The sequence below is a fragment of the Netta rufina genome (assembly GCF_964035555.1).
Source record: "Netta rufina genome assembly, chromosome: 6".
Taxonomy (NCBI): Eukaryota; Metazoa; Chordata; class Aves; order Anseriformes; family Anatidae; genus Netta; species Netta rufina.
The window spans coordinates 13,698,444-13,907,997 of NC_140129.1; the positions used below are offsets into that span (position 1 = coordinate 13,698,444).

A 209,554-nucleotide genomic window follows, 5' to 3' on the forward strand; every position below is an offset into this window, starting at 1 on the left:
GAATTATTTTGATATGTGAATGGATATGGAGATATTTTCGTTGCCAACAAAGAAGCTAGGGCAGAATTTAAGTTGCCTGATGATACTTTGTTGCCTGGTTTAACACAACTTGGCAAAGCTCAAACTGATTAAAAAGGTGGGGGATACAACACTGAGGTACGTATAGCATAGTGTTTATGTCTCTTAAGGCTGACAGGATCTGTTAATCATTATTTACTCATTCTAGCTACATTTATTTTGTTGGACATAAATGAATAAGATGATGGAGTAGCTGAGGCATCTTAAAAGACATAAGACTGTGATACAAGCATATGTGGGGGGAATCAGTCACTTCAGTAACATGGAAATAATTTTTGATTTCAGTGATGGACAAGTGAAAGGCTAGAAATCCTGTGGGTAGGAGTGGAGATTTGTAAAAAGCAGTCATAAAATCTTGCAGATGCAGTATTTCTGTGGAGAAGATTTGCGTATGTGAAAGCTCAGGCACATGCCCAAATTACTTCTTGTCTGCAGAGTTGCGGTGTTTGAAGGTGTGTACTGCTGTGGCTAAGACGCTTTGAAACATGTTATCTCAGGCTAAAATAGTTTACCTTTGTGATGGGTTTGCAGCAAGCTTTGTGAGTTAATGTGGATCACCAACCATCCCTTCATAACTTGTTGAAACAAAGTAAGCTCAGTTACCTGTCGGAGGTTTCAGTGTAGTTCAAGTTCTGACAAAGAGAAGGTTGTAGAGTCCATCCCACAGTGCCGTGTATCTTGCCCTTGGAATGTTCCTGTGTATTTTTTGCAAGGTTAGACTGGAATATTCTATCTTTTGGACTATTGATCAAAGATACCTGACATCACAAGCCTAAATTCTGCCATTTCTTGCCTTCCAACTCTTTGTATTTATCGACTTGAGGTTGCAATTTGATTTGAGCTCAGGTAAGGTATTGAGAAAGATCCCTTTGTTCTCCTCTTCTCTATAGGAACAGCTAACCTCCTCCTCACACATGTGCATGAACATTAAAGCAAGGCTGAGAAACTTCCTTTTGCCTTTTAAAAATTACTCTTTTTTGATCCAAGCATCCCACTTTTTTCCCTTTCCTGGTATCATCTATCAAGTTTGCATAAACTGTCCCATATAGCTTTCAGTGCTTTGCTGTTTACTTTTGCTTTGATTTGATATGCTTTTCTGCTCCTGTTAGCCAAATGCATGTCAAGGTTATACCTCTGGAAAAAATAAATAAATTAAGAAAAAAGTAGCTTCTGACAATCAATAGATATTTTCCTAAAAATTAGAGTCTCAAATTTCTTCCAGCAGCATGCTTCAGCTAGTAAAGTGAGAATATAACAAATGAAAATCAAGGTTGATAAAACTATCAGGAAGGAAACTTGCCTAGGTTTTTAGATTGTTGTATATCTGCTTTCCATTGTGATTTTAAAAGCCTAATTTATTCTTGAATTGTTGTTTTGGTAAAATTGTTCAGAGGATCTGAGCAAAAGGTTGAATGACTCAACAGCATTTGAGGGCTGGGCTTTGAAGAATGCAGAGAGTATTTCTGCCAAATGTCCACAGTTGTGGATTGCTAGACCTAGCCCGGATTGTAAAAAGTATGGCAAATTTCAAGACAGTCCAATAAATAACATATATAGATTGTAGGGCACTTCAGTTCTGAGTAGGCTTGGGAAAGGGGGATCTCTTCAACTCTGTAGTGGAAGGAGTGTTCCATAATACATGGCATAATATTGCAACCTTTAATTACTAAGAAGTGCAAAATTCTCTTCAAGAAATTTTGGTATCTTTAAAGAACCTGCTGCTGGCTATTGCTCAATATCAGATATCAGGCTAAACAGAGGAATGATCTGATATTCTGTGGTATTTTATCTCTTTTGTAACAACTGGAGTTATGTAGAAAAGAGTAATTCCTCTTAAGTGTAGAAAGCAAAAGTTCCGTAAATTTTAAACTAACAACTTTATCAGAGTTAGTGAGAAGAACTTCCCAAATATATGGGGTATTAGATTAACACCTCATTTCTTGCACTAAAATTGCTCTGAATAACGTATTTTTGTACATATGTACTTTAGAGATTACAGAGATCTTGATTATAATAACGCTGAGCAACATTGTGTGGTATTTGTGCTCATTCCAGAGCCTATTATTGCTGTTACAGCTGCTGTTGCTGCTTGTTTGCTGGCAAATCATCCAGAAGGAACAGCTGATGAGACAGCTCAAAATGTGTCACTAAACAGTGAGGCTATAGAATTTATTAGAATTCAGCATTTTCAGAAAATTTCTGCATAATGGTCTGCTAATGTTCTTAATTATTATTTTGTTAATTTACTTTTCAAAATCATACCCTAACAGTGCTCAATTGTTTTAAACACTTCCAATAGCTTAGCTTAACATGTTTTTAGGACACTGTGTCCTAAAACAGGAATTCAGAAGAGAATTTCTGCTAAGAAATTAAAGCAGCAGTTGAGAGGTTTGTATGCATTACTCCTTACTGCATAACTCCAGTTATGCAGTTATACATATACATATATATCCAGTTATACAGTAAATTTTTATTTTTTTTTACTGGACCCAAATAACCACACTACCTAGGAGAACATGGGGAAAATGCTGTCTTGGTGTCCAGGCAGCCCCCTTGTGGAGCCAAATAAAATTCACTGGAGTTAAAGTAAAGGGGAAATTCTCACCTCCGGATCCCTTTCCCGTTTGTAACCTGAAAGAATATTTTTTTTCAGAGAATGCATTGTTCATTGTAAAATGCTAAATAGTTTAGAATTGCATCCACAGTTATTTCTGCTTTCTGCTAATAGTTGTTCAGCCAGTTCATCCCTCTGAAATAATTGAGCCTTTGTTTTTAGAAATGTGACACAAAGAACAGGACTAGGTCAGGAAGTAGGTTCGGGGCCGCCACTGGTGACTGATCATGAATTGCAGGATATTCTTTCACCTTCAGCTTGTGCATGGAATTATTTTTAGCTTCAGAAATAATAGTCCCTTAATGCCAAGGGACTATGTTAATGGTCCCTAAATTTTAATTTCTTAATTCTATTTTCTTTTTGTTTTATATTTATTTTCAAAAATGACACAGTATAAAATTCCCTGATTGATATAGTCAGATCAGCCCTTGAGAACTGACAGCATTTTCAAGTATGGTTGTTCATTACCAAATTACTGTGAAATATACAGTAATTTTGGAAAGGTACATGCTAGCAAATGCTGTGGAAAGTAGAAACGTGACTTCATTCCCCCACGCTGAAGGGAGCTATACAACTTGACAGCCTTCAGCTATGAAGGAAACAGAAAGAACTGTAGGTTCTAGTATTAACCACAGCCAGATGAGGGGAGTGAAACACACTTAGAACAGAGTTATTCTCATCTGCGTGGCAAAATGTTTTGATTGGCATGTTTGAAACCATCCTCTTTTCTAATATAGGTATCGGCACAGACTTAATTCAGGTTTTATAGGAGGAGCTAATGTGAGTTTCTTGAGATATTTTAAATAAGAATGGTAGATGACTAACGGTAGGTGAATTCTAGCTCACCTCACTGTTTATCACAGTAGGAACTCCAAGGCATTTTCACTAAAGTAAATATTAATTCCCATTATACAGGCAGGGAATAATGTATTTCCAATAGAGGTAATTTTCTCAAAGCTTCTTGGAGGTTTATTAATTCTCTTTTTCTAGAATGTTCAGTTTTCAGACTCCCAGAAGTTGACTACTTGCCTTGCCTCCATTGAATGTTCTGAATTAAATGTTTATATCCATCAGTTTTAATGGATCTGTTCCAGTTTTAAATAGATGCAGATGAATGTAAGATGACCCTGAGTGTAAAATGCCTCTGCAGCTTCTTTGTCCAAAGTGTCATTTATAGAGTCAAGGAATTGCAAATAGTATATCCTATTATGTTGAGTCAGTGGATGTTCTGCAGCCAATTTAAGATGGGGTCAAAATACATTCCCAAGACAGTTAAATGAGCGTTCTTTTCCCCCACATTGGCTGCTCTAAAAAATATATATATATTTTTCTGTTCCCACAATAAACCACATAAAGTCCTTTCTTACATCTGAGAGCAAGCAGACTCTCAACCTTGCTTTACCTCAGGAATAATTTGAAGAAAGATTTCTTTATCCTATTCAGAAGAAAAAAAAAAAAAAAAGAAGAAGAAAAAAAAAAGCAGGAAGTTAAATGAGGTAGAATAGAGAAGTTCTGTTTTCCTCCAAGGACAAAACTTACTTTTAGTCTAGCAACACTGATAAGCAAAAACAGCAGCCTTTGAAAGAAAGAGGTTTCTTTCCCTCTTATAGTTGGAAAATATAGAAATGTTTTCATGGAAATTTTTGAACATGGAGAAAGAAAAAGACCTTTTGAACAAAAAGGCTTTTTTTATATGGTTTGTGTTTCTTCAGCATTTTGCATGCTATTACTGGAACTGTAGTAGTTCTCTGGATCAGAGTTTAGTGTCTCTGTTTTCTGGTCCATCAATAAAAACAAAAATCTCTTCCACGTTGTCGGATGGTCTATGTTTGTAATACTGAAGTAACTGGGGTTCAGTTTCTGTTTTGGACCCAAGCTATGCCTTTTGCCTATTTTCCCATCTTGTGGGATGTGTGATGCACAGCAAGGAAATGTTCTTACAGCAAAGTATTCAGCCAGTAGTGTCTGAGCCGTGTTGTACCGAACTCTGCTTTCTCATGGTAAGGCAGTGCTGGGTTCTTTTGTTCTTGAATGACAGACAACAGAGCTGTAGGCTTCTAAACATTTTAAAAATTGTTCTTCTCTTCCTCAAAGGATTTCAGTAGTATCTTCAGGAAACTGGAATATATTTTTCATCATTGCAGAAGATCTGTGATATGCCCCCAGTTATAGCTGAAATTAATAAGCTTGAAAAGACAAGTAGCTACTTAAATTGCCTTTACAGAAAATGTGGCAATTCTAGTCTCTATATTCCAGTAAATTCTACTTTCAAGTTCATGCTAAGTGCTGAATTTGGTGCTTATAGCCTTCTTAAAAAATAATAATTGTGAATTAATAAGGAGTTAAAATTAACCTTTGTGCATCTTGATTCAGCTTAAGGAACTGGAATGGACAAATAAATGCTGGGTTTTTAGCTGCTTCATTGGTTGAATTGGTTTCCTGCGGTTCCTTCCCTGAGCCCATTCTTAATTTATTAGAGATGATGCTAATTTTGCTTTCTCTGAAGGCAGTGGAAGAGTTAATATGGACTTCATACAGAAAACTGAGCCCTTAACTACCAAAGCACTTTTCAGAGCTTCTAATAATTTGCTTTAACTTTATCACAAGTAGCATGCTTATTGGGATTTATCAGCTCCCTTCTCATTAGAGAGGCTGAGGGCTGGGTAGGCTGTAGAAGCAAAACTACGCTTTCTCCCTGGGGAGTGAACAGAGGAGAGGACAAATGCAGAGCAGTAAGCAGAGCTCGCATTGCTTCTCCCTGTCTCACATTCATTGCTATGGATAAATAACCTAAATACCCGAGGAGTCAAGGTCACCTGGCACCTTTCACAAAAAGCATTTACATCCACTAAGCAGAAAAACAATCTGACAAATGTAGCTGACTATTAAAAACAACTTTAAAAATACAAATGAATACGTGCTTAAACCACTGACCACAGCCTCTAAGAGCATGCATAGTTGATTGAGCTTGATTTGGACTTGATTAGCACTGGCTTGGCACTAGATTTCAGGAACCATCCTCCATTTGTTTGCAAGGAGCTACTGTCCAGTTTAAAGCCTTTGCATCTCCATGAATCCTAAGGAATGTCAATGGTTAGACAGTATTGTAGAGGGTAACCAGCAGGCTCCACAATTCCATATGTAGATGTGCCTTTTGGTTAAGATATTGAGTAGTAGTGCTGCAAAGCAGCAACCTTACTTGATCACCCGTGTGTGCTATATGGGCACCCAGCCTGTTAGTGTGTATTTTTCAGGGAGCTGTATTTAATTTTGTGCTGACGCTCAGCTTTGCTGTGTGTTTTTTTGCAGGTGACAAGAACTCCCCTTCAGTTTTGCTGCTTGCATTTTTTTTCAGTGTTTCAGAGCAGTTCTGTCACAGCCAGCACAGCAGCTAGGAGCAACAGTCTAACTGCAGACTAGTGTACTTGTTATCCAGTCTAGTGCAGACTGGTACTCGTTATCCTCTCCTCCCTATGAACCTGCTTATTTTCTACATTGTTATTCATCGCGACAAACTTCAACAACTTAGCTGTGAGTTGTCAATGGATGATTGCAGAACATGAAATTAAATTTCCTCCTAGGTGAGAGTCATGTCTGTTGTGTGCCTCACCAGGATATAATCCCATTAATAACACAATGCCCATACAATCCCAAATTGAATTTTGGATTTGTGTTTTTAATCAAAAGACCTGTTATATAAAAGATGGATAACTGAACCTTCAGGACTTACATTTTAAATGGAAAATAAGACTTAAGTTCTTTGGAAGAATAGGTGTAGGCAGCTATACTGGTGTCTTGGATCTCGGGTAGATGGAGGTAGCTAAAATTCTGGTGTGGCTCAGGTTCATCTCTGTGCTTTGGGTTTTTTCTAACCTAGCCTGGTTTGGTTTTGGGCAGTTTTTGAGACATATGACTCAATCCATAAAGGATATAAATCCAGGGTGCCTTAGATGCATGACAGTGAACTCTGGCTTCCTTTCTAAGCATTTGTTTCCTAAGATCTCTGAGTAACTCTGTGGTTCCTGTTAATTTATGTAAGGTGAAAATGTGCAACTTGATTCATTCCTACAGTAGTACTGAAGATTGTGAAATACATAGTAAAACAACTATAGTTCACTTTGCCTTTTGTTTCTGTAATCTCAGTAGTTCTCTATTACTCTCTAGTTCTCTAGTACTCTCTATAAGTTTTATTCTGAACTTATTCCAAACAGCATTCCTTTGTATGGAAGAAGACAGAACTTTGGCTAAAATGGAAAAAAAATGCTGTCAAGTTGGCTATTTACAGTCATTGAATAACAGTAACTTATCTTTAGTTGTCAATGACATATCAAAATGTTCACGTTGATGCACTCTGAAAATTCCATTTATGTCAACTATTATCAAAGTGGCAGATATAATCTCTTATTTTATTGTCATGTGAATACAAAATCTGGATAGCTATGGTCTAAAAGTTATGTAGAAAACCATTCCTATTAATTTGTAGAAAGGGAGGAAAAAGTGCAAGTATAAAAGCAAACTGTGAGAAACAGGCTATTTCTAATAGTATTTTTTCAAGGTATCTTAATCATCAAAATATATGTTTTTCATTCACTTTGTAAATTACTATCCCATATTAATGATTTCATAGAATGAAACACTGTTCTTTGTGTTTGCAGGAGTTGCATGGAGTGCTGCTTCTACAGATCCTTCTCCAACTTGTATGTATATACATTTTATATGTATACACCCACATATAGTAATTCATTTCTACGCTTGTGTGTTTTTACCAGACCAAAGTAACAGCTAAATGAAGAATTTTGCCTTTGGCACAATTGTTGAATATCTTTTACACATTATGCATGAAAATATTCAAGTTTCTAAAATCTGCATAGGAAAAGGATACAGACCTTCCTAAATGAGCCAAACCTCCCTTCACCAGCTAGTTTGGTTTAAATGTGTTGTTGGAGAATGTTGTCATAGTTGCTGACTATGGGACATAGTGCACAGTTAAACCACAAGTAAACATTACAGCTTTACCAAAAGGATAGGCGTGAATAATCATTAGTTTCACAGGAAGAGAGGAAATTACACTTTTCCTGATCCCGATTGTCAGGCAGTTAAAATCTGTCTTTCCAGAGTGGATTTTAATCCATGAGGTGTTAATTCAAAAAGTAATGACAAAGGAACAGGGAAGAATTAAAATAAACAAACAACCGTAAATAGCTGAATTCTCAAAAGGTAAGTAGTTTCTTTCTTTCTTCTCTTGTTCAGCTTAATTGAAAGTGTGAAAAACTAAATATATTTTGTTAGACTTAATTTAGAAATTCGTGGTTGATATAACTTAATTGAATTAATGCAAATTGGGTTTAGTCTGGAGTATTCTTCAATGCTGGGATTATGTGCACATACTAATATGCATCTTGATAAAAACCAGTGGTGCTACAGTGGGAAATAATTATCAGAACTATCAGACAATTGTTTGTAATCTGGGTAAATTAAAGCTGGTTTTGTTAGTTGGTTTGTAATTTGTTCTTTAGTTTAATACTGGTATTTTTTTCTGAAGGCCATTCTCTGCTTTTGGTTTGTTTTATAGGGTTTAACAATAAAGAATCAGAAGTATTTTTAAAACTAGTTTGCTTTTCAATAAACCTAGTTTATTCACTGCTGGACAACCCAACATCTGTTATTTGTATGAAAATATTTTTAACCAGGTAGAAATTACTGTCTTTCTGCAAGTCCTACATGCATTGTATGTTCATGAATGCATGTCCCACTTCAGAACAACACTGGCATATTGTCACACTTACCCAAATGTATAGAGTTAAAACTCCTAAACCTCATTAACATATGGCAAAATAAAATACAATCAAGTAGAAAAAGGAGAAGACATAAAAGCAAATAAGGTGGATTTTTTTCATTAACTTTCTTCCAAGCTTATAACATTCAAAAATATCTGAAAAGATCACACTGGTAAAAAGATCCATGGTTAATGAGTTGCATGCAAGTATATATTAAACTATGTAATTTTGGATTCATGATTCCAGTTTTTACTATGTCTGAGCATTTCTACCCAGTAATTTTTGCTTTTGTCTTACTGAAATAGTGCTGAGTGAGCCCTTGAATTAACTGCCTTACATTAATTGCATTTGGCAAAGTACCTAGAGACAGACTCATGTGCCATTACAAGCAAAATTTTCTGCACATCTGCAGTTAAATAGTGCCTACGTTTACCCTATCCCAATATTTACCAGACAGAGAGAGCTACTATTAAACTGCTTTTAGTTTTCATCAAGTTTCACCTATCTGTTACCTAGAAAAAAGAGGAAATCTTTAAACAGAAAGAAATAGACAAGTTAGGTGCCAAATCACGAGGTCCTCAAGTAATTCTGTGCTCTTTCGTCAAGCAATCTTTTAGTCTGTCTCCTATGTTACATATTCACAGACATCATGTCCCCTTGTTGTCATTTCATCCTGGTCCAGGGACACTTGTGTCCCACTATAGCATAATGTCCATCCTCTTTTCATTCATACTTTCTCCCTTCACATACAAGCTATCAGCATTTTAAGTTATATTGGTGGGACAGGAAGAGCTGGCATGGAGGAAAGACAAAGCAGGGTAGTTTTGCTGGAAGGAGTGAATGGTATGATGAGTGTAGTAACATCAGAATCAGGTGAAGCTATGGTATGTACATAATAGTTGAATAATATTCCCATTTTACTGACTGAGAAACTAAGGTTCATGGGGATCACGAGGCCTGACCACAAACACTCAGTAGGCTCTTGACAGAACTGGGATTCAAGCCAAGTCTCCTAAAATGCAGTTCAAATGTCTGACCACAGAGTTGCACTGACTGATGGGCAAGGGGACTTCGGCTGGTGGTTTGAGAAGCTCACTTCTCTCTTACATACAAAAGGAGATGAAGCTACTGATCATAAATACATAAATGAACGTATCTCACCATGCACTTACAAAGCGATACTTTTGGTGTAGCTATTTCAGCATCTTTGTGCTCATTCAACGTTATTTTCTATAAACCAGAGTTGTTAGAAACAGAGAAATACTGTTCAGCTTCTTCTCTACATAACAAAAAGCAGCCTGCAACTGTAAGGTCCATTTCCATTCATCAGCCACCACATCTGTTGCTTGCGTGGACATTGGCCAAAATGATTCATTCACGTCTAACATTTATTTTGGTGAAATAGTGGGATTATACAGAAGGGCAATATTTCAAAACTGGGTTTAGGAAACCAAGGGAAGTTGGAAACAACTTCCTCACAGCTGAAAACAAACACGTCATTATATCATTCTGCAGCTTTATTAAAAGGAAGGCAGTAGCCAAGTGAAGCAGCTGGAATCACACTGAAGTCACTCTGAACTCTACGGATCACTTCATTCTTCCTTCTGCTACAGAGCACATATCTCTGAATTAGTGTGCTTCCTTCTGAAGAATAAAGAAGGTAGGTTGATCTTTCTGTTAATGTTTTAAATCTTTCTCTCACTTTGTTCCAAATAATGTGTGACAAAACAACACTTGCAGGCAAATTCTGGAAGGTAGTGTAGCATATGCTGGCAAAAAAAAACTTAAAATGAAGAACGTGATTCTCATTTGTTTCAAAGGTATTTTGAAGGAGTCCTGCAGCAAGAAACGATATGAAAGTATGTGTGAATTTAATTTTTAATAACTTTTGAATGTGTTTAAACAGAATTCAAGAAGCCTTTTATCCTGCCAGAGAATGCCAGCTGACCTTGGCTGAAGTATCTTCCCCTCACCGTGTTGGTTTTAATTCGTTTGCTCTGCTTAGTGGTAGTACATCTCCTACAGCTATCACAAATTGCAGTATTATTAAAAATAAGTACATTGGTTCTGATCTGAACAGCTTCTAGAACAGAAACTGGAAATCATTTCAATTTCAAGTAAAAAATTAACTAACAATCAGCAAATCTTGAATTATGAACAGTCTAATAAAAACATTCTGAATAATTAGCCATGTAAAATTAAAAAAAGGTTATTGTAATTGAGATGTAAGGTGTGTGTGTTTCCCTTAACCATCATGAAATAAGTAGAAGGTTGTGGATCTAGCTGTCACTGAGTCCACAGAATGGTGTTTTCTAGGAAGCAATGAGTTTTGAAACCTTATTTATAGCAGTGTAATGAGATGAACTGGATTCTACCACATATTCAGACTTAGTGATAACCATGTCATTATCCCCTGTAGCCTTTATAAATGCAATCCTGCAAAATGAAGCAATATTCCAGAATTATGTTTGTAGATTTACAGAAGATGTATACATTCTCTAAGAATTAAATCTTGTTCCAGCAGAATAAAATTGTATTATTGAATGATCTTACATTTAAATTTAAAAGTTTGTGATCTGTTCTTAGATACTATTTTTTTATGAATAACTTTGCTATTCCAAACAGCAAGGAGCTAGTTTTGCAGAAGATTACAATCTGATGATTGCTTTTGTTATCAGTTTATTTATTCATTTCGTCTCAGGAATGTGCCAACAGTTCAGCTGTCTCTCTCACTGTGGTGGCTGGTTGTCAGGCTAATTTTCACTCATTATTTCTGATAATGGCTTGATTTGTGTTCTTTCAGCCTGAAACTAGTAGTTTCATAACAGTGCAGGGCTCTGTTGTTGACGGCTTTGCAAAAGAGAATTGAGTGGGAGGAACAGTTCTCATGGCACGGTACCAGAAGGAACTGCTGAGGCTGGGGTGAGCAGTGACCAGGAGATATTTGCTTTTAGAAGAGAAGATACCATCATGCACAGAACAACTCTCTAGGAGAGACTGGTACTTTTACTATATGCTTGAAGTTCCTGAGACAAAAAGAAAAATTGTGTCTTCACAGCATATGCTCTTCGTATCTTCAGTATGTTCCAGAGGTCTTGGGCTTAGGGCAGGACCAAAAAGCCTTGTATGAGCCCATGGCTGCTCTCTTCCAGAGAGACCATTTTTTCTGGCTTGTTGCAGGTCTTTTTTACCTGACCCACAATTTTACTGTATTACAATTCTGTAGAGGAAATGAGCTGGCCTGCTTCAGATATGATACTTTTTCATTAGCGGGCTTAAAGGCAAGCTAACAAAACACATCACTACAAGTCAGGTTTCATTTCAAGGGTATCTGCAAGGATAAAATCCTGCTCTAACACTCAAGGATACCAGCACTCCAGAAGTCTCTAGTCCTTGACAGAAACCTTAGTTCCCAAATAGTATGCAGCCTTCTCCTACCTCTGCTTACCAGCCAAGGTTCAGCGTCCTTCTGTCTGTTTTATCCGTCTTTCCTACTCCTTCCCCAGATGTGATCACTCAATACATCAACATGACTACTAGGTCTTTCCTCAAAGTTATTTGTCAAAACCATTATTCTTCCCTCATCTCCCAGTATTTACCACTGTTGTTCTTTTTCTGACATCTCTTTACAAAAATCCAGGTCATTTTAGAGATGACTTAAACCCACACAGAGAAAATTAGTCATTCCTTCTCTTCTGTGGGATTCTTCTCTGGTTGTTTCTTTGGTCAAAGTAACATTTCATCAGTTATCATCAGTTAGCAAGAGAAGAAAAGACTAGTATATTAACTTTTGTATTTGTCTAACCCTAAAGCTATTGAGACTTGTAGATGCAATTTTAACATATTCACTGCTGTAGACCGTCTAGTACCTAGCTTTACTTGTACAAGAATGGAAGCCAAACCAATTAGGTTTCCCATGGTGGGGCCCAAAGTTTCATCATCTGTTAACTTCTTTTGGCTTTTTTTTTTTTGTTTGGTTGTTTTTACCCTTTTGGCAGATTAGCCAATCAAAGGTGCATAGAAAACTTCTGGACACCACTTACAGAGAAAGGAGGCATCATTGGGGGTTTCTTGAAGGTCTATACACGGGGAAGAAAAACATGCACAGTCTAATGAGAAGTGAATTAATATTTTTAATTTCACTTCTGGAATTCATGATTAGATCACAGAATGGTTATCTGGGAGATGGGGTACAATGTATTCCTGTCTCCATTAACCTCATTTGTCTTCCCCCCTATTTTTTCTCTTTCTTTCTTTCCTACCCTAATATCTTTCTCCTGTCACTTTCTCACTTCTCAGAGAATATGTTTAAAGAGTGATAAGACACAGGTATGAAGAACCAGCACCTTTTCTCTTTATCCACAAAAGATATTTGCCTCTTCATTGTTCTGGCCAGGTCTAGATTCTGCCTCAAACTCTACATTTGAATTTACTGTTTGGCTTTGGGCAAGATGCTTCTGTTCCTTTCTTGTTATTCTTGTGGCTGTTTATTCTCATGTAATTATAAACAACACAAGAATTCTCTCTCATTATGTGCTTACTGTGCCTAGACCCAGTGAAGCTTTGATCTCAAAGGGTAGGGCCTTTGGGTATTTTCCCGACATAAAATACTTGCCTCTTTCAGCAAGTATGAGCCTGGCACAGCAAGTTTTGTTCACTTTTGAAGCCACCTAGGTGAGAGAGAGAGAGAGAAGAAGATGCTGAGTAGTAAGCCCTGAAGCATCAATGTAACACCATTTTCTGCATTCCCATTTCTTCTTTCTGGTGATCTTCTTTTAAAGAGATCTGATCATTCTAGTGAGACATTTCAGAAATATTCAGATCTGTTGTCCATTTAAGAAAACTGAGTAACATGTTGGTGTCTTAAATTCTTATTGGAGGGCGTTGTACCATATCTGGTGGCATCAAATTCAACATGACATAGACGTGATTTGAAAAGGTAATATGGGAAGCCTGTAAAACTGGTGTTTCCAAGCTCCTAAGTCATAGGCTCCATCTATGCTTATCACTGCTAGGGAGTGTTCCCTGTGCCATATTTGGGGCACAGATAAAAATCCAGTCCTCCTGAAATTATTTTGATACGATTTTTTCAGTTTTGCAAGAATAGAGGCCATGCTTATTTTAGACTTGAGCTTGAAGTCAGTAAAAGAATTATCTTTGTATGAATATTAGAGGTATACTGACACAGATATAGACAACCCTTAGTCTCCTGGACACAGTGATTCTAGTATATTAACTATGTGGGCAAAATAAAGTATGTTATCTCATCAGTTGTGTTACTAATTTTTCCTGGGACTAGCTCTTAATTCTTCTTGTTAAAAGGACTATAAGTATAGTAGATTGTAAATTGTCTATCTGTTATTTGATAGAGGTTTTGTATCTTGCTGGAGAAAGTTATTTTTATTTTTCTGAAGAGACCTGTTGTCACCCTTCAGTAAGTTCAGAATGGCTGTTGTCTAGCATATATTTATTTGGCTTTATTCAGTCTGCTGAGACAACAGTTCATAGTCTGAACTTTTCACTTTATTCTCTGTTCTCATTTGCTATTTCCTGTTAGGAGGGAACCGTGATTAATGCATTTGTTTTGCTGAAGGAATACAACCATTTAAAAAACATGCTCAGAATTGCATGATTATATAATGATCATAGGAAAGCTAATCAAAATATTCTTCTGTTCCAAACATATGCAACAGTTGCAAAGTAAAAGTTGCATATAAACTTTACATTAAAAAAAAAAACAAAACATAAAAAGTCATACTCAATTAGAAATGCAAATCCGTAGAAATCCAGTCACTGTGAAGCTGAGGCACCTCAAAAAATTAAAGTGGCTGTCTCTATTACTCTACATATGTAGTTATTATGGTGGCTTATAGCTAAAGAAAATACTGATGGCATTTGGGGAGGAATAGTATACATATAAAACTTCTCTGGAACAATATCTCATTGGTGTGCACATGCCGCGTACTGAGGACACAGCCAATACTGTACCTGGTGTCCCTGCTGGGCTTGGTCATCTGGGATGTGCTGAGTGGTTCTGAGCTATATCGTGGATTTGCAGAGTCAAATTAATGCATATGAGAGACAAATGGCAGAGATCCAGGTTCCTTTCCAAAGAAAAGGAGAAAGCCAACCAGAATCTGCAAGGGCTGCCCAGGTAGGTGCTGGCTCCCACCAGCACAGGGCAGAGCCTTCCTTCAGGAGGATGAAGGTTTCCCAGAAGTGAAGCTGTGGTTTCTCTACTTCATCATGAGTGAGGGAACAGTGTTATGTTTAAGAAAGGAGGATTGGACTGTGGTTCAGGAACTAGGCAGGGATTCTAGGTTTGGCACCTGGTTTGATCAGATACTTCCTGTAGGTCATTCTCAACCTTGTTTGTCTGTACACCAGACCAACGATACTTCCATGTGAGTGCAGTTTCACTGCAGCCTGTGAATGCTTAGGTGTTATGACTGGTTATGTAAATACTTAGTCAGTGCTGACATATAGGATATAAGACCATATTTTAAATCTCAGAGGGAACTGTTTCTCTAAACTTCTGGTTTTTCTTTGTTATGGTCACATCATGGACTTGCAGAGATTACAGCAACCCCTTATGCTAGAAAGGTTACTAAGAGAGATATTTGTACTTTTAGCTGTATTAACAGAAAAAAAATGAGAGCAGGAGACAGTGCCAACAACATGGTTACCAGGTTCCTCCCCCTCCGCAGTGCATATCCCAAGGACATCAGAGTTTCTGTTTTCCTTGGGGATGGAAAATCTTGGTGCTTGGGATCTGCATGAAAATAAATCACTTTTTACCAAATGCAGTTGCTCATTCTAGGCATTTATGAGTTACCTGATTGTGGAAATTGTAAGCTGCTCAATTGCCACAGTTGTCTGGATGATTTGTTATATTCAGGCCAGACCCACAGTAGATATTTTTCCTATTACAGCAGCATGATTTAGATATGAAGTTGGGGTTTCCATTTGTTGTTTAACATTTCTGTGGCAGCAAAAATCCTGGTCTGAAATCATTGCTTTACTGGTATTAACTGTGTCTGCTCTGTGAGAGTTTGTTAATCCTGCTCTAACACTCACTTTGTCTGTGTAAAATGTTATGAGGCTATTATCTGGTCTGGTGACTTCAATACCACAGATGAAGTGGCGTGTTTTAACTAATAAGGTCATGTTTAGCCTTGCTCAAAGACAGTTTCTTTTGGCATACACTTTAGGAGATATCTAGCTAGCACATTGCATATGTGTTTCTAGTAGTGCTTCACTGAGAGACATAGCGGTGAATGATGGTTATTTGCATTCTTGTCTTGTCTGCTGGAACAAATACATCTATATTGTGTCTTGAAAAGGTTTCAAATCACATATCGTATCTATCATGATCTGTTCTAGTTTTTGAATTCAGAACAGCTTACAAAGTCATTTTGTTGCCATATGCATACTGACCATTAGAACAATCGAGCATTTCTGTGGAAGAGAAACATGCACTGAAACCTTGATTCTGCTTTTTTTTTTTTTTTTTTTTGTAAACTAGATTAAAATACCAGTTTCCTAGTAGTTTTGTCTGCAGGGTTAGCTTTAGGCTTAATTATAGCATAGCTATGATTTAATTTAGCAGTATGGGTGTACCAGGCGCTTCTTGCTATAAGAATGGGGGCAAACGGTCATCTTGGTTTTGTGCTTCTGAGAGAGAAATACATACATAGGAGTCTGACAGTTTGTAATCTCATCAGTATTCCCTGTGAGTTTTAGGGTATTATGTGTTTGTAGAATACTTTCCAGAAATACATATATACTTCTATCAAGCTTGCTCAGCCATCTGTGTTTTGAACTTCACAGATAAACATGAAATTCACCCAGTAGTTTATGTTTTTGAAGCTACGTACATTCAAAATCTAGCACCTCGAAAGTTCCACGGTTTTTCTTCTGAGGGCTCTTGAATGAATTCGATACCCAGATGAACCTTCTGAGACACAGCATGACGAGCAGGCTTTGGGTGACCTTTTGGAAAGCTAGTTGTTCTCCAACATCTGACTTGTGCAAATGGCAAACGCTGAAGTGAGTCAATCAAACAAGCTTTCCTTTAGCCATAGATCATACATGTGGAATGTGATATGCTCAGAATTATTCATGAAGACGTTAAAAGGAGGGATTGTACATTATATGCCCTTTCTGAAACGAACTTTTGAGACAGCCAACTCCATGTTCCATAATTTTCCTATTAAATTAGGGTCCACTATTGTGACCTGTGAAATCAGTTTAGCTGCCCAAAGGCTGAACAAATAGGTTTAGAGATTGCCACTCAAATATTTGTGTTAACTTTTAACTAACACAGACAACAAATAAGTTCTTCCTTTGGACCACTCTGTAAATGTCTAAAATAATAAGGGCCAAATGTGAGGTAGAGGCTGCATGGGCCGCAGCCCAAACACGTGCCATAACCCTAACTTGTATGGTGCCCAGAGAACTTTGAACCCCCAGGAAGACTACATTGAGTGAGGTGAAAGGAAATTGCAACTGTTTTGTTTGTCTTCTCCTATTTTAGACTGAAAACCCATTCTAATTTCATTCCAAAGCCATTCCACTGACCTCAAGGCTGAGGCACAGAGAGGTCAAAAGACTTTCCCTGGTCAAACAGGATGCATGTGGCATAGCCAGGAATAGAGCCCATAGATAGCCCTGGTCCCATGTGAGAACTGCAAGGCCATTCTTACCGTAACAAAAGCTGTTCTGTTATAAGCAGTTTCAGTCATTTATCTGAGCTGTCATTATGGCTCAACCTTCTAAAATACTATAATTGTTGCAGAGAAAAACTCCAGGTACTTGCAATTAAAAAGCTGTGAATCTGGCAGTTGAGATCTGATTCTGGATTCCCACACTGAAATGCAGAGAAAGGCATACTACATAGTAAAATCTCTTCCCAGCAGTACGATGACCTTATATTTTAGATATATTTATTTATAATATGTGTTTCTTTAGGCCATTCTGTCCTAGGATCTAAAAAGCACTAGCACTGAGTGCCAGCCTGTGATATTCATAGAGTCATTAAATGGCTTGGGTTGGAAGGGACCTTATAGATCATCCCGTTCCACTCCCCCTGACATAGGCAGGGACACCACCAGGGCCTCATCCAACCTGGCCTTGAACACTTCCAGGGGTGGGGCAGGGATGTTTCTTACATATTCCTATGAAGTCGTTTAGTAATTAATTTCAATTTTATCGAAGAGGACAGGAAATGAAACCTCCTAGTCAAACATTCTGAAACCTATTTACTTAAAATTAAACAACTGTATTCATAATTAAGCAACTGAGTCAAGGCAACTGAGGCTCAGTTTTCAGAGCTGCCTGTGACCTCAGCAAACAGGAAAAGACTCCAGTCAAAGGACAACTGCTAAGCATACATTTTACACAGACTGTGTATTTAAAAAGAAGCAGGATGAAGTCTAAACTTGGTTATATTCATACAAATGCAATACAACACTGTTCTGTAACCTGTAGCTGCCCCCAAGTGCTACTGCCAGGCCTCTGACCACACTTTCCTGTTTATTGAAAAATATTTTCCTACCTTGGCCCCTTTTTACAACCCTGGACCATCAGGGACTGAGACAGTGAACTGCATCATCTCCCTTACACTTTCTAGCAGTAGGCCTGAAAGCCAAATGGGAACTGTTTGCAAAAAGTCTTTTTTCTCTGCTGAACCTCAGTTTGCAGACAGGTTCATCAAAGTGTCTTCCCAGCCTGGAAATAAGGACATTTGTCAAAGACCATGCAGGAAATAAGAAACAAAATAAGCAATATAATTAAATTTCTTCACTTTCAAGATCTGGACTTGAATTGCAAGACAATTGTGCCTCTAAATGTTTATTAATAAATGGGCTCATATTTGGGACTACACGTAATACAAAGAAATGTCCTTGCTAAATGATGGCTAACAGCCCAGAAGAAAAGAAATCTATGTCCTTACTGCAGTAAACCAACATAGCTCCACTGAATATCCCCTACGGCATATCTTTTTCAGACCAGCACCTAACGTGATGAATCTTGTTGTAGGAGTGCTTTGTGTATGTGTTAAATGTAGAAGTTTCTGGACTTTGCAAGTGTAATTGGCAATGTCTGCCAAGCCTTAGCCATAGAGCCTGGTCTCAGTATCTGTACCTCGGGAGCTATGTTATCCGATGTTTTCTTTCCCCTGCTATACATCATCTTTGAAATTCTATTCTTTATAATATTAAAGGAGCATTGTTGGGCGGTAGGCAAGCAAATGTTATTGCCATTATTGTTAGCACTGTTAGGGGGAAAGAAGAGTTTTGGGGTTACACATATGTGGAGGAAATTCTTGAATCCAAGTATTGTTACATTGCACTAGCTATTGAGAAACTTGGAAGCAAACCTGATTAGTGACTAGGGTACAGGATGCTAATCAGCAAGAGACTGAAAAATTGCATCGATTTATTTAATTGCATAAATTCAGTTTGAAGGTATAATTTTGTATGCAGGCAAAGACCCTTAAAAATCGGATTATTAATCTTAGTGTCCTCTGAGGCTGTCTAAATACAGTGTCGTTCCAGATGTTAATGGTACTGCTTCTTGTTTATACTATTTCTCAGAAGTTATGCTGTTTGAAAAAAATTACTCAGAAGGGTGGTACCAGTATTTGATGCAGAATCTATCCTCAAGGGGCAAGTAATTACATAACTGCAGGCCAGTAAACTTCATTTTATCAGGACAGCAAACCAAATAACATTCCTCCAGCCTGATGTAAATTGCAAAGGGCAAATGTTATCATAGCCTCTTGATAGAACAGACTGTATTGACTTTTATTACATTTTTTAAAGAGATATAAAATTACACAATTTTTGTATTTATTTTTAACCTTGTTCCTTTCATTTACAAATAAGAAATTTAATCCTACCAATGCGTGTGCACATATGTAGCTTATGTGAGTAATCCTTTCAAAGTAAGCAAACTACTTTTTTGGAGGAAAGTTATATACAGGAATACAAACTTGCAGATGTGCTTCTGCAGGCAGCACACTCCCAACATCCCGCTCCTGTTGTCCTTTAGCACACGAAAATTAATGGAATTACAGGAATGCAGAGCTGGGTTCCAAAAGTTCAGGCTGAAGCTCCGTTTCAGAACGGAGCTAGTGCTCAGAAATGTACCACTGAGCTTATCCATTGTACGGCCAATGGGTTGGTCACATCCTGCTCTCAGTGCAGCTGAGTCCAGTCAAACAACATAGCTTTAAATGAAAACAGAATTTAGCAGAATGTTTCTTTTGAGTACAGCAGATACTTCTGTCAGACTGTGGTCATCTGTGCTATTCTTTATCTATGCTGTAGATTGAATACAGAATTTCTAAATGCTTTTTCCTGTTCAACCATTGTTTGATGTTTTCCTGTCTCTCTCTTTTTTTTTTTTTTTCTTCTTCTCTCTTCTTGATTTTACTGGTGGTTTGTATTTTACTTTTTACCACTCCTTGCCCTCCTACACTCTTCTGCTTTGGTTTTAGAGGAAAATTCTTATTTGAAAAATTGCATTGTATGTTCCAGAAGCTTTGCAACAGAAGAAAACAGAGACTGTCTGTCTGTTTTTGTCTTAAATAAATCAATAAAATGCACAAACTAAACCCCACAACATATTTCCAGCTATAGCTCTTACAGGGTGTGTTATTCTCCTAAGAAACTTTTCTTTCATCATAATGGAAGAGTACCACAGTTGTATGCATTGCCCTTAAATGCATTCCTTATGTTTCCTTCTGTACATCCTTTGCTATATTATAACTGGGCTGTGTCCCAAATAAGTCATCCTAAAGTCAGCAACACTGCTAGGTGACAAGAACAGCACCCAGCCTTAGGGAATCTAACACCTTGACTGAGTCTGAGAATCAGTGCTCTTTGATACAAAGACAGATACATGATAGACAGGAATAAACCTATGAACTTTCAGTTGCTGGAGAAAATGGTGTCTATATTATATTAACTGCTGTGTGGGGATGGACATCAATTAAACCAAACCAAAACAAAACATTTTCTTTCTGGCATTTTTCTGCCTGTGTAGATTCCTGGTGCTTCTCTAATTTCTGGCAAAGATACTGTCCATAAAACTTGTTTCAAACAGGATCAGAGCAGTAAAATACCAAAGCCAACTAGAAAAGTATACAAATCACACACTTGGAGTAAAACTTTGCAGCTGGTCTCACAGAAATCTGCCAGTGATATTGTGGTCAGAGCCCTCTTAAGAAATGAATGCAAGGAAAACAGTTCCTGAAGACTTCAAGTGATACTTGTCTAGATTTGAGTATTTTTTGAAATGTCTGCAGCCAGGATATTACACCAGCTTTGTACTAGCAGTTGACAGCTAAGGAGCGATAGGTACGTGAAAATGAACTCAAAGGAACTGCAGGTTATTATTTACAATGCAATAGGACAGTTCTCCTTTGATTGTTCCATTTCTTTTCTTCTCCAGAAAGCAGCTGTGCAACATGACATTTGAAGATTTTGAGAACTACTCTTATTTCTATGACCTGCCTGAGGAAGAAGAATCACCCCAGTCCACCCTCAGCATTGCCCATATGATTTCCCTTTCCTTTTACAGTGTGGCGTTTCTATTGGGAGTCCCAGGTAATGCCATTGTCATCTGGTTTATGGGCTTCAAGTGGGATAAATCGGTCTCTACACTCTGGTTCCTCAATCTGGCCATTGCAGATTTCATTTTTGTTCTCTTTTTGCCCCTTTATATCACGTATGTAGCAATGGGCTTCCACTGGCCTTTTGGGAAGTGGCTGTGTAAAATGAACTCATTCATTGCACTACTTAATATGTTTGCCAGTGTTTTCTTCCTGACTTTCATCAGCCTTGACCGCTACATCCGCCTAGTCCACCCAGTTTTTTCCTACAAGTATCGGACTATAAGGAACACCCTCATTCTCAGTGGGATCATTTGGATATCGGCTGCAGTTATTGGTGGCCCTGCCTTATACTTTAGAGATACAGCTACAGTTCTCAACAATGTCACCATTTGCTACAACAACTTCCATGTGCATGATAGAGAACTCATTATGCTGAGACATCACATTCTAATTTGGGTGAGGCTTGCATTTGGTTACCTCTTTCCTCTAGTGACCATGGTCATTTGCTACTCATTGCTGCTCATTAAAGTGAAGAAGAGAACTGTCTTGACTTCGAGCAGGCTTTTCTGGACCATTATTGCTGTAGTTGTAGCTTTCTTTCTTTGCTGGACACCGTATCACATATTCAGCATTGTGGAGCTTTCTGTTCACCATGACGAAAACTTGCACGACTTATTGCAGGATGGCATTCCCCTCTCCACTGGCCTTGCTTTCATCAATAGTTGCCTCAATCCAATCCTCTACGTTCTCATCAGCAAGAAGTTCCAGGCCCAGGTCAAGACAACAGTCTCTGAGGTGCTAAAATTGGCACTGTGGGAGGTGAGCCGCTCAGGAACTGTCAGCGAGCAGCTGTGGAGCTCAGAGAACACCCATGCACCTGTGCACTATTGCGAAACTGCTCAGTGACAGCTTGTCACCATCAGTCTCTGAAATAGCTGACAGATTTGGAGGTGTAGTTGACTTCACATCTGCCAGTCAGATGTGCATCTTTGCAAATACAGTTTTAGATAAACAGCTGGCTTAACTGTGCTTGCTGCTTTCCTTTAAATATTTTTAAAGGACACATCATTTGGGCGTGGTGTGGTTGCAATGTGGACACCCTGAACTGAAAGTTGTCAGCATAAGCGGAATTGCTTTAACTGGGTTTTTGATCAGGAACATTGTTGTAATCCTGTTGTTTTGTGGTTCTATAGCTTATTGATATTAAAATAATACACAAAAATATTCCCTTGATCCTCACTAATAACACTTTTGATCTAGACATCCTCCTCCAAGAGGTCATGGCCATAAATCAGTGGCTTGTGAGTGTCCTGATAATCAAGTATTGTTTAAAGTAGGAACCACCTGGCTCCATCCCAGCCTAGTGAAGTTGTCAGTAGCTCTGCTCTGCAATCAGAGGTGTCCCAGGACAGAGAAGACTAACTTGCTGCCTTCTGTTATCAAGAGAAACATAGAAATAAAGTGTTTTCTCCCATTGTTCTTTGTCTTATACTCAAAGCTATACCAGGAGCTGCCATTTCTGGTCCCTTATTCTTGTGCTTTTAATACTGGTTGGGTACAAAATACGGAGTAACTGTTTCATATAGGATTTTGGCTCATTTGAAATCTGCAGTTAGTAGAAATGGTTCCCAAAGAATTTGAGATGTCCCTGTCACATGTTGTTTTTCTATGTTTAAGCTTTCAGGTTTAGAGAGGTTTACAATTATTAGTTGCTCTCTACTGGTCTTGCAAAGAAAGTTTAAGAAGTTGTATTTTGAACATTTTGAACAATTGAACATTTTGTCTTAATGCTAATCTTCTAAAAAAAAAAAATCAGTGAATTGAATTCAGTGACATTAAGTGAATTCAGCAATATTGTTTGACAAGTCTGTAATCTGTCCACTCCTGTAAGAAACAGGCAGCAGTCCCAGTTGTATTATATTCTGTTTGAACCTGTTGCCTGCTGTAGAATCGCACATGCACCAATGCAAATATACATTCTGAGTGAACCAATTTCTGAGGCAACACCACTTAACTAAGGAGCTGTACATAGGATAAAACTCTGCTAAAAGTAAAAGCATAAAGCTTTAGGTAAATGCAAACTAGTTTTTCCTTTGTTACTGACCTAAGTATCTAGAGTAAGACTGCCTTTCAGATAATCTACATGCCAACACTTGTAAGTAGCATTCATACTTTAAATTAGGTCTTATATGTGAATATATTTTATACAAAAGCATGTATGTGTGCATGGATGAGCACATCCAGAACTGGTAGCTGTACAAATAGAAACTGTCTGATTGTGGTTTGTAACTGTTTCTTTGGGCTCTGGTCTGAATTTGGAAGAATGAGGCAGGATCAGTGGAATTTCAACGTGTTTAACTTTGGGCTGGAAAGTTGGTAAGCAGCATTCTTCCCTGTGAGTCATTCGCTGCCTGGTACAGTGACTCAATGTTTTGGTACCATGCAGCTGAATGTGCCTACATCAACTGCTTGCAGTTTTCCTTCACATATTCCCTGACGTCTTTCTAAGAATGATGTGTTAGCGCTCCTTTCCTGACTGTACTCCAAGTGGAGTAATAAAATTGTTGTTTCCAAAGAGCGTGTTCATTACTTTTCTCAGCAGCAATTTGCAGTGACTGTCCACTCTTAGAACCGCACCTTCCCAACAGTTTTAGAAAATGAAATCAAACCCTGACCTTTTCTACTGAAGGAATTAAGGTTTATTTCAGATTTCTTCTTGCATGTCAGCCACATGAGCACAGATACCAAGATATACAGAGAAAAGCTTGATTTTCAAATGGAAGAACAGTCAGAAAATGTTTTGCAATGCTTTGCTACAGAATTTTATCTCCAAAATAATTTCTGCAAGAGTAATGGAAGATACCTAAACAAAACAGATAGCAGTCTAGGCTTCTGCTTACAAAGAAAAAACAAAAATACCAATTATTCTCCTGTGGCACTTGTCTGAGGAATGCTCCTTCAAAACTCTGCAATGGGAAAAAAAGCCAAAGGAAGGAGAACTATCCAATTATGCTGCAAGATACTGCAGGGAAAAAAAATAGTAAATAGACCCATAACCAGTCAAGTCATTCAGGAATAATGCATTCTTGCCTACTTGTCTATTTTGTAACCGGGGAGACCATGTTCTCAAACTTTTTGTTGTTCCCATGCAGCAAGCTTCCTTCTGCTTTCAGAAAAAAAGGAATAAATCACGAACAAACGCCCACCAACCGGCGTTTGTACATGCACGCTAAGCACGCGTGAAGGATCCCAGTGTAGGTCAGATGGACAGCTTGCAACACTGTTTTAGCAAAATTAGTCTATAAATCAAACCACAATCCACCTGCAGTAGCTATTGCATTTAACTACCATACCCCCTTAATCCTCCCTCAAGCACATTGTGGGGTTGGACCGCCAGAGCTTTCGAGAGCCCTTCTGGAAGGGATGCGCTGCCCCCTAGTCGCCAGTAAGTTAATAGCACCTTCCACGGATCACAGCCCTGCTCCTCAGGCTCACCAAGTGATTGTCTGCGATGTGTGAGGTGCAGATGCACCAGGTCCTTGGAATATGAAAACAGGAAGTTATCGCCATTTTATCAATATCCTTATTTTCTGTACTAATTAAGAAGCCCTGAAAACGATGCAAAAATTGGAATAATTTTGATTTTTTTTTAAATGCTTGAGAGGAAAGAAGTCCGAAGTCACACAACAGATGGTGGAAAGTTACTGTGGCAGTATCAGTTCAGATAAATCTATTTTCAATTTCACATCACCATCAGTGCATTGAAGTCTTCCATTTCCTTCAACTTGTCTCCATTCCCTTAGCAAAAGCTAAATTTTAGCTTTAAGAAACAAAGACCCACCATACAACTATTTGGTTATTCACCAATATTTTGAAACAAAATTTGTATTCCTGTTTAAAATGCTGAATAGAAGTCTAGATTAATGGTGAACATAAGCTTCCTATTTCCTCTACTCTTGGTTTAGGGTACTATGGTGCTGGAGCAATCTTGAAATTCAATTTTACCTTCTACTTTACCTGCCAGCCAAGTTTTACATTAACAATCTGGATTACTAAAAGAAGGTAGATTTAGATAGTAGGAAGAAATTCTTTACTATGAAGAGTGGTGAGACACTGGAACAGTTTGCCCAGAGAAGCTGTGGATGCCCCATCCCTGGAAGTGTTCAAGGCTTTGGGCAGCCAGCTCCAGTGGAAGGTGTCCCTGCCCATGGCAGTAGGTTGGAATTTAGATCATCTCTAAGGTCCCTCCCAACCCAAAGCATTCTATGGTTCTATGATTTTGAATTAACCAGACACAGCCCAGTTTTTGCAATTACATTTATTCTAGATATATCAGATTTAAATCTTATTGAAAGCAGCTACATCCATTGATTGTACATAATCCTCAAAAGCTGTTATTCTTTCTTCCAGCATATCTGTTCCAACCTTATCATCTTCAACAACACACTGAATCTGGAGCTTTTTGATACCGTAGCCAACTGGTACAAGCTTGGCTGAAAAACAAAACAAAAAAAAACATTTAATAATCTGATTGGTAGAACTTCAATTGCAAACCAAAGATTTAACTGGCTAATAGCACTCATCACAAGCTGCTTCAAAAGGTGTGATTAGTATTTGAATCTTAACCTGGCTGCTGTACTACTACACCTTTTTGACTACCCCATTTGTATTATCACTGAAGTGAGATTCTGCAGGGAAACATCAGTTTGCTATTTGGAGGGTGCTAGTTCAAACACTACACATACACAGCTCAAGCTACATGTACTGTAGCATGGCAATTCGTTCACTGTTATAACTGCCTGCATTTTCACAGGCAAACAGTGACCACAGTGCTACCTATTCATATAGTGTGGTTTGTTACGATGCTATCTCCCTCTCCCTGTGTTGAATTTTGTCCTACTTACAAGATCCCCAGACCAAGCCATCTGCTTGAATGCTTCGAACACACTCCTCTAGTTTGGCCATGTCTGTCTCATCATCCCAGGGCTTCACATCAAGCAAGATTGATGATTTGGCAACAACGGCTGGCTCTGGAGGAAAAAGAGAAGAGAATCACCATCAACAGCTAAGAAATTTCGAAAAACTCATGAATATACTTACAAAACTAGCTTTAAAAGACTAACTTTTCCTGTTTCATCAGGCAGGCCTCCTGCACCAACATACATGTGAGGAGAACTTAAGACATACATATCCCAATGTTTAAGATATAGGTGTATATTTAAAAAAAATACTCAAAAGAAAATAAACATTAGCAAGCTAACACTGTTTGTTACATAGGAAGTCCTTCTCGGAGAGTCTGAGAAGGAGCTTAATGCTAGGTAACAGTTTATTTTCCACAGAGGGAATACTGCAACTGCTACAGTACCTAACAGTTTCAGACCAGTAACTGTGGAGGACTTGCATCTTACAGCCTTTCCTTTAAAAACTCAGCTTTCTTACAGTAACCTGCAGAGACTCCCATGCAGACATATTTACAACAGATGTAAAACTGGTGTAAATCAGATAAAATCCTGGGGTTGTCTTTATATAGAGAAAGCCCAGTCTTTTTAAGACAAACAGAAGTATAATAGCCAGGACAAAAAATATGCTCAGGTTTAGTGATTTGCTATGGGAAAGGCAAAGTTGACAGACAACTCAAGTAAAGACAATTACTTGCGTCTCGCTACAGTCAAGTTTATCTATTACAACTATGTTTTTAGCCATCCTGTTCAAATGCATAAAAACTAACCCCAGCATAAAGAGTTAAAAAGCACTTCACAGACATACTTTTGGATTTCTTAGATTCATACTGGGCCAGACGTTCTTCCCTCAGTTTCTTTGCTTCTTCACTTTCCTGAAAAAGAGAAATACAAAGTCATAGAAAAGCACCAAAACCCCAATCTTTAAATCACTACCAGATTGACTGGCATCTACTCAGGAAAAAAAACAAATCATCACAACTGTCAGCCGAAAGATGGTGATTTTGTTTTATTCATCATGGAACCAGTCAAACATTTCATCCCATCAGAACACATACCTTTCTAACCCAGAATTTTTATCTTTCAAAATTCTGTATTATGCAAAGATAGAAGAATTTGAGGATCCTGAGCAGGATCCGTTATCGAGGTCACAAATTACAGTGACCAAAACTAGTAAGGCAAGAATTTGCAAATACAGGAAATTATAAAAAAAAAAAATCACAAGTCACTAGTACCTCTTCATCATCAGATCCAAAAAGATCAATGTCATCATCATCTTTGCTGTCTGTGGCTGCACCTGTTGTGTCCTCAACATCAGCAGGACCGTATTTCCCCAAAGCCTTCTTTACTCCTGGCAAACTGAAGGGAAACAGCAGGTGTTAAGAAGCTTCTCACATGTCAGTTCAAATACTGCCAATTTATCAGTGAACCGACAAGCACATTCATAGCAAAAAAACATGGTTAAGAACTAAAAACACATTAATCCTGCTACTTGAAAACAGAAATCCCCCAAAACGATTGCCAATACTCCTGAAAATACACTAGTTGAAACTACAGCAAATCCTATAGTCAAAACATGTCTAAGCAGTGATGGATCCTGCACAATTGTGCTGCCCTGTGTGAGTGTAGGGATAGAAAAACCTTTTATAATGGAATAATATATTTGGTATGTATCCTGTGTAGAATGTTATGAACTTCTAAATGTATTTTTATTTAAAAATTAACAGTAACAGTAAACATGTTGACAGTATATGTGGGGCCAAAATCCCATGAATTAATGTCCTAGAGCTCACAGTGTTGTAGTCTCACTCTAAGCCCGTAGCCTATTGTTACTGTGAACTGCTGTTACAAATGTTGTAAAACCAGCTTTAGCTTTCAGTAACTTTTAGTGTTTTCCATAGAATGGACTTTTTCAAGCAAGTTTATAATCTCAGTCCCATTTAGAGTTAAGATGGCTTCAAAAATCCACTGATCAAGCTACCCAACTTTACAAAAACTCCCTCAACAACAGGACTGAGGCACATAAAGGAGGCAGTGTAACAACTGACACTACCTATGCTGTACCTTTTTAGAGAGGCCTGCAGTCTCCATGGATGTCAATACAGCACCTTTCATGAACACTAAAATCTCTAAAAAAGAGAAAAGATAACATTTGCTTTTATGGTTTCCCTTCTTCATATGGGCTTTTGCATTGCAAATCTTTGATTTAGCTTAATTTGCTGGGATTAAAAAATGCTTTGTCATCTACTATTTGTATGTTTGTCTTCAGACCCATGTAAGATTACTGGTAAGAAATTTCAGCTTTCAGCAGTTATCTGTGGTAATAGGCAGCAACGCAACTCGAGCCTTTCCTAGAACTTCAAGTCACAGAAACTGAAAGTGTCAGCAAACATTCAAAGGCAGATTCAGCTTCCTGAAACTCGAAGTGACCCGTGTAACGTACTGACAGAAGAGGTCTGCTCAGCTTCTAGCGCTGTTCCTGCTCCAACGCTAACAGAAAAGCCCACGTGGTACTAGCGAAAAGCACGATTTTGTTTAACCCCTCTAAACCAAACGCAGCGCTTCCTAGGCCTGTCGGCGCCCGGCTTCGCTCCCCGCTTTACCCATACCTCGCCTTTTGCTTCTCGTACGACTTGATGTGGTTGTACCACCGAAGGGCATGGTACAGTTCTGCGGGAGGCGGGGCACCGATGGCTTCAAAGACGGCTATGTCGGCCTGGGACGGCACATACCTGCGGGAAGCAAGCCGCGGTTAGCCCCTCTCCTCACGCCCAGCCCCGGCCGCGGGCAGGACGGCGCCGGGGCAGCCCCAGCCCCAGCAGGCCGCGCAGCACAGGCCCGCGGGCCCAGCGCCCCCCCGCGGCCCGAGGCCCCCCCCCCCCGGTTCCCGGCACGCCCGCGGCAGCCCGGCCGCCCTCACCCCTCGATGTAGCTCTTATCGGCCAGGAAATCGTTGAGGACCCGGAGGCCGGCGGCGGACTTGAGGTCCCCGAAGCCCATGGCGGCAGCGGCGCGCCCCACGCCCACACCCTCGGCCGCGCCGCCGCGCAAAGAGGTCCGGCGCCCCCTGCGCCCGCCTTATATAGCGTCGGGAATCCCTCCGCCGCTTCAAACGCGCGCGTACCCTTCCGCACGGAGGGACGGTAAAAGAGTCCCTGGCGGGGTTTGCGCCGCCGCGGCGCGGGGCGCGTAGGGGCTGAGCCTCAGAGGGGAGGGGGGATAGCAGCGAGGCGCTTCACGCTACGGGCGGCCCCGGGGCGCTTTGAGGCCTTAAAAAAGAAATTTACCCTTCCACGTCCTGACCCCTCCCCCCCCCCCCGCCTCCGGGTGGCAGCGGAAGGGGGCGAGCACGTCCGAAGGCGGCGCGCGCATGCGTGACGGCGGCCGAGAGGGCTCGGCGGGGGGCGGCGGAAACACCCGAACCCTCCAGCTCCGGAGATCGCCGAGCGTGCGCGTCACGGAGATTGCCGAGGAGGCGGCGGAAAGAGCCGAGGGCGGGGGGCGGAAAGAGCCGAAGCGGCGGCGGAAAGAGCCGAAGCGGCCGCCATAGCGGCTGCGGGGGGAAGGCCCGGCGGCCTCCGAGCAGGTAACGGCCGGGGCGCGGCGGGGGCCGCGGCGCCGCCTCACGGGGGGAGCGGGGCCGGGGCCGGGGCCGGGCGGGCTCTGCCTCCCCTGGCGGGCGGCCGGGGGCTGCGGGCGGGAGGCGCGGCGGGGGCGGCCCCAAGGTGACCCCGGGCTCGGCGGCCCGTGTGCTCTGCTTGTTTGTAGAGCCCAGCGGCTGCAGGGACAGCGACAGGGACAGCGACAGCGACCGCGGCGCCTGCCCTGCCCAGCGCCATGTTCCGCCTGCCCGCCGTCCGCAGGGCCCTGGCCCGCGCCTCAGGAGCGTCTGGTAAGTGCGTGTGGTGGCGGGGTAAAACGCGCGTATGGGTGCTTCATCTGCAGCTCTGGGGTTTTATATTGTGCATTTTACGCTTGGAGTTATATCCGTGGTGTATAACTGAGGGTAACGGGGTGTAATGGGGAGCGTGGGGGCTGACAGTTTGCCTCTAGCAGCACTTGACAGACGCTTATTTATTTATATTTACCCTTTCCATGTGTTTTTTTTCAGGACGTACAACTGCCACGGCAGCCAGCAACCAAATAGAGGTGTTTGTGGACGGTCAGCCTGTGTTGGTGAACCCGGGCACCACAGTACTTCAGGTGTGGGCAATGGCACGCCTACATTTTTTATTGGACACACACCCCCCCCCCCCCCCCCCCCGTCTCACTTCTTGGTGGTGTCACAGATTCTCAGTAGCAAAAATCCTCTTTGCTTCTTGAAGTTCTGTAGGGGTGTTTTCACTTACTGTGGTGACGTTTTGTGTGGGTGCAGATCCTTCAGGAGGAGTTCAGGATTTGATAGAGAAGCATCTGTCGTAGCTGTGTGAAAGGAGATCCATACAGCTTGAATCGAAACTGCAAAGCTTAAGCAGTACAATAGCAGACTTAGTTAAGTTCTAGTTGAAATTGCACCTTTGGATAGGAGTTACTAACTCAGCTGGGTTTTAGAACACCCCCAGCTGGAGTCTAGTGTAATGTTTTCTTAAATTATGCTTTTTTTTTTTTTTCTTGTTAGCTATTTGTTTGTGCTTACACGTGGTAATTTTTTTTGGTAGAAATCAGAAAAGTTAGGTCTTTTTATTTATTTTTTTTTAACCAGAGTGTGCTTTGCTGATCTTGAAGTGGTAGCCCATACCCAATTACTGAATTCTGTGTTTTTCACCTGGCAGGTGACGCTAGTGCTATAGCATCGATCCCATTAGACAGGGTGCTTCTACACAAGAAAAGCCTTTCCCTGTTCTCTGGAAGTCTCTTCTGTCTGTCCTCCTGTCCCCTCTTTAGACCCAGCATGGAAGAATATTTCTTCGGCCTTGGGGTTCTACTAAGGTTGAAGATTGACCTTCATGGAGAGTGTCCTTGTTGAATTATCTGAAGTCATTATGCCCCTTGTTTCTTTTATATTTTTCCAAATTTCCTCTTTTATGTGCTTTTGTTCAAATAGCGCATGCTTTCCTTAAAAATGATTTTTACTTCTGGTGTCCTATCTACTAAAAATAATTCTCTCTGTTCTTTGCGGAAAGGAAAGAATGAAGAAAAGTCAATTTGCATTTCCTCAATTATGCATTGTGGAAACGATATAGTTAATAACCTTACGTATTTCTGCTTGACAACAATTTTTTTAAATTTGTTCCTATGAAAGTTAAAAGTTTAGTCAACGTAAGTTGAAAGGTTGAATGCACCGTATTCCTGAGCATTAAAACTGCTATTCCTTGAAAAATTCCACTATTTTTTTTGAGGTGGAAGTGAAAGATCTCACTCAAATGGAATTTTCCTTTGTCTCTTTCTTTGTAGGCCTGTGAAAAGGCTGGAATACAGATACCTCGGTTTTGTTACCATGATCGTCTCTCTGTTGCTGGAAACTGCAGGATGTGTCTTGTGGAAATAGAGAAAGCTCCAAAGGTATTGTATGTGTTTCATAGGAATTACAATTTTCTGCTGTGCTTAGGGCCTGCTTTTATCATATAAATAATTTTCTGCACTATTAGTACACAAATCACAGAATCACAGAATTTCTAGGTTGGAAGAGACCTCAAGATCATCGAGTCCAACCTCTGACCTAACGCTAGCAGTCCCCACTAAACCATATCCCTGAGCTCTAAATCGCTGTAATTCAACTGCTGCAAGCAGGTCTTTCCCTTCTGCATTTAATTTCATCTCTGTGTCTTATATGCGTTAAGGTGAAGTATGATGCTGGACCATAGTAATTGTCTACTTTTAGACCTATGGATCAAAGTCACTCAGTTTCTTACGGATTATCCTGCTACTGGAGATGAGCATTTGATAGCTGTGTATTTTTAGTTGGATATGTTTTTATGTTCTGTAGTTAAGGCTTCAGTTGCAGATTTTCAGTTGATGTTACACAAGTAGTAAATTTCAGATGATGTTTGAATGCAGCTGTGAGATTAGCGTTTGCAGCTTTTTTCTAGCTACATGGAGGTTACAGTTACTTATTACTCAGTATTTTAATGCAATTTGTATCAATGAAATCTGCTGTGAGATAGTAATCATGATTGTATACTGTCTTCAGCAGTGGTGTTCTAAGAAGTCTGTTTGGATAGTTAAGGCATTCTTTTAGAGATCAGTCTTGGATTACACCTTTGAATACACACATATGTAAGGCTTTCTAGCTCACCTCAACTTGAATTCAATAGTGTGAGCTTTGCATTTCTGGAAATGTTCTATCATCACTAAAGATTGAAGTCATGGTAGTCAATGTCACGAAGTGAGAGAAAAGTAGGAGGGATTCATTTTCTGAGCAGGAGTTTTTATTAATCTTGCAGTAATCTTGGGGAAAAACTTACTCTAAGACTCTTGGGAAATGCTGTGTACAAATAAATACCCAGTAAATAAATGATGCATGCTCCGAACTTCACTACTAGAGGTTTTCAAAATCATCAACTTTGCATCAACTATTTACTAAGTATGACTTCTAGTGGCAGTGTATTGGTTCGCTCCTCTTTTTATTCCTTTGCAGATACCTTTTAATTTCTGCAACATATTGAACTAATAACAGATGCCTATGTAAGAATGTTGTGGGGGGAGGCAGGGATTTCTGCCCATACCGGGAAGAAATATGTTGTGCTCACTCATGCTTTTTGTGATGATTGCAGCCAGTAGCTGCTTGTGCCATGCCAGTTATGAAGGGCTGGAACATACTAACAAATTCTGAGAAGTCCAGGAAAGCAAGGTACCTTTCTTTTAGCCTCCTGTAGCTGATTACTTGTACTATCTGGTAAAGGGTATAAAGCTAACATTAACTGTATTCCTGAACTCAACAGGGAGGGTGTAATGGAGTTCCTGCTGGCAAATCACCCATTGGACTGTCCTATCTGTGATCAGGGTGGAGAATGTGACTTACAGGTAAAACATCCAATTAAATTGTGTAGACATGCATTTATATTCTTGCCTTAGGTGCTCTCCAGCAGCCTGGATACATTTGTTTTCTGTCTATTCTAGGATCAATCGATGATGTTTGGCAGTGATAGGAGTAGATTTAGAGAGGGTAAACGTGCTGTTGAGGACAAGAACATTGGCCCATTAGTCAAAACGATCATGACTCGGTGTATACAGTGCACTCGATGTATCAGGTAACGTCCTTTATTTTTTCACTGGATACTGAGCAAGGGTGTATGTATTAACTTACTACTTGTGAAAGTAACATGAGGGGTAGTCGAACTTAATTTATTTTCTGATTGTGCTTAAGAATTTTATTCTGCTAGGGACTGATAACTGGTTTCCCAGAGCTACCAGACAGCTGTCATATAGGAAGTAGAGATGGCCGAAACACGAAAACAAAGTCAGGATTCTGTGAGGCAGAACTGGCGATGTCCTCAGCTGTAGTTGCGAGATTTGTTTATTTATCTTCAGAAAATAAGAGTTGAAAAATGTGCCACGTTGTTGTTGTACATTCCAGATTTGTTTTTCATTCCTTCTGTGTCTACCAGATTTGCCAGTGAGGTTGCAGGGGTAGATGACTTGGGAACAACCGGAAGAGGAAATGATATGCAAGTTGGCACCTATGTTGAAAAAATGTTCATGTCTGAGTTATCTGGAAATATTATTGACATCTGTCCAGTTGGTGCTCTGACCTCCAAGCCGTATGCCTTTACTGCGCGCCCATGGGAGACAAGGTGTGTATTTCAACTCACATTGAAGATGCAGCTTTCTCTGTTTTTCTTACCATACTTCATCTAAGAATGTACCCATCACTCCATCCCTGATACCAAGGGCTTTCTCTGATTTTTTTTTTCTCTGCATTTCTGTTATAGACGTTTTAGTAGATTTAATCTAACACAAATTCTGTTATTGACTCAAAAATCATTCCAGAAAGGAAAGATAGTATAATTTGTGAAGTATAGTGTGTAAACTATACTGCTGATCTTGTAGGTTACGCTGATTGCTTATTAGAAAAAATGTGTATAAAGTAAAATTCAAATTTGTTAACTCAGTAGTTGTTGAGGATATTAAATATCTGTGAAACTAAGCTCTTAACTTTATCTGAAGCTAAACCTATAGCACCTTTTTTTTCTTTTTTTTTTTTTTTTCATAAATGTTGTTAAGCAGTTTGCTGCTGGTGGTATATAGAAAACTGAAAATGGTTTACTTATTCTCCTAAACAGAAAGGTAGAGTCAATTGATGTTCTTGATGCACTTGGAAGCAACATTGTAGTAAGCACAAGGACTGGAGAAGTGATGAGAATTTTGCCAAGGCTGCATGAAGATATCAATGAGGAATGGATATCTGACAAAACAAGGTGAGTGGGAGGTGTTCACACACGTGTGCAACATGTACAGAATCATAAATGTGGACAGAAGTGCTGATTTCTGAATTCCATTGTTACTATTGTGAAGGTACAATTAAGTGTAATTGGTTAAAAAAAAATAAATAGGTTTGATATGATAATTGATGCTATTGGCTTATGTAATATTTTCATTTTTGTAGCCTCTTTTTCTCCCAAAAATTGTCAGATTTTTTTGCATGTTTTTGAGAAAATTGGATTTTTGGAGGAAATATTTGTTGTGCTTTTTTCTAATTGTTGCAAGCTCTTTAAAAAAGCACAAACCTACAAAATATTTAGTAAACACAATTATCCTTGTCTTTGCTCTTTACTAATATTAGTGGTGTTCACTCAGGTTTGCTTATGATGGTCTGAAGCGTCAGAGACTTACTCAGCCAATGATCAAAAATGAGAAAGGACTGTTTGTTTATGCCTCATGGGAGGATGTGTTAACTCGTGTTGCTGGTGTGGTAAGAATAATTTTCAATATATGTATTGTAAAATTAATTTCTAAAGCTGGGCATATTAAAATGAATAATAGGAAAACAGCCATATAGGAAATGGCTTTTTTCCTTAAGGTTAGTAGGGAAAATTTGGCTTCCATTTTATTTCCAGTTAAATCTCTTATCTTTTGAATATGGTTTATTATTTTGTGGATTAGACCATCTGAAGAACTTTGTCTTATCATTATTTCAGGAACACGCAGGCAGCGCATAATTTAGGGTATTGGGAGAGAAATTACTTTTATTTAAATAGGAAGCTAAACTACTTCAGAAATCCAGGAGAAAGTGACTTTCTTGAATTACTCTGATCTATCAGAATCTTTAAATTTATTGAAATTGTGCTATCAACACTTTTGCCATCAAAGCCATTAATTCTGTATTACTTATCTGAATTGTGCTTGCCTCATTGCTTTCTCTCAGCAGTGATTGATTCTGGTGCTCAAATGAAGTGCTGCATGACTGCTCTGGATTTTGATCAAAAATTTTATGTGGGATAAAGTAGAATTGAATAACTGTAATTGAACTTTCCTCAAGGATATTTTTCCCAGTGGTACAGTAGCAGGGTTTGTTATGAAAGCTATTGCTTCTCAGACAATATCTTTTGAGTTTACTACCTGAGCTTGTCTTTTGGAAGTTTGTTTTCTGTCTATACTGTGGCTTCATTAGAATAAAAGCATTAACCAGTCTGCCTAACCTCGCCACACCAAATAAAAATCAGCCACATCTGAACAATAATTCAACTAAGAGAGATCTGCATAGAATAAGGAGCTGTTGTTTGCTTTAGCTATGAGTTCTGAAGGAGCTGGAATTGCTGCCCTGCGGAAGTCAGATACTGCCGATTACTTTGTGTTACTCCAGGCTAGCAGATTGCACAGTTGGCTTTGGCTCATCCTAACATAACAAACATTTACCAAGTCCAAAGGGAATTCATTTCAGTGGTTTCTTTTGTTCACATTTATACCTTTTGTCTTTCCAGCTACAGGCTGTTGAAGGTAAGGATGTAGCAGCAATTGTAGGAGGACTGGTGGATGCGGAAGCACTAATAGCTCTAAAAGACTTGCTGAATAGAGTAAATAGTGATACGCTCTGCACTGAAGAGATCTTCCCTACTGATGGAGCTGGGTAAGAATGCAGGGAAAGTTTGTCCCTAATTACTGTATTAATGAGCTGACTCACAGACTGGAAAGCTTATGGTAAGATGTTGAAAGAGCCAAGGATAGTAACTGCCTATGTATTAGCAAGTTCTGTATGAGTTTCCAATGTTCATTTATAGAGTATTTATTGGCTGTGGAGGCAAAAGTCTCCACTACAGCAAGATTTGTTTGCTTTATATATATAGAGGCTGCTCCAGTTCAGCAATACACTACTGCAAGCTAGCTTTATACTCTTATAAAAAGTTTGATAATTCAGTCATTCTAGTTCTATTTAGTTTTGTGGAAACCACAGGACATTGCAGTCTTTTAAGCTGTGTAATAACAGATGGGAATTTGTGAAGGCTGATAATAACTGTGAACGTAGAAAATACCTATGTTGTAATTCTTTTAATGTTTTGCTGTTTCATATTCAGGAAAGAGAGAAGCTTTTGATTGTATTTGGATTAGTAATTCAGATCCAAAAAAAAAATTCTTTCTCTTCCTGACATGAAAACATATTTTGTGATCTAGAATCTTTATTTCTCACTTATTTGTTTTTTTCTTCCTTGTACTGAATTTTCATTGCCTTGCTTCTTTCATTCTTTTATCACTTTGCTATAGCACAGATTTACGCTCTAACTACCTGCTTAATACCAAGATTGCTGGAGTGGAGGAAGCAGATGTCCTTCTCCTGGTTGGCACCAATCCACGCTTTGAGGCACCGCTTTTTAATGCTAGAATTCGAAAGAGGTATGTATCCCTTAGTGGTGAATGAGCATTCAAATGCATCTGGATTTGGCACAATGCTTGGTTGGAGCCGCAGGCAGTAAGTTGAGAGCATTCATCCAGGTGGACTCGGGGAATTTTGTTCACCCTTTTAGGAAAGGGGGATGGTGACCTGTAGACAAAGCACAGTTCTTCTCCCTGTAGTGTGTAAGCTGTATTTTGTTCATTCTCACTGACATTTTATGCAGGTCCATACACTTACTTATTCCTTTGTTAGAAAGTTTGAAGTGTCTACATTACCTATCTTTCAGACATTTATTAAAGCATATTTTTAAGAACAGTTTTCAGTATCAGTTTGCTGTTTTTTGTATTGTTGTTATAACACATCAGACTTGCTGATTTAGAAGCAGTAATTCAAGATTAATGTTTTCTCTGGTAAGTAATGTGGCCATTTTCCAAACTTTTGAACACTGCTAATTCATCTTTAACAAGACACGTCAGCAGGAGGTAAGTGAGGTTTAAAAAAATGCTGTCCTACCAAATGTTCAGGGATTTTCCAAAATACACGATTTTAAACAATGACAACCTTAAAATGTTGAGGGGAAAAGAAAGATGCATTTAAATTTATGAAAGACTTGTCTGTTATAAAACTACTATGAGAAGCTGCAATAAATGAGAAATTTATAACCTGATAGGTTTTTGTGTGAAATAACTGGATTTCTAAAATTGTGAGCATTGTCAAACTCAAAATGCTCCCCTGTACAAATCATTTTAATTTAAATTTTAAGGTGATCAGGAATTAAACAAAAGAATAAACTTAATATTAGCTGTAGGTGTTTGTTTTGTTTGTGTTTGCCTAAAACTGTAAAAGATGGCTGAAAGGTGTAGCACTTCATTTTGTGCATCCTTTTTCTACTGAACTGGCAAAAGTTTGAGGGAGAAAGGGACTGAGTCATATACTTCTCCTATAAAGTGTACTGCAGCACTGGTTCCAGAAGGTACACAGAGAAATATATCTAAAAACCATGAGCTTGCCTAACAGTCAAAATAATACTAAGCTATGTGTTATGAAAATAGTAAATGACATTTAAACTGCTTTGAAAGAATTTGTCCTATTTGGGGAAATTACATTAGCAGGCTTGGTTGACTGAAACTGTATTCCTTTTGATGTTATAAAATGTTTGCTGTGTTTTCAGCTGGCTTCACAATGACTTGCATGTGGCCCTTGTTGGCTCTCCCGTGAATTTGACCTACACATACGATCATCTAGGAGAGTCTCCGCAAATACTACAGGACATTGCTTCTGGAAAACATGCGTTCTGCAAGGTATGCACAACTTAAGAATGTGACTGTTACAGTCCAGGTAAATTTAATAACCTAGATTCCTTGCAGAGACAGATTTGATCAGAAGTACCACATTGTATATGGGGTTATTTGCTTTTAATCAAATGCAGAGATGAGGTAATGATTGGTGAGCACCAAGTGTGCGTGAACTGTTTAATATATTCAAGTTTGTAAAACTTTCCAGTGCAGGAAACTCCTGAAATATTTCTTGATGTGGAACAGGCTGTTTCAGTCACTGCTGTTTCCACTTAGGTGTCTGATTATCAAGAGTATAGTTCAGTACTGACAAAGTAGCTTACTGTTACAGTCATTTCTCTTGGGTTTATCTCTACACGAAACAATGACCATTCCAGAACTGTACTTTTGTATGCAGACTTCTGTAGAAATTACAGGATTTATTATATCATCTGCACCAAGAGTTGTCTTCAGAGCCTTAGAATTCATGTCTTGATTCTTAACAGGTTCTCGACCAGGCCAAAAAGCCAGTGGTGATGGTAGGTAGTGCAGCGTTGCAGCGCAGCGATGGAGCAGCTATCCATGCTGCAGTTTCCACCATTGCACAAAACGCCAGGACTAAAAGTGGTGTTGGTTCCGATTGGAAAGTCATGAACATCCTTCACAGGTTTGCTTTAAAGCTTTTTTCAGAGCCATTTTAATTCACTTAATGCTGGGCCTTACACAAGTTACCGTAATAGATGTGCGTATATTTCTTTACGTATACACAAGCACCTTACCCGGTTAAGACCTGCAGGGAATATAATTAGCAGAAACTTATTAGTAAAAATGGGTTTCTTGACCTCGCAAACTTTTCAGGGTCTTAATGAGATTATATTAGATTCTCTTATTCTATTATTTTTAAATGCAGAATTAAATGCTTAAGTTTAGAGGTTCAGAATACAAAAGAGCTTAATATCATACCATAGTGCCCAGTAAAAGACAGTGACACCAGTGTCACTTGCTAAGTAAATGATTTTTTTTATCTAGAGGGAGAAAAACAAAATGGCAATTATATTTAAGTAATGTGGTTTTTATAAGATTCCTTATATTGTGCAGCATCTTAACTGAGTGGCTGGTGTGCTTTAAAGCTTTTCGAGTACTATTACTCCTTTTGATAGGCAAGCTTCTTCTGTGACAGTCATTGCCCACTCTTCTTAAAACTCTGTCAAGTTGACAACTTCTATAAAGGAAAAATGATTGCAGCAAATACAGTTGTTCTCAGATTTGGAGACACAAAGTCCTGCCAAAAGCTGCTTTGTTGATGTAAAACTAGTATAGAGAGAACGAGATTTGGTCCTCTGAAGAAAACCTGAATGTGAAACCCCACTGTTGAAACCGGAACATTTAATATGAAGGTGTTGATTAGTTAAAGAACATGCACAATACCTTTTTCATATGTGGCTTGCCAGTCTTTCATACTATCAAGAATTTTATGCTCTTGGTGTGCTATCTATCTGCCGTAAGTGTAAAAAGAAATTTAACATGATAGAACCTGTATTGTTGATTGTATCAGAAAAACATAACGAGCAAAGGACTCAAAAGGTGTAAAAGTCACACTTGGTTGTTTTTAGAAGCCAAACTCAAAACTGATTGAGGGACACTAATAGGTTTAAAAAATCATTATTCTGTATGAAAGGAAAAGCATTTCTTTTTCGATTTACTTACTGCAACAGTAAAATTGAAAGATCTGTACTCTACAGAGGTAACTTTTTCTTTTACATATAATCACAAACCTGGCACCTGATTATGTAGGATTATGCGAAGCTGTTTCTTTGAAAAAGAAAGAGACTGCTGGAAAACAGGAATGATGATTTAATTCTTTTAAAACATTTTGTGTGTGTGAGTAAATGAATAGCAATGGAATGGTGGACTTAAGATGCTTCGGAGTGGCGGATGGGCTAGTAATTAGTCTTTCATCTACCATGTGAGTGCCCTAAATTAAAATCCTGCTGAGCTCAGTTCATGGCCAAAATGTGAACCTTGGTGTTCTAAATGACAAGTGAGCTGTCTGCCTCTAGGCCCTCACCTGTAATGCCTACCTTTATTTTGCTATCCCATCATAAATAGGTGAGATTCCCCAAAGAAGACAGCATCAGTTAGTCAAAAAGCAAAATCAACCTAATATTCTATTGATTTTTTTTTTTTTTTCAAAATTCTCAGCTGCCTTTAAGCTTCATTTTTGTCCTATTAATGTTACAGACACTCCAAAAAAATGTCACTCCAAAAAAAATATTTGGTCAAAAGAAATTAAGCCTGTTCTGATGGGAGAGGGAGAATTCTGAAATAACCTGCAGTTACAATATGTTTGTTCCTACAGGGTTGCAAGCCAGGTAGCTGCTTTGGATCTGGGTTTCAAACCAGGAGTGGAAGCAATTAGGAAGAATCCTCCTAAAGTATTGTACCTCTTGGGAGCAGATTCGGGTTGTATAACACGGCAGGATTTGCCAAAGGATTGCTTTATCATCTATCAAGGTAATTAGTAGATGTAACTTTAGAAATATTACCATCTAAAAGCTGGAGAGAACGCCTTAACAGTGTTATACTCTTACAAACATATCTGTCCCTTTCATAAATTACGGCCTTTATTTTCTGCCATGAAATTAAACTTCCAAGTAACAACTGAGATACTGGTTATCTATTTTCTTAGGTAAAAATAAGAAAACGTTGATGACTAATGTGGGAATATAGAATAGTTTGGAGCATAGCTTCAAACCTGGCAGACAAAAGTGTGTTGGTTCCCAGCTGTTCTATCTTACCAAAACATGGTATTACCTTAACTCACTAAGCATCCTTGTTCCAGAAGTTCCCCCAAAGCTGAATAACTACAGAGGCTGAACCACATTTAACCACGGCTTGCTGGCTGTTCATTTTCCCCCGTTGGCATGAAAAAACAGAGCAATCAGCCTGATAGGCTTTATGTCGCTGTTTAAGTGAACCTCAAACTTTTTTTTTTTTTTCTGGGAACATGGAAATTCTGTATTGCCTTAGTAAGGCATTCCTCTGTAATTTGACTAACTTATGTCTTATATGGCTTTTACTGTTTCCTTTGTCCATCTATTTAGGACATCATGGGGATGTGGGAGCTCCCATGGCTGATGTTATCCTCCCAGGAGCAGCATATACAGAGAAGGCAGCCACATATGTGAACACTGAAGGTAGGGCCCAGCAGACAAGAGTAGCAGTAACACCACCTGGGATGGCAAGGGAAGACTGGAGAATTATTAGAGCTGTCTCTGAGGTACCATTTCTGCTATAAATTGCTTCTAATAAAAGTATAGTGAGTGGTTAAGTTCCTTTCATATTGAAAAGTGTTTCCAAAACGAGGTACATTTTCAGAGAAATGCACACTTGTAGTCTTAAGTAGTAGTGTTTTGTATTGAATCCTTACATAATTCTGCAAGTTAAATTATACTGTTTACCTTTTGGAGCTAGCACTAATGTTGTAGTTGCTGCTTGCTATTGGAATGCATAATGGCTGAAGCTTTGTCTGCAAATTCTGATGGTCTTCACAAAGCACTTTAGAACAAACTGGTGGGAGGATAGTTAGTTCCTTGAATTTTAGAAAGAAAACAACGCTTAAGACAGGATTTGGTATCAGACAGGATCAAATACATGCTTACAAGTCACTGGAAACATGATGCATTAATAATTGCATCAATTTATCATATTTGGTGGTAAGCAAGGGAAAGTACAAATGAGATTATCTATATGGAAGGAGAAAAGTACTTTTTGTCTTTTTTCCTTTGTGTAGCAAACAAGCCTAACTTTTTTTTTTTTTTTTTTTTAATAAAGAGGGTAATTTTAACTGTAGGCATCAAAAGCCCAACAGAATACTGCAAATTTGCTTTAGTTTGCACATTATAATTGCTTATGTGTTCAGAAGTGTAGATTTTTCCTGATTTTTCACTTTAGGTGTGTTAGTGGATTGGTAATTGAAAAAAACTATGTATTAAACACCTAGACTTAATGGCATTTCTTTCTGTGAATCTCTTAGATGGCTGGTATGACCCTGCCTTATGAAAACCTTGATCAGATACGGAAGCGTTTAGAAGAAGTATCTCCTAATCTGGTCCGATACGATGATGTGGAAGAAGCTAACTACTTCAAGCAGGCAAATGAATTATCAAAGGTAATCAAAAGCAAAGCATGTAAGCTTGATCTACGTAGCCTGATGCTTTTTAAAGGAATGGGCCTTCTTCATACATAGTATTGTAAACATACCTCAGTCTGCACTGAATAGTGAATGCAAACTTCACTAAACAGATACTTTTGTACCGAGTTCCTATCATACAGCTGGCTGACCTTTTTTTTTTTTTTTTTTTTAATTTTCCTGCCACAGTTAGTGAAGCAGCAGCTTCTTGCTGATCCTCTTGTTCCACCACAGCTCACAATAAAAGATTTCTATATGACAGGTATGTATAGTAAGGCCTTTCCAATCCAAAATCAGCAATACATTATACTTTGCTCTACAGCGTGATTTTTGAGGTATTTGAAGCTTTCCACTAAGATCTGTAGGATTTATCTTTTTCTTCAAACATGATTTTCTGATAAAATTATATGGAATTTGCATAAACCATAAGGCTGTACTTTCAGCTAAGTGTTTTTCTATATTGTATCTGTATGCAGTCCTATACTAAATCTCTTATATTGTCTGTGTGTATCGGTATATGCTGAAAATCAACAGTTTACACAAGTGTTTTATTTTTTTCCTTTCCAGATTCAATCAGTAGAGCATCCCAGACTATGGCCAAGTGTGTGAAAGCAGTTGTTGAAGGTGCTCATGCAGTGGAAGAGCCAGCCAGCTGCTAGTTAGTTACTATCAAACTGCTACCAACTTCATCCAAGTATTTACTGCAGTTAACAACTGTGACAGCTACTTTTTTTTTTTTTCCAAAAAAATCTATTTGCTAGGCAGTGGTATTTCTCTTTCCACATTTTCATCAGTTCAAGTAGTCCCATTAATATAGGACTGTTGTTGTGGCTGGAGACAACGTGCAGCATTCAACTTACTGTACCTAGAGGCAGAGTACACGATGATTGTATACAAATAAATTATAATATTAAACAGTTTGTTACCTATGTAATTCATATAGCTCATGCTTCTTGCAGGAGAAAAACTCAGAATCAGTATCTTTCTTCCAGAGCATTCAATTATTTTAAATGCTGCTGAGGGTGTGAACGTGCTATTTTTGTCATGCACTTTCAGAACAAGTTGTCCCTCTTTTGAGTCAAACATACCTGGTTTGTGTCAGTATTCACCTACCCCTGCCCTAGATATTTGTATGTTTCTCTGTTTAGCTGCAGTTCAGAAACTACTCGAGAATACAACTCATTTTTATGTCATGAAAAAGAGCAAGTGGTTTTCACACAGCTTTGTAATACTAAACAGTTCTTAAAATTTAGCAAAAGATAAAGGCCTTCAGATACACCAGTACAAGTACAGGGAGGAAAGATCTCAGTATGGTTTCTGTGCGGACTGCTCTTTTTATAGCAAAGTGGGGGAGGGGGCTGTGGGCTTTCTTTTTGAAGTGTTAGAATGACTTCAGAACAGTGAGTCTCTGCTCGGTAATGTTGGATATTGTAAGCTTGGAAGAAGGCTAGCTACTCCCTCAATGAAATACTAGGGTAATAGGTTTAAAGTAATCCTTCCAGAAATCATGCAGGCTGGAACACTCAGAAAGCCATCATTTCCAACTTGAAGAAAAAATAACATTATTTTTTTCCTTTTAAAGAGGAAAATCTATATTTTTCCAGTGTAGAATAATATTAAATGCATGCGAATGCTGCTATAGAATTCTTAAAACCTCAAAGACAGAAATTAGAAAGTTTTTTTTTTCTTTTTCCTGTACTCTGTTGCCAGTATAGACAGCCTGAGAAAGAACAATCACGTGTCTGGGAGAGATGGATGGGTTTAACCACTAAGCCCCCTCTTCTCTTAGCGTAGCACTACACAAACATAGCTCTTATATTCATGCAATTAACCCCAATTTAATTAAACCTTGCCTTTACTTAGCCCTGTCTTCAGTAGAGGGTTGTGGAGAGACAGGAAAAGGGTGTGTTAACTCAAGGTGAAGCCCTATTAAGCACAAGTCTGAAGTGTGATTTAAAACAAACAAAAAAACACCACACCAACCAAGCATTCAATATCCACCTTCCCAGAAGCACCAGCAGCTCCCAGAGATATCCCTGTAATTCCAGAGGGACACTTTACATTCTAGGCAATTCACTGAGCTGCTTTGACTGAAAAAAAGTGGTCCCAAATGGAAAGTCGAGTCAAACTGAAGTGTGCTCTCAGCAAGACTTTGAAACAGCCAAAAAAATAGGCCGTTCATAAAAATAGTTGTAACTGCCTCATTTTCAAACATATATTCAAGTGTAGCTAAGGGCAGAGAAGGAAGTGTCTGTAGCATTCCCCCAGGAAGGGAAAAATTTGGGATCAGTGCCTCAATCTGAGACCAACAGCAGCCACTGTCTTGCAAGAATCTTTGGTATGGGGATGTGCTGTATGTTACTGTTGAAATCATACTGAGCAGCAGCCTAACATCAGCCTTAATCCGAAGAGAGAAGTAACAAAACCTCATCTCTATCCCTGTCCCAAGACACTTCACCTCATAAAATACAGCAATGAAGGGCTAAGCCAAAACATCCTCTCCTAAAACGCAACAGCCTCTTAATGACCATGTTTTGTTCTTGTGATCTCATTTAAATAGGTATTTCCTTCAGTGATGAAGGGCAGAAAGATTGACTCTGTCAGAGCACAAATGACATGAACAGAAAAGGTGTTAACAAGCAAGCTGATAGAAGAAAGCTTAACTGTGACTACCATCATAGGAAATTTATATATAAAGTAGTAAGTGATTAAGGGAGAGCACCTGGAAGTTGACTTCAATGACAACACAAGCTGTTATCAGGAGTACAAGAACACTTTCTGTGGGGTAAGCTCTCAGAGATAACAGAAAAGTTGTCTTGCCTAATGAAGTAATTCCTGTTTAGAAACAAAAACAAACAAACAAACAAACCACTAATACATATGTAATTTATCTCCTGCAGCTATCTGCACATAATGTCAATGAGGCAAGGTATCATGGGGAAAGAAGCAATTAAATTTACAGAGTCACAAGGAAATTTCTTGTCCAAAAACAAAACACTGAGGACAAGTACAAATCACAGTCCTCTTCATTGTGTAATGTTTTATCCAAAAGAAGTTTTACTATGATGCATGTTAACTGAGGGGATGTTGTCAGCAATGTGTCCTGAAGTGTCTGAGTATCCAAAACTCCCCACAGTAGAGGGGCTTCCCATGCAGTCATGAGACGTACCTAAAACCTGGCAAATTAAACTCTTTATGAGTGACTCCATAATCTGCAAAGCCTCCTATGCTAAATGCTGTTAATAAATATTTTTCTCTGGCTACATGCAAACATTCATTCTACCACAGCACCTAACGCTGTGCTGTATTTACCTGGTAAGGCCTCTTGGTCTACTGAGAAATACTGGTTGGTAGAGACATCCCAGCACTCTAATGCTAATTCAACATTTTTAATAAACGCAACCAGTATCTCAAAGAAACACTTTCATTCTTTCTTGTCACCTTCTGTTACATCTGTGTCTATGTTTGAAAGAGATCAGAGATGAGAAACAAACATCAAAAAGAAACATACTAAAACCAAAGAGCTTAACATATAATTTTTTTCAAAATCCACTGGGATCTCATGACCCTAGGAACTAATTAAGCCTCATGCTTTGATGTTAGCTAAACTGTTTGAAAAATCCTTTCCTACATGCTTATCATTTCCCAGTTATCCATCATGGGATATTCCACAGCTTTTTTGAAGCATCTTATACAGGTAACTGTCAGAAGACTAACAGATCGCTGATTTGGTACGCAGTGGGAATTCTCCTCTGTCCAATTTGCAGAGATGACCAAGACCTGCCATAACCTGAATGTAAGTGAATAACTGAAAGAAGGTCTGCTAACAAAGCGTGTAGCTTCTTAACCGCCACGGTTACAGTTAATGAAATATTGATAGACAAGTAAAAATACAGTAGTATACTTTCAATTAACAGTGGGCTTCCTAGTCAAATAGGACTGTATTAGAGCATTCTGCTGGGACAGTTTATTCCATTAATTTGTCTTCTATTTAAAGAAATCTCCACAGATGCCTGCAATGTACTCTGGACAACATTCCTATCACTGATAGTCGCGTTATTTTGTCTTTGCTGTGATTCAGGAGACAATACCATTTATTTAATGCAGATTAAAATACACATTGATAATTAATAGATTAGTAAAGTCTTAGTTAATTACTATTTTCAGTTCAGTTCACTATCATTTAATTACATTACCATGCTAGCAAGTCTGCTCCCAACTGGTTAAATACTCCCGCAACCTTACTCCTACTGAAATCCGCAGTAAAATTCCCATTGCTCCAATAAGCTTTAATGTGGATCCTAAGACTGAAAAACAAGGATAGTCATCTGTACTTTGTGTGGCTTTGCTAGCATTTATGACTAAAGGAACTAAAGCAAAATGACTTAGCTCTGTGAATGGTTTGTCCTGTGGATATCTTGACTCCAGAACTCACCACAATTAAATAAACCAACACTACGTAAAACTGCTGCTCAAGGTCTAACTAAGATGAATGGATCTTATCAGATTTTTTTTTCCTCATCAGTGTTTAAACTCCTGAAGACAAAATCTTATACATAAGTGTGGCTCTGTGCATGAAAATCTCTAACAATCCGCCCAGAATTGTTCCTCCCCTTTCCAATACTCTCATGTATTTTAAATACATTGCTGATCACTTTCACAAGCATTTAAAGACACTGGAACCGTTTCCTCAGAACCTATGTGTCTGTCAAGCAGTAATACCACCCCACCAATATCATAACGCTGTTTGCTGAAAAGCCAAGACCTTCACTATGTGCACCAAGTCTAAGCCAAGCTCCAGAGGTGCTAGAGGTCTGCATTTGGAATACATATAACTTTGGGAGAGAGTCAAAACTTCCTTTTTGAAGCAGCCTCCTCCAATAACTGGTCTACAACCTAAAGCATTTATTCCATTTCTTTTATTAGACTCACAAAGCTTATTCGCTATGATGCTGCCCTCTGTCTCACTATTAATACTAGTGAGGCACATCAGCAAAGTATGCCTCATTAGCTAGGAACTAGTGATTTAGGGAACATTAATTTTCTTTGACCACTCCGTGCTCAAGCACAGAGCATGTCTACTGGCTGGAGCGGTTGGTCCAGGGGTTTGGCCACGCAGACCTAGTCTGTAACGAGGAAATGAAATCTCCAGAATTTGTGTCTGCATTTTGCACAGGGAATGTTTCTGGCTTTGGGGTCACACGCTGTCCTGGTACAGGAGTCATGGACACCAATTTTCTTCTCTAAAATAATTCCAGAGTGCTGAACCAGTCTGTCAAAATTATGCGACTCACAAGTTACGAGTCGTGTCCATAAAAAATATTTTAGATATTTAAGATTCTACATTACTAGAACTAATAGAATTTGCTCCTTTGAAGTGTTAGTGTAACATTTTGTTGTGAGCAAATAAAAACAAATAAAATAATATTTGCAATTTTTAGCAAGTAGCTAAAAAGTAAATATTTTGAATTCTCTCAGGCAAATAAAGTTGTGTTAAATAAATTCCTCTGTACATAGTGTGGAGATATTCATTTCTCTGTTGAATAATTACACAACAGTCCATGTATTTAAGATCTAGTGATTTTTTCCTCTTTATCCTCCTTAAAGAGTTGTGCATTTTGTTTTGTTTTTCCTAGAAAAAGACACTCAAAAACATCCCTTTCCAATTTTCCTATTACAAATTAGATTCAAAATGTTTCTCTTTAGCATTAAGCTTCTGGTTTTGCAATTTACACACATCAAACAGATCTCAGGATGTCACCAAAATGTGTAATGCTACTATGATGCATGTTTAAATTTAGGCATGCACGTAATCCGATTAAAGTCAGTACCCGCGAAGTCAAGTACATAAGCCAAAGAAAGGGTTTAATATTGTCTCTGTAGTTGGATTCTCAAGTGCTTTCATAGCCTTTTCTCTAACACATTGTATCATCTGTGTCCCATTTTTAAAGAGTCCTCAGTGTGCTCTATGGGCGTTCTCAGAAGTCTCAGTACAGATCAGTTGTTTGTGTTACGCCTCTCTCTAAAACACTAAAATTTTCTTAACTGTGCAATAAAGAGAACAAACTTACATCTGAGTTACACTAAACTACTGATCTACTTAGAAGTGGCAATTCTTTTCAAAAAACAGTGCAGAAACTTGAATTCTGTATTCTAATGACCTCATAAGAGTTTTATGCAAGTAAGTATTGAGTAATTCTTCAAACACCTTTCAATTATTAATCAGGCCTCCAAGCATTTGAAAAACTGGGGTCTGAGAATTTGGTCCTTTACTTTTTTTCTAGAAAAGGAAATATTAGCTTATGCTGCATTTGTTGGATTTCTGAATCCATTGGCACAGGAGATCAATTATTTGTAATATTTCAAGGTTGTTTTTTTTTTTTTTTCTAAATCATCCAGATCATGAGCAACATTTGCAATCCCTATCACTCCTGTAGTGAATTTTAAATATAAAATTGTAAAGTATTTTTGTTTAAATATCCTACAAAAATAATCATTACATGTCATGGTTCAAACAACACAATCATGACTGGTAAGATTATGAAGTGCCCTCCTTATGTGGCCTTCTACACAAACTTTTTAAATAAGATGTAGGAGCAATGCATTTGGTTATTACTATTTTTTCCTAGTGTCAGAGCAGAATAATGCATTTAATAAATTAATAATATGATTAAAAAAACCTTTGCAGTTAACTCCACAGAATGCAACACTCAGCATTATTTAAGTACGCTAATTGGACCAACCATAATCTTTAAAAAAAAATAATCCAGTCGAGCAAAAATATGCAGTTTGATGCACAGACCAACTGACTTTTAATTATATTTTAATTCAAACTAATTTATCTAAATGAAAATGCCACTATAAACACACAAACTACGCTCACAATACTAGCAAGGCAACTTACAATGTATGTTTTCATAAGGGAATGTATCTAAATTCAGAAAAAAACATATATCTTTAAATAAAAGTTTACAGTAATTGAGATAATGCAATATGTTTCAGATCTGACAGAGGCATGGGAGGAAGTGATAAAAATTCAATACCTTCATTCACATGACTTCAGTCTGATTGCAGTTCAATTAGCCTATACCACCTGACTAATTTTTACAATGGAAAAAAAAAATTAAATGCACTTTTTCATGCTCATTAGCTCATATAGCTCATTAGTTTTCTGATTATTTTATCTTCTTTCAGGAGAAATAAATAGATATTTTAGCAGTTCATCCCTGTACAGGGCTGAGTATAACCCTATTCCAAGCAATATTATCATAGGTCTGCTGAACACAGTGATCAGTGTCTTCACCTATGGATACAGTGGCATCTCACATTATTTTGACAGCTTTCCATACATTTTTAACAATTTAATAAAGGCTTCTGCAAAAAAGAAAAACACAACGACCATTCTGCATTTCAAGGTATTGTAGTATAAATTAATAACATTTCTCAACTCTGTAAGAAAGAAGTCAGGAATAATGCTATTCATAAATATCAGGAACAAAGCCCCCAAATCAAAACAGTAACTTAAAAAGAACCAAAACAGATTTTTAGAAGGCTATAAAGTGCTTTGAAAATATTAAAAAGAAAATTCAATTATTACCTCCAATTTTTTTCTGTGAGCTCTATTTTTCACATCCCATACTGAAGGGCAGACAATGCTAAATTTACGACAGATTTGCAGAATTTTTAAGATATATATCACAGGCTCCACTCACTTGCATTAAATCCCCCAAGGCTTTTTTACACGACCCCCACCCCCCCCAAAAAAAAAAAAAAAAAATTAAGAGCTTTTTTCCTACCTGTACATTCAGTTTTATTTACAATACCTCGAGAGAGAAGACATAACGACACAGTTCTACCAACCAGTCCCACATCAATTTCAGTTGTTCTACTGAGAGCAGCAGCACCAAAAAAGTTATACCAACTTCACATTTGTACATTAATTTTTAGAACTATCAATCAACAACGATAAAAACTTATCTACATTTTAAATTATAGGAAAAAAGATACATTTTTTTAATTTTTAAAGAAAAATAAAAGTTAAAAAAAAATGACCATACCTTTTTTTTTTTTTTTTTCCCAGAAAGCTGATCTTATTTCGTTATAAAGAAAATTATCTCTTTAAGCCTCATGCCTTTGTATTTTATTTTTATTTTAAATAAAAAGTCATATAAATGATTAAAAAAAAAATTGTTTTTGGCCATTTGGCTCCCTCCCCCAAATTGACACTTTATAAAAACCTTCTGTACTTTTTTCCCCCTCCCTCTCTCCCTCTACTACCTCCAAGATGGTAGGAAAGTTGTTGTTTTGGAGGGCAGAGGAACCGCTCTCTGATGTTATGTCCTCTCGGTGCCTGTAGTGGTGCTGTAGGAGGCTGCTGGCTCTCTTCTTGAGCAGCCCCAGCAGCCCTGCCTTCTTTGCTGGAGAATATATTCAGGGATTCCCCTTAATAATCACCTACCCTCTGAGCACTTTGTAGTTTTAAAATAATAAAGAGCCCCCAAAGCTTCCTCCCCACAAAAAGCAGGATCTTCTCAGAGCCAGGGGGGCAGCAGCTCCTCAGCACAGAGCCCGAGCCCATTCCCAGTCCCTCTGCTGGGGAGGAAACTCTGATCTGTCAGCCCAACAGAGGGAAAGGGGGGAGAGGAGAGAGAGGAGAAAAAAAAAGCAGCTGGAAAGGTAAGCCAGGCCCGGCCTGCATCCCCGGGCTCGCGTAGCGCGGCAGGCGGTGCGAAGGGTACAGGGCGGGCGGGGAGGCGGGCTACGCGAGGCCGGGGCTCGGCCGGGGCGGGGTAGGCCGCAGCGGGGGGTGCGGGGAGCCGGGGGGGGTTCGCGGCTCTCGGGCGCCCAGAGGAGCCCCGGAGGGGGGTGAGACGGTGGCCGGGACCCAGCGGGAGGCTCGGGGCGCGGCGCTGCGGCGCCTTTGCCCGGGAGGTGAAGGGCGGCGGGGGAGAACGGGGGCGGGGGGGCGCTAGGCCTCAGCGCGGCGCGGCCTGGCCGCTCCGCTCCCCGCCCCGCCGGGCCGGGCCGGGCCCCCCGCGCCGGGCCCCGGGCCCAAAGCGGGCCGAGCCCCGCCGCTGCCGGAGCCGGAGCCGGGCGGCCGGGGGGAAGGCGGCGGGGGCGCCGCGGCGGGACCGCTTCCACCCCCCCCCCCAACCTCCGCGGGGCGGCGAAGGGGGGAGTGGGGGGGCGGCGGCGGGAGGGGCGCGGGCCGGGGGGGGCCGGGGGCGGCATTAATTTCCCAAAATGACTTTTAATGAGCGGCGGCGCGGGGGGGGGGTGGGGGGCACCCCTGCCCCCAGCCCGGTCCGGGGCCGCCGCGGCGGAGGCGGTGCCGGTCCCGCGGGGCGTGCGGGGCCGCGGCCTGGAAAGTTTCTCGGCGTTTTTGGGGTGCTCGCCCCCCCTCGGCGCCCCCGCCTCGGCGGCCGCGGGGATGCGCCGGGGGTGCCCCGGGACGCGGCCGCCGCCCCCCCCCCCTGCCCGCCACCCCCCCCGCACCCGTCCCCGTTGTGTCCCCTCGCCCCGGGTGGTTTCGCCCCGCAACTTTTTTGGGGGGGCTTTTTGGGGTTGGGGGAGGCCGTCAGAGTGCCCGTAGTGCCCTCCCCCGGTGCTGTGCCCCCGTATCGGGGTGCCCCCCAAAACCGGGGGTGAGGGCGGGGGGTGAGGGGCCAGCTCAGCCTCGCCTCCCTGCCCTGCCATGTGCCAGGGCTGGGGGCTGCCCCTGGCCTGCCCGGGGTCCCCTGGTCACCCCCAGCCCCACCAGGGCCGGTGGGTGTGAGTGGGCTGGGGGGACAGACCCCAGCCAGGGGAAGGGGCTCCCCTCAACAGCCAGGGCACAGTGGGACTCGGACTCAGGCCCCATCCCGCGTCCCCAAACGTGGCAAGGGGTCCCAGCGTGGGTCGGGGCCCGGTCGGTCCTTGGGGCAGGTGTGGGGTTAGGAGTCGCCTTCTCGGTGCTGCTGCCGGGAGCTGGAAGTGAAAGGATGCTTTTTTTCAGGGAAAGGAACGTCTGGTAGTTGTGAAGTGAGCCCACTGGAAAGCCAGCCAACACGCTTCACCCAGCACAGGTGAAATAGTTCTGGTTTCTAATGCTGGAGATGTGTAGTTTGGATTAAATGTTCTTTAAAATGTCTTTTAGTTTAGAAGGCTAATTGCTTTGTACAAGTAACCTTGAATAAATTTGGGGAATGACAGCAACACTTAGCTTAAAGCCTTATATTACACCATCTGATTAAAATATGTAGATCTATAGTTAGTTCTAACTTTGTTACTTAACAACATATGATGAGGGTTTATTTTAAGGATGCTCTCAATTTTTGAGGATTGGTATACTTAAAATTGGCAAATTTAGGGCAGTGCATCATTCCCTTACAGCTGAGCGTCCTATCCTGTGGGCACCGTTGTACTGTCGGAGTGTCATACTAAGACCTTACTGACCGGGCAGTGCTGATGATGGATAAACCCTAACACTAATGTTTTGCGTGTAGCTGTCACTCACAGGCCATTTTCAGTGACATTTTCACAGCCATCTTCAACCTTTTATGTGATTTGTTTGTAATGTATAAGCATGTAAGATAAATTTAATTGTAAAGCTAAATTATCTACAGAATGCAACCCCAAATTTACTTAGTAGGAGTAATTTTGATGTTTCAGTACTTCTATGATGAATGAATGAGTTTTATGTAGGGCCTGGTCCTACAGAGTTGCATGTACCATGCTCTCGCAGTATGGTAGATCCTCAGGAGGTACAAATTTATTGTAATACCATATTGAAACTTTGATAGCTTACAACTGCTAAAAGGCTGCTCTGTGAGGAGCTCTGCTGCTTTATTTTATTTATTGAGTATTCCCACTGAAGCAAGAATGATACTCTGGTATTGTGTGAAAATAAGTTTGTTTGTCTTTGCACCATTGGGACTAGAAATGAGGCTAAGGCATTTTATTTAACTTCATATGCAAGTGCAGGTTAGCTGTTATTTGAATAAATAAAGGACTTGGACTTATGGCTTTTTTTTTTTTTTTTTAAATTCAAGTACAGATGCAAGGTATCCTGTGGTATGTTTCAGTCTCTGGTTTCTTTCTGGATCATGGTTTTGATATTTTGAGATAACATTTTAAAGTGCATTTTTTGTGATGTTGCAATTGCCTAAATGTTCCATTTATTGCTGTGTCTGAAGGCCTTCTTTCTGCAGCCCCAGTCTCCCTGGCAAACCCTGGTCTTGTTTATGGCCATGTTGAAATAAGCGTGTTTCTGTGCAAGCATGAAAATCTGCCTGTGTGGATAGGACTGCAGGACTGGGGCCTTAGACCGTCAGGTCAAATAGAGAAATCCTTGTTCAAAAGACTTCCAGTGATATGGAACCAGTCTGGAGCCTTACTTAGATCAGGAATAACCATATTTAGGAAATGTTTTATTGAAATCTATAGGAGTGTGCTCGTAGCTATGGTTTTCAGTTACGAATCTTTCTACTGAGCATCTTTCCTCCCAAGAAATCATTTGAAGTTTCTTAAATTCCTGCAGTCTTAAAAGCTTGTTGGTTTTCAGATTTTGGGCTGTCTTTGTCACATTTTATTTAAGGTACTATTTATCAGATGGGTGAATCAGGAGAAATTAACTTGCCTGCTGAAGTTCATTTTGTATAGGAAAACAAAAACAACAACCTGGTCAGTTTAGAATAGAAAGTGCCTTTCCCCCCCTCCTTAGTTACGTTTTCTGCTGTTGATTGGAACTTGTTACCAGTCTACATGTTATTTAGTTATTACTAGGAATAATACTAAAATTTAGTTCTGTGTTTATTGTATTATATTTTGAAGCATAATTCATATTGTTGGTGTTGCTTAAAATGTAGTGCTGCTTTTCTGTTAATATATTGGATGTCCTTATGCAATATAAATTGCCTTTTTGCAGAGTAGAAGCTTTCTAAAAAGGCAGAATGAGGACGATTGTTGCTGCTTCTGTCTTCCTAGGTAGATTTTCACATGCAAAATTAGTCGAAAATATGATTCTAGGTGGCAACTAAAAATGTGTTGTACTATCTTATATGTTAAGTGCCTTGGCCTTGCAGGTAGATCTGTTTGGGTACAGGCACACATATGCAATGCCTGTACTTGTGTGGGGCTCTTCAGAGGTCTTACTGAACAAGCATTTTCCTCAGGTTAATAAAATTGTCCCTTATAAACATCCATGTAGCTGACTTTGGTTGCTTCCAAGTGTTTTTTTTTTTTTTATCTCATTTTGGATGCTTTTACTAATAAGACTGTTTTGTTTCTAGAATTACAGCAGGCTCGGTTTGGTAGCTGAGCATGGTAGAGGTCTGAGTTGTTGAATGACCAGAGCTAAGCCAAAGTTATGGTTAGGTTGTAGGATGGGGACAGAAGTTACAGCTTTGTGGTGTTGATGTCGACCACAATTAGATGTGGTGTAGCTTCTCTTGATAGAACAGAGCACTTCCCAGAGAGATGCTCATTGCCTGGTATGAAATGGAAAGAAAAAGGAGTATTTTTGCTTTCTTTCTTTCTTATATTTTTACTAGTACTGATGGGAAGGTTTTACAGTAAGGTAGCTTTAAATGTGTGTCTTTTTGTCATGATTTTTTATGGTCTCTGCTCATCTCTGAACGGATTAGATTGCATGTTGCCAAAACACCTTAAAATCCATATATTTACTGTTGGTCCCAGCAAAAGGGTCAGGCAAGTGGAACACAGGGAATTCAACTCTTGGTCAAATTGAAGAATTGGTAAAGCTACTATTTATGCTGCCTGTTTTTGTGGAAAAGCTGAGCTTCAGGGAGATCTGAGTTCTGCTTTCTAGCCTCAGGTTGATGGTTTTGGAAGCGTATGTAGACTGTTGTACCTTGTCTGTGAAATCTCATGAACACACCAAGCAATATAGCATTAAATCTGCACTGGTGTTAGGAAATTCAAACCAACACAGTTAAGATGTCTTTAGTCGTGACTTTTATTTGGATGCAGTCTGTGAACCTCTAAGTTCTCCTCTTAATTATACATATTTTAACCACGGATGTGTAATTGTGTTGCAATTTACAACGCATTTGGGGATTCCATTGCCTAAATTTGGTCTCATTTAGGTTGAATGTCAAATTCTGAGCATACATTTAAGAGTGTGTCTAACCCACATGGTTTAAATTATTTTATGCTCAGGGTTTTCTTAGGATTACTGATTGGGTTCTGGGACTGCAAATTTTCAGGCTTTCTAGTAGCCATTAACTTATCTGTAAAATACTGATGATGAAGGTACCAAATTTCAGTGTGACATGATACAGATACTGAGTATGATCTAGCAAAGATTTTTCCCCAAAGTTTGCTGTGACAGCATTTCCTGACCTCTCTGAAGGACCGTTTAACTGTTTGAGGAGAGGGTACGTGGAGTGCAGAGCTACAGCTTAGTTGTCTTGGAGTTGATGTGTGCTGCAAGGAAACCGATTACACCTCTTTGGGAGTGCTAAAAGCAGTTGTGAGCTGGCTTCTTCCAATGCCTGGCAGCAGGCACTGACAGTTGCAGAGGTGTGTGCATGTGTGTGTTTAGGTCTTTTATTTCTCTTTCACTGTCACCTTGCAAACCACTCCCTGTTGTCTTACAGGCCACCAGTGGCTGCACTCAGCAGGACAAGTAGTTCTGCTCAAAGTGGTGCTGTCACAGAGTGTGACTCTGCTCTGGGTCCTGCCTGTCCTTGCTGGAAAGCCTTACTAGGGCACTCAATTTGTTGCTCTTTACATGTCCAGATAGGGCTTTTACCGCGGCAAGTAGATTCTCTTCCAGTCATCTGTTCAGGTATAAAAAGTGGGAGAAGGGGAGAAATTAATGTCATCAAATTACAAATGTTAGGGGTAAGGTTATAAGAACATAAGGAGTACCCTGCTGGGTAAGATTAGGGGTCGATCCTGCCTACTGTTCTGTCTTGGACAGTGGGACTAACTGATGCTATTTATGGACAGTACGAAAGCCCAGCTGCTTTTTATTTATTTATTTATTTTTTCTTCTTGCTCCTCCAACATCTGTATTTATGAAATTAGGCATGCTGGCGAGTATATCACTGCCCATTTCCTTTAGTATCTGTCCCCATTGTCTGTGAACTTTTTGAACCTGCTGATGCTGTCTGCTTCCATAGCTTCCCATGACAGCAAGTTCAGCAGCTCACCACTTGTGAGTAGCAAAAATAAAGAAATATTTCTTTAATATATTTTGAGTCAATCTAGCTTTCTCAAGTGTCCCTAGTTCTAATGTTGTATGATTTGGTACATGACTGCTCTGTATTCACCTTATCCCTTACCACTATCATGTTTTTCAGCATCACTCATGTCCTACCTACATTATTTCGCAATGACAAGATTTCTGGGTTCTCTTCTGTTCTTTGCATTGTTGCTTCAGACTCTCTAAATCATTTGTTTAGAACCAGTTTGAGGAAAATGTAGATTCCTCAAGAAGTAGCCTCTGATTTCTCATTCATGAGTTGTGGCTTAAGCCAGTGTGAGCACATGCAGGCATGAACTATGTTTGTTTTGAACCTCTCTGCACCTTCAGCGTGGAGTGTAGTTGCAAACCCCAAAACTACTTCCAAAAGGTTTTCTACCCTGATATTTTTGCAGCGAAGTACAGCTGCTTAAGCTTTTGATTTTTCCAGGGGAAGTCCATGTTTCCGTCATCTCTTACTGAATCCTGTGGGACAAAAATAATTTCTCCCCCACCCACTATTTAGCTAAGTGTAGTTTCAGTTCTCTTCAGTTAGGCGACATGTGCCTGTTCCATGCTTGTGCTACTTTTGTGTAGCAGCAAAAAGCTCTGTTAAGAACTCCTGTCTCTTTTGCTCGAAATAAAATACTACATCAGATTAAATCAGAGTTGAGAGATTAAAAAGTCGTTGTTGTATTTGTGTGTGTATATGTACGTAGCATGGAACTAAATGAAAAGGCTCGTTTTAGGCATAGCATGAGTTCAGTCTCCGGCAGCGCGCCCGCACAGTGCTGCTGTCTTTTGGAGGTCTGTATAGGAGTCTGCCAATAAAGATATCATTGCAGTTTGAGAGAATTGCTGTAGTTTTTCTATATAACCCTGTCTGCCAGGTGTATCAGCTCTCTTTCTGTTCATTACTCTGTAGTTGCTCTGTTCGATTCCTATCAGGATTTTTAATATGGTTATATTTTTATGTGTATATATAGACCCCAAATACATGCTTGAGCTCGTTGGTTTCCCTGAGGATTACTTTTAGTATTTTTGCTTAAATGTTTCATATGGCATCATACTTGTGTCCTGCATCTTTCTGACAAGTGAGATGGAAAATACCGCGCCTTCCTTGACACAGTCAAGTTAAGTGCAAAAATAAGACTTAATTGCAAGCTAAATCCAAAAATAAGACTGGGGACACAAGAATAAATCCAGGATTATAGTGGCTGAGAACTGCAGTGTATTTTTCTTACAGAAACCTAACTTAGGAACCCTGGATATGTGTTTCTTGTTGTTTACTTTGGAACTGCTCTGAAAAACTCTTTTTTTGGTCTGTTGCTTGATAACCTTCAGGAAAGAAATATTGCTGGGTTGTGCAAAAGAGAAGGAGGTCATTGATCAATCTAAAAACTCTACAAAGCATAATAGCAGTAGCTTGAAAGGTGCTGGTAAATACAAGAGAAAGAGAGCAGCATGTGAGTTACCCCATCTTTGAAGATTCAGATGTTCTTTCCAATTTTTCATCCTGTCCAGCATGTCACAAATACAAGCCTTGGGTAGCTGTTAAGAGCAGCAAACTCCAGAGCAAAAGACTTTGTCTGTTGCACTCTGTGTAAGAGATGCAATTGGTTGAGACCCATTTGATTACTCTCTCTACCATAGTAATAGAGAGAGCTGTTTATCAAGCATTTGGGACTCAAACCCAGGTCACCACCTATTGCTAGGCTGTGGGATTTCTTTTCTTTCACATAGTTGCTTGTAGGGTAGATATGTTGTGAAGGGCCATACGCCAATGATCAGTTTTAAATTTATGCACTCTGCTTTCCTGTGCTCCCCTGCATCAAGGGAAAGGTGATAGGAACTGTTTTTGATGTCTGTGCTTGTGTTTTGGCTGTTTGGTGTAAACAAAGTGCCAGGCCCCTGCCCTGGAGTGTGGAAAGGGAACTGTGTATGAAGAGGAAACATGGGGCGATCCTAGTTAATGTCAAATGATTAATCAGGTCGCTGGTGTTCATGCCACCTACGTTTTGTGGCAAGTCTCCAATCTGCATGCTGTATGTGCTGCATGTGTACTTGTAAAACTATTTAAATAATTGTTAAGTGTGTCTTTGAATTTTTAGTGCTTCTGTCCTGGCTGTACAGCTAGATGTGTGCTAATGGAAGTGTCAGCTTTATGCAGTTTACTGCTAGAGGTACATTAGGGTGTTTGGTTTTGTCATAGTGACTTCAAGTACCACAGCATTTGGGGATCCAGGAAAGTTACTTTTTGTTTTCTCAAGGTGTTTTTATGCAGTGGGGAGAGAAGTCCTGTTCCTTCACCAGAGGAAGTGGGATCTTTTCTGTAAAGGCCATAGGTTCCCTTCCCTTGCCATTTGGGGCCTTGGGAATAACTAAGTCAGTTGAGGTGGTAATCTGTACATTTGTCCCATGTCATTTACTACATATTTCCTCAATATCATCTTTATGTATGTTCCTTTGCTTGGTATATAATGCGTATGGAACTGAACTGTACTGAACACACCATCTTCAAGAGTTTATTCCTGTGCTTCAGGATGACCTTTCTGAGTAAGAGCTGCCTTTTGCAGGTTAAGCTGGCTCTAGCAAAGGAGCTGCAGGTTGTATGTACTGTTAAATATTCCTTGATGCTGCTTTGTTGTTTTTTTTTTTTTTTTTTTTTTTTTCTGTGTGTGTGTGTTTAAAAAAAAATTGATTGCTAAAGACTGCATAGTGGTGGAAAATCACAGAATCACAGAATTATAAGGGTTGGAAGGGACCTCCAGAGATCATTGGGTCCAACCCCCCTGCCAAAGCAGGTTCCTTAGAGCAGGTTGCCCAGGTAGGTGACCAGATGGGCCTTGAATATCTCCAGAGGAGACTCCACAACTTCCCTTCCCTCATAGGGAAGATGCTCCAGGCCCTGTATCATCTTTGTGTCCCTCTGCTGCACTCTTTCCAGGAGATCCCTGTGAAGAGTACCTTAAGTTTTTATGAATTTGGTATTTCATTGCAGTGTGGGAATCTGTTTTGGGGCAATGGGGAAGAAAACGGCCTCCTGCTGAAATGACATTTCAGCCTTCCTGGGGTCAATGGGAGTAATCATTAAGGACAGCATTTACATAAAACAAACACAATAAGGTAGGTGAAGCTCTGAAGGATTGTGATGACCTTAGGAAGGACTTTATACTGATGCTTGCAAAAGTTTGTGCAACTTTAAGATGTGAAGTCTGTTCACCAGGTGTGATAAAGACAGATTAAAAAGAAAAAATCCTGCACTGCATGATAAAATTAATATTTGGTAGAGCAAAGATACTTAAGTAAAAACCTTTCTTGTGATCAAATGAGTTAATGTTATGCCAGCATTCAACGTGATTCCTGAAAACAGGTAATCTAATTTGTTGCTTAACCTTTTTCAACTTGTAACTCCTAATAATTTACTGGTAGATGAGTGGAGGTTTTTTTGGCAGGTTTAAGCAAGGTGATGGTAAACTTTTTTTCTTCAATAATTTCCTTTTACAGTTTCCAGAGATCTGTGACTGCTAGTTGAAAACTGTTGTGCTAATGAATTTGGTTTATTGGATGCTACCTGAATCACAGGTTAAGTGGCTGCTTCTAGCCACTCACTTATTAAGCAGGATGATCCTATCTGTTGTATTCTGACTGACTTTGACCTTTTTGATGTTTTCCGTAGACAATCTGCTTCATCTTGATTCATCATCATTCCAGGATAGTGGTGTCCTTGGGGCTCTCTCTTAACATTGATATGATACAGAAGATTTAAAATCAGGTATTGTTTTGGGTCCCTCCTTCCCACCAACATGAAATACACAATGTATAACTGAATGCATTTCCTTTTCCTTATGTGATTTTTCTTAATATTTCGGTTCTTTCAGCTGATGTTCACAAGGAATAGAGTCACGTGATGTATGAAGGCAAACACATACACTTCTCTGAGGTTGACAATAAGCCCTTGTGCTCGTATAGCCCCAAACTGTGCAAGCAGAGGCGACTTAACGGCTACGCCTTCTGTATCAGACACGTTCTGGAGGACAAGACTGCCCCCTTCAAGCAATGTGAATATGTGGCCAAGTATAACAGCCAACGCTGCACCAACCCCATCCCCAAATCTGAGGATCGTAGGTGAGTGGCGGTTGCCCATCTGCGATGTGGGAAGTGGCTGGGCCGTAGGCATGAGCTTCCTTTTACGACTGTGCCTGGTTTCAGGATAAGGGAGGAACTGGCCTGAGTGAATTGAATTCCAGGATGTTTCTTTGAGGGTTTTGTTGTAAGACCAGTAAACTTTATTTTATTTTCAGTGGGCATCAAGTACACAAAGGAGGCAGTAACTTTCTCCCAAGGAACGTACTCCCAAGTTTTCAGAAGAGTTTATTGCTTCGCTCAAACTCACTATAAATTGTGGATCAAACCTGCTACACAATATCTGCAGATCTGACTAATTTGCCATGTCACTCACAGTATGTGCTCTTAAAAGGACCCACTTGTTTGGCCAGCTGTGGCAAAAGCACACTTTCAACTCCTTTTTCAGGATAAACAGTTGAAAACGCATACCTTCTGGGCTTAGGGAACAGTGACACACAGGGACGAAAGCGGAATTACAGTTCAGCGATCTTGCTTTAGTATGGATCTGTGGTGGTATATTACTGGAATAAAATACATACTGCTTGATAACAATCAGCCAACTGCGAAAGTGCTGTTCGCTCCCTTTCTTCTCTGCTTCCTCTCTTTTCTCTCCCTCTCCCTGCCCAAATGAAGATGCCTGAGGTGCCCACATACTAAATGGCTTGTGAGAGATAATGCTTGAAGATGTTGGAGAGCTGGGAATTCAAACAAGTTTTCCTAAATTGCAGCCCATAGTGTATCCACGAGGGCTTTTTTTTCTTGCTCTTTAAGACTTCTTGAAGGCAAATCTCATTGGTGCTGCTTGGGGTGAAATAGCAGAATTTTTCTGATCTTGGCTCATAAATATGACTTTAAATTTTCAGTCATTGCTACAGGTTTTGCCAGTACCACAGTATTTAATTAATGTGTTTAACTACCTGAGGTTTGTTCTGTTACAGACATATTTTTTTTTTAAACTAAAATGTAAACAAAATATGCCAAAAAAGAACCAAACCACTCTTCACTGACCTTTCACATTATTAGCTGCCATTCACTAACCTTTTGCATTATTAGCAGTGTTCCCACTGTGCCCTACATATAACTTCTTTCTCGGCTCACAGCTCCCTCTCTTGTCTGAAATAACAGTTGGACTGTGCTCTAAATTAACTTGCACTTCACCTGCCATTTCAGTTGAGGAGACTGATGAAGTGAGAAAAAAAACATGAATGTTTGTCAAAAGCTGTAGGGCAAATGCTCAAATGGCACAAGATGAATAACTTTAAGCTGTAATTTGACAGTCGGTGACTGTTTCTTTGCTTCTGTACAATTGTGGCACTTTGGAAGTAAGCTTGTAAAAATGATCATAGAAATTGTTAGAGCAAATATGCTGTAATTTCTGATGTAAGAACGGACTCAGACAGAGTTGCTGTTTACAAGAATTCATACTTAAATACAATAGAAATGATAATACTTAATGACACTTTTTAGGTCTCATATGTTCCCATGGAATTTGAGATTTTTCTTTACACCTTGAATTGAGTTCACACTTTGTTCTTTTTGATTTTTCTCAAGTTAAAGTGAAGTGTGGTCATGACATCTGGTGTATGTTATATTAGAATAATTCAACTGCATGTCGAGTGTCACATTACAGTACTTGAAGAGGACAGCAGGTGTCTGAAGGAGAAAATAAACTTTTAATTTCAAATGAGAGGATGTGATAGTTTGAAAGAATATTTTAAAAGACTGCTTCTCAGGGCAGAGTTTAGTTTTAACAATAAAACTTGATGAATACTAGTGATAAGACTGCGCCTGCTCCAAGCATTTTTTTTTTTTGGCAGGCAAACCTGTATCTGTTTCTTAGGAGACTTTTTTCACACTCTGTTCAATATAAAAATGTTTGCTCTGTCTGAGTTCTTCATTCTCAGCTTTTAATTTTCTGTGTACAAATTTTCTGTCAGATGGTCATTTTGTCAGTTTCAGACATGTAACTACATGATCAGAAGCAGCCTGTAGGATGTTCTGACAGCTATCTTCCTATATATCTTTAAAGATTATGAAAAGTAAAAAGTCTTAACAGGTTTCATGCATTATATGCCAAAAACCTCAGTCTTACCACAGATAATTAAAAATAATTATTCCTTGACCCTGGACAAATGAGATGCCACTAACCACGATGATGTTTAATATTCTGTTATATTATTAGATTTCTTATTAACCATTAACATTCTAGAAATTAAATCTATTAATAGTGCATGACTTCATTGCCGAATTTGAAGTCTAGTTTCTCTATTCACTATTTTGTTTTGAAAGAACATATACTAACATGGGCTGTGAATCTGCGTTTCCTCGTTTTTTCTTGTTCAAATACATGCATAGATAATAAAGTTCAGCTTATTATTTTATTATAGAGTTGTTATACTTTAGGTAGGTTAAACATAATTTTATCTGTCTTCTTTCAAGTGAGTGTAAATACTTTGTTAACATGCAAGCTACTCTCCAGTTTAATTAAATCTTCCTTGAAATAAGTGGCCAAACCCAACACAAACCTGGGATGTACTGTGAAGCATGATGCAGGTGTAGGTAGAAAACCTTACTTTCTGGATTCTTAACTTCCCCATAATGTGGGGCACTGTCCAGAAGCTGCCTTCATGGCCCATCACCTTTTGTGGGCTTTGCATTACAATGGTTTTAATGGATATCAACCCACTGCCCTTACAGTACCTTTTGACTACATTTGACCTTACCTGTGCCGGAATAGGTGCCTTTAGCGCTGAATAAGGAATGGGAAGAAACTATATTAGGTACTCAGCATGGTGCTGTCAGCTGAGAAAAACTCACTGGCAGGTTACAGAAAGGACAAATTGTGCCACTATGGCAGCTTACCAGCACTGGCTCTGTGCAGGGCCAGCTTCGCCCTCCTGGGCTTCCAGCTCAAATCTTCCAGCTCAAATCCACATGGAAAGCACTGTGCTACTTCCAGGAGCTATTCCGTCTTCCCGGTAGTCTGTATGCTACAGAGCATGAGCTGTTTCCCTGGCATCGCCTCCGATCCAAAGAACTTCCTGCCTCAACTCAGCTGGCTCTTGGCTGCTTCCAGCAGAGCCACTTGACATCTGCACCAGACTCTGCAGCACCAGGTATAGCCAGAGCCAGTTTGGGTCAGGGCCAGCTAAAGAGCTGCCTTGGAGCCTGCAGGAGAGGGATGTAATTCAGTGTGTGTGCCCACCTGGCTCCACGTGGGACCAGCCAGAGTCTGGCAAGGCCAAGGTGGAGTTGGTCCCTGTAAATGATGCCTAGCCAAAGCTGCTTGCATGTAGAGCTACCCAGAGAAGACTTAGTCCCCATTTCTTCCTGCTCCTTTTAGTCCGGTGGGCAAAGTGTATCAGCCTCCATTATGCTGGAAAACGGGGAATTGATGCAGAGCCAAGTCAGTGGGTACTGGAGTCTGCAAGTGTGTGATCTGTATTTTCCTTATGCTGTAGTCCGGTATCTATGGATTTGTGCCCAGGGGTGATGCCTGTGTAAGATATTGTTGGCTTTCAGTAATGCGGCATGGTCGGTTGTAAGAACCAAAGCTTTATTCTCTGTCGTATAAAAATGATCCTGTTAGAGTTGAACAAACAAGCAAAACGCATAACTGCCTAAAACTCAGAGAAGAATGATAAACTAATTACCTTTTCATGGGTTTATTCACCTTTTCTATATTTTGCTTTCTTCTTGGTTTTCACAGTTTTACCTTCTCACTCCTGCACAAACACAGCATGGAGATATTTAAATTCTGAACAATATAAAGGAAACATTCAAATTGAGCAACACTCTTTTATCGGATTAAGGGAAAAAAATCCATTGTGCTTTTCTTGTCTGTTTGTTGTTTTTCTTCTGTCATACTAAAAGTGCTATTCTAACTGATTTCAGTCTTGCTCAAAGAAAATATTAAGAAAATGCTTAATTTTAATTACGTGAATATTGTTGTTGAATTCAATGGAAGTTTTATTGAGCCCTCATTACAGAATTTTAATTTTTAAAAGTGCACCTCTTGGTATGACCTTACAGTATTCTAGTCTGTTCCAATAAGAACTCCATTCTTTGCTGGCTTTCAGCTTGTCTCATTTAGATACATTTATTACTTACAACTTAATGTAATGAAGAAATCATTTAGATAATAACATGTAGTAGTGTTTTTCAGACTTTTTTGATTTTTGAAAAACTTATGGGTGTGGATCCTTCAAGAAAATACATATATGGAGACTGTTAAAGAGCATATCAGAATTTGCTTTTTCTTTTTTACCTTTTATGGACCCTTTGGAAGCAGTTCATGCATTGCTTCTTTAGGAGTGGGATGACAAATTGAAAGTTACTAATCTGAAGTGTTATAACTTTTGCGAAGTTGATTTGGGCTTTTGTGTTATTTTTTTTTTGTCCATTAAGACTAGGAATAATTTATTTTTTATTTAGTTGTTCCACAAAACTTAATTTTCTCAGATCATGTTCTACTCTACTCTACTCAGAATACTTACATGGATATTCCCTTATCCTGTCCATAAATACCATGATATAGACATCAGTCTTTCCTCATATCTTTGTTTCCAGCTGTAAGCTGCAGGTTGTAAATAGGATCCTGCAAGGGCAGAAGCCTGATTGCTGAGGGCATTCTGCAGAGGCAGGAAAAGGATCAGATTGTGATTATTGTATTCCTAACACCCGCTTGTTTTAACCAGACAAAAATTGTTTACTTCTTAGTATGTTATCTGAGTCTATAAATTGTAACAAACTACTAAAGGCTTTCATTTTTTAAAAAAGATAATATTATATTAAAAGATTTTTGTATTAGATGAAGCTTGAAGTCTGTGTTTGTGGATTGTATGTATACATACTGCTGGCATTTTGTAAATATTTTCCAAGAACAGAGAATTTCTTTTAAACTGAATTTTTATTTGAAGAACATTCAGCTAATCCTCTGGCTACAAAATTGTTATGTTAAATTACTATAACAGGGCTTAATATTTAAGCTACTTGTTCACGAAGAGCAAGTAGTGACCCTTCTGGAGAAGGTATCTCCAGCGAGATTGTCCCTGTGCGAAACTGCTTCCTGCTACAATTGGGATTCATAAGAATGATGTGAGTGTTGATGAAAATGCTAACTACTTCCAATGAAAGGACAGCCAAATGAAAGAAGTATTCTTCCCTGTAGTCTTTCGTAGGAGCTTTTGAAATGGCTCTGTATGATCAGAATTAATGACTTGAGTTCTTACCGTGTTTGTATCAGGCCGTTTGTTTTGTTCACTGTGTTTTGTGAGTATTTTCCCTATTAGAGAGTAAATATTTTGCATACAGTGTGTGAATCTCCTATAATGAATAACCAGTGAATGCTTCTATATCTTAAGATTTCAAATTGTCACTTGTAAAAGTTTATTTTCAGCTGTAGGTTGGGAACACCACAATTATCTGTTGTATTAGAAGTGATTGTGTACACTTTTTATAAAATCTTTTGTGTTTTCATTAATTTTTCATGTTGTATGTGGGTTTCCCCTTAGTGGACTGTTTTCTTCAGGTTTTCCTTACAAGAACTGAATTAAGAACTGTCTGCTTTTCCTTTTCAAAGGTACTGCAACAGCCATCTGCAGGTACTTGGCTTTATACCGAAAAAGGAGAGGAAGAAAAAGAATGATCCCATAGAGGAGGTGAAGGTCAGGCATCAGATGGATACTATGGCCTTCAGTCTGACAGTGCCCACCTTGGCCTTGAAGATGCCCAATGGGCTGGATGGGATGTCCCTCTCCCCTCCAGGGGCTAGGCTTCCTCTCCACTACCTGGAGGCAGAACTAGAAGACCCCTTTGCTTTCAACGAGGAGGATGATGACCTAAAGAAAGGGGCAACGGTGAGGAAAAAGTTGCAGAGCAAGTTGGCTCAAAACCGGCAGCGCCAGAGAGAGACAGAGATTTTAAAAGTTCGCCAAGAGCACTTTAGCCCCCTTCCTGCACCTTTGCAGCAGCAGCCTCTGCAGCAGCAGCACTCCCATCTGCCACCTTCATCAGCTTCGTTAAAGCCGACAGGGCTACAGCAGGGCTTAGTCTGCAAGTCACCTCAACCTCCGAACACCAGCCTACCAATGCAGGGAGTGGCACCCACCACACACACTATAGCACAAGCCCGGCAGTTGTCTAACAAGAGACCTCTGCCCCTCCTGCCACCTGCTAGGGCTCCGGTCACGGACCCTCCGAGGACTGATCGGGTCCTAATGAAAGCCACAGCCTTCTCTCCACACTCATCCTGCATGAGCCGGCTACAGAGACTGGTGAAACTGTGCACTCGAAAACAGCAGCTGGACACTGATCTGTTTCCACATCTAGGTGGGTAGATAATAAATGCACTTTTTTTTTTTTTTTTTTTTTTTTTTTTTTTAACCTGAGACCAAAACACAAAAGAGGAATGTCTTCCTAGCTCCGTCCTGCTTTCACATGTGTTCCTTACGAAATAAACCTGAACTCTTGATGTTTTCTTTAGCCCTGTTCTCTATGAAGGGAATGCCTGGACCTACCATATATGATTTATGATATTTTAATTGTTTGTTCTTCTTAATGGTCCGTTAACTGTTTGAGAAATCAAGCTGAGGTATAGAAAAACATTGCTTGATGGCATAGGCACTGTATAGACAGTTTGCAACTGCAGTAGTAAAAGTGTAGTGCAGACTGTACTTACATGGGTAGACAAGGTTAGATTGAATGTTAGATATATGACAAGTGCAGATTACAAAATAAGTGCTAGTAAAAGTATGGAGATTGACCCATCATTCTGTGGAGATCTAAATTTCTGATTAATGTGGCTAGGAAAATTGGAGCACAAGAGAGTTTCTCTTGACTGGGCCTGTTCATATGTGGAACTTGGCTAACAAAAGCCCAAGGCTGTCTTTGTGCCAGGCAGGAAAGCAGTGCCGTTACACAGGTAATTGGAGAGGTGGAGTCTTGTCTGCATATCAGTGCAGAAATAGTCTCCTCCTTCCTTATTATCTGGAAACCATGCTAATCAATTGCTGCTTGCAAAATTGTAAGTGGAAATAGCCAACCTGCTGCTGTGGCTGTAGTGCTCTATGAAGCTTCAAAAAAGGCAGCTGACCTTAGGGCTTATTTGTCTGACTATGAATGCAGACTTAGGTACACCTAGCTGTCCTTAACGTCTCCCTCATTCTCCAAAGTTACCATACTTTTCTGCTTAGTTTTACATTGTATTTTCCTAACAAGTTAAATGTTGATAGGAAAAAGGTAAATAGAGGTCAGTGTTTGATATTAGAGCAGGAATGCCATTTATGATGCGTTTGTGGGTGTTGATATATTTTTTTAAGACTTCAAATAAGTTGGAAGTACTTCATATCACATCTAATTTCATTGCAAACATCTGTAATTTTTGCTATTTCAATTAACCTTTTTTAATTTGCAGTTAAGATCTGCACTTTGGCACTCATGGGATAGCTTGACTATTTGTTTAGAAGATAATTAGCATCCCATAGCATTCTCTAAAGGACATTGTTCTTCAGAAATCCTGTATGATGGTCCTCTGTGTAATGCAGGTCTTCTGTGGAATGGCAACTCTAGAGGCACTTTCAAGTGTCACAGACCCAAATAGCTTAAAAAGTGACCTGTGTCTTGAGAAAGATCACTTTCTGCGTTTAGTGTTTTACATTCTCAAGTGATGTTTGCACTGAATGGAATATGTTTTCCCAAAAAAAAGAGGCTTAGTAGAAAAATGGATTAGACCTAAAAATGTAGAGTTATGCAAATACCATGCTACAATAAATGTGAAAATGAATATATACGCTTTGAACACTCATATCTGGCAAAGTAACAGAATTCACGTATTAAACAAGGCAGACCAGGAAAATATATGTGTTACTTCCTCACAATATGCCTTAATATTAAAGACTAGTTAAGCCAGTTCAGAAAATTTTAGGATTTGTTTAATGATGGAGTAGCACTAGAGATGGCTGCACAGAATCTTTAAAGAGATGCACTTAGTTTTATGTGTACTTGCTATTAGAGGCGTGTTACTGGATATTAATGTAGCTGCAGTCTTCAGTGCTTCATATTACTGAAAAACAGGGATTTTGATATTTCTGATTAGTGTTCGTGTCTAAATGTTGGAGGGGCTCCTGATGATTGTTTTCAAATGTGTATGTATGTCTCTAACTTGGAAAGTAGGTGACCAAGTACTGATGTGTTTCCCAAATTGAAAGCATCTGACTTCAGAATTGTCACAGATAGAGATATTTGTTGTATTTTCAGCAAAAATTCTTCTCCTTAATTCTGTCCAAATTGCTGCTCCATTTTCAAGGAGCACACAAGGAAGTGAAAAAGCAATAACGATGGCTTGTAAATGTGGCTACAGGACTTTTATCCCACCAACGGCAAGAGATTGCCAAGAGTATCGTTGGATGTGGGGGAAAGAGAGTAGGAAAAAATGCAAAAGATGATGCTTCAGCTAAAATTTTACACCTGAGAACTTAACAGGAAAGCCAGAAACAGAGTTCAGCTAGTTTGTCTAACAGAGGTTCCTGGTGCATACAATGAGTTGATCCTATTGTATCATCATAAAGCAAAAGCATGCCACTCTGTGTCTATGTTCCTATGTTCACATATCTTTATAGTTTTCTTTTCCTGCTAATATATGCATTTGCAAGCAATTACAAAGACTGAGCAGAGGAACATCCTGCGTAGCTCCTTATCTCTCTTTGTCCATGCTGCTCTGTCTTAGTTTTCCTATTCTCCAAGTGTTTTGGCTCTGAGCAGCGGTCAGAATATAAACAGAAGTGGAATTGACCTATTTAGATCATATAGCGTTAAAAATTACCAGGCTGTCAGTTCTTTGTGGCAGGGACTTCTCTCTTACCTCATCTCTAAAGATTCCATGTGCTTGCTACAGAAGCTGTAATATTTTCTGTAGGCAAGAAAGCTGGTGATTTTGCTTTCACTGCTTATGGCCAAAAAGAATTTTAAAAGGAAAACTTAAATTTGGAAAAAATATTAAAAAAAATAATAATAAAAAAATAGTGCATGACATTTGCATACCACAATGAAGCTGCTACAATAACTTTCCAGTGTAATTGATGAAGTTATATGTTAAATGAAGCATAATTCTGTTTGCAACTATACTACACATCTGTCCTTTATGCCATAGGTTGCTCAGAGAGTTGTGTGAGGTGGATATGCTTTTCATCGAGCTTTCATGTTTTCAATTCTCTTAGGGCTGGATTGGTCTGAAGACAGTGGAGAAGAGTTCGAGGATTCAGAGCAAACCTCCCCTTACCAGGTCGCATGGTCTATCCGAGAAAGCCTCGGCTATGAAAGACATGAGTGAGTATGATTCTTCAGTATTCATGTTGGCCTTGATGCAGTAAATCATGAAAATGTGAGCTTTACTGTGTGTGGAGGCACTGGCCCCTAAGCACCCGTTTAAGTCCTTTGCTGAGACAAAGGATTGTTTGAATCATTTATTTGTAAGAGCTGCAAAACAGCTTTCCATCTTCAGTCCCAGCTTTCACCTAACTTAGAGACCTTTGTGCAGTCTGCTATTAGGATACACCAGGAAAAAATTTCAAGGTTATTTGCCTAAATTTAATTGAGTGTATTGAAGTTTATTCATGAACTTGTGTTCCTTGCTGAGTAGAGATGTTTCCTGAATTGTAACTAAGTGGGGGGAGTTGTGCTTGGTTTGTAGTAAACCTGCTGTATTTTACTTATTACTCCTTATGGTAATTGGGTAGGATATTTGCTTTAATGTGTCTTTTTTTTAAAAAGGGCATAGTATTTCTTTTATTAATTAATAAGTGTTGAATAAACCTTTGTCAAATATTTCGGAGCACTGCAAGGAAGTGATGTGACTGAAGGGATAAACAGAGCAAGTATTAGCAGCTGATGTGGAAAGACATGCAGTGTTATAATTATTCTGATAAACCATGAGACTTACACCAGGATATGATAATACATGTCTCTAACTTTGCACCTTTAAATTTACATTAATAAAGCAAATCATGCTGAGCATGGTATTGTAAAGAAACTGATAACGAAAGGTAATGGGGATCTCAGTAAGGTTTGACTGTGGTTTCTATAACAGGGTTCTCTTTCCCTGTGTAAATGGACTTTCTGATAGTACATCTCTCTTCCATTTGTTTAGTCTTTAAATATCACAGTTAAGTAACATTTAACATCATTATTCTCATGATTAACTGGAAATCCTGAAACTCACCAGAACTTCTAGCCATCTCTAAAGATTGTCCACAAGGTGAACAAGAGAGCTGTATCTCAGTTAACAAGACAGGTACCAAGATAGTAAGTACTGAGAGCCTTTAGCGAATCAAAGCTTAGTAGCAGGGTGTAGATTTTTAACTTTTCTTCTTTAGAAGAAAGGATTTCTGCAGTTACGAAAAACCACTGGTTTTAGGGAATCAGTAGTCAGAGAGTGAACTCCTACAAACATTATTTGTACTTAAAAGGTAACTTCTGAACCAAAATGTTTTGGGGAAACATGAACAAAATTTCAGTTCATCTTTTAAATCACAGATAATTTTCAAAGCAGATATATCTATCAAATGACTCTTTTCTCTTTGACATTTGATCTGGTTCTTCCACAGATCCCTCTTTTTTCATCAACTTCTAAAGGTCATCTGTGTGTGTTTTGTCTTCTATTTGTCTTAACTTCCTTTGAATTCTTCCTTGTTTTCACACACTGATACCTTGTCTTGACATTTTCTGTTCTATTCTATCATTTTATGCATTTCAATTAAACACTTTGTTAACTGATCACGATGGATACATTTTTGTATAGTACTAGCTGCTTTTGTGCTTCAATCAGTCTGCCCAGTATTAGCTCTTCAGCAGCTTTCCTAGTTTTGTTTATGAATAAACACAGACGTGTTCACTTGATGCTAGCCTTTTAAAACTTTTATTTCTCTTCTACAAGCTTATGTAGAGGATGTTATTACCTGAAATGTTTTACTTCGACATTTTTGCACTATAGTCTGTCCGCTGCTGAAGATGAATTAGTTCAAACTATTTCTTTGGATATTTACTTACTGTTTTCCATAGCAAAGCTGGTTAAAAGATAGTTGCTTTTTCATTTGTGTCTTCTCTTGTGGTCCTTTTCCATTTGACTCCGTGGAAGATAGCAGGAGGGATGCTTCTCAGAGCAGATTAGAAGAAGAAAGCGAACAGCTCATTTCTGCATTATCGGACAGGGTGTTTTCAGCATTTTTGGTTGGGTGATAATGGACAGAATCCTCTGACTTCTTGTTGGACTTCTTATGAGATACCGTAGTGGCTCCTAAACTCTCAGAAAATCCCCAGATTGGTTTAAAATTAATGCTTAAACAAACAGGAATATGTTTTGAGTACGCTTGCCTTCTGGCCCTTTTAATCTATAAAATTCATGCTGTTGCCATCATCTGTGGAAACACAGGCCAAACGCTTGCTTTCACTCTTCTTGCCTTCAATATTTTATTTTTTAAAAAGGGTTCCTTGGAGGCATGCGCGGGCGTTTCAGTGGGAGTGATGGCGCGAGGCTGGCCGCAGGCAGCGGGCTGGCGGGGACACTGGCATCAGTGGGGGAATGAGACTTGTTCCCTGCAGCCAGAGAGGAGGGTGCCCCCCAGGTGATTCCAGCACAGGGTCTTATAGCTCAGAAAGTACTGGAAAACAAACAGCTTTAAAGGAAAGCCTGCTCTCCTGCTCCCCTGACGGCGCTGTCACCATGCCTGCCTGCTCGCTCTACCCTTTTGCTGCGTTGCGCTGCCTTTGTTTTCTTCATGAAGTCAGCAAGAATTCCCTTGATGTTTACACGTGACAGCCTTAAAGGGAAGGGTTGTGAAGAAGCTTTTTGGATTATTTATCAGATCATTTGCATGCATTTTGAGTTTTCTTTTAAAAAATGAAATGCCACACGTTAAATTGTACTTCAAAAATCATATATGCCCCTTAAGAGAATAGGCTAAATAGAAGTTGGTAAACTTGTTTATAAACAGACGGCAGTAAAAAGTATCTTTCGGTTTCAATACTTGCCTAGGACAAAAAAAAAAAAAAGTGTCATTGTGCTATTTTTAGGTCTCTTTGAACCTGCAAATAAATATGTTTTGGTTAACCTAACTGGCCTGGAAACAAAATTCAGAATAGACTTCTAGAAGCTGTTAGCCTTGAAATAAATCCTTGTTTGTTGCAAGCACGATTTTTTTCTGTCTTGCATATATATCTTAATCTTGCTTTTTAAAATGATCTCATAAATTTCAGTTCAAAATGCATTAAAATACCATGACTTCTGTCTATTTCAATGAGAGGCAGGTCAGAGGTCTCAAATTTGCATTGAAAAACACTTTTCCCTCAAAAAATGAAACACTTTTTTTCCTAAGGAATATTCCTTTCTTAATTACAAATTAACTTTTATAACCATATTTTAAATTAATATGTCTGCAAAGTTCTTTAAGTAATTTGTCCCAGAGCAGATAGCAAAACATTTAAGACCCTAGACCTATCTATGTGTAACTGACCCCGTCCATATTTTTGCTTTCTTTTAATACATTAAAAGAAGGAAAAACTTTATAAATAGTACATAATTAAACTTTTCTAATCAGGCTGTGGGTTTTTGATGTTGTTGTTTTCCCAGTAGGCGTTTTTTCCTAAGAGAGCTTAAAAGTGTATTTTCTTCTTCAATATTTTAAATATTGCATACATTAAACACTTTTAACAGGTTATGTTTACTGCTTAGCATTTTATTCCAGAGGTTAATTACTTGCAATTTGCATTTCTTGAAAATAATCTGTAATCTATTTTAACAGGCAAAATGTATAGTTGGCTTTACATAAAACTTTAAAAAAAATGTGTGTTTATGCCCAGGCAGTGTTTGCTCATGTGGAGTTTTTGTGGCCAGTCTTTTTTAAATAGATTCTTAAATTTAGCCTGCATGTGTATGGAATAAGATTTTCCACAAAGGAAAGTAGGTCTTACTCATATTGCCTTTCAGGGACAGCTGTTTTGTCTGCTTTTCTGGATCTTAGTTTATTTGCTAAATATCGCAGCTGGTATTTTGCATCCTTCTGCTATCAGCCAGTTGTGGTCTGCCTTGCCGTGTGCAGGTTTGGATGTCACTTGACTCAGTCACACCAGCCAAGCCCTGCAGTATGAACCTTAGGAGGATTGGATTTGTTTCATTTGTTTGGATTTGTTTTCTCACCCCTGCCCTCCAATTGTTTTACAGATGGGAAAGTTAGTAAAACATTCCTCATTTCTATAAGAAAAAACTTAAAGGAAGAACTGAACAAAGTCTGCCTCGCTTAGCCTCAGCTCACTCCGTTGCTCTGGGAACAAGAGCATCCTTCTGCAAACGAGTGCTTGGTGTGTAGGACTGCTTGGCAGCTTCAGGGACCCTGCTGTTTTAACAAGTCCCAGTGATAATTTCATTCTTTTTGCTGATTTTTTTTTTCTTTCTTTTTTTTTTTTTTTTTTTTACGAACATGTTGACATGGTTTTGATAGCCTTGTTGATATGTGCCTGGACATTCAGAAAGCCAAGATAAATGGGAAAGGCTTTCTGAAGCAAACAAAGAGTGGGACCAGTCCTCCTTCTGATCATTGCTTAGCACTGGTCTGATTTTCTCCTCAGTAACTTTGGAATTAAACATTAATTAGTTCTCTGTGGCTGTAGGATAACTCAAGTTTAACCTTGGAGCAAGGGGAAAGCTACATCAACTGTCTTAAAATCTCCTTAGAGAGTAGTCACTGGTACTTAAATCACTCTCCCCCCACTTTTTTTTTTTTTTTTTTAACTGTCTCAGAAACAGTTTGGTGGAATTATGGGGACTTTGGTCCTGTTTGGGTGTTGTCCCCTACATCATTTTTGCAGTTGACTGTGATGGGACTGGGATATCAGTCCAGGTTCATTTGACTATGAAAGTTGCAGGGCTGAGTTTGATAAAATTGAGAGATGCTTTCTGAACACTTCTTAAGAAGAAGGCTGAAGTAACTCCATTACAGCTGTGGGCATGTCATTGGTATATATCTAGTGTGAGAAGGAGTGAGCATGTAGAGCCTCATGCTGGCTGTATGAGTGTATTTTGGTTTAGAAGGGAAAACACTGCCTGGCAAAGTAAGAGGAATTGGAAAAGGTAAAGGTCAGCAGTTTTGGTACTTGTTAGAATTTGACTATCATCTCCACATGACCTTTCTTCAATAAATTTCCACTACATAGTTCCCCACCCTTATCTTCTCCATTAATTGCACTTTGATTTAAGAGTTTGTCTCATTTGCTGAGACATTTACAGTAAATAAAGGTTAACAGTATAGATTTTTTTTTTTGAACAGCAGGCTCCAGACATTTAAATGTGTCAGACTTGATGATAAATTGATGTAATCTCTAATAATGACATACTAAGAAGGGTAAGTACCTTTAGAATTCAAAAAGGATCTTGCTCTTACCCTTTCTCAAGCATCCCTGCTTCATACCAGCCTGTGCATGTCTGTGGGACTAGAAGATGGACACCAACTTAAAGTTCTATTAAACTGACAGATCAACTTCCTTAAAAAAAACAAAAACTTAAAGCCCACCTGTTTTTATTTCCCCTCCTCCAGGTCCAATGATGACAATGCAGATGACAGGAGTTCCAGGGTGACCAGACTTTGCACTTACTTTCAGCAGAAATACAAGCACCTCTGCCGCCTGGAGCGGGCAGAATCCCGTCAGAAGAAATGCCGGCACACACTCCGGAAAGCCTTGCTGCAGGCGGCCAGCAGAGAGCCGGAGCGTGCTGGGCAACTGATACAAGAGCTCCGGAGAGCGACCTGTGCTCGTACCAGGTTAGACCTTCCTGTGTGACTGCAGTAAGCCAGGGTCAGGGCAAGACAAAGATGGGCAGAGTATCTAGCAGCTGAAATGTTGAACTGTGAAACTGGTAGGCATGCACAAGGAAGAACAGCCATGGCATATAAATGCCTGCCTGCAGGGTAAAATAAACATGGCATACAGTATTTTCCATGCAGACAGGCATTTTTCAGCTTTTTGTTCTAAAATGTGGATTGTTTGTTCAGTTGTAGCTGGGCCTGACTTCTGAAATGTCATGAGAGAAGTTAGTGTCCTGCTAAAATTTACTGTTGTTAGTTAATCTATGTATTTTGGCTAGCTACAAATATCTGGTACTTTAATAAGTTCAGTTCTTTAGAGCGTGACCAGTCTGGTTCTTTAGTTCCCTGCTTCAATAGGTTTCTTTTTTCAGACAGCAGTTTTTTTTGTGTTTGTTTTGTTTTTTATGAAGTCAATACTTCCTCTTAATTCTCTTCCCATCAAATCAAACTTAAACTGATGCCTTTTGTTAGATTTAACTCAATCTAACATTAAATGAAACTCAGCAACAAAATAAATATCTTCTAACAACTCTGAAGGTTACCTTCTGTGGGAATTCTTTCTAGATAATGTCAACATCCCTCCAGCTCTCGGTGTACTGAGAGTTGGTTGATTCATATGTGTACAGAGACAGAGTAAGTCTGAACTCTGGTGTTACGTCTTGGGTGCCAGCAGTTTCCTTTGGTTTTCTGGTTTTGCTCTACAGAGTGTGTGACTATGGAGGTGGGGAGAGCTGACATGAGAGGCAGGCAGGGTGCTGAGGGTATATTCTGATCATGGGATGCTCTTGTTGCTGAACAGTGGGCTGTAGTTTGTGGCAGGTGGAGGGTTTATTGCTGGGGAAGTGGAGTGATGCTGGGAGAGCTGCTCAGAGGTGTAATGTAGAGGTACATGACTAGTTTATGAAGATGCATAAAAGTCTACAAACTTAAGATACAGTAAAAACCTCGACATAACTGACAACACTTGCTGGGTTTTTCATTATTAAGGCCTTTTATCTCACAAAATTCAGTTGTTCTGGGTAGACTAGCAAAGCCAGGTATGTCTGTCATCACTGCTCTGGTTGAATTAAGTAACTGCAGTCTTTTCAGTTATGAAATGTTTCACAGGGGTAATATTGCTAACTAAAACTTTGCTCGGTCAAAGTGCAGTTGATGACAGTAATGACTGAATGAAAACAGTCAGGCTACAGACAGCTTTTTGTCAACCTAGAAAACAACGTGTACAGAGGGGAAATTCAGCCCTGGAACCGCCAGCTTTATCTACATGAAGGTGACAAATGCCTTGAGAGCAGGCTAACACCAAGCGAGCTGTGTAACGCTTGCAGTACTCATCCACACTGCTGACTGGTCGCCTGCTTGCAGTTCAGGCTCAAAGCACTGAGGCTGTGCTGAACAAACACTCAGCTCCGGGCACCTGCTGGTGGATTGGGCTGTAGCACATTGATGGAGGAGAGCTTTTACCCATGTTGAGCACGCTCAGGCTCTGCCACTCCAGAGCTCAGTCTAAGTTTGTCTGAGCACATGCTTGCATGTAAGCTCTGGGGATGCTCGGCATGTTTTGATTTATGAACAGGCTTGAAAGTGCACTCGACTGCCTGTGTGGGCATACCCAATACATCGTATTCTGAAGGTTGACCTCATTTTAAAGGGTCACCTGTGGTGACACTCACCTACTGCTGTTCTGGGCTCTGTTGCAGGGTGTAGTAGTACTTACATGGTAGCAGCACATAGCACCTCTCATTACAATTAATGCCCCATGAAATAAACAATAATCCTGTTAACTGCATCATACCTTCACCTGTCATCGACATCTATTCTGTATCCCTGTTCAGAATGTGGTAGTAGTGTGCACCCATCTGGATCATGACACACACACACATGTGCTATAAGTTTAGTTCTACTGTGCTACATTCAGTTGAATAGTCATGCTAGATTACCATCTGAGGCTGCGTTTCTGACTTCAAACTCTTTTATGCTTTTGTTTCAGCACAAGCCAAGCGAGGCAGAGGGATGCAGAACCGACAACCTGTAGTGGGACTTCGAAGGGAGAGCAGTGCACTAACAAGGCCCTTCCATTCACCAGGCATTGTTTTCAGCGTATCCTCTTAACTAAGTTTGAGAGTTGTATTCAGGAGAGGAATCTGTCCTGTCCTATGCATGAACCCCACAGAAAGGAGGAGGCACACTAGATATGAGGTTTGAGTCTGAAGGCTATAGACAGGCTTGCCTCTTACCTGGAATACTTAAGAATGCTACAGGCTTTGTCTTTTTATAGATGAATACTTGTTGGAGGTTTTTGTTGGAGTAATTCCTTTGGTTTTTGGTATTTTAAGTGACTAGTGCTTATCTGTTCCAGTTGCTATCAGACAGCAGCACCTTTTCAGGTTTTTAGGTTTACAAATGCCTTGTTTTTCTTAGGGGATTTTTGCAGGTCTTAAAAAAAAAAGAAAAAAAAAAAAAAAAGTTGTCTGCAGAATAGTTCAAAAACCTCTCTGAGAGAGTATAATGGTGTGCAGCTGTGTTGGGGATTTTCCTTGTGATTTAGAATTCTATTTTATTTCTAAGGTCAAGAGGTCTTGTTTGTGGGTGTATGTAGTGTAGAGAAGTCAAGAATAGTGATTTTTGCATTCATTCCCATTTTGTTCCCTCTGCATTTTCTTCACTAAGAAGAAATGTCCAATTTCCTCTCCTAAAATGAGGAGGCTTTTGGTTCTGGCCCTTCTGTCAAAGTCTGCAATCCAGACTGCCTTCTGCAGGCATTTGCCATTTTCTTTGTCTTTTCTTTTTTGCATTTTAACATTTTAACATTTTCTGAACATACATAGTGATGTTGAGGTTAGAATCAGTCTGAGAACTGTTCCAAGATGGAAAGAATACTTCTAATGTTTGAAAAAACACAATGAAATATCTGTTTGATTTGCTTTAAGACTAGAAACATTTTTACTCCTGCAGGGGATTTTTCTGAAGAAAGTCTCAGCGAGCTTACGTTTAGATTTACTTGACCTTTCTGTCTGATTGCACATCTTTTTTCAGAGTAGCAGGAAGAATCTTGAAACTTCTTTGTCTGTGCTCTAAAGATAAATGCCAAGAATGTACCTCAAAAGATTGAATTAAGAAATAGTCTTTCTTTAATGTTTCAGTAAGGATTGTCATTAGTCTGTAAGGAAATAGTCCTGTTGACTACACTGCTTCAACTGGTACTATTGATCTATTGATTAAGACTCCAGGAAAAGGCTTCTTTTTGCTAAGAACTCATTAGTGAAATAGCTGCTTCCATAAAACTATCTCAATATATAATAAAATCATTAGACATTCTGCATGAATGCAGTTTTTCACTTTAAAAGTTGGGTTTGAGACTTACCTAGCTTTGAACTTGAATAACAAAGTTAAGATACTCATTAAAAATAGCATCTATGGACAGATAGAGTTGAAGGCTCTGATCTTTATCAGATTGATAAATCAAAGGGCGTTTCTCCATCGTTGCCTTGTGTGTTATTCCTGATGCAGAAATGCACAGATATCTTATTGAACCGTTCTCAGCAGCTCTTCTCAAGTTGCACAGCCAAGTTTGCAGATGGTCAACAGTGCTCTGTGCCAGTTTTTGACATTACACATCAGACACCTCTGTGTGAAGAACATGCCAAAAAAATGGTAAGAACAAAGCCAAAAATGTAATTATTTCTTTGTATTGGGTGACCTCTTGCCTGACAGACTGCAAGTTTACAAACTTAAGAGTTCATTCCTTTTTATTTTTATTTTTTAAGAGGATAAGACATTCCCAATTAGTGTAAAGTATGTTGTAAAAATCTTTTATATACTTTTGTTGATATAATAAAGTCCACATGAGAATATCCTTCACTGAAAGATATTTGACTCCTCTTCTGAATCAAGAAATAAGAAATCTTTGTGAGAGATCCTGTGGTCATTTTTTTTGGGCTAATTCCTGGCTATTGGATCTGAATGTAGCATGAGTGTATTATGGTCAGAGCATTTCTTCTCAAGCAACATTACTATACAGGGCCCAAAATATTTTCTAGAGGAAGTGTAGATAACAATTACAAGAATAAAGATAATGGTTTTGCTTCTTCATTTACCATTTGGCAACTAAAAAAGTTGTCTTTGATCCCCTTCAGGGATCTGTGCATCCCAGAGGAAAAGTAATGGCCTACAGCAAGTTGAGAGATTACACAAATTAAGATGATGTCCTCTACTCACCTTTTATGCTCTCAGTCTTCCAGAACAAAACTTTTCAGATAATTCGCACACACACACCTTGCCTTTTCTTCAAGGCAGTAAGCATAAAACTGCCCTTTTTGTTTGTTCTGTTTTTGGATTGCATTTTTTTTTTTTTGTTGATGATGGTTTTTGTCTGCTAATCTCCAATAATTGTGAATTATTGACTTTTCTGGGTTAAAACGTGAGGGCTTCTGCTGCACAGAAAGGTTTGTGTAGGCTGGTTCCCCCTCTCCCAGGCGATCTTTATTGCGTCTCTCAAGGTTTACTTCTGCAGCAGATAAAATCCTCTGCCATCCCCAGTATAACGGCAACTGAAAGTTAATGTTGTTTTGTTTCATTCTGTAATTGGCCAGTGGGTTGCTCTTCAGAAGCAATGAGGCTTCAGTTGCTTACCCACACCCTTTACAAGTCCCTAGCCCTAGTGTGGTGTCCCTCTTTTATGGCAGTGGGTGCTTGAGGATGGTGGTTTCAGCTGCTATGCACTATACCCATTATTGCCACCTCATCACAGGAATGCACCCAAAGGTTACAGTTTTTGCACTGATTTGGTTAGGGTTTGCTATGATGATTTTATTAAGTGACTTTACACACTGTTGACCATACCTCATGTTTTGGTCTGTGTGATTTTTGCCATTGGGATCAGTGAGGAAGGAAACAGTTTATTTTGTGTATCTTGCCCGGGTTTAACTTAGCAATCTCTCTTGCATTATGTGTAAATATATGTGGAATGACCAGGGGCAAGGAAAGTAATATTTGTTCTTAATTTTCTCCTGTTGCTATTGTTTTATTCCCAAAGGACAATTTCTTGAGAGGGGACAGCTCCCGTAAAGTTCAGCACCAGCAGCAGAGGAAACCCAGGAAAAAAACAAAGCCACCTGCACTTACCAAAAAACATAAGAAGAAGAGAAGGCGAGGCCCACGCCGGCCCCAGAAACCTATTCCTCCTGCAGTGCCCCAAGGGAACCTCACCATGCCCGCCAGTGTCTCACTGCCAGTAGAGATGCCCCACATAAGGTTAGTGGCAGCCCTGCCCCACTCTGCTCACTGCTAGCTTGAAAGCTGTAAAGGAGCATAGAAAGGTGTGATGCTGCTGTGCTGATCAGCATCTGAAGCAGTAAGATGCTTCAGGACTAGAAGCTACATCTCCATGTGACTGTTGAAAAAACCTTAGAGTGGATAATTTTAGATCTGAGCAAATGTTAAATTTGATGGATAAAATGCCTTGCTTCTGATGTCACATCTTGGGTATTTAATCTTTAGGCTAACTGTAAACTTTCTAAAAGCATTTTTTTCTCCATATAATTTTAAAAGAAAAGTATGGGGAAACATCTGTTGGCTGTGCATTTATAATTTTCATTTGGAGGAATCAAAGTTGAGAACGAAGGACTAATGGTACTTTCTGTACAGGAGCCCCTCCACCCCAGAGCTGAGTGCTGATGAGCTGCCTGATGATATCGCCAATGAAATTACAGACATTCCACATGACTTGGAATTGAATCAGGAGGACTTCTCTGATGTCCTGCCACGGCTGCCTGATGACTTGCAAGATTTTGATTTCTTTGAAGGTACCATTTTATTTTACTTTATTCTACGCTAGCACGAACACAGTCTGTGAAGAAGCAAGTATTTCTGAAACGTACGTTTTGAGGGATTGCTTGCTTTCCCAGAAAGGTAATAACTTCTAGACAAGGGAGAATGCATCTGCCTTATTGTTTGTTTGTGAGCTCTGAAATAAACCAGACTTTAAAAAGGCTGGTGTGTGTAGTTCACTGCTTGCTCTTACAATTACTGCTCTGTAAATCCTAATTGGTTTAGCTTTTTAATAATTCATTTTGCATTTTTATTGCCTGTCAGCCTTGCAGTTTAATCAAGCATATTCACAGTAATGGCATCTTTCTGCCATTGAGTGGGGCTGGAATCACAGTCAATGTTGGCCTTTTATCAAAGGAGAAGAGAGTGAAAATAAAATCTTTAAACACATTTTTGAAACTAGCTTTTGATCAGAACTGTGCATGAATTTCTGGATTCTGAAGTTCAGTACCTATCACAGGTAACAAAGAAATTAGAACAGCCCAGACTTGGGGAATATGATTTCTTTGCTCTTTTTCAGATCTGATATGACATCAGTGTGTGTTTGACTTGAAATTAACCTAAATTGTACTGATTGTGTACATTTGAGGCTGTGTGGTAAACAGAAGGGACTTTGTGGACTGCTTGTGTTATTGCAGCATTGATTTTTTTAATCTAGTGAGTTCAGGGGGTATCTTGCACTGTAGTATGTGGAAGAGGAAGGGGAGAATTCCACAGGAGATGAAGGTGTAATTTCCAGTTTTTCTTACACTGCTTATCTAGTTAATGCTCGTGAAGGAAACTTTCTCTGTTCTGCAAAGCCATTCTGGAAGCTTATCATACACTGCAGCTCTATACTGAGCTCTCTGTACCTTTGCATCCTTAGAGTACCACTGTAGGGCTTACCTGAGATAAGTGTTCTAATTTCTGGTTGCCCTGTTTCTGCAGGTAAAAATGGAGATCTCCTTCCGACTACAGAAGAGGCTGAAGAACTGGAACGGGCCCTACAGGCTGTAACTTCTCTTGAGTGCCTGAGTACCATTGGAGTACTTACACAGACAGATGGTGTGCCAGTTCAGGAGCTGTCAGATAGAGGGATAGGGGTGTTCTCTACAGGTGCTGGAGCTCCAGGAATGCAGTCTTTGAGTCGAGAGGTTAACACGGATCTGGGGGAGCTGTTGAATGGGCGTATAGTACACGATAATTTCTCCGGTCTGGAGCTGGATGAGAACTTGCTCCGTTCTGCTACCTTGTCCAACCCATCTACGCCCCTGGCAGGGCAGATCCAGGGGCAATTCTCAGCCCCAGCCAACGTCGGCCTTACTTCTGCCACTCTGATAAGCCAGAGTGGCCTTGGGGAGAGAGCCTTCCCAGGACAGTTTCATGGACTTCATGATGGCAGCCATGCCTCCCAGAGGCCCCACCCTGCCCAGCTGCTGAGCAAGGCAGATGACCTGATCACCTCACGACAGCAATACAGCAGTGACCATTCACACTCCTCACCCCATGGAAGCCATTATGATAGCGAGCATGTGCCGTCTCCCTACAGTGACCATATCACATCCCCTCACACCACATCCTTTCCTGGTGATAACCTGGCAGCTACCTTCTCAGCAGAGATGCCCATGATGGCACAGCACTTGCTCCCAACTCAGCTGGATGTGCCACTTAGCGGGGTGGTCAACCCCAGAACTCACTGGGGAAATCTTCCTGTCAATCTTGGGGACCCCTCTCCGTTTAGCAACCTTCTTGGTGCAGATGGACACCTCCTGTCCACCTCCCTGTCCACACCACCTACCACCTCGCACTCAGAGACCACACAGCCTGCCTTCGCCACTGTGACCCCCAACAGCTCCAGTGTGCTCCCGGGGTTACCGCAGACCAGTTTCAGTGGCATGGGTCCTGCCTCCGCTGAACTCATGGCCTCCACCTCCCCCAAGCAACAGCTCCCTCAGTTCAGCGCAGCCTTTGGGCACCAGCTGAGCTCCCACAGTGGCATCCCCAAGGACCTGCAGCCCAGCCACAGCTCCATAGCTCCTCCCACGGGCTTCGCAGTGACCGGTGCCACCGCTACCAGTACCAATAACGCATCCGCGCCCTTCACCACCTCCAACTGAGCTTGTCTGCCTGGCTATGTGCAGGTAGATGGGGGACCTGTGTTTTCTATCTTTCCTTTCTCCTTTCTTCCTTTTCTTTATTTTTTCTGTCCTCTCTTTTTTTTTTTTCTTTTTTTTTTTTTCTTAAGATGGGGTTAAGAAGAAAACCCCTGCTTCAGTACTGACCAGGGTTAGCCCCCTGTGAACCTTGCTGTAGCGTTCACATGTGCTTGTTATGCACCGGTGCTCATTTATTGCAGGCAGGTTCACCGTTCCCCAATAATTCCTTAAGGATACAGCACAGTTACTGGATGTAATTGATCTTAGCAGTAAGACCTAGAAATGGGAAGATACCTCAGATTACTGATGCATGTTACTGTTTCCTAGGGTTCGGATCAGTGCTTGCCATCCCCTTAGCATCTGCTAGAAAGTTTTCCTGTGGGCAGAAGTCTTGATTTTTATTTTGATTTTTTGATTTTTTCTCTCTTTTTTTTTTTTTTTTTTTTTTTTAAGAAAAAAAAAAACACAACTTTTTTTTTCCAAAGGTAGCATCTGGCATTGAAAACTTGGCTGCACACATTGATTTGAGAATGGTGCACTGAAGTCCTAAAACAAGACCATGGTTCCGGGATGAGTTTGGCAGTTTCTTAAAATAGTGTCTTGACCTCCTCCGTGTGTGTGTGTGTGTGTGTGTTTGGGGTGCAGGGAGCAGCAGTTCCTTTTCTTTTGGTGAAGAAGTGGGTGTTATTCCCTTCCAGAACTGGTCACTGTTCTTACTGCATGCTGACTTTTGTTTTTTATGATGATGATTTTTAATTCATTGAGCAGCAAGGGGACCAATTGACTGGTTGCCCAGAAATCTGAAGGCTGATGTCAAAGTTAGCCCAGGGAAAAAGAAAAGAGGAAAAAAAAAAAAAAAAAGAAAACCAGAAAGATTTAAACAGAATCATGGTACAGTGAGGATTCCTGTGCAGAAATTCCCTCCCTTGCTGAATTACTGTGGCCTTGTAGCATTGATGATTTGCCTTTTCAAGTGTGGCTTTGTCCCAGACTCTTTGTCTGACAGGCTGACAGGTATTTCCCAGCTGAAACTGGAAGAATTTGGTTGGTATTCTGCCCATCCACACAAGTTTAGTTCAGACCCTTTGGTAAGTTCCAAATGGATGCATTTCTCAAATTATTACTAGCTACTGAAACTTCCTTGGTTAGCTTTCTTTCCCCTGGGAGCCATATAGTTTTTGAGACACTTGTGGGATGTGATGCTCTGTATGTGAAGCTGAATGTATGTAAGGAACTAGCAGGTACCTATCAGTAGTCATGGCTAACCAAAAGAGAAATCTCTAAAGCAAAATAGGGAGATAAGAATTCCTCTTGTCTGCAGGACAGCTCTGCTTTTACTGCCTACCTGCCGAAGATAGTATTAAGACTCTTTGGTAGCAATTTCAGTTCTTAAAGAATGGAGTCCACTAGCTTTTAGATTTATTTTATTAATCCGAGGGATAACAGCAACATAAATCCTGAGGTGTTCGCTTGTATCTCTTTATCAGGAAGTGAGAAAAGGAGTTTGCTTGTGACTTTATAGGGCTCAAACTTGCTACTGTACTCTGACTTGGACTGTAAAAGTAACTTGTTTAATTAGTGTAAGTCTCTACTCTTCTTCTTGGTTTGTTTCTGAGATGCAGATGAGAGAATAGAAAAATCCACATTTCAGTCTCTGACTGTAGAAGACATTTCCTTCTACCTTACAATAAAACATCCTACCTGCATGTATCCTAGTCTAATCCAGGAAATGGAGATACCAAGCACATGTTATAGGGAGGCCTAATACATTGTTTGAGCAAGGGATCATTGAACTAAGTTTAATTAGTATAGAAATTCATTTTTTAGCAGTCAGACCCATACCAAAATCTCTGACCCAAACCTCTCCTTTCGTCTTGTTAAGGAATGGAGTTTAAATGGGACAGGTCTTGTCTTTTTACTATCATAGCAATCATACTATCCCATTTCTTGAAAGATCTGTCCTCCTTAAACATAAAGGAGTATGGATGATGCGTATGTCCTGTCTGAAGTTGCAAGTGTATGTGGGTGGAGGAAACAAAAATGATTTTGATGCTTCTGTTGTTATGAAGTCCTTATTTCATACTTGGTAAAATAGATCTTAATAATATAAGCCGAATATTTTTAAGTGGTGATTTAAATATGTTTGTAACATTTAAATGTTTTTAAATCATGTAAAAAGTTGAATTGAAGCCTATGAATTCCTGCTTGTGATTGTCCTGCTGATTGAGGAATGCCCAGTGGTATTGTGAAATGAGGCAAATCTGACAAGGCATTTATTTATTTTTGTATTATGTTCCCCACACTTTGTTGAGGAGACAACTGTTTGATTTGCAAATGATTTTCCTTGTGTCCATATACCTTCTTCAATGTGTTCTGGATGACTGACTGAAAAAGAGTGGAGAACTAGTATACCAAATGGTTAATTCTTTAATCTGCTTGTGTATTCATGTCATTTCAGAGGATGTTAATTTCTTAAATTGGTTTCAGGACTTTGAAATGATTCTTGTGCCCATCAAACTCTCCAATGAAGCTGCAGCTCATGCAGATTAATTTGCCCCACATTACATTTCTCTTTCTTAGCAGGTGCTGGGTGGGAAGGAAGGAGAGGAACCTAAAGTCAAGTTCTGCTTGCTGACATTGGTATAAATTTCCAAGTTGCTCTTTGGCTTAAGGTCACTGTGTTTATACTGTTGTAACTCAGAACAGAATCCAGCTCCTAACCTAAGCATTGATTTAGTCAGGAAATTTTAAAAGTTGTCAAAGCTACGTGGGTTCATAATTCCCATTTGAAATCAATGGCCATTATGTACCTGTATTCCTTTAAGGCAGCCTAGGATATCAACTCTCTTCCCCCACTTAGACTTCAGTTTTGTATATCCTTAGATGTCTTTTCCCTGAAAAGTGACTACGTAACATTTTTCAATGAGCAAACTAAGTTTGCAATAAAGCTGCACTATTAAAAATAAATTTCTGTTTGTATACATTTGAAATAGGAATCCCTCTGTCCGGTCTGATACAGAATTCTGAAGTGGGCCACCACTCTTGCCTTTGCCTGGTTCACCTCCCATTTTGTCACTGCCACCAGTATGGCCTACCAAGCAATTAGGGGTTTTGATCTTAGGTTTACAGGATGAATCCTGCAGGTGGGCTTCTACACCAACACAACTCATTGAGAGTTCAGTGAATCAGCATCTTACCGTTGGGTATGAGAGACCCAATTTGAGAGTTTGTGCAGCCAGAGATGTTTCACACCTCTTCCTCTGGGACACACTGCAGGTCTCGTTAAAGTAGTCCTTAAGGCTGCTATTTAAGTGGTTCCCTAACAGAGTCCATGCTCACTTGCAGAGGTTTTTGAATATCATCTCCTCGTACAGCAATTAGCACTCTAATCACCCTTTCACCAAAGAGTCAGTGTAGCAATTTCAGTCCATTCATTTGAGATGGTCAATATCTATTTCGTCCTTTACATGTTAACAAATTGAATAAAGCTAGTTTAACTTAAAAGTTAATTTCCTTACATAAGATTTCAGTTTTAAAGACTAGAAGGGGAGGGGCGGGGGGGGAAGAGGCCTAGAAAAAAATACCAGTAAGATTAGTTTTGGTTAATAGCAGCACCTCAATTAGTCTCTGTACAAAAGTGTAAGTACTGACAGAATGACATGTAATGGTGTATGGAGGCTGGTCAGAAGCAGCCTCATGCTTACCTGGTGTCTAAGACATTGTTAGACATGCTTTGATGTTTCCTTTCACTTAGGAAGATTTCATGCCAACTTTGAGGGGAGCTGTATGTACTTTGATACCTCAAGGTTGATTTGTTCTTGGGACTTGTAATTGCTGTGATGCAAGAAGATGGAAAAGATGCGTTGTGTTGTCCTCTCCTGCCTTCCAGTCCCCCTCAGGTTCTTGCTTAGTTCTTTTGTTGGTAGCAAGCTTCTCTGTATCTTTGGGCAGAGAAGTTAGTGAAACATTTATGCTGATAATGCTGAGGGGTAGTACAGGTGTAGGTCTGCCTCTTGACCTGCGGAGAAGACTGCGACAGCTAGATGTCCCACTTCACCCAGCAGGCTAGCAAATGAGCAATCATACCTCTCAGTTGCAGACATTGAAAAATGCCTTGAAGGTTACAGCCTGTTAGGTAAAAATCAGAGATGGTGTCACAAATACAAATGCGAGGAAAAAGATATTAACAGCCATCCATAACTGGAAAGGGAAGCCAAGGGAAGTTGCTGCTTTTTTTTTTGAAGAGGGAGGAGCTGTTAGTTCAGAAGTTTGGAAGCCCTGGTGTGAGCTGTTACGTACAGTCTGATGCAGCTGGCTCCAGGACACGGCCGAGGCAAAGGGCCTGCAGCTGAACATGCAGACTGGTAGCCAAATTCCCTTTGGAGCTTTAGTTTGCTGTAACCACATCTAAATGCAGTCTAGAATTGAATTGGCTTGCCAGGGTCTCAAGAAGAAGTAAAATAAACCCTGTGAAAGTGTCTTCACTGAGAAGTTGGCCCTAGTGGTTAAAAGGATGTGCTGTTGGTCCACATCCAAAGCCCCAGCTACTCCCCCCACTGCAGCAGCATGGCTGTTGCATTTCCCTTAGGCCTCAGCAGCGCTGATGAGCACCAGCTCAGCAGCAGCAGAGCCAGGTCCTGGTGTCGACTTTTTGCAGACTCTGGAGGGCAGGGACAGTGACAGGAGTTGTTTTCTGACCATTTAACCTGCAGTGAGGCGTTTGTGTGGGTGCCTGGGCAGCTTTCCTGCTGGGATATTTCTCTTTGCTTTTGTATTTTTGCCATTACATGTGGAGGGGAGTCTCCTCCTAGTATAGGTCTTTTGCAAGGCCCTATGGTGATGGAAGTACTAAATGAAGGAATAAGTTCGGGCTAATGCACCAGCCATATCTTTAGGTCTTTCTGGTCTTATCATACGGTTGTTCTGATCTTTTGGGTGACATTTAGTACTGGGGTGTTGTGGGCTGCTTGTCTTATCTCCCATCTCCCCTCTCCCCAGTCCTTTGTTTCCTTCCCCTCTGCATTCTTCACCATTCTTTTTTTTTTATTCTCCCATTCTCAGATACTTCTCCAATATAAGTCATGCCAACCAGTAAGTCTTCTGTGGCTTGGTCTTGAGAGAATGTGACTGTAAAATGAAAAGGAGGAGAGATTCCAGCAATTCATAGCACGCATTTTGGGTGCTAGAATGACCTGAAATATTTCTCAGAGCAGTGAGTAAGATCTTTTTTCATAACACAGTGAGTGATATGTAATGAGTTAGATGCTGAGGTGCCACCTTGATCCCAGGAGTGAACACGTTAGCTGTGAACATGTAGGCATTTTTAGTGAGCATCTACCTTTTCACAGATTCCTCTTGTTTTGTGAAGTGCATCAGCAGAAAATAATGAAGAAAAATTTTAGGTTATTCTTTTTAATAACCTGCATGAAGAAGTCCAACTAAAAGTAAGGACAGTTGGTGGCGAAAAAAATCTACATTTGTGTTTACTATGCTTAAACCTGGACTTTAGGTGAGGTCATGGTCATGAGAGACCTTAGTTCCATCAGCTATATTTTGTTTTTGTCTTTACAACTAGACAATAATGTTGTTGGAAAAGAAAAGTTTGGGGAAGAAAGAGGAATTGCAGAAGTGTCTTGGAACAATTTTCTCACTCATGTCCTCAGCCACTTCTTAAAAAAAAAAAAAAAAAAAAAGGAAAAAAAAAAACACAAAAACAATGACTTGGTCTTGGGAGCTTTTTGCTTTTCTGTTCTGCTACTTGTCTCATGCTTGTTGAGTTCTTTGCTTTTCCTTGTTTTATTCTGCTTCCACATACTTGTTCTCCGGCTACTTTGGAATAAGGTGACATAGTGGAAGCATGAGAGAAGACATTGGGTTTGGCTGTAGATGGACATCAGTAGTTGGAGGCATCTTTCTTTTTCCGTCTCCTTAAAGTAAGTGTTGGCACCTTTTCAGTCTTCCCTGGCTCACAGAATTCAGTTTGGAAGTGAACAGGATGAAATTCAGGCTTTTGACCTTAAAACTGTACATAGTTGATGTAGAAAAATGCATTCTTCATACTCCTTTCCCTTGCTAGGCCCCCAAACAGACAGTGAGGTATACAGAGTACATGCGTATGAACTTTGTGCGCACGTTGAACTTGGTCCAGCAACGCTATTGTTTTACCCAATTTCTGTCTTTGTCAGCCGGTGCCCACTGAAGTGAACTCTGGGTAGGTGATGTCCCCAGATATCCTCTGGAAAACTTTAACTTTGGTGCAGATTGCTCTAATGTAGCTGACTGCTATGTCATTTGCTTCTACTTTGGAGTGGACTGATTTACCCTGAAATGACTCTAACCTGCGTCTCGAAGCGCGTAGTTGGTTCCAGTGAAAACAGATTCATTCTGAAGTGACAGTTCGGTTCTCATGCAAAATACCTACATCCTACCAGAAGGGGTTGAACCAGTTTCTCTGACAGTGATTACCTTCACTGTACAGTTTTGGGTATGTCTCAGGGATTCCTTGTGGAAATAAGGGCAGTTAACAAAAAAAAAAAAAAAAAGTAAATAGTTTTAAAAGTAAATAATAATTTAAGGTAGAGCGTCATCTAAGTGAGAGCGCAAGAAAGAGAAATCCTTGTTCAGTTTTCTAGTCCAGTGTCTGGCTTAGGGACTCTTTCTCTTCTCGGGGCTCTCATCTCAAGTTCAACATACAAAATCTTTTTCATCACGCTCAGCTTTAAACTTTTTATTTAAAGATACCCTTCCCCAATGAGCTTTCAGAATACTTATTGTAGATTTTAAGAGAAATGGTATATTAATTTATGCTATTAACATCACCTCATAAATTATAAGTTTTATACTAAAGCTGTATTGAGTGTAATGAATTATGTTGCATATGTGTTTTTAATAGCTATAAAATTATATACAAGCTTTTTTGGAAAAACAAACTAGTGAAGCACCTTTTTACACTGGATCTTTGCCGTGTCAAGGTGTACAGCTATTCTTTGCTACCTTGCAGATATCTATATCTATATCTATATATAGATATATATATATAAATAAAATAAAATGGTATCCTGTATCAACAAAGCATAGAACTCTTTTTAACCCTTATATTACTGTTCCTATAACTCTTTTTAAATTTTATTTTGAGTGTTACATTCTGCAATAATTTATCTGTGGTTTGTACCTATGATTAGAAATTTAGTTACAGGGTAAATAGATCAAATTAAAAAAATCCAACTACTGTAGCTGGAAGTTGTGAACCAAGTTTGTAAGACCTTTTTTTTTTTTTTTTTTTTAATGTATTTATTTCCAGTTAGCTCTGTGAGTTGGAATTTGAAAAGTCAGAACATTAGGAATCTACAGTGTCTTATTCAGGAATTTTCCCCCTCCTTTCCTCACAAAAGGAATTCCCACTGTGACTTATAAATAGAATTAGACTGCTTGTGTGCATGTATGTATTATATATACACACAAAAAATATGCATTGGGGGGGATGTATGTGCGATACGAATGTGTATATTGTATGTAGGTCCTAGTTTTGTATAGAGAGAAGTAGTTGAGAGGTGATGGAATGTATTGTAGAAATGTGATTATTTAGTAGGGGGTTATTATGTCCTCACTGTTGTATAAATAACTCAAACTCTCTACTACATAATCTTCTGTTATAAGGCTAACTCTGATATCATGTCAATTTTACTGTTTTTTAAATGAGTTGCATTGAGCCCTGTTTAAAATGCCATGAAAATACCAAGTTCCCAAAGACAGCCTTTAAATAAAATGAATGGGGGAGGAAAAGGGATGGGGGAATTCAGTGTTATTTTTCAGAAGAAATTCAAATGGGAAGGTCTGTATTTGGTGGGTGTGACAGAGGAATTACTGTATTTTTGCAAATTAATACCCGAATCTCCCACGGTCTGACTTAGAAAATGTGGTCAATCAGTTGTACTTGTGTTTTCAAATTAGGTTGTAAGGGGTACTGTTTATGGACTGATCTCCATTCTGTAAAAGCATCTTGTTTTCAAAGTAGATTCTTTTCTCTCCTGAAGGTCTTTGTGTGTATTGATTTTTGAAAAAAAAAAAAAAAAAAAAATTGCTGTTGTGGATTGCAGAGCAATATATACTTACAATCCAGGGAGTTTCACTTGTGCTGTGAAATTCTGAATTTAATTTTGGCCACTTAGCTTTTCTCATAATTGGAGAAGCAAAATTTCTTTATGGGAGTTCTCACTCAAAAACTCATGCTTTTGCTTACTCTTCATACTGTTCATCAGTTACAATATTTAGGTGGGAGAAAACGAAAACCTAATTGTTATTCATTCATACAGTATCACTTCTAGTGATGGTGATCCTGGTGACTTCAAAATCTGTTTAGAAAAACAGAGCTTCCAATATGGCACAGACTTTTTTTTTTTTTAAGTTTTTTTTTTGAAGTGCAGTTGCAAATTGAACATCAATGTTTTTGTACATCCCCCTCCCTCCCAGTATGTCAATGCCCCCAGACACAGCTCTCCCCCCTGCAATTCCTCTCTTGCGCATGTGCATGTACGAATGATCAGGCAGGGAGGTGGAAGTTGTCAGAGGCCTTTCCTTCTCGTCGTTTGGTGGTAATATGGGAGTTAGCAGCATAAATCTTTATGCCTTTATGGGGAAAAATAGGCCCATTTTTGTGTATACCTGTACAGAGAGAGATATCTGTATATGAGATATTGGTAGCACTTTGCTGAGTGTGGACTTGCCCTCATGATGTACAATAAATACATACGAATGCAATCGATCTAAGTCTATATATACAAGCATACAGATATGTAGATGGAATATATGTAGTATCACACACATTAGTTGTAACATGAATAAGTGTGTGAGCTAAAGAGAGAGACTATCTGTGTAGCCTATGCGTAAGAGGTAAGCACTTGTGCCAAACAAGGTGGTCTTAATTCTTCTGAAGGATTTGGATGACATCCATGATGGGTCTGATCTTGGTCACCATTGGTTTTTTGTTACCTCAGCCCTCAAAGTGTAATTTCCTTGGTACGTTTTTGCTTCTGTTTATATTAATGCGTGTTGAGGCCTCTTGCAATGCCGACCTCTTCTGCTTCGCTGCTTCATTGCCTCCATTCCAGCTCCTCTTTACCCCAGTATCCCTAAAGCTTATCTTGCTGGCAGTAATTGGCTTTAATGGCCCAATCCAGTTCTTCTTATGCATTAGGGAAATTCTCTTGGTGACTGTAGTGGCAGCTGAATTGGGCCCTGAGCACTTGCTTGATCTTAGGCAGATTTTTCCAGATACTCAATAGTGCTTGACCATGACTGTGATTGATTTGCAGATGAACACCAGCTTTTCTTAGAAAACTGATGCAAAGCTACCTAGCATAGTAAAAGGTTAACCCAGCACCATAATTTAGAGGTGAATACTCAAAACTAGAAAAACAAACCTTCTGAAAAAGATCTTAAATTTTCAGCCCCAGGGAGAAAAGGGAGCTCAGTATGTGTTTCCCGTAAGGAAAGCAGCAATCAGAAGGCAGCCTTGTGCTGTGTTCCGAGCAGTGGTGGTGTTGTCAAACATATCAAGAGAAACACAGCTCGTTACATTGTATCATTAAACATTCTAAAATGAGCTGCGGAGTTGACCATTAGTATGCTAGTACTTTGCATCTCATTGTGTATTGAATGATTTTGCTTATGCAAGAAAATTGTGTTAAGTATTTTATTTTCTGTTTTCTGGCTAAATTGGGTTCCCAGATCCTTTGAGCAGAAAGCAGCTGTCAGAAACCTGCTCAGTCACATGTAAGCACTGTTGAAACTCATAGCTAGCTTACATTTCGGTTTCAATGGAGAGCACTGTTCCAGTTCTGTCATCAAGCCCTTCCTGCATTCCACGCTTTCAGTCTGGGTATGGCACTATTTTTCTTGGCCACGATTCAGCCATGGAATTCTTGTCTTCCTTGCATTTCTATTAGAAAAAGGTAACTGATGTACTGTTCCATCTGAGCTTTCATGCAATCATACATGACAATTTCTATGATACATATGTCTGGGCGTGTGTATGGGTATGTCTGTGTACTGTGTGTGTATAATACATATTTATATGCACACATTTATTACGCTATTTCAGTTTATGTATGTGGAGAACATACTCGTTGGTTCTCTCCTGATATATACTCATGCATACGTATATTAAATATGTATATAGAGTGTAGATGTCCTGCATATACATGTGTATATGTTATGAACCTTGGTTGGCAATTTATTTTTATTTTTATTTTTTTTTTTACTTTTTGCAAGTTGCTGGCCCTTATGAAATATTTTCACTGAGGCTGCATTATATAGAAGAAATGGAGAAATGTGTTATCAAAGTTTTATTTTAAAAAGGAGACTTAATTATCTAAAGCCATTTGTAATTGTCTTTTGAATTTTTACTAGAAGGGTTGTTATTAAAAAAAGAAGAAAAAAAAAAAGAAAAAAAAAAAGAAAAAGGAAAATAACAAAAACAAGCAGACAAGCCCTTACTCCCACCATCACTTAGATGGATGTAAGAAAGAAATGGAAAAAACAAATTTCCAAGTATTTATTTCCTTCAGGGTTTTCTGAGGCATACTGTAATCACATTCTGCCCCATCTCCCTTTTGTCCAAATATAATTAATGATTCATGGTTTCTTTTACACAGCTTTCCCCATTACTTTTCGCCATTACTTCTTTAATCATTGTTCACCTACTAAATTTAGTAGTACTGATAGCACTAAGGAGATCTTATTTCTTCTGTCCTTTCCAGGAAAAATACCAGTGCATCACTATTGTGTTACATTTTAACATACTTTGTGGAGGATGGATGTTTTTATGAAGATGTCTGTAACAAGTCTTTAACTTATTTAATGTGAGAAGCCTTCATTGGAATCTGTTGTTTGTTTCCAAAGAGTTTCTGCAACTGTTTTTTCACCATCGTACTAAATAGTTGTTCCCTTCTTATTTGATGCCTGAGGTTTTAGGGTTTGGGTTTTATTGTTGTGTATGTTTTCCTTAATTTGCTTTGTTTTGTTTTTAAATTCCCCAAAATATTTATCTGCAAGTGGAGAAAAACAGATGTCAGAGTCCCAACCAATATCCTTTTTGCAATTAACAGTAAATATCTTTGTCCTAGGTTTAATGAAAGAGAAGGTGGCAAATGGACAGTCTGAAGTGCTTTAGAGGGAATGGAATGGTCACTCTTTTTAAGGCTGTCTCAGAGAAATTTGTGTTTGGTGTCATTTTAAAGGTAGCTTGATCACACTTTGATATCAGAAACAGCCTTGTAACAAAGAGCCTCATACAGTTGTTTGGCCACTAGAGTTAAAAGCATAAAGTTGCAGTGGGAAAGAAAAGGTGAGGCAGTGTAATTGAACCAGTGAATTGTAGCTTGCAAACGTAACTGATTTTGAAGTAACTGCATGGTAGCAAGGATTAGCAGTCTCTTACACCCCTTCCTTGTTCCCTTTCATCCCCGACATGTGTTCAGCATACCGTACATTGGGAAAAATAAACAACTTGCTACAGCAAAGCTAAATCCACCTAGTGACTGCTTAAAGGGAACATACAAACTTGCACGGCTGCATCCCATACTGCGGCGTTAGCTGGAAGACCAGCTAATGGGCACAGAAAGCCCAGTCGTGTTTGCTTCTGCGGACATGTGCCGCTTTTGGAGAGAGCAGAGCATGGGGGTGTCTGAGGAGAGCGGTCGCTCGGTGCAGTCCCAGCAGCGACAGCAGCTCCTGGTGCTGCTCCTGGTGCCAGAGCGCTTGCCAACAGCACTCCAGGGGTGGGCAGGAGAGCTCCTGTTTGTACCTTCCCTTTAAATAGGAAAAGTTGGCTCATGTGTTCCTCATACTTCTCAATGAATGTACTGTATTACCATTTAAAAAAAAAAAAAAAAGAAATGATAATAGATTGGTCTCCTTTTGTTATCTGGTCCTTGTTTAATTTGTTTAAGGGTTTTTGTATACAAAAGTTTACATTTTTATGTATATTTTTCTTGTGTAAAAACTGATGTAATATGTGTATAAAACACTGTATGTATTATCTGTATATAGTGTGACAAAATGATTTTCTTTCTTTCTTTTGGATGTATTAATAAATCTTGCTGTGAAGTAGCTGTGTTTTCTATGATGAAACCCTCTTCTCCAAGCCATTTTACTAACTCCCAAGTTGTATGAATATTGCCCAGGCTGAAATCTAATCCATAAACTGTTGTGGGTTTTTTGTTGCTGTTGTTGTATTTTTTTTTTTTGAAAAATACCTTAAGTACAACTGTCCTTTGTTTGGTAGCAGTAGAGTCTGATTGTGTTCTGGTTTATTCTATGTTGCTTTTTAATAACATTAGCTAATTAGTTTTGCAAACAAACTGGGGTCTTCAGTCTCACTCCTGATTCTAATTATAGTGCTTTCTAGCTCTGAATTACTGACCCAGGGAGCAAATCCTCTTTTTCTGTTGTCAGATGCAGAGCTGTACTTGAAATATTATTTAAGGGGTATATAAGACAAAATTCTATCACATGATGTTATGTTTTTGAGGACTTTAAAAAATATGTATACACCTCCTTCATCACTGGAACTGGGCAGTTTGGTGCTGAAGATGCCACTGGGGACGGCTCAGCGCCAGGCAGGATGGCTGGGCAAGGGTGCACGTGGAGGCTGCCTGGATGCATAGCACGGGGAACCCCCACTGCCACGTTTCTGACAGGGCTCTGCATGAGGAAGAAGCTGCAGCTCCTGGCATGAGCTCGGCCACCTTGGCTGTACCAACCTTCCCGTGCAGTGTCTGCTCTCCAAGAGCGGCTTTTCCATGGGAGCACAAAGGATGTGCTGTTTTAACCAGAACTGTGCCATGGACGCTTTGCAGTAAGTAGATGGTTGCTGCATCTTCATTACAGTATTTCTTTTGTGAAGTCTTCTCCTTTTCCTTCTGTCATGAGGGTATGTGCTGCCACTGATGTTTGCTTTGCTAGTCTCCTTCCCCAGTGCATTTGGACTAGTGTTGCAAGGGAGAAGCAGTTACGTCCTCAGTGAGACCATGCTGTAGGTTCTGGTTTTTATAGGCGGTCTCCTTTAATGCTGCTCTGGTCATCAGAATGACTATCAACAGAGACTGATGAGGAGGGGATTCAGTAATGTGACTTTTCTTTTTAGAAAAAAAACAGTGTTTTTTAAAAAGTGGCCCAGCCACTCAAGATGGTGTAATTAGAGCAGCATTTTGCTGAGGGTTAACTGGTGACAGTGAATGATGTGGTCTTCCATGCGAACATACGCTGCAAAGGTCTCACAGCAAAGGCTGAACGGGTTTATGCTGTAATATCTTGCCTTTGTGGGAGACAGGAGTAGCCCTTGAAAAGACAACAGAATGGCGAAAGGTGGAATAATTGATTCTTATGGGGAAATAAATAGTTACTAAAAACGTGCTTCTAAGAGGAAAGCAAAAGTTGCTATTTGATATAAGATTTAGGGCCACAATGAAAAGTAAGGAGGAAGTTAGGAAAATACAGGCTTCTCCCTGGGAAAAACTTCTCAGGAGAAAGAGCTGCCTGTGCTTGGGTCAGGTGTGCTGCAGCACGGGTTTGGGGAGAAAGGCTCCTGTACTGAGTAAGGCAGAAACCAACTGAATCACACAAGTGTTTTTTTTTTTTTTTCCCTTCTTTTTTTTCTTCCAACATTTCCATGAGCAACAAAGAAACACTCTTAGAAAATGATTGCATGACTCTCAGCCTGCAACTTTACAAAACCAAGCAGTCATTTCTCTAGTGCTGCATTTCAAAACACAAATAGATTTTATTTGAAGTATCAGTTCAGGAAGAATGTGGTACATCTTTCATTGTATTGTGCCAGTCTTCTCGAGCTCCAACAGTAGCCTTACAATAGCTGGCAGTTATTTTCTCAGGAAAGCTCATTTAGTTTGTGCTGGAAAAGCAGGTGACAAGTTTTGTTACAAGAGCAAGTGTTGCTCTCATGTTCAGTGAAGTGATTGGAAGGAGAAACCTTGACTAAATGTGGGAGCTGGCTTCCTGCAGAGGTGAAGACAGCCTCTCTCTTCCTGCATGGCCACAGCAGTTGTCCCATCTGCGGAAAATAATGGGACCGATCTTCCACGCTCCCTCCTGGATCCTCCTGCCCAAACACAGGGCTGGTGCTCTGCAGCTGTCAAATCTGAACTGGATGCTTATTTGAAGGGCTAGGAGGTGATTGTTTTGTTTACTGCCATGAGCTTCAGCCCAGGAATGGCTGCCTTGTTTTACTGCTGTAGCTAATTTATGGCTTGTGGAAGGTGTCAGTGAATAGACTTGGTAAAAACTGAAGTGTTGTGTTAAAATGTCCCTGAAGGAAAAGGGGCTGTGGGTCCTTTTCGCCCTTCACATCTCACTTGTGGAGGCTGACAGCCACCACTGGGGGGAGGGGAGGGGAGTCCTGTCACCAGAGCTTAGTCTGGCCCTGCTACCTGCTTGTGCTCAGCTTGTACACCGGCTTCACGTCCTTGCTTCTTCAAACATACAACTTAAAGCTGTGCAACACTTGGTGGAGGAATACTGACACCCCATCACACACCCCCATACAGGTGGCCTCTTGCAACTCCGATCTTTGGGGCTTTCTGTACTGTGACACCTCCTAGGACACAAACAGGGGTTAGGCCGCTGATACAGGCATAAATGCTGTCATACTGATCAGTATTTTCTCATAGCTCTGTTGTGTTTCCTGTGAGGGTGTAATGGTCTTAGCAACTCCATGTCCACTCACCTTTTGCACCTCCTTTGCATGCAAAGGCCTTCTGCACCAGAGAGAAGGCTCTTGGTAGGGCTAACCTGTCTGACGCATTCTCCCTTCTCTGTCTCAGAACTATAATCCCTCATCAATGCATCCCAGCATTTCCCTGCTAAAAGTTACCTGTTGTACTGCTCATGCCATAAAGAGCTTCATGACTGCACAAAAGCCTTGGTTTCAGAGCCCACACAGTTTGTTGTCTTACTCCTGGCAGTGGCCCCATGCCAGGTGAAATGGCGCCAAGCAGGAAGTTGTCTAAAGCACCATGACCATTTCCCTGCAGCTTTGCAAAGCTCTTCTACTCTTCATAAAGACTATTTTCCCAACTTTCCTTTGCACCTTGAAGTGTTGGAGCGTTTCTTTCCAAGTGCCTTTCTTGTACTGTGGCTTTCCATGCACTGAGTGGCAGTGCTCATCAGGAGATGCACTGGGCCCAAACTCCAGCCGAAGGAATAGGAGCAACCCTGCTTCACTCGGCTGCTGCTAAAGCATTGAAAGCAACACAGATACTTATTCACGTCAGATATGGGCAAGTACTCTGCCAAAGTTTGATTTTGAGCTGTGGGTCTCAATTACAATACTGCCACCTCAGCAGAGCTGGTCCACAGCCGTGAACGTGGAATTTGTGTAGATGGATGCTAGAAGTCTTCACAAGTATTTTGCAAAGTGAATATTGTCATCATTTCTACACTGAGCCCATGGTACCCACTGACAGCTCCCCATTATCTCTCCATGGCCATGATGGTGCTGGTACTGGTCCTTCCCTGGGAGACTTGGCTGAGGCTGGGGCCCTTGAAGCTCTTTCAACCAGTTTTGAGTAGGTCTTCAAAATCATGCCTTTGCCAGATTTTATTTTCCATTTGCTAATAAAAAATATTCTTTGCCACCGCCATATTAGGAAGAATTGAAGTGGGATGGGGAGAGAGGTTTGAGGGGTACTGCTTTCTAGAAGCATGCAAACAGGTTAAACACAGGGTACGTGAGGCGTCTGGGTTCCTCTGTGCACATTCCTGCTGCCTGTTGCTGCAGATGTTTGCACTTGCTGCCTGAATCCAGAGCAACACATATTAGCATCAGCAGAGGCTGTCTCCCCAAGTGTGTAGGCTTCTATAATTTTTACTCTTGGCAATTTGCATGCATTTGCTACGGCTGCTTTAGTAAAGAGCTTTTTCAGTCCAGCTGAGTGTTCAAAGTCAGTAAAGCCACTTGACTTATATCTGAGAGCACTTGGCTTTTTTTTTTTTTTTTTTTTTTTTCTTCCCTGCCCCGACCAGTTTAATGCCTTGTTTAATCCCGCAGAAATTATTTTTCTCTTAACCAGCATTTGCTCAGTGGAGCCAGCCAGTTACCTTTGTTATTAATCTCATTCTTCTGCTCTCCCTTGGGTCCTGCTGTTTAATATAGCTTTTGATTTTTTTCCTCCTTCTTTGCCCAATGTTTTGCCCGTTCAATATAATGTTTTTGTTTTGTTTCCTCCATTCCCTCAGATTACAACTGAAATTGCTGCTGTGGAGAGTCTGGTGAGTAAAATTAGATTCTTAGAGCTCAGAGCTGTTCCTTGCCAGACCTTATCCTCCTCGTACAGCTCTGCTGTTTCTGTCAGTGCTGCCCAGGTACATGGCCATGGCTGGCACAGCTACTCCTTGTACCCGCATTTATGAAATCAGAATCAGTCACAGTCTAGTACAAATAAGTATGTTGTCTGACTAGATCCCTTCAATGACGATGGAGATGAGGATCTTGACAAGCCATCTTTCCCGCACTTTTAGAAAAATTAACCCAAGCCTCTGTGATATTTTGCATGCCTTGCAAAGCTGGCTGCCTGTAGCAAATTTCCTGTCATGACATGCCAAAAATGATGATGCCTTTATCAGACGTTGTTTCCCATTACAAATACTTTTAAAGCCAGCAGTCCTGCTATCATCAATCCCTGTTTTGCTGCAATCACACAGGCATCATGCAGCAGCAAGCAGCACCTTTCATAGTGACTCTACTTGGCATCCTCCTCCTTGCCTGCCAACTGCCCCTGGCATGGGCATCCTGCGGGTTTTACACTGCTCTGCTGAGCCTGCTTCAGTACAGCCCAGCTCTTGCTAACAGTTCTCTCTACTCTGCTTTGGTCTCATGTCCAAAGCTCCGTTTTGCAGTCCCTAGAGCTAGCACAGACGGTATTTTTGACCCTCTTGCTGCCTTATCAGCCCTCCCATCCCACCTTGCCCACCCTGTCCTCCATAGGCAGCCAGCTGGCTGTGAGACTCCCTGGCAGGAGAATGGATATGTTGTTAAACATCAGGCCCCCTCCATGTTACTCTGTGGCCCTGTGATTTAGATTTGTGCCTGTGGTGTGTAATTCTTAAATACATGTACATCAAAACAATAGAAAAAAAAAAACTCTTTTTACTTTGGTCGTGAATGCCATGAAAATAAATCTACTCATTCATATCACTCATAATTCAGCCTTGTTTTGTCTCTGGTTTTTCCTGCAGCTGCTTGGGACCCGACTTGCCATGGAAGGTAGTGTTTGATGGAAGGGATACACTGATCAGAGCAAACGGCATCAACCTCTCACACTTGGACTGTTGAGTTTTATGGGTTTTCTAGCATGATAAAACCAACACGTCCTGTTTTATTTTTCATTTTGGGCATCATTCTGTTTATTTTTCTTGCAAGGTTTTATACCAAGATAAGCATTCACAGAGGTTTTCGTTTACTCTGGGAAAATGGCTTGGCAAAGGAAAGTATTATTGTACAAGGCCTGTGTTGTAAAATCAGATTGTGGCTGTTATTTTTGTGTGAAGGATGCCATGCTGCTAACAACATAGAATTAATTTTTCTGCTTCTATTTTCAAGCAGTTAATTCGCTAATGATTTATCTAGGGATTGTTCCTTTCCACTGATGTACTGGACTCCACTTATAGTAACCTTACTGTCATGGTCCATGCATGAGGGAAATGCTGCTCTGGGGTTGCAGTGGAGGAGGGAGGCACCAGCTAGACAAGGGCAGAAGTCAGGCACTCAGCAGAACCCCATTTCAAAGAATATATTTCTAGAATACCCTTTGAGATGCAATTATGTACTGCCTGAGTTTTTAATAATCAAAACAAAGTGGTTTCTGACCTGCTCTGGGTTTGCTCCGGAGTCGCTGTGCTGGGGCTGCCGGTGCATGCCCTGCAGGGCCTGGGCATGGCGGGGCTGCTGAGGGGCAGGACGAGGTGCCGGAGCTGGCTGCTCTTCCTGCACCCCACAAAATTCCCTGTGGTCTGTGCGGAGGCTGCTGCATGCAGAACTGATGCTCCCCAAGCAGGAGCAGATAAGGGGAAGCACAGGGAAGTGGAATATCTTTATTACTTTTTTCAAGGGGAGTTTCTCTTTCACTTTTCATTTCCTCTTGCGTTTCCTTTTTATATTTGTGCTTTAACATTAGGTTTGATTCTGTCTTGATAGCATTCAAGTGAAGGCTTACATATTTCATCAGGATTGTCTCTTTTGTTTCCGGGGCTGAAAGTCCCAAACAATATGAAGCAGTCACGGCCGCATGCACATCTGGATGCCTTTCATCCTCTCCAAACAGGCACTTTCCTTTATTTCTGTTCAACCTCATTACTTAATTTCCTAAAGAGGCTGCGGCTCTATAATGCCTGAGTGACGTGTGTCAAAATGTCTCCCTAGGTTCTTCCACTATGTGATAATTCAGTATATCCTGTTTCCAGTGCTGAGGAAATACATTTCCTTCGCTCTAGCTCGTTACGCTTTAGGAAATTGCTTTTCTTCAATTATCCTGACAACCCGGGTTTTGACAGCTCCAGACTCACTGGGTAAGGCTCCTGCCGTCCCCACAAACACATTTTTTCCTTGAGACTTCCCTGTCTGTCATCCATCATGTCCTGCCCAGAGAGAACCTCTTATTTGGGATGTTTCTTACCTCTGCCAATGGAGATTTGGTGTCAGGACATGATTTACGATGCTGATTCTGAATATTTGCAAAGAGCTATTTCATTGTCTCTCCTCTGCAGAAAGGTGCAGTGGTGGTTCTTGGGCTGAAACAGATCTCCACGGGTGGACTTGTATTGCCCATTCCTGCACTAAGCTTACTTTTATGGCCAAGTTTTATGAAAAGAACAGGATCTTAAAGAGAGCATTATCAAAAGTGAACTGCAGGGGAACCTCCTCAGCACTGCCTAGTCCAAGAGCCACCTAACCTGCCTGGAGGACAGCCCATGGATTACCTTGCAAAGAACTCTTACAAGGGCTTTCATTCACAGTCCAAAAATCCAAGGTCTGCATGCTGCTCTTCTCCCTCCTCTGCAATATTATAGTGTGTAGGGAAAGACGGGGTCCCCTCCCAACACCCTGAGACCCAGGGAGCTGATGTGGCCTTTGCAGTCCGAGGTTCCCCTGCTGCCCATTTTTCCCTCAGAACTGCTTCACTCCACAAGCCTCTGAAGCACAGCTGCAGATCCTTACCTTTCCCAGCCACTGCCCTGATGCAGGCGACTGTCTGCGGTTGCCAAAATCCTATTTGCAAGTAGAGGAAGCCTCTTCCTTGTTTTCAATCAGTTTGCAACAGGTCCCCCAGCTACTCCCCTTCGTTCACGCTCCAAGAACTTGGGAGAAAGTTTCAGCTTCACTTTTTTAACCAGTCCTGCTGGTGGCACTGGGTGCCACCCTTCCCAGCCGCTGTTGTGAGCGTGCAGCTCATTTTCAGTCATCACAAACCTCTCCAAGCTGCTTCTTGTCTTATTTTCCACTTTGGACATATCTTGGCACTTCCCCATGACAGTCTGATGGGAGTGAGGCTTTGCAGGATGAGTGTGCTGCTTTCTGATAGATTTCTTTTCCTCCTTTGTGACAAAAAAGCTCCTGTTTGGTATTTCTCACCTTGGCTTTCCTTCAGGTGAGAAGACAAACCCCCCAGCAGCACTTCCAGTGTCAGCGGGCTGTCAAGTAAGCAGGTCCCATGGTTGTTCTGGGGACTGTGCCTGTCCAGCTCTGCCAGCAGAATCAGCTCTGTCCTGCTGATGCAGCTCTCCCATGTGCTCTGTCAGGCTGCCTTGCTTGGTCCTGCCTTTGGTTGCTGCTTTGTTGCTGCTTTTTCAGCCAGCCTCCAAACCCGCAGGTACGCTCTCCTGTTGACAACTCTTTTGCCTGCAGTTAAAACCAGACTGTGGAGAAAATTGACGGCACCTGCAAATTATGTGCACTTAGATACCGTGCGGCTTCATTTGCAAGTACAATCGGGTATTTGGGGATCGCAGGCCTGTGCCCTCATGCATGTGCGTATCGTAAGCACACCAGCAGCTGCAATCTGCTCAGCAGACGTGCTGGCCGTGGACATCAGGTACACCGTGCAAACACCTGGCGTCGTGGTCCTGGCTGGAAAAGCAGCTCTTGCTCTCAACCTGCCCTCCAGTGGCTTTGGGAGCAGCTTTCTGTGCGTCCTTTCTTGCTGAGGACCTGGGGGATCCCCACACACCCCTCAGAGATGGGCAGCGACCACAGACATGTCCTGGGGATGCCTGGATCCAGCTAACTCACCAATGGAAGCAGCAAGCCGAGGTCTCTGCCTCGCTGGAGGTCTGTGTGCTGGTGCTGCCCTTCCCAGGTACAGGTGCTGTGTGTGGCTGCGACTCTGTAATGTGACGTGTGTGGTAGTGAGAGCACTGTGAGACCACAGCACTGTCTCGGCTGTGGACGAGGCCCTTGTTAGTGCTTTTTCAGCCATCCACCATATGAGAAGACTCTGGCTTAATCTCAGCTCAACTGGAAAAATGCCGATGACTGAAAATGTCATCAGCTGCCTGTGGGCCAGGCTGGCCCTGAGCTGATAAGGAGCAACGCGGAATAGAAATGTCAACAGAAAACTGGAGAAACACAGAGGCTGGTTGCATTTCTTCTCCATCCTACAGCAAGGCGGGCTTCTCTGCCATCAGTCCTTCCAACAGCCGGACCTTCCCTGAGGTCCAAGAGAGAAACTCTGTTCTCTCGTAGGGAGGGAAAAAGGGGCTGATCTCGTGGCTGGAGAGAAAAACCAAAACTCTCGCCCCATAGGCTTAGGATAAGTAAACACAACTCTCATTGTTTTCTTTAACTTTTAGGACCAATCTCATCATGTTCTAGGTTGGAACCTTGTTTTCTTGAAGCTCTGGATAGAGGAAGGAGCCAGACCGTGGATCAGACAGTGGGGGAAGAAGACAGAATCACAGAATCATCTAGGTTGGAAGAGACCTCCAAGATCACCGAGTCCGACCTCTGACCTAACACTAACAAGTCCTCCACTAACCCATATCACTAGGCTCTACATCTAAACTTATTTTAAAGACCTCCAGAGCTGGTGACTCCACCACTTCTGAGACGCAGCCCTGAAGGAGACCCAAGACCCGACCCACCCATTAGCAGCCACCTGGAGCGTGGAGCAGTGCCCGGGCAGCTCCTCTCGCCCTTTGGGGTAAATGCAAAGTGTGCACTCAGGACCCCATTGGAACAGCAAATAGTGTGGCCCTCGGGATGCAGTGCTGTCAGAAGTAACTAGCCTGCCTTTTCTGAGGGGAGGGACGTGTTGTGTTAATTCTCCATGGGCAATGGGGTGCAAAGCCCAAACCTTGCCGTTTCCAGAGCAGAACGGTGCCTGAAAACCCCACCTGCGCCTTAAATCCGTGTGCTTCCCTTCTCCTCGCATACAGAGAAAACAAAACACAGGCAAGATGTGGGAACCACACCTGCACAGCCAGTAGGATCCGAGCAACCCGCGGCGGTGCCGGGAGGAGCTGCCCGGGGGGGCATCGGGGGGGGGGTCAGCGACGGGGCCGGCCCCGCTAGGGGGAGCTCGGGGCTCACGGGAGACGGGGCTGGGGGACACGGGACTGGGGGACAGGGCTGGGGGGACAGGGAAATGGGGGCACACAGAGCTGGGGGACACGGGGATGGGGGACACGGAGAGGGCTGTGCAGAGCCGAGGGGCGAGCAGGGCTGCTGCGAGGACGCCAGGTGCAGAGGTGCGGGAGGAAAGGCAGGGGAGAGGAAGGGGGGCTTAGCTAGAGCTCTTGGTTTCTGAATGGGTAATTTAATCAGTGGCATTAAGTCCTCCCAATTATTTCTTGCCGTGGGTACTGCCTATTTATTAATTTTCTTCATATAAATCCATCAAGCTGTTGTCACACAGCAAGTAAACAAAAGCACCCCAGAGTTTTGATGGGACTGCATAAAAGCAAGCAGAGAGGTTAATTACCGCTGTTAATTATTTGCTTTGCAGACTCGGTTGCACACAGCGCTGCCTGGTGCCGGCTGGCGTGGGGGTAACGGCGGTGGTGAGGGGCAGAGGCCAGGGCCGGAGGAGCAAAGTTTGGCCTTTAGCCTGTCCGTGCTGGGCCAAGGTGGTTTCTGGAGACCTCTGAACACCAGTGATATGACCAGGAGCCGCTTCCTGGCCCAGCAGCGTGATTTACTTCATCAGCCCCGGCTTCCTGCCTCATCACGGCGCCGCTGGCAGCCCCGCCACAGAGGCAGCGAGGGGAGGCAGCCAAGGGGAGGCTGCTGCAGGGAGCAGAAGGTTCAGAGCCTGGAAAACTGTCCCTGGAGGGAGTTGTGAAGGAAGTTTAAACTAATTTAGTGTAACAAAGGAAAGGTTAGGAGGCGGCTTGATCATCATCTCGAAATACTTATTTAGGAATGAGATTTATGGGGGCGGAGGGTTGTTTAATTTGGAGGACAAAGGCATAACAACACACAATGCCTGAAAGCTCAAGACAGGCAAAAAAAGTGACATCTCCCTTGTTACTGCTTAAGGTTATCTGCTAATATATTCAGGGACTATAGAGTCTGCATCCTTCAATATCTTTACATCCAGATTGAAAATCTTCCTAAAAGACATGCCCAGCGTCAGGCAGAAATTATGGACTCATGATTCTGTGGCCTGGTTCTTGTAGGAGTTCATATTAAATGATTTTATTTGATCCTTTGGCCTGAAGATCTATACATCTACGTGCAGTAGCTAGCAGCTGCCACAAAACCTGCTAATTCCATCTGGCAGTTTGTAGATGACAGTGATATATTTTGTGTCCATCTCACCCCAAAATGCTGCCCCACTGGGACTGCTCTATCATTGCACACATCAGGGTGCCCCTTTTCCCCTGAATGCATTTCAGTGGTGCACCATTTCTCCAGTTGTCTGCCCAGGGATGCATGAGGACTTGCTGCTGCACTGTTTGATGAAAACGTGTTCTGTGGTCTGGGCTCAGCTGCTTGCTGAGGACTCTTGCAGTATACAGCATCACCCGCAGAGGCTCTGCTTGTGCTGTTCTCTGGCTACTCCTAAATGTGACCATCACTGAAACAGTAGGAGCCAATACCTGCTTGTCTAGAAAACTTTACAGTCCAGGAGAGGGAGTCCTCTCTTGCCCCCAGGAAATATTCAGGTTTCTGATGCTCAGGTCCACATTTGCCTGATGGGGGCATGCCCCTAAAGCTCTTGGCTGCCAATTTCTCCTCATTTAAAGTTGCCTCAGGGCTTGAATTCCCCCTCCTTGGAGTCCTGGAGTTGCTAAGCTGAGTGCTGTGCTAATGCTGGGCTTTGCATTTGATATTCCTCGCTTTTTGATATTCCTCACTATGATCTGTTGCCCAACCATGCAGTAGTTCCCTGACTGATGTACTTCAGCTGCGCTCTGCTGCCTCATTCCTCTGTGAGTGCCCCAGCCCACAAACCCAGTGCCCAAGGCTGACCCCGCAGCCACCTCACACACCCTGCGGCCCTGCTGGGACGGTGTGGTTTAGCCAGGGACATCAGCAAAAGGTCTCTGGTGGAGCTGTGCTCTTGTCATCTCAGCCTGGGGCCTGAGTCTCGTATCTCCCAGCCGCTGGTGGTGAGGTGTTGCTGTCTGTCAGCCCCGCGGTGCTCTGGCATGGAGCGTGTGCCCCGCAAGCCATAGGTAAGAAGATGGCGTCCCTGCACTAGGCCCTTGGCTGCAGCAGGCTTCCTCGCGGATTCAGGCTTCCAGCATGACTCAGGGTATTGCAGCGTATCCTTAAGATAACATCTTTTGCTTGCCAACACGTAGGCTGCCTGCCAAAGGTGGGGGAGGAGATCTGTTGTGAGTCTTTCGTATGTGCTCATAGTAAATAGATCCGCGCCAAGCTGATTGCACTCGCCTTCCTGTCTCTGTGAGGAACTGAAGGAAGGGAAGAAGCTGTCCCCTGTGGGCTGCCCCCAGCCACTGCCCCACTGCTTGGCTGCCCCTGCCTGCAGCCAGCACAGCACGCACACACAAAGTAATGGGGAGTGGGGTTACCTCAGACCACAAGACCCCAGGACAGCGTTGGCTTTCCATCTACTGCCTCGCTGCCAGACCATTAACTTCTCCATGTTAAACTCTTGGTACAATGGCCGTATTTTGAAGGCTGCCAGCTGAGCCAACTGTGCTTAGGACAATTATTTCCAGCTGTTCTCTGACAAGATGCTTTCTCAAATTATTTGAAAAAAAATATATATCAAAGTTGTAAGCACATCTGTGGCAGCCTTTATCTCTGGCAGCAGGGAAAATGAGCGTGGAGGCCATGAGGTGCTTTCTGAAATGGGAGTCTTCTCCTGGCAGTGGGAAGCACAGCCCTGCCTGCGGTGCTCGCTGACATGTCTGGTGCTGGCCTTCTGCAGCTGGGTGAGAAGAGCAGCCCGAAACCCGCCTGGTGAGGCTGTTAACCCAAACCAGCTGTGGGATCTCTATACACACCATCTGACCGTGCTGATGCAGCATCAAGCCGACCCAGTAAGGAGATCTGTTGTGTCAATGAAGGGTTTTTGCTCACACACTTCTCTTTTTCTATCAGTTCCTCCCAGGCTGCAGGGTCAGCCCGCCATCGCCTCCCGTCCCTGCTGGCAGAGGAGGTAACACCAGTTTCTGCCTTGGTGGGAGAAAGCAGCAGCTTTTCCACACAGTGGAGCCACAGGCTGTGCATTGTTGCTGAATGAGCAGGCTAAATTGGTGGCCAGTATAAAAACAAACAAACAAACAAAAAACCCAACCACCAACAACAAGGGAATAGCAATGAGATTACAGCAGTTTACTTCAGCTGGGGCTCTGTCCCCTCTGTGTCTCTAGGAAAGCTCGGTGAGGTCCAGCAGCTTGCGAAGGAGCTGTGAGGAGTCCTGCCTGCTGCTGGCGCGCCGCTGCGGGAGATGCTGGCAGGCAGGCGAGGCTCTCTGCAGCAACACATTTCTAAGTTATTGTGCCAGCAGAAGACAAACACAAGGATTTGGACTTGGTAATACTGAAGAAAATATATGAAGCAATATATTTCTTCATGACTGGCCAGAACACTAAAGGGAAATGCATGGGGGAGCTGGAAGGGGCTCCTTCCTCTACTCCCCACGTGGGTGGGATGCAGGGCTGCTGGCTGTGGTGTTTGGGATGGGTGTGCAGCTTGGGCACACCTCGCTGTCTGTCTGGGGCCACCCTCCTCCTGCCACCCTGCTGTGGCCACACACTGCTGGTCACGGTTTAGGGACGCGCAGCCTGGCCCCAAGCCGCCAGCAGCTGCAGCAGTAGCAGCGCATTCACACAGGGCATGAGGGAGCTGCCAGCCTTTTCGCAGTGATTCACCCACCGCTAATGATTTGCTGTGCTATCAGGCGACACTGAGCGCTGCGATATTGCTGCTTATCGTGGCCCAACACACAGGCCAGGAAGCAGTAAGGACTTACTCAGCTGATGTGCAAGGAGCTCAGGGCGCTGTGCTGGCCGACAGCCTCGAGGGCTTGCCGCAGCATGGCAGACTCACCTAGCAGAAGTTGAATTTCTGGAGAATAATTTAATGAAGGGTTTGTCACATTTCCAATTACTGGAAAAAGCCATGATTCCTCTGCTGTGTGGTACAGAGACCACCCTTCATTCTGCTAGGCCACAGCGGGGAGTTCAGCTCTGCTCTGCACCCAGACATCCTTGCCCCTCATGCGGCTGAGGCCGAAGGAGCCAGCAGGGCTGGGTGCCACACGGGAGTGGGGTGGAGTGGGAGGGGGCTGTGGAAGGACAGGGCAGCAAGGATCAATTCCCCTGGCTGCTTGCTGGGGGAGTCCGTGTAGCGACTCTGCCAATTATGCTACGTGTGGGATCTGGTCCCTGGCTGGTTCAGTGGCATTAAGAGAATTGCTTTAGCCTAATGAACAGGGATAAGAGTATTTCAGCCTCCTCCCTGGAAAGTGATGGTGGGGCACCAAGTGTGCAGCCAACTTCAGGTCTAGTCACTTGCCAAGTGAATGCAAATGACAGGTTGTTTTCGTTTAATGGAGCCCATGGTGTCTTGTCCAAAGCTGCTGTCTCTTTCTCTTGGATTTTTTTTTCCCTCCTTTCTGAATCAGACCTTACAATCAGAGTTTTTATTTATTTATTTATTTATTTATTTATTTATTTTGTAAGAAACAGAAAGGGTTCTCAAAGCAGGCTGTCAAACTTTAGCTACAGACACATCACCTTTCAAATAAAATGGCCATGGCTGTTCAATAGTGGTTACTCTTTGCATGGCCTTTTTTGCTTAAAGAGCTAAAGGAGGTCTTTTTTTCTATTTTTTTTTCTATTTTTTTCTTTTATTTTCCACAGAATCAGGGCTCTTTCCTAATTAATTTTTTAGTTGACAGGAAGAGCAGGTTTCTGCTTTGTTTCGCCAAGTGTTTTGATGTATGAACAGAGACGTCGAGCAGGGCGTGTGTTTGCAAAAGCGGCTGATGGGAAAGATCAAAACTGATTTATTATGTTTTCAGAGAAAGGGGCTCTGCATCACAAAACAGAGCAGGGATTGACTGAAGGCCCTAGTCCCAGGCCCTAGTCCCCAGTAGTATTTTGGAACTGAAAACAAGGCGGCAAGCTGATGACCAAATTCCTGTTGACTTTGCAGATACCAGGTGTCTATTACATCCCGGTCTTACCCAGTCCCTGCCCCTGACGTGCCCGGGTCTGTCTAACCCAGCACTGTACTGGGCCCTTTGTGCTCCTTTTCCCCTCGGCTGGGAAACCAGGGGCTGCTGAGGGCTTTGGGAATGGGTTTTGCTGGGAGCGATGCTAGAGAGGTCTTCAAGCATTTGCAAGCAAGCTGCCAAATCATGTTGACAATAGGCCTGCAAAGCCTTCTTTTGGCTGGAATGAAGCTTGGAAAATGTATTTCCCAAGTGGGAACTTTAATAGTGATGAATCCCTTATTGATGTGGTCAGAGGACATGGCAAACACATGACCCGTTACCATGCTCCATCAGCCTGGATCCTTCTAAAATACTTATTTAACCCTCTCTGACACCACCCACAAGCTTCTGCTGCTGAGCAGCGAGGCAGCCAGCATCGTGGCGCAAAATCCCAAATCCCTATGGGCAGGGGCAGATGCGATATGCTTGGAGGAGAGCTGGGAAAGCAGCGGTGGAGAGCATGGGAACAGGACAAGGAGTCTCCTGTGCTGTCCCACAGAGAGCCGAGGGCGGCTGCTCGGCGCGAGGCTGCGCCCGCCAGCCAGGACCAATGCTGCTGGGGCTGTCACCTCGTCCCTGGTGTGTGACAGCTTCTGAAGGTGCTTGGTCCCTCCTGGTCTTTTCCTGACACCCAGTCCTACATTTTCAGCCTTTGACCCCTTTGGCAAAGCACTGCCCGGGGGGAGTTGTGCCATGGTGTCTGTGCTGGCATGGAGGGACGTGGGATGAGGCCTGCCTGGGCCCCACAGCCAAAACCTGGGCATGCCAACGTGGCCTTGGGGTTCCTCAAGGGCAAAGGCAACACATGGGGCTCTCTCCGTTCCACCCCACAGTGATGTGAGCACCTTCATGGGCAGGCAGCAGCAGTGACTGGCCAGCATGATCCTTCCTCAAGCAGTCCAGGCTTGTCGCTTGTGGGTTTCCAGCAGCACAACCCTCCTGGGCTGATTGCAATCCACAACAACACCATTGCTGGGGCTGAAGCAGGTTCTGGGAGACACTTTGGCTGAGGAGCACAGACGTGTGCCTCCTGTCTCTTCAACAGTCACGGTGCCACGTCCTGCATCAGCACGAGTGGGAGCTGCTCTTGTCAGTGGCGGTGGGTGCTGGCATCTCCCAGCCAACCCACATCCCTGCATGGCCTTGGGCGGTGTTACAGACCTGAAGTGCTGGTTGCTTGACACCATGGAAGCATTTTGTGACCTTGAGTTGGAGGTGTGTGTGTGTGGAGGGCTCTTGCTGAGACATCGGTGGTCAAGGTGGTTTTCATAGCATTCAGAAAATGTGTTGGTAAGTTAAGAAAATGCTTTTCCACAGTTGGGGCTGGGAAGGATTTAAGGTTTTTTTTTTTTTTTTTTTTTTTTTTTTCTTTTCTTTTCTTTTCCTTTTTAAACAACAAATAATAACAGCAAAATCCATCTCCTGCCTCTTTCAAAACCAGCTCCTTTTCCTGATGGATAGATAGACATAATGAGATTCTCAAAGTCATAAATCTGCTGTGATTTTATTACCTGCATCTGCTGGGGATGATGTGAAGGGAACTTCATACCGAAAGGAACCTTGAAAGGTTAGAAAGGAACCAGCAGTCTTCACAAAGTCTTCATCTCAGCCAAGGAAACCCGCGCAGAAGAAAGCGCTTGAGCTGGATGAAAAGGTGTCAGGGCTGGATGCCGGCAGCGGGGTGCCTGTGGTGAGCGTGAGCTGAAGCTGTCCCCGGTGTGGGCAGCATCTGGTGTGTGGGGATGGCTGGGACCTGTCCCTGCTGGGTGTGCCCAGGGCTGGGGAGGCGTGTGGTGGCTGAGGGCGACACGGCCGGGGACGGTCCCCATGTGGCCGGGGAACTGCGGTGTCCAGAGGTGGTGAAAAGGGGCTGGGAGAGCGGTGAGGGTGCAGGTGTCACTGCTGCAGGGTGACGTCTGCAGCATGATGCAGCCATGCCTTTACGATGTCACAGTGCGATCTGGCAGCTATGTTACTGACAGAGAAGGAGGCTTAAACTTTCCTCTGCATGTCACAGGGGAAGGTAGAGAGGGAGCGCTGCTTGCTGTCTGCTGGATGGACTCCCACGCAGAGCAGCCGCTGCTCATGGTGAGACCTCAGCCTTGCTGGGCCAGGGAGGAAATCCAGAAAGCAGAGCTGTGAGTGGGGGGAAAGCAGGCGACATCCTAAAGCTGTGATCGTCTAAGAATATTAACTGATCCTGGCTTTGCAACTGCCAAAAAATGATGCTCGAGAAACGTGGCGCCAGGAATCCTGAAGTCACTTCTGTAGCCTTGGAAAATGCAGCTGCTTTGGGATGTCAGCCCGCGACGGCTGTTATTATCCACTGTGCAGAGCAGAGCTTCTGTTGGGAGCTCTTACAAAGGCCATCAGTCTTCACAAATAGTGGCTGTTTTTATCACCTGGCAGTAATGACACTCTCTGGTCCCCTTAATATCTGAGCACAGTCCCAAAGTGTGGCTGGGAAACTCGTCTCGGGCTTGGCCCCGCGCAGGGGAACAGCTTGCAATTTTCTGCCAAGGTAGCTGTAACCTGTGTGGAGACGGGCAGGGCTGGTGTAATAAAAGCCTCTTGGACAGACTCAGCCTCCTGCAGGTTTGTTTCAGCTGCTCGTCAGGGAGCAGAGCAGCACATTGCAGCGTGCTTCAGCGGCTAAACCCGGCTGGTGCCCAGGGGGATGCACGGTCACCCGCTGCTGGGACCAGTGCGTCCAGACCCCTGCCAGGGACGGGGTCAGTGGCGGTGGGTGCTGGCATCTCCCAGCCAACCCACATCCCTGCATGGCCTTGGGCGGTGTTACAGACCTGAAGTGCTGGTTGCTTGACACCATGGAAGCATTTTGTGACCTTGAGTTGGAGGTGTGTGTGTGTGGAGGGCTCTTGCTGAGACATCGGTGGTCAAGGTGGTTTTCATAGCATTCAGAAAATGTGTTCGGTTCCTCTCGCAAATGTTCAAACATCTTTAAAGTGTCTGTGGTGCCAAGCTGCTTCTCTCCCTGCTTTAAGAGAAAATAAGCTTGCTATAAGAAAAGAAGCCACAAAAAGCATAGCAAGCCCGAAGTTAACAGTGAGCAGACCGAAAATAAATTAATGCCAGAAAAATTTCAGCTGCCCCTCCAAAGTACTGCATCTCATGGCAAAGGGTCCAGGGAAAGATGGGAGAACAGATGGGTTAGTGAATCTTTGTGGCCTCTCTGTAGTGGAGATGAAGCCTGGATGGGTCCCCCTCCACTTGCTGAGCCTGCGGTGGGGACTTCCAGCCCCCAAAGTGGACAGTCCCCAAAACAGTGGTAAATCCTCAGTGCCCTGAGGATTTGCCCAAAGCCTTGTTGAGAGGGATGGGGTGGGCAGTGGGTCTGTCCCCTTTGCGTTTGTCCATCTCTTTGGTGCCACATGGGTGGAGGAGAGGGAGGGGAGCGGTGCTGCTGCACCACGCAGCTCACGTTGGGCAGCCTCAGCGAGGGAAACAGGCAGCGAGCAGCGAGTTTCTCTTTGTAGCAGATAATAGTCAAAACAGCTTGAAAACTATTCATAATGAGAGCTTTGAGAACAGCCGATGCTACACTCACACATGGCGAATACTGTCATTAAGAGCTCTGTGGATGACAGTCCCAGAAGTTCATTATCCCCCGTCACTGCTTGGGGAGGGTGCTGGAGGAGAAAGAGGTGTGAGTTTTTTTTTTTTTTTTTAATAAGGCTTTTTTCTAAATTAATTTCCACCGTAAAGTGATGCAACAAAGGGGCACTGTAAAGGAGCCTCCGTGGAGGCTTTGTTCCTGCGGTGGGCCAGAGCCCCTGCAGGTACATGCACGGGGAGGAGGCTCGGGGGGACGAGCTGCTTGCCGTGCTGCTCCTGCTGCCGGCTGAATTGGCATGGACCCCATCTGGGTGGGATGGGGGAGCCAGGAGGGCCGTGGTTTGTAATCAGCCTCCTCATTTAAAAGAGACACGTTTGTTTTTTCCAGGGACAGGATTATGGTTGGGTCTGACTGCAGGGTTGCTCTGGTTTTGGAAAAAGAGCTGGTGACCTCAGCCTGGCAGACACTGGGGGTGATGGAAGAGGCGTTCCCGGCCACTGGGCGGCTTCCTGGCCGGGCACAGCGGCTGCGCCCTCATCCAGCCTCAGTTCCTCTGGGCATCCCTCAGGTGCCGCAGGAAAACATGGATGAGAATCAGTCACGCTTGCAAAAATGTTGTTCTGACCTGCCAAATTGTCCAGGCAGCTGCAATGAGGCACTGTCACTGCTTGGCTCGCTCCATGCCGTGTGGTTTATCGGAGTTATCTGCACTTCAGCTCGAGTATCCGGGGGAATCATCACAACTTATTCCCCAGCCAGGTGCCTGAATCTCTTCAATTCGAGCAGCATTGCTGCCTTCACCACCTTGTCATTATCCCGAGGCTGATAACCTCAGGCACAGGTGTTCATTTTTAAAGTCACTGAGCAGTGTCCTGCTTTTCACACTGCTGGTATCAGAAGTACAAGGCACCGCAGCCCTTCCCATCCTCCAGAACCACCCGCTGAACCCAGCTGACTATTTCTAATCCCGAAGTCAGCGGTGATAACTTCTTCCTTTGAAAACAACAAAGGCTATTTTTGAAACACCGCCCGAGTGGGGCCCGTCACTCACTCATCCTGCACGGGGCCAGGTGAGGATGCTCCTCGCTGGCATGTCCTGCTCCTGGCCCTGCGGGGCTGGGGCCAGATGTACCCCGGGGCACAGCAAGGGCACGCTGCAGGAAGGGTTTGGTGCTGCTGCCTCTGCCTGTGGCCGCTCCATCCTCCACCGAGCCCCCGGCCGTTCAGGGCGCGTTGCTGCAGGAGCCGGGCCAGCAGCTGTGTCCTGCTCAAATTCAGGAACACGAGGGCTGCCAGCACGGCTTCTCCTTTCCAGGAGCCTCACCGAGCCAGGGCTGGGCTCCTCTTCCTGCTCCTCCCTCCCCAGACCAAACCAAACCCCATATTTAGCTACTTCTGCAGTAAATCGCTGCCAGTGTGTCAGGAAGGGGTGCAACAAACCCCTCTGTGCCACGAACCCACAGGGAAGCATCCTCTGCCCGCCCCAGAAGAGCCGCCCTGCTGACGGGCAGCCAGGCGGGCGTGGGATGGGGACAGGCATCCCCTGGAAGCACCAGGCCTGGCTTCCTCCCTGTTTGCAGGATGCCTCCTCGTCCAAGCAAATAAATAACTTGATAAATAAAAATGGCTGGGTGAGACGTCGCGGCAGGGCGCCAGGCCCAGCCCAGCCAGTTCATTTGCAGCCCTCGTTAATTGGGGCTGACCTTTGCTCACATTTCTACCACGAGCACGTCCAAAACAAGGCAGACATTTAACTTTGTTTTGCGCGATGTTACTCTAATGTGGCTTTTTGTGCATAGCTCTCTCTTTTATGGTAATCAAATGTACTGCCAACTTTTCTCTCGCTATGTACACCAGCGAAGGGAACCAGATGCTTCTTGTTTTCCTCCGAAATGTAGCTGAAGGTTGGTTTTTGTTCAGCGTTTGGAGGGCTGGCTCGCGGGCGGTGTTCCCTAGCGCCGGCACTCCTCGCACCCTTTCCCGGCTCCCAGCTGCAGTCCCTGCTCGGCGCAGCCCTCGTCCCGCCCCGCCGTGCCTGCTTGGGGCCACTGGGAGTCAGAGATGGGCTGGCACCTGTCCCAACATCTTGTCTGTCTGTCTGTCCGTCTGTCTGTCTGACCTCTCGCTCAAGCACACTCTGCAGTAAGACACCTACTGCGCTCTCCTGGGGGAGATCATCAAAAATACCCCTGCGATCTGCGCTTTTTTGGCAATTTTTAATCATTTCCCTCCTCTACCTCCAGCCCTACTGCTGCTATTTTTGTAATGGCTTCTCTGCTTTCAAGTCCTTATCTTCTTTAGCTTTCCCTCTGGTTCTCACTCTTTATGCCCTAAAATCTTTTCATCACCTTTTTTTTTATTTTTTTTTTTCTCTCTTTGAGTCTGATTGGGCTTTATTTCTTCTCCTCTGCCAGATTTATGTGAGTTGTCAAGTCCCGCAGCCGTTTGTCTCTGCCTGATGACAGACTTGCCTTTCCCCCCCAAATCAGATTCATGGCTGTTCCTAAGGTCCTTTAATATTTTAATGCTTGGACCATAAATTTCATTTTCTTTAAGCCTCAATCCTTCCACAGGACTTGCAGAGGCTGGATCGGCGGCTGCGCCCCCCGCCCCCGGCACGGTTTGCAGCTTTGCCACATGCCCGGCTGTGCTGTGGATTTGCTCAGTGCAAAGTGTGAGGGAAACGTAGCATGAATTCACTTTCCACAAGCTCAGACAATTCTTCAAAACTTGACAGGAATTGACGCTTTTTTTCTTCAAAGCTGTGATTTGTTGTGGACTTGTTGTGCTTTTTATTAAAATGCTATCACGGAGTGCTTAAAAAGGTTGGCTTTGCAGATCCCAACTTCCTTCTGTAATAAACGCAGCCGTGGCTTACAGCTTTTCCCTCTGATGTGTCAGCTGGGGACTCACTCTCCACCACAGACACAAGCAGACTACTTAAATCATCCTTATTTCTCTCTGAGGTAGGGATGCTTTGGCTCCCAGAAACTTTTCTCACCCCAAGTCAGCAAAGCCCCCTCGGCCAGCAGGGAAGGCCGTGAGGCTGCTGCAGAGCTGGATTACCACTGCTGCAGTGTCCAGGGCACCCCGGCACCTTCAGCACATTGCAGGTCACCTTGAAAATGTGAGGGTGCAGTAGCCACCCTGGGGGCTGTGGCAGGCAGGCCGCCTCTGGATCGCTGTGCCCAGGGGTCCTGTGCTGCCCAGGGGCATGACACCGGGGCTGCCAAGAGAGATGGGCTGGAAGCCAGGGCAGGGCTGCTCTCTGGATAAGCCCCAGGGAGCAGGAGGGCAGAAACAGCGCTAAAAGTCTTGACAGCCTCTGTACAGCAGTCAGTCAGTGCCGTCATTAAGCACGAGGTGGGCAGCTCCCCTGTGGGGGTGACAAAGCAGCCCCGCGCCACGGGCCAGGAGGGAGCCGATAGGAAATTACCAGCAGCATCTGGGAGAACCATTTCCTCTGGTTTTGTGACCGTTTAACCAAGGAAATGTGCGCAAAGCCTTTTGCAGCAAACAGTCCCGAGCGCGGAGCTGGCGTGTTGTGCCGTCCTCCACCCACTGCAGCAGCGCAAGGCAGCGGGGCAATATTTCTTCCCTGGGTTTTTGGCACCCAGGCCAAGTGTTTAATTCGGCTCTTTCCATCTCGGATATGAGTGGTGCAGCCGAGTTATGATACGGGAGCCTCGAGAGGAGTCATTCCCTCTCAACACATCAAGGATTAGTTATTTCCCTATTAAGCTGCTTTAGTCACGGGGCGCTTGCTGCCTCGAACACATCGCTGTGTGGCGGGCGCTGGCAGCGGACCCCGCGTGGCGGCTGCCAGGGAGCAGCGCTGGCCCTTCGCCGCCTCCCCGGCTGCCTTCACGTGCGAGGTGGCCGCTTGTGCAACACAGGCACCCATCGTGGTGTGAGCCCTGCCCAGGGAGATGCCTGCTGCTGTTCTGGGAGCCTGGCAGGAACGGGGGGCAGAGGCCAGAAGCCGTGTCGGGGAGGAAGGGGAGCTCCAGCCTTGGTTCTGTGTACCTGGAGGGGCAGTGCCCGGCCAGCCCCTGGTACTGCTCCGTGCCCTTGGACACCCAAGTGGCAGATTTGGAGAGGCAACGGAGCTCTTCACAGTGACAGAGGAGAGCGAGGCGACAGGAGGCTCTGTTTGCACCTGCCTGCAATTAATTAATTAAGAATCTACTCATTAGTGCAGCCCCATGGCTCCCCCTCACTGCCAAGCCCCCAGCTGTCCAGACAGCAAGCCATTATTTGAAAAGATTCTCTGCTAAAACAGAGAGCAAAGGCACAGCTAAAAGAAGGGGGAGAGCAGGGGTGAGGGTATGAATGAGGCTGCAATTGGCACTGGAGGACATGTGGCAGCAGCTGGACCCCTCTTGGAGCAGGCTGAGAACGGTGAAACAGGAGCCTGTGCCAGTGCCTGACCACCCTCTGGGTGAAGAACCCTTCCCTAACATCCACCCTGAACTTTCCCTGTCATAACTTCATGCCATTCCTTCAGGTCCTATTGCTGGTCACTAGAGAGCAGAGCTCAGCGCCTGCCCCTCCGCTCCCCTCGTGAGGGAGCTGCAGGCCGCCATGAGGCCTCCCCTCAGCCTGCTCTGCTCGGGGCTGAGCAAACCAAGGGACCTCAGCCACTCCTCACACATCTTGCCCTCTGTAACTATCACCATCTTCTCTCACCCTTGGACCCTCCTTTTTATACTATGTCCTTTTATACTTTATGTCCTTTTTATACTGGGGTGCCCAAACCTGCACACAGTACTCAAGGCGAGGCCACACCAGCAGTACCAGCAGTGTGCCAGCCCTCGTCCTGCTGTGCCGCTGATGGCTCTTGTGCCACATGAAGCTCCCTGACCTCCTGCCACCCCCAGGCACCCCTGCCTGTGCTGGAAGCATGGTGGGTGGAAAACATCCCCCGGCCCCTCCTCACCCTGCCAGCCAGGGCCCCATGGGGGATCCCAGCTCCTGCCGAACCCCTTGGAGATGTCATTGGTGTGGAGCGGCTCCATGCCTGCCCCTGGTGCCGGGCAGCAGCTGTGGCCCCGCTCTCTGGCTTCAGCCCCAGCCCCAGCCCTGCGCCGCCCGGCTCCCCGCCGCCTGCTCTCCCCCTCCTCGTGCTGGCAGAGGCGCGTCTCCTGTTGGGGAGATTTACGGGCGGCGTTAGGGCAAGACAGGTCTGACACTGATTGAGTCACTTATCAGCCGCTGCATCCCACTGACATCCCTGACAGCCGCTCCCCCAGGTACCGATCCGCACACCGGCACTTTATTCCGGGTGAGGAGCTGTCAGGGCTGCAGCTACACCGCCACCTCCATCGAAGCTGCCAGCCGCCCGCCCTTCGTCGCTTTAGGAGCCTCTTTAGCGTGTGTGCACTTTGGGAGGGGAGCACGGCTTTGGGAAGGTGCCCCGAGGCTGGCAGGAAGGAGACGGGGACAGAGCGGGTGCTTTGAGCCTCCCCAGCCCCACATGCAGCCCACACCACATCTGATGTGGTGTTTCCTACAGAAACAGCAGCCTCCGTGCCCTCCCTGGCTCTGGGGAGGAGAGGCCGTGTCATGGGGAGGATGTGTGTGGCTGCGGGGTGACGGGCAGCCCAGGGCCATGCACCTCCAGCAGTGCTGTGGTTTCCCAGGGGTTTCAGGCTGCCCAAAGCTCTCGGTTTGGTTTTCTTGTTGTTCTTCTTCCATAAACAAAAAAAAGCCACTGAGACATAATCTCTACCATAATGTTTATTAAATAGTAATTTTAAAAGGTTTTTATACAAATCATATAAACACAGTTTGATTTTTTTTTTTTTTTTTTTTTTTTCTTTTTTTTTTACACCGAAGAATCACAGTAAAAGCTCTTTAAGTCCATAAGTCCTGGCTCAGCCAGTGAACGGTCAAACACCTTGAACTGCAAACCTTGGAGAAGTTCCATTTCTGCATATAATTTCTTAATGCTTTAATTCCCATGCTCAGCCCCAGCACCTTCCCACAAAATGAAATCACTCTGCGCTGCAGCCTGCCTGCTGGCCACACGTCCTCCCCATCAGAAGGGTGTGGAGGCAGTGGCCCATTTCAGCAAAGGCATTAACACTGATTTCTTTTTATTTTTTTCTTCTTCTGAATTTTACAAAGGGAATTGAGATCAGCAAACCTAATATATTTGCAGAGGAGGATGCAATGAGTTGAATGCACTGATGACCTTTTTTTTTTTTTCCCTGTTGAAGTTACAATCAAACACAGTTTTCTGTAGTAGAACAGTAAAGCACCCAGCAGAGGTAAGTGAGGTATCGGCTTTGCAGCATTATCGGCCTGCTCCTGCCCAGCAAGTGCACGCGTGGTCCCTGCACCACCTGCCAGGGGCCAGCGGGACCTGCGGGGCGGCCGCTTCCAGCCCCGTGCGCAGCTTCCCCAGGCCCACGCCAAGGTAGCGCCAGGACCAGCCGTGCTCTCCTGCCCCGGATCAAGAGATACAGCAACACGAGTCAGTCCCACGGAATAAGTCACGTACACGATACATACAGAGAATCCACGTGCGTGTGCAAACACACTATTTCTGAATATATGTATATACGAACTCTTCTCTCTGTACGCCTACTAGACACCATAACGTTACCTTTTTACTTATATATTTTCACCTATTGTTTGCCTAAGTTGACTTTCTACTGTATGGTCCTTTTCCATTCATCCTTCCCCTTTCCTGTGATTTGAAGGGGATAAAACCATCAAGCAGCAGCAATCCAGCTTTGAAATGGTCTGGTACATTTCCTCTGACTGCCCACATTCCTTCCGCATAGCAAAACACTCGTGGAATTTGTACATGAAGAATGCCGGAAGAAATAAGGTGACTCGAGAGGAGAATCTGAGATAGGCTTACTGCCATTCCTGTCGGGCACACAGTGTGAATTAAAAAAATAAAGGACCATGTGTGTGTCTGAGTCAGTGTGTGAGTATGAAATGTGGATGTCTGGCTGACACAGCTGCTAGCATCTGCTTCACCAGTAAAACATGCATACTTCTTAGAGTGGGTAAGTCTTTTTTTCCCCCCTAAAAACTTACTGTCTGATGGAGCTTTTCATGAAACACTAGACAAATGTTTCTATTCCCACAGCAGCAAGGAGCATCTGTGGCACTGTCCGTGCTCATCTCCCCTCCAGATGTTGCTTGTCTCCCCGAACACCTGGCCTGCTGCAGGATGTGTTTGCAGGGACTGTGTAAACTGAGCTTTGCAGCACATCACACCTACAGTGCTCCGCAGTTAGTAAGGAGAAAAAAAATCCATCCCCAACCCATAATATCATGCTAGGCAAAATGTAAAACCAGGACGTTACAGGTATTTCTGAAGAGCTTTTGAAAAAACAAATCCAGCATGCTGGAAAAGTTTCTTCCTTACGTATGTGCAAGCTGATATGGGCGATCCATCTGTACTAACCTGGAAATGAAGGCATTCATTGGTTTGGGGCCCAGCATTTGAACTCCTTTTCTCCATTAGCTTGTTTTCCAAGCATTCCTCTCCACAGCACAGCTGGGTGGGGAGGTGTCAGCTGTGGACGATGTAGCCAGACCACTTGAAAGTAGAAGGACCAGGCTCCTCAGCCAGGCTGCACCCAGCATCGAGCCATGAAGAACAGCATCTTGCCGGGGAAGGATGAAGACCTCACTTGTTGTTCGATACAGCACTGATCATCAGATGGAGGAAAAATACTTCTTCTAAGGCACTTGTTTAAACTAAGACAAAACACAGCTCAGAAATAAAACTTCACGTTTTTGCTACTGACCAGGAGTGGTGCCGCTCTACTCCGAAGGGGATGAGAAGATGGCAGCAATTTGGTCCATAGGTGCTGGCAGTGCCAGCTGGTGCCCTGCAGCCCCGGGGAGCAGGGGGCACACGGCAGGGCACCCTGGGGCGGCGGGCACAGCTCTGGCCTCTGTTACCCTTCATCTTCCCTCCCTGGCACCTGTGGGAGGCCTTGGTGCCGTGCCTCGAGTCCAAGCCCCAGCAAAGCCCCCTTCTGAATGCCTGAGTGCAGGGAACCTGGCAGACTTTGTCTTTTGTTTGCTGCAATTTTCTCATTATAACAAAAATAAAAAATAATAATTTTTTTTAAAAAAAAAGGAAAAGAAAAAAGGAAAGGAAAAAGGGCAGGATCAAGAAGGGTGGGAGATTCAAAGAAGGGCCTTCCTGATGAAGGCCTCGGCTGTTTCAATCCAAGATTTGGATTTAATAAATGGCTCTTATTCACAAATCACTTTAAGGCTCTTCAGCTTCTCTCAAAGAGGTGCTTCTACACATAGGGTTCCTTTCTATTTTATTTCTTAATGACTTAGAAAGCGCTGTTGTTACCATTGACACCAAACCCAGCATCCTATCTCTCCCCCCTGCCAGGAGAAGGAAAGTGAAAGGTAACAACAGGCTCTTACATGCAGGACTGGAAACTGCAGCTTCCTGGGTTTTGTATGAAGTGCACAAATCCTACGGCCAAACCAGTATCTGGACAGGGTCTAAAATGGACAGGGTCTCTGTGTGCGTGTGTGTGTGTCATTTCTAAAGACAGGGCGGCTGAAGAAAGCCCTCAGCCTTCTCAGCAACTCATCAGAGAAAGGAAGTGGAAAATAACGATTGACAACTAGTTTCTCACATCCAAAAGGAAAACCAGCCTCCCTCACCATGTCTCAGCCACTCACATCAGCAGAAAATGAAGATGAACCAACAAACAAGGGTCTTGGTGCCCCTTTGCCCGGCACAGTCCGGTTCGCTGGGACGCCCGCTCGGTCCTGGTGGAGCGCGACCCGCTGGCGGGACCTGGCGGTGGGAGCAGTGCCTCCCCTCGCACCTCCCACGCCGCTCGTTTCCCATTATGGCATTCAGTTCCCATAGAAAACAGCAAAAAAAGTAACCCCCTGCCAGCCCACCTCACCAGGCGCAATGCCAAGGGTGATCCCCAGGGCACCCCTCAGGCCTCTGAGCAGCACTTCTGGTGGTTCATCTTGACCTTGTGCTTGATGCCATCGTACAGCTCAAAGTTGTAGTTCTCCAGCGTGGTGGAGCTCCGCGAGGACAGCCCTGCATACGAGCACGTGCAGTAGAGCAGCAGACCGGCACAGATGGCCCCAAGGAGGACGCCGAGGGAGCTCATGGCTATAATGGTCACCAGGATCGGATCCAGGGTGTAGAGCCAGCTTTTTTCTTTGTCCAGCTTCGGGGTTCCTGGAGAGTTAGTAGAGAACAGTGTGTCGTTCCTATCCGATCCAAAGTAATCTGCAGTGGAATGGGCACTTATTATCCAGGGATCACTTTTTTTTTTTTTTCACCTTGAATCATTTCTCACTTGGAGCTGTGAAGGCCTCACAAGATCATATGATGGCTCTTGGCAGGGCTCTCTAACCCAGGTCCAGAATTACTATGAAGCAACTAAATGCCAAGTTAAGCTCCCTAATTCCGTTTTACACCTCAGGCTATGTTAATGGCATGCTAGCATTTTACACCCACTGAAACTCTGGCCCCTCAAATGGGTTCAAAACTATGGCAACAACCTGTCACAGATCCCAGACTTAATTTTCTCCATTTACAAGTCAAAATGCCACACAAGCAGCAATTAATGCTTGAAAGATCAGTTCCACTTGTCCTAACACAAATACAATATATTGACTTTGCAAGGTTGCTTGCTGTTGAAAAAGGAAAACAAGATAAGAAAACTAATGTCTTTGTCCAGACACTAAGCCACCACTTCAGTGCATGTTCTCAAGCATGGTCTAGCTCCTAAACCTCATTAACGCTGAGGTTTGTGAGTAACCATAGCATCTAATACTGTAACACAAGCTCCCCCAGATAAATAGCCCATGTGGCTTTTGAGTACCAACCGGTATCGTCGTTGTCTTCAAAGTCCTGCTCAGGGATCGGAAAGTCATCCTCCATTCTTGGGAAGTTCACTAGAACAACAAAATGGGAAGCACTGTTTGTTTAAAGAGGCCTTTTGGGGGCATTATCGCCAATGGTCATTGGACTATGGGGCTGGCCAGAAGAAAACAATAGTTAAACTACTGCAAGGCTCTTCCTCACAGAAGGAGGGAGAGCTCTTCCTTTTCCTCCGTTGGCCAAAGTCAATGAGTATGTTTGTGCACTCAGGAGAATAGGACCTTCCTGCTACATCACATTTCACAACTGCCAAATGACCAGCTTTTAAGATGAAAAAAAAAAAGAAAATGAAGTAAAAGAAACCAGATAACGTGAATAGCACTAAAATATTGTCATTGGTGCCTACATAATGGCTATAATTCACTATTAACATGCTCAAGGGTATTATCCTTATAACTTTGAATAGGATCTTAGTGCCTATCATTACTTGCCACTAATGCTAGATCCATTTAGCACTCTCTACTTTTCATCTTTCTCCATACATCTTACTGGACACAGAGCTCCAATGACCCAGTTTCTCTTTGGGTTTCAGATAAATTCATAATAATTTGAGGAAGCCATGTATCATCATTACATGTTTTAATGCAAAAGCTGGTTGAAATGGGGAGAGTGGCAAATGGGTATCCACATCTAGGCATTTATGTTAACATCTCTCTGATCAAATTCCTTTTAGTGATGACATTTCTTTTTATTGTTCAGCACAGATCAAGCACTAGTAACCAAATGCACATGCTGTAATCTGAGAAAAAGCTATTTTTTTGTGTAGTCTTCCTAGCATTATCTCTATGTATAGCAACCACGTTTCTTTTCAGTTTTCCAAAAGAAAATGCCCTTTCATTTCGATCTGCTTAGATTTTTCAAAGCCGACTGTGACTCAGGGTGCTCAGCTGAGAAGGCACCTTCAACAGATTAGGAATGCAGAAAATCAGGGACTGCTAGAAAGCAGTAGAAGTCACATCCTTGAAATAGTTGTGGTTGAAAACCAAGGCTATTTTGTGTCTTGTACGGAAACAGCAAGAAGAGTTTTATGAGATTACTTAAAAACAACTAAACCCAAAGAACATAACTCGTTCCTAAAAAGCCATATGTGAAGAAATTATTTGAAACCATATAAAAGAGTACTTGCATGTATTTGCACAGAGCTTTAGGGCTGGGAAAGGCTTCCTGAATCATGAAATGCATTTTTTTTTGCTGTCATAGACAATGGTATGGGCCAATCCCTATCGGTGACATTTCCAGGTTTGCTCTGAGAGCAGGGTGGCTCTGCTGAGTGCCACGCTGCCCAAATCCCACCTCACTCTCTGGAACCCTGGTGGCCACTCCACCTCCACTTCAGCGTGGCAGCATCTTGAGCTGGAGGGGAAAAACATGCATCGCATCCACTGAACCATCTAGTATTTCACCCATCCCTGACCAGCTCCCTACCCTGGAAGTCTAAAGCTGCATTTTATTTACCTTAACTTGTATTGGCGCCGTCCTGGAAGCTGTGGCAAGCAGCAGCAACCCAGGGCATGTCAGCCTTGGTTCACTGGGGACTCCCCACCAGAGACTGACAGCAATAATCCCCTGCACTGGTAGCTTCCCAAATACCCATTCTTGCAGAAGTGTCCTTTGCCCTCCTCACTCAAAGGATTAAGGGATTTCTTTGAATTTTCAAGTGAACCTGGCAACACGAACAGACAAAACACAGCACTTGCCCCTCCTGATGTTGAGCTTTGCATCTGGTGAGTCAGGGAATTAAGCGACTACGCTGCGGGTAGTTTGGTGAAGAAACATAGGTGCACAACGCAGGTTCTGTGAGCCCTCACTTTAGCAGCCACTTCACGTGATGTCTCAACACTTCCAGAACTGACAGGCCCAGATGGCAACATCTTAGGGCTGGGAGAACTGCCTGAGGGTCTCTTGCAAACATTTAGAGCCGAACATGTGGAAAATAACTTGCAAAGCAGTTCACACACAAAGCCGCCTGCCTCGCAGGTCCTCAGCCGGAGGACAAGCCGTGACATTTTGCCATCCCACTGCGCCACCCGCACGGCCCTGTCAACATCAGCAGAGGCAGAAATTGGACCGCTGTCTGCCAGGGGACCCCACGTACAGGGGAGCAGCAGTGGGAAGTGTTTTGCCTTTCCATATTCTAGTTCCTCTAAATTTCGTCTGAGAACACTCTAGCAATTTGGTGCTTTTTTATTTCCCAGGGTAGTGTTGAGGGAAAGGCCAGAAAAAACAAAGTATCAGTTAATCAAGGAAAGAACACCAATTCTTCAAGCCTGAAAGAAAAGAGCACTGGGAAAACTTGAAAAAAGAGAATGCTTATACAAAAAGCCCAGCCCCAAATCTATTTGCTCTCCTAGCAATTTTCTCAATTCCCTATGCTAATATGACTCCAATTTCTGCTTAAAAGATCTCTTCCCCCTCGCCTTTTCTCCTTTCTCCTCAGGCTGGTGGTAGACCCTTATTCTTCCATTTGCTGCATGCCACGTTATTGCTATTGGGTTGCGTGTTGTGTCACGCAGGGCTCTGCACTGCCCCTGGAAAAAAAATAACTCGGCTGATCTTTTTCCATCCTGGGGTTTCTTGAGTCATTAACAAAATCAGATCTGGCTGCGTGGCTGTCTGTGGGAATTGAAGCCGGTGGTCGCAGCACAGTTCCTAGTGGAGATGATATCCTGTCACAGAAAATAGCTTGGTATTTGTCATTAATTGGGCTCCTTTGTGACAAATCTCAGCAATATTGTCACAAGCGGCAGGCCATGAAAGCTGCCTCCCCCGAAAGCAGTCCCTAGAAAAGCCCTGCAAACTGCTGGGCTGAATGGGAAAAGTATTTCCCTGGGCTGTGGAGAGCGACCGTCTTATAGGGCAAGTTTCTGGCATAATTCACTTTGCATTTTAAATGTAGAGGAATAAATAAAATGAAAATAAAAAACACACCAGAGAAAGGCAAGAAAGTTAAGGGGATTCATATTTAACTTGAGGAGAGCTTTCTCCTGAGCGAAAGGCACGTGCTGAAGGCTGGCTGGGCACCTAGCCCTTCATGCCGAAAAGATGATGTTAGCGATGTCGCTGGCAACAGCCGGATGCTGAGAAAAGGCTGTTATATATTGGATCTGAGAGCACTGCCAGCTAACAGGCTAATTTATGGGACCTGAAAAATGAAAGATGAGATTCTAATCAAAGACAAGGAGCGCCCTAAGTACCACAGTGCTATAAGCTCACGTGGGGAGAGAGGAGAGAATTAGTATTTGCAGAGATTAGGGAGCTTTAATGTACAGCTCTTGGAAAACAGCGGCAGTGGCAGGGGGACGGGGCAAGGTGTGTTAGGAGCTCAGCTGCTGTGCTCAGCACGATGCCAGGGCAGGCCACGGGCACACCAGCAGAGGAGGTCTGCGGCCTCCCACCAGGCAAGGTGGGCAAGGACACAAGGTCCCAATTTAAAGAGCTTAGATGCATTCCTCCAAGGCAAATGACCACCATTAGGAAAAAAATTACTGTTTCTTTCTCCACCAAGTGCTGCCTCCTGCCAGGTCCCTGCATCCTAGGGCAGGGCCCTGTCCACCACCACGCAGCCAGAAGCTACTGCTACCAGCCCAGGTGGACAGAGCCTGAGCTTCACCCTCGCTCCTCTCCCTCTGCTCACTTCCAGCCCTTCTCTCCCCACGGCAGCAGTGCGATTCCAACACACATTGCTTTGTTTTGACACAGCAGGGCAGCCACCAGGGCCTCGCTGTGACTCGGCTGCTCTCGGCAGCGCAGGGAGGGCGGCAGCGCGCTTCTCGCAGCAGCGCCGGCACTCGGGCAGGAACTGCTCTTCAGATCCATCCGCTCCATCTCCAGCTGAAAATCTGCCTCACTTCTCTCTCCCCCACCCCTCCAGAAACAGAGAACGTTTTTGGGTTTGCAAAACTCCCTGCCAAATTTCAAATTAAAAGCGTGCTTTGGCTAGAGCTCAGCATTGAGGAAAGCAAACAAGAACCCTCTCCTCCTCGACCCACGGCCCTCTGCAGCACAGTAAAAACGCTCAGATCTACACTGTGGGGGCTCCGAGATGCCCCTCGCTGCCCTCAGGCTTCCCATGCCCAGAGAAGGTGGGGAAGCACGGCTGGGCAGATGAAGACAGGGGAAGCAGCCCTGCGCCACGCGTCACCTTGCCAATGCCTGCCCAGACCTCTACACGCCCAAAGCTGCCTGCAGAGGAGCTTGCATCCCAGCCACATGAAGTTGCATTTAATTTTTCTAAACAAAACGTGCTAATTTTAGCTGCTTTTCTTTCCGTGATGTACTGCAGTCTGAGCAGCACCCAGCTCCCCGGTCAATCTGGCTGTGGTGCGCAGAAGGAATAATTAAACCCGGAATGATTCCTCCCTTTTCTTCTGTTTACTTAACAGATTTTTTTTCCTCCTTGTTGGGAAGCCATCAGCCACTCTCTCCCTCCCTGCTTTTCGCATGCGCATATTTGTTTTGAATTTTGCTTGGACAGTCACTGAAGTGTACAAAATGCAAATTACAAGTGCACGGGCTTTGCTGTACAATTAGAGAAGAAAAAACCCCAAACCTAGTCCCTCTACACCCCCCACCCCAATGGCATGGGTCCTCAGGTTTGCTTGTGTTTGAACAGCCAAAGCGAGGGATCACAGCTGAATTATTTTTTTGCTGATGGCCTGAATTCCGAGTAAAGCCACAAAGTTTCACTGCACAGCTAAGCTCAGTGCCAGGGTAAAGAGTAGGAGAGAAGGAAAACAAATGTAGGAGGGAAAGAATAAACTCTCAAACTGGCAGCAAAACAGATTTCACATGAAACATGATGCTGCTGCCTCCTCTGAAGGGGCAGAAGGTGCTCCTCAAGATGGGAAGGAGCAGTGCTGCAGCAGAGGTTTCTTTAACGGGCTGAGGACGGGGCTGGAGGGCAGGCAGGGGATGATGCACGCTTCCTTCCAAACCTGTGCACCATGACACTGCCAACCAAATGTAGAGGCACAGAAAGGATTTTACAGAAGAGGAACGCATTGCAATCACCACCACTAGTTTTGGTGACAGCTTACCCATCATTTGTGGTGCTCGGGGGCTGAGCCGGCAGCGCAGCTGCCCCGGGATGCCCTGTCTCCAGGGGCCCCGGCCGAGAGAAGCTGCACAGTCACATCGAGCTATTTAGCACTTAAGCAACGCTAGTGAAATCCCCAGACGATCCTAAGCGTCAGGCCAGCCGCCCAAAACTCCCACCAAGGACTGTTACAAACGTAATGGATCTAAAAGCCGCTGCTAATGGCCCGGCCCTGAGTGCAGCGAGCTGGCGGGCAGGCAGCAGCTGCGCTGCCAGGAGCCGCGGGCCCGTGCCCTGCAGCAACGGGGGCGTCACTCGGCAAAAGGAAGCGGCCCTGAAGCTCTGACAGAAAATCACATAAAATCTCAGAAATCACTTCTGCAGCACCGTTTTGTTCCCACCAACAGCATTCTCGTTAGCAAAGAAAGAAGAAGGAAGAAAAACCCCAGATATTTGTATAAAAATATCATCATTTTATTACATTCCACACAATACATCTTCAAAGAGTTTCAAATTTCCACAAGATATTTTTCACACACAGGCAACTGGGCAACGCTGGGGATGTCACGGCTCTAGGAGCGGGGGAGAACTGGGAGTAAAAACCTTGAAGTGACCTGTTTTGTCTTTGGTGATTTCAGTTTTAGAGACAGGGTGCCACACTCTCCTCTGACACGCCGAGGCACACTTGCTAAAGTCCACGGGGTGACCTGCTCTGAGCGAGGGGACGGTCTCGCCGAGGGAGATGGGACTCACGGGGAAGGGCCGGGACTGGTGTGCCCTGTCGTGGGGAGCTGGGTGGCAGTGCTCCCCAGGGCTCTGCCAGCTCTGTGGGGACAGGCACGGTGCCCCTGCCACCTGTCACGGCTCCTGCGCGCTTCAGGGAGCACCCGCTGGCCCAAGTGGCCCTGGGCAGATGAGGGGTCCTGCTGAAACCCACCCGGTAAGCAGCACGAGGGGCTCACGCGGGCTGCGTGGGCTGAGAGGGGAGCGTGACACCCCCTTCGGCAGAGATCCCCTGGGGACAGGGCTCCGCCACAAGAGGGCCGATGCTACGGACACACAGCAGCACCCTTAGTGTCTCCACGTCTTCCCCAGACCAAGAGGAAGCTCAAGACTGCAGGGGCAGTGAGGGAGCTGCGTGCTGGGATTCGCTTTATGCAATATTCACGGGCAGGGGAGGCGTGGGGAGTGCTGGCAAGTTTAGGAGGGGGAGGAGACGTGATCGCTCACCACAAAGGAACACCAACAAGAGGGAGAACCTCGCTCACTGGAGGTACATTTTTTTTTGCCTGCAAACGGATTAAGGTTAACGATTTGAACCACTTTTGCATGTCATTGTTCAGTAATTTACATAAGGCATTTCCACAACAGTTCGCTGGACCGTTCGACAGTCGGGGCACACCAAGGCAGTGGCGATGGCCGGCCCCCCCAGTGCACCCGCTAGGCTTTGCTCGCTAGGTGTTACCGACGCTTTAAGAAGCAGAACATTAGCAGATGCGAAACTAATTGACATTCTAGAAAATGTCAACTGGCAGTTTTTATGATTCAGCAGCTATGAATTGGGCAGAGGAAGAAAACAAAGCCAAAACCCAGAAAGGGGAATTATACTCGTCCCTTCAACGATTCTAGCAGAAAGACAAGGAGGAGCTCTCTCCCCCTTCCCCGTGTAAAAGCAAAACCGTCAGCACCCAGAGCGAGGATACTTACAAAATAAATAAGCCTCCAACTCTCAAGAAACTACAGTATTTAGCATCCACCTTAGACCTGCTGAAGTCTATGTGTTACCCTAAGGCTGGCTTTAACAGATACAAACTAAACATTCAATATGAGCTTCTCTGATATAAGGCAACTTTAAATAGATTCACTTGTGGGTGGGGGAAGAGGAGGGTCATCCCCCGCTTCCCAACAATGGCTGTGTTATCACGTTGGCTGCAGAAAGAATAAGATGGAGAGATCTTACTGTTCGGACGTCTATGAACCTCTCTGGATTCTTCTAGCCATCTGAGGTGGACATTCCTACTGTCCAGCCTGGCCTTCTCTTCTGATTTTGCACCCGAGACATTAATGCTATCAAACAAGAAACCCAGCCAAAGCTACATAAGGCAACAAAAAAGCATTGCTCTCTTCCCCAAGTAAACAAATCAGGGTTTTAACCATAAATTTGTCCCAGTCCTTCCAAGGGGAGGCGGGAAGGGGGGGGATAAAAAATAAAATATTTTTTTTTAAAAAAGAAAAAAAGCATTCCCTGTGCAAGTAGAAGCAATAACAAGCAAATTAAAAAGGGGCTGTTTCTAAATATACATTCAGTCAGTCAGGCAGATGCACGCACTCCCATGCACACTCACACACACCCAGACCGAGCACACGCGCGCACAAGCCGCACACACACTTCCAGGCTCACCATCAAGTCTCCTTGCAGGTTGCCTACTGGGAGGAGGAAAAAAAAAACAAACCAAACAAGGCTACCAACAAAAAAATACTCCCCAAACAAACAAAACAAAACAAAAAACCCCACCCGACACCCCAACAGTCCTCAAAAAGGAATCGAAAGGGAGCGTTCACTTGTGAAGTGAAGGGGCGGTGTGTCTCTTCTGGCGATCCAAGATGCAGCATTAGTTTAAAGTTTGTAAAAGATTCGGGGAGGGCTGGGGGACGGAGAAGGGACAGAGATGTCTAAGAGTTCACACGTATGCTAGGTAAGGAAAAAAGTGCAAAACTGAGGCAACGTATTTGAAGTCTTAGTTTCTGTCTGTCTGTCTGTTTTGTGTTTTGTTTGCGCTCTCGTTCCTGTTCGGCTCTCAGCAGCGCGAGCTGGGGTCTTGCTCTAGTTTTATGGTTAGGGTGGGCTCCACGGCCACGGGGGCCCCGTTGGCATAGTGGGAGGTTTTGTAGGTGATGGAGTGATCGCTCTTCTTGGCCGCATAGCGGAACCGGTGGTAGTGGAGCACAAGGGCCAGCGCGACGGAGACCAGCACCACAACAGCACCTCCGGCGGCAATAACGTAATACCAGTAGGCTGGGATGGGCTGCACTGACACCGTGTCCACTGTGGGCTCGGTCCCTGGCAGGAGGGTTGCCCCTGGGGAGGAGACACAGAACAGGGTTGCTAGGTGGGAGGCATGCAGACGCACAAACAGAAACACACATGCTTGCAAGAGTACAGCGCCGAGCAACACCAGGTCCCGGGGCCACCTCCGGGTGCGGGGCGTGCTCCAGCGGGGAGTGCAGCCTGGTGTTTGCCAAGCCGCGTGTCAAAGCGCCTTTTCTTCCCTTTTAATTAATCAGCCTGCCTGGCTCACAATGCAAATTCCATATGCACGCTATTATTACTGTTATTTCTGGCATCAACAAATGTTTTTTTCCCTCTTTTTTTTAGCCTTCCCCAGATCAGCCGCCTGGTTTTGTCTCCGCATGGCAGATGTTGTCAAGCAGTGACAAAACTCATCACGTTCCTAATTGGAGGAAGAGCGTAATCTCAGATGGCCAAGGAAGTTACTGCAGGAGACTGGGAAAGAAATTACAGGGAGAAACATTTGTTATTCTTATGGCAAAGACAGGGAGGAAGATCTCTTTCTGAACGTGCTCGGCACACAGACCTGCTCTCGCTTCTCACTAGGTGCCCCGTCCACAGCCTCACATTTAATTACAATTTTGTAAAGCAGGGAAGGATGGGGACGATGATGCACGATGATGCATGCTGACATCCTGCGACGGCGTGGGCTGCGACATTCCACACGAGCAGCTCACGCTCTCGGCAGCTCAAGCAAGCCAGGACACCAAACTCAAGCAGGCAAACACAACCCGCCCGGCCAGGGCTGGGAAAGCAGCTGCCTCCAGGGCGCGGGGGGACACAGCGCCCGGGCTCAGCCCAGGCAGGGTGAGCCCCTCCTGCACCCGCAGCGTGCCGGGAGGCCGGGACACGCCACTGCTGCTGCTGCTGCTGCTGCCCGGGTCGTGCCGGGACGGGCCGGCAGTGCACATCTGGTGCTCAGACGTGTGGGGCCTCGCTGCCAGCCCACAGCAGCATGCACGGCCCGGGCAGGCGCGGGGAGGGGAGCGCTGGTGTTTGTGCTCACACCGCCCACGGCTGGAGAGCGGCCGGGCGCTAATCCTGCTGCACGCACTGCCCAGACCTCCCCAGCTCCGTGCGCGGGGGCGAGCCGTGAGGACCTCGGGAGAGGCGCACCTCTGCACCGCGTTCATCTACCGCTGCTTCACGGGGAATGGGGCCCCCGGGGAAGCTTTCTGAGGGGCTCGGGCTTGCTCTGCCGCAGGGCACAGGCTTCCTCAGCAGGCTCAGAAGATGGCAAAGGGAAAGAACAAAATGGTGCAGGATGGACCCGGCTTGGAAAGCAGCAAGGGCATCTGACTGCCCTCCCTATACAGCCACTGGCTGCACAGTCGGGACGATGATGGCTTTTCTGCTGTTGCTAGCTGACGAGATCAGGCAAAATAATGCTTCCTCAGCTAGTCAAAAGGCTTTCCTCCACTCCCCATCTCCCCAAAACCTGGGCACAGGGAGTGAAAATCAGAACAAAAACTGCACCCAGATGTGTAGCTAAAACACCACTAAAAAAAAACCAGTAAACAAAACCACCAAAGAAAACCCCTAACCAAAACAAAGAAAAACCACATGGACAAGACAAATCCTGCTTTGTAAAAGCAGGAGGCTGGGAACCACCCACATATTTGTCATTGCAGGCAAGAAATTCGGATGTCTCATGAGAAGCCTGCGCCACCCTCACCCCGTCTCACCTCAGCCTCCCCTATCCCTGCTGTGTTGGGGGCCAGGCTGTGCTGGCTGATGGGTGGGCTGATGGGTGGAGGCAGCAGCCCCCCACCTCCTCCTGTCCCTCTGCCTGCTGCCCCAGCACAGGAGCACGCAGGCACCATGTCCCCACAGCCCCTCTGAGCATCCTGCTGCCCCCTCACCTGACTGCATGGGGCCGTGTGGGATGCCCCTGACAGGGTCGGGGCCAGCGCGTGGGACAGAGCCCGAGTGTCACTGCCAACCCGCGGCTGTGTCCCGCTGCAGACGCAGCCCCAGCGGGTCGGTGCACGTCTCACCACCATCCCTGCTGGCTCAGCGACACCTTGCCGGAGCCTGACAGCGCCGGGGTGGGGGGAGCACCGCGGGTTCACTCTTGGAGCAGGGGCCGCTCGTGTTTACACTTGGTGACAGCCTGCGCTTACATCGCACCTTCCTGCAGTGAGAGAGCTGCAGAGCATGACCTCCCACACGGCTGGTGTGCTCCAGCTGGGGGCACGAGGGGAGACGTGCCGTGGTACGCAGTCTGTGCCCCCGACCCTTCCCGAGGCAGCGTGGTGCACCCGGATGATCCCACTTGTGGGAAGGATCCTGCGGGGACTCTGGAGGCTGCTGCCAGCCTGGGATGACCTCTGGTCCTCTCTGACCTGCTCCTGATGTCCCAGTGCTGCGCTGGGAGCAAGCCCGAGGGGTGCTGCGGTCACCAAGGCAGCTGGACATGGCCTTAGCCCCCGCTTCCGCACCTCACGGCCCTGCTGGGGAGATAGCAGCGTCTGGAGAGTTCATTTAGCAACTGCACTCATTAAGGAATCACACTCGCTTGTCTCCAGCTCTTAACAAAGCCAATTCCCAACATTAACGATTGTTCTTTACGCTGTCAGCCACTAAATATAGCTGCCAGTCCACTCAGCGCAGAGCTGATGTTATCTGCTCTGTTTTTACTGGCTCTGCTGCTTGCTGGAAGTTTTCTTTTATATCTGTGGAAAAGTTCTCTGCTCAGGGAGATGGAAAAAAAAAATCCATCTTCGTAACTTAATAATTCTTCCACTCCCCTTTGCCTTCCGCCACACACACACTTGCCCTTCCTCATCCACTCGCTGGGGCTCTCGTCTTACCAAAGCAATGCCTCTCTCTGTTCCTGGCCGCTCGGTGGGTGCTCTGATGAAGGCACGACTTGCGACACAGGTCAGGGGAAACCCAGCTGAATATCCCTGCAGTCTGGAGGGTTTTACGTGGGTGTGCTGCTGTGCTCACACCTCCAGCCTGGCCAGGGCCACCCCTCCTCTTCCCGGCACTGAGGACTACGGGTGGTGATTTCTGAGCTGTGCAACAGATGTGAAAGCCCAAAACAAGCAGCAGCAAAATTCACCCTGGGAAACATGCAGAAAATCTTCTCCAGAGAGCCTCCTAGAGCAGCCTGCCCTGCTCAGCCACTGCCGTGTCACAGCTCGTGTTCCTCTCCCAAAATCACTGACATAAACCGCTGCAGACAAGCACCACAGCTGGAATTTGTACAGACGGCACAGATGAAAGCAAGTGTTAAACTCATCTAATCAGAACCGGTGTTGGCTCCAACCCCCTAATTGCTACCTGCCATTTCTCCATGGAGATATCCCTGCCCTGACTCCGGGACACCCCGTGTGGGAGAATCACCAGTCCCAAAAGTGCGTTCTCCCTGCGGTTTGTCTCCACGCTTCCTGGAAGATGTCTCTCATTTTTAGCCTGCTATTTATCTGACTCCTTGCTGCCAGCCACTTGTTATGCCTTTCCTTTCAGGGTGAGATGCATCAACTCTCAAATGGAGCGCAGTTTAAGCACACTTGACTGGTCTTCTAAGATCCCGACCCACTAGCTGGAAGATATTCCTCCCACACAATTCTCTTATTATTTGCTTTGTGATCCCGGAGCCTGCAAGGTACATGTTTTCAGCTTTGCTCCTGAGCCACAAGAGCAAGGATTTGTTATTTTTAATGGCACCTGACTTTTTCAGCTCAACATGTAATTGTAGGAGCGGGGGCTACAGAACCATCTCAATACTTCCTTTGCCGGCTTTCCTCTCAAGCTCCTTTTTTCCTACAGCCAGGGATTTCTTCCCCTCCTTTTGTCCTCTCTGTCTATTGGGCATCTGTGTCTTTCTTCACCTCATTCGTATCTATCATGCTTTCTCCAATCTTCATCGTTCATTTTCATCTTTTCCCTCTGCATTTTTCTTTTTCCCTGCTCATTCCATCCCTCTGTCCTATCTACTCCTGCCAAGGAACACGTGTTGGCAGGACTCTGGGGCAGACTCCATGTCAGGACACAGGAGGAGGTTCAAACTGAAGATGACGCACATCACAAGCCCCAAAAGGTGAGGATGCTGTCTGCAAAATAGGTCCCAGACCAGGCCCAGGAGAACAGGGAGAGGTGGTTTGAGTGTGGAATGGTTGCGAGGCTTTGGCTTCTAGCTGAGAACATTGCAGCAGATTTTCAGTAACACCACAAGCCTGAGCAGCAGGATAAATAAGCAGCCTAACAAAGAGCAAGCCCAAATTCCTAGTTATTATGAGTGTAACACACAGAATAAAAGGACTGTGGTGTTTTTACCCTGCCGGGCAGCTGAACTCCACCACAACCACGCTCTCACTCCCCCTCAGAAGAAGAAGAAGGGGAGAAGAAAGTACGCTGGAAGGAAAAAAAGGCTCACAGGTTGAGGTAAGGATGATTTAATTAAAGAGAAAAGGAAGAGGGAAAAAAACAAGCAAAGGCCATGCGGAAGCACAGAGAGAGAAAAAAAGAAATTCTCTACTTCCCATCAACGAGAGATGTTCAGCCACGTCCTGGGAAGCAGGACCTGAATACACAGAGTGGTTGTTTGGGAGGACAGACGTTTTCATACCGAGAGCCCCCCTCCCTCCTTCCCCTTCCCCACCTCTTATTGCTGGGTGTGACACCATACGGTACGAAATATCCCTCTGGTTGCTTTAGGTCGGCTGCCCCAGTGAGGTTCCCTCCCCAGCTCTTGCCCACCCCCAGCCTGCTGGCTGTGGGGTTTTGGAGGGGTCCTGGTGCTGTGCCAGCACTGCTCAGCAACAGGCACAGCACCAGTGTGACACCAGGGCTGTTGTAGCTGTGAGAGCAGAGCACAGCACGCTGTGGGATGCTGCAGGGAAAGGGAACTCCATCCCAGGCAGGCCCTGCACAGCCCCGTGTGTGTGCCCCCGCTGGCAGTGCCCCAGGGAGGGAGCTGCTCCCTTGCCATGGGTCTCAGTGCCTACTTTCCATTACTTGGTGCCTGCTTTCCTGCTACTGCCACAGCTCCCAGCACGCACACCCGCCCGACGCAGCCTTCCCCCATACAGAAATGCAGGTGCTTGTAGGGCAGAGCCCAGACATGTTGCATAGACCATCAGCAGAGCAGGGGACAGAACGAGTGAGGATGCCGTGACCAGTGAAAGCAAAGGGCACGCTGACCAAAGTGGCAATGCAATGTTCAGAGTTCAGGGCAGCCCCAAGGTTGCTCTTCATCACAGCCCATCCCCGGATGCATTTGTGAAGGGGCAGGAAGGAAAACAAAATCCAGGAACCAAAACGGGGGAAAAAACCCCACAGAGACTAAATGGAAAGAGACTAAACTGATCTTTCCCTCAAAGTAGACAGCTTTTCCCACCCCAGAGCAAGACAAACAGCATCCCCACTGCTCAAACAGTGAAGCATTTTTTCTGAATTACCCACCTTTTATCTTACTCTGTAGGTTGGATCAGAGAAATGCCAGTTTCTATCCTTCAGGCTAGAATTAAGCTATTAAATGCACCATTTCACCTTGTTTTCCTTTTATTGACTGTCACCTTCAGAGCTCCTCACAGCAATTTGCTCTCCCACTTCCACCTCCCAATTCCCTTCCCCTTCCAAGCAGGCCGACCCCACCATCCTTCACCAGCAGCTCAAACATCACCACTGCCAGGGCATCCAGGAACTAGAGAACAGCCTTCCTCCACACATGTGTAAGTCACTGCCACCTCATTTCACTTTTAATTGGCTACTATTTTTGTTTAACTAAGTTGATAACTTTCCTTTACTCCTCTGCCTTCACATTTTGGGCTTTGCTGCTCTTCAGGAGGCCAGGTACCCCTGATGGCAGGTTTCGTGACATTGCTCAGCCCCAGGACAGTGGGACTTGTCTGTTTGCCTGCTCCCTGTCACCCAGCAAGAGCCAGAGGGTTCCACCCCCTGCTGTAGCACCAGAAGAGGTTTAGCACACGCCTGCCATTTCACTGCTTAGAACATTTGCTTATTGTACAAGCAAGCACTTAACTTTCCTTTGATTTAAAAGCCCATGCCAGCAGAATGAAACCACAAAGAGAAGTGCAATTTTACCTGGAAAGTAGAAGTTCTCACCTGGGAAAGCTGTGATGGGTTCTGCAAAAGAAAACAAAAATTTAGAATTAGAGAGGGAGATATTACAGGCAAGGCCACAGTTCACATCTCCACTGATTTGCAGCATCCAAAAAGAGGAGGTGTGTGGCTGTGCCCCACAGACTTGGGAGCAGTGCGGGGTGCTAGCCAGCCCCACACTGGGGAGAAACCCTGTCCTGGGCAAGAACTGACCGGGTGCAGAAAGCTTTGACTTGGACACAGACTTCAGACAAAAAAGTGTGTTAGGTTGAGGGTCATTTGGATTCAGCTGGTTCGCCTGAGTCATCTGAAGACAATCTGGCCCAATAATGAAACTCTGAATCCCCCTAAAATTTCCAAGAACAGTTTGGTTTCTGTCTCGACTCTGGCATCATTATTCACATGGGAACTGTGTCATTTCTGAGTACCCATGCCATGTTCCTCTCCATCTCACAGTACCAATAAACAAAGGAAGTGATTTCTTCTTTTTCCAAGATACTTTGAACAAGTAATCTATTACAAATTACTGGATCTGAAAAGCAATAATCAGTGCTTATTACTGATTACTTTCTCACAGAAGTAATAGACTTCTGATTATTTTTAGATTACTTCTGCATTATGCCTGTGAGTCACATAAGCAGACTCTGGCTCTGCTGAGTGCTATGAAATCATCACTCAAGATCAGAATGAGAAGGACACTTTTGTCAAAGGAAAAAATTATTGTGACTTATTAAAGTTCTTTCACGCTAAAAAGGAATCAGATTACTTCCCAGGGTTACATCTGAAAAACAGTAGCCTGTGCTGGAGTCAGTTATTCTCATGGCTGTGACAGAGAGAGCAGCGATGTATCTCTACTGCTTCATTATTATTTTGGTGACATCGGAAATGACCCATGATTTATGTTAAAGTTTGCAGTGGAAGCTCTTTGTTAGAAATGATCTGAAACAAACTATCCTTATTGGTTTTAAGATTCCCGTTTAACTTCCTAGAATGGGAGAAATAATTTAATGTAGCAGTTTGGTGTTATTTTTAGGACAGGGAATGCTTGAAACTTTATAATTTATTAATGCATTTGTTTTGAAATATTAAGCTTTACATTCATGAGGCCCAATATCATGAGATACAATAACACTCGAGCTAGGTGAATTGCTGCACTCAAAAGAAGCCAGATAGGAAATGCTCTTTGTGTTAATCATCAGTCTTGCTTCTCTTTAATGCCATAGAAGGCAAGGGATTAAAACACTGCTGTCAAACCTTAATACGGGGAATTTGACATATGGAGCATTAGCTCCTTTGGCAGATAGGAGACCAGCAGAGTTCAAAGCATCAAAGGAACTGGGACCTACGGTGCTCAAGAGCGTCTCCGGGGCAGTCCTGCTCCTCTGTTCTATTATTAATGCTGGCTCCTGCACCATCTTCACCATCACCTGCCTGCCCAGGGCAGCAAGCGATGTGCCCAGCCCTTCCCGGGTACAAGTCGTCCTGTGCCTCTTTTCCCGAGACACACACCTTGGAAGGGAGCGCCCATCCCACTGAGGGTAGGGGGCACCAGGACACTCCCCTCCCTCAGTGGAGTTTGCAGGGGTTTCATAGTGAGGCCTGCCTCCCCCAGGGTACGCAGAAGAGCAGGGTGTCCCTCCTGTGGGCAGCTTTCGGCATGAATCCCACTGACTGAACACAGCTGGTCCCATCCTCAGCTGGGAGGGCTCTAAGTCCACATCTAAACTAGATGGTGAGCAGAGCCATCGGAGTGTGTGTGTGGATATGTCAGCTAGAGGAACAGGGCAGGGCAACTGCTCCACCAGCACCAAACTGCTAAAACACCTCTCTCCCTCCCTCTCTCCCTCTCAAAGTCCTCTCTGTCTTTCACACTGAGTGAACCTACTTGGCTTTTGGCCTGGTTTGGGGAATGGTGAATAATTCTAGGACAAGAATGTCTTTTGTTATTCTGTTAGCATCGCTGTAAAACCCCTCTGCTATTTTATTTCTTATTAGAGAAGACTCCTTTTGAACTCATCAGCTCCTCTAAGCATGTAATATTGACTGACAGCTGGTTTCTTTTGTCCAGTACTTTCCTTTTAAATTTGGTGCATGTCCTTATCACACAGAACAGTCTTTGGTAACCCTCAGCTGCTCTTTCAGCTTTGCACAGCAGCAATGTGCTTCCTGCCTGTCACACCAACACAGTCAGAGATTCCTGTCCCCCAGGGACTGATTTCCCCCCTCGTTTCTTCCAGGGGCAAGGAAAACCCCAGCTGAGATGCAGAAACTGACAGTAACTAACGGCACAGGAGTGGTGGCTGATGTGAGCACAGGCTGCCCAGCCCCAGCTGCCCGCGCTCCCCGCACGTACCCATGCAGTTCTCCAGTGGGATGTCGGTGCCCAGTCGGATGTCATCCAGGGCAAGCTCTCCCGAGTGGCCGCTCCGTATAAATCCCTCAAACACTATCTGTGGGAAATCGAGACAGAAATGTCAGCGTCAAGCTGGGACACGGGGAGCGGCTCCAGCTCCCGAGGGAGAGGGCAGGAAATCTGCTCCTGGCCTTCCCTGCACACCTGCGGGGAACTGAGGCCAGTCCTGCTTCCTTCCCCTGCCTCTGCCACTCCTGTCCTGGGGAAAGCTGCTCTGCAGGGGTGGCTTTGCAGGGAGATTGCTACCTGTCCTGGCAGCACTCAGCTTGCAATTTGCTCAATTAAATGCCTTTCACGTGGAATGAAAGCTCAGTGAATCGATGTTCAGCACTGGAGGCCACCTCCTCCCCTTCTGCACAAATGATGCGAGTGGCACAACACTGACTTACAGCAGCAGCAGATTTGGGCTGTGGTGTTAACAGAGGCCCCACAACCGGGCCACGATCAGAAAAAGTTAAGAAAGGTCAGGAAACTCACAGCTACATTAACTGTAAAGTGCTGTTCCCATCAACGTTACATAAGAAGTATTGAAATGTTACAGAAGGGTCAATTTATTCCTGCTTAATCACAGGCAAAATATATTTACAAAAATAAATAGAGTCGTTAGCTCTAAGAACTGCTGAGTGGAGAGACTTGCATTATTTACATAATGATGCTGTTATTTAGCTAATGCCTGTATATTCATGTTTAATGTACAAAGTAGTCAGCCAGTGCCCATCATTCTTATCTGTAGGCATATTGTGTTTACTGGTATTTTATTAAAAAGCCAGACAAACACATGCAAACGAGCCACGCAGCCCCAGTGCAAAGCTTTGGCTGTACATCTCCCTGCCTTCTGCTGAGGGTGCAAATAATTTCCTGGGGCTATGTATGTAACAGATCTCTCCCCACCCAGACTTGTGCCTACCTGTGACAAGACCTCCCCTCAAAACCAGGTGTCTGTGCACAGGGCATGTCAGAGCCATTGGTCCCAAGCACAGTGCACTGACCCCCGTGGAAGGCAGCGTTTTGGAGGAGTGGGTGGCCTGAGGGCTGCACCTCCCTGGGTCGGGGCTGGGAGCCGGCCGGAGCAAGGCTCCCCACTGGGGTGGTTGTGGAAGTGCTGCCTCCAGCCCGTGAGACCCGTGCTTCTGTCCGTGTTTGACAGAGCTGGGTGCTGTGCTGATGATGCTCACTCATCAGTGACAGCAGCAGCCCAGGCTCCCTGGCAGACAGGCACTGCCTGGAGGGGTCCAGCTGCACCACAGGCACCCCAGGATGCTGCCTCTCTGTGGGGTGCTGCCTGTGAACCTCCCCCACCGATCTCCTGACTGCAGGATCGGGCCCTGATCCTGACCCACAGTGCTGCACCCAGCCCTCTGAGCTGCTCTGAGGTATCCGAGCAGGGGGGTCACACGTCAGCCTCCATTTCCCCTCCTTTCTCCCATGCCCAGCCTGCAGAGGGGCTGCGTGCTGGACTTGCTCCCTGTGCAGCATGCCTGCCTCTGGTCTGGCTGTCTGACTGCCATCAGAAAAGGGGGAAATGCACAGAATGGAATCAAAATAAAAAAAGAAAAAAAAAAAAGAAGAAGGAAAAATATTTGCAAAGTGGGAGATTTGAGGAATATAAAAGGCAACAGGCTGAACAAAGGCCCGAGTCTGTGCAGAAGACAGGCACTGTCTGAATAACAAACAGTGTCGTTTAGTTACTATAGTAACCCACGAAACACAATGCAAACAGCCCCACTCAGCCACATTCCCTAATGATGAATGGGCCCTGGCTCTGCACCGCTGCAATAAGGATGCTGGAGATGCTGCCTGGCTCCACACCTGCCCCGAGCACCTTACCCGGTGCTCCGTGCCCCCTTACCCGGTACTCCATGTCGTAGCTGGGCAGGATGATGCGGCCTTCCCTCCACTCCTCCCCTTGGTCCTCCGTGATGACCCACAGCGCCTTGTGCTCCTGGCTGGCCTCCCGCCAGACCCGCAGCATCACCCCGTTGCTGCCCCATGCCTGGTAGTGGAACACCATGCAGACAGCGCTCCGGGGCAGATAGATGGTGGGGCTGACGAGCCGGGCACGCTGGCCTTCCCTCCTTCCACTGCTCTGCAGCTGCAGGTAATTCCTGCCATCTGTTCAAGGAAGAAGACACGGTTATATTATTTCATGCGGCCACTTGCAACAAGCGTCTCACCTCCTGCTGGGTGGCTTTGGCACTGCTCAGCAGGCTCCCGTGCCTGCTCCCGGTACGCGACCAGGAGGTGCTGCAGGACTGGGGTCTCACACCAGCACCCTGTGTGTGTGCAGCCAGGAGTATGCCTTCCCCACCCGCCTCTGCCGGCTGGTGGGAGACCCACAGCCACAGAAAGCAGAAAGCCAAATGCTGACATGGGAGAAATCAAAGAGTAGTTAGAGGAACGGAAGTCACGGTAATGACATTGGAGGGGAAGTTGCATTTATTCTGAGAATTTGCTCGGTGAACACACCTGAGGTGGGGGGTTTTCTAACCACAAGTGTTGAAAATTCATCTTGGGATGGGGTCTCATGACATGGCCTTCCTGCCTCTTTTCATCCCCAGCAATAAATACTCCTCCTCAGCGAGGATCTCGCTGACAATTTTGTTTTGAGGATATCCATGAGAAAATGAAAGCCTGGCTCTTGTTTTTTCCATAATGCAACAAAACAGGCCCTTAAGCATAGCCCTGAGTCCCAGTGAGTGAAGTAAGCACAGGTGACATCTGGGTAGCTGCAGACTTGAAGGCGGCTGAGAGACTGCAGGGGATTCACTTTCTTTAATATCATTTTTAAAATTGTGCCATGCTTTTTGTCAGTCCTCGGGGAGGAGATTTGGTACATTTGATATCTCAGGAGATGCTTGATCTGAATACAGATAGCAGCAAAGGACCATGGATAAAAATACCCGGGCATGGCTGGTTTGGTCTGGAATCAGTGATTTCCAATCCTCTCTGATGAGAAGCCCCCTCAGGAGTTTCCCATTTGAAGCTTGGACTCCTGAAGCCTCTCGGCACAGACTGAAAGCCAACCATGTAGCTGATCTGATCCTTCCCTGACCTCTCCCCATCATGATCAACAGCGTGGCATGGTCCCTTGGGTTGCTCTGACTGCAGCGTCTGCAGCACGAGGTCAGGCAGACAAGCCAACGACAGATGTTGCTGCACTTCGCATTCATTCAACAGAGAGACGAACACGCTTACTCGTGCAACCGGTGCTCGATGCCAGCATGTGGAGGGTTACCCCTGCTGCAGGCCATGCCTGAGGGTCTGTCGCTTCCTTCCCCCACACCTTATCCCACTGCATTTGATGGGCAAAGCTCTGAGCAGCAGCCTGCCTCTTGCTTGCCCTGCTCCCTCCGCTGCTTCAGCGCCCACGGCAATGGCTGAAGAGCAGTGTCTAACTGAGACACTGAGAGTGCTTGAGAGTGCACCCAAAATACCTTGAAAACTTGAAACAGAGAGAGACTTGAACTCAGAGCCCAGCTCCTGAACACTGGCAGGGAGAACACATCCAGAAAACTGGAGCTGACCTCGCTGGCGCCGCAGCAGTTGGGTGACATCCCAGCCTGAGTGACCTGTGTCAGTGGCTGCACAGCCACCGGCCTGCTGCATGCTTGTCACTGCCAGAGAGATGGGCTGGAACAAGCACTGTGAGCCACACAGCTTTCTGAAATAAATGTAGGGCAAGAGAGCAGAAAGCCTTGCCATCACTCTGCTCCTGGGATGTATGACCAAAGTACCGCAAAAGCGTATCCACTCCATATGAACTTTCAGGGATTTTGCTGCATGAAGGACAAATCTGTCTCTGACCGGCCACATAAAGACAGAGAAACATTTTCCAGCACTATTTTTCAGCACCTGCAAAATGCACTTGGGTCACTTGGCACTTTATGCCAACAAACATTAGCAGAAAAAAAGATGAAAGCATGTTTGCCCACTCCTGCTCGAGTGAATCACTTGAGAAAGTACCATGCCGTTCTCTAATGGAGGAGTGTTCTTGTGATTTACCTCGGAGTGCTGGTGGTGCAGGAGGAGATGTGGGAGATAAACAAGTGGAGGAAGAAAAAAAAAAGAACGAGCTGTACTCCATGCCTGAGCAGCGATAAGGCATAATAAGTCATCAAGGTCTCCTGAATTAAAATCCTCTTTCTGTAATTCACTACAAGCCTCTTCAAAGAAAAAAGCAACAACAACAAGAAAAAAGCAGCAACAAGCAAGGTGGAAGAGCAAATCAAACTACGATTACACAATTATCTCACAGCTGAAAGGGTCTCACAGGCAAGTCCTTACTAAAAGCACCAGCCAGGCTCAACAATGATCAAATCCAGATCCTCCGTGTTCACGACTGACTTTTGTGGTGCCAGGATCTAGGCAGCCTGATTGTGCAGGGGGACGTGAGCCATCCTTGGATGCACCCAAAGCTGGTCACAGGGGACTGTGTTAACTGTGCAGCTGGAAACCCCTCGTGATCAGTACCTGTGTCACTGCCTTGGCCTGGCCTCACACCACCCTGGCCAGCAGAAGAGCTTTAGCACGAGAGCCTGCCTGTCCCTCAGTCACATCTCTCCTGCCAGGGATGAAACTGAACTTGCGTTTGTTACCACACTCTCCTGCTCCTGATAACAGCCTCTGGAGGAGACAACTGGGCAGAAGCAGACACGACTTTCTGTGTCATTTGAAGATGAAATGGCTGGATCGCTCTAATGGCTGGTTGGACCCTCTGAAGAGCCCCACGAATTTGCTGAGACTGACTGAACCAGGGCTCTGTGGAGCTGATTGTTGGAACCGCACGTGGGAGCCTGGAGGTTCCAGCAGTTGCTGTTTGATACAGTAAATGGAAGGCTTTGGCACAGAAAGCACCTGAAAGGCTGATTTCCCCTGCTAAAACGCTTGAAGGGAGTCTTGCAATGATTAGCTGATCAATTCTTCCAGGATCAGAAATGCATTTTCATCTCTTTCCCAGAACTTTGCTGCGCAGCCTGTGCTCCAGCTCACGCGGCCGTCGCAGCCCCCACCCAGGTGGCACTGGCAGCTCACAATGCGGCTGGGAGGAAGGCAGGGCAAACCTGCTCAGGCATTTTAACCTACTGCTGCTTCTGCAACTGAGGCTACTGCGAAAATCTCATGGAAGATTTATGGGTTCATCTGGACGTAGAGGAGGCAGAGGAGCGTGAACGTGCAACCGTCCCCAGCCAGCCGATGGTGGAGGCACTTGTACGTGCATGGCAGAGCGTCCCAGATAAATCACCAGCCGGGCCCTGCAAATAAACCATCTGGCCAACGCGGTTTCCTCTTGGCGTGCCCGTCCCCTCCTGCTAGCAAGCCATCTGAGAGGCCATTAGGGGCAGCGGGGGATGAAGCCTTGCACTTCAGGTCAGGCTGCAGCCACGAGCACGGCAGCTGCTCCCTCCCCAAGGTCAGCCTGCCTGTGTGCTTAGGTCCTGCACATCTCAGCCCCTCTCCCGAGAAACACGCTCTCCCTCATCAGTCTCGGCAGCACATCTGGAGGTTTTCCAGCAAAACGTGTTGGGCAGGATGTACACAAGCAATTACCCAGGCTGCAGGTTCCCCTAGCATTTCCCCCTCACTGGATATTGCTGACTTACAGCTGCTGCTCCTATGGATGCCCCACGCTGAATTGCCTTCACTTACATCCCTCCAAAGGTCACCGCACTCTTCTTTATTGCAGAGCTTGTTTTAGGGCGTGTTTTAGTAACAGCATCGCAGCCCACTGGCAGCCACCTCCTGTCTGCCAAATCCCCGTGTTACATCTTTGCTCCAGGCCCTGCCCGCTCCCTGCACAGCCACAAATGCCACCTTGGACCAGGGGGACATCCCGGTGGGGCCTGATCCTGCTGTCCCTGGGAGCTGGAGGCCGCAGCAGCCCTCACCCATCCTGGGGGAACAGAAGAGCTCAGATCCCCCCCCGTGGCTGCAGGGTGCTCTGGTAGCAGGGGATGACAGCCACATGAATATGCAGATTGAAACTGGGTACTTATTATATTTTTATTTTTTTTGGCAAATCATGCAAATTCACCTCAAAAGGCTGCCACTGTAATTGCAGTGACAGGCCTCTCCTCAATGACAGACTTTCATTTACGGAGGGAAATCAATCCTCCGTAAAACTAATATTTATATTAACTAGATCAGTGCGTCTGCAGGAAAATCCCCTCAATTTTGATTATGTGTTAATTAGCCTGCCAAGTCCTTGCCATTTCAGTCTCTAAATCAGTTCAGGGAAAGGCATAAAACCCCACACCTGCCCAGAACCAAGCCCTCAACCTACACGTCGGAGCCTTTCTAATGGATAGGCCATTACATCCTCTCTCTTAATTAAGCCTCGTGTCCTCTACAGCGCGGCACAATTGCGAGTCCTACGACCTCCCTCGGAGAGTGCAGGGAGGGCACAGTGTCCCTGACGAACCAAATGCCAATTAGAGCCTGACATTTATGCTAAGTGAGCCGCTCACCGCCACGCGGCGTCCACCTCCAGCCCGGCAGGCACCGTGCGTGCTGCTACATGAAAGGGTGCGCGCGAACCCACCTGCGCCCGGCTTTTGTGCATGCACAATTAAAGGCATTAACCCACTGAGCGAGCGCTTCCACCGCGTACGCCGTGCAGCACAGCTTGCTCGCCTGCTTTTCTGCTTGCTCGCTCACGCATGCTTTTCCGAGTCAGGCTCTGTGACTCACGGGCTGCTAAGGCATGGCTGTGAAGCTCCAGAGAGATGTACACACTAAGGTTTGAGAGACTGCTTCTTGCTTTTCACAGAGTATTCCAGCTTGGTTTCATAGCCAGCACGTGTCATGGGCTTTTGGGTCCAAAAAATGACTAAGGACTCAGAAAGGTGAGCGAAGAATAAATGGGTAAGCTCAAGAGGAATGGTTTCTTCAGCACAGGGACAGACGGCAGCCATGCCCCTTTTCTCATGAATGGGCATGAGAGCGCCAAAGCCTGGCCTCAGCTTGGCCCTAGCCTGAGCCCAGGGGACTGGCAGAGCCCGGCCACTGCTCATCAAACCTCCCATGACTTGAGGCCAGGGCATCCCAGCTCCATCACGCCACAGGGAAAGCCAAGGCAAAAATGACTTTTTAGGGTTTGCTGTCCTCACTCTGCAAACCAGAGGAAGGAGAGCCTTGAATAGCTTTGCTGATATGCAGTCTGCACCCCACATGAGGCGAGCAGGGAGAAACAGGAACAGGTATGTGGTCTCCTTCCCACAGCATGCAGCTGCTCGCTCACGGCACAGAAGTGCTTGACCTTCACACCACCCCATGATGTAAAACTCCCTCCTGCTTCAAAGGGGACAAGATTAACCCAAGAGTTCAAAGTGTGTCCCCAGGGCACAAGCCGTGAGAGTAGACCCCATGACAGTAAGTGCAGACCCAGTCCAGTCCAGTCCCACTCCGTTACCACCACAAGAACCTTTCTGCTGGTTTGGGCAGAGTAGGATCAAGGCCTTCAGGCAGAAGTTCTCATAGATTGCAGGAAAAATATAAAACCTCCCCTCTGAAAGATCCCATGGGAAAAACACAGGAACGGTAAAGGGTCACCGTCAGCTTAAAAACAGCTCAGCATTTGTTTTCCTTATAAAATAAGCTCTTACAAAACTTCAGAGCTCTGCAAACATTCCTCTGCTGGAAACGCTTTGAAACAAATAAACCTTTCCTTGCAGTGCCTGCAACCCGAATGAGCAGCATTCCTCGCCCTCAAAGGCAACAAGGCCACGGCCCACAACAGACGCTCTCAGTGGGTTTTTGCAGCCCATCCCGGGACCTACATGTCGGGAGAGCTACAAGGTTAAAATTGTTTCTTCTGCTCTCACACACAGCCTCCAGGGCCTGAACAACACGGGGTTCACAGGGCTCTGGTCAGATGTGAAGCAGCGTGTGCTAGAGGTGCAGATGCCATGGTGCTTTTCTAGGATCACGAGGTATTTACAAAATGACTGCAAGAAAAGGAGAGGGGAAAAAAGGAGCAAAACACACCTAATCCAGCTTTTCAGTAGTAGCTTATTAGTGTAGCACCGAGAGAAATGCAACTGCACCTGCCAGCTAGGGATGTGACTGACAATCTGTACAGCCTTCAGGACCAAGCCTTGTGGTGAAACTCAAAGACCGTGAAGAGTTAAGGTGCCGAACTTACCAACCCAGATTTATTTTCAGGTCCTTAAGACCTCTGTCGTGACACCAATGGCATATTGCCATTGCGTGCAGCAGGAGACAGGAACCTTCATTGAAACCTGAACTTCTTGCTCCCTGAGGCTTGCTAGGTGCAGCTCTCGGGAATCCTTTTACAGATGGGAAGCATCTGAAAATCCGCAGAGGGAAAAATCCTGGCAATCTCTCATGGGGGCATAGGAAAGGGAGCAAGAGTATTTTTCAGGCTTGCAAAGGGCAGGGTTACAGCTGGAACCACGCTAGGTTTCTGCTGAGTTGGGCACTTTGGGTCCACGTTCACCAACGGGGTCCCCAGACATGTAATAGGAGCCTGCACGAGAAGACGTGGAGCTAATCCACGGTGCGAAGAGCCCAAGGAACACAGGGCTAAAAAAAGAAATGCAGAGCTGCCTGAAAGAGTATCTTGGAAATAAAAATAGTGGAACGAGAGCAGTGGGTGTCTTGTCAGTCTCGAGAAGAAGTTCTCTGCGCCAAAGACAAGGAGGAATTGCATGCAGCACATAAAATGAAATCAGGAGATATCTGAGGAATTCAGGCCTGTCTCTCAGCAGATTTTTCTAATCAAGCGCCTCACAGAGGATATTTCAACATGGTCATTTCCTTCCCCCTCTCTCTCATGCAGACTGAGCCAGGGCTCCTCCTTTCATTATTATTTTTTCCATTTAATTTTAATTTTTGTTTTGCCGTTTTCAGAAGAAACAGAAACACATCCCACATGGCTCTTAAAGGCACAGCACATTTCCTTGCTACTGTGGAGCAGCCGCGGGCTGCAGCCAGGGCCAGCACCTTTAAATGAAAGCAAATTGGGCTCCAGCGGCTCTGAGTTCCTGTTAGCTTCTGCCCTGCCTCTAAACCAAGCACAGCTGCTCTCCTTCACCCAACTGCTCACCCTGGGGTGGGGAATTCACAAGAAAAGACCACCCTGAACAAGGGCTTTTCATTCCTTGCTCCCTGGAGTCTGCGGATGAATTTTGTAAGTAGAAACAAAGTGCTGGAGGGAGCGTGAGGGAAAGCCAGGAGAAGAATGAGGGAGTGTGAACCAAACAATGCTTCGATTCTGTCCCTGCCGAGGGGCTAGAGCTGCCTTTTTTTCATGTTTCTCGAAGGTTTTTTTAAAAAGCTGTGCAGGGAAGAAAAAAGCAAATAGTTGTTTCCCTTCGTGTCTCGTCCTCTTAACTTCTCTGAGCAGGACCCAAGCCCCTCTGCGGCCCTGCGTTGTGTGGGCAGGGCAGAAGCAGGGCTGCATGCCTCACCCACCCAGCCGGTGTCTCTGGCAGTGCCAACACCCACCCCTCAGCCTGCGGCTGCTGTCACAGCCACGGCTGCTCAGGATGTGACCAGAGCAAGGGACGCCTCTGCTGCTTCAGAGCCTGGCTCTGGGTTGCCGTGAGCAGCTGGAAACCTCCCCACCAGCTGAGGTGACCCACTGGGGGCTCGGAAACTCTTTTGTTCCTGCTCTGGTGCTGTCTTCTCAGTGGCCACAGACAAATCACCTCAGCTCCCTGGAGCTGCCACCTCCTCCCCTTCCTCTGCCTGTATGGACCGTGACTTCCCGGGCACGTGCCCATCGGAGCTTCCTGCTGCAGGACACGGCCCCCAGCTGGATCACTGAACTCAGCAGGACAAAGTCCTCCTGGCTGCAGCAATGAGGCCTGGCGATTCCTAACTAAGAAAGAGAAGAAAGGGTAGAAGAAGGGTGAAAAACAGAACCGTGTGCTGAGATGTCTGAGGAAGCATCAGGCTCTCCCGGGCTGTGCATGCACATACACACACAGTCTTCTAAGAAACTATGGCCAACTAATTGTAGGGAGACTCGGGGGAGAGGAAATGAAATGAAAAATTGAGTCTGAGTTATAAAAATAAGTAATTTTTATCCTACTTGCAGGAGGCTTATATTAATTAAACATTATTACAGCGAATGAGATGGGGAGGGTTATTAAGTCTGGGGCTGGCTGTAAGTGTTCTCTCCTGTTGCCTGAGGCTCCACTGATCTCCAGATATTAATCTTCTAAAGCACTCAAATGCTGAAGAGATAAACACTTGAAATATGAAAATGTTTTTCTCCACAGCAGACACTGTGACCCTATGTCACGCCAAAGAATTTGTCAGATGTCCGTATAGGCTGCACTTAGGGCATGACTGTGTCTCTTAGAAAAATGCTGGGCACCTCAGGAGCCAAAGAGAAAAATGATGTGTGCATTTGTGTGGGGGTGATTTGTGTGTGGAGATGTAGCAGATTCTCCTCTTCCCATATGTTTCTGGAATACATATTTTCCTCTTTAGCACTGCCTACCAGGTGTTGGCTGCACGGCTTTCCAACTGGCTGGCGGCACTGCCAATCTGGCCAGTGCCTCTGCCAGGTGGCTAACAGGTTCGCCTGAATGTTTGCATCTCGAGACCCAACCTTCCTGGGGTGGGCGGGGAGAGCAGGGGGGAGCCCGTGGCACACACCGCTCCCTGGGCACGCGGAGGGCTGACGCCAGAGTCACCGGGCGCAGGGCTGAGCCGAGGCAGGTAGGATCAGCCAGCTCTCCTGGGGAGAGCCTCGGGCTGCCAAGGCACTGAACACAAGTGCAGAGAAGAGATGGTACAGTGACACAGGCTACTAACATACGGAAACCAGCAACTGTCCTTCATGCCACCCATGCCACCAAGTCAAGGAGGGTAAGGAAAGAGCACTAGTCCCAGAGCGAGCTCCGAGATGAGAAGCTGAAGAGCTTGATCTATCAACCACACTGCCAGAGGCAGGCCCCTTTCCATGCCAGCACATCTCAGTGAGGTCCTCCATAAATTAGGTTCTGCCACACACATGCAAATCTTCTGCTTTCAAAGCACAGAAGAGAAAAAGAGCAAAAGTCAAACAGCAAGAAGCTGGCATATTTCTTCATTCTTAGGGCTTACATCATCCTTCACTTAGGGGAGCCTATGCAAGCCCCGAGAGCAGAATAGCTGAAGTCTATATGCAATCTGAGCAACATATGGGAGGAAGAAATGCACCTCTAACAAAAGAAGAAATGCATTCTGGGGAAAAAAAAACAACTTTGGGTCCTATGGAGAACATTTGGATCAGGACATGGAACAAAGCACGGACTAGCCTACACAGTCACAGGGGATTCAAAGCCCAGTGTCTGCTTCAAGACTATCTCAAGAGGATAGTTAGTACAGCGCAGTGCCAGCAGTCACAGTCCTATAAATAAGTCATGAACCCATAAAACAAAGCATCTGAAAGCTTCCACAAAAGAAAACATTCAGCTCTGCACAGCCTTCACAACTCTTAATAGCTGTGCAATAATCAGCCATACTGTTCACATGGAGAAAGGCCCATCAGCTCCCTCTTCCCTACGTTGGTATGGTATTAATCATCTTACCAGGCACGGTCTCGGGACTTGGTTCAGAGTTGCCAATCCAGGTGCTCGTAGGCTGAAAAGACCACGTGTACCCCGTTGCCAAGTCGTGTGACCAACCACATAGGTCTTCAGGGAGATCAAAGTTGCAATTGAAGTTTGCAGGGAGATGGAAATCTTACAAAGAGAAATAGAAGCGAAATAAACTTGAATTAAAAAAAAATGACCTACCCACAAAGGGTTGCTATTTAAACAACAGCCCCAAACTAAAATAGCTAGCAAGCCATAAATACTGAAGAAAGCATGAAATCTCACTCACACTGATGCTTTTAACCTATCTCACATTTCGTCAGCTCCAGGGATCAGCCTTAAGTTCTGCATCATCAAAATGCTCACACCACATCCCGCGGCTAATCCACCAAACTAAGCAAATATAACAGCAAGTACCAAATGCTTCCAGACTCTAATCAGCACCTTCTCTTCATCCCCTAGAGTGGTCAAATATTAAATGCCTTCTTAAATGTCAGGGAAGAGTACTTCCTGAGTGCCCCTGTACTCATCAGTTCCCGCTCTGGCTCCAAAAGGAGAATCTCAAGTGCTCCAAAAACCCAGCTCCTGAGTGACAGATCTAGCCACTTGCACCAGACGGGAGCTGTCTGTCAACGTGGTGAGCTGTCACTCACTGCTTCCTACCTTGTCGTGGAAATGCTACCAGGGGAAATGTGGGGCCACTATGAGCTCAGGCTTTTGGATTCTGAGTGAAAGGAGACAGCCTCTATTTCTAGCTCTGCTATGGACTCACCACATGGTCTTTGGGCGCGTCATTTAACTTTTTATCTGTGAAACAGGAGCAGAGCTAATCCCTCTGTGTCAAGAGCTTTAAAAGCTCTGGAGAGCCTTCCTGCAGAGACAAGTTCGTGGGCAGGAGGGCACATGCCAGGGGCTGCATGTAGCAGCGAGGCAGCTGCTGGCTCCTTCAGCAGGGGAAGCAGCCATAAGGCACGGAGGCTGGAGAGATGGTCTGAGATCATCCCAAGCACTCAGCGGACACGCACGTCAGAGACCAATTATAGACAGGGTTTTTCCTGGGTAAAGAGGAAGTTTTAAATCACAGTGCTCGCAAAGCGAGCGATAGCCAGAAGGAGGTGAGTGACTCGAGCAATAGGCATTAGGGAACTTTGCTGCGAGGGGCTTTCTTGACATGCTCCCAGTTTGAAATAAAACAATGCAGATCATGGATCCTTTTATTTCAATGTAATCTCATACCCTGGAGAGCAGCATTGTTTCTGTTTGGCTGTCATAAATCTGATTGTCCAGAGAAACACGCTCATTGTTTATGGAGTATGAGAAAGAAAATTGTTGCTAAATCTGAGGGAAGCTGACATGGAGGCTGGTTCCATGCTCCACAGCATACTCTGCTCACTCTTGCACTGGATCACGTTCAGGAACTGTGTTGCTGCATAGACTATTACTGGCCTAAATTTCCTCTCGGCAGCTTCCCAAGTGCCTCACTGGTAGCAGGGTTGCACAGGCTCATCATCGAGGCAAAGAAATGAGAAGCAGGCCCTCTGAGCTACTTCTGCAACTTGCATTTCCAGAACTGAACTACAGCAGAATCCCGCTAGGAGGTATGAAAAGGCCAATTAATTAATCTTTTTTCATTTATACATTTTAAAACCCATTATTATTATTTTTTTCTCTGGGACTGGAAGCTGCAGTGACAGATGTCCTAGAAGCTATCTCAAAGGACATTTCCGCATGAGATTTTTCCTTGGAGTCCCTGTGTAACTGTCCAAGTCCCGTTGCTGGGGCACATGCTGCTGTTGTGTCCAGGGGTGTGCATCTCCTGTGCACGGCACTCTACATCTAACCCTGCACAGCTCTCCCATGCCCTCTCCTCTTAATCTGGACATTTCCCAGCTTAGATGGTCACACTACCCTTGCAAGGAGCAGAAGAATATGATGTCTGTTTTTACAAGAAGGTATCCGAGGCACAGAGGATTAGTGTCCCTGCTGCATCAGCTCTTTTGAAGCATAGCGTATGGTCTAAACTAACATTCAGCCTCTTCTACAGTCAGAAGAGGCAGGCAAGTGCCACAGATACCGAATTATCTGACAGCCATCTAAGACTGGGAGGGGCAAACTCCTGCTCGCAGTTTGTACTTCTCTCTCTTTGCTGCCTGCACAAGGAGCTCAGGCCGTCCTCCTAATTTTTAAGCAGCTGGCATTAGGCAAGGTGATCCTCATAGGACAGGTTGTCTTCAGGACACCTGCCTTCTCTGTGTGGTGTGATTTACTCCCACAGTTGTGACCTCTGTAAAAGGAGCCCTGCATAATAGGCAGTCTGAACCTCTCCCTTGAATCACTTTCTGAATTTATGACTTGCAACCAAAGGGATCTAGTATAGACGTGGCTCTAAACAGGGCCCTAAGTGAGCTACTTCGGGTCACGTAAGGAAGCTGGGAGAGCAGCTCTTCAAATCTCATACCCTAGGGACTGAATTAGCTCCTATCTCTCTTGCTCTTGCATCCTTCCTTGATATAACTTATCAGATCTTGGCTGTTTTTTTTTTTTTTTTTTTTTTTTTGATCTCAACCTATTGCTAATAACATTACTCAAAGCTTTCCAGGAATCAGCCCCATGTATAGGAGCAAATGGGAAGATAACAGTGTTTGCTTAGCTCTTAACCCATCATTTATTGATATAAAGATGTGCTGCTCTGATACATACCCTCCTCTTCTCCACAGCTATCACCACACTCAGTTGCCTCCTCATCAGTTGGGTACGGGGTGGTGGTCTCTTCACTCTTCAAAGTGGGCACAAGTGTCTCTGCAGTGGGCTTCACGTCTGCAAAAAATGGAGCAGAGATGCTGTTTGGAATAGACACTAAACAAAACAAACAAACAAAAACAGATAGGAGGAAATAAAGCAATTTTTTTTCTCATGTTCTTATAATGTCAGGAAGAGATAGGACAAGAGTACCATGAAATTTCCACATGCTACAATTTCTAGCATGGTTTGAACTTGGTGTGAACTGGCTGTTTCCATATGGCAGTTCCTTTGATTTAGAGTCCCCATTGGACAAGGCTCTCCTCTAGACATACATGCTACTTTTTTTTCTACATTTTTTAATCTACATGGGTGTTGGCAATCCTTTTGGCTGTCATTATTGGATAACAGAGATCACAGGCGGAACATCTTTTCCTTTCATAAAGGCATATGACACATGAAAAAAACACACACAACATTCCCACCAATTGTGCCAATTTATAAAACAAGTCACTCAAACCCACAAATGACGTAACCACAAATGGACCCAGAGAATCCCCTAGCGCGCTCTGGCTCACTGCAGAAAGCATCTGGTTTCACACTCCGGGCTTCTGACTACGCTTTTAAAGCATCTCTGTCCAATTTCCCTCTCTCCAACATGGCCCGTGTGAAACAACCTCAAAGTAGGTGTCAGGGGAAATTTAAGCAAGAAAGAGAAGGATATTAAGATCAACAGTAAACGACATTAGGTTCCAGCAGTCTTTCCTTTTACGGGTGCGTTAACTGGAGTACAGCAGGCTTTATTCTTTCCACTTTGAAAAAGAGTCGGCTTTGCTCAGTTATGTGTGATTGTGTTTCTTTGTCGGCACCCTTCAGGATATCATTTAATAAAGCCAGAAGCAGGAGGAAATGGCTAAATACGCTGAATATTTTCCATAGGCTCCTTTCTCCCCTTTTATTTTCCTGTTATTAAACATGTTGCACATAAACTCATTTTTTTTCCACTTTTTTTTTTTTTTTTTTCCAATGGCTGTCTTTTGTTCAGAGTAAAATGCCAAACAACCTCAAAGTCTTTTAATTTGTAAGTTCAAATTTGTTACAGCCCCATAAAACTCCAAACACAACCAAGAAGCAAATTGCAAGCAGCCAGGCACAGAAAAATGTCATAAAAAAGAAGGGGGTAGGGAAGAAGCAGGTGAAGGCAACATATCAAAAGCTGCATGTTATTTAAAGCCGGTACATTTTTTAGGTTGTTGCTCTTGTATATTGAGATTTATAGCTGAAATGTGACAATGTGGAAGGACCTTGAAAGCCAAGTCCCATACGGGACACAGATGCTGAGAGGATGTAAATCAGCAGTGTTGTATTGCCCTGGACAAGCAGCAGAAATATATCTTGAAAAATCAGTTACCATGGCAGAGCTGCAACAAGATGGTTACACGAGATAATGAAAATAGCAGGGAGGACAACGTGATGTGTGAAATGGAAAGTGAAAAACAGAGGTCTCTCTTGCTTGCTTTCTCTCTCCCTGGCCCAGCAAGCGTCTATGCAACTGGTGGTAATGGATGATCAAAATGCAAAGTCACTGAACAATTGAAACCAGATGTTTGGAACTTCAAAGGAGAGAAAGCCAGCTGCAAGTGAACATTCATCAATCTCCACTCTTCAGAGGAAAAAATTTGGCAGGTCTTTGAAAGAAGCCAATTGCTTCACAATGTTTGAGCTACTAGCCAACTAGTTTGTGAGCCCCGTTGCTGCCAAGTTACCTGGTTGACTCAGTAATTAAGATGCTTGTTGCTGATAGGAAACGAAAATAGCTGGGCAGGGTATACATCGGCTTTGTCCCTCACTTGAAAATATTTTAAATCAGCTTGTTTTAATCCATCTCTTAATCTTGTTTCCAAGCAAGTACAATTGCCTGAGTCTTCACAGCCAGTTGTGCAACATGCCTGGGTCCTCCCAGCGAAGGAAGGCTGTACATCTTGGCTGTGTCAGGAGCTGCTGCATGCAGCCAGCCTGCATTTAGCATGCAGATAAAACCATGGCTATCTCTGCTCCCCAGGTTTCATCAGGGATCTAAATGTTCTTTATAACATGGTGAATCCACAAGATTACAAGCTCTGCTCTGATTACAAAGCTGAATGCCTGTAGATCAATAAAGCTAAGAATATTTATGGCTTGGCAGTTGAGTTTTAAACATTACAACGTGCAAATGATTAGAGAGTCACACTGGGAAATGACCATAAAGCACCCTGCCTGGAAAAAACATCGTCTGTTGCTGCTGATATTGAAACTGAATGTGGACACAGCCATAAAAGAAAATTTGGACTAAAAATAAGACAAAAAATTGAAGCCAAATCCCTTTTTTTTTTTTTTTTTTTTTTTTTAATCCAGGGGAGTGCTCCTGAGGGGCTGACATGGACATGGTCGGAGGTCTTGTGCAACTGCCTCCCTTTGCAGCAGGGCTGCAGTGCTCTGATGCGCTGGTCAGCAATGGGCCAGGGAGATGCCTGGGCGCTGCAGGAAGCAGCAGCGAGGGGGCTGCCTGAGCACTTCTGTGCAAAGCTCAGCTCCTGTTGCTTGCATGGAAACCACGGTGCTTGCCTTCCCAAAGATGATACTGTAAGGTTTAAAACAAGATTTTATCTTGATTTAAAGTTTAGATTGCCTATAATGGTTTCCCAGTCCAGGGGGAAATTTGCCATTGATTTCAAAGGTGACAAATTATCATTATTAATTGTGTGTACGTGTGTTCTGTGATTTGCTGTTAATGTTTGCAATGCATCTCACAGAACCTCACAGGAGGAAAGGGTAGTAAAGACTACACAACAGGTTGGAAAAAAAAGCTCTGTATATTTTAAGCTTCTGAGAACAGGAATTCTTATAAGAAAATGCCTTCTACAGATGTGTTTATAAAATGGAAATCATACCTCTTTATCACTGACATCTGGACACCAGATTTAGATTTAAGCAGATTATTAAAACACTTAGAAAAAGAAAAAGAAAGGACCACTAGCCCCTGGCACTGAAAAGCATCAGACACAATGAACTGTTGGGTGCATTTTTGGCTTTTGGGGATGAAACTATGGAGCAATCAATCATCACTGAGCCTCAGAAGGGTCAGAAGCACAGCATCTATTTATTCCAGTGAGTGTTAGACAGTTTTCACCTCTGCTTTAAAAATAATGGCATCTGCAAGACGTTTCACTTGTGAAAAACAGGTGGGCAAAAGTGAGCAAATATCCTTCTTCTTAGGCATGTTGTAGAGTTAAATCCCCACCCTGTCTTGCAATAGGATTTCCACGTGGGATTCCATTAGAGGGGCAGTTGTTTTCATGACAAAGCCTTGTTGTGGCAGCTTGAGATACCTGTAGTAGTCACTGAACCCCTTCTGTCTCTCTGCTCATCTTCCTACTTCTTTGTCTTATTCATTTGGGTTGGAAAGCCCAAACATTATCTAACACTGAGTGTGGGAAAGCCTATACAACACCCAGATAAAAGACCTGAAAGGGGTAGAAGGGAGGTGAGGGCAAATCTCACACATGGCTCTTTGGATCCAAACATTGCACTATGTCTGGAGTCAAGACCAGCCCCAGACCCGAGTTGTTTTTAAGATGGAGGAAAAAAAATGGGCTCAAGCCACTCTGCAAGTCCTGCGGTCATGGCTGGAGTCACCCTGCCACAGCATGGCCTGAAGGTGGGACAGCAGGGAGAGAAATAACCTTACTCTCATGCCTTGCTGCTGTAGCCCCTGATGCTGCCCCGATAGAGCTGGTGGGCAGAGGAGCAGGTGTCCTACCTGTCCAGTCGCATCCCAGCACCTCCAGGCGCATTCCTATTCCTGCTGGGGACCACCTCTCTGGGTGCACTCGGACATACTGGGCAGGAACGGGGTCAAACCTCCGGACTTCAGGGATATCGTAGTGGATGTTGCCTTCGAAAAGCTGCAGAGAGAGAGAAAAAAAACACATGATGCACACATCCCACTTGCTTTCCACCAGCCTTGATAGTCTGGCTCTAGCAGGATGCAGACGCAGTCTGAAAGAGTTTAGCTGTCTGACTCCAGGCCATTGCGTCCAGCTGAGCAGCAAGTGGGCTGTTCCTCCTTGGTTCAAGGGGACCAGAGAGGCTGTTTCTAAGAAACTTGCACAATCTCTCTTGGCCTCTGTTTTATATCCAGGGGTCAGATTCTGATCCAAGCCACATTGGGAAAGCTTGTGGAACATCCACTAACTTCATGTATAAATAAAATCAGATTTGTCCTTTGGCAAATAAAGAAGCTACTGCATGTTCTAGGCTAGTGCAAACACTCAGTTTTCCTCGCAGTCTAAGTACAGCCACTTTTCAGCTTGCGTGCATGAACTGAAGTCTGTGGGGAATAAACACAGGGCTATAGATAGCATCAGGCCTTCTAAGACTCATTTTTAGGATCAGGAAAAATTAAAACATACCCAATTTTTCAGAAGCAGATGAGTTTGCATAAAAACAAAGCAGGCAGTAGCAGAGAAATCATTTATTCCTCAAGCCCTCTGCCACCCCCACAGTACTAAGCAGACATATTGTTGGAGTTGCCCATGATCTGGGAGAAATATAGGAAATTTCAGGGTCACATTGGTGTGGTAAAAGGGACTTCATATATAGCAAATTTCCCAAAGAGAAATTGTGATTCATCCTCCTGTTCCAGAGATACAAGAAAAGACAGTAACACCTTTCCCCTTAAAATATGCCGTTAGTTTGTGGCAAACAAAATTTGTCACACCATCTTGTGGGCTCCAACCTGCAGGGGCTGGCAAGAGCAGAAGGTAATGTCCACACCCCATGCCTGGTCTGCAGCAAAAAGTGAAAGAGAATTCCCAACCCTGGTGCAAGGTGGAACCTACACGCTCTAGTGCAGCTTAGGAGCAGGACCAGGGGATGCAACCTGGTCACTTGATCACTGTGCAGGGAGTAGAAGCTGATTTCCCAAGTCACCATCAGGCTGAAGATAGTCAGAAACATATCTCATTTTTCAGCTGCTCCAAGCAGTGCCTACCTTGGCTTGCATTGTTTTGGGGTCCTGGATGAAGTCCCAGTCCTTTCCGTTCATGCTGTAGGCTACCTTAAACTTCTTCACAAAGGAGCGGGACTCGGTGGTGGTCACGCTGTCCCCGCCGCGAGCCCCCTGGATAATGACGCCCTTGACGTTCTTTGGGACACCCAGGTCCACCTGCAGCCACTCCTCCCCTGGCTGGGCTTGGGGGACACGTGGAAACCAGCCCGAGCGGCTGCTCACCAGGCGGGCCATGCTGGGGGACCAGTCGTAGCCTCTGATGGAGGAGGCCGAGATCTGCGAGTCAGGGATGAGGCCAGAGAGCATCCCCAGCAGGTTGGAGCAGGGTGAATCTGCAAGGAAGGAGAGGGCATGAGCAGCTAGGGCAGAGGAGGGGAATACTCAAGGTTTTCCCTGCAGGTTTAAACTCAGGGTGCTAAACCAGCACCAGGCACTTTACCCTTGCCTCCAGGGGTTGGGTCCTGGTTCCCCAGAGCACAACCAGAGGGCCGGGTGCCTCTGTGCTACTTGCAGTGACACTGCTGCTGCCCCAAGCAGCCGTGACAGCCTCTCTGAGGGTTGGGAGCACCCCGGGACAGGCTGCTGGAAGGATGGAGGGGATGGCTGAGGGGAAAATGGGATCCTCACCGGTGATGCGGCACCCATACAGCTCCAGCCTCAGGGCAATGCCGTTGTGCCAGGTCTGGGGACGGATGCGCACAAAACGCGTGAGCACTGGGCTGTGGATCTTGTTGAGAACCACCTCCGTGGCATCCTCGTTGGCCTGAAATGTCTGCAAGGGAGAGGGGACAGGAATACAATTATGTCCTGGAGGAAAGATATAACCAGTTCAGCAGTCACAGCAAATAACCAGCTCAGCAGCTGAAACAACCTCAGCAGGGAAAAATGGGGAGAGGCTTTCTGGGCAGGACCAGCCCCTGGCCACGGCAAGCCCCAGGGCAGGCAGCAGGAGCTGAGCTGCTGGCAGGACTGCACATGGGCTGAGGGGCTCGCCCATACCAACATATTGCACCGAGCTCCACAGGGAGCACTGTGTGCGAGCGGTGCAGGAGCAGGCAGGGTGCTGCCTCTGCCCCAGGCGCTGAGCTACATCCCAGCCCCTCTCCTGCTCGCCAGTGCACAAGCAGCCCGTCACACAGAGACAGCTTTTCGGGAGAGTTTATGATCTGACATGATATGAAAAGGCTGCTGTCTTACCAGATGGCCATAATCAATAACCACCAGATGGATGCTAGATCCACCCCTCCCTCCCATTATTCTAATAGGCCGGACAAGAACTGGGTAGCTGCGCTTCTGTTTCAGGCTGTGGTGCCACGAGGGGGAACAAACAGGGGAGAAGAGGCGACACCCAATCTGAGGGCAATTTCCAACCCTTTTTCTGCCCGCAGCATAGAGCACTAACGCTCCCAGACTGAAGCTGCACGCCTTCCTCTCTTTCCCTCAAAGCACTCAGGCTTTCAGGACAGGGCTGGAGCATCCTCTGATCTCAGCCAGGAGCACCAGACGCGCTGAGATGTTGGCTGGGCTCTTCTGCAGTCTCCTACCCTGCAGATGCCGTGCTAAGCACAGGAGCTTCCGCTAAGTTTATCACAGAGCGAAGCAAGGGAGTGCAGTCTCTGGCACGGATCTCCTGTCAGAGGCAGGAGTCAAACAATCCAGCCGTAGATCCCTGTGAGTCGGGACAGAACAAGGGGTGAAGCCGCACGTGGGCCTCTTGCCTCGAGGAGGAGTTAAGAAGCATTTTATAGGTCTCCCACTGCTCCAGGTCTGCAGGCAGCATGTGTTGCTGCTCTCCTGCGAGGATGCAGCACACTGGGGTGCCTGCAGAGCAGGACGTGGTGCTCGCAGCCCCACAGGCCTCACGGGGCTGCCCCTGCACAGCACGGTCCTGCCCCGGGACGGCCGTGTTGCTGTCAGGGCCGGGGAGCCGCCCGCAGAGGGCTTCGCTTGCAAATCTGGCCGGTAATTAGGATTTGGAGCCGATGTGAACTTGAGCAGAAATGCTAATCTGGAGAATATGCATCATGCTGCTACTGTTTAGCAACACAGCATGGTTTATGTGTTTTTAATATCCTATTTTATCCTGTTTGACCCCACTTCCCATCCCTTGCCTTGCTCAGTAGACACCAAATACCCTTTCTTCCAGCAGGAGGGCTGGAAGAGAAGTGGTTACTGTGAAATGCTCCCTAGGCGTGTGTGTGCGCCTTGTACACGTGTGGGAACACACACACACACACACACACACACACACACACGCCCAGGCTGAAAGGACACATTTCCACACCGCAGCACAACCTCCGGCTCTGCGTCGACACACAAGCTGACACACAACACCTTACCTCTGAACCTAACACCGGAGGACGGGAAATGTTTGTCTGAGCCTGTGCCACAATTTTAGCACGGAGAGGGGCACCTCGGGTCAGCCCAAAGGTGCCCCTGTCCCCGGAGCAGCTCCTGGCGGTGGCCCTGGCAGACCCCCGGGTGCCGCAGGCTGGAGGGAGCCTGCTCCTGGCAACCTCCCCCTGCTTCCCGCAGGCAGCAGTCTGAAGGCTCCACGAGCCAAAGGTTGCATATGGACCGGCATGTTTAACAGTCACTGATGAGGTTTGCTGCTCTTTTTGGTTTCACATATTTGCAGCTTTGTTCTTTTTTAGCTCAATTCGCACATACGAGCATCAGGGGCCAGAATCCAAATTTACACCAATGTAATTTGTTGCTGACTTCTGCAATGTCAAGCTTGACAGAAAGCAGAAGCAGGACTGAGCCCAAAAATTTTATCACTACCACATGCGTTGCTGAAAGCATCTCTTGTGTGACCTCAGTCCCAACCACCTGCTTCCAAGAAGAGCAACCTCAGTTCTGCTTTGGATTTGGGGCCCAGTAATTTCCTCTGACTGGCTCGCGTCCCACAAGCGACACAAATCCCAGCCGGGGCCTTACGGCCGCAGACTCCCAATTTCCGAGGGCAGAAGTGCCACCTGACTCCCAGCTCCGGTATCAGCTGCCTTGGCAGCATCTGCCCCGACATACCTTGTTTCTGGAAAGCCCCAGCTGGTCACAGCAAGGCACTGCTTCCAACCAGTTCAGCACAACAGAAAGGAGCCCACTTTCCAGAGGGCAGGTGCTCAGCGCTGTTAGAAAAGCAGGGCCCTGCTGCACACCTGGCCTTTAAACCTCTTTCCCCAGGCAGAAGGCACCATGAGCTCTGCACGCTGCTGCCCAGAGCCTGGTTCTCAGCCCGTGGCTGACCACATCACAAACACTGCTCCCAGAGCCCAAGAGCAGTGCGGAGAGCCCCGTTGACTCGAACAGGCTCTTCATCCTGCCTCAAATTAGCACTCACGGCATGGGAAGAACTAGCAGGAAAATGTGTGAAATCGGGAGCGCCAAGAAAGCAAAGATTTCTTCCCCCTTACCAAAATAGAACATTGCTATTCTTCCCATCCTATCTGCTTTCCTTCCCACTCAGCACATATTTTGAGCCAAGTCTTCGGGTGGTGTAAATCAACATACCACCGTCGGAGTTGAAGAAGTCACACTAATTTACACCAGCAGAAAAAAAAACCTGGCTGCAATCTAGGGATATATGTACACACACACTCAACAGAGAGCGCGCACGCGCGTGCACACGCACTCGCTGACGGGTGACGGAGCCAGAAGACGGATGGGAGAACCATTAACAAATTAAAAGCACCTTCCAAGAAGCAGCCAAGGGAACTCATTTTCACCGCCACATCAAAAAGCCGCCAGTCCCGTCCCCACATATTTTACGGTTACTTCCCTTCTCGTCCAGTCGGCAGGTCGACATGTACAATTAAATTGATAATCAATGCAGCTTAATTAATTTGCTGCAGAAAGCAAGTGGCAGGAGAAGACGCCCAGGCAAGGGGAGGGTTGGGCAGGTTATCCGTGCACACACGCTCCCAAGTCGTGTTTCGGATACTTTGCAACTGCCCCGAGGTGACGGGGGCACTGCTGAAGCTGCGTCAGTGCCGGTGGGCACGGAGCTGTGCCAGCTGCGGAGCAGGGCAGGAGAAAAAAAGGGCCATGAAGTCGAAGAGGCAGTGCATCGGGGAGGGGACAGCAGGCAGCCTCTCTCCTGCTGCATTTATAGGGCTGCTTGGCCACTGCGCAATTTCTTGTGGAGCTAAAGAAAGAAAGCGGCTTGGGGAGGCAGAGGAGAAGGCCAAGGATGGCAGCAGCTCTGCCTTCATCCGTATGTATGTGTCTCTCTGGACCCACTAGATTTATGGCAGGATTATGTTACTCCCGTGGAGACAGAGCCCTGGAACAGAGCATGCTAACAGGATTAGGGCTTCAGGATTTAGACAGAGAAGCATGAAGGAGAAAAGTAGGGAAGATTATTTTTCTTCAGATAGGGAAGGCACAAAATGGGGCATGTTTGATGGTGGGAGGATTCTGGCTCAAGTGGAGGGTGGATAGTCCGGGATTTATTAAATCCAGGAACAAGGAGGTAAAAGAAAAATGATACTTGGCAATAGGCAATGAAGCACAGCGGCCAGGGCAAGGCACAGCGTGCGGGGGTGGGCTTGCCAGCACGGTGCCTCTGAGAGACTCCACTCAGATCTGGGAGCCACCAGGGACACGATGAGCAGCGCTCTACTAGCCTACAGAGGAGATATCAGGCTCAGAAATACAAAGCTGCAGCCGTGCTGGAAAAGCCAAGGCTGTAATTCTCCCCTGGTACTGCACCAAGGGTGAACGCACAGGGCTGCCTTTCCCAAAGCCTGATGTCTTTGTCCTGCCCGCGAAAGCAACGGAAGCAGGCTGGGACCAGGGGATGCTTCTGGGCAAACTGCACCGTGATGTCTCTGTGCAGAAGCACTCGTGGCCTTCTGGCCGATCACAGGAGCTTTTCCTGAGTTTTCCAGATAAACAAGCCACAGGAGTGAAAGCTTTTCTCACTCTCCCCATGTGAATAAACACAGGAGACCTCATTAAGAACTAAAAAGACAGAGGACTGCTCCTAAGGGAAGGTATGAAGGTCTCCAAAGAGTCACCCTCAACATCCTCTGCCAGCACTGAACACCTTTGATGTCCCCAGCTCCATACACAGCTGAGATACTGCTGCAGCTCTTTGCAGCAACTCAACCTGCCTCCTTGCATCCACCTGAAATACTGCCCACGAAGGTTAGCTGATAAAAAGCACAAAGGTACCGAAATGAATCAGAAATCGAAAATGTGCATCAGCTGGCTCTTTCTGCCACTTCTCCTCCATTGACTCAGATTGTCAAGGCAAATGTTTCAGGTGCATTCTTCCCATTTCACACCAGAAACAGAGGCAGGGAGAGCTGCCATCCCTCCCACTGCACGATCCCTGCAATATGAACTCTGCAATTACAAACGTGGAGCAGCTCAGACCACACGGGAGCAGGAATCCGAGACCCTGCAAAGAAGGAAGTGGATCAGAACGGATGAGCACTTTGTTTTCCAATAAAGTCCTCACCGCAGAATCTGCCCGAAGAAAATGGCCAGAAACAAAAGGCCAAATCCTGCCAGGTGCTCTTTTCCTTCCTAGGGTTCAAGAGCCAGATAAGATCTCAGCACAAGCTGCAGGGTCAGTGCCTGGAAGATAACCTCTGGGGGCCATCGAGCCCCAGGTGACACAGCGGGACCCAAGCTGACACTGCTGCCAGCACACAGGGACAATGACCCTGGGCCCTGCAAGCTTGGGAACATTTGCATGGGGCCTGGTCCCAGGGGGACGCAGGGGAAGACAGCCCCGCACCTTTGGTCCCACATCCCGACAAGGACTGGGCACCACCCCCAGACTGGGACAGCAGCGCTGCCTGGGCTTTGCAGGGAGTGAGCTGCTGGGGTAGTGGAGAAGCCCGGCAGGGGTGCGGGGGGCCAGGGAAGGTGTGAGCTCGGCGTGAGCTCGCTGTGAGCTCGGCGTGCCTCTCCTGCCGGCTGCAGCTCCGCTGCCTCCCCAGCCCAGAGCGCGGCAGCGCTCGGCAAGGAAACAGCCCCGCCAGCCCCGTCTGCCGTGAGTGCATATTAATCTTGTTTTCCGCTGCTCCATCCTGCCTTTCCCGTTTCCCTCGCCCTGAGTGCCAGCAGCTGCGGATCCAAAGGTGAGCCCTCATGTTTCGCAGGGAAACAGCCTGGCCCCACTCCTCCCAGACACCGCCGGGAGGGGAAGCGGGGGAAGGAGGAGGGGAGCTCAGAGCTCCCCATCCTCCGTGTTGTCCTCTGCCCACCCCTCCTGCACTCACCGCTTTTCTCTTGCTTTGATGAAGATGTAAATGTGAGCTGACCTGCCCGCAGCACAGCAAAGCTTTGCTTTTGGCCCACACAGGCAGCAGGAATTGAGAGCAGTGTTTGATACACCCCGCATGTGTGTGTGCATCTGCACATATATATATATATACACACTTATCTATATGTGTGTGTGTGTGTGTGTGTGTGTATGCATGTAGAGAGGACTGGAGTCCCTGTCTGCCTACCCCATCCCTCCTCTCCCCTCCCCACTCCTTGTGGCACCAAATCAAGCTGCGGCAGACTTGACAAATCTCCTTGGCATGGCTCACTCCACCATTGCAGCCCGCAGTGTGCAGAGCACTGCACTGACGCAGGGCGGTACCTGCGAGCTCAATGCAGGCACTGGGAGCTTCCCTCGCGCAGGGAGGGCTGAGATTAATGGGGCCGGAGCCCCCCCGGCCAGGCCCCTGAGCGAGGGGCTTTCCCCTGGCCCCAGGAGCAGCGCCTGGGCTGCCTGAGGCTGGTCGTTCAGCGGGGAGGGAGAGCAGTCCCTGACTAGAGGGGTAGGCACAGCACCAAAAAGCAATTATTTGTGTTCCAGCCTGGGGAGGTGCCTGCTAAATTGAGGCCAGAATGTGGGAAAGAGGCGAGACTGGAATAAAGGAGCAAAAGAGAGGTTTGATTTTTCTTCCTTTTTTTTTTTTTTTTTTCTGTGAAGAGAGAAAGCAGGGCAGGAAAGAGCTGACAGGGCTCAAGGGCCGAACCCAGGCATGGTGGCTGTGGGACTGCTCTGGGTCGGCACCAGCCAGGCTGTAGGGCCCTGCTCTCTGCAGACTGATGCACGCTGCTCTGGCGGTGCTGAAAGCAGCCATGTGCCATCCTGCTCCGCCCCAGCTGAGGACCAAGGGCCTGGGATCGTGAGGATGGGCAGTCTCCTGGCACAAGTGACCAGAATCACTCTGTAGGACAGATTCCCACCTCGGTTAGACACCAAAAGGCGAATTTCTTGCACGTGGCTATTGGGAACGCCAGCCTGGCTGAACTGTTTAGCTCATCTTGCTAGCTGGAGCACTGCCAGCCTCTGTCTGCCTTGGCTGGCAGCAACGGCCCCAGTGAGACCTCACACTCACTGGTGTCTGTGGTCTGCCCGGGGTGAGGAGAGAGGCCCTGGCTCACAGGAGGGCCTGCTGCAGCCAGCGGCCTCGGGGAGACCATGGAGCCTCCACACGAGAGCACAGCCCCGCCGTACAGCATGGCAGGAGCTCTGCCACGAGCTGCAGCCCTGGGGCTTGTCCCGGGGGAGCTGGTGTGTTACAACCCCATGGATGCAATTTATCCGGCAGCAAGCGCCAACGCAGCCAGCCTGAGCCAGGGGAGGACTCCTAGGGGATGCTCTGCTGTCCTGCGTCCCCGTTTCCCTACCTCTAAAATAGCACTAACACCACCTCCCTGGCACGTGAAGAGCTGAAATGCTCCAAATATTGCAGGTATGAAGCCTTGCTAGGGGCCTCAGCATGGCAGGGGCTCGTTCTGGGATGCAGAGTGAATTTGAATCGCTTGTGGGGAAGGGGAAATCGCATGGCCCGGAAGGGAAGGAAATGTCTGGATGAATCCTGGACTAGGCAGGCTACTGCAGTTCATGCCAGCAGCGCCTGTGCCAGCAAAGGGAGGGGACAGTTAATTTAACAGAAGTGCTGAGGAAGCAGAAACTGCTGGGACGTGCATGCGGGGGGAGGCAGGCGGGCCCCCGGCCACCCGTTTCATACAGAGATCAGGGCACGGCAGCGGGGAGGACCTGAGCTGCAGCAGCAGCGCTGGTGGCTCCACAGCAGAGCAGGAAAAGGCTTTTCCAAGGTGCCCTTAACCAGAGGACAACCACACTACTAAGGTGAGTGACAGAGCAGGAGCAGCCCAGCACCACGGCTGCCCTAACTCCACGGCTGGCTCTCCCCACACACCAAAGCTCCTGCACAGACTGCCCAAGGCTCGCCTGGCCACACAGGGCTTGGAAGGGCCAGACACCCTCTCCCGCCTTGCTCCCATCCCTCTGAGCCTCCCAGGAGCATGGTGAGAGCATGCAGCAGCTCCCAGGGCTCAATGCACCACTGCCAAGCGCGCCTGCTCGTGCAGATCCCAGAGCTCTGGCAGCCTGAATTGCTCCTCGTTATTTATTGTTCATTTTGTTCTCTGGGATGGTGCGATCCCCTCTTAGGATTTGTGCCCTTTCATTTCCAGGCCTCAATAACTCCTGAACTACAGTTTCATGTGGTTTTGTGATTGTTAACCCAGCATGCAGACGGGGCTATGGCCATAAAAGCTCAATGAATCTTGTATGGCAAAACACAGGCTGTGAAAGCATTTTCTCCTTCATTTGCAGTCAAAGAACATACTCTCGCCACCACGAAAGATGCAACAGCAGCCAGGTTTTCCAAGGAATCGTGTTTCCTCATTGCTGTGCAGAGGAGAAAGGACTATTTCTGCTCAAAGCATCATCAGTCTTTTAGCCCTCATCAGTAAAAGGGTCCCTCACAGATTAAATCCTGCAGTCCTGTAAAATCATTGTTCTCTTCCCTCCCATCGACTGCAAGACCCACCAAGGCACTTACAAAAGAGACAAAAAGGCCTTTACCTTGTGGTTTTTGCCATGGCGATACATCATCCAGTCCTCCCCGTTGGTGCTGACCTCCAGCTTGTAGGTACGGACATAGTACCCGTTCTGGGTTTCCCTGGAGATGGCACCCTGTGTGGCGATGGCTGTGAGCACAGTCAGGAAGTGGAGGTCCACCTTTCCAGGGGAAAAAGGGACAAGAGACAGAGTGGTGAGCACCTGAGAGCCCAGTTAGCTCCTGGCTACTTTTCCTGACCCATGAAAACATTTGGGGAGGCACACAGGCGTGTAAGAACCAATGTCAACAGGCACAAAAGCCCCAGGCTGACTTCAGCAGGATGCTTGCAGGTAGGACCATGGGACAAGAGTAACTTGTCCTGATGTCTGGCCACATGGCACCACCACAAAGCCTTCTTCCTGCCTCAGACCAAGCAACAGGATCTGCACAGAACCTGGAAGCTCATGTCCATTGAAACAAGACAAGGGCTGACTTTCCATGTAAAATAAAAGCATGATGCCCAATTAGCAAGTGCTACAGCTCCTGGTTTTCCCTTTTGTGCATTTTTTTTTTTACAGTGTGGGTTAAGAAAGGTTAGCGGAGCTGGCTTAGTAGCACTGCCATGAATGAAGAATGAGATATCTGCTTGAGGCAGCGACATTCACCACCGCCCGTTCCTAGTGCCCTTTAGCAAGCAATGTCTCACGGCAATGAGACAGCCAGAAACCTCGTGCGGACAGACACAGAGGATCTAACCAGGTCCTAGGGAAAGCCTTGGCTCTGACAACCCCCTGCCTGACATTCAGCCCGCTCACTCTCCGATGAGATAAATATCATTTTAGCTGTTTTTCCACGTGCCTCCTGGAGACGTTGGTCCTCAGGCCAGTGGCAGTCAGTGGCCCTTGTAAGTGGCAGAGGTCTCTCCGTTTCTGTCAGTACGCTGGAAAGTTCATCAAAGTTTTGGGCAGGAAGGAGGGGGGTGGGAGAAGGACAGTGGGTCGAGCCAGCCCTTGTGCAGACTAATGGGAGAGCCAGCCCGCCTTGATTCACGGAGACACCACAGCTCCCCTGCTGCTCGCTCCCCGTGAGCCACACAGGCAATAAAAAATTCAACAAGCCTTATGGTCAAGGGTCAGTTTAACAGCACGACACTCCATTTGGTGGAGTGGGACGAGGCGAGGGGAGGGGAAAGCACACAAACCTGGAGGTACTCTTTGTTGCTGTCTACATTGGGGGTCCAGCCGTTGTCATCGCTGTTGAGCCGGCTCTGCTGGGGCGTCCATCGCCCATCCGAGTAGGTGGAAGAGGCACTGATCTGCATGTTGGAGATCCTGCCAGACTCCATCCCCAGCGGCACGTTGCACTGGAAGTCTGGAGCGGGAACACACACACACACGCACGGATCAGCTTACAGTCTCTGCATTGCACTCCCAAGTGGAAGGCAGCCCTGAACTATCCTCCCCTGCTAACCCCGAGCGAAGCTGTCTGCCTGGAAAGATGAGCAGATCTGCACCATCTTGTGCGCTGTGCGTGTTCACAGATGGCACTGCAAAATTAAAGACAGGGCAGCTTTATGTTTGCATGGCCCTCGGAAAATTAATACAGTGCAGATCTGTCTCCTTTTCTCTATTTTGTCCGCCTTTGCACAGTTTTGACACACTGTTCTGTCCCTTCCCTCTCCCCATCTCCAGCAAGCTGCCCCAGGTCCCCTTGCCATGAAGTTCTGGAAGGCTGGAGGTGAAAACTGAGCACCAACAAGACAAGGAGTGTGGGCAGGCACAACAGGAGGGCACTCACTGCTGTGCTGCCAAGGATCGTCAAGGCCTAGAGCAGGAAGGTCTAATGGTTCTGCATGCATGTGAGAGCCTGGACGTGTGTGGATGTGTGCGTGTGCTATATGGGAGGTCAGGCCCGTGCGCATTGACCAGCCACAGACATGAAAGGCTCTGGCATGCTTTTATTTGTGTTTCCTCACTTCTAAGGCTTTTAAAAGTCACAATTAGACCAATCTTATTGCACATCTCATATATTTTATGGCAGCTGTCCTATAAAAACAATAACAAAGAAAACAGTGATAGGAAATACTGTGTGGGACAAAGCCCGCCGCTGCTGTAAGCCAATGGGGCTCCGCCAAACTGTTTGTTTTCAGTGTGGCCAAGTCCACCCCATGTGGAAATGATGGGCCAAGTTAAGATCTCAGTGGTATCATTAAAGTTTCAGTTTACACCAGTGTGAATCAAAACAGGCCTAACCCTTTAAGAGTTCTTGTGCTTGATTTCTCAAGCTTTGTGTCTTATTAATGTTTTATTTCCCAGACTTTTTAAAGAACAGAATAGAAAGGGGATTAAAGAACAGATCAACAGAGTGTGGAAATATGTAACGGTGAAGAGCTCGTGCTTGTCTGTAACTCCCAGAGTCTCAGCAGTGACATCCTTAACTCAGCTGTGGAGCAAGAGACTGTAACCCAGCTGCCCCCAGCCTTGCACAACCCCTTCTCTACCCTGCTCTCTGTCATGGACTCAGCCTAGGGGCAGAGACCTCCTCTCTTTCTCTGGGACTGAAGGGTGTCCTGAAGGCTTCTTCTGTTGTATCACATGTTCACTGCTAACAGAGATTGAGAACTGTAGCTCTGATGAAAAAATATGAAGGGAAAACCAACTGAATCTTTCCTAGGCTGCAAGTGTTACCACAAAGAATCAAAATGCTCTTCATTCTTAAAACACAACTTTTTGTCCTCACACCACTTCAGTTCATCTCCCTTAGTAAGGGATTTAAAACAAATTTTGGTTTGAACTTGGAGCTTTAGGCATTCCTTAATTAGACATGAAATTACAATTCGTACTTTGGGGCTGCAAATTTTGGGAAAACTGTAGAGATTTTCCCTAATGTTTTAATGATTCTGCCAAACCCGCTGGGCTGAAGTCTTGCCCTAAATCCTTTGGGCTGAGCACATACACAAGGGATTCTATCCCAAAGCAGTGTGAAGGCTTTGTGAGCAAGGGAAAAGTTAAGGAAAGGTCTGAGAATGTGATTCTTCCTTAAATCTCATTTCTGTGAGAAACAGCAGACAGCATAACTCTGTCACTATTGCCAGCGGGGAATAAGCCCTTGTACACACTTCTGCCTGCTACACTCTTGCAAGGGAAGAACTTGGGTAAAACGGGCAACACGACTACCCAAGACACACTCCCACATTCCCAACTTACTTTCAGGAACTTCCTGTTGGATCAAGTAGTACTGAGCAGAGAAACCATCTTTAGCCACCGCTAGGTCAGTGTGGAAGGTGAGCGAGAGGACGCCGGTGGTTGAGCGGATGTCCGATGGCATCTTAGTGCCACAGTACCTGCCTATCAAGGGGCCAACTGCAAAAGAAAGAACAGCAAAGGTAATGCCTGCCTCTCCACCAGTTCCTGGGTCAGCAGCAGATTGGCATCTCTCAGCAGGGATGCCTTAGCAGGACCAATCGGGATGAAAGAAAGGCTTTGGGGATGGGCTATTTTTTACATCCTCTGGCCCAGTGCCAGGCAGCGTGCTGTGCAGAAATATCCACTGCAGCAAACATTGCTCTGCAATTGCTGGGAAACGCTCCAATTTGCTCTATTTCACAGTGTTGGTACAGCGTAGGGAGATAAGCACGCATGAACTCTCTGCCCTTCTCTTAGAGAGGACCAGTGGCACCTGGGAGTGTCCCATGGGACTCTTCAGATCAGCGGTTACAGCAGAGCAGCAGTTTCAGGATTAATGCATGCAGCTTTCTGCAAGCACATCACTCCCATGGCCAACCAAAGAGTGTGCCCAGTGGGAGGCAATGCTGCAGTCATGCCTAAGGTTAGGCACCTTTGGTCTTAAGAAACAGACCACAGAGTTTTGGAGCTTTGTGAGATGCTAAGAGAAGCTGAAGATGCTGGCGTGGCACCACACAGCTTACCTTGAGGGATGCCATCCCAGATGTCCAGCCAGTCGTACTTGCAGTCTCCCTCCCCTGCCTGCAGCGGATCATGCTCGAGGTCGAAGAGCAGAAAGTGGAGGAGGATTTCTGTCTTTGGCTTGGCTATGATGGTGAAGACACAGTCCAGGTTGTGCGGATACTTGTCAGGGAAACCTGGAGACTCAATAGTGCCGTTGGAGGCAGTGAAGTTTCTGGAACAGTCCTCGGAACCTGTAGTGGCAGGAAAAAAAACACAGTCTTAACAATGCAGCTTCATCCTGACAGCTTGACATGCTGTGGAAACCCCATTTTGATCTTTGATGGGTTGTGCATTCACTTCTGGACATTCTCTGTGGCCCAAGAGCTGTGTGAATTGCCTGCAAGGATGGAGAGTGTGATTTTCCAAGCTTTCTGTGGGTGGAGAAATAAAGTCTGTGCACTCACTGGAGTGGACAGTATGTGTCTAAATCCCTCAGACAGCTCTGGAAACATAACCCATGTGCCTCTGTTGATCCTCTTGCCAATTACTCCAAAAATGGGTCTAGGAGGGAGATCCCATCCAAAGCCACTCAAAGCCAGGGCTGTGATGTGCCAAACCAACCCCTGCTGTGTCCCCCATGCCCAGGTGGTGGCCCTGGGAGGCCACACTGAGCCAGGCTGGGCTTCAGTGACCTGCTGGGAGACCTGGGTCCCCCACCCCAAAGCCCAGATGGAGGAGCTCCCATCCAGGGAGAGGACTGCCCTGGGAGGGGACAAGAGAAGAGCAATGGGAACACGGTCTCTCTGGAGAAAGCTCTCCCCGGGGGCTGCTCTCCTGCAACCTCTCTCCCTCTGGCAGGGACATCTATGCCTCAGTTTCCTCTTGAGAAAATCTGGAAGCACAAATATTTAGACAGCGCAAGGACCCAGAGGGGCTGGGGAGTGCCAATGTCTCCACTGTCAGCTGGAAGCCTCGGAAACCCTCGGGAGGCACGCGGCCAGCCTGTGGTGCCCTGAGCCCTGCAGCTCCAGCTTACGTCTGGGGCGAGGCGGGGGTACCGGGGCCGTGGCGGGGGCTCTGCTGAGAGGGGGAACAGAGCCCTCTTTCTCACAGGCTCAGCCGCCCGCACCAGAAATGCAAGTTATTTCTATCCTTCAGGAAGACCCTCGCATCGCAAGCCGGGCGGACAATGTCGCCTCTTATTTATCACTGACCCCCGCGCTGGCCCCTGCCGCAGCTCGGTGCCCCCTCTCCGAGAGCCAAGGTGCCTCGGGGTGGCTGGGGAAAGGGGAATTTGTGCCTTATTCATACCACGGTGACTTTGAAACCGCTGCTCTGTGGAGGCAGGACAATGGCCAACAGAAATCTGCAGCCTGGAGCTATTGGAGGGGAGAGGAGATGTTGCAGGGGCTTGCGGCCACGGCTGCAACCCGGCGCTAACAAAGGTTTCTGCTTCGGTTTAGCTGGGACACCCGCCTTCTCCTCTGCATCCCTTCTGCTCCGGCTCTTCCAGGCAGCACGAGCCTTCCCCGGGCTAATGGGAGACTTGTTATTCAATTCTGCATTAACCTACAGGAGTCAGGCCAGCAGCCTGCAGTAATGGCAGGATCCCGGCCCCGCATTATGCAGCGCCTAGCTGGAGAGCTGCTCAGGAGGGTCTCTTAATTGACTACCTAATGAAGCAACCGGCTTCTCTGGTGGGAACCTGTGGGGTAAAACACAGAGGCAAAAAATGAGGCCAAACGCAAATCACAGCATAATGCTGTGAATGGGGATAAGGGCGTACTTCATTCTGAACAGCTACAAGACAAACAGATAAACAGAAACTAAGGCAAGCTCCGAGCTGGGGAGAAAATCAAAGAGTAAACCCAGAGTTTGGAGTCAGGGACTGTCCTCTGGAGACAGGAGAGAGACGTAACTATGTCACCGTGTTCAATAACAAGTTTCCTCGTGTGGGGCTCTTATCAGATTTGGCATCTTTGTCTACAGTTTGGCTGACAGCAGCAAACAAGGATCAGCTTTTCATAAGGAAGCTGCAGATAATAAACAGGAGTCCTGCTGGCTTCAGCAGCACCGACCAGCCTGAGAGGAGACTTTGATGCCCAGCGATGGAGGGCTCAGGCCAGCTCTGCCAAGCTGACTCACAAAGCGAGCAGCAGGGAGCCTGATCCAGCCAGGGCAGACGGCTCCTTTGTCAGCCCCCAGACCGCTGACTGATACCCATCAGGGGACTCGGAGGCTGGTATGCAGCTGTTTGTATGCAGATCGCTCCTCTCGCACACGGTGATAAGGGAAATTTAGACAAGGTGTGGAAATAAATGCTCAGTTGAAACGTGTTGTTTTTGTAGGTCACCTGTAAGGAAGAAAGAAGCTGCTGCAACGCTGCCTTTACTCATCTGGACAATAACAATCCGATGACCTTTAAAGCTGATGACACCCTTGCTGGCTACCCTGGCAGCTCAGACTGAATCTTCCCTCTGCCTGTGTCTGAAAACAAAAGGCAAGGTTGGCTCGGATGCAGTGGCCCTGCAGCAGCACGGCCACCGCTCTCCTGGGAGCTCTGTCGGGGCCAGGGGCCACGCAGGCGAGGAGGGCTGCGGTGCTCCTGATCACACACTCACCCCTGCCCCTGTGCTGAAACCTGCCTTGCCAGCCTGGATTTCACGGGCTGTGGCTGGAAGAAAGCGTGGTTATCTCTGGAGGGGGATGGCTGCTGGCAACAGGGGAATGGTGGCTGGGGATGTGCCAGCACGACTTCAGCTGTGGGGGCAGCTCTGCAGGACCTATATCAAGGGACACAAGCTCATCTCCAGCCTCCAACCAACACCATCTCCCACAGCAGCCCTTGCTTCCCCTCCCTCCCTGCCAGCAGCAACAAAATCTCCTTCTCCCATGAATTTGGCAGCTTCCTGGCTCCCACCCTGGCAGGCAGCGTTCCTGCCAGCTGTCCCATCCCTTCCTTCCTGGCCTGGCCACCTTCCTGCCAGGTAGACCACTCCATCCTGTCCCAGGTGGACCTGACCTGGAACAAGCACAACTCAGTGCAGAGTCTTTGGGCTCAGAGGGGTGTGTGTGTACAGGGAGGGAGCGGCAAGGGACGCTGAGGAGAGTCAGCTGTCTTCCCACCTGAACACAGGCACTCTTTGCCATCTTTCCTGCTGGCAACTGGCCTCGGCAAATCCCAACAGTCAGCTGAGCCACTAAACTCCACCAGGACCAGTCCACATCTCAACCACTAATAAACAGCAGTGGCCTCAGGTGGCTGCAGCAGACCAGCTCAATGGTTGGCTATGCAGCCCAGGCAGCTATCACCAACAGCACTTTCCTAAATCACGAGAACCTCCAGACACCCCCCGTCCTCACCATTTCACAATAAATTTGGGGAATCCTATTCTTGTCCCTGTGCAGCAAGGTCTCCACATTCACATCCACCTGTGACCACGCTGGGGGGTGCCTGTGAACCTCTGTCCTCAACGTGAACCCTGGGCACTGGTGCCTGGGTAAGTCACCCTCTGGTGCTCTTTTCTGATTCCTTAACAGGCACGGGTATTTTTTTCTTGCTGGCTGTGATGACGTGAAAGCTGTGTGTGTTTTCTTCCAACGCACAACACAGGAACGTGGGCACAGAGTGGGCACCTGCATCTCCATGCAGAACATGCTCTCGTTCCCTCGGCACCAAGCACACCTTGCTCACCCACACACACACAGCGCACACAGAGCGGGTTTTATGTTCTCAAGCCTCCTTCCCAGACACACAATCCTGACAAATATTTAGACAGAAACACTATTAAAAGGCCTTTGAGCAGCTTTTACTTTCCTCAATAATAGTTTGGTATTAAACAGAATTATGAATAGTTCCTCTCATATCCGCCCGGGAAGGCGCCGTCTCGGCCCCCGTACGGCACAGCTGACAGCAGTCCCCTGAGCGCCAGACCTCCCCAGCTACAAACCCCGCTTCCAGGGAGAGAAAACACAGCGTCATTAATCAGTCCTGAATTGCAGCTCCACAGGAGGGGGAGCTCCGTACGCTCCTAACAGAGGGACAATCCCCACTTAGCCCTAACAAGCTTTACACATGCCATGAGGAAAAGAGATGTTTCTAAGTCCTTGAATTCAAGAGGGCATTTAGCAAGGAATCCTGCTTCTGATGCCACACTACGATCCAAAAATGTACCATCATGTGCAACTAACATCTTCACCTTCTTGGTACTGTGATGGAATAGACTTGCTTAAATTAAAGGAAAAAAAAAAAAAAAAAAGCTCTTCATCTGTGGAGAACATGCTAAAAATCATATTGAAAAGGTGGCCAACATCTCCTTGTGAAGACAACTGTGACAAACGGCCCGGGAGACAGGCACTGACTGGGACACTGACCTGTCTTGTAGATCTCATAGCGCAGGGAGAAGCCGGCACCTTGCCGCGCGTAGTCCGAGGTGAACTTGATATAGAGAGAGGAGCCAGAAGAGATGATGGTAGGAGGTGCTATGTTCCCACAGTGTTTGCCCAGCAGGTCTGCTGCTTCGCTGTCCCCGTCTCGGATCTCAATGAAGTCGTACCTGTGGAGGCAGGTGAAAAGGCATTAAAACCATCTGCCAGGGAGATGCTGCAGGATGCTGGGGACAAACACAAAATGCTTCTTTATCTGCATGTTGCACAGAACTATCTTCCAGACAGGTTCCTGGGACCCCGTCACTCACACATATGCACACACTTACATTTTTCCCTTTTGTCTGGCTGACTACATTTAAGGCCCTTTCCCTGTTGCTCCTCATCAATTTGCTCATCATCAATTTACTGTGCCCACATCCACTTCAGAAACAACTTGCAAAATTTAGGACACAATTTGCCTGTATTGTCACAAGTCTCTGGTGTGGGGGAACCTCAGCTACAGCTCTCCTGGGCTGCTCTCCTTCCCTAACCTCTCTCTGTAAGTGCCGCTGTGCCACTTAGCACAGCTCAGTTTATTCCACTCTCCAGGCGGGATTTGGCCAAACACGCACAGACATTAAAGAAATAGTCGATGTTCAATCAATGCGAGCGGGTAGTTACTTTGTGCACTCTCTGACACCACACTGGTCCTTAACAAGTGTGGCTAGCATATTTATTTAGCACTTGGACAGTAAGGCCCTTCTATTAAGTGCCAACAAAGTCTTCTGTGGGTGAGAACTGCTGCACGAAGAGCTGGGTAACCACATTCACCACTGCCTGACCCGGCGTCCCTCCTGCAACCTCTGCCTGCCTTTGCCACCTGGCAAGGCTCCTCCTGCCCTCCAGGCACGTATGGAAGAACTGCCTCCCACTGCAGAGACAAAAGCTTGGTGCAAAGTCGGGCTGGAAGGGGAAACTCCCACAGATCCCTTTGTATTTTCATCCAGGCCGTGACTAATGGCAAGGTAGTATCAGGCTCTGCGTGCTGCGAAGAAACAAACAGCTTTTCTGCGAACATCTTGTTCTTCAGCTGCCTCCTAACACCCGCGCTCTCCCGCCCCTCTTCTCCTGTCTCTGGCCAGCATGCTGCTATTTACAGAAACTGCCCATCTCTCCTCTACTGCTTACTCGCTTTGTATCAACCTGTTTGAACAACACGCTGCAGCTCTCCTCGCGGGGCTGCGGAGGGAAGCAGCGTCTCCTCGCTGCCAGAAATCCGCCTTTCTTCTTTGTCACGAGATCTCCTGCTCGGGAATCTAGAGTTGAAAGGAGAAGTAGCTCGCTGGACACAGAGTGATCCTCATGTGACTCGTTCCTGATCTGCACAGCACACATTGGCGGGCAACAACCTCAAAACAAACTCACAGGGACTCGGTGTGCTCCTCCACAAAGAAAGATGGCCCGGACAGCTTCGCTTTCGCTCCTTTCTGGGACTGAATCGGGCTGGGAGCCAAAAGCAAAATGCCTGCAGATAAAATCCTGCCTACGCTGGACCAAGCACTGAGTTAGCTCTAATCACCCAGCCCTTAACTTCGTTACAAACGCAATCGGCTTGGCCAAGGTGAAATCCAAGCGGTCCTGAAACCAGGCACTGGCACAGGAAGAGCATTTGGCTTAGCTGATGGTCTGCTCCCCTGCTCTCTCTTAACCCCGGGCAGCTCCCCATCACCTCCTGACCCCTCACTACCCGAACACCATCCAGCGGCACCCTCTGTGACCCCACTAATGTCCATCATCTGTGGTTTGCTCCCGTCCTCTCCCCAGGGAGGAGAACATAGAGGGCAGTGTTAGGGCTTCTTTTAAGTAGAATTTTTTCCTCCTTGTTTGTCTATTTGTTTAAAGTAGCGCTGAACAAACAGCAGGGACATTTTGTTCTCTAAATAACTGCTTGATCTCGCTGCGTGTGCAGCCCTTCCACAGCTGAAGCACACGTCTGGGCTGCAGGACTGCTGGTGACTAGTGAAATGGTGAATAAGCAGCAAAAATGCATTTGTTAAAAATATGAACGTTGGCAAAACACAGGTAATGTACTGAATTGGAAAAGCTGCCATTTGCATGGCACAGGCACAGGTTAGCTAGCTGCATCCCAGGGCAACACATCTGTTTGTGTCCTCGTGGGGTTGTAACCCGCAAACACCAGCCACAGCCTCAGCTCCTGGCCTGCAACGATCACAGCTTCTGCTGGAGCCAACACCAAACACCCTACGGCTCCTCACGGGGCTTCCCAAACCACCCAGTGCTGCAGCAGCCCTGGCAATTTCAGAAACAAATTCTGGACCAAGAAATATTTGCTTATTGAATGGGTGAATAACTTCCAATAATACGTACAATTTGGGAATATTGCAAGCTGCTCTTGGGCAATCCGCAAATGGAAAATTAAAAGAATGAATCTAGTATGTAAACCATCAGGAAATATTTGCCTCTCTCTGAATTAAACCCTGTTTGGCTTCATCCAAGCATCTAACCGAGCCTTCTCCTAGTGGAGCTAATCCTTAATAAATCAAATGTTACAAACAACTAAAAAAGCCCCTAGGAGAAGGTCAGGGAATCGTTTTTGCCAAATATAAAATGAATATAAACACGTAAGAGTTTTTGTTCCTAGCTAAAGAAACTTGGCCCAAGCCCTCTGTTCCTCATAAGGCAAAACTCGCTTTCTTCAGGTCATATAAACAGAGCATGAACTGGGAGAGTATTACAGTCAGGAGATAACTCCTGCCCAGAGGAGGGGGAGCACCTCCTTTCTCTCCAACATTGCGATTAAGCCTTAGGCTTTAAAAATGAAACACCAAAGGCACCCGGGACAAAACACGAGACTCACAAACTTCAGCGAGAATACCAGCTAATCCCCGGCACCGGCTCTTTTGGCACCGTGTGCTCCAGTCGTGTCCATGCCTTGGCCCACCATCACACAAGCTGATAAACCCCATTCTTCTCACGTTGGGTCACTGGCCACGTTAAGATCTAGTTTGGCCAGGCCTTTGCTTCTGTTAGGCGTAAGCATCGTTTCCAGGCTTCGTTCTTCCCGTGTGAAAAACAAGAAGAAAAATTGGAAGGAAGAAAACCCCACCCTGGGGATGCTTTTTGCTCTAACCATTTCATTCCCAGATAATTACAGAGTAGTGCGCGGCTGGGTGGGACACATTTACGCAGCGACCAGCACCCAGCAATCTGCATTTCACTCATATAACCAGATCCTGTGCTTCGGTCAATGTGCACCAACATCCTCGTGGGCTGACCCCTCTGCTGGGCAGGCTGCCACTTCCAAGGTCACTTTTCATGGCCACTTCTCCCCGTCTAGGCACTGCTCCCATGAGCTGACCGTAAATACGCGAGGGCAGGGTGCAGCATCCGTAACCCACAGCTGTGGTCAGTGGATTAACCAAGTCTTCTCGCAGAGAAGGTGACCGCAGCTGGCTGCTCCTCCAGCAGAAGGGTATTTTCGGCTGCTGCTTGAGTGGGAAGGGCAGCCAGTTGGTTTGAAACCACCTCAAACGCAGTGCTTTTCACTGGGGAATTTTAAGGCAGGGAGGCGAAGCTGGAGTGCTTTTAACTTCCCAGACAATGGGGGGTTGAGAAAGGAGGGAAATGCATTGCTTAGACGCTCTTCTTGTAGCTGTTTAACAGAATTAAACGGAAAACATACAATGCTTACAAATATTGCTGCGCTTTTATTAAAGGTTTTTAGTAGAAAGTGCTTTGCTGATGTTAAGAGAGCTTTTATAAACTAATTATAAAGCACTTCTAATGCGTGTATTACTCATGCTCGCTTGCTTTTTCCCCCAGTCAGCCCTCCCTGCTTCCCAGTCTCTTCTTTCTCTCTATTTTCCCTAAGTCACTTTGCTGCAGAAAGGCTGCGAGGCACAACAAAGGCCAACAAGCCCCAGTTGCGGTGGTGAGGAGACCTCCACCTTTTCAGTCCCTTTCTGTTGTGAAATAGCTGATGTGCTCCCTGGCTGCTCAGCCGTGCTCCACGGCTCCCCGAGGCCAGCACAGAGCTCCCAGGCGCCCACCCATGAGCTCAGGAGCACCAGGACCCACTTGGGGAGCAGCACCAGAGCCTGCGCCGTTCCTCTGCGTGCTCCTTTCCCGAGGCACGCAATTTGGCAAAAAGCACAGTTTTGGGACCCAGACTGCTCCACGACAATCAACAAACCCATTGCCCCTGAGCCCCACATCCTAGGAGATGCCAAGTCCTTCCTCACCAACACACGCTTCAAGGGCATTACAGGGACGTTAGCTTAGGATGGAGAGAAATGTGAATGACAAATCATTTATATGTTTACAGGCATAGCACCGGTCCTCCCAACACACAAATGTGGGCAAGCTTTGCTTCAAAGCCTGAGGAGGGCTGGCTTCCCAGACCAAGCTCTGGCCTGGCTGGCAGTTTTCTCAGAGCTATCATTTGCAGGAGGTGAGGGCTCACACACAGCTAAAGCCCAGTTCCAGGGCTTGCCAGGGTGGGAGAGAGTTGCAAGGCTCTAACCTGAACTTCCCTGATGTTTAATTTGGAGCTGTTATTTATAGGCATTTCCATGGGGCTCACGACTGCACCTGGCAAACATTAATGAAGGGATCCTCACGAGACCCTGCGAGGTGGGGAGGCAGCGAGGAGCAGTGGCTAGCCCAAGGTCAGAGAGGAAGCTCACGGCACAGCCAGGAATAGAAGCCAGCCTTGATTAGACAGATTATATTATATTAGAGGAGTCTGGCCTAGATAGACGGAGAGACAAATAGGTACTGACTGCATGCCAACAGCCCCAAATTTGGGAATGCCCAGTGTTGACTTGAGCCTTCGAGACCTCTGGTCTGCTTGAACCATATGTCGCCATATCTCGAATGCATCTGCTAAGGATACGAAGAGAAACTGCAACGCCAGGGAAGTTGAGCAGACATTAATATTCTGCGGATAGCTAGGGGAAGGCAGGAACCTGCTTAGCCACAAATGTCGGCTGGTAAATGCAATCGTTCCCTTTGAAAGGCTGGTTTGTTTCTCAGAAATTGTTATAAAAAGCTTAAGTTTTTTTTTAAATGTGCTCTAAGAAAAGGCTGCTTCTTAGCAATGAGATAGCAGCTGCGGTGTATATGGTTAAGAAATGGTGAACCAGCAGCACGGGGCTTGTTTTGCAATCAAGAGGCGGCTAGAATTAATGTCCATTACATGCTAGCTGCCTTAGTCAATTTTTCTGTGTCACCACCCATCTTCATGCTCTTTCTTATGCCACCTTCAAACCAAATCCTCATTTCATGGGTGGTTACGTTGTGAAAGACGAGAAAACTTTTCTGTGATGTTTATACAATCTCGAGCAACTGCAGGACATACCCTTCAAAGGTTAAATTGCTGCAGAAACTACTGGGGACTTTGAAATAGCATTTTTTTTCATAGCCACAATAGCAGATGCAAACACCTCTGCTGTCTGATGAAACAAGAGCAATGAAGTTTGATCCTAGCTGCCAGCCCTTAATCAGAGTAATTAATTATAAATACAGCAGATGAATTGGATTCTCCTTTGACTTGAACTGGTTTTACACTTGTGTAACTCATCATTTTAAGGGTAATCACTCCTAATTTATCCTGGGGCAAGAAGAGAATCAGTCCTCATGGAGCCTGATACGGATTTGCACAGACCTAAAAAGCTTGTATCATATCCAGCTTCAGCCAACTAAATGAATGCCCGGTGCTCTCAGTGGAAACACTCGTTGCACCCATCCTGGGACAGGGTTAATTGCTCCCCTGCTCTGACCTTTGGGCGGCTGAAGGCACGAGGTGCATCTGGGCTCCGCCTGCAGCTTGTGGGGCTGCTTGTCCCCATACTGAGGCAAAAGATGCACCCAGAGCTTGCCCTGCTTTTGCCCTCATAAGTAACTACCCCTGGCAACAACAGACACAAAGAGGCTATCATTGCTCTGCATCTGAAGGGATTTCACCGGATTTTAGAGACTAAAACTATTAAAATCTGGTGGCAGCAGAGGGAGAGGCAGGCCTGGGGGGTGCATAATTGCTTAGGGTTTCTCGGAAGTTTGTTTTGAATTTGTTGCATCCAATTATGTCTTGTGTAACCGCAGTATTGTGGGGTTTTGTAATCATTCCACTGTGCTTTGGATTCTTTTATCTCCTCAAAAATCTAACCAGAATTTCTGAGAAATGAGAAAAATCCAGTCATCCAATAAAAAAAATAAAAAAAATAAAAAGAGAGAGAGAGACAGAGACAGAGAGAGAGAAAATAACCCTAACAGATTGGAAAACTTCTTCAAAAATGTCTTGAAGACAAAAAATGGAAACTACAAATAGCCTCTATTTTTATTCCTTGGACTGTTTTCTCCCCCGTACAAGCACCACTGATAGGAAGAGCCTCAGCAGTAACTGTTAAGTTATGCAGGGGAAAAAAAAAAAAAAAAAAAAAAAAAAGGTAGCCAAAATACAGCTTGCAAAGGAAAGAATAAAACAGATCTGTAAACTGCTCCTGTGGCGAGTTCTGATTCAGGAAGGAGTTTCAGCTCCTACCACGCTGCATGCTGCTGCCCCCCCCGAGGCGGGGGAGCAAAGGCTCCCCACGCGTTGCCGCTCATCCTCAGGCTGCCTTCTTCAAGCTGTGTTGCCAGATCACTGCGGAAAGGCGCGTTGGAGTAGAGAAGTGCTCTCATCTGGGGCATGTCTGGAAAACCGTTCATTATATAAGAAAACAAGATGTGCTAATGTGCACTTTAGGGGTTTTCTGCAGGCTGTTGTTCAGGAGTTACACATGGCTGTTTAATTTTATTTCTGTCTCCAAAACCATCTCTATAAATTCCTCACCCTTCTATCTTTAGCTACAGGGGTCGTTCGTTGCAAGATGTCTTTAGTAGTCTTTCTTGGGAGGGGGGAAATCACGGTGAGACCACGAATAAAATATATATAAAGTGTGTTAAGAATAGCCCCCCTTCCCATGGCGTTCTGCCTTCTGTTGCTGCTGCAAGGGAACTGAAGCAACTCACAGCCCTTTCATACCCCCAAAATGCAGGACACTTGAGAAACTACATTTGCACTTTCCTCCTTCTGCTACAATCCATCTGTGGAAAAAATTAGACTTTGCTTTCTGTGTCATCTTACTGTCACCACTCGCAGGCAACTTGATCACTAACAGAAAGAAAAAAAATGTAATAATAAAAGATAACAACTACGAGAGGAAAATTTACTGCCAAACAGCAGCAGACCAGGCAGAAGGGAGAGGGCAAACATTCGCTTGGCAGTGGGGGAAGCAGGTGAGCAGGCTCCTGTCTCCAGCTCCTGATGCCAGCAAGCAGTGCCCAACAGCCCAGGTACTAGATGGGGACCAGCCCTGGGCCAGGTTGGCCACAGGGATGAAGGCTGGGGCTCGCTGGTGGCTGCTGAGGAAGAGGAGGGGATGCCCATGAGCTCTGCTGTGCCGCCCCCACCCCGAGGACAACACCCTCCATGGAGATGTAGCGGGCCAAGTCCCGTTGTGCCTCACTGGCACGGTGTCAGTCGTGGCCTCAGACACAACACGCCATGAAGAACGAAGGAGCTGGTAATAACCAGGATCAGCTGGGAGCTTTGCAGCTCGGCTTTCCACCTCTCTCTCATTTGCACTGGCTTTTCTCAGCACAGACCCGAAACAAACACATCATTAGGCTGCGATGGTAGAAACGAGGTTGCAGGAACTGCGCCCTGACCAGCCCCTTCCCGCTGCTGGCCACCTCCATCCCTCCTTAATGACGAGGGGTCTCCCCGCGGCCGGCCCGCCTCGGGACAGCTTTCTGACCCCACAGCATCTCAGACAGCCTCAGGGCTGGGAGGCTGGGAAGCAGAGCCTGCTGCCTGCAGCCGCTGCTGTTCAGGCACCTCCACTGAAACCTCATGGAGCTGGCTCAGAGGACAGCAGCCTGGGGCAAGCAGAGCACCAATCCTGCCCGACCCCACCTAAAATGCTGTGCGGTGTCTCCCACCGCCTTCAGCCCCCAAATCCTTGCAGCTGAACCGAGCCTTGCCGAGGGGCTGAGCGCACTGAACGCCCGGATGAGGGTACAAGCTGATGGGAGCGTCCCCGTTTCTCCCCCAGACGCGGCCCCGGCGCTGCTTTGTTCGGGGAGCTTTGCTTTGAAGCTACCCTTTGTGTCACCCCCTCGGCGGCGCGCCTGCTTTGTCCTGCCAGCTCAGCCATGGAGTGTTTACAAGCCGCCCTCACCCTTCCCGGCTGCGGTTCAGCTCCATTGACACCGAAGGCAACAGACTCCTCTCTCGGCGTGTGATGAATCAATTACTTCCTCTGACACTCTATTACTATAGCCCTTACATCTCCAGATTGCAGATGAAAAGACAGGCTGAGAAGGGGGACAGGGAAGGGGAGAGGTCTCCTGAGGTCTCCATCAATTGAGTTGTTGGACATCTGAAGAAATCCCCATCTGCCATATTTAAAGACACAGAGATATGTTTTGCTCCCGAGCGGCAGAAAAATCAGAGGGTTTTCACAAAAGAAAACCTAAGAAATCAAATGGGTCAAAAAACTTCAACAAGGTGCAGTGAGCAGAGATCAATGGGGAGTCAGTCCCCTCTGCTGATGGAGATCCCAGACCTTGTTCCTGCTCAGCTTATCAGCCAAACATCAGCATTACCAAAGGCACAACGTGTGCCAGCCAGGCGTTACACCTTCCCCTCTCTCTGCAAAATAACAACATAAATAACGCCTCACACTAACGCTCGCAGAAGAGGAAGGAAGCTGAACACATGCATAAAATCTCCTGCTGGCAGCAGGCGACGGGGGAGGTCCTCCTTCTCGCTGGACATCCGTCAACAACCCCCGGCTCTGCGGGCTCCCGGGGGGTTTCTGACACATCGGCTGCTTCCCGTGCAAGCAGCACGGCCTCGGCAGCTCCCACACGGGGCTCTCCCACACCACTTTCCTCACACCCACCTCTGCCTTCGGTGCCTCTGAAGGGAGTGAGACCCTGCCGCTGGCTGTGCCATTTGTATCAGGGTTTAGTAAATTCTTGGCATAGGATTTCTGCTGTCAGACCCCACTGCTTCAGGCTCTGCCTCTATAGCCATTTGTGAGACACGAGTATCTCCACGTCTGTCCTGGTGCTACCTCGAAACCCCCACTATCCTGCTGGACTGGGACTGCTCAGCGATGCTGTACATGGGTCCCACGAACCCTTTGGGATTCAACGCAAAAACAACCACACAACCAGGTCACCCACTCTTTCTAATGATCTACATGCTAGGCCAGCATCAGGAGGCCTTTCCGCGGTGTCTGAGCTGATATATCAAAGACAGTTGCTTAAAACATCCTAGCTGTGATTAGTGGACCATGACTGCTATTAACTTATAAGGAATTCCAGAATCACCAGGCTGTGCTTTGCAACGTATCATTACATTGCCAGTCACCGTAATGTGCAGCCGCTTGATTTAAAGAAAAGGGAGAACTTGCCTCCTACCAAACCTCACCTCTCCCAGGTCTTTCAAACAAGCTCTGTGCTGAGCTCCGGCCAAGAGCAGCCAGCAATTTCTTCTGTTTTCAGTCTGCTCTTCGCAGTCTGTTCTTTTTATTTCGCATTCATATTTAATTGCAGGATTCACACCCAGCCAGAAAGGCTGGGAAGGAACCAATTGTCGTTTGTGGCGCTCTGACCTGGCCCTGAGTGATGCTGCAACGCGGCAGCCTTTGGCAGGGGATGTGTAAGACACTGTTGCTATCTGGATTGGGTTTTGTGCCTGCAGATGCCCAGGTGGGCACCTCTTCTTTATAGGGTGAGGAATTTAAAATGATTTGTGAATGCAGGAACAGGAAATCAATAGCAGGGAAGAGGAAGGACCCAAATCTCACAACTCCCAGCCCTGATGCTGCTGGTGAGTCTGTCACTCCTCTGCTACAGCCTAACAATAGGCATGATATCCATGAAAAAGGCTGCGTGCAGCTAAGGCAAACAGTTGCTCATTAAAAGCCTAATTCAGTTCCTATGGAAATCAAGGTAAAACCTCCTGCTGCCTTTACCAGGCTTTGCATCTGGTTCTTATCCAAAAAGGATGCTTTCTAAAATATCATTCTGGTCCCCCCTCACACCACTAAACCTTCTAACTCCTGCATCCAGACAGCAAACCCATGACACACAAGTGCCTGCTAACCCCACTGTATGATGCCAAAAAAGTGATGAAGGCTCAGATCCCTACTGGCACTTAGGCTCCCAAGGCCACCTGTTTGGGATGAGCCTCTACAAACCCAGGGGACGCACCGGATGCTGGTGAGCAGTGTGACATTGGAGACCCCAAGAGCATGCCCTCGCCCACCTCACAGGCTGGACACAGCCTGATCCCCTCAGGAGAGCCACAGAGCGAGCTGAGCCCTCTCAGCTCCGCAGATGGGCAGCAGAGTCCAGAGATGTGAATCGCCCCGAGCTGGTCAAACGTCACTGAGGCTAGCCCGCTCTTTTTGTCTTGTTTTGGGAAATGACTGGGGCTGGACAGGAATTATGAAGCATACAGCGGATACTGCACGGAGTTAAAAACCAGCAGAAGCTCATTTGAAGACAAGTTGAGCTGCAGTGTCATGTTACCCAGACTGAATTATTTCCTGTACGTTAGAAATGTTGCTTCTGGCTACCCATGCCACAAACGTATGAGCAAGCAAATGCTTTCCTTACCATCTCATCTCTGACTTCCTCCCTCCGCAAAGTCACAGCCTTGCAGGAGACCCAGTCGCTTCCCACTGCAGCCTGGTGAAGAATCCCCCTGAATTCCCACGGCTCGCGAGCACAGGGCTGGGGCCAGCGCCTGCACTGCTCTGCAGGAAGGACACAGAGCTGCGTCGCGTCCCAGCGCCCCGCTCCTGGAAGCACAGGCGATGGCATGCTGCCAGTGGCGGCCTCGCTGTGCCCATGTGTCAGACCTTTGGCAAGGCACCAGTGAGTTATTGTCAGCATCTCCTGGGGGAGAACCCCCCGAGATGGGCACCGGGTGCGTGGCACCTTCTGACGTTGCCCCCTGGTCCCCTCTGCCCCGTGAGCTGGGAGCAGCGCTATCTCCTGCTGCGTCTGCCCCATCTCGGCTGCACACCAGGACGCCCAGTGTGGTTCTCCTCTCTCAGCATCACTGTATTGCAGGCTTTTATGAGGCCACAGTCACAATTGCACAAATTTCCTCCTAATGGTGGCCGCAGTTCCTTTTTCTGGAAACCCCCAGGGCCTGACATGGGGATCCAAGCACAGGAAGAAGAATCGGACTTTGCAGCTTGGAGCTGTCCCCAGTTCGCAGCCTCCTGCCTGGTTTTGGAGCCCAAGCCCTGTCTCGAGAGACCTTCGCCAGCATTTGGCAAGTGCCACCAGAGGGGGCTGCGAGCCGCGGCTGCATTCCCCCAGATCCTGCCCAGGCAGGGAAGAGCGGCCCCAGTTAGCATCCCTTGCTGGGAAGGATCTGCCAGAAAGGGCGACGGCAAGACCTGGTGGCGTGGCCTGCCTGGAGGTCGGGCTCGTTTTAAATAGTAACACCCCACTGGCACAGATGCGATGACTCAGGCGAAAGGTCTGCTGCTCGCAGAGCGAGTGTAAGCCTGTGCGCTGCGGTCTGCAGAGCGTGCCTCTGCCACGTGCAGGCAGGAACGTCCCGGCACCCAGCGCGCCTCTGCACAGCCCAGTGCCCCGGCAGAGCCAGCGAGTGCAGCTGGGGACAGCAGAGCCGGCAGCCAGTCTCTGGAGGGAGCTTTTAATGGTCCAGAGAGAAATCTAGGAGTGGGAAGGACGTGGGAATGGAAAAGGTGGTTGTAAAGGCGGTGATTCACACTGAGCTGAGGTTTCTGACTTGGATTTTCCAAGCGAGCAGCACAGACTGAACAGAGAAGTGGCAGCTGGAAAGGACTGGGCAGCTGGGGCACAGCCCCACTGGGAAAAATGGTTCATGTCGCTCCTGGGATCAGAAATAAACCCTGGCATGCACAAGGCTACCCAGCCACCACCGTGCCATGCCGTGAGGCAGAGTCAGAACCTCTCAGGGCAGCAGCAGCGTGCTCTTTTCCACTGGGTGCCACCTCCCTGTTCAGGGAGCAGACACCGACAGCGCAGGTCCCACTGCCCGAGTCACAGCTGTGCTCGCAGCGCAGGGAGGAAGCAGGGTGAGTGGACAGGCTGTTGCAATTACTTCTGAATACTTTGGCAGTGTCTCATCGCAGTATCAAGCTTCCTTTTTGGCTGTGCTGTCACGCTGTGTCCCTGGGGCTGCAGGACAGGGTGAGCAGCGGCCGGGGTCCCAGGCCCCTCTCACGCCCCCCTGTAAGGGGAGGCCCGCCACAACTGGAGCACAAGGGCTGCAATTGCAGGAGGTGGCCAATTTTCTTTATCTGAAGTGTTTTCCAAAGTAAGGCGCTTCCTCAGAGCGCAGATGAAGCACAGAGATAGAGAAACATCTTCTGGGGCTTCAATTATACCCAATTACTCCTTTGATGACGGCTGGTGGGGGGGAGGGGGGTGCAGTTTCTTCACGCAGCTGGACACGGCCGAAAAATAAAAGCCCAGATGTGTCTCTGGAGAAACAATACCTATAATCAGCACCCGGCGAGCCGCCTGTCGCTGCCACCCCCGGGCACCCACCCGGGCCCAGCCTGCTCGGTGCAGGCTCTGACAGCCAGGCAGCTCCAGATGCGGAGCTGCGGTGCTTTCCGGCCAGCTGCCCGGCGAGGGGAAGTCGCTGACCTTTCCCTGCAGGTCCCCAGGGTGCCAGGAGCTGTGCAGAGTGCAGGAGGAAACGCCTCCTGTCCCGGAGGGAAGCCCGAGGCTGGTAGGAGGATGGCCAGAGGGGACGCATTCAAAGCGAGGAGATTTTCACAGATATTTTTGTAGGCCTTAGGATGGGGTTTTGGAATGTAAATGTTATGCTCGATGAGGAAGAAACTTTAGCCTAATAAGGGAAAAATAAATGGCAAAGGAAGAAGCAACAAAGGAAGTGGTTATGGTGTTTACCTCTGGCAGCTGGAGCACGGAGCACAGGCTGGCCCTGCTCCCGCTCAGAGCTGCCAGGTACCAACACCAGGCCAGGGGGAACCTCGTCTGCCCAGAGACCGAGTGCCAGCCAGGTTCATCAGCCTGTCATCCTGGTGTGAGCGTGCGTTATATCAATGGTCAGATGGCAGAAGAAAGGCTCTGCCTTGAGACGATGTTTCCTTTGTGCTGAACTCCCATTCCTGCTGAGGTTCCCACTCGCAGCTGCAGTGAGACCTTTGCTTCCTCACAGCAAACCCTCTGACACTCGGATGGTATTTATTACTGCACGGTCACCTGTTAATACTGCTTCATGTCCGAGCAATTACACTCTGTTAAGATTTGTCTCTCTCTGGTAGGTCACGTAAAAACAGAAAGTCTCCTTCCCATCTGTTCCTTTCAGGCAGTGTTCCTCTCGCATTGCTTTCACTGATTTAGTTACGGTTCCCATCAGGTTCTTTCAAACCAAACCCGGTGCTTGCCCTGGGGGCAGGTACCTGCACGCTGCTGGGCTCCCAGCTCGTATCGGGGGGCCAACAAAAGCCCAGGTGCACTGTGGATGAGCCCTGAGCCCTGTTTCACTTGCACACACCCGGCAGCTGAGGGAACAGAGATGCAGGCAAACTTCACTTTCAAGAGAGGCTTGATGGTAATTCTGGTTTCTAGAGAGCAATGCTGCTGCTCAGCTGAGTCAGGCCCCTGAGAAACTTTCCTCACCATGCACGTCCCGTGGAGAGCTCTGGGGACCAAAAGCCTCCTCACAAACCCTCCTGCAAGGCTGCCCTGTGCGCCCACATAGAAAAGAAAAGTATTGACGGATGATCTGCCACGACAAAGCAGGAAGCAGCAAAGGGACAACAGCTCCAGCGGTCAGGGCAGCCCTCCCAGCTTGCAGCACCCGCAGCTCAGGACCAGGCCCTGCTCTTTCTCAAGCAGCAAAACGTGGCAAAAGTTGCCCTAAGTATTCAGAGCCATAAGCGACAACTTCACAGATGTAGAGGAGAAGCCAGGTGCCCGTGGAGGTTTCTGGCTCTCTGGCTGACCTGGCTTTGCTTGCCTGAGGCCTTGGAGAGGCAGAGACCCTCCTGCCCAGCTCAGCCCCCGCTCTACACAAATTGTCCTGCCCGATTTGTGCTGCCTACTCTGCAGACTGAGAACGTAGGCCTATAAAGCTTTTATTACTATGAATTTGGGACAACTGCATTAGCTCTGAGAAGGCTATACAGCTCAGCCGGTATGAGCAATAATAAAATCTGATAGCAACCATTATTCTCACGAGCACTGCCAAGGCCTTGTTGTGTTCATTTATGCCCACATTAAGCCTGTCTCTGCCTTCTCCCCTCTCTAAATGCAGGCCTGATCCTGCAAAGTGCTAAACTCCTTGCGCACAGAGTGACTTCATGGAGAGTTCATGGTGCTCAGAGCCTTATTAGCCCAGGCTTTATCTATAGGGGGTGATCAGATCCCCAATGACATCAATCAGCACACCTTCGTTACAGTTAGAGGAGTTATGCTGATTTACGGTAGCTAAGGATCCAGCTCTATGCTTTATAACCCTCAGTACATCATCAAACCCATGCTGAATTCTTTGTTCTCCACAGGACTGATCCTACAGCCCCATAAATGCTTCCCCAGTCCCTCTGTCCTTTTTGCAACCAGAGTCCCCCTCTCCATATATAACCTCCTTTTAATCAACAGGAGCAGCGTGTCTGGCAAGACTGCTGTGTCAGGCCCGCTTTAGGAGACCCCAAGCTCCTTCACAGCTCGGATATCCCTGCAGCTGGCTGCAGATTCCAGATGAAACACACAGGTTTATACGCCTGCCGAGACCGTGTTATTAACTCAGCCTTTTATGGTGCCCTTTGATGCTGTTAATTATTCTTTACTAGCTGCTAATTGTTTTTCCTGGACATCTAGTTTCTGAGCCCCTTCTTAGGGGAAAAAGAAGAGTAAACAAAACCAATACCCGAGTTTACTAAGCACAGCAGAGCAAGCACTGTGGAGAATCAGATCCAGCCAAACACTCGGACCCTCAGCCCAAACTCTCAGCCTCACGTGACCCGAGCCTGGGTCTCCAGCCCCAGGGCTCTCTGTGCCGTACCTCTGCCTCATTACACACCAGGAAATTGCTTTGCTCTCCCAGCGTGGTTTAAAAGCGAAGCCACCACAACACAGAAGAAAACAAGCTGCTTCTTAACTCAAGTCAGACACAGGCTGAAAGCCAGTTAGCTCTTGCTTTTAGGTGATTTCAGGCTAAAGCAACAAGTTCAGTCCTGTGTGTGCTCAACCTATGCGTCCAAAGAAGCATCTTACATCTGCCTGGCCGGTAAAGGCACACCTGCCCCTGAAAGGCAATGACATGCAGCACCACAGAGGCTCAGGCTGATGTTTGTTTTCACACACAAGGGAGCACCACGCCTGTACTGCAACACAAAAGCAGGAGAATATGACTGTTTACTAGAGAAGAAGAGGAAGGCTCTTACTTGCAGTCATGCTTTTCGATTTCAAAGTGAGGGTTGAAGTTGAGGATGATCTTCTGGTTGGCCTCGGGGGCGTAGATAACCCACTCGCAGTTCTGGTGGGAGGGGTAGTCATTGGGGTACCCTGGGGAGGTGATGTACCCAGCGTCCTTGGAGTTCAGGCGGCCCCCGCACGGCTGAGCTGCAGAGACATGGAGGGAACACAGCATTAACACGGGCTGGGGGCAGCAGCTGGGGGCAGCGGGTCCCTGCGGGCCAGCTCCAGCAGTGGGCTCTGACAGCAGGTTGGTACTCTAACATTTCAGTATCAATCTCTGGGCAAGGGGAAATTACTCTACGCAAGAAACTGACTCCTTTCTCCTTCTACCTTCTGCCACACTTACGTACCACATTTCACACAGAGCAGAAAAGAGAAATAAATGCTCTTGCCTAGGCAATTACAGAGCCATAAAGTAAGAGACAGATTGATATCAGATCATCTGGAGCTGTCTCATTTTATCCCTTCCTTTGCAAGCTGCTCCATGGCAGTCTCCCACAGCCACCTCGAGAGACACCAAGTTGGGACAGGAACAACCCTCGGGACAGCTGCAGGAGCGCAGCCTTTCTGCGCTTGCTTCCCTCTCCCCAAACAGCTCCGCCTGCCCGCACGACCCCATCTTGGCAGGCTGGCCTCCTCCTCCTCCTCCCCAAACCTTTCAGGCAAACCGAGCAGTTGGAATTGCAGACTGCGGTAATCAGCAGTGGTGGTTTTGTGGGGCTAGCCCACAAATTGCTGGCAACGATTACATGGTGAGCAGAGGAAGCACTCCCAGCTTTGGGTTAGAACAGGCCCTGGAGGGTGATTTCATCTTCAAAAAAACATTTAATCTCATGAACGCTCCAAATCAAATTTATTATTGCATTACTTGCTGGGAGGAAAATCTGCATCACAGGGTCAATTGATAACGCAGTACCAATCCCAACAAAGTCCCTTTCTCCATGGGGCCCCCATTGCGTGCCTCTCCTTTGCTACTGCCCTGTCCCAGCACCATGGCCCCACAGCTGCCTCCAGACAACAGCACTACCTCCTCCTGCCCAGCAAAATTGGCAAAGAAACAGCCAGAGCCTGTGGCCCCTCCGCAGAGCAGCCAGCCAGGAACACAGAGTGGCCAGTGCTGCCCTGCTGACCCTGATCCTGTGCCGAGACGGGCTCCCCATTCCCTGCCCTTGGGCAATGGGGTGAGACATGGGACACAAACCTTTGAGTGTGCACCAGAGGAGAAGCCAGAAACAGGCACCACGAAGGAAGGGGCAAAGGGGAAATGCTGTCCCCACCGCGAGCCTCCCCACACAGTCCGAGCTGTCCTCCTGCCACAGCAAGGAGCAGGAGCAAGGCAGGACCCTCATGGGTGACGCTTCCTGGAAAAAGGTGCAGCAGCAGCAGGAAGGTCCTGCCGGGGTCTGGCTGCCCCCTGGGAGCCAGGCTTCCTTTGCCCTGAAAAAGCACTGCCTCCGTTTCCTCCATATTTTTGGTGCCCTCTAACACAGTCATTGTTTAAAATAACTTTCTTTTCACACACCCAAAGGCATCTCTGCAGCCTTCTCTTTTTCTTAAAATAATCCTGTAAGAATCCTGAAAAATATGAGGGGAAAAAATTGCAATGCTGCCACGGAGGAGCTGAGAATACCAAAAAACATCTGGTTTTGTTCCACAGGAGAGCTTGCTCAACACACAAACATTTACAAACCTACAGTTTTGCACAAACCTCTTTTCTCAGCAAGGCATATTTGCCCACACACGTGTCTCTGTGGGTTTGGGGGGAGGCAGGGGGGGAGAGAGACACATTCACGTGGAAGAAAGAAACTCACGGACTTGTTGACATCGCCGTACAAATAGACGTGTAATTCACACTTCACTCATGTACGCACTTTCACACCTTCTCCTAAAAATTCACACCTCGTTTGCACACATGTCCACCCCCTCCAGCAAAGAGAAATATTCAAGCTGCGGATTATTTTTCTTGGAAAGGGCAAAGTCTCAAAGCTATGAAAATACAGTCAATCCTTCCACACCTCGTCATCCCCTCCCCGTCTCTCCTGCTTTCACACACATGCTACCCGCTAGGCTGATACCACCAACATCACCCACCGCTCAGAAGCTGCTAGCCCCTCACTCGTGCCGGGTACTACGAATACTCCGGGAGCCATTGCAATCCAGCCAGCCGGAGGGGAACTGCTATGTGAACAAGGGTACCAGGCTCCGGCTTGCTCTGGCTCCTCCCTGACAGCTGAAATCAGGAGCAGAAAAGCAGTAATGTTCACCTACCCTAATGTTAGAAACTCTCCCCTTGCCCTGGGAAGCTATCACAGCTCAGTGGGACCGAGGTAAGGAAGACCCCAGGCTCGGCCTGATTTCAGGTCAGCTCGGTGCTTGGGTGCCAGGGGGAGAGGGACCAGAGCCCAGCTCTCTGCATCTGTGGTCTCGAGGGTAAAAGGGGACAATCAGGTGAACCCTCTGAGCAGCCAGGAGCTCCAGCCACGTCCCTCAGGTGTTTAGAGACCTCCAGGAAAATGTCACCATCTTTCTGCGGCAGGGAAGCCCTTCCACCTGAAGGAAAGCTTATGTGTCTCTCTGAGAGGAGCAGACTTCAGCCTTTCATTCATCCCCCCAGGAAGCTCCACGTTAATGAAGAAGGCGACTTCAGTACAGCTCCATCTCGTCCACGCACAGCACCAGGCTAGGCAGTGGGCAACAGTGTACCAGGGAAACAGGGGCTTCTTAGAGTTATCTGAAGAGGTAAAATGACTTTAATATCTTTGTAATTGTTCTGTTGGGCTTTTTTTCTATTGATTCACTGGTATCTAGCAGACAAACACCTGCAACAAAAAAATCCATCACTGCGCCCACTGACAGACAAAGGGTTTGTCTCGGCAGACATGCCCAGCACTGGCTTTGTATATAAAACCAGGTCTGTTTGGCACACAGAAGAGGTTCAAGCTTCTATATAAATCTGTCTTTTAAAACTGATACATTGGATCCATGCAAAAATAAAATAAAATTAAAAAAAAAGAAAGAAAAAAGGTGAGTGGCATGGCTACTGCCCAGGCTGTGCGCTTTGGAAGTGAGATGTGCTCTGCAGCTAATGGACTCTGGCAGCTTTCACCAGCCCTGAATTCACTTAATAAAATTAAAATTGAATTCTGAAGCATTCACCAAGGCTGCCAGGTGCACGGGACACCCCACTGCTCAGTCGGTGAACGTGGGCTTGGAAAGCTGGGGCCCTGCCAGCCCGTGGGGCAGCGCGGCCGGGGAGGCTCTGCCCATGGCCAGGCCACGGCCAGCAGCTGGTGTGGAGGCCACAGAGGTTGACACTTTTCATCAGTGCGGGAGTGGGAAGGGGTTGGGATGGGCAATCCCCAGATGCCCTCTTTCCTTATGGCCCACCAAGTGCTTGGGTTATCCCAGCAACCCAACAGGGAACCTACACCAAGGCATAGGGACGGAAAGGGAGGACTGGGAGACGCTCATGGGGGCAGACTCCCACAGAGACCCCCGCTCCTTTGCTGGACAAAGCCTCCCCCAGCTCCCCCCAGCGCTGCAACGAACGGTCAGGGGGACCCAAAACTAGCAGCCCGGCCCCAGGAACCTCCACCCACACTTGGGGTTTTCAGCCCTGTAGCTCATCAGCGTATGCTGAAACCTTCAGACGGGAGCAGCGTGTTCTCCTACTTGAATTTCCTGCTGATTAAACCCCACTGGATTTTCCTCACCCCAGGAGAGGAGGGCTCGCTGTTATTGTTGGACCCGCAACACAGAAACTAAAGCCAACTCTGCCTGTAACAAAAATAATCATCACCAGAGAGGCCCGTTTCACAACAAACACACACACTACAGCCTCTCAGAGTCGGCAGCGTCTGGCAGGGAACCATCGCACGTTTTGATCCGCTGGGCTGCGTTTACTTTGGGGCTATAACTCAGGGCTGTGTGCAGAACACAAGGCGCTCCTGCTGCCCCAGAGGCCGGCAGCAGCGGCAGTGTCTGTGCTGCTCAGAAGGAGCAGCCTCGAGGGCACCAAGGGAGCGAGGTCCTGAGAGCCCCAAATCACCAGGAATTACTTTCTGACCTCCTCACTGATTGCTCTGCCCTGCACAAGTCCCTGCACCCAGCTCCATGGTCTCTTCCCACCAAGGAAGATTTCTACATGCCGGGATTCAGTGCTGGGCAGGGGAGATCTGCCCCGCTGCGAGATACGGGGCCAGGCGAGGAGGGCCAAGCGCTCCCAAAACTGCTGAACTTGGCTTGGGCTCTTGTGCAGCAAACTGTGCTAGAGTCAAACAGCTCTTCCAGAAGCTGAGTTTTTCAAGGTCCACGTGCATCCATGTGCTTTGCCAAACCCCGGCACAGATGGAAGAAACAGATCTCTTCTGGCGGGGGTTCACTGCTGCTAATGTCCACCCTGCCTCATTGCCAGGGCTTCAGCCCCGGGCTGACGCTGCAGGCTCCCAGCACGGTGTGGGTTGAACCTCAAACCCCAGGGCACAACGTCCACAAGGGGCTGGGACACAACTGGGAGCTCTTGGATTTACATGTACAGCTTAGCCATTGGCCAAGGAGAGAGACGGAGCACAGAGGAAGCTAATAAGATTAGCAGTTTTTTTTTTTTTTTTTTTATCCCCAGTAGCATAGATCATATTAGCAGGAGCATGTTTGCTTTGGATTGTGAGATAAAGCTTCAAAGGCTTCCTGAACAAATTAATGGACAAACACACCCAGAAAACACAAGGCACTTGCACGCACAGCTCATCCCCGAGCGACACTCGTGCCCACAACTGGGGATTTCGCACAGCCACGGCAAGTTCCCTGAACATTTCGCCCAGGATCTTCACCAGTTTAAGGAGAATTTCCCTTAAAAGTAGCCTCACAGCAAAGCAGAACGTGAAGACCGCTTTTGTGATCTGAACTAGGGTTCTGTTTGAATCAAAGCGTCTCAAGCCTGTCATGAGACAGGCTCATAAAAACACTGTCTGGGCTCAGGCAAGAAAGGAACGCGCCAATCCATCAGTTCAGGAATGCGGCCGTTTGACCACTTCCTAAGGCAACTGGGGAAGGATGCAATATATTCACTTTATAGTGCTGGACAGCAATGAGAGGGGAACTCCGGAAAGCTCAGCAAATGGAACATTTTAGCTGTGAGCCTTTGCAGAAAGAAATCGTTTAAAATTATTTTTAAATAGGAAGAGAGCGTTTGAGGGAGGAAGAGAGAGAACAGGATTTGGAGATTTCTCGTACCTGCACTTTCTGTGCCATGTTAATCCACAGAGGAATTAAATGGAAACCTGAAATAAAGACCTACTCAAGCTCCGTTGTGGAAAACTAGAGGGCCAAATCCTGCAGGCAAATCCAGGTAATTTGCTTTCAAATCACTGGAGTTCAGCTGATTTCCAGCCCTGCAGTTCTGGATAGCTGCTTTCCAGGGGCAGGCATTGGTCTGTACCACTTGTGACTTGAGTCTGAGGCAACCTTGACCTTCAAATGTTGTAATTTTAGGGTTTTGGGTTTTTGTTCCCCCAAACATTTGTATCTCTGACGAGGCTTCATATCCTGGTTTTACATGGTGCCACCTTCACTAACTTTGTTATTTGTCATCTTATATCACAGGCTAATGCAATTCCAATAGAACCACTGGCTTAATTTTGTTAGTTTTTATATATAGATGAGCACACAATTCTCCTGGCTTGCCCACGAACGTAATTGGTGGGTCTGGAATTACAACTCCTGGCTACTGCGGTAATCATGCAAGAGGTGCGTGAGCGTGTGTGTATGTGCACAAGGGAGGGGATAATTGCACGTTGGACTTTCAGGAACCATTGCCTGTTCCTCCTGCCTCTATCTTGGATTCCCAGGGGTTTGAAATCTCATGGAAACACACTGCCATCCCCCAGGAGTAGGTGGCAGTTTTGGGAGACCTTCATGCTGCAGATCAGGCAGTGTCTGAGGGAGCCTCACCAGGACTGCAGGCAGGGAAACGGAGACCAGGGGAGGCTTGAAGGCTCAGAGAAGGGGCAGAAACAAAGCAGAGGCTTCCTGCATGGCAGCCTGCCGCCTTACCTGTGGGCTACACTGGGAACCGATAGGAGGATGAAACAATTCGCTGAGACACCCCTGTGAACACTATCAAAACCAGACTGGTTCGAGGGCCACGGAGGAAAATGAGAGACATTTCCAACTCCACACATCAAAGAAAGAGCCATAGATTCACCTAGGATTCCTCTGAAAAGCGCTTCAGGCTTGATGGAAGGTGCTCAGTGCCTCTGAATTACTGACTACTATTGTTATTATGACAATTCCAAGAAGAAACAAAAAAGTGTATCTTATCTCTCATAGTTCCCTGTGCTCTCCCAGCTCCCTCACACCTACCGAGCCCATCTGTCAGGGCTCGTTCTTCACAAAAACTCAAATCCCAAGCTTTCCCCACCAGTTTGTCTGCCTCTTCCCGATGTGGCTGGCAGAGCCTCTCTTGAATCCTTCCCCACCTCCCTCCCAGGGGTGCTGTCAGAGCCGCAGAGCAAAACCCAGTGCCTCGGTGGCAGGTGGGTGGGACGGGACAGGATGGGACAGGATGGGGTGGGACGGGACGGGACGGGATAGGAAGCAGCTCCCCTGGAGCCAGCTGGTGAGAGGCCCTGCTGCAGCTCCCCCCGTGCACGCTGCTGAGCAGCAGCAGCTTCAGCCTTTCCGACGAGCTGCTCTAATCCAGCTACTGCTAAGCCTTGCTACCAGCACCGAAGTTATTACACATTCTGGCAAGCATCTCCAACACATTGTTTCCTGCTGAGCACATATTCAGCGGTCAAACAGAAAGAGAGGGAAGCGGGAGCGAGCCTGGGGACATGCACGAGGGAGAAAGTTGTGGTGAGCAGCTGGGTGCGCGAGGGAGAGCACAAGGGAGAGCATGGGGAAGGGCACGATGCAGGAGTGCGCGTGGCAGGCAGCAAGGCAGGGGGGGACCAGCGGGGCTGTGCATGTGAGGGAAAAGGTACAGACTTGTGTGCTGGTGGAGACAGAGGAGGAGCGAGGGAGATAGTAAGGGTTTGTTTGCATTTGCGTCTACATGCCCAGTGCGGCAGGAGCTTCTTCCCTCCCTCTGCCCACAGGCATTCCCTTAAAAATTCGGTCTTTCAGAAAACGACAGCATCCTTTTGGTTTCACCATCTCCCTCGGAGGGAGATGCAGAGAGAGGCATTCAAACCCCACACCAACAGCACTTCACAGCCAGGGGTGACCGGCCAGAACAGCTGGGGCAGATGCCTTGCCTTTGTCTCACACGCACAGGCAGAAATCAGGGCCGGTTTCAAGGACCCGGAGCCCAGCACCTCATCTCTGGGGCCCGTTTCCTTTGACTCACTAAGTACGAAGAAAGGGTGAGAAACGTTCAGACAGAAAGTCTCTGCAGCCATCCATCGCTGCTAGCAATACTTCTAGCTATTTTCCATGCCGACTCACCGCAGCCTGGCTTTCTGCCTTCCCCATCAGCTCGTACCCCTTTCCCCACCCTGTTTGGGAACGGGCAGCCCCACCGAGGCTGCAGCTGGGGGGCTGGCCCCCCACTGTTACCCTAGCACCCCCCGTGTCATCCAAGGGTGCTGCTGGCAGGCAGAAAGGCTCACAGATCCGAGCTGTCATTCCGAGCGCTTGGCCCTGCGCCTGCCGACCTCGTCCTGACAAACCTCCCCTCCATGTCTGTGCTCGTGTCTCCTCGCTGCACAGGCATCAAGCCTGGCTCGGGATCCAGCCTTCCGAGATTGCGATTTGGCTCAGGCAAGGGGAAGGCTGACCCTTTGATTCTGAGTATGATTAAAACCATGCTACTGTAGCGCGAAGCCGTGTGCAACACTGCTAGCAACAGCCCTGATTTATGTTGTTGCTAGTATTGCGGTTTCCACCAGGGTGTAGACAGGGATTTCGAAAATAGCCCAGCTACCTCTTTGTCTGTGTGTGTATTATAATTAGAAACGTGTCAAAGGGCTGTTACAGAGCGAGGGTAGAGCTGGAAACGTTCAGACCCGCTTCTGCCCGCATCTCTGTGCCGGCACCGTCAGCCCCAGCCCGGGTGTGTGCAGGCACATCAGCTTTCCACACTTCCCGGATTAGACAACTGTATTCCCAAGACCCCACGGGGACGTGGTGCTGGTGACTTCACTGCACAATGGAGAGCAAGTTTAGCAGCTTCCAGCCTGCCCTCAGGCTGCTGCAACCTGCCCCCACCACCATGGCTAGATGCCGACTTCTTCTATTTCGATTTCAGATAGGATCACAGGTCTCAGATATAGACGATTTATTTTCCTAGCACAGCTGGTCTGTCAGAGGTCATATAATTTGGCAGCCATCCCAGTGCTTAAAAATTAATTTTTCCTTATTAATACAACTGGGGGTCCCACAGGATAGGATCCCAGCCTTATCTGAACCTGACAGCTTCCTAAACCCCGTGAAGGATGCTTTCTCCTCTCGGGCTATCTGTGGTACAAGGCCACCACGTCCTGGAGCACGGCGGCACTGGAGGTTTCTGTGAGGAAACCGAGCCGCCCGCCTGGAGCAGCACGCCGCTGGGATAGGGAGCGCTGCCTCCTCCGGCCCAGCAGAGCCGGTTGCATTCCCACTTTAACCTCTGGGCCACGCCGAGGTAGCAAACACGGGGTAAATGCCACGGCGGTGTGAGCGGGGTGGAGAAGGAGCCGGGCAGGGAGATGGGGAGCGCCCCGCAGAGCCCCTGGGACGCGCACGGGGTCTGCCTGTCGCTCCAGGCACCACACACGGTGATTTCGCTGTGGCAGGAAAGTTAGGAAAACAAAATCCAACATCCTAACCTGGGTCAGAGCCCCCCACTGAGCTTGTAGCAGGCGCTTCAGTGATGCTCCTGACAACTGTCTGATTCCTAGGCTAAAAAAGCTTTTGTTCCCCGTAAGAGCGGAGTTAACAGCACAACGGGCAAAAGGCGTTACACCACACTTGTGTGGGTGGGTGCGCGTGTCTGTGTGTGCGCGGCTGTGCGCCTGCTTGGCAGCAATTTGTTTTGGTCCCCCTCCCCACCTCGCTACAGCTCCTAAGCCACCACTAAAAATACCAGCTTTCAGGCAAACTATTGGGAAGGCTTCAAGAGCGAGCTTCGCTCAGAGCTGCATAAACATCGTCTGCGCGGCGCGGTACTCGGGTCACTCAAACCTGTTACTTTCTGACTTGATTGCGTTTTAAAGGAAGACGAAAAACACACAGCCATCCAGCCTCCAGATTTATCTTCCAGGGTCTCCCACCCACTCCCCTCCGTGGTTATCTCAGGGTTTGCTCGGCTACATACAAATTGGCAGCTGCACTGTTTATCTCTTGCTGTAGAAATATTGCACAAGGTTTTTTTCCAGGCGGATTATCATATTATTGTCTATTAAAATCATCTCCCCTCTCTATTAACCTCCCTCGGGGAACCTTAAGACGGACTTTCGTAATGGGGGAAGGCTTTCAGATACACCAGACTGAAACATAAATCCATCTACCTCGGGCATGTTTTTCTTACTAGGCTGGCTAATTTACTGGAGCTGAGCTTCGCCCGACGGAGGCGCGTGTCCCGCTACCCCATACCTTTGCTCACTGGGCTCACAATCAAGTCATTTGACCAGGTTTCAAGCACAACAACAGCGTCTAGGTAAAAAAGCTGCTGGTGTCAGCCGCAGGGAGACAACTTCCTTGCTGGCTCGAACACCATGTGATGCTCCGCTTAGCCGGGAAAACCCCGCATTCAAATAAACATTTCTTACAGCGACCGAGCGGCCTCGGCGACACGGTCGGCTCGCTCAGAAAACCCTTCCCGGCAAGAAGTCCTGCTCCTGAGCCCGTGGGAGGACGGCAGGAGGTGGTCACACAGACACACACGTGCACGCACAGGCTCGGCAGCCGCAAGGATCGCAGCCGGGGCTGGCCATGCATCCTCAGGAGCAAGCCCCGGGTCAGCGCCTCAGCACAGCACCCACGCCAGGGGAGCAGACAGCGCCTCTGGCACGGGGACCACGTGGAAAGGCTGGTTCACTCGGCAGGGGCCTCGGAGGACTTCACCCCTTCTCTTTACCCCTGCTGAATGCTTATTCATTTATTTTCCTAAATGAACAAAAGATGGGATTTTTTTTCTTCTTTCCTTTACAGCCATAAGGAAAGGAGGCGATGCCAACCAGCAACTCCATGCACAAGAAGCGTGTGCCGGGAACGTCTGTGCCTCGCTGCTGCAAGAAAGGGACTTTCTCAGCGGCAGACTCTCCCACTTCCCTTTCCAAGGGGGAGGCGGTGGCCATGCGGCTTAGGGCAGGGGGAAAGCAGAGGGGCAGGGAGAAGGCACGGACAGACCCTTGCCACCTAACGCTGCCTGGGTCACACCATGGATAGGGACCCTGCGTGCCCCACAGCCGGCTGGGGCACGTCCTGTGGGTCCGGCTAGTGGCAGGGAAACCCAGCTCGGCAGCTGCTGGCTTGGCACCACCGTCCTGCCGGGCAGCTCCTGCAGTGGTGACCGCAGACGGAGCCCCATGAGGGAGGCCGGGTGGGCACAGCCCTCCCTTCCAGCGCCTGCTCCAGCAAGGACCCCACCGCCCCCAGTAGCCGGACCCAAAACCTGCTAATCAGGGAGCAGAGGGCCCAGTCTCGGCTGGCCCCCAGCCGGAGCAGCCCAAGCGCCAGGACGGGGCTTCATCCCCCTGCCCGCTGACAGCACGGCCCGGCTCGGAGCCGCCAGGTCCCGGGCCGGCCGTGCCACAGCCGTGGGTCCGTGTCCACCGCGGGCAGGGGGCCCGGCAGCCGGTGCCCCCCTCCGCCAGCCTCTCCCGCTGCCGGCGCGGCTCCCTGCGCCCCGGCACACGCCTCGCCCCGCTCACCCAAAGTTTCCCGGCGTCGCAGCCGGGTGCGGTGCCCGGGATGCGGCGGCTCCCCGCACGGAGCGGCACCGCAACTTCCCGGGGCCGAGGGGAGCCGGGCGGCTGCGGGCGATGCGCCCCGAGCCCGGCCCCAGGAGCCACGGGCGCGCATCCCCCCGAGCGGTTCCCGGGGCCGCGCACGGGCACCCGAAAGTTGTGCGGCCGGGGGCATCCCCGCCTTACCTGTGTCCGCCGTGCCTCTGGAGCCGGGCAAGCACAGCGCTAGAAATCCCCATGCCAGGAGAAACGTATCCATCCTTCGCCAGAAATAAATAACAACAGCGGGGAAGAAAAAAAAGAAAAAGAAAAAAAAAAAGGCAACCAAAGCACCAGCACCGAGGAAAAAAACCCAACCGGCACCACCGAGGCTGTGCGGGGCCGGGCTTCGCCTCCCTGCCCCGCTCGGGGCTCGGCGGGGGCGGCTCCCCCCGGCCGTGCGGGGCTGCGGGGCTGCGGGCGGTGCCGGGGCAGCGCCTGTCCCCTAGGGCGACCCGCGGGGCCGGCGCCTCGGCATCCCCCGGGGCGCGGCGGCGGCGCTGGCGGTGGCGGTGTCGGTGTGGGTGCGGGCTGGGGCGCCGTCTGCGCCTCCTCTCGCTCCCCGCCGGCGCCTCGCAGCCTTTTCAGGCAGGGCGGCATGTGGCTGGCAGCGCCGAGCGGCAGCGCCGCCCCCCGGCCCCCCCCGGCCCGCCCGCGCACCGCCCCCTCGGGGCGCCCGCACCCGCCGCCCGCCCCGGCGCCGCCCGCAGGAGCCCCCCGCAGGAGCCCCCCGCAGCCCCCCGCGGGGCCGGGCAGGCTCCGGCCGGGGGGAGCCGAGCCCGCGGGGCCCCCCGCCGCCGGGAGCCGCCGGGAGCCGCCGGGAGCCGCCGGAGGAGCGGAGCGGAGCGGAGCGGGGCGGTGCGAGCCGCAGCCAGCCGGCAGCTGTCGGAGGGGGGAGCATCAGGACAAGGATTGTCGCCGAGCAGCGCCTCGGGGACCGGCGGCGCCCTGCTCTGCGCCGCGGCGAGGCGGAGGGCTCGGGAAGAGGCTCCGGGATGAGCGGGGCTCCCCGAGCTCGCACCGGCCCCGCCGGGCTCCTCCCGGCGCGCAGCAGCGCCCGCAGCAGCCCGGAGAGCGCTCGGGAAGTTTGTTGGCCTTGGTTGGTGCCCGGCAGGTGCACAGCCCCTGCACGGTGCTTCGCTGCACGCAGCGCTGAGACAGCACACGCCTCGGCACTGTGACATCCCGGGACTTCAAAGGAGAAAGGGACTTCACGCAGGTGAAACGAGCCCTAGGACCCCGAACCGAAAAGGTGCTGTTACTCAGTCCCTGGCTTGTCGGCTGTAACTTCCAGATTTACAGCAGACAAAGGGATGAAAGCCACGTTACCTCACTTCTTTAAAGTTGGTAATTAGTGAAGAAATACCGACATGTGGCAGAAGCAAAATACATGGTTGTGTGGGTGAGAGGGAAAGTACGAACATTTCACTGGTATTCACTGAAGGTGATGAGACTAATTATTTTGTACTCTGCTGTCTATCAGTTGCGGGTAGCATCACCAGCTCACGTCAACGAAATCACGATGCCAACCTGTAAAGCACACACACACACACCATGAGTGTGCCCAGTTCCTCCGAGGCCAGTGGAAGTTCACTGACAGCAACAGATTTGGCCTGGCAGATAGATCTGATATTTCAGCCCTTACCCTGAGGGCCACAGTGTCCCTGCTCCTCCTGTGTGTTTCAATACCTTATTCTGCATCTCCTGTGGCTCAAACGTGCTCCAACACTTGTTGAAGTCAACACAAAGCCAGTGGCAACTGAGCCTGCTGCCTTATTTATTGTAGTTTGGTGTGCAATTATGCAACTATTATTTACTACTTGCTTATAGTTAGACTACTATCAAGCTAGCAAAGTGTGATTTTTTGTGTGTATAAATAGCCCTTGCAAACCATAACACAGATACTGCAGCACAATATAAATCCACAGCATGAATCATTGCTCTCTTGGGATGTGCATGCAAAAGAAGAGGTTACCAAGCCCTGGACAGAGATGGCCCCCTGTAACACACCGTACAGCGCAGGGGCAATTTTTCTTGCCTTACATTCAGGTGTTTCCCCTGCTTAAGGTGAACATAAGAGCGCAAACGCAGCCCTGAACTGTTACCAGCTCTGATCCGCTACTGAGTGAAGAAGAGAAGAGAACTCTAGGAAAGAATATGGCGATGGGAAATGAAGTTACCTGCTGCTCACAGAGGTTTCTCTCAGCTGCTTCTCAATAGCTCTCCACAAATCCAGCCATGTGTTTCGTGTCAGTTCTTAAGTCTCCTCTCCACAACGTGCTGCTGTCAGGAAAAGAAAAGCACAACTGAAATACCAGGCAGGGCTCCTGCAGTTTTTACCACTGCAGGTGTTCAGGACAGGATGACAACCACGCTGGTGACACCTGCTAGTCCAGCTCGGGTACAAAAGAGTCCAAAAAATACTTCTGTTGGGAACATTTAAGACACAGATCCTCTCTTGGGCTTGAAGAAACTGAGCATAAGGTGAAGCTATGCATCCTGGACTTACCTCTGCCTGTTTCCAGGGCAGCTGCTGCTGTGGGCATTGCTCCTCGCCCCAAACAAGGCTGGACCTCATCAGCTCTCTGTGCTGGTGAAGCCCCGCTTCTGCGAAGGGCTCGTGGCTCTGCCTGCTCGTGGCTCTCCATTTGGTCCTCCTGTGGGGACTTAAAAGTCACCAAACCCATCAAGAACTGCCACATTTTTCCATATCTGTATGTCAGAATCATCCACAAAAACTCACTGAGAATGAGACAATACGTAATATAGCGGTACTTTAGTGTTTATTGTACCATCTGCATTAAATTTGGTGGAAGGAATTGTACAGCAGCGTTAGTCAGAGCTGTGATGTAGCAAAACTTCCCCCATCTCTCTCCTCCCCTCCAGCAGAAAGCCTTTGCCTCCTCAAGCACTGCCTAGCTCCCTGCTGCTGACCCGAGGGCCCACGTACCTAGGGTTTTCCCTGGCACACTTCTGCTCTTCTCTTCCCTCTAATTGCAGCTGCTTTTCAACATTGATCATACAGACTCATTTATTTTCAATCACAGCTTCCTCTTTCTAAATGAGTCCTGCTCACCCCGTGAACTGACCATCAGGAGGTGTCTGTAAAGCAGGAAACCCCCCAGCTTTTCCTTAGAGCCTTTTTCAATCCTGATTTAAAAGAAAATAAAACTCCAGTGCGTCATGTATTCCTGTACCCTCCTCTGGGCTCCAGAGTAGCTGGACAAACAGGGTCTCTCCCCCAGTTTTATGTCAAAACACACTATTTCCAGTACAGAACTTGACAGCCTTCCAGAAAAAATAATGCGGCAGGACAGAAACCGGGTTAGGAATGACAGCAAGGAAAAATGATACCCAGCCTAGATAAAACCTTAAGTATTGTCAGTCAGCAGGAGAGCCGGGACTCGGACATTTTTGGCAGGATACCCGGGAAGTGGGAGTGTGGGGCACGGGGGCAGACGGCGCGGGTTGTCTCCCTGCCTCCTTGCAGGAGCTCAGCAGGCTGCAGCTCTCCTCCTCCGTGCAAGTGCTTTGAGCTCCTCAACTAAAAAGCTCTAAGTGCATCGTATAAAATGTTTTTATTAGTCTATCAGGTGCATGATTACGAGGTCTCATTTTATAGCCACAAATAGCCAATAATTACCTTAGGATCCCATTAGCCCTAGTGTTCAGCCAGACTATTCACTTGGGAATCGGTCCATATTCCAAAAGCAGGCCAATCCCCCAACCTGGAGAAAGCAGTTTGGCACGTTGCAGTCAACTCCATAAACTTCCAGCATGGAGGTGGCTTAATTAGCAAGTTTCCCAGTTAATTTTTCACGGGGATACCACGGCTACTAGTCTGTGGTCAAAACCTGTGTCTAGAGGGCGAGCCCAGAAGCTGCCTCAGCCTGCTCGCCTCCCGCTAACTCACCCCCCCACGTTTTTCTAAGCTGCCAGCAGCTGCAGGGAGCTGCTTTCTCCTGCTGCCTCTCGTGCCCACAGGTATGTTGCACCCAGGGAGCAGTGCTGGCGTGCAGAGGACACCCAGTGCTCGTGCTGCCTGGCTGTGGCGTGGCCTGAAGCACGGGCACTGCCGTGGGCACCAGGCCAGTGATGCTCTGCCACGGTGCCAGCAGCTGGCAGAGCCACAGGGAGAGCCAGGGAGTGGCACTGCTGCAGGGGAAATGGGAGTGCTGAGGCAACCTGGAAAGGGGAAATGAAGAGAAGGGAGGAAAAAAAAAAAAAAAAAGCCACAAAAAAATGAGGGAAAGGGAAAGAAGAACAGAGAAGGGAGGTGGCGAAAGAAACAAAGAGACAGAACAAGGGGATGGGGGGAAAATGAAGAAATGGAAGAAAACAGGGAAGAGAGTGGAGGAAGCAAATCTAATGGAGTTAAAATCCATCATTGGATTAGCGGGGAGCGATCCCTCGCGGCCGGGGAGCTGCTCGGGTGTGCTGCTGGGGGCCTGCTCCCTGCAGCCTGCGCGGGGGGGGTGGCAGTGCTGGCGGGGGCAGGAAAGCCCCTGCATCTCCAGAGTTAATAAAAAAAAGCTTTCAGACTCCGGCAGGCTGACTAAATTAGACTGAATATAAAGGTGCTGTATTATTTCTCAATACGGCAGTGGTATGAAAGGAGGGAATGGGTTTCTTTTGAAGCAGCTGCTGTGTAATCCAGGGCTTTCAGGTGTACTTCAACCAAACGCTCTCCTGGTTTCAGCAGGTTAACTTCATTAAAGGCTCCATCTACCGCTTTAATGTTCACTGAAATCCCACTGGGTGGGTACATTAGGCAGAAATAAGCCCCGCAAGATGATTGCATGCTGTTGTTTGGTACAGTGAATGGACCTGGGAGGGAAAGTGGAAGAGGGGAAGGGGTCACACCGTGACCCAGGCTGGAGAGGACAGATCTGGAACCACTGTAACACACCAACAGGCCTAGTCTTTTGGTAACAGCAGCAGAAACCCCTAAAGTGAAACCCCAAGCCTACAGACATCCATCCTGCCCCCATCCATCCCCACAAATGACCTGCCTGGTTCCTGCACCGCTCTGACGTCCCCCTGTTCCACGCTGCCACCAGTGCTAGGGGCTCCTCATAGGAAGGACAGCTTTTCTGCAGATGCTGGTGAGTTTTCTTTCTGGACTCAGCAGTTCCCTTGCAGACAGGCATCCGATACTGGCCAAGCATGGGCTGTACGTGGTGATGTGCTGTGGAAACAAGACTCTGCATCAAAGCTCCTGCTGCACCGGCCTGGCACAGGCTCCCAGCTTGCAAGTGCCCAATCCCCCTCAGCTTCTCACTGGCAGAGGGGACCACGGAGCCCTCTGTACCTCCATCAGACCCTGGTGCTTAGCTTCGCTATTGCGGGCTTTGAACTGGGTTTGATTTTTTTACCCCACTGAAACAGTAAGGTGTGGTTAAGAGTCTCGAAAAGTCAAATAACCTCCTGCTAGTGTGAGGTGACCCAAGCCCTGCACGTTCACCTGGTAAAAGCACCCAAAATGACCCACCATCCTTGGTCTCTGCAGCATCTGGTCAGCGTTATGCTGGAGAAGCTCCAGGTGGACCTCACTCCAGGAAGGGTCAGCAGCAACTTCTCTACAGACCGAATTAGAGGGCACATTGGTGGACACCTACCCAGTTACAGTCAGAAACCAAGCGCCTCATTTAAAGTCTGCTGAAGCTGGTGAGAGCTCATCCATCAGCTTCACTGATGTCTGGATGTGACCCAAGTGGCTGAGCCCTGCAAAGCCAGCACGATGTCTTTAGCTGTAAGTGCTGCCATCGACTTCCGCCGGGCTGGCTTCCACACCGTGTTGTGCTCCGGAGTAAATGCTTACAGGGCTGTGAGCTCAGTGTTAGAAAGGGACACACCAGCAATCTCATTAAAACACCACCTTAAAAATACACGCATTCTTAAAGCAGCAAGTCATTTTGACTCCCCCTTGCCTGAAACTTGGCAAAGACATTCTTAGGCCAGAAGCGATTTCTTTTTCCTATAAACAAAATGCCATTACCATGCTTTGGCTCTTTGCTCGATAGATCCTGGCAAGAAAATGTGTGTGTATATTTTAAAGGGCTTTCTCTTTTGCTTATCATGCTTTAGCTTTTGACCTCTCCTCTCCCCCTGCGCCCAGGCACATTCCAGTGCTGGCTCCCGTGGCGGTACGTCGCACGGCCCTCCCAGCGACTGGGCTAGACGCTCCTTCCAGCAGAGAGCACATTCTTCTGGAGCACTATCACGGGGGGAAGCTCTGAGCTATGAAAGGTCGTCTTTCCCTTTTAATCTTTTATTTTCTTTGATGTTCATTTTAAAATAAATTATTGTGCCTTATTTGTATTACGGTACCTGGCTCAGCAAGGACTGGGACCCTTCTGCTGTCCAAACACAGAATCAAAGACAGTTCTTCCCTCAAACAGTTTACAGTCTGAAGAGACAAAGCAGACAGAAACCAAGAACCAGATACAACGT

General features: G+C 46.1%; 5 protein-coding genes across 10 annotated transcripts; 3 read left to right on the top strand and 2 right to left on the bottom strand.

The window, feature by feature from the left end:
* Positions 1-10,003: 10,003 nt before the first annotated feature.
* Positions 10,004-23,614, top strand: CMKLR2 (chemerin chemokine-like receptor 2). Its single transcript, XM_084288757.1, has 2 exons — positions 10,004-10,129; positions 20,929-23,614. The coding sequence occupies exon 2, from the start codon at positions 20,945-20,947 to the stop codon at positions 21,995-21,997; it is 1,053 nt and encodes a 350-aa protein (XP_084144883.1). The 5' UTR covers positions 10,004-10,129; positions 20,929-20,944; the 3' UTR covers positions 21,998-23,614.
* Positions 23,615-25,394: 1,780 nt separating this feature from the next.
* Positions 25,395-29,128, bottom strand: EEF1B2 (eukaryotic translation elongation factor 1 beta 2). Its single transcript, XM_084288838.1, has 6 exons — positions 28,970-29,128; positions 28,659-28,781; positions 27,285-27,408; positions 26,858-26,924; positions 25,996-26,121; positions 25,395-25,584 (listed from the first exon to the last, which is right to left on the bottom strand). Exons 1-6 carry the CDS (start codon positions 29,047-29,049, stop codon positions 25,430-25,432), a joined length of 675 nt encoding a protein of 224 aa, XP_084144964.1. The 5' UTR covers positions 29,050-29,128; the 3' UTR covers positions 25,395-25,429.
* A 348-nt stretch (positions 29,129-29,476) lies between these two features.
* Positions 29,477-43,203, top strand: NDUFS1 (NADH:ubiquinone oxidoreductase core subunit S1). Its single transcript, XM_084289215.1, has 19 exons — positions 29,477-29,635; positions 29,818-29,941; positions 30,161-30,252; positions 31,444-31,551; positions 32,763-32,839; positions 32,931-33,012; positions 33,109-33,239; positions 33,597-33,782; positions 34,272-34,406; positions 34,786-34,900; positions 35,910-36,055; positions 36,688-36,816; positions 37,989-38,118; positions 38,598-38,758; positions 40,451-40,605; positions 41,196-41,371; positions 42,128-42,262; positions 42,473-42,545; positions 42,851-43,203. The coding sequence occupies exons 2-19, from the start codon at positions 29,887-29,889 to the stop codon at positions 42,940-42,942; spliced, it is 2,178 nt and encodes a 725-aa protein (XP_084145341.1). The 5' UTR covers positions 29,477-29,635; positions 29,818-29,886; the 3' UTR covers positions 42,943-43,203.
* Positions 43,204-51,554: 8,351 nt separating this feature from the next.
* On the top strand, positions 51,555-95,517 carry INO80D (INO80 complex subunit D). 2 transcript variants are annotated; one of them, XM_084289468.1, is made up of 12 exons: positions 51,555-52,347; positions 60,151-60,246; positions 60,353-60,599; positions 66,181-66,929; positions 69,815-69,923; positions 75,182-75,406; positions 77,439-77,548; positions 78,969-79,102; positions 80,484-80,701; positions 81,095-81,252; positions 82,205-83,397; positions 94,170-95,517. In XM_084289468.1, exons 3-11 carry the CDS (start codon positions 60,382-60,384, stop codon positions 83,371-83,373), a joined length of 3,090 nt encoding a protein of 1,029 aa, XP_084145594.1. In that variant the 5' UTR covers positions 51,555-52,347; positions 60,151-60,246; positions 60,353-60,381; the 3' UTR covers positions 83,374-83,397; positions 94,170-95,517. The 2 variants fall into 2 exon arrangements, with proteins under 2 accessions (XP_084145594.1, XP_084145595.1); XM_084289469.1 differs by lacking the exon at positions 94,170-95,517 and adding an exon at positions 83,898-86,921.
* A 23,928-nt stretch (positions 95,518-119,445) lies between these two features.
* On the bottom strand, positions 119,446-203,683 carry NRP2 (neuropilin 2). Of its 5 annotated transcripts, none has more exons than XM_084289260.1 (17): positions 203,249-203,683; positions 192,140-192,317; positions 176,643-176,824; positions 172,289-172,519; positions 171,567-171,722; positions 169,562-169,731; positions 168,384-168,539; positions 160,160-160,304; positions 159,515-159,864; positions 158,282-158,426; positions 154,444-154,560; positions 151,738-151,890; positions 142,044-142,306; positions 140,135-140,231; positions 137,785-137,805; positions 123,550-123,618; positions 119,446-122,896 (listed from the first exon to the last, which is right to left on the bottom strand). In XM_084289260.1, the coding sequence occupies exons 1-17, from the start codon at positions 203,319-203,321 to the stop codon at positions 122,643-122,645; spliced, it is 2,760 nt and encodes a 919-aa protein (XP_084145386.1). In that variant the 5' UTR covers positions 203,322-203,683; the 3' UTR covers positions 119,446-122,642. The 5 variants fall into 5 exon arrangements, with proteins under 5 accessions (XP_084145386.1, XP_084145385.1, XP_084145387.1 ...); XM_084289259.1 differs by having other exon boundaries at positions 119,446-122,947; XM_084289261.1 differs by lacking the exons at positions 119,446-122,896; positions 123,550-123,618 and adding an exon at positions 128,925-131,718 and having other exon boundaries at positions 137,764-137,805.
* Between the last annotated feature and the right edge of the window lie 5,871 nt (positions 203,684-209,554).

Bases quoted from the DNA above. Each gene is read 5' to 3' on its own strand.
- CMKLR2 (XM_084288757.1), top strand. From the start codon at position 20,945: ATGACATTTGAAGATTTTGAGAACTACTCTTATTTCTATGACCTGCCT.
- EEF1B2 (XM_084288838.1), bottom strand. From the start codon at position 29,049: ATGGGCTTCGGGGACCTCAAGTCCGCCGCCGGCCTCCGGGTCCTCAAC. The intron at 26,122-26,857 runs GTATGTCTGTGA...TTTTTCCTCCAG, and splicing joins TGAATCTAAGAAATCCAAAA to AGCCAGCCGTTGTTGCCAAA. The intron at 25,585-25,995 runs GTAAGTAGGACA...TTTGTTTTTCAG, and splicing joins TGGCTTGGTCTGGGGATCTT to CCAAGCTTGTACCAGTTGGC.
- NDUFS1 (XM_084289215.1), top strand. From the start codon at position 29,887: ATGTTCCGCCTGCCCGCCGTCCGCAGGGCCCTGGCCCGCGCCTCAGGA. The intron at 34,407-34,785 runs GTGAGTGGGAGG...GTGTTCACTCAG, and splicing joins TGGATATCTGACAAAACAAG to GTTTGCTTATGATGGTCTGA. The intron at 36,056-36,687 runs GTAAGAATGCAG...ACTTTGCTATAG, and splicing joins TTCCCTACTGATGGAGCTGG to CACAGATTTACGCTCTAACT.
- INO80D (XM_084289468.1), top strand. From the start codon at position 60,382: ATGTATGAAGGCAAACACATACACTTCTCTGAGGTTGACAATAAGCCC. The intron at 66,930-69,814 runs GTGGGTAGATAA...CAATTCTCTTAG, and splicing joins TGATCTGTTTCCACATCTAG to GGCTGGATTGGTCTGAAGAC. The intron at 81,253-82,204 runs GTACCATTTTAT...CTGTTTCTGCAG, and splicing joins AGATTTTGATTTCTTTGAAG to GTAAAAATGGAGATCTCCTT.
- NRP2 (XM_084289259.1), bottom strand. From the start codon at position 203,321: ATGGATACGTTTCTCCTGGCATGGGGATTTCTAGCGCTGTGCTTGCCC. The intron at 176,825-192,139 runs GTAAGAGCCTTC...CTGCCTCCACAG, and splicing joins ATCGAAAAGCATGACTGCAA to GTACGACTTCATTGAGATCC. The intron at 154,561-158,281 runs GTAGGACACCTG...CATTTTTTGCAG, and splicing joins GCTGGGATGCGACTGGACAG to ACGTGAAGCCCACTGCAGAG.